Source organism: Ptychodera flava, chromosome 11 (genome assembly GCF_041260155.1).
Source record: "Ptychodera flava strain L36383 chromosome 11, AS_Pfla_20210202, whole genome shotgun sequence".
Lineage (NCBI taxonomy): Eukaryota > Metazoa > Hemichordata > Enteropneusta > Ptychoderidae > Ptychodera > Ptychodera flava.
In genome coordinates, this window is record NC_091938.1 from 27,811,821 (window position 1) to 28,057,390 (window position 245,570).

At 37.8% G+C, this 245,570-nt stretch overlaps 10 protein-coding genes and 3 long non-coding RNA genes across 21 annotated transcripts; 6 read left to right on the forward strand and 7 right to left on the reverse strand.

Annotated features, from left to right (window-relative positions):
* The first annotated feature begins 764 nt into the window (after nt 1-764).
* Nucleotides 765-53,410, forward strand: LOC139143996 (CMP-N-acetylneuraminate-beta-galactosamide-alpha-2,3-sialyltransferase 1-like). Of its 6 annotated transcripts, XM_070714628.1 has the most exons (10): nt 5,659-5,770; nt 6,636-6,779; nt 8,136-8,268; nt 24,349-24,601; nt 25,690-25,864; nt 28,234-28,393; nt 28,806-28,914; nt 48,118-48,209; nt 48,633-48,757; nt 50,616-53,410. In XM_070714628.1, the coding sequence occupies exons 3-10, from the start codon at nt 8,159-8,161 to the stop codon at nt 50,858-50,860; spliced, it is 1,269 nt and encodes a 422-aa protein (XP_070570729.1). In that variant the 5' UTR covers nt 5,659-5,770; nt 6,636-6,779; nt 8,136-8,158; the 3' UTR covers nt 50,861-53,410. The 6 variants fall into 6 exon arrangements, with proteins under 6 accessions (XP_070570727.1, XP_070570732.1, XP_070570729.1 ...); XM_070714626.1 differs by lacking the exons at nt 5,659-5,770; nt 6,636-6,779 and adding an exon at nt 765-1,109; XM_070714627.1 differs by lacking the exon at nt 6,636-6,779.
* A 5,172-nt stretch (nt 53,411-58,582) lies between these two features.
* LOC139143997 (oxysterol-binding protein-related protein 6-like) lies at nt 58,583-147,218 on the forward strand. Of its 4 annotated transcripts, XM_070714632.1 has the most exons (22): nt 58,585-58,742; nt 97,296-97,499; nt 117,544-117,780; nt 118,385-118,438; nt 122,533-122,646; nt 124,749-125,046; nt 126,367-126,446; nt 127,306-127,404; nt 128,417-128,455; nt 130,086-130,263; nt 131,102-131,229; nt 131,594-131,695; nt 134,017-134,154; nt 135,417-135,519; nt 136,215-136,393; nt 137,934-138,146; nt 138,523-138,665; nt 139,065-139,200; nt 139,810-139,951; nt 140,518-140,644; nt 141,397-141,519; nt 142,478-147,218. In XM_070714632.1, the coding sequence occupies exons 2-22, from the start codon at nt 97,317-97,319 to the stop codon at nt 142,581-142,583; spliced, it is 2,922 nt and encodes a 973-aa protein (XP_070570733.1). In that variant the 5' UTR covers nt 58,585-58,742; nt 97,296-97,316; the 3' UTR covers nt 142,584-147,218. The 4 variants fall into 4 exon arrangements, with proteins under 4 accessions (XP_070570735.1, XP_070570733.1, XP_070570736.1 ...); XM_070714634.1 differs by lacking the exon at nt 128,417-128,455 and having other exon boundaries at nt 58,583-58,742; XM_070714633.1 differs by lacking the exons at nt 58,585-58,742; nt 97,296-97,499 and adding an exon at nt 102,232-102,457.
* A 16,978-nt stretch (nt 147,219-164,196) lies between these two features.
* Nucleotides 164,197-170,410, forward strand: LOC139143998 (multiple epidermal growth factor-like domains protein 6). The gene is made up of 7 exons (XM_070714636.1): nt 164,197-164,535; nt 164,922-165,017; nt 165,195-165,317; nt 165,734-165,856; nt 167,136-167,252; nt 167,562-167,684; nt 168,961-170,410. Exons 1-7 carry the CDS (start codon nt 164,232-164,234, stop codon nt 169,086-169,088), a joined length of 1,014 nt encoding a protein of 337 aa, XP_070570737.1. The 5' UTR covers nt 164,197-164,231; the 3' UTR covers nt 169,089-170,410.
* A 689-nt stretch (nt 170,411-171,099) lies between these two features.
* LOC139144000 (uncharacterized) lies at nt 171,100-175,307 on the reverse strand. Its single transcript, XM_070714638.1, has 3 exons — nt 174,766-175,307; nt 173,414-173,655; nt 171,100-173,030 (listed from the first exon to the last, which is right to left on the reverse strand). Exons 1-3 carry the CDS (start codon nt 175,106-175,108, stop codon nt 172,893-172,895), a joined length of 723 nt encoding a protein of 240 aa, XP_070570739.1. The 5' UTR covers nt 175,109-175,307; the 3' UTR covers nt 171,100-172,892.
* Nucleotides 175,294-184,185, reverse strand: LOC139144454 (G-protein coupled receptor GRL101-like). The gene is made up of 12 exons (XM_070715154.1): nt 183,907-184,185; nt 183,321-183,437; nt 182,229-182,513; nt 180,718-180,834; nt 179,289-179,405; nt 178,915-179,020; nt 178,589-178,657; nt 177,765-177,836; nt 177,479-177,550; nt 176,744-176,815; nt 176,019-176,090; nt 175,294-175,798 (listed from the first exon to the last, which is right to left on the reverse strand). The coding sequence occupies exons 1-12, from the start codon at nt 184,022-184,024 to the stop codon at nt 175,294-175,296; spliced, it is 1,722 nt and encodes a 573-aa protein (XP_070571255.1). The 5' UTR covers nt 184,025-184,185.
* Nucleotides 184,186-185,130: 945 nt separating this feature from the next.
* Nucleotides 185,131-188,318, reverse strand: LOC139143093 (uncharacterized). Its single transcript, XR_011554524.1, has 3 exons — nt 187,963-188,318; nt 185,864-186,081; nt 185,131-185,547 (listed from the first exon to the last, which is right to left on the reverse strand). It is a non-coding gene; the product is annotated as an uncharacterized lncRNA (long non-coding RNA).
* A 2,976-nt stretch (nt 188,319-191,294) lies between these two features.
* On the reverse strand, nt 191,295-202,192 carry LOC139144455 (protein tolkin-like). The gene is made up of 10 exons (XM_070715155.1): nt 202,094-202,192; nt 201,261-201,386; nt 200,322-200,441; nt 199,604-199,723; nt 199,043-199,197; nt 194,689-194,782; nt 194,113-194,433; nt 193,727-193,912; nt 192,559-192,954; nt 191,295-191,886 (listed from the first exon to the last, which is right to left on the reverse strand). Exons 1-10 carry the CDS (start codon nt 202,113-202,115, stop codon nt 191,390-191,392), a joined length of 2,037 nt encoding a protein of 678 aa, XP_070571256.1. The 5' UTR covers nt 202,116-202,192; the 3' UTR covers nt 191,295-191,389.
* A 4,689-nt stretch (nt 202,193-206,881) lies between these two features.
* Nucleotides 206,882-207,433, forward strand: LOC139144456 (uncharacterized). Its single transcript, XM_070715156.1, has one exon. It carries the CDS (start codon nt 206,882-206,884, stop codon nt 207,431-207,433), a length of 552 nt encoding a protein of 183 aa, XP_070571257.1.
* Nucleotides 207,434-208,261: 828 nt separating this feature from the next.
* Nucleotides 208,262-208,861, forward strand: LOC139144457 (uncharacterized). The gene has a single exon (XM_070715157.1). The coding sequence runs from the start codon at nt 208,262-208,264 to the stop codon at nt 208,859-208,861; it is 600 nt and encodes a 199-aa protein (XP_070571258.1).
* A 357-nt stretch (nt 208,862-209,218) lies between these two features.
* Nucleotides 209,219-210,199, forward strand: LOC139144458 (uncharacterized). The gene has a single exon (XM_070715158.1). It carries the CDS (start codon nt 209,219-209,221, stop codon nt 210,197-210,199), a length of 981 nt encoding a protein of 326 aa, XP_070571259.1.
* A 5,105-nt stretch (nt 210,200-215,304) lies between these two features.
* On the reverse strand, nt 215,305-217,722 carry LOC139143094 (uncharacterized). The gene is made up of 4 exons (XR_011554525.1): nt 217,605-217,722; nt 216,845-217,063; nt 215,747-215,953; nt 215,305-215,385 (listed from the first exon to the last, which is right to left on the reverse strand). It is a non-coding gene; the product is annotated as an uncharacterized lncRNA (long non-coding RNA).
* A 301-nt stretch (nt 217,723-218,023) lies between these two features.
* Nucleotides 218,024-225,070, reverse strand: LOC139144459 (CUB domain-containing protein 2-like). The gene is made up of 5 exons (XM_070715159.1): nt 224,970-225,070; nt 224,274-224,609; nt 219,580-219,918; nt 218,417-218,755; nt 218,024-218,109 (listed from the first exon to the last, which is right to left on the reverse strand). Exons 1-5 carry the CDS (start codon nt 225,028-225,030, stop codon nt 218,024-218,026), a joined length of 1,161 nt encoding a protein of 386 aa, XP_070571260.1. The 5' UTR covers nt 225,031-225,070.
* Nucleotides 225,071-233,320: 8,250 nt separating this feature from the next.
* On the reverse strand, nt 233,321-240,325 carry LOC139143095 (uncharacterized). The gene is made up of 3 exons (XR_011554526.1): nt 240,244-240,325; nt 233,705-233,783; nt 233,321-233,423 (listed from the first exon to the last, which is right to left on the reverse strand). It is a non-coding gene; the product is annotated as an uncharacterized lncRNA (long non-coding RNA).
* Between the last annotated feature and the right edge of the window lie 5,245 nt (nt 240,326-245,570).

A 245,570-nucleotide genomic window follows, 5' to 3' on the forward strand; every position in this document is an offset into this window, starting at 1 on the left:
AGGAAAAATAGTGACGCACATGGCGTGTTAAGATTATGAAATTCAAGGTCAAAAACTGTTGTTTCCAATTTTATTTGCCCCAACCCTTTTCGCGGATCACCACAAATATCTGAAATAATTTTGAAATTGTATTCTCCCACCCTTCACATTTTTCTGGTTCCTCGCAAATCTCTAACCAACCCATATAGTAAACACTTCAGTTTGAACAGCTCATTGTAGTTGTTTGCACTTTGTCCTGACAGAATTTGAAAATATTGATACTGTGCGAAAATAGTAAATCAGAAATTAGGACAAATCACGGTCACACTTTAAGACTAAAATGATAATAGCGTCGATCGTGATTTCAGGTTTGTTACCAAATGAGTTGCACGCGCGCGACTTCGGACAACGCTGCCTAAAACTCGGACAAATTTTGTTGTTGTATGCGCGGCTGTTGTTGCAGCTTTGCAGTCTGAACCATAAATTCTTACGAATTAGTGTGACTTTCAATAGCCATTGTAACACTAGCAGGTTTCGTTTTCGTCGTTTATGCGGAAAATGCGGAGAAATATTTATTTATGCATATTAATGAGAAAAAGTGACGTCATTTGCGATCAGCGCTGTTCTAAATAAGAAAGAAAGAGCCCCTTTAAAAATAAAAAAGAACACCTTTAAAATTTACTGCATCATAAATCACTCAAAATACACTCTGGTCACCTGACTTTACTCTGTTACGCCCAGTTACAGTCTATTTTTCTATCTACAGTTTTAGTGTTTGTTTGTTTATTCTTTGTTTGCTCGAGTCAAATTTTGACTAGACAACCCTCATACGTTATTGTGCTCTGCGGATCGACCCGTTCCTCGTACGCCATATGTCTCGGAATATTATCGCCTGTGTTTCAGCAACCGCACGAATTTCACTGAAATGCTTCTGACTTCGTTGGATTATCCTCATTACTTACATCAAAAATTATTTTGGGTGATCGTATGCAGTATATAGCGATAAGAATACCCAGTAGGTAGCTCCTTGGCGAAACAATTTGGATAGCGAGTTTTGAACGGCGGAACCAGTCACACCTGTGCACAGAGCGTGGAAGGTGTTCACTACTGTCCCGAAATTGGATGTACTGGTAAATATATTTCCGTAATTTCTTTAGTTAAACCACTTTCTTGTTATAGTCGAGAATTCGCGAGATAAAATATTTGTAGCTGGGTCAGATGTGCCTATATGTGCGTGATAGAACATTGTTCTGATGCCAAGTTTGAACAAAGTCAACTCCCGGACCAGCTGAGTGATTGACAAGAGCGTGAAAAAAATCAAATAAAATGGCGGCCAGGTGTTTGTTCGCGAGACAGTGTCATAATGCATTAGTATTCTCAGCATATTGTATTTGTAATTCACTCAGTTAAAACTTTAAGGCATCCGGAAATACTTTGGTATGAACCATCCACTCACCCACCCAGCCAAACAAACAAACAAACAAACAAACAAACAAAGAATTTTAAAGAAACAAACAAAGACTCACTCTTTATGTTGAGACCACGCAAGACGATAACCAGGTCAACACCATTGCTGTAGTCCTATCGAAAATATATTTCAAAAATACAATGATCACTTCTATTTTGTGTGAATACTACTGTGCACTTCATGGTCAAGTGCATTTGAATGTATGTCCCATTAGCTTTAACACACTGCCTAAGGTTGTACTCTCAGTCCAGAGTCGTTAAATCTGTCAATCAATTATTCACAGAGCTATGCCATGCATAGCGGCGATAAGAAAATACCGTTATCAGTCGAGTTTAACGTCATCTTTTGTCATTGACGGTCTAAAGGTGGACGGGGCGTCAGGCTGCAAACGGATCTAAGCATCCTGTAGGGCCAGTCGTTAGAAAAGCGGCTTGAGTATATGGAGTGGAAAAGAATTGTTTTCCTGCAACATCCGGGTCGACCGTGTCACGAGAAATGCCATTATCATTGCCGTATTCCGAATACCAGTTGGCGTCCTTGAAATAATCACCTTAAAGTTCCACCAGGGCTGTGTATATAAAAGTTTTTTCCCAAGATTTGATTTCCTTCTAATATTTGTCTATTTTTATTGAGTAGCCCGGACTACCTTTTGATCAATCGGAATCCGTATGTTCGCACTTCTGTCCCTGTGTTCAGAGTTATTGGGACGTGCATTGAACAAGTAACCTTTTGGGACGACGATTGCTTGTGAATACATATGCAAGTCGATTTGTCTCGCGCATTGACGCTTGGTGGCCATTTTTATAGACCTTTTTTCACGTTTCGGCCCATCACTTCGGTTGTTCAGAATTGATTTCGTTCAAACTCGGTACACCGACAGTGTTGTGCGACGTGTATGCTAAACGATGTGTTATAAGAAGCAGAAATGTCCGTAAATTGGACATTTCAGACCAATCTGTCAATTGCTTGAGTTAGTGCTCAAGCTTGCCTGGACTGATTTTATTCAAACCTTCTTGAAGTATCATAGCATAAATTTGAGTGCCAGTCAATTCGTGTAATGACACCCTTCATACCAACGATATCAAATATAACCTCAGTCAGTCGACCCACCACTATGACTTTGTTACAATGATAATTTTTATTTATGGCATGTCAGTGGTCGCTATTTGTTTCAACTCGTTCAAAAACACATTGATTTATTTATTTATATTCGAGACACAGTCAATACGACCACCAGATGGGCCTTCTCTTGTGAAATATTTCGTTATGTTGCATCGAACTTCTCAAGGATTCAAGTAAGGTTTTTAATCCGAAATGTGTTCGACAAACAAGTTGAATTCCCAAAATGTCAAGCAATATTCCTCTTATCAATATCAACAGATCAAGCTTCAAAGAAGATCTCTGTTCTTGTTGAAGGATGCAATTGATTGATTTTTCTAAAATTTATGTGCCCTTTCTACATCCAGGTATAAGCCGTATAAATTCATATGAGGATACGATGAACCGGCAAATAATAAATTCTACAATGTTTGCGATGCTTGGTCGAAGGTTTACCGTATAATAGAGCCCCCCTAAAACAATTCAGAACTGGTGTTTTTATTAACGGCAACGTGCTACCGCAATCATGCACCCTTTAACAAGTACGAATGTAAATTTGTGACCACAGCTGTGTTATGAACCCAAATGTATCTTTGGAGATCTATTATATGAATGCAGAAGTTACTGTAACATAAAGGAAACACAAAGCTTTAGGAAAGAAAAAGAAGCCATAAAACCATACAAGAATGAAGCAGAAGCGATACAGAGATAACCGAATGCTCAATGTCGCAAACAGTATGTCCGAAACTTCATGCGAAAGAGGAAGTACTTTAGGGCCAAGGGAACAGATATTTGTAATCTCAAATTTCTATAGTTCTTTTCTTATCTATACCACTTGTGGAGAGCCCTTTTTCGAAAATCAGAAATTATATTTTACCCCCATAAAGTTAACTCAGGGATGGCGGCCATTTTGACTTTAAAAAATCGCAAAATTGTGTTTGTATATTAAAGGTAACGTAGAACAGCAACGCACCCAGAAATACTATGCTTTGCCCACCATCGTTCAGCTGAAAACCCAATACTACATTTCGGAGGGTCGAAATGCTTGGTCGAACGCAGACCATACACTAGACTCCAAGGAATGACGCTTATTAGACCGGACTCGCATATTAAAGGCAAAGTGGTACGGCGGCGCACTCATTCTTCAGCGGTATTAATTGTGAGTTAATGATCAAATGTATGTCATGAATGCGATATTTCATTTGGAGAACTTGAAGTACTTTAAACTTTACTCCATGGAGTAGGGTCGAAAAATACACCTTTCATAAATTATATTTACATAATATTAAAGGTAATTATGCAGAGCGGCAGCGCGTAAAACTCTCAACGGATACAACTGTCAGTTTGTGACCGTACCAATGTTGTAATGGCAAATAAAATGTGGTTTATTTACTAATTCAGGATTGACTGCTCTCTGAACGAATCATTAGTTTTACAAAAGCGTAATGAGAAATACACCCTTGATAATAATTAATAGGAAGCAAAAACGCAATTTCAATACTGCAATAGTTTGTTTAGCATCTGTATAGCCATCTAAACGCTGCTGTACATGTTCAGTTGTCGGTGTTAGGCTCACTGGGCCTGGCGGTGACAGTGTGACACTCAGCGTGTCCTGAAAGTCTCTTGCGTTCAGCCAGCATCGAGACTACACGCTGATTTACAACTAGTCGATTTCTCCTTTATAGTATGTATGTACACCTGTCCGGCCTTGTGTATTTAAACATCTGTTGTCTACCCAAGCGCGTTGCTGTAGATGCAGTAAATTCTAGAGCAGTGTAGAGTTTGCCAACAGACGACAGTTGTGTATTCCCAGCGTATGTGGTTGTTTTAATAATTGGCTCGTAACCTATATTGGCAGTAATTAGTTTATCACGACACAGGTATGTGTCAACGATGCAACTAAAACATGAGCCATCTAAAAATAACCCATTTAAGTGGATCATTGCTGTCTGATCCTACGCTGAATGCTGTAATAGTTAACAACGCTTCAGAACTGGAAAGCGATTTTATCAGTCTGTTTGACAGCCGGCTTGATATTTGTTTTAATTTACAGTTGAATATTTGTTTCGGAGTATAGCGAACTAATAAACTTTTGGACAACCGTTGGTTCTTTCCTCTGAATTTCTGGGACGATTTTTGAAAGCTATTAAAATTGTTTGTGTTGATAAGGTCTGTCTAGTTGAAAGCACCATTGCTGATGCAGTTATTTCCAACAATATCAGCATCGGTTGGAATGAGGCCGCAAGCATTGATACCAATTCTCTCTCTCTATATTTGCTGCTAATATGGAGTAGGTGTGTAGATTTATGTAGTTGCAGTTTGCATTCAAGAACGTAATCTAAATCTGGAACGAACACAAACACATAAACAAGCACATGCGCCTAACCAAACCAAACGGTATACCAGAATACGAGGTTTAGACTTTATGTTCTTTGGCTGCATGGCCTCTAAAAATAAGGATTCTCACAGATTTTGTCTATTTAATCTGATTTTTATTTAGAATGAGGGAGATCACCTTCCACTTACAAACTGAGAGTGGTTTTTTTCCTCTTTTGGGTTTTTAAAAAATGTAAGTTCGCTTTTTACGTGTTTCTCACAAATATAAACGACACACGATATCATTGACATGGAGAAACTTCAGGGCTTTCATAGCAGATACCACGCGTAAGACCTAAAGCGTAATACGCGTCAATGGTGCCAGACCTGCACTGAACTCTATTCAGACATCGTGAACCCGAACGAAAAGTCGGGGTCGGATGTTCTTTGTGTCATCTATATTAAACACAATGAGAATTCTGAAAAGAACGAGCATTTGAACAGAGGCACGCTGACAGTAAAGACCAGAGTCGGGACAAAGCTCTCTACCGATCAATCAGCAATCCAAACCCCTCGAAAAAAAAAGAGTAAAATCACTAAAGAAAGCGCGAGTAACAGGCCAGACCGAACTCTTTTGATCGTTGTTGGAATCTTATCGTCAAAATACAACCAGTCCTGGCTAAACCAGTGAATAAATACATATTAATAACCTCAGCCAAATTCCGATGCTTTTTTATTTCCGACTGAAAAAAGTAAAACTTGTAAAGGGAACGGCGGAAAGCCTCTGGGTCAAAGTTGTCGTTACCGGACTTCCATATTTGACCTAAGTGCAGATCTTGTCTCTTTTCACATCGGGTTCGAATTCGTCTTACGCTCTGAGGTGCCTTACCGGGCTGTGTTATTATACAGGTGGGTTTTTAAGGTCGGTTTGCAGATTTGCAAGTCCTTAATATGTATGTTGTATCCTATTTATGCCCTGCTTTTGGCTGGTCGAACTTTTGAAGCTCATAAAAGTCCTAACTTGGGCGTTTGATGACATGGCCTCAAGTCGCCTTTGTTCGACTGAGATAAACACTGACCGTCTCGTCGCACAGTCACGACGCGACGACTGTTGGACACATCCGTCCAGAAGCACCTCTTCTAAAAATCGCGGTAGATTCCGTACTTCGCAATTAAAACTTGATGAGTTGACTCGCCAGAATATTGAACGAAGTTTCGACGATTTGAATTGTATACTAGTCGTGAGGACAGGACTGCGGCTTCGCCTTTCCGTTCATTCTGTCTTCCATTTTCAACTGCTGTATATTGAGACTGTGTGCGAAGAAATTGTAAAAAAGCTGTTAATTTTACAAAACCAACTGCGGTCCAGAAAGCTTGACCCACTAGCTATCGATATCTGTCTGTCTTTGGGCCCCATGAAGTTCTCGGCGATGTCGGAAACGTACAGTCACGCCACAAGACAGTGAAAATTCCTAGAATTTCAGTCCGTGCCATTTGTGTCACGGACTATACCAGTCTAATTATTGATCATTGCCTGACGAATATAATCGATTATTTGATTTGTCATTGTACTGGTTGATCAAACATTAAAGATCAATGTCGCAGTTTTATATAGTTGTATACTCCATTGTTACGACTTTAAAACACCGGTGTTCTGTTTAATCTGACCATTGAACCGGCTATGATAATTTCAAGGACACGTGTCTTTCCTTAACAGTTCTCAAAGCATGGCCAAGCCGCCGCGGCCTTGTTAATTGCAATTCTATTTACACAGGACGTATACTATTTACATCACTGGAAAACTTCCCTTGAAAGGTTAATTACAACACAGAGTACATGGCGTGTAGAAAATATTGCGACCACGGTCCTAGCCTCGGAAACGAGACGCTGTTTGACAAATAGATTGTCTTTGGCAGAGGTAAACGAAAAAACTACAACCAGGCTACAGGTGAGATCTTGAACAACTCACAAACAACCTGGGGTGTTAAAACTATGGTCAATTCTAACAAATGCAATCTCACAGATATCTTACACTCTCAGAATGAAGTCATTGATTGCTTGACAAATATCGGTCTGTATCTTGCATACAATATTATAATTATGAAAAATTGTACATAAGTGATTTTCTTGATAATCACTACCCAGAAATACGAATTGTAAACTTTTCTGATATGATTTATCCAGATATTTCTTGTGCTATTATAGAATTCGTTAATCGTCAACACACAAGAATTCATATCAAAATTGGGACGATGCATTTATAATAGCTACTTTTAGGGTCAATATTGATTCTACAATAAAGAAAGGTGTTCGTCTGTGTACTGCCTGAACTTTTCTGCACTATAGCCTAGCGGCCGCGTAGGTACAGAGTGGGTATTGCAGCAAACAAGTAACTGACATGTGTGCCCCGCCCTAATTTTGAAATTTACAACTAAAACTTTTCGTAAATTCCTTCTATGCATTTTCACTTTTGATTTGCTTCATAGCAACTATGAGGGTAATGCAAGTCGGCGTGCCACTATCATTTCCTCACAACTATTCCGACCTACCCTTCTTTTTGTTTATGGGAATAATGTTTACACAACTACATGTACAGTAAATTTGACTCAAAAACACACAATGCTCATATACATGACATTTGGGTGCTGTATATTGAAATTTACTGCCTGAATATGTTACAAAGACCATGAAAATACTTGTTTTAATTCTGTAAGAGCGTGATCTCAACTTCTAGACATTTCATGAATGTTTACCCTATTCAGCACAGTGTCACTTAAAAGGACAAACCGACAATCAAAACGAAGGATTCAAAATGGCTCCTGAATATTCGGAACATTCATCATAGCCTGACCCTTGTATTCACAACGTCCCCGGGCGTAGGTGTTACAGTAAAGTGATTCAAAGTTTAGAGCAGTGATCCATACAACTTGTTGACAAGTCGTGACGAATAGTGATCACTGTTGTGACTCATCTGCCGAGCATTCCGCCTATAGTAGATGCACGGTTATTGTAATTTCATGAACTCCACAACGGATAATCTTTGCAGGGGCCTCTTAAAATATCTGAAGGGCTTTTCAATGATAATCGGAAGCAAAAGGCATCTTTGTTCACATCGAACGAAAGCTTTGGATATATGACAGTTGTGAGCGAGTTAAGGACAATACCTGTACATATACACCTTATTAAATGCCGAGCGTTTGAGGTGAATCGAAAAGCCAACTTTATTAACGCTAAGGCATTTTCAAAGTAAACAACTCGTTTTACTTTTTTACAGCTATCATCTGAAGGTGAACTGGGATGAAAATTCGAGAGTATTTCTGCTTTATACTTGGATTCTCTGCAGCCTCGATTACCTACTTGACACTTCAAGTCTATGACACCAACAAAATACAGAAAACCTTCCTGTCGTAAGTTATGTACTTCATTTCATCTTTTCAGTGAGATTTAAATCAAGAAAATTTGCTCAAATATTTCAATTCGCATTGAAGGGTACCTTACCCAAGACAGTAGTTTAATGATTACAAGAGATAAATGAGGCTGCTCTAATTATAAAATTTATGTTTCACCTTTTCATCGTATTTTTTCGGAATAGAGGTCCACACCATTATATCTACAACACCGGGGACAGATTGTAGGACTCTCAAACTTCCACAATTCTTTTCTGATCTGCCACGTGTGAGGGCTTATTTTAAAGCTCTTGGTGTAAGAAAAGTTTTCACTGTCTTAGTTTTTCGAAAATCCAAAATTTATTTTTCCCTATAGAGTTAACACAGGGATGGCGGCCATTTTAACTTTCAAATATGGGGAAATTTTAGGTAATTTGTCTCTCTAGTACCTAATTTTGCATGGTGACCCCTGATTTTTATTCTTGCTTTGGTAAAATAATGGTCTAAAGTTTCATTGAGGAAAGTTTGAGCAAAAGTTTCAGTCTTACACTTTCGAGGTGCATATTACCTTTAAAGAGAGGTAATCTTGTCCCTTTAAGAGTCATGCTAACAAGCAAAGTGAAATACTATACAGGTCACTGGTTCTCACACTTACAGGTAACATTACTGTAATAACATGCAATTCTTGGCGGGAAACGTTGTTTTCTGTTTGTGATCGAATTGGAGTGACGTCAACGAAAGTGTAGATGGCATCCTACTCAATGAACACCAGTCTCACCCAAACTAGAGTTAACACACCTTTTTTATTTCAAACATTGGTAAATCTTAGCTGTGAATTGCTTTGAAGCATTGGCATTAGACGAACTAGACATATTGTCTAAATCGAGGTGTTGCCAACACTGTCAGGTGCAATTAACAGCTAAGCGGTAACATGAGTCGATCATAAAAGATCAGCTCTGCAAAAGTTGAAACATTGTTTAGCAGGAGGTCAGACGTAGTCAAAACAACACCACACAGCTTGCCCAGGACGTGTACGTATGCTGTCAGGTTCAGAACGCCTTTCGCATTTTCAATTTTTGGAACTTAAAAACATACACACATGCATCCTCAATAAATAAGCAGGTGTTTTTTCAACACACAAACTTTAATGCGAGAAAACTGTAAAGAAATACAACTCGGAGTGTTGGTATATATAGCGTCGCTTTACAGTGGAACTCCATGTAACTCTACCACCAGCCCGTGTAGTTGTAAGCTGCAAGAATTTCCCTGGCATTGGAACACTTTACGTAATAGCATGTTTTTGAGAAATATTAGATTTGCACAGTTGAATTTACGTGGCCAACACTGAAAGCATCCTATAAACAAATTCGTAAGTCCATAAGAAATCTCAGTCACAAGCGGAAGATTCCAACATGCTTATAATATCCATAACATTCTGCAGCACCGATAGTGGATAGTGCATGGTAAACAGCAAATTCGGTGTTCCGTCGCAGCGTGTCTCTGTATTGATACATTTTCAGCCGGATTTTCAAGTCGTTAAACAGATATTCAACGGGGTTTATGTCTGGAGAATACACCGGAGCGAAAACGTACTCTACTCCCATGTTATCCAGAAACACGGCGAGTGCACGGCCTCCATCATGGTGGTGAATGGGACAATTATCCACTACGATGATGTCACCCGGACGAATTGCAGGCTCACCGTCTGGTGCTGCTGCGTTTGATGCTTCTCCAAAGAACTGCAAGAAAGTATCGGTATTTGATGGCCCTTGAATAACGTTAGCGTAGCAGATTCCGTTGATACCAACAAGCATATTAAGTGTCTTGTTCGGGGACTTAGCGTAACGTTGCAGTTCTATGCAAGTTTCCCTTTCGGCGAATGGCCGTATGATCGATTCCCTACTGCTGGCATCTGTATGCCCGTTTCATCCATAAACTTGACATTAAATGGGTCACACTGTGTCAAAAAGTCCAAGTATGCCTGTGTATAAGCCATGTTGTGCTCAGTAAATCTCTCAACGGCTAGTTTACACATTTTTTTACGTGTCCATTCTTTATCGCCGATCTTGTACTTCACATAGCGACACAGACGTGAGGTAGAAATCCTAACATTCGCATTCAGGAATAGTCGCTCCTGTATTTCAGCCAGAGTGATGGAGGGTCTCTCCCTTTTCAACATTTCAATGTATAATACATCTTGATCGGTCAGCTTCTGTGCTATCCCACCAGAATGACGTCTCGGTGTAGGGTTGATGTTGCCCTCCTTCACAAACTGTTTCCATATTTTCATCACGGTCATTCTTGTGACTTTTGTTTGTTGCGCAACTTCTGTAACTTTACCTCTGGGGACTTCTCCAGTTATGGCGTTTGCTCCGGCTTCCTGCAACGATTTTAAAACCATATTTCTATAGTCTATACTGAGTGGGATTCCTGAAATGTACCTTCTCCCTCGATTCGAGACCAGCTCCATCATTACTTGGAAGTCCGCTTCGCAGTCTATGCTTAGAACACGTGTAGCGCTGCGGCGCTGCCAGAGACACTTGTTTGAATTGCAGAAGTTGACAGGTTTGAAGGTGATCACACTTTAAAATGAGGTAATGGGCCTCTGTCGTCCGGCCGCATACACACCATCGGTGAAGAGGAAGATCAGCTATTTAAAAATTGATAGTTAAAGTACAACTTTCCGTGTTGAAAGAAATTATTGAAACAGAATGAATTTTTTTTTTATATCTGGTATTCGTATTCTGAATAGCTGTTCTCTTAGCATCCCTCCCAAAATAAATAATGGTATGGTCTATTTATGCAAATAGTCTAGCGCGGGACATTCTCAAAATACAGCCACACTATACACCGGATCCTGTCGATGCCAGTAATCATGGCATTTTCTAAAGCATTGGGAGTAGAGCAAGACGAAATTGAAATCATCGTCCATTATTCTTATTATGGCGAGGAGAGATGTACACCCCTTGATGTAAATGCCATGGACCTTGTAAAAATGGGATGCGAAGGATTCGCTGAACTTTTGAGAAACAGAATATCGTATGTTGGCCGCATGGAGAGTATTCGGTTATCAAAGCAACGGTCTCTGGATCGACGCAACCGATTCTTCCTTTTCAAGGATCTTAAAAGTTGCTCGCAAATCTCAGTCATCTGATATTGCCACCATTCATTTCCGCGTTGTGGACGGTGCGTCTCCATTCAACAAGAAAACGCAAAATCTGGGAAAAGATGAATGCCAAACAACGCGCCGTGGTTTATTTCCGCAGAAGCAACATTCGTCCTCTGCTCCACCGTTACAGGTGAATCGTCAACATCAAGACCCGACATTGTCTGAATCGGATGAATGTTTTACGTATCGGTCGCCAATGGAAATAGACATCGACATGAAAAAGACTGAACTGAATACGAAGCAAATTGAATATGGAGAGTACAGAGAGATCTATGATAGCTTAAAACGAAAATACGAGCCTGCTATTCATGTTGATAAACGCAAGAAACGCTGTCTGAACTGCCAGCTACGTGGTACAGGACACAATAAAAACAACTGTCCAGGTGTAGCATGTGAATCGGCGGTACAGTACGGAGAAATTGATAACCATAAGGCTGAACAGAGTGAAATTAATTCGGTGTATCAGGAAATGGAGAAAATACAAAAGGAGATGAAGCGAATCGAGATGGAGCTTGACGTGAAAATGAAAGCCTACGAAAGAGTAAATAATAGTTTTCACAAGAGGATAGAGCCATATTTAGTGCGTTCCAACCCTGCAAAGTATATGGTCGACCGCTCAGGACGGCGTCTCTACAATCTGCAATTGCAGACTGACATAGGCATCCTGAATAAACACTACAAGGGCAGACTTCCAACCGACTTGAATATAGCCATGAAAACTTTCAAAAGCATCATTGACAACGAAACTCGCCGTCTCACAGAAGGTATTGATTTTCAACGAGGTGAAAAGAAGAAAAGTCCAGTTGAGATACTGATTGACAAAAACCCCACGAAGTACCGATTGCAGCTGCCTTCAGTGCGTACTTCAACCTTGCCTTCTACACCGTCTCCGGTTTCTCCACAGAATAACAACGTAAATGAGGGTGCTACAGAAATGAAAATACCCGGAAATGGTGATCAAAACTACGTGCATGGCAGTATGTCAACCCCTACAACTCCAGTTTTTCAGTATTACCCACAACCATACGTGTACCCATACTACCCGTACCAGTTTGCTTGGAGTTCACCAACCACTTCTGCTCATACTCCCTCGATGTACGCCACAAAGATGTCATCAGCTGCAAGTACGCACCAATCTGCCGGGTCAGCTCCACCATTGCCACTGGAACCACCCCCAGATCAGCAATATCCTCCTCCTCCCCCACCCTTGACAGATGATGAAGAAGCGTAAACTTGAAGGCAGGCTGTCGCTTTTCTTGAACATTGTTGGTTTGATAAACATTTTCCTATTAAACAGCTCTTGTTTCACGTACGAAATGTTGAACTGTCAACAGTGGGATACTTTTCGAACGCGATAAATGCATCTTTTGCTCTCAACCTGTGCATCGTTTTCCACAAAATTGCACAAGGCTAAACTTTATGAAGACGTTTTGGTGTTTAAATTTTTTTGTTCAGGCCTAAGAAATTAAGACATCGTTACTAACGAGTTGTATCTTTTTCATAAAGCCCTTTAGCATTAAAGTTTGTTGTGTTGAAGTGAAATACCAATAATTTTATTTATTAGCGTTTGCAGTGTATGGATTGCGTGCCGGTTAAAACTTGCGATGCTGTAATGTACTTGTAATTTGTCGAAGTGTTATAAAGTGACTGCGTTCAAGGCAGATGTGATGTGTGTGGAATTGGGTGGTGTTGTTTTGACTACGTCTGACCTCCTGCTAAACAATGTTTCAACTTTTGCAGAGTTGATTTTTTTATGATCGACTCATGTTACCGCTTAGCTGTTAATTGCACCTGACAGTGTTGGCAACACCTCGATTTAGACAATATGTCTAGTTCGTCTAATGCCAATGCTTCAAAGCAATTCACAGTAGATAGGTAATTTGTTTCTCTTGTACCAAAATTTGCACGGTACCCCCCCCCCCCATTTATTTATTTGACGTGTCAACAGGTCCAAAGGCCCAATAACAGACTCATGGGTAAGATCTGAAGAGTTGCACAATAGCTGTCGATGTGACTTTTGATAGCGGTAACATATCAAAGGTTCAGGGATATGCTAATGATCAGCTATGGTCATTTACATATATAAATATTATATATAAAACTGAATACACTGTATTTTATCGAACTTCACGAGTACATAGGCCGGTCTGATTGTGATTAAAGTTTGATGCAGGGAACACACTGATTATGAACTCACATGCATAGATAACGAGTTATTGAGATCAGCCACATGTCGAAAGTGATTATTGCATTTGCATATTTTATATTGTGTAATTTGCTCACATATCAAATCTCTGACGACATTTAATTTGATTCTATCGGACTTCATGGGCATATGGTCATACAGCTAGATATCATCATAATCTTAAAACAGTCCGTGTACATGTCCATGCCCTGATATAAATTCTATGTCCCGTACGTTGCATGAACTCGATTCCAGTTACGTTTGCGTCATGGCTTCGCTCGATTTAGTTTGTAGCGAAAGGATCGTAGGGATTCATGATACCACGTTAACTTGTATCTGTATTTCTGTATGTCATGATACTTTATCCTTGTGCAAAGTTTGAACAAATTCATTGCAAATAACCTAATTTGATTGCGTCTCTGAATAGATTGGACTGAATTAATGACATGTGCTTCATTGCCTTTGTGCCAAGTCGGAATAGGCTGTATATAGGCATATAAAACATGAGAAGTGGGCATCTGGTATTATATTGAATCGTAATTTACGTCTTCTTATATATCAGGATGCACTGTTCGTGTGCTAAAATTGAGCGACAATTCGTTCTAACATGCCAGAATGATTCATCTGGGCAGCGTGATGAAAATCGTCACAAAACGTCCGCCGATTAGTTGGATTCTCTCATGACACAAAATACAATGCACATTTTTTGTAGGCTATCTTTGGCTAAAGGTGGGATAAAATCAGTTCGGCCACATCTTATTAATCTGAACAAGATAAAATAATGTCAACGTCTGTCTGGTGGCCATATTGGATCCCACGGCAAAACAAATTAGTGTCAGATGTGCATGTTGTAATAAAGGTTGTCCTAGTGGTATACATATGAATAATACATGCACCATCATTATTTGTGTTTTTGAGATGAAAACGTCGTTGCAATATGTCTCACTGACGACTTATTTGGATTTAAAGACACGTTACATTGCCCTCGTATTAGATTTAAAGGAATACAGTTTCGGCGTGTGTGGACGACGGTTTACAGAAGCACGGAACGCATGGACCACAATGTATAAGCATGCTAACGTATGGTAAAAAAGTCGCGTTTCTATACTTATGCTCAGGTTTCTGAAGCACGCCATGTAATACATGATCTGTGTACATGGCGCTGTCTACCAGAACCGTCTTAAGTGGCTGATATTAGAGAGACACAGGAGATTTTTCATCATATTATGGTCGAAAATTAACAGGATATAGGACACATGCACACACTAATTTTTTACCATTGACAGTAGATCTCGTTTTTGCTGTCCGTGGTTATTTCCTGACAAAACGTCTGCTGGCGTCAACCATGCAGATAATGTTTCAACTAATCATTTAGCCAAATCGACAACATGCTGCTATTCACGTGGATCAGGAATTGACATGCCGCTGCAATTAACCTATAATATACGAGTAAGTCATGCATATTAAGTCTTTTATGCTTAATTACTCAACCGTCAGATATAATGGTGGAGATATTTCGTGAACCTTATGCTTGTTCAGGTAGTTCTTTATATTGTTTCTTTCGTTAAAGGCGACGAGCGAGACAGTCGATGGAAAATTGCCAGAAACTGCGATGGTGTTTTCTTACCGTCAATGGTGAACATCGGACCATATGAGTCGCGATCGCCATGTCGCCAACGAAAGCTTTGAATCACAATATGCTGACCTTATTATGCTAAAATCAATGCTTGGTGTATCCTTGCGATAATGACGTGTCCAATGCCCCCGTGCCATTACCAACAGTTCTGTGTAGTATATATCTGCTTGATTGTAGCCACAGACTTTTTCAGGTGCAACACAGCTCCATGAAATGACAACCACCATTTTCCATCAAAGAGTTTGTTGGGGACACTTGCGCCAAGGCCGTGTCTCGAGTCCAGAATCATTTCATATATCCGTGGTGAACTAAACAGTCGACGAAATTTGATTTAATAATTGAACGACGAGAAGTCGGAGGGTCGTCCTGTTTTCGACACCTAATCACAGAGACTGTCTCTGTTCAGTTACACCGGGGAAGATCATGAGATTCAAAAAGTGATGGACGAGGCTACATGCGGAGAATTTAACACCCGTGTTTTTGCCTCTGTTGCGTTTATGGTATCAACTGGACGTAGTCTGGTGTTGTCACCCTGTTTTGCAGTATAGCAGTGCCACGTCACCGGACCCAAGCCTTGTTTACTTGCAGCGGAACCGTATTTAAGCTCTCTCTCTCTCTCTCTCTCTCTCTCTCTCTCTCTCTCTCTCTCTCTCTCTCAAATTGAAAGGCATGTCGACCATACACTGCCTCTTTTTATTTACTCATGATCCAGAGCAAGAGAAACCATCCGTCATTATGACTTCTGACATTTGAACATCGTCAGTCAGTTGAGGGATCACTTTATTCTGCCTTTTCTGTGAGAAATTGCCATATTACTATTATTGGTTTATTATACTTAAAACCTAATCTTATCAAGTTTAATTACCAATCTTTCCAAGTTGTCTCTCTCCATTTATTCTGTAAACATTTTATTAGTAATATAAAATGAAAATTTAAGCGACTGTCGGTAAAGATAACACACGATGTACTGCCGTAATACACGGCTTTTAGTGACGTACCATTCGATGAAAATCCCACGAGAAGTAGACTCGTGTAAATTTGATAGCATATTTTATCTACCACTAACACCAGTTTGCTTAATTATCCTTCCATGAGACAAAAATTCGGACAAAAATCTCATTTTTTGTTACCGCGGCCCAAAGTCGAAATCACTCCGCACATACGAACTAGACACCCTTCATTTTCGCATCGTGCTCCTAGCTTTGTTGTGAGAAAATCTTTTGAAACATTTATGATGTTGGCCGAAGCAGATATGTCATAAACTGCAAGCAGCAACGGGTAAATTCTAAACTCACGGGGTGACTAAAATAATCGACTCTGTCATGAAACATGAAATACAATTGGTATAATGTTGATCAACTATCGAAAAAGCGATGAATTCGATAAGCTATCAATCGACTACTACGTATAACTGTATTTGTTCTGAAAGCTCTTAGTCGTTACGTAGATTTCAAACATTGATCAATGTTTGAACGACTCACAGTTGCATCGTTTATTGTAAATTATACAGTTCTGAAGGAAAAATGGGACTTTGACTCCTTTAGCCAGTATGGCATTACCAGAGGCAATTTCCACGCCTAACTGATGCGTGCAGTCTCCCAAGAATCGAATCTTAGCTGTCATATTTGTGATGCGGTCAAAAGTGAATATGCGTTCATAGATTATTCGATAAGCAATTTTGTAGTAAAAAGTAGCAATTCACTATGTACATGATAACTCCTCCGGTCAATCCGCGGGACGCTCGTAACAAATAAATAGATATTTTGTCAGTAACTCATGGATGTAAGAGTTGCCAAACAAACAGTTGAGTGCAACCTGAAAAAGTGGGCGTGTTCAATATGTGGCAACTACTCGCCGAAACATCTCTCTTGAATTTCAACCACGAGACTTCACAGGGTTCGTTATCCTAAGCTGGCAGGTGAAGCTAGAGTCACTAACAGTCTGGTGACGTGCGATTAAGGGCAGATACCGGAAACAGTTTATCAGAACGGATTCGATAAACACCGAAGCCGTGATATATTAAAAGAAGATCATCGCTAGGTCCTTTATAGAGGCATCATCACTTGATAACGTCTTTTTTGAAATGATAGCGTCTGAAAGTGTTATCAGTTGCCATTTGACTTTATGTTTTATCAAGTCTACAGGTGTTGGCCCGGGGTTGAAACGTCATTCAAAGTACCCCGAAATACTGTACAACGTCTGTGTTAGAATTGATACGCCGATAAGCATGCTGACCTGCAGGTTGTTGTTTGACATTTTGCCAGTAACGGTGTTTTGCTATGTCTGTTGGATGTGAATTTATTTTGAAACTTAACAGATACAGTAAGATATAACGTAAAAATTATCCGGTGGTCTGTTTTGCAACACTGCGAGTGACTTACAGATTGCTTTTTGGCAGAGCTATCGATAGGCAGATATTAGGACTGTCACTCGTTTAACATATATTTTGTCTGTCACTCGTGTGGGTTCTTTTTGAAGCCAATGGGCCAAGTAACACTGTTCACCGGCATATTTTCATGCAAATCGGTATCATTCCACATCAAAGAGTAGTAAACATAACGACGACAACCATTTTGAATTTCAAGTGTTGGTAAATATAAGGGTAGATTCAAGGAGATTTGTCAACGTCGTGGTGCCGGCATGCCGTCACTCAATGTTACAGCATAAGATTCAAGGGAAGCCGTCAAAGCTTTTCGCGCATAAAGCCGTTCATGCACGATATCTTGGCCGATTGATGGACAATTTTTTCATAAGTAAGTATCAGGGGGCGGGGACATTTCATTCTTTCATGCTTAGCTTGCAACTTCAACAGTAAAAATGTCCAATGCGTGATCAAGGGGTTTGTGCATAGAATAGGGATGCTGTGAGAAGATATAGCTATACGCCAATATTTGCCCTTGGCATAGGGCGGTGAGGATATTTTATCGGGGAGAGGGAGATTTTCTGGCAGGAGAGAAGGGAAAGGGAAGCCATCGTGCGGAAGGAGACATGTCTTTTAAATGGCATAATTGGAGGGCAGTTACAAAAAAATACAACCCCCTTCCAAATTTGTCAGCAAAAAATATTTACATAAAACCTCTTCAAGTTACTGCTGACAACATGGCGGGCATAAATCTACTCTGCTTAGGTCAATAGGTCAGAGCGACCGTGGCGATCATGCTACAATAAGTGTAATGTGTGATGCCTTTCATGAACAAATATAAATATTTGTACACATCTTGTCTACGGAACGTTGCTCACAGATTGTAAAACAATGCAAAACCAGTTTCAGGGTAATATGAGAAAAGATGAAAAAGAAATATAAATTCCAACGCATTTCGCATTTCCATCTGGTTCTCGTATACGATTGTTGCTTGATATAGAAAAATTATCCATTGCACGATAGCAAAGAGTGAAATATTCATAAAGCTATGACGACGCATCATTATTTCAATCATTCAATAAATATCCCCATTTTAAAGCTAACTACAACTCGAATCAGGATTTGGTGAGATTAATTTCATGAATTAATTTCAGTTGAGGTAGTATGAGCCTCGAAATTTTCCTCAATGAAAATTTAAACCATTCTCTTACCAAATCAAGAATAAAAGTCCGGGGTCATCGTGCAAATTTTGGTATCAGCGAAACAAATAACATTTACCGGAAATGGCCGTCTTCCCTGTGTTAGCTATATGGAGATACTAAAATGTTCGGTTTTCTGAAAACTAAGAAGGTCAAAATCTTTCTTGCAAAATGCAAGGCTGTTTACTTCTTATCAGTCAAGAGAAAGTAATACAAACACTAAATCCGATCAAAACTGTTGACAGTTTTCTCGTGAGAATCTCCTAAATTGGGAAATATATCGCTGCTGATATGTTTAGTAAAGCAAGCTTCAAGCCCGCATTCACGAAAAACACACGGGTTTGAAAGTTGATTGTGAGTTGAAAAAGAAATACATCGTGCATTTTTTTGATCGTTGGTAGTAAAGTCCATTCCGCTGCACTGCGCGTAGTTTTGCCGTCTGCACAAGAAACACTAGTATGCGCACGCTGTTCGGCTGAGTGATGTATGTTTGCCGACATGGTGGTCATTTTGAATTGACCCCTTAGGGTGGAGGATCAAACCTCTACTCGACTGAAATGCCGTCAAAAATGAAATACATGGCCATTTATAGATAAAATGACTTAATAGGGTATTGAAAGGATATTTGAATAAAATTGAATGGTCAAAAATACACAAAAACGCATAATCAGTTCCTTAAATTAGCAAGCCAGAGTGCTGTTTGTAAAGGTAATTGTTCTGTGTGTGATATTTCGCTTAAAAGTGGGAGACAACCACACAACAATTCCTTTAGGAGTACAAGTGGCCTGCGGTGAAGTCGTTATTAGATTTGCAAGAGTCCAATGATTTTAAATCTTCCCCTCTTGATTTTGACATACAAGCTGGCAGGTGCTACCTAAAGACTAACTTACAACAATCTCGAAAAGGCAGTGTATACAAGTATTACACATACACAATCTTTGAGGTGTGGTTTATGTGGTCAATGTTCGAGGTCAATATCACTTTACTCAAAATGCTAGTATGACAGATGTTCTAGGAAATATCTGAGGAGCCAAAACTGTTGGAGTAAAAAATACGCAAAATCGAACTCATAAATCTCACAGTGGTTGCAGTAATTGAATTCGACCTACAGATTTCGCTATCTTGTCAGAACATTTTTCCTTTAAAAGAAATACTTTTGGGTTGTGGTTATGACCGAAAGGATGCTTCCATAGTGAGCGTGCGACCCGTTTGTCGTATTATTTGAAAAGCCGTCACTAAATAATTACGTGAGGGGAGAGGTGGCGCACAAATCATTACATGCGACCGTCTCTAGATATGAATTGAATTGTACGTGGTTCAGGTCACATCGGTCAGTTGATTATTTAGCAAAGTAATGATAGTCACGACATCCGGTGAATAATTACAACATGTATACAAAAGTCTAGTCACTAAAAGGTCATTGGGCGAACCCAGGTCCCTTGGCTAAGAGAAAGTTCTGTTTTTACGACTGCCAGGCGCGGCAAAAATTGGGGGGCTCTTAGGAGGGGTCACCGCATTTTGAAAATTGTAATAGTTGAACGTAACCAGGTTTGTGTGTTTTGATTCGTGGCAAGACCGCGTCTCAGTATGACCATGACTGGTGTTTTTATAACTAGTTCACGTTCACACTTTATGTTTAGGGTTGTTTGTTATTGTCGATATCGTGGCATTTCAAAATTCCAATTTCTTGGTAATTTACAAAAATATTCTCACAGTTCAAAAGACCATACCATACGTTGTTGTTGGTATATCAGTTTTTACACGCTGAACGCATTTTAGTTGAGTAATTGGACGCTCAGCATTTAGTGTCCCAATCCCATTATAATATAAGACCAAACTTGCCTTACTTAGCATTCTTGTTTTGAGCCATGTGTTCGAAAGTCGAGGAAAATATTAACCCGTCACCAGGACTGGTAACCACAAAAAAATTGCCTAACCTGCCAAAAACTACTGCAGTCCGGATATGGGATATGGGGCCATGAAATTAAATATAATCATATACAAAATAAGAATTACATGCAATAATATGCTACCTTATCTGTTAACGAATGAAGATGGGATTGAAATAATCTTTCTCTTTAAATAACCTTTATTTGTGAGGTACTAGGCATATTTATGGTCTCTGAAGTTGCATGTGTTTTCACAGCTTCCTGTCTTAGATTCGTAGCCTTTAATGAATGGAGTATTCGCTATTTTTTGTAGTTGTAAGCAGATTTGCTTTTTCGGCAATGGGCGCGTACACAATTCTATGTGGTTTGCTGTACAACTTGTGCTCGCGGGTACTATTGTCGGTGACTAACCAATCTGTAAACTCAATTTCCATGATTGAACAATTGTTCTCTTATGTTTAGTGGCATCATACTCCCTGTTTTCCGTAAGTTTATTACAGAGGTAATCCCTGCGACGAATGCTTGCTGTGGAGGTTTCAGTCCATTCACAAAGAACAAGATTCCTTGTCCATTTGTTTTCTCTGCCTTTTCCTGCAATAGTGATGCGTACTGTTCGACTGTCTGGTTTGATTACCGTTTCAGTTTGAATAGCATCTGGTCGTATAACCACATGGGACCACACTTATCAAAGTGCTTCAGGACAGTCTTTCCCAAAGGTGTAAAAGTTGCTAGAGACTTTGTACATATGTGTGCAAGCAATTTGAGACTTTGTACATATGAAACTCTAAGCCCGTTGATCGTAAGATAAATTCCTGAATCACCTCTCGGCTTCATCTGATAAGCCCTTGAGTCTATTTTCATCTGACCAGCACCGAAAGTCCGCAAAGTTAGTGTGTTGCTGCCAACGTCGTAAGGCATTCTCAATGTCACTACCGCGGAAGGTGCTCGACCCCAAACAATCGTGGTTTCCAGAGGCGATCTCCTGTAGTTCTACCAACTTGGCTGTGACATCACGCCTTCATTCAGATACGTCTTTACCTTCGATCTGACTTGCATCCATCGTGCTGCACGTTCTTCCGCTCGGAGTTAAATTTTCCAATCAGAGCTTGCTCTGTACACCCGGATTCTCCACCATGTATTACTGCTCACCGTCTCCCTCCAGGGAATAGCCAGCGAGAGGACGTCGGGATACAGAAACAGTTTAGAGGCTCAAAGTTTTCAAAGATAACACCGTTTATTTCTTGCCTGTGTTCGTAAAGACACCTACTATATACAATCTGTGCAGTGGTTATTTTCATACATTTGAAATGCAGTCTCGTCATAAGTGTCTCTCCCTATAATGCCTTCTGTTACCAAGGTACCCATCGATGGCCAAGACAATAAACACCAGAAAAATTATGTACTTGTTAGATTTCTCACAGTACGTATCACCATCGCACATAATTAACAAATCTGTACCTGACTGTTGACCTTTAAGCAGAATTGACGTCAAAGTGAATGACCTTTGGAAACAGGTTTCCTCTGACGTTCTTCGTTTAGCTTCGTTCCTCGTTAGCGGCGATTGACCCAGTACTTTGAAACTCATTCAGCATGTACTTTGATTGGTCGATTGTCAAGATTATACATCATCATGCCCGATCAGCTTGTTTGTCTTTATTTGCAATACCTGAACTTAGGATTGTCTAAAAGGTATCGTTGGCACGCGGCCAGTGCCATGTCTATATGATCACAAAAAAGTTAATCGTCGACCTCCAGTTAATTGTCAACCTATCTGACGAACTGGCAACTTTTTGAGTTTACCAGTCCGCCGGAAAAACAACCAGTCTCGTAAATTGAACATCGTATCAGAAAATTTACATATTAAGTGGGTCACATGTCCATGGGGATGAACTTACTTCGATAAGTTCAAATATTCATGAAATTTATGAAATATGCTTGTATGTATTTTTAAGGCTTGAATTCTCGTGTTAGGTCAACCATTAGTATGAAACTTGCGGCTTACATATTTGACGTTTCTGAGAATGTACTTCATCACTAAGATAGATTCAGATGAGCATGAAAACTCCGAATGAAGAATTTCCGATAATTTTTCCTTTCTTTCTTGGCAAAAACGTTCCCGGAAACTTCTTTTTCGATATGTTTTTAAACTTCGGCTTCCTTGGACTGGTTAACTGGTTGTGAACTTTGTATATACATATATCCTCGTTTTTGGCCAAGACATTGATCCAAATCTCTCTTATGATATACTCTAAAATCTTTCATATTTGAACTATGGGCTCCTAGGAATGCCATCATACATGTCTAAACAGACTAGAATAATGAAGATAAATGCAATTTTCTTCTGTATTTCATTTTCTAACATTTCTATAATAAACCATTCTCTTCAATTGTCGTCCGATAGATGTCAGATATTGTCGGATCCGCACAGTGATGCTATTCTGTTTTTCTGAAACATTGCTTAGTTAAACGTTTGCCTTTTAAACCTTTTCAGGCTCTTTAAGGCTTATTTTGCCACTATGATAGTACCATATCATTTATCTGTAATATCTGTTCACGTGACAGATCTCATACTTGGTTTTAACTTCCTCCAGATTCATTCTGATTTGTCCCCTTTATTAAAATTGACAGTTTCGTTTCAAAACAAGTTGTTCCTGATATCTACATGTTGGATTTCAACAACTATTAATTTCCGTTGTTTTCTTTGAAAAATTACTACTGATGTATTTCAATAGCCAGGTCACTTTTAGGAATGACACGTTTCCGGTAGATAAAGGGTGGATTAGAAATAAATGACAAGTTGTGTCCATGTTCAAAATTACCCAAACTTGATGTAAAATACAGCGAATATTTACTTAACACCTGTCATATTACTTGTCGAAATTTTCATGATTCTTGTTGTTCTTATTAAATTGTTCAATGTAAACAATATGTGTTGGAATTAATTAAATTAAAAGAGTCACGTGAACAAGCAAAGTGAAATACTATACAGGTCACTGGTTCTCACACTTACAGGTAATATTACTATAATAACATGCAACTCTTGGCGGGAAATGTTGGTTGCTGTTTGAGACCACGTGATTCAAATTGGAGTGACGTCACTGTAGATGTAGAATTGTTGATGGCGCCCCATTCAAGCAGTACCTTCGTAATTCCAGTCTCGCCCAAAATAATAACCGTTGAATAAAGAATTCGAATCAATTTTATCACTCCAAATTGACCCTTTCAAAGTCGATATGCAATTTGATTTAAACAAACAGTAACGGTAACTTTACTGATGATTTTTTCTCTATTTTTAGAATGTACATGTCAACTGCAGTTTCTTGTTCTACTCTTTACAGCATATTTAGATGATATACAGTATTCAGCTCGACAACGTAGCCTTTACATGTGTAGATATTTTAACGTTATTCAAGTTAATTCTGGTCCAGGCTAGAATTCAAAGGTCAACAATAACGTGCGTGTTACATACTATAGACGCCCTGTTGATGAGCTAAATGCTAGGTTGTCCAACTTGCCCTTTGGAGTGGAACAAGAAACAGTATTTGACATTCAAAAAGGGTGGAAAAATCATCAAATATTATAACTGTCACTGTCCTTTAACATTACATAACAGAAATCACATTGTTCAATCGGTTGTTTCCTATTTTTTCCTGTCAAGTAGAATCCCTGATGTTTCGGATTGGAGGTCGGATTTCCTGTCGCCCCGCACCCCTCGTGCAATATTTAAAACTCAAACGCCCTTGCCACAGAAAGTTCTTAATCAGCTGATGAGAGACGATTGCAAGCTAAAGGACGTCCTACACATAGATGGTCCTCTGGACTTGACCAATGAAGACATTCCAGTCATTAAGGGACATGTACGGGAAACATACTACAGGCCACCAAAACTATGTGACAACTGTCATAAACAGCCGGTGAGTACACATCACATCTTCGATGACACAACCCCGGCTGTATATATAATATAGTAGTAGAAGGTAACAGGTGCGTGAATTACAAAATTTATGTCCGTCGATGCGACCTACTTAGTTTATAAAAATGTCGGTTCATGGGACTCCGAATTCCTGAAGGCGGGATACAAACGTAACAGTTGGCAGTTTGAAATTGTTGTACTCGACGTTTATGACAGCTCCCTGTCAACGCTGAAGTATGGACGGTGGTTGCAGGTACAGATTAGATAGAATACGTACCTTTGCCAAAGTCCAATGTTTGGGTCATCATCCACTTCACTACCACGCTTTTTACGCCTTTCAAGTACGTATACTACTTGTGATTACCCGAGTAAATGTCATTGATTAGCTAATCCATCATATCATGTACCGCAGACCCCCGCCCTGTCCTCCAGTTTTCAAAAGATCTACGTTTGGGAGATAACAATTCGATATTTTGGTTGTACACTAAGCTCCAAATCTCCATTAAGCCAATCACTTTTTTCAAAATTATTGGAAAACTGTTATGTGTATGTCATGTGACATTTGACTGAAACAACACAATTAAATAAACTCACAAAAATTACAGAGCAAAATAAATTTTGAAATTGCTTTAATGGCAAAAGGATCAAAATAGATGTTGAGAGTGATCGAGCTGTTGGCTGAGGCTATCGCTAAAACAAAGTCACCGGGCTTAGTACAAATATTACTTTGCTATGGTATGTTATGGCGTGTGTAAGGCGAACAATAATACCGAACACCTGAAACACTTCACGTGAAAGCTATGCTATGCTTGTGCAGCTGCAATAACAACCCTTACAGGATAGATTACATGTGTGCTTCATTCAACACCCCTCCCTGGTAGTTGACCGTACTACTAATTTGTGTTTTGACTACTTCAGCAGGGTTGGAGACTGTTTCTTCAACACAAATGCTAGAGTTATTGTCAAACATTTTTGCTTTGATTCCACATATAGACTTTGTTCAAATTTTGAAGGAATGAAACTTGCCATTTTTGTTTGGTTGTAGTACTGTTCATTATATATTAACTATTCTGTACACTTACTTTTCAGGAATGCGCAAACAGCCTGCGCAACGTGCCAGGGTCGTCGAAATGGTTCAACGAGCGGTTTAACCCGAAGCTGAAACAGTTTCTAAGCAGAGAAGATATCAATGACTGGTCCACCTTTTACAACTTAACCTACTGCCCTGCAATGCCGCTGGGGTTAAGAAACGTCACGAGAAGGGGTGGGTCAATTGGAAGTAGTATTGGCCTCGAAAATGAAGGGCTTAACCCTTTGAGTGCTGTAATTTTTCCCATCAAAATTTAAATGCAACATTTTACCAATTTTTATGAATTTTTCTGTATTTGTTTTGATAATTTTGGAGAAAATGGACATCACATTTAATTATATACAGTTTTTTATCAAAATTTTGGCAAAGCTCTGAAAAAATTTGACTTCAGTATAATTTGTAAAGGCGACAAAATTGACTTTGGCGCTCAAAGGGTTAAACTTTTGCTCTACTTGAAGCTTTCCTGATTGAAATTTACAGCCAGTCTCTTACCAAATCAAGAATAAAAATCATGGGTCACAGTGCAAAGTTTTGTAACAGAGAAAACAAATTACCTATCATTTACGATATTGGAAATTCAAAATGGCCGACGCCCCTGTGTTAACTCTTTTGGGGAAAATACAGTTTCCGATTTCGAAAAACTAAAACGTGCAATTTTTCTTACACCAAGAGCTATAAATTGAGAGCTCGAATATATCTGTCCTCATAGCGCTTTATAATAACGCATAAAGTAAACGCAGCTACGGCTTATACGAAATTGCAACAGCGCTGCATTTAGTCAAATCAGACTAACGCTCTTAAACAGCAACAACTTGCCTAAAATGTGTCTGACTCGTTCTTGAGAGAAATTAACAGATAAAATCAATGATCAAATTTTCTCACGTCTCTGAGAACTCGCCCGTGGTTAAAATTCTTTCCTTTCCTGCAGAGAAACAATACATCTCTTCTAAAGGTAAATTATACAGTCGAGTGACGTCGGTGCACGATATGGTGAGCATGTTTTCGAACAACAACTTTGCACTTAATGAGACCGGGAGGCTTACAGTTTAGTAGAACAGCCGTTTGCTTAGATACCTTTAATGTCTCGGTACTTCCAGTGCATCCCTTTGACTGTATGGCGGTAGCATTTTGTCCAAGATGTCATTTGTGCAGCACACTGTGCATATAATGCAAAGGTAGAATGCGCCTCGGGGACAGAAACGCTGACATTTTTCCAATACTTGTCTAGTCTACCTATTGTGGGGACTCCCTGGAATGAATAAAGTTTTCACTCTCTGACTTTCTTTGAAAACCGAAATTTTGTTTTTCCTCATAGAGTTAACACAGAGATCATCATGGCGGCCATTTTGAATTTCAAATGTCGATACATCTTGGATAATTTTGTTTCTTTAAGATCAGATCTGCAATTTGAACGTTTACCCCCTAATTTTAATTCTTGACCCAGGAGAATGGCTGAAAGTTGCTTTGAAGAAAGTTTGAGCAAAAGATTAAATCTTTCACTTTCAATGCGCGTACAACCTTAAACTGTGCATAATCTTGTTCGGAGTGCATGGCTCTCAATGGAAGTGGGTCAAGCACACTTTAGAGAAAACTTTGGTTCACTCACTTGGTGGAGGTTTTGTGGTTGTGTCACGTCTTGTGAAGGACCCTGCTTGGTACTGTCTCTTGCCCACGTCGCTCTTTGTTACCTGCAGTGTCATGAGTGTTCCTCATCTTACACCGGTTGCAGGGGAGTCCATTAAGGTTGCTACCACCCTGATGCTTCACATGTATAGTGTTTTGACAGGGACGAAGGTAATTTTCCCAGAGTGCGCAATTGTCATAGAACGCACGTCCGGCATACGCATACCACTGAATGCTAAATACACGACCTGCGTACTGGAACCCATATGTTGCTCCGCATAGACAATGCTTGGTATTTCTGTGACATTTTGTCCATATAGTGCATCCTGTATCTGTATAGTGCACAGTGTCTTACTAGTAGCACACAGTGTCTCAACTCTATTGGCTTCGTCACAGTATTAGTCAGCTGAAAAGCTGTAAATTATTTCGTCTCGAATATATGTACTGCATTAACAGGTCGATAAGTGACTCGGGGGCAGGTGATTTAAAGACAGTGTGAGCGTGGAACATTTTATTTCCTCGTCTTATAACAATCTGTGCAAGACTCAATGACAGCCTTTTGCTTGAATGTGAACCTAATAATTGACAGTGGAACGAAAGCTGCACGGTTTTATTTAAAATTAATAGATGAAGAATTAGAAGGAAAAACAAAAACTTCCACCATGTAAATACTCAATTGGCAAGAACTAAGACGAGAACAAGGGATTTAGGATTTGATCATCAACATTTTGTCCCTGAATAAATGCATGCTGGGTACTCTGTGGCTGAACGACACCACTGTATTGGAAAAGGTCAAGTAAAACCCCCACACAAGTGAAGGGAGTATGGGATCAGCAGTCTGAGATTGCAGCAGACCCCCTCCCCGCCGAGAAAAAAAAATATATCTGACTCCCCGTCATTGTCTGTTTACGTCCATATAGGCCTCATTCGTCTCGTAAATAATGGTAATTATTCATCATCGCCAATATCTTTGAGGGAATCGTCTAAAAAGTGCATTCGCTGCGCTGTAGTCGGCACTAGTGGTATATTAAAGGGATCAAACTGTGGACAAGAAATCGACTCCTACGATTACGTGTTCAGGTAAGTACCTTCCTCGTTAATCATCCCGTCCGCATGTTGGTTTGTTTGTCTGCCTGTCTGTTTGTCTGTGCCAGAGTGTCTTTGTATGTACAAATAAACCAGAAAAAATGATTGGATTATGTTCGAAAGCTGTTACGTTTGAGAATATTTGTATCACTTTGACTCTCGCTTAATTATGTTGAAATGCGAAATACTTACTTTGCACAGAAAATTCATCGGGTATTATGCAATCGTTGACAAATTGTTACTACAAAATTTTATATCGATCTACATCGCGATATGTCCTCGGCGAATATATTTGGCAACGTAACAGTACTCTAGAATATCATTTTTCTTTCTTGAAGAAAATACACAGCTGTTACAATATCAGTACATTGTCAAATTGTCACCTCTGTCCGCATCCCTGTTGCAGAATGAACTACGCCCGAATACGTGGCTTCGAAAAGGATGTTGGAAGTAAAACCAATTTTTACGCAGGTTTTCCAGAATCCATGTATGTTAGAGATTTTAAAAACTTCCAAGTAAGTATTTAACGTCGTAATAATAAGCTTGACTGTCTGATATTCCACCGTTAACAAAAAACAAACAAACAAAGTAACAAACATCTACACAGCTTCGTTGAAGCTCAATTCCCCAGAAGGTAACATCAAGCGTTTTTTATATCAATGCCCCCTACTTGATTTGGGCCGGATTATGAGTTGATGCAAGTTTACCGCTGCTTGTATTTGGTGTGAATGGGGTCGCAGCATCTGATTCTGAACCGACCACCTGTAATTGAACAAAACCCGGTACAGATTTGAACTTAAATGTGATATCGCCCTCTATAGCCATTTTATCATCTATTCTTCAATATTGTTCGAATTCGTGCATAAGCATTTGGAATAAAACAGAGGCTAAATAAATGACTTGATAGTCTGATTATAATTTGTCCTAGCTTTGAGTAGTATGGCAAACTTTCCGACAAGCAAAGCATACTCCTATAGGGTAGGTATTCTGTTTCAGTACCTGGACCGTTACGGTTACGTTCAAAGATGACAGCAAGCAACATTTGCGAAAAACTCTGATTTATCCTTGTTAGTAAAGCGAGTGTAAGTTGCACTGGCAGTACCACAGAAGAGTCGGGCATGACTCGGAGTGATTAGTGCGACCAGAGAATGTACTCTGACGTCGGGCAGGCAAAAGTAACAAATCAATGAGAAACACCGAGTTTTGAATGCCCTTGAATTGAATTCAAGATACTAGTGTGCAAAAGCGACAGACACAATGGTGTTATCAACTCACGAACTGTGAGTATATAGAGTGTCAAGTTTTCCTGATATTTGAATTCGATAGACCATTTCATATACTGGCCAGTGATCTCAGTGATTCTCATTTCTGCCTACAGATCTAACATCTAGAGCACTTCCCCTGGAGGGTTTCCTTTCACCGCCATATCAACAAAAAGCCATAAATTTCATTGAATAAAATATTATTAGTAGTAAAGTAACGTGGACAACTGGGATTAAGTAAGAATTTTACACCCATTTTATTCATTTATCTACATGAAGCGAAGGAAAAATTAACCATCCATGTAACTAAAGTATAACCCTGACCTATATACGAACTCACGCACGCGCAGCAGTGCATTGTCCTGTACTAAGCGGGGAAATTCCCTGCTGAGTCATTCACATTCCAAATGGACTTGCGCAATACAGTAGCTATGACTCACCCCCACTGAGCAAAACAGAACGACATTCTATTCTCTCTCTCATTTGTTAGATAATTCTGACTGAGCCGTACCAGAGCCGGTCTGCTCTTACAAAGGCAACCTTCGGTTACGGTTCCGGAGCTGATTCTCGTTTCTGGATGTGAATTTTATCTGCTGGCTGTTCCCTTTTCACTATGTTTGGAGTCGTCGGAACGAGATTTTCCCCTACCATACCGGAACACTGTTGCGCAATACCCTATCAGGACGCAGCAGGAACTTTCCAGCAGGGAATTTCGCAATACCGCTTTCGCAATACCGAGCTTCGAATGTTGCTTAGTAACTTGTGATGTCATGTTCAATGTCTGTCATTCTACAGTTTTCAGAAAAATTTTCTGAACGACTCTAGTTAACTTGTTCACCCGATAGATAAAATTTTAGTAATTTCCTCTGAACTTAAAATATGACGAAAGACCATTACTTCAAATAATATGAGACGTTTCAGATGAATGGTACTGATATCTAAAGTGTTCACTCTTTTATCTTTACGTACAAATGTAGTTCCTAAGTCGTTCTCTATTCTATTCCCGCCAACAAAACATTCAATACTCATTTCCCCTCCCCGATCTTTATCAATACTTATGATAATATCACAAGTTGTTCTGTTATCTGTTTTCATAGCATAATATCCAACCAAATCATCAAATTCATCTCCAGTAGCTAACTTTACACATCTAATGAGAACTGTACCATGTTGAAGTATTTTCATATTATCAGTCATCTGTTGATTTACTGTCTGTAAAGTTAATTCAGCTGCCTCATCACCGACACTTTTAAGACCCAGTTTCTTTAAAGTTGTGTCCCAAAATAATCTTACTGGAACCCCGCTAGCTGTATACGAGCAATAATTCTCCCCTCGTTTATCCACCTTCTTAGTGTATATCTGCCTTCATTATTGTATTAAGAGGACTAATTTTAAGATGAATCGGTATACCAAGAAGTGCAATGTATGGATTCGTAGGAGTAAGCCAACTACGAAAATCTAACAATTTATATTTGTTAACATTGCTATCGAAATAAATAACATTTGGAGTTCCCGGTGGTTCAGCAACTCCACCCGCAATTTCACTACCCAATATATCTAAGATGTTACGCGGCACATTATAAGGCATGAATTTCTGACTAGCCGAATCCATGTCAGAGCAAAAGGAGTAGAATCATTCGAAGCCTTTGTGGCGTCAATTACAGTTTCATCAATGTCTTTAAGTTCGGAAAATTCTACAGCATGCTCGTGGGGTGGCGCCGCGGCATTGGCTAAAACGAAATATTTTTCGCGGTCTTTATAACGAAGGACGTAATCCTTATTATGATTAGCAGCCATCTTAGTATTATTGTTAACTTTAACATCACTCAGATCTTCAAGCTCAGATTTTGCATACGAATTGTACCTAGACCGAAGCCACTTGGATCAGACATACTCCGTAGGGACCTATATACAGTGAAAATTAAAATAATACCTTGTAATATACACAACCATGGCTTCAGCAATAGGAATGACAGTTCTCGGTGCTGTATTAAATGCAACGGCATTCACAGGAGGAAATATTATCGGACAAAAGCTTTCTGGTAATGGTGATGCTCTTATTGAAGAGAAAATTAGACATGATAAAGCATTAGAAAAATTTGAACATGACCGCAACGTCTGGTCAGAAAAAAGATTACTCCAGGCTGATTGGGAAAGAGAAATCAGGCAAAGGACGCACATGCTGCGGCAGAATTAAGAGATACAGATGCAGAAATCCTGGAAGAAGCAGAAGCGGTGCAAAGCCGTTCCGAAGGCGAAGCAGTTCAATTCTCAGATTATTATCAACCCAGTCCTGAGCAAAAGAAATATGAAATGATATATATTGCTGGAGGATTGGTCGTGGGATGGTTTATCTTCCGATAGGGTTACACCGGCCCCGCTTCGGGACTACAATAATTCAATACAAAAGCTAATTGGCCAGTTATTGAAATCGATCATGTTCCCATCCTGATCTGTTATCCAGATATGCATTGATTCATGTAATCTCCCCCTTTTCTCAATGGCATAGAAATTGCTCCGTTTTTAAAATCGTAAGTAACCTTTTCACTTATTTCTCTCGTATCCCGGATGGGAAGTATTTGTAAACAGTTCGATACTTTCCCCTGTATGTATCCTCCGGAGGCACCCGAACCAAATGAAACATAATTTCCAGTAACATCGACTACATCTGAATGAACTATATATTTAGTGACTGTTAAGAAATCCACTTTCTTCGGACTAATAGTACTTTTTATAACTGGGTTGTCCTCAGGTTTATCTGAAAAACCAACTACGTTGGCGAAGCTACCTGTGGCATTGAAATAGACTTTAATATCTTTAGCCAAAGTTAGATAAACATGGTTTGTCGGCAGATGTTTTTCAAAATTAATTTTTTGCTTCAACCCGATTGCTTTGTTTAACGTATCGATATTGTAGTTACCTGGACGTATTGATTTAGTCTTCTTCGGTTGGTCACCTTCTTGATATTTTATTACATTATTCGTCGATGTTATGTTATACCATGAATTATATAGTCCGCACTCTAGCAGTCTTATCTTCGTAAACTGTGTCGTGTCAATGCAAGGGTAAAAATTAACAGTGACTGGTTCACCTGTTTGACTTTCAATCCAAATGATCATTGTTGTACGTTGTATATATTACTAAGTATAAATGTTCGATGAATATTATTATTACGAAGTATAAGGTTCTGCAGGAATAATATTTTTCTGTTCAAGGAGATCTTTGGTTGCTACAGCGGCAGCAGTCGCACCGCCTAATTTTGCCAATCGAGTCAAATTTGGACGACTTGGATCGCCAACCTCTATTTTCAGAAATTTGCTGGAGATCATAAGATATCCCATCGCAAGTCCTGCGATTACAATACCATCGTACATTGTGTTTACAACTGTTTTAATATCCATGATTGCTGACTAGTATATAAAATAAAAAATAAAAATAAAAAATATGGGGAGTTAATCCATCTCATACAATGTAGAGGAGCTGGGAACACCCCCCTCCCCCTCCCCCTCCCCCTCCCCTGTCGGAACTGTTCCGGAGGGAGCTGCTACGTGCTCTGTTTTTTTCGCTTTCTGGGGAGGATCTTTCCGAATGGGACAAATATGTCGAGCACGCCCCCAATATAGTCCTAATGCAGTCAATGAAACTCCCACAATTCCTAAAACAAGATAACATTTATTATACCAGCGTGAATTATTATCACACTGTTCTTTCATTGTAGGCGGTAGGCTTATACAGTTTGTCGCTACCGCATCACTCCCCTCCCCTCCCTCCCCCTTCATTGCTTTTAGTTTCTTCTCCTTGTTTTTCCTGTTCCATTCCGCTAATTTCTTGCCCGCAGCAACTCTCCCTGGATGCTTCGGCGGTAACGTCACTTTCTCTATGTTGCGCTGTGTCGGTGGTAGAGTCGTTGTTTCCGTTTGCGGTGTGGGCTCCGTCGGCGGGGCTTCTGACGGAGTCGTTTGCTGAGTCGGCGAAGTTGAATCCATTTATTTCAGGTACTATATTAAACCCGATTTTTTAAAATTTAAATGTTTACCCGTAATAAACCGGTGGAAATTAGAGCAATCAGGGGCCCCCATGTGTACGCTATCCGTCCTGATAATCGTTTTATTTCACTGTTTAGAATAAAATCCTTTTTAAGATCAGTGGCATAGTTATCTCGATCATCGATTGGAACTACCTGACTGATTGCGCGGGCTCCTAGATCTATGAAACTTTGAGTGATGGTATCACTTATAAGAGAACTGTATTTCGCTTCATAGACTTTAAAGGCTCGTGTTATGAATTCATCTTTCCACGTTTCCACTTCTCTAACTGTAAACTCCTTACCAAAAAATAACTTACTTTGACCACTTGCGATGACACAGAGTATTTTTTTCACGTTTTGTCTCTATTATGGATTGAGCGTCCGAAGGCACCGAAGGCGCCGAAGTCCCTTCGGAATGCGCTGCCATATTTGCCGCTGCTGATGACTTTATTAAATTCTCCATTGTTTGCAGTATGTTATCTATTCTTACTAAAAAATAAAAAATTCGTTTAAACCTGAATCCGAAATAAAGTATTAACATAGTCTGGAATGTTAGTACCCCTAACAGAACCGTACCGATAGGGATTCCGACAGGGATTCCGGGAAAATTCTCCTCCATTTAAATCTATATGTATATAGAAACACGAATAATGAGTACAGACTTATTCCCAGTTGCTTTTCAATTGAATAAGACGAGCATACCAACAGTACAGCATGCTGATATTCCTTCCAAACCGAATGGAGGAATAAAACCTATTCTAATGGACTTAGAAATATATGTAACGCCGACAGAAAAATTTACTTTTCATCCTCGGGATGTGTTCAAAGATAACGTAATCACTCATCGATCAGCTAAAGAAGTAATGTCTGGCTGGGCAGCCCAAAGATGAAATACTGGGACCAGCAACTGAATTTCGCTGTATGGTGTAGCACTACTGGTTGTGGTATATCATTCACCCATCTCTTTGATAAGAAATTTCCGCCCCAAATACGATCATTCTGCCGTTTCCATGTATACTTTACAATACGTCGTATCCTTCACGAAATGGGCGTTGCACTTCCAGACGATACCCCCACCTTCAAAGCGAGCGACAATCCGTACAATCTCGTCCAATATGAACTTCTATGTACTGAATTTGGAAATATAAGCCCAACGAAGTCCGACTTTCGATATCGAAAAGGTCAAAATAAGGTCTTGGTTATGGATATGAATATTACACTAATCGTGGGCCTGTTCGACAGCCAAAAGCGATATACAACGGTCGGGACTTTTTTCCTCTCCGCCGACGGAGGCGTTTTCTATACACATACCATTTTTGGAAAGAAAAAACATGTACTGTCCGACAAAGAACGACCGCACTACTATTTCTTCCGAAATGATGGATCGGAGGGACAATATAATAGTTTCATCCCTCTGACAGGAGACTCCGGACTAACAAAGGCCGGTCTCGCTCGCCTCAATGAAAGCCTTGAAGCCTACGTATATTGCATACTTGGCGCACAAGCAAATATTCGCAGTACCATAGTGGGTGATACTGGCAGTGCACAGCAAGTAAGAAAAGAATTCGGCGTTCTCCTCGAAGATGAAATTCGCAATACCGACAAAGTAATTAGTTATAGGCGATATCAAGACACAATAATGAATACTGGTGTCAAACTTGATATGGCAGTCTCACCAAATTTACTTCTCTTACCGTCTGAGATGGTCATTCTTTCGGGCCCTTTAATCTCAGGTTATAATAATGAATTGCAATACGCAACTGAATCTATGTCCTTCGGGGTGAATGGTGATATAAACACGGAAGTTCGAGAAAGTGCTGTACACGAGATGGAAGGAGGGGCGGATCCTGTGAAGTGGCAGGACGAGCCCGGAGAGTCACCTCACAATGACACGACTCGGATTCGGTCCCCTCCCCTCCCCTCCCCGGAACGGGCAGCAGCCGTGACCAGCGTAGACCCTATTCACGAATATGGTAAAATTGTTTGTTATCTTTAGCAATATTCATTACTATTGTAGGTACTGGAATAAAGTCACTAACTATATAGTTCATTCAGATGCTGTCGATGTGACTGGGTTTCATCTAACTCGAACCAGTAACTTAAAAGAACTAGAAGAGATTCATTAATTTACAGTATATAGATCCAGAGGAAATGTCAATATACGTAACCCCACCATTCAACATGATTATAACTGACCAACATATTCTGGCAAAACAGAATTTATGTTGGACCTCCTCACCGGTCCGTACTTAAGGAAATTCGAATATGTGATATTCATTTGCCCAACATTCATGAATAATAAAGCGTATAATAGAAGATTCATTTTCACCGATGATAATGTGTTTATATTTCCAGTCGGACTCGATGCAGTGGATGATACATTAACCTACGTGCATAAAGAATGGGCTGGAACGAACACTTTAATAATCCTCGATGACTGCGCCTCGTCCAAAGATATGAAGAAGCGCAGTAACGTTTTAGTCCAACTTGGTTTCAGCGCAAGACATGACGGATTATCTGTCTGGGTTCTGACTCAACAATATACTAGTATTAGTAAACCATTCAGGGAAAACATACAGATGTTAGTACTATTTTACACACCTAACAAGATAGACAACAAAACTATTATAAAAGAATATGGAATGGAGGTGTCAGAACGGGAAGCCGTGGGCCTAATCAAGCAATTGAAAAGTAGGCCATTCAGTAAACTAGTATTTCGTTTACGGAATCCGTACGACATAAAATTATTCGTATAATATAGCAATTATGGAAGCTGAAGCCGAAGGCTCCGCCGAAGGCACTCTTAGAGAATTATATTACAACCCGAAAACTGGTTTTGGAGGTGTACAAAAATTGTATGACGCAGCACGGGCCAGCGGACTGAAAGTGACCAAGAAAGAGGTGCAGGAGTGGTTAAAAACTCAGCTAACTTATAATCTACATAAACCGGTACCTCGTTCTCATGGGGGTGGTTCGGGCGGCCGTCGCGTTTTTGTAACATCGATAGACTCTCAATGGCAAGCGGATCTCGTGGAATTCCCTCCCCCGTTCGCAAAAGAGAACCGTAACATTCGATACATGCTAACAGTAATCGATGTTCTCAGTAAATACGCATGGGCTAGGCCGATACAGTCAAAAACGGCAGATGATACGTTAGAGGCGCTACAAGACGTGATTAAGAAATCCGGGAGAAGGCCCGACAAACTTCAGACAGATGAGGGCGGGAATTTACTAATCGAAAAATGCAGGGGTGGTTGGAGGAGGTGGGAATTCATTGGTTTCACACCTACAGTGACAAAAAAGCTAGCGTCGTTGAACGTTTTAATCGGACCCTCAAGACGATGATGTGGAAATACTTTACATACAGACAGACACGTGAATGGCTTTCTATTCTACCAGAACTTCTCGAGAATTACAATAACACCGTTCACGGAAGTATCAAAATGAAACCAGGGACGTAACAGAGGAGAACGATTGGCAGGCATTTTATACACTATTCGGTCCTGAGTTGGCAGCCGGGGGAGCCAACCCTGAATTCAAGCCGGGAGAACGGGTCCGAATTACAAATACAAGACAACTTTCAAGAAAGGATATTTACCAAATTGGACAGAGGAGATTTTCGTAGTTTCAAAAGTTGTGTACGCAGCTGGCTTGGGAACGCCACCAGTTTACAAAATAAAAGATCTGAATGGAGAGGAAATACTCGGCACTTTCTACTCCGATGAACTTCAGAGCGCACCTTCAGAACGCGACGAGCTGTACAGAGTAGAACGAATTTTGAAGACGAAAAAAATTAGAGGAAAGAAATATTATCTGATAAAATGGAAAGGTTATCCAGAAAGTTTCAATAGTTGGGAGCCGGAGGAAAATGTTATTAGTACTACGTAAGTACTTCGTAAGTTCCTGTGCTGGTACTACGTAAGTACTTCGTAAGTTCCTGTCCATGGTACTTGTCAAGTACTACGTAAGTACTAACGTAAGTATTTACGAAAGTTATTCAATAAGTACCATGGAAAAAGTCTTAATTTCTTGAAAGCCGAAAGTGTCAGTTTACCACCCCACTTCCACCCCCCACCTGGCCAAGTATTTATCATGTACTGTCGTAAGTAATGTTCACTTACTGCATCTTTTTCGGCCGTATGTGGATGAGGTGGGGGCCCCTCGGTTCCTGAACATATTAAGTTTGCAAGATCTTCAAAACGACTTCTCATGTTGCCATAGTCCGTTCTTTCGAGTCCCCCTTTTTCAGCTTTATCTATAAGCTGGTTGAAGTATAATGTACACAACTGACATGAGCCATAGACAAGTAACTTCAAAGTCCGGTGTTACAGAACCGTAGGGTTTCATAATGTCAAGTGCTCGTAGGTCAAACGAAGCATTATAAGCACACACAGATTCACAAGCGTTAAGAAGTTTGTGTAGTTCTTTAGTGAGACTCGAGGTTGTTCTAGTTGTTCTTGACCAGGTGGGAAGTACGCTTTTTCAAGTTCCTCCTCCTTGAAACCGTCTATTAAAAATCCCTGGCTGCCGCCGCTCCATGCAATTCCAAAGTCAAAAGCTTGTGGATATTCTACTGGTCCGACTGTCTCGGTATCAATTGTTGGATTAAGTATATTCTTGAGAACGAGGGGGTAAGAGCGTTCCGAATTACCAAACATGGAAGTCTGTAGTCGTGGCAAATTTCTAAGAAAGTCTGTTTGAACTTGTTGTGAATCTCTTCTAGTTCTTCTAAGGCGGTACCGGTGATTTCGTACGACCTGGCTCGAGTCAACACATTCCGCCTGCAATAATCCCAAGGCATATCTTTGAATATGATAATGAAACTGTGTAAATGGTCAAATGCTCTAGAAACAATCTTTTTTTCTTCCGACTCCGTGGAAACGCCCCGGATTCGAGAAAAAGTCAGATGTTGAATTATGGAAGAGTCACAAATAATGTATTGTTCTGAAGGGAGGGGGGAGGAGGAAACCTCCTCCCTCCTCCTCCCAGCCTGACATTGTAAACTAAGCGTATGTTCTATAAACTGGTTCTGAAAATCAGCAATCGAAACGGGGGAGCGTCCATTATAAAAGTCGGCAATGTTGCTGGAAAAACTAGTGTCAAATTCTGGTACGTGATACGGATCCAAATTTACTGCATCGTAACTCTTACCACTTCCAGTTGGTCCATTTATGAATATGTATGACATTTTAGGATACTATATCATAGAAAAAATTTTTTTTAAAATTTTTTTTTATTAAGATATATACGATAAGACAATGACAATCCTTTCTATTTCAGATGCAATAAAAATACTTGAAACCGGAGAAAACATCAAAATTGATGATGGAGGCAAATTAGTATTTGGTGAATATGTAGATCCTTTCATATACGTAGACAGTGAGCTAGAAGTAGTTTTCAACATCGGACCTAAATATGGTTCGGGAGGTGATGGGGTGTGTGTCCGTTGGCAACCGAGTCTTCAAAAGTTTACTGATTTAATAATATTCCGTACCCTAGGTGAAAGTTTCGATGCATCTACTGCTAAAAGTTATGCTCTAAGCCTGGCCGCTCACTCCAAGAATAATTCCTGTGGATTTTACAATCCATCTAAAGTGTATCAGAAGCGAGGGAGCGAGGCACAGCCGGGCATGAGTATTTTAAATTTCAGTTTAAAAGAGGGAGAGGAGAGGGGCTCACGATTTCGCTACATGTATTGATATGGTTCAAGAAATTGACTGCGGTTTTAAAACAGTGAGTCCGTTACTACCAGTCCGAGAAAATCCTGCTATTGTACCTCGTAATATCCGAAAAGGTAGTAAGATAGAATTCTTAGCATTTAAACCGCGCTTAAGTAAGCGTGGCCTTTCTTTCACTGTTGAGAGATTAATATTTTGTGCTGCGCCTAATAAACCAGAAATTCAAGATGCGGAAGAACTAGTCGACTTAGAAAGATTAGGTGAGATATATAAACAAATAAATGCTGACAAAAATATTATAGTGGATTTTTTGATGACCTATCATAGAATAATTATTTTTTCATTTTAAAAATTTTTAGGATAGTATATATCATAAAGATTATTATGGCCCGTCGATTACATACAGCATTCAAGGGAGCAGTTTTACGAAAAGAATTTCCTGAAGTCAAGCGAGTCAAGGATATCGGGGAGCTGGTGGATATTGAAGGTATGGTCAAAGAAACGGAACGAAAGATGTACTCTGTTTTTACCGAAATGGAAGTCAAATTATCGGATCCGAAAACTGGTAATACACAAAATCGTACATTGCCTGTTAAATTAAAAGATACATACACAAAAGATGTAAGAGGATCGGGATCGGATGTGGGGCAACAATTAATAGATCGCTACGATCGTATGCTTGATACAATTGAAGCTGTTGAGGGTTCTGGTCTCGTTCTCGAGGAGATACTTAATTTTGAAGTAATTCTAGTAGAAGTTTTACTCGGGGCTGGAACGCGTTCCGAAGGGGGGGCTGGGATTCAACTTCCCAGATGGTTAAAAAATAAGCATTGTGTGAGCGATCTGGTGCTACCTTCGGGCAGCGAGAACTGTTTTCAATACGCCATCGTAGCAAGTTTAAAGTTGGCCGACCCCGAGTTTCGTGAAAAGAAATGTGGTCAGGTAAGGAGAAAATGGAATACGTACGCCCCATTTATGGCTGACTACTGTTGGGAGGGAATACCCACGCCCACGCCCGCCGATATGACTGTATTCAGGCGCTTCGAGCAGCAAAATCCAGGGGTCAAACTTCAAGTATTTCAGATCTACGAAAATGATCCCGCTCCCCCGTCTGACATAACTGTGTTATATAGTAGCGGAGCCGAAGGCGGGACGGATCAAATAGCAAATATCTTACTGATAGTTGGCGAAGACGGCGGCCGTTCTCACTTCGTACCAATTACTGCGGAAAATCGCCTTCGTAATTCTCGTACTAATCGAAAGAATGAGCGCAGACGGAAGTGTATTTGCCCGGTTTGTAAAAGAGGTTTTAAGTCAACAGAAGAATTAGAAAAACATCAGGTATACTGTGGAACAGACACTGCCCAGCCAGATTTTCCTAAGGAAGTGTGTCAATTTGAAGGACATCGGAAGAAGGTTCCTTCTCCCTACGTCGTCTATGCAGATACTGAGGCAATTATTGAGAAGGGACCGGCCGGCACATTCCAATTTGTCTTTCGTATGTTATGGTGGAACGGGGTGGGGCGCCTTCGGAATGAGGCGACCCACTGTTTATGGTAAAAGAACATTCACAGGTCTCTCCTGTGTTACAGACTTTCTAAAGGATATGAAAGAACGGGCCGAGTATTATTCTAAATCGTATTATTGGAAAATAATACCGATGAGGGATCCTTCTAATTACCGGCGCGACGGATGTGATCCAGTCTGTATTGCATGTGGAGAGCCGGCAGGATACCGAGTAGTGAAGAGGAGGCGACCTTCTATTGCGAAGGATGCCGGCCGTCGAGAACCATTCCTATCTACTTTCACAACCTCAAGGGATACGATGGTTCTTTTATTTTGAAAGAATTACATGAAATCGACGCCGGAGGGGGACCAGAGCCTAAAATCATAGCTAAGACGAGCAATGGAGGAATTATGGGTCTCTCGAAAACATTTATTTTTCACGCCTCAATTGTTGTTGCCGGAGGGAAGAGGGAGATAAAGAGACGTTTCTTTTCTATAAAGTTTATGGACAGTGCTCAGTTGATGATGGGGTCATTGGCGAAGTTGGCAACGACTGTGCCGGACCACGGATGGACGGCAGTACCACTTACGTACCCGGACATTCAAAGGGCGAAAGGTTTCTTCCCCTACGAATATTTAGACTCGGTTGACAGACTGGGAGAGAACCAGCTCCCGGAGAGGGGGGAATTTTATAGCGAATTGACGGAAGAGGGGATTTCAGAGTCTGATTACGAACATGCATTAAGAGTATGGGACGAAGTTGGATGTAAGACGATTCGTGATTATATGGAATTCTATTGTGAGACTGACGTTCTACTTCTTGCAAATATATTCGAAAATTTTCGCGACACATGTTTAGAAGCATATAAGTTAGATCCGGCCCATACATGTCAGCGCCTGGCTTGACATGGGATGCTATGTTACTTTACTTTACACGGGTAATAAATTGGGCTCATTCAGATGCTGAGCAGATGACTTTCGTACAACGGGGAATTAGAGGTGGTATCAGCCAGTGTAATATTCATTATTTACAGACAAATCATCCTGCGGCCGGCGCCACTGGCGGGAATTACGATCCGGAGAAGCCGGTGACCGAAATAAAATATCTCGATGCAAACAATCTCTACGGCTGGGCAATGAGTCAGGCAATGCCTACGGGCGGACTTCATTGGATGACGATGGAAGAGTGGGAGGAATGGGAATGCGGGGCCCGAGACGGAGCGGGGGGCGGAGCGGGGGGCGGAGCCGGAGCGTGGGGACCTGGTTCCACCTTTCCACCAAGTTTTCTAGAAGTAGACTTAGAATACCCAGCCGAATTACATGAAGAACACAGCGATTTGCCATTAGCACCGCATCACTATGAATTTCCGAGGCAGGGCGGTCGACTGATTACAAGTGTGATGGATAGAGAGTCCTATGTCTTACACTACAAGTTGCTGGAATTCTATCTTCGGATGGGAATGAGATTGAAAAAGATTTATCGGGTGCTTGCTTTCGATGAAGCTCCATGTCTCGCGAAATATATTGACTTTAACACTAAAATGAGGGCAAAGGGGAGGACAGATTTCGAAAAGAATTTCTATAAGCTGATGAATAATGCAATGTTCGGTAAGACAATAGAAGATGTTCGAAAGTACAGAGACTTTAAATTTGTTTCGGACTGGAACCGTTCCGATAGGGGCACGGATAGTGGACGTAAAAAGATTCAGAAGTATAATCCAAAGATGAAACATATAACTTTCATAACTTCCGAAGAGGATGGCGATTCCTGCGACAGTGCCCTACTGGAACTGAAAACGGATGAGCATAGATATGTAAAACCAGTTTTCATCGGCGCCGCAGTACTGGAACTTTCTAAGCTGCTTATGTATGAGACGCATTACAATTACTTTCGAAAACAGTTCCCTGGAATACGATTAGCCTACATGGATACTGACAGTTTTGTTTACAGTGTACCGATCCCGAACGCCTCCCCGGACGTAACTTTCAATGATATAGTTCGGGAAGATGTGGAAAAGAATGGTGAGAAGTCTATATATGATACTAGTGGGATGAGCGGTGCGATAGCCCCCAACTTTCCGAAGATTAATAAAAAAGTGATAGGTAAATTTAAAGATGAGTTGAATGGTGAACCTATTCTTGATTTTGTCGGCATACGCTCGAAAGTGTATGCTTTTCGAACTCCAACTTCGGAGACGAAAAAAAATAAAGGGGTGAAAGATGTTTGTGTTAGAAAACATTTGAACTTTGAAGATTATAAAGATCTATTTGAAACTGGGAAGAAGCCGGAGCCGGCACAGTTTGTACAGTTTGTACGGAAAAAGGCTGGAGAAATCCGTAGTGAAAAGCGTAGTAAAATTATGATGGCGCCAATGATATCAAACGTGTGCAGCTATACAATCCAGACACGGGCGAATGGCTGGTAGAAACATGGCCGATAGGACGGACGACGGGTCATGGTCATGGTTAAAATTGTAAAGACATTAATCTACTATTTTCAACAGTGACCTGGGCATCACTGATAACATAAATGTGGGCAAATATATTATCATTGTGAGCGTCATCGCCAACCCACGCGGTATCTTTCTTCAGGATCTCAAGTTGAATTCCGTCCTTTGTGTTAATTACTTTTAAACCATTTCCATGAAACTCAATATCTTTAAAGCTACGCAGATCGATAAACAGACAGAATTTATTCTTCAAATAATCGGCCTCATCTATATCAATTTCACACCAATCTTTATCTTCAGCAAAATACCGTCGCACCTCTCGCCAAAATTGTCTTGGTATCATCTTCTGAGCGTACACTTTATTTGCAATGCCTTCAATCATTACAGACACAGATTCAATGGATGGGTTAAAGAAAAGTTCACTGTTCAGTTCTGACTGATTCTGATTTTTAGTGAAGAGTATAGCGATACCTCTAATGCTACGTCGTGGTACATTTATATTTTCATTGATAACCGTGTCCGATTCTTTGAATGGGATTGTTCTAAAATAATGTATATGCTCGTAAGGTAACTTTTTCCACCGTTGTAATAACCAGCAGTTGACCTCGCGAGATTGAGGTCAGAAATTGTCTCGTATTCCATTTGAATGTTTTTTAATTTATAATTGGTTGTAATCAGTTTATTACTGACAATTAATTGGGGGGCGGGTGCCAACGTAATTTCCCATTCAATATGACTCCCTAACGCTTTTGGATATGCAACTCCATGACCTGTCACGAGGGGATGAGTGAGACGAATAGCATATTTTGTTTTATATGTGTCAAAAAGTAAATTATCGCCCACGACGGCAGCATCTGCATCGGCCGAACCGCTTCTTAATTTTCTTAGATTTTCGTTCTGAATTCCGTACAGTGTCATGTTAGTTCTCTCCTTTTTATGTTTGAAGAGATCGCGATAACATTCAATAAGGTTATATTTATTCAAATCGAAAAGTGTCTGACCCTCAAATGTGAGTTTCATACGCTCCACCAAATTTTTTGCAACATTTTGTACTACACGGGTAGTTCCACCTCCCATTACTTCAAGATCAAAAACCAGGTCGAAAGTATCTGGAACTAAGAGTACTCCGCTTTCTAACTTCGGACATCGTATGATAAGTGTCTGGCCTGGATCTGCCTCACTTGGATTATGAGCAATCACGTGATGAGTTCTTTCTGACTTCGTTCCATTCGGTATTCGGTTGGTGAAAGTTGGTGATAATGTTCTATCGTACCCCATTTTTCGTGTAATGTATATAGTAGAAGAAAAAAAAGAAATTAATCACATCTTACATTTCACTTCGTGTATATAATAACTTAGAAGAAAAATCACATCTTTACGTAAATATTTCCGTCTGCCTGAAAGATAAATCGATTGCCTGTGTCGCGAATCAATCGAAGGACCCAATATTCTTGGAGATGTTGGACTTCCATTTCATCATTGTCAATCTCCTGAAAGACGTTTATGAATTCTAGTCGCTTAAAGAAGTTAGTCTTTTGACATTCCTTCACGAAAGCTAAAATGTTATGATAAAGATTATCATCTTTGAGTCGGACACCTGGATTTGCTCGAAGTATATGACGATTTACCCGCCGAAGTTTGCACCATTCCAATTCGACAGAGAAACCAAACAGGTCTTTATTTTTAGAAAGAAACTTTGCAATATTCTTTTCACCAAACATGTCGATGCCGTAGGGGTGTCATATATTAATACATAATTTTATTATAATTACTAATGTTAAACCAGTTAAAAATATCCATAGCTGTTCTCCGACAAATCCGACCACCGATCCTGCTGTTTTTAATAGAAAACTGACGAGGGAACCGATTAAACCTGGTATTGCAGCAGCACTTTTTGCGGCCAAGGTTTTTAACCATTCGCCAAATTGCTTTACAATTTCTTTCGCTTTTGTATATACTTTGGGCGGACCTGAACCTCCTGCGTTTGCTCCTCCTCCCCCTGCTCCCCCTCCTCCTCTAGTCACAGCCAGGGCAATTGTTGATATTGTCATTCCAAGGGCAGTCAGTATTGCAGCGATTGTAATACCATTTCGTTTAAATAACTCAGTCAGCTTCAACCTAAGTGACAAATCTGGATCAGAAATTACATCACGAAGAGACCTAGTCGACGCCAGTCTTTCACGTGCCCCACTGGTCATATCAAGTTGTACTTCAATTCGATCATCAATTTTAGCTAGTCTTGTTCTGAGTTCGGGTGTAAGTTCTGTCTGCTCTAACAGATTTTCTCTTTCACTGTAAAGCTCATCAAGACGCATATTTGCCATCTTTAATTCATCAACAAAAGCTCTATATTCAGGGTTTAGATTGTTCCATTGGTCGATTTTATTTTCAAAAGCTTTTATTTTATCTGCATTACCAGAAGCATCTTGCCGTAACTCTGTCAGTTTATCTTTGTATATACCCATGTCTTTTGGTGACATCTTCTCAGCCGGTATTTTATCGTTTTTCACATCTTCAGAATGCAATTCACGACTCACATTTTCGGGCTCTGCGCTAGAGCGGCCCCCTAATACTTCTCTAATAAATTCATGTCCTCCTTTTTCTCTCATTAATGTGGTGAGCTTATAAAATCCACCTCCTCTATCTTTAGACAGCTTGAGGTTTTTATAATACAGCTTTCCATCCCTAACCTCAGATTCCATAGCCAATACATTTAGTGCATCCGGATCAGTAATTTTATTATAGTCTAAGAATTGTCTAACCTTATATATTTTGCTTCCTACTCTAAGTTCATCCAACGACCCACCTGCGGGCTATCGCGTGGGCTAGCAAGGAAAGGATCAGCTTCTGCAAGGGCATTATCATCATAGGAAAAAGTTGTTTCAGCAGTAACATCGTCATCATTCAAATTTGCATCATCGAAATCCTGGAGTGGTATATCTTCTCCTCCTTCTGCCATATTGTATTTCTATATTACTACAATTATTTTTTATCATCCCTTACATATACAGTAAAAAATGCACATCTCAGTTGTTGAAAGCGTTGAACAATTGGCTGATTACATAGAAAGAACAAGTGCTGCATATCGACGAAGTTACAAATTAATGGGTCGAATTGATATGGCTCTCAATATTACTAAGGGAATTCTTGTAAGCTCTGCTGTAATAGCGGCAATTCCGACAGTTCCGGTACTGTTAGCCTTAACTCCTATACCAGGTGTTGTTATTGATGTGATACAAGGGAAAACTGGTGTAGCAAAGAGACGAGAGAAATATAAACATTATTATGTTCAATATAAACAGCTGCTTACACAAATACAAGAAAAAGGTGCAACCCTTCGGAACGAGGAGGCTCCGGGGTCAGAACTTATTCAGGACATATTTCATCAGGCGCTAGAAATACAAAAACAAGAAGGATTTAGTCCGCCGCTGGAGCGATATCTACGATATTATGGATTGAATGGATATGAAAGTTAGGTTCAGAAAAAATTCCACAGAAACCTATCGGAACGATTTTCTGAAAACTGTAGAATGACAGACATTGAACATGACATCACAAGTTACTAAGCAACTGAAGCCCGGTATTGCGAAAGCGGTATTGCGAAATTCCCTGCTGGAAAGTTCCTGCTGCGTCCTGATAGGGTATTGCGCAACAGTGTTCCGGTATGGTAGGGGAAAATCTCGTTCCGACGACTCCAAACATAGTGAAAAGGGAACAGCCAGCAGATAAAATTCACATCCATAAACGAGAATCAGCTCCGGAACCGTAAGCGAAGGTTGCCTTTGTAAGAGCAGACCGGCTCTGGTACGGCTCAGTCAGAATCTATCTAACAAATGAGAGAGAGAATAGAATGTCGTTCTGTTTTGCCCAGTGGGGGTGAGTCATAGCTACTGTATTGCGCAAGTTCCATTTGGAATGTGAATGACTCAGCAGGGAATTTCCCCGCTTAGTACAGGACAATGCACTGCTGCGCGTGCGTGAGTTCGTATATAGGTCAGGGTTATACTTTAGTTACATGGATGGTTAATTTTTCCTTCGCTTCATGTAGATAAATGAATAAAATGGGGTGTAAAATTCTTACTTAATCCCAGTTGTCCACGTTTACTTTACTACTATTATTCATTTAATTCGCCGACAGTGACAGGTTATCAGTCGGCGAATCGGAACTCACAAACGTTAATGAGCAATCGCAGGAAGTCGCGGTTTTACCTTTCATGAGACAGAAAGGGTCAAATCAAACCTTCAACAATCGATCGGTGCCTCAACAAAATTTTTATGTGCATCGTAGTAAGCCGTAAAGAGAAGACAATGCTGGGTACCCAAATTAAATCAACGGATTTAATTATATCTTTGGTAATATCGTAACCCAGTGACGGAATTGTAATGTCAACAAGTGTCCATTTCATGTTATTAAAGTCAATTTCATAATATTGTAACCCGATGAGGGAATTGTAATGTCGCCAAGTGCCCATTTCATGTTATTAAAGTCAATTTCATAATATTGTAACCCGATGAGGGAATTGTAATGTCGCCAAGTGCCCATTTCATGTTATTAAAGTCAATTTCATAATATTGTAACCCGATGAGGGAATTGTAATGTCGCCAAGTGCCCATTTCATAATATTAAAGTCAATTTCATAATATTGTAACCCGATGAGGGAATTGTAATGTCGCCAAGTGCCCATTTCATAATATTAAAGTCAATTTCATAATATTGTAACCCGGTGAGGGAATTGTAATGTCGCCAAGTGCCCATTTCCGTTATTAAAGTCAGTTTCATATATTCATATTGCAGGATATTTATTACATTGCTCCAATATTTACACGGTTTATGGTCACTTGGCTTGAAAAGTTTTTGAATGGCAGTATGGCGACTGAACCTAAACTGTAAGTGTTGCCATGTATGGCACTTAATTTTCATCAGGTACATAGATAAATAGATAGATACATAGATACATAAATACATAGATACATAATACATAGATACATACATAGATACATACATAGATACATACATACATACATACATACATACATACATACATACATACATACATACATACATACATAGATACATACATACATACATACATACATACATACATACATACATACATACATACATACATACATACATACATACATACATACATATGTGCGAGTATTTAAACGTTTGCATGTAACGTCTTTTCGAAGTAACTTAGACTCTGAAGCATTTTCGATCGCTTTGAATTTCAATTTTTTCCGTTTCAGATGTGATCCACGTGATATCACTTATGATATCTATTCCATTTTCCACTCCACTGATAGGTCATCAAGATATTTCAATAATGGCACCTTGGTAAACCCAACGAAGATAAGAATCCTTCATCCAGATTTTCTGAGACACTTCCACATCAATTTTCTCAACGGAAAAGGGTATTACCCATCCACAGGTAAAAGAATACCCGTATGATAATGCTATACAGTGGCTTGAGCCCTGAGGGCAGATACCCATTTGCCCAACGGGAGGATGGGACATTGCTGGCAGCTGAGGACCCATATGTGTTAATGCAACCATGCCTTTATTACATGCTTATACAAACGACAAAAGTATTTGGATGTTTTTAGATAGAGGGGAAATTTTATGTGTTCACGCTGTCAATTCTCAATATAGACGGACGTAAACATAATTAAATGTGGCATTAAAATACGGCATACCTTTTTGTGACGTTTACAAACCAGCAGCTCTTTATCTTCCGGAAATTGCGATGATCTCACCCAATACCTTAAGTGTACATTCAATCATAGACCCTCGAGAAAAACTCGAGGGTCTATGTTTGAATCGACTAACCAAAAGTTTCCGACGATCAATTTAGGTCTAGACATAAAACTGCAGGAAATCAGAAGATATGTGAAGAACTAACTCTCTTATAGACTTTGTTCAAATATTTGCTCTAAGTTATTTCTCGTATACCTGTGGTCGTTTGCGTGAAATGCTCGAGTGCGGGGTGAGGGGTGTCGAAAGGTCACGCTCTACTTTGTATTGATAAATAGCTAGAGATCCCACCCAGGGAAATCCTTCAGAATCCAAACGGCATGTCTCCGCCTATCGTCGCTTGTGCAAAAACGTTTCATTAAAAAAAATAAAAGAAGTAGGTTCAAACCCCGACGTTTTTTAAAAGGGCGTTCCTGTGTACACCTGGTTGTTGTCAAGAAGGGGGACAATGTTTGATCATAACTCTGTACGAGTACCATAGTTATACGGGTGTGTGGTTCCATCAACACACCCAGCTGGCGATTTCGATAAGTGGTTACTGAACAACGTAACGATGTTATAATGTAGAACATGGTTGGGCCGGACAGACTAATCAGAAATTACGAACGAGACAGGCAACAACAGCTCAAATAATTACATTCACGATCCACAATATGGTGATTGGCAAGTTCTAGGGTCCGCTGGAAAATATCGACTATGTTGCCCAGATATCTTACAACTTAAAATAGTGCCTGCGAACCATCAGCAGACACAATAGCTGTCCAAATTTATGTCGTTGAGATGTCAATGACATTTTATGAATTGGCTGACAGGAATTTTCTGATCGACAGAAGCAAACATATCCCCCGAATTTTATTTTAGATTCAGATGGCTGTTTAAATTTGTTTCAGTTCCGAATCAAATATTTAGATTGTTCAGTTTCAGCATCTGCCATCCTAGGAAAAAATAAACATTTACATCAGTAAAATCGATTGAATTCTTGCATTGGGCCATCGACTTCGTCCCTTTAAAGCGCCATATACATGTAACTATCATCGCCCCTATTTTTTCTGAACAAATTTAAGATAGAACGCGCCTCAGGGACAGATATTGTGACTCTCAAACTTTTATAATTCTTTCTGATCTACCTCTTGGGGGAGCTCATTTTAATACGAAAGATTTTCACGTGTGCCGTCTTTCGAAATCGAAAACTTTTATTTTTCTCCATAGAGTTAACACAGAGATGGCGGCCATTTTGAGTTTCAAATATCGGTAAATCTTCGGTAATTTGTTTCTCCAGTACCAAAATTTACACGGTGACCCCCGATTTTTATTCCTGATTTTGAAAGGGTATGGTTGGAAGATTCCTTTAGTGAAGTTTGAGCAAAAGTTGAAGTGAGCTCCATGTTCGTCTGAACACTATATATCCGCCTCCTGCTTCCATAGTGAGACTGAATCCTCTACGTCGTTTTCACAACTACATTCAGCGACGACGCACACATGTGTACAGGTATATGGTACGACAACTAACGGCCCACGCTATTTTTCGCTTTCAGGGTGCATAACGGCGGCCGTTGCCCTCTACAATTGTGACGAAATCAAGATGTTTGGGTTCGGAGTGACAAACAGTTCGTCTCTCCACTACTACGACAAACAGAACGCCACCAAGATTACTAAGAGCAGGACGAATCACAATTTTATCAACGAATGGGAGCTTTGGAAAATCTTGGAACAGAACAAGATCGTCAGTTTTTATCGACCGGACATACAAGAGGGCGCTGATAAAACGGGAAAGACATAGATTCAAATGTATATTACTCCCATATGACGTTATAGGAGTTGAAGAATTGAAAACGCTGCATACACGTTTCGCACCAAAATTCATTCGCTAATTTGGGTTTTCACTTGTAATCTTCATGAGCGAAGGAAGACCATACCCAGATGGCATTATGAAGACTGTGTGCTGTTAATGTCGCCGTGTTTTGCCATATTTTTTTGTCAGATTTGCAGTCAGTTCTGTTTGTCAGAACGCCACATTAAACATACTGAAAGCTTGGTCCATGAAATCCATGGCAGCTTCTATAGCCGTTTACAGGCAGCCTTTGCACGGCTCACAGAGATGACAAAACTGTTGTTGTGTGAAGAAATGAATAAGTATGCGTGGTATGAGTTAATATCGGCTCTATCAAACCTCTACCCTAGCATGACACAGAGAGAGTTTATTGGAAATTCGTATCATGAATTATGATTATGTTAGTTCATGGGTAATTTAGACAGCATGATTCAGTCTGATCTAAATTCTCCTAGCAAGTGCCTGCTAGTAACTATCAAATTTGATTTGTCAATAAGAGAATAACAGACTCTATGAGCGTAAGTAAATGAGTTCATTGTTATTAATTTGAGGCTGATTTGACTGAGAAACATGTCAATGAGATTTCTGCATAAATTTGCTGATGAGATATCCGTCCCGATATAGGCTCGCAAAATCTGTTGGTAACTAATAACAGCTGTTTTCAAATTTGAGACAGTAATAAGAATTTTTACTCTGTGGGAATGATTCCTTTATCGACTTGTCTTGTATGGCCAAGAAAATACGTTCGTCATTAAAGTATGTTGCTTTTTTTTTCATTTCGCCTGTGGTTTTGGTGATGGAACTGAACGCTGAGATGAGCATTAAGTTAGAATGCGCCTCGGAGACAGATATTTTGATTTTCAAACTTTTTGCCCTTTTCTGGTCTACCGCTTGTCGGGGCTCATTTTGAAGGTCTTTGAAAATGTAAAGTTTAAAACTTTGCAGGATGCTTGCGTTAGCATTGAACTCGGCGCTTGATGCGATAAGCTGGGAAAACATCGGTAACATCAGTGTCTACGTTTTCATCGTTCCCTTTTCCATTCACTGTATACCTGTACTTCTATATTAATTTTTCGGCTGATCAGAAACAGATGATTATATGTCAACGCGAACAATATGTCATCATTGAGTGGATGTCAGGTTGTCTCTCGGTCGAGAGCTGAGGAAAGAGCGCCGCTCCCGACATGATTCCACAAAACTTTTCTTTTTATCCGGCATATAAAGCCACCAAGCTATAAATTATAAAGCGTTCTTGTACGCAACTTAGACTGATTTCCTTTTGCCTTGCCCAAATCCATATATTTAGCACTTGAGATTCAAAATACAATAACCGCGTCATGTGTAACCTGAGAGGGATAAATGCATTTCAGGTAGGTTGACACCGTTGTAAGTGCTTGAATGCTCTCTTCAATCACGATTCCTTCCCTATTGTGGAGGGACCGTGCTTAGTAAGCAAGAATGCGCCTCTGGGACAGATATTCGGACTCCCAAACTTTAACAATACAATTTGTGGGATCTCATTTTGAAGTTCATAGGGTAAATAAAGTTTTCATCGGCTTATTTTTTTTGTAAATCGGTAATTTTATTTCACTCTTAAGGTTCCAAGACAAAAAAATCGACCTTTCAAAGCTAACGATTCTCTATTGGTTAATAAGCTCAGAACCCCCGTAAATTATATATTTTCCGAAAGCTTAGATACAGGGAAACATTTTTGTTACCATGGTGTCACCATTGTGTACATAACTATCATGTGATAGGTAATTTGCATAATCTTTCAAATATCGGTTTTCCCTATGTTTTGTTTCAATGCTTTGAGATATATGGCTGAAATTTGTGTGAGTACAAGCTGTCCCAGGTATCTTGAAAAAGGTGTCTCAGAATTTTTTTAAACCTTCTTAAACAATTTTTTATGCCAGAACAACTTCCACAGCAGCGAATTTAACCCTAGTTAATTTCTTTAAAATTGTACATAAAAAAACTATCGAAATAAAATATCTGAGACACTCTTTAAAAGAGCGTTGTGACAGCTTGTATTTCAGCAAGTTTGAGTCAGATATTTTGGGGTATTGAGACAAAACATAGGGAAAACAGATTTTTGAAAGGTTATGCAAATTACCTGTCACGTGATAGTTATGTAAACAATGGTGACACTGTGGTTACCAAATTGGTCCCTTATATCTAGGCTTTCAGAAAATGTATAATTTAGGGGGGTTCTGAGCTTATTAACCACCAGAGAATTGTTAGATTAAAAAGGTCAATTTCTTGTCTTGGAACCTTAAAAACACGATTGGAACTAATTTGGGATAATTGGATTTTCACATTTTTAAAATTTCTCAAAAGTGTAAGGTGCTCTTTAGCTGATTGTTGCAATATTACAAATTACTTATAAAACAAGTGTATGACCACAGGGGCTCACAAATGGCTATATAAGTCAATATTACAGCGTTTTTCTTTCTTTTTCAATGTTACAAATAAACTAGCTGAGCCTGAAGAGCACAACACTTGTGTAGCTGTCTTTTGTGTAGCTTGTATTGGCATGTATAGTGCGCCCTCAATAGGGAGTGTGATCATATGTAAATGCGACCTTTAGTTCCGTGACCTCTAGCCATTCCTACTTCCTGTCCTCGCTATGCTGGGAAATTAGTACAGTAAACACAGCGACGTCAGTAAACACAGCGACGTCTGTACGCATGGCCGGCCATATGGAGAGGGAAGTAGGCATGGCTAGAGGTCACGGAACCAAAGGTCGCATTTACATATGATCACACTCCCTATTGAGGGCGCACTATACATGCCAATACAAGCTACACAAAAGACAGCTACACAAGTGTTGTGCTCTTCAGGCTCAGCTAGTTTATTTGTAACATTGAAAAAGAAAGAAAAACGCTGTAATATTGACTTATATAGCCATTTGTGAGCCCCTGTGGTATGACTGAAAAAGAAAAGCAAATGAGCTTACATTTACAGATCAAACAGACATTACTTCATCATCCAATTATCCGAAATTAGTTCCAATCGTGTTAAAAGTAAACACAGGGATGGTGGCCATTTTGTAATTAAGTTCAAGTGTAAATATTTGGCTATCTGTTCACTAGTATCAAATGTTGCAAGGCGATCCCTATTTTTCCATGATTTCGAAAGAGAAATGTTAAAACTATGATTAAAGGAAGTTAGGACGAAAGTTTAAGTCTGTCGCTTTCGTTTGTGCGAACTGCACTGAAACGTCATCGGTGAACAAAATACTAATGTAATAAGCTTCTGATCGTTAAGTTGCAGTTACCGAACCAAATAGTATGAGACAATAAACACCTGTTAGCTGGTCATGAGGGTTCTAGCACCAGTTTATTATCTCCCCCCCGGGGGGGGCATACGTTACTAAAAACACATCGCTGTTCCCAGATGCCGTAGGCGGAGGGGTATGTTGTAACACACCACATGTGCTGTTCTATTACGGCAGGACGCGCCTCGGAAGAAAAAGACTTCAACATTTACTTAACCTTGACTTCAACTTTTGCTTAACCTTTCCTCATGTCATCTCTCAACAATGCCCTTTCAAAATCAAGACTAAAAATCGAGGGTCACCGTACAAGTTTTGTTACTGGAGAAACAGGTTACCTACGATTTACCGATTATTGAAATTCAAAATGGCCGCCATCCCTGTGTTAACTCTATGGAGAAAAATAAAATTTTATCTTACACATCAACAAGTAACTAGATCACGAAAGAATCGGAAAAGTTTAAGAGTCCAAATATATGTCCCTTAGGCGCCTCCTACCTTAAATGTGCTTAGACCTTACAAAACAATACCATCGCTGGGTGTGATTTATTGCTATTATATCATAATAGTATATCGAAATACTGGCGTCATAAACGGATTTTTGCTCAAGCTGAGAGCTCGCGCGTATGCCAGCCATGGTATATCACCAATATACCACGGTTCTTTCCGCGTCTCGACCAATCAGATCGCTGTATTTGCACCATCTATATACTGGTATAATTGTTATTATAACATGCCACATGCTTTTCCTCGTCGCAATTCGCTAGAACACGTCAAAGGACGAGAAAATAGATGAGACTAGTGGCTACTGGTTGGGAAAAAATGACGTCAGAGCGCATTTTTTCCAAAGACTATTTCTGTAGAGAAATTGTATTTGGAAAAGTGTCATGTCACGTGACCATACGCTCAGTTTCATCTTCAGAAACAACGGTAGGTGATTAGCGCATAATCAGTGCCCTAGATGAGCAACGTGTCTCTGACTAAAACAGCAAGATTTAATTTTCTATTTCAACAGCGTAGGAACTTCAGACGAGCTCATTGACAACAAAGATTCAAGTGCATCCAAGGACGTTATACGGTATGCTATTAGGACATGTTTGCTTCTTTTTGCGAAGAAATTGGCACTAATGTTCCGGCTGTGGAGAATCGCCCTGTAAACTTATCATAATGTATAGTTTCAGTTCCTATATATCACAGCACATTTATTAGAATAACATTGAAGGGCATGAGCATGTGGTGTGTCATAACACACCTATCACCTGGTTTTTATTCGGGCTGTTCATTACCCCTCGTGGCCTTGCGTGACCGGAAAAAAAATCGCTATACCTCTTGGCCTGTGGCCTCAGGGATAGCGATATGTTTCTGGTAACGCGTGGCCTATCGGGATGGCAAACGAGCGTTATAGCCATCATAACCAGATAATAGGTGTTTAATAAGCTTTAATTGTCGTTTTTCGATGACCCTAATCTCACTCGCACACACAGTTGTAATTCCTTTATTTCACCTTGGCGCTGAAAATTCTTCAAAGCTGCTGTTATTGTGCTTTCCTTACACATTATTTATTATTTATTTTGTAAACGTACACAACATTCAAGGAATACATATAATCAACAGTGCAACAATTTTTTTATGATATTGAGGCAAGGTCACATTGCATGCACCTCAAATAAGTGACAGACTACGGAGTAGAATTTTTTCAAATGTTAACTTACGAATTATCGCTTCTTTGTTGGGTAAGGTTCCTAATTATTACAGTATACCGTTACAATTCATAGGTCAGACGGTAATCATGTGCGAGAGATTCAATTCCAAAAATGTATAGTCATTCACTTTACAGAAGGTGATATTAGAAATCTGCGCATGCCCGAAAAAATGTTTGGTACACCCGCCGTCAAAATGAGTACTAGTTACTGCGCTGTAGTTCCGTCCCGTATTTCATCGGGCCATACTACGGATCTCTAGTACACTTCGACCGTGTTAGAGCGCGCTTGTCAAGTTTTCGGACACAAATTCTCTTGTGAATACACAAACTAGAATTTAAAAGATATGCGGTAATTTCATCCCCATTTTGGGCAATAGCAGCGTCATCAAACTGAATTGTTTTTGCGCTGATAGTTAAAACCTGATTAACTACAGTGCAATTTCACCTTTGCTTAGATCAAACCTCACGCCGCACTGACTTCGAGGAGAAACCCCTGGCTTGATGATAAAACAGTTGATTTTATTTTGGCTATGATCATCGCTTCAATCAAAAAATCAATCCTTACTAAACGGTTGAGATGACAATCCTTGTCAGTAACTCAAATCAAGCGTTCGTATTTTCTTCGAGTTATGCGGTGATGAATGGTGCCTTCCGTATGCGCCTCGAAAGTGAAAGACTTGACTTTGCTCAAATTTTTGTCAGCTAAACTTATTCAAAATAATAATTAAAACCAAGGATCACTGTGCAAATTGTGGTACCACTAAGAGAAATAAATTGCTTAGAATATTTATTTGAAATCCAAAATGGCCCCGAGGCTCATTGTATCGTGTAGGCTATTTTCATTTTACCAACTCTAATTTTGTTGTGCCTTAACAATGTTGCAAGGAAATACACGGCACATTGATGCTAATACGCCTCCAATGGCGGTGAGAGTCGTTAAACCTGCTGGAGACCTATGTTCGAGTTCATACAGGTGCAGCCAACGGAGCTATTCATCGAAAAAGCTATTCCGGAAGCAATTTTTGAGGGCAGGGGAAATTTTAATTTTGCTAGGGCAGGAGACATATTTTTAGGTGGCAGGGGAGCAAATTTAAGGGTTTTTTTTCGGGCAGGGCAGATATTGGTTGTGACAGGGCTTGGCGAAAAACGAGGAGAGGGGAAGCTACTTTTAAAACGGGGACAGGGGAATTTCAGCCATGATATTTCCTGGGCTGGGGACACAGGGCAAGTACTTATACCTTTTAAAGGTTACCCAGACTACTTAGCCTATCGATTGACCCAACATCTCACTCTATGTACTGCGAGATGGAAACCAAATACAAGGCCAATGTAGTATGTGTCTGCATAGGAATGTTAATTTCAGGGGGAATTTTTCTCAGGGCAGGGGAAAATCGACAGTTTTTCTTTTTCATCACAGGGTAGGGTAGCTTCATGTCTGCAGGGAAATGAAATGACAAAATTTTGAGGGGATTTTGTCCTGGGCAGAGGAAATCGGCAAGTTTTTTCGCCGCAGGGCAGGGGAGCTTCAAACATTAACAGTGGGGAGAGGAAACAGGCAAAAATATGTGGGGAGCGGGTAAAAATGAAGTTTGAGTGCGGCATGGTAAGTCGAAAAATTTTTAGTGGGAGGGCAAATTATGAACAGCTAATTAATTACCCTCTTGACTTAAATTAGTCATTTTACATTACTTGTCATGCACAATATATCTTATCATAGTAAGGACCCCTTTAAAAGTGCATTGTTCGTTGGTGTTCATAGTTTTAATGCTTGGCAAACTTGGGTTATATTACGCACTTTTTGACAGAGTCAAGTATACACCCACTTGTGATTATATTTGTGCTACAATATCAATAAATGATTTTACAAAAACTTTTTTTGAGTGCACACCAAAATATGATTGCCGATTTACAGGTACACTAAAACAATTCTGACATTGTGTGCATTTCATCCACACACACCTCACTGTGATATGGGATATGTCGTTGGGGTGAACGCACTGTATTGTGTTTACCACAATCGCCCGAACATGTCAACACTGACACGGCTAATGTTGATCTGATGGTGTGTAATTGCAACTAAAATTATATGTTTTGAGTGATAAACAATCCATGAAGACGGAGCGACTTGAGCTTTATCAAGCACCTAACAAGCGGTACGGTAATCAGCACACTGAGCTCTTGTCCATGCATCACACTCGTACTAGTCTTGTCATCATACACAGGCTGGAGATGGATGGCGCCCTCTATTCTCCGTCTTTCGTTTTTGTGTGTCGTGATTTCAAAGATCTGGGCAGGAGATGCCGCATAGTTTCTTAAATTGCTTTTGCTCTGAAAGTTAAAACCTGGGTAACTTTATCATGTAGAACCCAAGAAACTGCAATAGAGCATTGCTGAATGAAAAGATGGATCCACGGGAAGAAATTATATATACTGGCTATAGCCATCGAACTACACCCTACTATTCACACTTACACGGCCAAGTTTCAACCACGGTCCTTCCGGAGGGACCGTATTTCAACGTCTTTGATCTTTCACTTTCGTGATCGATGACGAAAATACATGAGTCTTGAGATTCGTATTGTAATCGCGACACGTCTCGAACTTCGAAACCAGAGTTTTTACAGAAAAACAAAAGAACACTTCTACTAAAACTTTTGAACACCAAAATGTTGCTCCGCCCAACTCCCACAATGCATAGCGCCATTATGGCTGACTGTGAACGGATTGAATGAATTTCAGTCTGGAAATAGTGATTTATTGGATCAACCATTCGCAAACTCCGATCAGTGGAGCGTCGTCACTGGAGGCTCGTACAATTGTACAACTCTGTTCAAGTTGCACAACTCTATAAGGTATGTTTTCTCGGCATTTTTTTCCAACTTGTGAATATTTAGCAGACGTTCCCAACTCGCTGGCGAGATCGTTCACTCACTCCACGTACATTGTGTACCTACCGTACGTGGCGAATGGATCGGCTCAGTTGCGGACGGCTGCTATACCGGCGAAACATTGGTTTTACGTGGCAAGAACACGGGCCCACGCATACCTTACCGTGGAATTTATTCCCTCAACAGTCGCGAGCTTTGTGCATGTATGAATACGGCCAAGTTCACAGGTTTCTGATCAGATCGTAGGGCCGGGAACGGTTCGAATTTCACCAAACCACGCCTACAAGACATACACATTCCGATAGTTCAAAACTTCACATGCGTTGGCTGTATGCTAGGCACATGCATAAATGACATACATTTTGCGGTCATTTTTTTGACCAAGATAGCTCTAACTGCCTAGTTGCTACGGGGACACTGGTAGTTATGTTCATATTAGGGATGAATCGTGCTACCTGTTTACGTTCCGCCCGTAACGATCTCCAACTTGCAAGAGTTATTTATTGTCAACGTGTCCACTGCACAAGGTAAACCAACTCACGCTGGTGTGCCTCGGATGTTGTTGTCAACAAGATGGACTTTTTGTAAAGCCTTTGCCGCTATCTCTTGTCGTATGTAGTCGACGCTCGTTTGTTTGGCAGTTACCTATGCGTACGGCATTAACCGACGGTGAATTTGACAATGGAAATAGTGGGTTTATTATAAACCAATAAAGTCGAACGATGTTGTTATGAAGTAACCATAAACAGCCAGTGGCCGTATTTATACCAGTGCAATGTTACAGCTATAGTTGTTACTGTTAGCACTGGCAAGTGGACTACTATTAAATTATTCATATCTGTTCAAGATGAATATGATAATCACATCGAACTTGAATCCATGGTAGAATGATATGTACATGATAATAGAAATATTGCCATTTTTATCTAATCTATGTAGATTTTTGTTCATTTCACAGTAATATTTTCAATTTTGTTTATATTTCGTGGATTTCATGATCATTTCCCCCATTTGCTGGAGATAACGGGAAAAACATGCACAGTTTTCTTAGTGTAACGAAGTGAGTAGCCTGCACAAATATAATCGGAAGCCTGGTACAACAATATTTATTGTTGGCAGTACCAATGCTCATCTTACCATGGATGTAAAAACTAGAAGAATATTTTTTACATCCATGATATTACCGACTGATTTGAATATTACCTGACCATTGTCATGATTGTCACCTCATTCATTTTAGGTGAACCATTGTTAAATATTACCTTGAAAGCTGGGTCACCAACTAGGCTTGACCTACCAGCCATCCTAAGAATGTACATGCAGGCAGTAAAAAATGTTCACCCTGTCACTATGAACAGCCTCTGCTGTAATTTATTTGACATGGACTGGACATGCAAGGGTTAATCTTATTAATGTATGGTGGAATTTCAATCTCAATTTTTCAGCTTTCATAAACTACCACCCACCAGTCTATACCAGTCACGGTTTTCACAATGTCAAGTGAAAGTTATCTTGTACCCTTTTTGTTTGGTAAGCATACATTAATGGCCAATTCACTCCTCCTAGAAGTAGACTGTCAAATGTCTTCTTTGTCGCAGTTATTGACACTTCAGTAGGGTAATTTGAAACTGGTATATGTATATTACGGATGTAAATAAGTGTAAATAAATAAGATAAATTGATTATCTATATTTTATTTAAAACGTGAATCACATTCACATCTCTCACAGTAGTTCATGAATCTCGGAATTGCAAATAGCAAGTTTGAAGTTTGATAACGGTTTCCTTTAAATGTCTCTTTTCCTGCCGAGCGCCCCTGTCCGTTATCCTGCCAAGTCGGTCAAAACCGCCCCCCTTTTCCGTGTCTACAGAAGATAGGCTCTCCTGCACGCTTTCCTGCCAGGCATTTGGCGGGAAAATACCACATTTTCGGGGTACGATTACCGACCATATACGTGTTAGACTTCAAAAATTTTTGCATGCCCTTATAGAGGGGCAACCGCTGATGAGGTTGTGTCCAGAAAATGACGAGGTCACGGGCGTGTTTTGCCCCGGGGGACGTGCACTTTTATGCCCTTTTCTAGCTTACTTTCGCGGAAGTAAAGCTCGTTCGCCGGCACGCACGGCCACACCGGGGAAACGTCACCTCTCTCGTGGGTTAGTAGAAGACCCAGGGGTTAGTGCTATGGGTGCGGGAGCACCCTCAAACCTGTCCTGTTTCCCCTGGGTTGTGTCACTTGGCCACGTACTTTGAACGACTTGGAAGAGTCGCACATTGCAGTCTGCTTTGACGTAGTGTCAACGACATAGTTCCGCCATTGAAGGAAGGCGTGTACGTAGTTTGGCCAGTTCAGTGAACACTTAGCTCGTTAGTGTTACCGTTTCCTAACACGTTAGTTGTGCAGTTGTTACTAAGGTGCAGTTTTGTACCACCTTAGCTCTGGACAGTGCAACTGCTCTATGCCTAACCCCAACGACAGATGGTTGGTACAACGTCTACGTCGCACGAGCACAGCCTCCGTTGGGCTGTGCCCCTCCCACGTGATACAACGCACGTTCATCCATTACTATAGCGTCCTTACGGATCTGCCAAAAACGAAAGTGGGGGTAAAAACAAAACAAACGAAAATATGCGATCCATAGATAGTATTTTATTCGGGAATAATTTACATTATGCCGAACAATAAATCTCGGAGTCTGTCTCGACGTCCGAGTGCATGGTCCGTGTTTCAAAAATTACAATCGGGGTGGCAGATCCGTGTTTCAAAAATTATAATAGGGGGAATTGTACAAAATAATCCGTCTAAACAAAACAAAACAAAACGAAAATATGCGATCCATAGATAGTATTTTATTCGGGAATAATTTACATTATGCCGAATAATAAATCTCAGAGTCTGTCTCGACGTCCGAGTGCATGGTCCGTGTTACAAAGATTACAATCGGGGGATTGTACAAAATAATCCGTGTTTCAATTTACAATCAGCGGGATCGTAAAGCACAAACAAACGGCACAACCGTGCTCAAAATGTGATCATGGTCCGTGTTCAGAATACAGTCAAGCCACTGTTAGGCGAAGCTGTCCCCTGTCCGTTATTTACGTCGGGTTCTCTTGCTGATGGGTGTCGTCGGGGCTGTGTGAGTAGAGGTCTGCACGCCAATGCTCCTCTTACCTCGTAGCATCATGCGATGATGAAAAGCCGCAAAACACTCGCCCTCGTGAAGATGAACCCCGCACAGACTACATCCTTTGGACGTCTCAGACAGTCGTCCGCTCGCAGTGGTCTTACCCTCTCTGCTACATACTTTACAGCATTCTGCCGCCCCTCCAAACGGCTGACAACGTGCATCGGCTGATTTTGTGGATTGATGTACGAGGCAAGAGAAACAGTGGCCTCGACCTCTCTCACACTGGGCTGCGATCGCCCACAATAACCGCCAATGAGTTGTTTCCCGACACGCAGATGAAACATCTTATGGGTCAGCTTACTATCAGGGTGTACATGCTTGAAGCATATATATGCATTTACCAGGGCAACATCAATCAGGTAACATGCCAGATATGTCCACCATCTGTGGTTCTTGCGCCCAGTGTGAAAGTACTTGCGCTTCTGGTTGGCTCGGTCGACGCCTCCCATGTACCGGCGATAATTATACAGCGACAGAGGCACTTGTCGCCGCTCGTCTCCCTCCCCCACTGGCACGCACTCCAAGGGTGGATAGACCGTTTCAAGATCAGCACCTGAGCGTTACTATCCTGATAAGCAGTGATGTTAAGACGAGAGTCCGTTCTGGTCGTGGCTTTCATATCCCCAACAGACAGAGGAAGGCGCTTCCTCTTACCCGGCGGAATTAATTGAGGGGGCATGGTGCGACGATTACGGCGGTTGAAAAACCCCCACCATGTAGATCCCGGTCTCCATCAGCTCTCTAGCAGTAACGACCGTGCTAAACAGGCTATCACAGAATAGGCTGTGATTATATCCACAGAATGGCTGGACCAGCTCCATCGTAATTCTTTTCACCACACCTCGCTCCTGCCGTCTCCCATCAGTCCGATCCCGATATTTCACACCTAGGTACGGTGCAAAGTTAGCTATGTATGCAGTGGTGGAGTCGCACAGCTGCCATATCTTGAAACCGTCTCGATCAGGCTTATGCGGTAATCTCTGCTTAAATTTAGAACGGCCCTTAATCGCACCATGCCCTCGTCGATGGAGATCTCTCTACCCATCTTATAATTATTTACGCACCGGTCAACTATGGGCTCCATCCATGGATTGATTTTATACAGGGGATCCTCCTGACACCGACGTCGGCGGCGTGCCTCATCAGGATCACGACGTGGATCGTTCTCTGGGTCTGCCAGATGAAAGTATCGCATAAGCTGCTGAAAGCGACTGCGGGTAATCACAGTAGAAATACCCTGGTTTCTCAGAAAGGGATCGCTAGACCGACCAATAATCCTCCACTGATGATTTACGGTCGATACCCATACAGACTAAGACGCCAATGAACGCCTGCACCTCTCGGTAGTCAGCGTTACGCCAGTATTTATCTATTTTCCTAGCGATATGTCGCTGGTGGAATTTGGCGTATTTATTAGTCTCGTCCTTGGCCAATCTGATCAGTGTAGCTGGAATAAACTTAAAAAAGTAATCGAGCTCACGGGCGTGGCTGGGCAAGGTGAAAGTCGGTCCTCTCTCATGGTCAAAATCGGTCTCCTCAAATATATTAGCATCGGTAGTCTCCGACATACGCCAGACAGGAGGTGTGTCGTCCTCCGCCAACACAGCAGCAACGTCATCATCGTCGTCAGAGCTTGCCTCACCTACGTACTGCCTGTCATAAAAGTCATCGTCCTCTGCCGCATCCTCGTCAACCTCCGAGTCGGACTCAGCGGTGATATCACCGTCGTCTGGGCGTCTGGGCCTGAACTCGCCCGTAGCGGCATCAAGGATCATATCTGGCTCAAAATCAGGTGGGCTATCCTGATAACGAACCCTCCGCACTATCTTTTTCGGCGGGGACATCGCAGCACACGAAACTATGGCAGGAGCGGGCTCGGCAGCCTCTGCTGATGACGAGGACTCAAGCTCTTTCGCACTGGGCACAGGAACCTCTCCTGACGCAGGATGAGGGCTCATAGTAGCAACAGGTGGTGTCTCTCCCGGAGCAGCCGGGGGAGAACCAATGGCATCAGCCGTCTCATTACTCACTGTCTCACTAGCAGCAGCAGACGTAGTCTGTGCAGGTGAAGTATCTCCCACAAGAGCAGATGTAGTCTCTGCAGGTGAAGTAGTCTGTCCCGGAGCAGCCGGGTGAGAACCACTGGCAACCGGTGACCCGTCATCATCCTCATTGGCAGAACGATCGGTCTTACGTTTACGCTTACCACTGGGTTTTTCAGCCGGAGATGGCTTCGCCTTACGGGAGCGTTTCTTGCCCGACTTCTTAGAACGTTTACTAGGGACATCACAACGATCGCTACCACTACCGCCCGGAGACTCTGCATCTTTGAGCTTCAGTCGTCTGCTCGCCTTCAGAAAACTTTTGCGGTCCGTCAAGCTCATGTCTGGAACAGTGTCGACAGACTAGCAGGTCCCTCCCTTTTAAAGCCACAGGGAAACAAAGCCCTGGACATGATTGGACGCAGGGGTGTTAATATATGCAAACCACCTGTTATTATAATGGACCTACGGCAATCAGTCCACCAACCGCGCTGACATTCCTACCCGTCATGTAAATTGCCTGTCCGCACCATTTGATATGCTAATAATACTCATTTGCGATGCAAATCCCTCGAGCACTTAGCATAACATAGTCAATGTCATTAGCATCTCAACTTGACATTCCGTCCAGCTGGGTACGTGGCATGCGCACCTGCCACCCAAGGACGTTGGCCCAAGCCCATGTTTAGTACGGGTGGGAAACCCGTATCTTTAACCTCATGTCCCTTCTAAGTACGCCTGCGCAGGGCGTATTGTCATCCAAGTCGGTGACAAGCCAACCCGACAGATTGCCCATTAAGCAGTAATGGACTGGCCGTCTCGTTCTTGTACGGCAACGAACAGTGCTTCAGCGGCTTGTTTAGGTCATAACCGTCGCCTGCCGAGCGGCTTACCCAACTAAGGCGGTCAAAGATGAAGGATGCCAAAATTGTCAACGGCTGTCTCAGCCTCGTCCGTCGGGCAAACATGGCTCCTTCAAATAACGTGGCCAGCACGTCTACGTCATCAGCGGTGATGACGACCCGTCATTGACGCCCGAGTGCGTAAAACTCGGAATATACCGACAGGTACCTCTACCTGAGTCGGTCATACTACGGTATAAACCAAACACAGGTCTGCCAACTCCCGTTAGACTCGGCCGTTAGCCGAACTTCACAGGGACAACATAGGCGTAACAAGTCGGTGAACAACGGTTCACGCACCTAACCGCAGCCGCCAAGTCGGTGAACAATGGTATCAAATTTTGAGGCCATGTTCCTGAATGGCAAGGCTGAGGCGGTGTGTTTCGTTGCACGGCTTGAACGTCTAGAGCCAAGTGCAGCCGACAACGTCCGACATCTGAGTGGGTAGTCTTTTCGAGAAGGTAACAAGTCGGTTAAAAGCGGTGGTTACCCTTCACAAATGTCGCTCAAGTCCGTTCGGATCAGTTCCATGTCAGGGACTAATCAAGCCGAGTCCGTCAAATCCGTCCGCACTTCCCGTCAATCAGGACCAAGTCCGTGATTTTCGTCTCGCACCATTGGCAAAAAATTGCACCGCCAGCTGAGGCGGTCTTAGGCGGTTGCCTTCGAGAAGCCGAGTCCGTCAAATCCGTCCGCACTTCCCGTCAATCAGGACCAAGTCCGTGATTTTCGTCTCGCACCATTGGCAAAAAATTGCACCGCCAGCTGAGGCGGTCTTAGGCGGTTGCCTTACAGATTAGCGTTGCCGAGACGGTCAATTTCGGCCGCAATCTATGTAGTGCCTCAGAGCCAAGTTACCCCAAACTCCGCTAGAATACGTCAACGTGCTAACCTGCCAAGTACGCTACTCGTCCCCCCAAAAAAACCAGTCCCCCACCGGGGTGGGGGACTGGCTGGGTAGCTTCCGCACCTTTCCCTGTCGTTGGACTCTCTGTGAACCCATTTCGAGAGCAAACGCCGTTCCTCGCCCAAAACCTGTCCTCGAACGACCCCTAGCGCGAGCAAGGGTTTGCTACACGTAGTTCCGTCGACTAGGCAGGAAAGGGGTAATAAAAAGTAGCCCGATTTCCACCGCCTTGGCAGGATAACGGCCGTGGCTGCTCAGATTCTAGCTACACCGAATTTCAAGCGGATTTTCACCGACTTGGCAGGAAAAGGGTTAAATGTCTCTTAATGCATTACGTGATATCATGACCTGAATTTTCAATGATTCACTGTGCTTAATTTGTTCGTAGAAAATTCACAAACACCCCCTTGCAGATGTTTAATTATTTAATCTTTCACCATTTTAAAATAATAGCATAAGAGATTTCTATCAGGTACTTCATTTAAGAGTGTCAGAAGGTGCTAAATTCATCTGAGTAGTATTTTAAACTCTTGATTTTCTTATTTTCTTTGCCAGTCAGTCTACTTGTATCACGTTTCTAGATCTTACAGCAGCCATCAACTACTAACCCCTGGTATCTCAGTTTCCTCTTTCTTTTATGAATAGCCGCTAGCAGGCAGCAAGGGTCGGGAGGCCAGACAGTGGTTGGTGTTTTTGGAAGTCTAAGAAAATCTGCACCTAATTCATTGTTCAATACAAATCAGTATTAATCTTTTCCTCCCTTCACTGTCGGTTTAAAAAGTTTTCCAGCCGGTGATAAAATTAGAAAGTAATTACAACCATTGGATAGAGGCAGTCGTGTTACTAATTTTTCTGGGAAGTACCTTTTTACATGTTCAACTGAACTTTGTAAAATACTTATACGTGTCTGAAATGTGATGTACAGTACCAAGTTGGCTTTTTGTCAAGCCTAGCCATACAAAATTACTTCCAATACCAATTCAAGATACAATGAGCCAGCAGCAAAAATTGGATTTCCCTTCATGTTAACCCTAACCAGTGCATGATGATGTGACAAAATTCAAAATTCAACAAAAAAGAGAGCTTGCAATGAGAAGAAGTTTGTATAAGCAGTGAAAACTGATGACAATTGATACAGCTGACGAGACAGTTTGATTTTTCAATAATTTAGACGTGGCAAGTAGCGCTATCATCATAAAGAATTACGGCATACGGTTTTCTTATCAAGGGCAATGAGCTAGAATGGCTAATGTGCCTAGGCTTCCACAGTTGTTTTTTGTGGCGTTCCCTTTGGTATATATCACATAAAGACAGTTGATGTCAGCCGACAGCAGAAACCTTATCTCAGTTCCCAAGCCATTGCAACGAACATATCCAAAATGACAGCTAGCATACTGTGATCAACATAAGTTGGAAGTGCACTATTTACAGTGTGTACATAGTAATAGTGTTTGTCAGTTTGATTATTGTAATGTAGAAAGACAGCTCTGAAACTTTCAAGCATGTTTTGAGCTAATCCACAACTGTATGATTGTACGATGCTCCCCGATACAAACTTCATTTGTTCCTGGCAACTTGTGGCTCACATACTGTACATGGATGTGGACTTTGTGAAGTGTGGATAAATACCCCTGTTAAATTCTTCCGAGCTCTTTTAATTAAATCCAAGTGATACTTAATATTTCCCAGAAGTAATCAATACCTTCACATCCTGACAGTACATGTACCTGTACTTCACAGTGACTTTTCTACACATGTGAAAGGTTCTAGCTTACATGGGATGTCTATTGTACCAAAAATTGCACATTATCTTATGATTTATGTATGGTGCTCAGCTGTTTCTACAACCTTTATTTCGAGTTGTATATTTTCATGGTTGATAGTACAGATTTAAATGTGGACTATCATAGGCATTTTCTGTAAGTAAATCAAACCTAAAATTTTCATCAGTTTTTCAATAGTTATATAATGGATTGTGTATTTCTGACCTTGCAATGAAGGTCCACTAACCCTTCGAGCGCCAAGCTCAATTTTTGTTGCCCTTATAAAATATACCCCAGTCAATTTTTTTCAGATTTTGCCAAAATTTTCATAAAAAACTGTAGCCAATGAAATGTGATGTCCATTTTGTCCAAAATTATAAATAAAATTACAGAAAAATTTATAAAAATTGGTAAAATCTTGCACTAAAATTTCGGTGGGAAAAAATTACAGCACTGAAAGGGTTAAATGACATACATGTATTTTTGTATAAAGCCCAAAGAAAAGTGCTGAGTCAGCATTTTTTGCAGGTTTTTCTGTACAGAAAAGAATAATCTTGCCACTTTTTCTTGAAACCTAGCACGGTGAAACAACTTTTTGAATATAATTTTGTACTTTTTTTGAATATATTAGGTTTAATTTACTTTACAAAATGACTTCTCATTCTAGGTCTTTTGTGAAAGTTTTGAGAAAATTACAATATTACGTTTTCATGCAAACCAATGATAAGGGTTAAACAAGGAATTAGGATGTACCACAGTATAAACAATGCCACTCACACAAATGTGCGTAGAAATACAGTATGTATTTCCCAACTTGGTGTTTGTACATGTATGTATGGGCTTGTTTATACAGCCATCACATAATCTCTCAGGCGTATGATATTGAGTCTGCAGAACACAGTGTATCCTGTTTATTCCAGAGTAGAACCATTGTCCCCAATTTCAAAGATGAATGCCAGAGAGGTGAGTTTATGTTGCTCTCTGAAATTATTGCCGTGCCTCCTCAATCATTATCAGTTTCACATCTGTTTCAGTGTTTGCCTCTCCATCATAATCAGTTATATATAAAGTTGGCACAGTACCAATAAGTGTGCTATCAATAAAGCCAGTTCAGTTTCCTTGTTTATACATAATGAAAATCATACGATATGAAATCAGTTTCATAATAACTAGTTTTATTTTTAGGCATATTTGATCAGTGCTGTGACGAATGAAACAGGTTTCATGTCCTCAGATTTCATGATCAACAGCCCTTTTGATGGACCCATCGGCCATTTTATTGCAAAAGGGAAAATGTTTTTATTGATTTGTTTGCTGTGCATCTGCATTGGCAACCAGTCGGCATTAGCATTCCTCCTTCAGGGGTGTATTGCATGATAGTTGATCACAAGCTAAATATTAATTTCCTCCATGCGGCAACATTAGTGTCCTGTTCTGAAAGTTCAGCAACCTTTGTCGTTGATGTCAGCTCGAACTCCATAGTGACTTGCTGGTGCATATCTCTATTCATGTATCCATTATTGTATTACCTGTACGGTATGTGCATAACTTCACTGAGACAAAAATTGGGTTTGTCATTTATATGAATTTTTTTTAGGATGTGTGGGTGGTACTCCTACATTTCTGGAAGACTGTACTCAGTGGAAATCAAAGCTTATTTATCATTTTCAGTTTCAATTCACTCTGCCAATTACAACTCACCTAGATGAATTACATGTACATGTACCTACCGGTGCCATTCTTCAAACTGAGTACATTAGGATAGTGGTTGTGTGTGGGAAATCGTCATTTCAGAACCCATACGAAAAATGAGACTTCTCAGAGTGATAATGATATAATCCTCAGGAAATATCCTTTTTCAAGGTGATCCATTGGGGAATGAATGCAGCAAATCAAACCCTGACCCAACTGAAATCCCCAAATACAGTCTTCACACACTGTAGCTTTACAAAATATCAGGAATGACACTTGGCGGTTATCAAATCCATAGAAAATGAAATTGCCATCAACATTTTTAATATTCACTCACTGTCAGTATTGATAATGATATTACACAGCTTTTCAATTTAAAAGTAAAACGTCTGAGAAAATAAGTCGCTTTCACATTCTCATGACGTCGATGCAGCTATCCTTTTGTACACATGTAGTCTTACAATTTGATGGCGTTCTCAATTGAAAAGGCCAACCGTGATAGAAAAGAAACAAAAAAATCAATATTTCTTATCAGCACAGCAGTCATAACATTGATGCAGTGTTCAGTTCAAGCCTGTCGTTAACGCCTTTCTGAATTGCAGTATTTCATATACCCTTCATACATGTAGAATAATTTGCTTGTAAGTTACATGCTGTACCATGTGCAGTTCCGCAGCCAGGGCCGTTTCCAGATAGATATTTCATTCAATACTATGCCAATTCTGTGCATCATATGGTAGGTGAAGTTAGATTTATGAGCCTATCAAAATGAAAACCAGATATTCATCATTGGTGAAATCTACAAGTATAAGGGTATACATGTGTGTGTTTCCTTGGCATGGTTCAAGCAATTATTACATATGTACCACAGTCTCCTTGCACTGGAGCGTGTGCGTACAACCGGTATTTGTTCTGTGTATGAAGACTTAAAGTCTGGCTTGTCCTCCATACACTAGACTGGGCCTGATATCATGTAAGTGTAGTATATTCTGTCATGTAGCAAATTTGGTCAACCACTTGACTTCAGTCCTCGTAGGATTGTTTGATGTACAGTGCTTATCGTCAATACTTTTAAAGTTCATGTAGATCTATTTTATGGTCATGACGTGTTTCCTCAAGATGAACCATGAATACTTTATGTATCATTGCCGCAAACAAGATTGTAACTCTTGTTTCATCTGTAGAACTTTTTGGGTTGTTCTGACCAAATCTTTGAAAGATGCTGTAAACTGCCCAAAGGTGCCTATTCATGGCACAATATTAGCTCCTTTGTGCAAAGGCACATGGGGGGGGGGGGGGGGGCAACATTCCGTCCGTTTGTAGACCAAATTTGTGGAACTTGTTATTCAAGACTTACTGCCAAATTTGAACGGTATAGGTACATGTACAGTATATGATATTTTGATGATTATCTAGAGAGTGGAGGAATCTTATACTTCACCCGTAGATATAGCGTGCATAAAGTTACATAAGTACGATTTTTCATAAATTTAGAAAACTGCCATTAATACAGAGTTATTTCTATGATATTTGGTTCATTATAACAGTATTTGTCAGACAATTTTGTATTTGTACATGCACATCAATGTACAGTACATGCAGGTACAGTAGATTCACAAAGCAAACTTAAAAAATGTGCCAAGTGACGTGATTGGGAGTTTTTGCTTTGGTTTCGGAAGATCTAGGTAAATGTTTTGGGATACCAGATGCCATTTCTGTTGTCTTCCACCACAATTCTATTGATATTAAAAGAGCAACCCTGGGAATTTAGTGAGGAAACTCAGTAAAATTTAACCAGGGTACTGGCTTTACATTTAAAAAACGTTGCATTATACTGTAACTCTTATAAGGTCTTTCTCTCATACAAAACAGTTTACATACTTGTATGTTTCTCTCACTCTCAACTGTTTGACTAGCAAGAAATTGTAAGTTTTCAAAAGTCCCAAAATGCTTGGCTCAGGCACATTTGCATTTTAGCAGAATTTTTTAGGAAATTTTAGTTTCTAAAGTTGATTTTGTTCAGTGTCTTGCCAAGGTGTACCTCAGAATTGCTTCAATTGAGAATGAAACGGTCTATTAACACATACTGTGTATTTTAGCTGAAAGTATGTTTCACTATCAGGTTATAAGAATTTCAAGAATATTGTTTCTGACAAACAGCACTCCCACATACATTCTAAGTGTTTTATCACTTGTGTTCTTCAACAAGATGTTGTAAGTGGCTTGTTATGTTCACCAAGACGCCAATTGTGCCCAAGAGAGCAATTTTCCTGAAGTACAGGCAATCGAATTGACATCAAAATGAATGCTGGATACTGTATCTCCCTAACAACAAGTTGACCTCATTTTAGGATAGTGTTCCAGTGTAATGAAAGCCCTGATGATCGATTCGTGATGGCCATAAATCCACAAACACACCTTTTATAATGTACCCATACATTGAGCTTTCATTTCAATCATCTGCCTTGCTATTTCTTCAGACTGGTAATACCTCATTAAGAACCAGGGAGAGCTGTCACCTCCCTCTGCCAATTGGCACCGATCCAAAGCTGAATGTCTCATCATCAAATCATCGTCTCCAGATCGGTTGCTTGACAATATCACAACTGTCAGATCACCAGTGACCATATTTTCACTCGAATGGTATTTAATTGACTTGGGAGATAAACCATCAAGATTAATTTATTCTGAAATAATAGGAAACGGCAGTTGCTTTATGTTTCATCGGTGTTTTGTTGCAAAAAAAAAATAGATTTAATTTTCCATTTAAAATATTCATCAATAGACTTTATCCGTTGTGGATTTGTGATATTTTTAGAATAAATGAATTGGGTAAATATGACGTTGCATGAGTTCCACATTGTGAAAGAGATTAGATGCAATTTGTGGCAGCAATGCAGAGATCAGCTGAGTGTATGACTCTGAGGCATGTGGTTTCACAAATAAGTGTTCCCAGTGGCCATTGTTGTCTTCAGCAGAAAGAGGGATATGATGCTGTGATGTATGTATTACTACACACACACTGAGTAGGATTTTTCATCAGGGAAACCGTCCAGGCAAAAAGGCGAGCCTGAAGTACCGGCATCACATTTTATTTTCCTCCAATCAAAATCTCATCCACTGCCGGAGTACTTTCTTAAGTGGGTAAATTCTTTTCCGCTTCAAAGCCTCTCATGATGAGGAGTTTGTGTGTGAGGAATTTTTTTTTGCGCTCTTCATCAAGCACTTGCAATTTCTCATTTTAGAACGGAATTCTGGCAATTGAATTCAGGCTCAGCTGGCTGAGGGTGATTTGTGAATGAAATGAAATGAAATGAAAATACTTTTTTGCATAAAATTAAAGATTTGGATCACAGAGACGTACATGTAGAATGTAGCAGATGATGATTTTATCACTTGTACTTCTTTTAAATGTCTTGCCACCAGACTGTCAATGATAATCTTGCTTGCCAGATTGAACATTTTGTCCAAACAAGTTTCTCTTTCATACAGTAGCTTTATCCATGATTGTAATGTACATGCCAGGCAAGAGACAGATTTAGTACCGATTTAATTAAAGGTCCATAAATGGCAATTCTTAATTTGTTTCTTATTATTTTTCATCTGTATGTTGCATTGTGTCTCATTCTATTCACAAAATCTTATCAATAAATGAATGCTAGGGTATACCGGTATAGTATTCAGCTTTTCAACATGACTTGCATTGAAAGTGTCTTACATGTCAAGTGTAACAACAGACTTTTAAATTTACAAATCCATCAGCCAACTAGTCAACCTTTTTGATCTGAATAATCCACTAATCTATTGGGTTAAGCAAACAGCTACAAGCCTGTATCATAAAATCTATAAGTTTAGGGAACTGAAACTTGCAGTTCAAAGATAATGCCCTGTCTTTTTGTGATGTCTTGACAGGGCTAAGCTACATGTACTACAATGTTGTACACTATCAGTGGGAATGCCCATAAATTGCAATATTGTAAGGACCATATAAACAAAAGTACGAATGCACTCACAGACTTACTGTATGTTTGTTTCTGTAAATTTCTCACCTCAAGCTTCCTCTAGATACATGTACAGTACCAGTATAACATTACAGTAAAAGGCCTAGCATAAATTTTAGTCATTCCATAGAAAAGAATTTGATATGATCAGGAAGTATTTCATGAAGGGGTAATCCAACATAGAACAGCATGTACTCTTTGGCAATTATTAAGCTTGGCCCTGAAAGCCAAGGACCACAATCCAGTAAATGAAAAGTTTTGTCACCAGTGATATTAAAAATTGTCATATTGTAAACACAGCTCGACGAAAAGGGGGCGATTTACCAGTATACTAACTCATACATATCCGTATAGGTGTTGAGGTATACATTATATACATGTAGGATTGTTCATGTAGGTACATGTATTGCTGTCAAGGTGACCTCAGAGAAAGCCAAAGCTGCACTATTAAACCTGGATATTGACATGCTCGACAGTTCACTTTTAAAATCATGCCAATTGCATTGATAATATATAACATATACACGCATATCAAAATGCCGGTTAAATGCTTGTTTGAATGTTTCCTCGAAATTTTAACAGGTATTGTGCACAAACAAAATTCATTATTACTAATCAGGTATTCTACTGGGTGCTGCTTTTTGACCACCTCAGATACCGGTACATGTATTAATACAGCATAATGAGCATACACTGTACAGTAGGGATCACATTAGTGGCCCCTACCACAAGCTGTGGCGCGTTACAACACTGTTAGACAACAGATACAATTATTTCAATTACTGGCCAGTAGCAGTTACACTTCTGTACATATGTGTTTCTATATTTAGTAATAAACTTGCAGATGATTGGCATGCCTTGGTGTACTGAATGCAATTTACTCATTACCCCATGCCAATTATTGGCAACGTGAATTTCTTGTTGTACCAACTGAACTCTACCAGCAGTTACATGTTGCTTCCATTATCTCTGAGGTTACTTTACACTGAATAATATTTCATGGCTTTTAAATTTGTTGCAACCTTCGAACAAGTGGACTTGAAAGAAAATGATAATTTCAAAATATATGAAAATGCATATGCAGTATGCTGAAGATATGCCGAATTAGTTATGTAATGCGGATACATGTACAATGCAGTTGGTAGAGTTGACTTTTCAGATCCTCAGATTCAGATCCTCAGATCCTCAGATTCAGATCCTCAGATCTCAGATTTCAGATCCTATAACTTCAGATGCAGATTCAAATTTACAAGCCTTTTACAATACCCATATTAACAGTATGATTGCAATTTTTAAAAAAATAATTTGAATATGACATATACAAGGCAGTTATGAATGAAAACAAAATAGTCGGACGTCTACATAAACATTTTCGCTTAACAAGTTTCAACGAACACGGGTCTACAATTACAGATTAGCTAACTTGCTTCTTCCAACCCCCTGAATTCTGATTTAGCCCGGGGCGGTCACTGGCTTCCAACATGGATTAGTTATATTCCCTCGCCATCAATATTACGAACGATGGTAAAATACGGACTGCCGATAGCCAGCATTTACATGATCGTCGCGGTCTTGATCGTTCGATCGCTGGTGTGTGTTTATGTCTCTATGTATTGACTATAGAGGGAACGTTCACGTGATGATATAACAAGTCGAATCATTGCGCACCCTGTCTTCGACTGATGACGTTCTGATTCTGAGATCTAAGTTTTTAAGTTCAAGATTCAAGATAGAAAAAAAAAAATTTTTAAAGCCTTTTCTAATCTAAAGTATATTTTATTTATCAGTATATTACATCAAACTTTGAAAGTTGTGAAATTTTAATTCCGAATCTGCGTCTGAAGTTATAGGATCTGAGGTCTGAGATCTGAGGATCTGAATCTAGTGAGGATCTGAGGATCTGAATCTGAGGATCTGAAAAGTCAACTCTACCCAATGCAGTTTATCTTCACTGTCATTCACTGCAATAATGGGCAAATTGAAAACCTGGATGAGAATTTTGATGGTAATGGCTGTGCATGTACTGGTATACCGGTGTATTATCAGAGACTACTGGTGTACATGATGGGATGTGTAACGTGAATTTACACCATACGGTACACGTAGATCTGTATGATTCCTGAGATAGGTAGTACTATGCTGCCTGAGACAAGCAGATGCACCATACTGAAATGGGTACACACACATGTATTATGTCAAGACAGTGTGAGTACTGGGTATTACAGAGATATCCTGAAATGATAACAACCCAGAACACAAAAGAACATGACTCTGTGCCATACCTGTACCATTTTGTGATGATAAGTTAACAGAACATCATTAAGTACATTACAGGCAATTGATGTGGGGAATTATTAAAATAATGGAGGGGATTAAAGCTGTACCAATCAATATGCGTAGCTGAATAGGGACACTGAAATGAGAGTCATTAACCTGATATTATAAAGATCATTTGTGATCATCATCTTATTGTAATCTATTTGCTGATTATATTTTCATCAGACTGGAAATGTCAGCCCTGACAGTTACATGAATGGCCATATGTCTCTCCTCAGTGACTATTTTAATTTTGATAGTTAAGTTTTCTGCTGACAGAGAACGCTAAATGCTAACACTAATTCACACTGCATCTCAAGTACATGTAGTAAGTTAAACTCTGTTGCCCTTGTTAAATATGCCACTTTTCCCTTTTTCACCATAGTTGAGAATAATCACAAACGCTGTAGACCAATCATCATGCAATGCACATATTGTAGCAGTATACCACCTAGTGTTTTAGCCAATAGGAATGGTTCTTCTGTGTGGATAGATACATTAGATGTGATAGTATCACACTGGTAGGCAGCTTGATGTGGTTGAATATTGACCCTGACGGTAACAGGATTTGACACCTTCTGACAAACTTCACTTCAGAAAGTGTCAATCAATTATCTCAGATTGTAAATTGCTTTCAATTGCAATCAATTGCATGGATAGAGAGTGTTGCCAAAGGCTAGTATTTACATCTGCAGGGTCCCAGGTGTTGGTGAATGGGCGTTTTGGCTTGCAATTTCAATAGTTCACTGGACCATCAGATCTGTATCAATGCACCTCAGTACACCTGTATCTGTATACAGTACAAGGACAGGTATGAGTAGTTTTCCATCAGCATTTCAATTGATTCAAGTGATTTTTCTAGCACTAGACTGGCAACCTTCATATTAAATGTCAGGCAAAAATATAAAATGTGCTCAGAGATTTTCACCTCACTCACATACAGTATCTACACTGTATAAGTTATGTGCTCCAGTATGTATGTATGCAGAAGTAAATGTCGATTACATGTACCGGTATCTCTGGCAATATCACTTTCCACTGGCTTGTAAAAGTAAAGCCTTGAGCTGTATTTCCATTGATTGCCTTTACAAACGTATCTGCAATCACTTGTAAGTTTCTGTGATACAACAAACAGCCTGTTACTAGTGTTAGCAATACTCTACCAGCTTTGGCTGACAAAAATGGGCGAGCGTCTTGCTCAGCGTTGTCATAGCTTAGTCAGTTTATTGTGGCTACACAGTGTAAAGTGGTACAATCAGTTGTCGATGACCTCTTTTGATAAAACTTGGAATTACGAAAATCAAATTTATATGTTGAGAGATGGGGAAATCTAATATAAGACTTATTACACTCATACTCTGTAATCCCCTGGAGGTTTATTGAAGAATTTCTCGTAAACTTGTATTTTCAAACCGTTCAGTATTTGATTATGTATGGAAATTTATTCTAGTGTTTGAAATTATAGGAACATTTGAATTTGAACACAGTTATGCAGTCGCGATGTTGAGTTTAAACATTTCTTTTATGACTGCAATTTTAAAATGTGATTGTACAGTAGGCAGTGGGGCAGCCACTGTCTGTGGACAAACTGGGGTACTGGAATGGTATTTTATCAATATACTATTGTACCATACATGTATACCATTTTGCTCTTGTTCAGGTTTATACGTGAAATGCTGTAACACAAAAAAAGCAGTGGCAGTTGTGTCCTGGCTTTGTCACGCTTTGTCTATGATAGAAATTTACAGCTGGCCTATCAAACTTGATAATGAGATGAATTTTCGTCAGGGAGCCATGGTGACAAAAGGAAATGAATTCGCATTATCATGTACAAGCACAGGTGCTGCAATGCATACAGGCAATTTTCACCAAGCTATGATACAAGCTGCTTTGCATTATTATTTTTTATTGAAATTGATTGATAACAAAATATTCTTTGATAGTAGACAGGCATTAGACCATATGAAGTTAATGAAAGTTCTGTATCCAAGAAACAGCCAAATTTTCATATCATCCACAGTTTACCTGCTGCTGTAATCGTAGCTCATACTGGTGTTTGCCTATTTACAAAAATACTAAAAATGACAACACACATAATTCCATATTATGGCTACTAGTATAATATTTCGTGGATGCAAACGTGATAATGCATCTGTTTAAATGTGAACATACATTTTTTATATGCAATGCATACATGTATGCTGTATAAGACATTTACTCAAGCACTTTCTATTATCAGGGATAAATTGTATTCAAACATTTATGAGCTGGTGCCTTTCTACCGTGGGAAAGCATCGATTTGTAAACTTAAGGCAGTTGAGTGGTCTTATTCTACCATTAGCGAATAATTGTACATGTCCACTGCAAATATCGCAATTACACTCAGTATGAGTGTCAATGGCCAGTAACACGGTTATATAGTTGTTTGTCAAAATACCAAGATTTGACTCTGAAAGTGGAGATTTATAGACTGATGGGTTTTGAATCCTTGCTATTTCGCCTGTGATACATTTGATAAGATCCCCAATTAGGACTGATTGCCTCTTTCTTCATGATGCTACTTACGAGAATGTTATTTCCTTTTCCATCTATGATGAAAATTCAATTTTTTTTTCCCGCTGTATTGTTCTGAAATATCGTTGATTAAAGCCTCAGGTGTACTGTAAACTCCTTTTTTTTTCCTTCTCGGAAAAGAATGAAAGCTTCATTTGCTGGAATTTTACAAAATTATGCATAACATAGTTCACATTCTCTGTTGTTGGATATACATCAGAAACATGTCAATAAATCATTGATGGTTTTCCTACTTAACATGCTTTGTGGAAATCTATCAGCACAAGTACTGGCAGTTTTGAACTGAAGATGGGGTGTGATACAGCAGGATAGGAACACAATTTCAAATCAAAAAGCTAGAAATCGGTAAATATTTCCTTTGGGGATGATCATAAATAATGACAATTCATGATCATAAATCAATATGATCAATTTATGATTATTAATCAATATCAATTTCTGTTTTCAAGAACACTTGTAGAGACTGATTAAACATTTTACATAAATTCAGCAGAAATGCTGTGACAGAATGGCTTTGGCAGTGCATTAGTTAATTGTCAAAGGTAAACTGTATGTACATGTAGTTATACATGCACCATAAAGATGTATGTTAAGTATTGATATACCGCAGTATTTCATTGAACTCAAACTTGTTTCCACTTGCGATATTTTCCTTTGAGGTTTCAAAAGGAAAAACGCATCTCATCTAAATTACTGTGGCATCTTTGATGTGACAAATGAAAAGCATATTACTTCAATATACATTCCAATAAAACACAAGTTTATTGAAACATTGTATGGTACCAATGGGCGTTATTGATTTATAAGTAAATCATCACAATGGGGGCCAGTCAAGTTCACCTCACACATACTGTAGGATAAATAAGATGATCAATTATGGATGATATGAGTTCACTTTAACACACAAATAGAATAAACAACAATTACTCAGTAAATTTTACACATTTTAAAGAAACATTAACTTCTTTACTAAGCTGCTTGTCAGAAGGGGCCTGTGGATCTCCAATACATTTGCTCACCCCTGTTTAACACATACTAATATGATATCCATTATTCTGTCAAAGTAACCTTTCAGTAAGTACACATGTATGTATGTAACTATAGGTACATCTGCTCAACCAACCAACAAACACAATGGGACTATGAGGGGACTGTGTCATCAACTATGACCTGTTTCGGAGTAGTTTCAAATTCATTTGTCCGAGGCAGCAAGTCGCGTGGTCAAATCAATGTGCAGAAATAAAGCTACTTCCTGTGCTATTTTGTCTTTGGGCTACACACAGTCTCTTGATTGCATCAAATTGATAGCGAAGTAAGTGGATGTGCAGGCTCCATGATGCCTGTGCAAGTTCATCACTCTGACTCTGAGAGTAGTACTGATACACACAGATAGCCTTGCGCAAACTTGCCTATTTGTTGTTTGATTGTACATGTGATACACTGTAAAGTTAGGAGAGGCGTAATTGACTGTGTCCCAAACTAAGTTAGTTGAAGAGTGAATTTCACAAATAGCTTGAGGGTAGAGAGACAGTGTACTGTAGCATATTGTAGGCCATAAGCTTCTATTTCTGTTGCTCTGCGTGGCAGCCAGGGTTGTTTGTTGTTTCGGCTGCACTTCCAATCACAGCCCTGTAGACTCCCATACAGTCTCTAGGAGGACAATGTCTTTGCTGCTGAATACAGCTGATTTTGCATCCAAAACCTGCGTCTTTCATCTAGGCACATGGTATGCCCAGCCCTGCGTGTAAACTTATGGAAAGTCCACTTTTCTATTTCTATGCGAGGGCATCGTCCGCAGCCATTGTAACATGCACAGCTGTTGTCTAGAAGGAAATCTAAATATTGGCCTGTATTTCACTTCTCACACCAGCCAAACCTTTTGCATGTATTTATCTGAATTCAGTTTTTATCCATCAGTCCTATCCACACTACTACGTGTACGTAGACTATTTAGAATTGAAAAGTGATAGTGAAGGAAATTCATTATTATAACAAATTCTGACATTACATCATAGTGGTACATGTATTGCTGAAAATCATAAAATGAGTAAAACAAATGAATATATGTTACTGTACCAATCACAGGAAATTGATATCTGTATACATGTACTGGCAGTTGTGGCATTTTGTTGCTGCAATTTGAGTCAAACAAATCTGTGTTTTCTCATCTTCTTTACCGTTTGATATTACAACACTGTGGTGTGGTTGCTTTGTTTTTCACTGCCTCATAGACAAAATGATGAAGCTCACGCAGTGAAGCAAATAATTGATTCATCCTTTAGTAATACTGTGAGAGTGGGTAATTCTCTATTGATATATCGGATTTGAACTCACAACCAACATACAGCACCAAGTCACCTAGCAAAGACATAAGTCAAAACTACTCAGCTAATAACCATCAGATAGCCTCAGCTACAATTCTGTCCACAAGACAACCATCCACCAAGGGTAGAAAATTAAATTATTCTTGATTGCATTCAAACTCAAAACATATGGCACCTATCACATGAAGATAGTGAAAGCCTCTCGGCTAAATCACCACACACACCATTAAAAATAGTGGTTCAATAACCGACCTAAAGTACAATTTTTCTGACCGTGGTAAACTTTTGCCTTCAATAGTCATCAATATATGATATTCTATGCAGTTACACTTTTATTGCATTCCATCCATTTATAATTTATCCTTCAGTGTGAGTGTACATTTACATCAAGCCTACCGGTATTTGTCTTCCGCCATCTATTTCAGAATTGCTTTTGAAGTAATCTCATTTCTGTTATATTTTCCATCAACATCAGCCCATCTGTCAAAATTTCAAGCGACATAAATTGTGATTTGCCGCTGAAACTGTTCAGAGACTTATGCAGAATGATGTTTTTTGAAAACTGAATTCCATTCAGAAAATGGCAGGGCTTATGGGATTATCTAGATGATACTTCATGTGGGATTACCAATAGCTTTAATGACACTGCTGATGATTTGTTGGAGCCATTACTTTAAGAAATAATTGACTGCAACTACAAATAATAAGTTACATATGTATGAATCATAATGATATCAAAAGTCATGATAAAGACAAATTCATATTTGAATAAATAGGTCACTAGAGGATAAGTAGTGCACATGTCTCCATCTCACATCAAAGCATACAAGTCATACTGATAAATTAAGCTGTATTTTTACAGGAAAAAATTGTTTTGGGATGACAAATGTACACTGTCTTTGCTTTATATCCATATACCACAATCAATGTAAGGCAAGAAATTGTTCTGTAGATGATAATTTGTCCTAGATACCAAACTGTTTTCTTGGAGACACAGCAATCTTAGGTTTGTTTACCTATTATGTAATTAAGAGTCAGCTGATTATAGAAGGTCAAAGGCCAACCACAAATAATATTTATACTGTTATATATGAGTTGGATTCCAGAAGATTCCGAACTCTTACTAAGATGACTTGCCAGAGGATGTATGCTAATTAAAACTTTATTTGACTTGAGTTAAAAACTTTCAACAGTTGTATATTATCTAATTTGTATTTTCATTTACAATTTTCTTATGAAGTTATTCTTATATTATATGAACAGGTTAATTTTATTTGTGTTTGCTCAACTTAAAAAATATGATTTATCATTTTTCACAGTATTTGCCATCTCCTAAACATTGCAGCTTTTGATAGATTAAGCTGAGCCACTTTTTTGCAAGGCAAAGTGGCCCAAATCATAGTGTCACAATTTTGCACAAAACAAATGAAGTGTTCATGATATTGACAGGTAGGATAAATAAAATATTGACAAAGGCATTAGTGAAATTGATTAAGGTACATGTAAACAAATTCAGGACAGTGGAATTGTAGCTCAAAAGATGAACTTCATGCCTTTATATATCTATACACTTACAGGTAATATGTTTGCTTTCCATTTTTTCCATAAAAAACCACAAATCTTTGATGATGGAAAACCACTACAGTTGCGTAATACATTATGATTTAAATTGTGTGTTGTGTTTTCTACTTGCATACGATGTACATTGTTGTAGTGATGACCCATTTGAAAGGAGTTTAAACTGGTTGTGGTAACGATTGCATATGGTATTATGTACTGGGGTATCTACCAGTATACAGTATATAACATTTACAATGTAGGTATTAACTCTTCTGTAGCTGAAGAATATTCTTTCACCCCTTTGGAGTAATATTGAGTAGACTGACCAAAACATGGACAAACTGATAGTGTCTGCCGTTTCTACAATGTGCATAGTAATATTGCACGTACATGTACTTGGTACATCCATCACTTAATGATTAATGGTTTGATGCGATATTCTCTCATATTTCAATTAATGTACCGTATAATGATTGACATGATTGAGGTCCAGGTATATTGATCTCAGAGTTAATTGAGGCTCAGATATTATACACAGACATTCAATCTGTCAGTTCATTGTGTGATATTAAAATAGTGGCAATGTGCATACATGCAGTGTTTCAGCCAGCTTTTTCTTGAATGGGGACACAGTGACCCATAGTAGGTCTGAAAGGGGGACAAACTAAATTTTTGGGGGACATGTAATGTATTTCAATAAAACAACACAGTACAGTGTCATTATGTGTCATTATGACCTGGTACTATATTTGGTGTTCAATAGGCAAGTCAGGTGAGTGCATTAACGGTCAGTAGGCCAATGGTGTTGTGCAAAATTGTGCCAACATGAAACTTGCAGTATCATTAAGTTTACTGCTACCACGTGGTATGCACATAAACTGTAGGGCTCCCCCTAAGTCACCAAGATGATAACAGATTAGCCAACTCATTAGCCAAATCAAAAATCTTGTAGCCACTTTGAACATATTTTAGGCAGTTTATGATCTCAAGTGTGGCAACAACTTTCTTGGTATTCAGGAGTTCTTCATTTTTCAAATCAAAATGTTTTGTATTTTACATTAAAGAAACATTTGTTCAGTTTTTATTGCATTAATTATGTGTCTTTTTTATGACATTAAAGAAGTGATAGAAATATTTCATTTCTGGTGGTAAACTTTTACCACCAGAAATAAAATTAGGTAGCAATTCTGAAAATCAGGTAGCAATGTGAAGTGTATATTACCAAAGATACAGAATATTTCTGTAGCATTCTGTCAGTGTTCACAGAATGACAACTTAATACATTTAAGGTACATGCTCCTAATGTGGCAAATTTATGCAGTTTTTAAGTCATGATGAAAATTTTGTGAGCCACTCACATAAAAATTTTCTATGCAGAAGAAAGCATGGGGTAGCATAGTGGCAATGTAGATACAATTGTTGTGGTGTTTAAGGCCCTGGTGTTGTGTCATAGTTGTGATCAAGCAGGCTCAATAGTATCTTAAGCATAAGTATTTTTCTTGAGACAAAAATGGTTTGGCCAAACCCAAATCCTGTAAAACAATACACAATATTGATATTGTTCATTTAATTTCCCAACGTTTTAGAGTAATCATTGTTTCAAAGATTATGATAACATTTTAGCCCAGAAATATTTTCATTTATATTTTGATATCATCAAGAAATGTCTAGTGATGTTCACTATTATATCATTAAACTGGTGGAATCTGCAGAAATATTAAAATCATTCAGAATCACACCATTTCTTGTATAAGTTATAGCAGTTTGTAATATGCCAAATGGACAATTTTAATAGCTCTACTTTTGAATTGTTGCTTTGATGTTAAGTTACCATGCAAAATTGCAGCTCTCAAATGTGAAGATTTGAAAATGAATATGCTTACTGCAAGTACTGTTGACAATTTCCCTTTGCCATGACTCTTAATAAAGTAGAATTTAAAACTGACAGTCAAGCTAAATGCCATTTAAATTGGAAGGCACCAAGAAATTTCTTTTTAACATAAGATTGTACCTATTGGCCCTCCCTAGGTGGTTTCTTTTGAACCATAATTGTGTACTTAAAGGGTCTTCATTCATGACATCATGTGAAATGACCCAGATTTGACCTTTCAGAAAACCTCAGTTTTTCTCCTTTTCACTTGTACAATGACTCTGTTTGTGAAAGTTTCCTTAGAAATTATGGTTTTTACTATCAAACTGAGTAGCTGCAGGCCAAATTTTGATGCAAGCAATTTAGGTAAAACTTGAACTCAAGGACGACCGGTACGCGGCACTCTGTATGCAGAATCAAGCCTCAGTGTATTCATGGACGTTGTGCGTCCGTGATGTATTGTAGTATCGAACAGCAACAATGTTTGTTTCACGTACCAGGGAATTTGTAACTTTGTAGAAAGGAGAGTAAACTGTTTCAATACATTGCAACTTTGTAGGAAGGAGGGTAAACTGTTTCAACATCTTACAACATTTTATTGTTAGCCGTAGTTTTCTGTCCAGGAGGCACTGTCTAAAAATTCAATAGCCACTAAAATATGGCCAACTCAGATTGCGTCATGGTGACCCACAACGGTTATTTTATCGGGACAAAACAAAAAAAATTGCGTCAAATGTCGCAATGCCGCACGCTGGCTGAAACACTGTACATGTATGTCACTGTACGGTATGTACCGGTACTGTTCTGTGAAACTGCCCAGGTAATGATGTCTCTTTAACCATTAGGAATGTACATGTATGTGAACTTTTCTCTTCAGTGGTGTCATACATGGCTGTATAGGCAGCTACATTGTATAATAGGCATAGATAAAAGTCTTTATTCTTAAAAATGTGAAGTCTCTGGGTGTTATTGCTATTCTGCAAGGTGAATGTGACTTTCTCTTGTCTACAATTACCATTTGAGAAGAATTCGCGTTGACTAATTGGTTCAACACATTATTCCCAGGGTCGTGGAATGCTTCAAAATTTATCATAACTTGTCAGGCTGCCAACAGTATCTGACCCCACAGGCGTGCTGTTTTCTGGGTAGTTTCTATAAGTGTAGTTTATTCTACGTTTCGACGTTCTCTTCCGTAGCCTAATCACCAAGGTAAGAAACAGAATTATCCGGCCGGCCAAGAAAACTGCACGTTCTAGTCGAAAAATAAACACTAATCCTTCATTGAGTTACCTAGTTAGATGCGGAAGGATCTCGGCTGTCCAAAAAACACACTCATGTCACGATAAAATGACAACTTCAGGAGAAATCTGCCGTGTTTTGACAAACTAGGCATTTCTGGCGTCCAACGTTGTAATAACGCAACTCATTATCATAATTGTACGCCGTCCGCATCGCTGATTGGTCCGTGAGCAACGCCATCAACGGCATCAGACTGAGATGCACCACTTTCTATGTGCAGACACCGTCCATTATGTTAATGAGTTGCGTTATTACAACGGTGGCCATCAGAAACGCCGATGTTGTCAAAACGCGGCAGATTTCTTCGAAAGTTTTCATTTTATCGTGACATGAGTGTGTTTTTTGGACAGCCGAGATCCTTCCGCATCTAACTAGGTAACTCAATGAAGGATTAGTGTTTATTTTTCGACTATCTCAGAATGTGCAGTTTTCTTGGCAGGCCGGATAATTCTGTTTCTTACCTTGGTGATTAGGCTACGGAAGAGAACGTCGAAACGTAGAATAAACTACACTTATAGAAACTACCCAGAAAACAGCACGCCTGTGTCTGACCCACATCAAACAAAGTCAACAAGCTGTGTGCAGGCTTCAATGTCAGTAACGCTCTGCTAGACAGAGTTATGTACAATGTACCATCAATATGAAGTCAGAACCGGAAATGGGTCATGTGTGAAATCACCATTAGCATATTGGTAGTGAAGTCTGCTGTCTGCACTATGTTATAAAGGTACATTTGGCAAAAGAAAACCAGGCAATCTAGTTAGTGTACATACTCCTATTCCCATATGCTATCCATTATACCGGTACTTTATACATTGTATAGTAGTAGGTGACTTGAAGAAGAGGTTTATATAATCTGTCTGTCCTCTAGGTCTACTCACGGTGTCCTAATTCTTCGTGATTGTTGATTCTTATATTGTAGTTGTACAATCATCTGTGCAGTCTCATAGAATAGTATTTACCGATCTAAATCTAACGTCTCTCATTTTGCCTTAGAAATGTGATATGAATATTTCACAACCTACTATCCTTATTGTTTCTGGTTTAAATTTAGAGATTATTCTTGAAAAAGACTTCTGGAAGAGGTAGCTTATCCGATAAGAAATTGTAATTTCAACAATATCCACATTTAATCAGGTGTGCTGAAATTTAATGATGTCGTATACCCTTTTGATTGATTGAATTTTAATTAATTACAAGGGTCAGCTTGACAGCTGCCTGGCTACGTGCCATTGTGCAATCTGATAATATGATAATATGACTTTTTCTCCTCAGATGGGTTTAACGCATGTAAACGGTCTTCAATCAGACTACATGTAGCTCATTCACATGCATGGCATGGAAACAATGCCATCAAAGTTACCTAATCCATATTCTAAATCCATCTTGTCAGGTGTGATTCATAAACCTATCGCTCAGTTGCCTTAAAAACAGCAAGTGCTTGATATTTAAGCAGCGTGTATTTAATTTGAAATCAGGATTTCACAGGTTTTTTTTAGTAATTATTCCACGTTTAATGACCATAATAGTGCCAGTGGAAATTCCAATTTTGCCACTGAACAATTGCTATAGTATTTGATAAGCTTAGGATTCACACACCAGTTTTGTAGAACATGTAAGGTGTTTTGTCTTGAGAAAAGTATACGGTACATTCATAAGCATCCAACAAGAAGATTGAAGAACATTCGATTAATTTATCTTTACAAATGTACAAAATCACGATTTATTAAAGTGGTACGAAGAATTCAAAGAAAATTTTATCCTGAAAGAAAGTTTACATTCTTGATAGATAAGTCCATCTTCTTTGTACTGTGATGTTGCTTTTCTTCTTTTAACCGTGAAATTATTAATTAGTCAGATTCAATTTAGGGTAAATTCAATAAATCTTCACAAAATGCCAGATGTACTGGCATACAATTTGCTATGAAAATACATAGTCCCAAGACACATGAATCAAAAGCTAAAATTCTTTCAAGGAAAGCACCGCAACCTTTTTACTCTGAGAATTTTGGCTTTAAATAATGAATTTTCATCAGACAAATGGAGCTACATCAATAATACAATTTTTCACTTCTTTGATTTTGAATAGAGTATGTATTGAATTCATACAAAAATGATTGAAACTGTCAAAAGCTAATCAGCCTTTCAAAAAGAAGTTGACATTTTCACCATTTGTAGTTTTTTTGTTCCATCATGCAAAATGTAGCATTCATAGAGTCTGTTCTAATCTTGACTGTTATCTGAAGAAATTTCCATCACCTACACATCATTCATATTAATTTATAAACATAAAATATTTACTCTGGATAATTACTTTTTCACAAGTCATCTAAAATATTGCCACAAGTTGTAGATGGATTACATACGGAACGCGCATTGAGCACATTGGAAGGGCCACCGTTTCAAAAAATTCCTGAATTGATTCAGAGTTCGAAAATTGCAGAGTTGCAAATTTCTGGTAAGAGAAGTGTTGGAGAGCATACAGATTACTATTATGCACATATATTCCTGTTTGCAGCTTCCACATCAACACTAGGCTATGTTGTTTTTTGTTCAGCAATAAAACAAACACAACTTAAGAAATGTGATAAAACTTACTTGGCATGATTGCTTCTTGGAATTACGTGAGTGATTTGTGAATTATTCATGATACTCTACCAGGTATGTAATATTAGCAACCCAGCAGGGCTCACAGTACATGAAATGGGTAATTTTGAAAAAATTCCAATGGCAAATTTTTCATCTATTTTAGATAAAAAATTCTTATCATCCTGGACGAGTATTAGTGTATACTTTATTGCACTTGCCCAGGCAGTTTTAAATGTCAGTCGCCATGGCTACTATCGGTTGATTTGTGTTATCATAGGCACGTCTCTGTATCAGTGGCAGGTATCAGGCAGTGATTAAATTTGAGTGGTGGATGTCGAGACAATTTCTATTTTTAACCATGTACTGGACACACATAATGCTGGTACTGGCATATTGACACCAGGGCTGTGCTTGAAATGAATTGAAACAGGCAGAGCGAACAACTGGATGAAGTACTGTGTCTACATTTATGTTTTGCATCACAGATCCAGGTAAAATCAAGTTTTTGAGCTTTACGTATTGAACAGGTGCAAATCATCTGTTTCAGTTCACCGGTTAACCGGTATAGCAAAAGTTACTGATATGCGCTGGTAGAACGTACTTCCAGTTTGATATCGGCGTAGGGTGCGCTTTTAAAAAACAGCTTTCATGTTGATACCCCGTTATGATAACATGTTTCTTTGGTAATCATTTTGTTTCTTCAATATTTTGAAAATTTGATATATATTCCAGTTTGATTCAAATTCTTAGTTTCGGGATGTTACATTTACATACGGTACATGTATCATTACATGCACCGGTAGGTCTGTGTTTATCAGCATTCTCTCCCCCACCAACGCCAAACAACTACGATATACCAATGAGAAAAATGCATGGTATGCTGTACACACAATTCATATTATGTGTGAAAATTTCTACTGGTACCAGTAAAGAGAAAGGTAACAGTTCACTTATCACCTATTGTTGTTGGTAAAGTTACGACTTTCCCTATTTTACCTGTACATGTAGTCTCTCATAAATGGTTCTCAAGGTCGTTCACATGGTACCAGTAGACATCACAGGGAATGGAGTAATCTTGTTGTTGTTGTTGTTGTTGTTGTTGTTGTTATTGTTGTTGTTGTTGATGGTGATGATGATGGAGATAATAAAAAATATTAAAAAACAATGTGTCATTCCTTGCTGTTGTTTGTCGATGTTGTTGATAATTGTAAAAGAAAACTGTAATCGTGACCAAAAAACGACGTAGGTCGCCCAACGTCACTCCCGTCCTACCAGTATTATACAACCGGACGGGAGTGACGTTGGGCGACCTACGTCGTTTTTTGGTCACGATTACAGTTTTCTTTTACAATTATCAACAACATCGACAAACAACAGCAAGGAATGACACATTGTTTTTTAATGTTTTTTATTATCTCCATCATCATCATCACCATCAACAACAACAACAACAACAACAACAACAACAAGATTACTCCATTCCCTGTGGTAGACATCTAGCGAGTGTAACTCTAGTCTGGTACATGTAATTTTTCAGTAGACTGTAACAGTGTAATGTATACCCGGTAGCATAGCCCTACGAGTATGGTGAGAGTGTCCGGCTTTGGCTACGCCCCTCCCAACTCCCAACTTTGGAGGAAGTGTAGCCAAAGCTGGACACTCTCGCCATACTCCTAGGGCTAGGCATAGTGCATGAACGTGTGTGCAGCATACATGGATGATGCATGTATTCATTTAAGTACATGTACTGCTACATCACTCCTCAACCGGAGAAAAACTTTGACATATATGCCTGTTAAACCACATGCTATTTTGAAGTTCAGCAGTGTATGCATGCAGTTGCTTTACTGGTAGTGGGCTAGTAAAACCCAATACTGCTGTCTTGAGATAATGAAAGTTGACAGCAAGCTGAAAGTGATTTAATCCATGATACGTGATACAGCTCTCATATTACTTGGGGGAAATGAATTATTCACTCTATGGAAAATGTTACTTCTGGTAAAAGTCAGAAAACAGGAACAGAGAATTCATGATTATACCCACAGGTTTGCTTTGGAAGAAAAAAACAAGCTTGTAATGATATGAAATTAGATAGCCGATAATAAATGGGATTGCAGAGGAAATTATTTTAGTAGGAAAGAGATGAATGGTCTGTAGGGAGCAAAGTAGTTTTGAATGATCGTAAAATAGTTTTGAATGATCCCATAATGTATACAGATGTAGCTCTTCCTTTTTGATCCATTGATTATTAGCTTCATTCTACTGGTACATGTACTGATATGTTCAAATGATATATGAAATTTATAGCTAGAGAATCTGATGTAAAATAAATTTGAAGAGAAATTTGATTAATACAGAAATTGAAATCGAGGTATACCCATATATATATAAGAAAAAAAACACCAAATTATAGTATTTCAAAAATGTCATAAAACACCAACAGTTAATAATTGTCCAGGCGTTTTTCAATGAATATTATTATTTTTATGACTCTTGCTGGACTTCCATAATGAATGAGATAGTTAATGTCATTTACTCCACAGATGTACTATGTAGTTTAGTCTCTTCACTGGAAACAAGCAGAGGAAGTTTGATATCAGTGTCTTTCCAGGTCTAGAAAAGGAAGCTCATTTAATGTGAGTTATCATAGAGGCTTTGATATGTTGTTAACAATAGATGATATTTTCTTTTCAAAAGAATGCTAGCAGCAAAGCTGCCTATAGGCAGGAGGTTTACGGATTGATTGAAGCCATTTTTAGTCAGTGTGCTAAAAAGACAGGAAAAATGTAACTTCTTAGGAAGTCAAATTGAAAACAACTCTAGTTTACAGAAAATTATACAGCTGTATCCTGTGAACTTAAGGAAATGAAATACTGATGATTTTTTGAATGCCACCCATTGTTCACCCTGGTGACATTTGGAAAATGAGCTCATCGTCGAACCATTGAGGGCGCTGGGAATCGGTTTTGGGGGATTGTTCAGATCATAAGAAATAGAAAAAAGTTACCTGTGCACATACTGCAATTTGCATATGTACTGAATATTGCAATATTCACTTTTAGTATTAGTACAGCACTTGAAGGTTTTAAAAAGTGGTTCGTTGTTTACTCAAGGAAACGACTCTCCTCTAATGCATGTTGAATAAAAATCAAGTTCGTCTTGCCAGTTCTGGTATTAGCAAATCAAATCTCAAATCTACTGATTTATAGCCTAGGTAATTGAAATTCAAATCGGCCACACATCTCTATCTCATTCAATCTGACAATCATGTCAATGGGGAAAAAATCAAGTTGTTGATTTCTCAAAACTAGAAAGATGGAAGTGTAAAATTCAGCTAGGCTGCAGATTAAAAGAGCAATATAAAAGGTTAGAAAACTGTCTGTAGTACATTTCATCTTAACTGCATCATTCTGGTTATGAAGCAACAATCTCCATGACTGTATTACGTTTAGCATTTGTTGACTCAATACATACTGTACCAGTACATGTATTAAGAACATACTGACGGTATGTACGGTGTGGTAATTTTCTCCATTCAGTTTTTGTCTCATGAATTTAATTTCTCTCCAAGGTTAACATGGCAAATTATAGAGAACTGTTTACATGTAATTGAAAGACAATAAGTTATGTCAAGCAATATGGCAACTCCTTCAGCTGCAATATAGTACTGATGTGATGGCATGTTCATCATATTGTGCTATTCTGCAATGCAAGTAGTCATCACATTGAAGAAATAGCATTACAACATACATGGGTTGATTTGAAGAGACTCAAAACCCAGCTGTGGCTGACAGCAGGCAATGCTTTATTGATATCATTCAAGAGAACCAACCTCCTTTGCTCTACAATAATTGCGGTCAACAAGAATACCAATAGGTTGCAGTAATTTCTACTGAGAACAAGATGTGAACATGAGAAAGCCCATGTTCTAAATCACATGCTACAGCTGAGGCATACCCGGTTTGTAAAGCCAGTATGATAAATTCTCTTAATCACATGTCAATGAGTAGCAACATTGGCAACACTTATAACTGGTGAACTTTGACCCTATGCAAATATATCATGTAATGGTGAGGGATCAGCCCCCATCTTGCATATTCTTTACCAGCTGGGTGTCATGGTATGCAGTTACATGATATTTACCCCATATCATACAGTACCATATCATAAACTTTGTTTGTAAATATTTTATTTCATGATGTATAATGATATCGGTAGACTAGTGACTGAGTGTGTCATTGGGTAATGATATGTCAGCATGTTTGATATTTGATAGCGTCTGACAGATACTCACATGAGTTTTTCTTTCGTTTGAGGCTTGAAGGCAGAGCACCCACACATGTTGATGACTGCAATGTTTTCAATACTTGCACAGCTGTGCAGAAGGTGTCCTTGTATAGACCCAGGGCCCATGTTATATTTTATTGGCAGTAAGCTTTGGGCGAGTACAGCAAAAGACATCTGTAGTAGGTATTTGGCTAAATGTTGTCGAGACATGATGTTTGATCTACCTATCTTGTGCCTTGTACTCTCTGACACTTATGACAGTCAACAGAGGCGGGAACAGAGGCTATGAAAATGTTAAAAACCTTGAAACTACATGTAGACCACTGTAAAGCAGTATGTACATGAACTTGTGACCCCATTCAAAGACACAGTTGAATGCTTTATAATCATTTGTTGAAATGTTTTTTTGTAGTTTCACCCTCCCTCCCTCCCTTTTTCATGATCCACCAGTATTTTACTTTTTACAAGAGTTACTTTATTACTAATAGGCAATCTGAACTGTTAAGTCATCCAAAATGCTACTCTGCTCTGCTTGTCTGATTTTAAATTATACCGGTATGTTACATGTATGACTTGCAATCTATTCAAAATGTTGGGCATCGTGGCTTTTAATTGTTAAAGGACTAATCTTGACAAAAATCAGTACTCAGGGAAAAACAGGAAAATAAAATGCATGGGAATAGCAAAGTAGATCAATATACTTGTTAATTCTCAGAGGCTGCATTGAAATGGCGTGAAGTACATGTACTGTAGAAGAAGTTCTGATGAAGAGCGCCCTCAGTGTTTGAAACTTTTGTAAAGTACTGTCACAGTTGTAAGTCGCAGTGTCTCCAATACATGTAGTACACTGATGGTCATGTGCTATGCTATCAATCCGGATTGTTTTCATCCTTTACTTTATCATTGATACAATCTGTGACTGCTGGCTTAACTCAATTACAGTGGAAGATCTCTGTCAGAAAGAATGTTAAAATATTATTATTAATAACAGGTGGGCGAGGGTTATTGTAGCGTTGTCAAATACAAACATACATGTACAGCAGCACTAACATGTGGTGATGTGACGACTGAGAAATGTGAATCTATTTGGAGTCAGGATTATTGATAAAGGGACCTCTCATCCAGTGTCTTCAAAATGAATTCTTTAGACACTACACCGTAGCATCTATAATCCAGGAAGTATAAAAAGACATAAAATGTTCCTTAAAGTTTGCCTTGTGCACTTTTGGTTAATTTGAAATATTTTTTTTCCAAAATTACATGCCAAAAATATTTTGGTGATGTAGAACATTCATGTTACTACTGAGAACAATAGGACAGGTGCCCGTAATATTTTGCAATTATTTTGGCAGAATGTGTTAAAACTAAGGTAACTGGTCAAGTTCAAAAGTCTGATTCTGTTTATTTCCTCTTATGTCACGTAAATATACCTAATACACATTTGGATAAATAATGACAAATTTTAATCATTTCCAGAATATACATTCCAATTAATGTAAATGTACAAAGATTTGCTTGCCAATTTGCCAGTATACATGTAGATGTGTACCAGTACATGTACATATACGGTACAGCATAATCTACCAGAACAGCTTTACAGTGTTATTGTTGAGCCCACAAACACCTTGATCAGAGATTGGTTATGCAGGTATATATGGTAATTTGAAATATCCTGATCGATTGGCTGTCAGGTAGCGTGAAACCCAACCCAGTTTGACCTTACTTGTGTCAGTAGCAAAGTGGCACTTAACCAATTGGTCATAAACTTTGATATACACACAGCAGTAACTAGGCGATGTCACCCATGTATGTCTCTGTCATGCTGTATTTATTTACAATATTTATTTCGTGCTGTGTAATCTGCTGGCTCTTTTATAGGTGGGCATTGGCTCGTGAATTCTTACTTTTCTGTGCACGTAAAACCATGGGTACGTAAACATTTAAATAACTCCTTGGTTACCCAAAACAATAAATACTAATTAATATTAGGGTCTTGTGTGTCCTGGTACAATGTACTCTGGTATGTACCGGTATGTATGTGTATTTGTAGTGGCTTAAGTACAATACATACTGTATGGTGACTTTATCAGAATACCAAACCTAGTATTGAAGTGTGTTTTTACTCATTGCATTTCAAAATATTCAAGTATATCACTGCTGATCTGTATCCTCCTGAGTGATAGCATAAACGGTAATATTGCCAGTTTTCTGTATATTTTAATTTACTGATAAATGTATAGAAATCTATATTTTGTCAATTTTATACCTGATATTTACAAAATTCAACTGAAAAGTTTTTAGACAGAATGTTTATTTTTTCCCACTGCAAGGAGAATCCAATCATACCTGTGCATAATTGGTCCATATTCATGATCAAGGAGTTACTGAAACAGTCTGAGTTGACTGTATATGACTGGTTTTCCGTTTCTCTTAAAAAGTGTTCTGCTCTTACCGGTATATTGTATAAAGCTCATCCAGTAATTCCAATGCAATAGGAATTTCATACCAAAATCACATGTTCAATACTGCTTTCAGGACATTGAAGAAATGCATACATCTACATGTACCTACTGTAACTCAGTTGTAATACAATTGCAGTGTGTGGTTGGTGGTTGACTTTCAGAACTTACCAGGACAACATTGGAATGAACTCACAGTGACATATAAACATTTGGGATGTAGGTAAAAGGTCTCAAGGAGGATGCTTGGTGTGGCCGGCAATGGCTATCGGTACAATCATGTCAGAGTACACTTAATTAGATTGATACCGGTTGACACCAAAGAATATTGTGCTGTATGCACATTATCTAGGGATTCCAAAACGTATAGGACCTATTAGTGGTAACCAAACTGAATAAGGTGTGAATTTTTCTCATGATCCTATAAATCTCTAATACCATCCATGAATCACTCTGAATGCTCATCTGCCCTTTATATATACGATGGAGAAATACCAGCGACTGGGGGAAGGGGAGCGAAGGGTAGGGCTTTGAAATTACCAGTACTGTATCTGTTCTGGTTGTTGATAATGATTGCAAAACAGCCGTATTCCAAAGTATGGTGCAGTTTTTTCTTAGGGACTGTAGTTAAGTGCACACCAACCGTAGATATTATAATTCCAAAATGAACCAATCAGTTGAACAGAACTGATATGCCTTTGGAAAAAATTGCATTTTATCTTTAAAATTGTATAACTTATAAGGCACTTAACCATGCATTCATCAAATTGTATGTCCTGTAATTTATTATCTGACAATCTGAAAGGTTTTTAAGTTTCTTGCAAAAGAAGCGGTTTTCATTAGTTTTAATGTCAAAAGGAAAGAAGCAATGATTGTGATATACAATGTACATGTACCGTACAGTACTGTTCTGGTATGTACAGATGTTTTTAGTGTCAAGTAGTGGTATGCTTTTTCCAAAAACTCAACCTGCATTTCAGGTAGACAAGAATGATTTATTCAAATTATGAACAGTCTATGAAGTGTTTGAGTTCTACATAATACTGTTAGAAAGAAATCAAATTATTCTCAATTAAGACAACATAATCAATGACTTCTAAAATTTATCCATACAAAGTAATTGCTGCTATGTGCCGTTGCCAACACATTCAACAAGTGGTTTATTTCTAAGGTGCGTAAATACTTTTTGATGGGTCTGTACAAATGATGACAGGGTATAGTGCATAACATTGACAATAAGCATCTAAACATCTTTCATAAATTCCATCTAATATCAATTGTTTCAGGTCTTTTTCCTTTGCCAACATTTTCTAAACATCTATCCGATATTATCGGATGCAATCACAAAATAACTATTTTTCTACTTGTATAAAACCTAACATGGGTGTTTTTATCTCTACCTTATGGCACTTTCAGTTTTAATTGTTCACCATGAACATTGATGATATTGATCTTCACATGGGTTTGTGTAATGTACTGTATGAAAGTACATGTACATGTAAATCACCATTGCCAGCTCTGTTTATAGACATTTGTAAGTGCAGGGACCTGTAAAGTCTCATTACCAGTCCTTTCCTATTGTTATCGATTTTGTCTGTGTACTGTTGCTCTTTGTGAAGTTTTGCATAACTCACAATATCACATTTTCCACCTACATTGTACCTTTTCCAGTGTTTGGACATGTACTGCGACCTGGTTACTAAGGCACCACATCACTCCTTAGTACATTCACGCTTACATCACTCCAACATGTTATTATTATCACGTATATTTCCATGAATTTTGCATCACATACATGTACTGTATATATTAACTTCACAAAATGTACTGGTATATGAAAGCAATTCTCCATGGAAGGATTTCCCTAACATTCCTAGATTCATATTATGACTGCAATCTGAATCATAGGCTTTCATATCTGTCTGTTTTCGAATTGAGAGCGTGATCATATTTCATGATATCTTCCGAAAAACACACAGGTACATACATGTACAATTTATACCCTATGTGTATACAAGTTTAAGGATACATGTATGTACCGTAACAGATCCAGTTTTACATTCTACAGCTGCTTCAATCTCCACGTTTGGTCCATTCCCTTGCAGTGAAGGAAGATGATGAGTCTATGAGACTCAAACAAAATTCAACACATTCGGATGTACTTGTAAATATGTAGATCACAAAATAGATATCTACAATATATAAAGCAGTCCATGTAGACTTTGCTGAAGTGATGGATTGTGTGAAATAATATCATTTCAGCAAGTTACAACACATAAATGTTACTTTTTATGTGAAATGCTCTGACTAAGATGACCGCCACATGATCGCATGCCGTCTTCACATAGTTGTATAAAGTGTGGCGTCTGCACTTGTGAGGTGAACACTCTGAGTAGTGCATTTGTTTGTGTGTAAACTGAACTCAATCAATAGTAAATTTCTGCTTGAATCACTGACTGTGATCTTGCAATAACTCCACGACGTTGTGGTCAAAAAACAATCAAGATTACCATATCACTTTCACTAAATTTAGTTTCATTCACAGATTTGTATAATGTAGCAAGTGTACAGTCAGTACGGTGACTTGAAAGAAAATGAGCAACATTACAGTTTATTATGGTAATGTTCATGTGATAATCCATGCGTATCCTAGTAAAAAAGTCAATTTAATTTCCCTGAAGCACTATTGTACCGTATTTATGTTGTGTTGACATTCTTTCGTGTAATGTGGTTTTCATTTCAGGTAGTGGCTGTAGAATAAGAAATGAATACCAATGGAGAAGATGTCAAGATAGTGTTAGGTAAACCCCCCAAACCCAGCAATAAAACTGACCAAACCTGGCATCAACAGTCAACCGCCGTCTTTCTAGGAAAAGATTTGAAGGAGAGGAGAGCATTACTGCATAAAAGCGAGATGAAGAAGAGTACGTCTTTACCAGAGTTCCAGGTGAGAAGTTGTTGAATTGGCATTTGGAAAAAGTCTGATTCCTTATTACAGTTAACAACTACTGTACATCTATTGTTGATGTATCGTACCAAATCAATATTTGTTACATAGGCCTACATGTGTACATGTATACCATACTATAGAGAAATTATTTAAACCAGGATGCAAATTAACCATGTACCCTACTTACATGTAACCTAGTTTGGCACTCATTAATGGGTCCTGTTTGTTCCCATTAAATGCTGAGCATGGTACAAGTACGTACTGGTAGGTTTTTATGAAATGATACTGTACATCCAGGTTAAGCTGATGCAGTAGATTGCTTTTCTGTGGGCATGGAGATTTTGAATTTACAATAACAGACTTTCGGAGAACTTCTAAAATCTTGAACTGGCGTGATCCAGGCGTCCTTTGACTGCTTTGATGGAGCAATTAGCATGCAGACAGTATGTACAGGTAGAATTTTGTGAAGATATTATTCAAGCTATCGTGAATTGTAAATTCTTGTATACCGTAGTACATTCACTGCACACTTTGACATCTAATGAACATCCAATACTTATTAAAGTTAACGAGACGTCACTGAGACAACCATCAAATGACATTGATCGCTGTGAAAGGACTTTCTTTCACACCTACAGAAAGTATTTCTGTATTTATACATGTAATATAAAGTAATGAGTACCCTTACACAAATTGTTGTACAGTCCTTCTTAGTCTCAAAGTATGTAGTCTGGCAAAATATACTCGAATTTGCTTGGATCTTTTCTCAGACATCCCTGGACCAGGTACATTGATTTACAGTACATTTACCAATGATTTTGATGATGAGATACAGCTGGATATTGATACACTACCTAATTAGGTTTGTCAGTTTGCTGGCGAATTTACCCTTTTAGTGGTCAACTTTTACAACTTTGCGCCAACATCAGACAGACTAAAACAGCAGGTGACGCAGCAAGATGTCTGTAAACTAATTTACTATGTAGTATGTTTATATCTTTACAGCAGCTATCAGTTTCAATGGTGACACACACAGAGACTGGTTGCCAAGTTTTACAAGCAGTTCAAATTCGCGGAGAGGTGGTAAAAGAACGATGTTACTGCAAATTTAGACTCAGAGGACAGTGTTCTTTGTAGTTGAATATCAATAAAGTTCATGACTTCAAAAATAATAGAGTGATGTGTGATGTGATGCGTTTTTTGTCTGGTTCAACGTCTGTTTGTACAAATGTACAGATCATTACACCAGTGAAACTGATAGCTGCTATATACGTGTCAGCGTATGTATACAAAGCCCCACCATGGCTGGCAATACCAGAACATCTCGTTGTCTGAGTTGTATTAGACTAGAAAGTTGCTGACTCAAAGCCCTGACTTCCAGACATTGCTATCGCAACTCAAATGTTCTGATTCTTTCAGATCGATTTGTGTTGTTAGTTTTAGATTTTGTTTGAAGTCATGAACTTTACTGATATTCAACTACAAAGAACACTGTCTATTATTTTTTTGTGTTTAATAAAAACGTCGGATCAACTAGAAATGATAAACACTCTTACAATGTTGCAATGTTTTTATCGCTTGTCGCTACAATCTTGTCAATATAGAAAACAAATGATGTTCACGAAATAGCCTGAAACCCCCAAGTTCACTTCGTACTGAAGTAGGCCCCGATATCAGCTCATTGAGAAATGTGGTGTCATTCATGTGTTGATAACCAAAGTAAAGTTTGTTCATTTTACACATCACTCTATTCTTTTTGAAGTCATGAACTTTATTGATATTCAACTACAAAGAACACTGTCCTCTGAGTCTAAATTTGCAGTAACATCGTTCTTTTACCACCTCTCCGCGAATTTGAACTGCTTGTAAAACTTGGCAACCAGTCTCTGTGTGTGTCACCATTGAAACTGATAGCTGCTGTAAAGATATAAACATACTACATAGTAAATTAGTTTACAGACATCTTGCTGCGTCACCTGCTGTTTTAGTCTGTCTGATGTTGGCGCAAAGTTGTAAAAGTTGACCACTAAAAGGGTAAATTCGCGAGCAAACTGACAAACCTAATTAGGTAGTGTATCAATATCCAGCTGTATCTCATCGTCAAAATCATTGGTAAATGTACTGTAAATTCTTTTCAATTTGCACACCTCATACATACTATGGTGCAGTCACACTTTACACCTACAACAAAACCACAAAATTATTATGAACATTTCATTCAGAGAGAAAGATTTTCCACAAACACTTTATTTCGAGTATCAAAAGTACAAATCTCATGTCAATTGACGATTAGGATGATAACAACAATGAATGAGAGGAAGAAGAATAAGAAGTACAAACAAGATTTGTTACAAGTTCATTGTCAGGGACAGAACTTTGCCATAATACAAATATGCATGTGTACAAGACTCAATAGGATAATTCTTACATTATAGCAATGGAGTGTTTCCTTCATTCAACCATTTCTTAGCGTTTTGGTATACCAGTGGAATAGTGTGAATTAAATCGTACTTTTAGCTTTCGTGGAATCCCAGTTTGCTATCCGGGATTACATTTCCACATCGATGTGTTGTGCATTAACTTTAGGGTACGTACATGTAAACAGTACTCAGTTGACAACAGTGGAAAAGAGTATCTGAAGAAATTATATGTGACTTTGGTTCACAAGTTACTGTGTGTACTGTAACCTCTGGTTAACCCTGTTATTTGGATGTTGGATACAAGGAAAGTTTCTTGACCCGATTGTACCAGTGTCCTAGCGATAAGCATCATCATACCCTAATTGATGCAGACCACCCTAAGAATACAGTCTAGACATTGTACTCAGAGTAATTTACAGATAAGCCATCACTACAAGCAATATTGTAAAACCTTTACTTTTTAATCATTCATGAATTTAGAAATGATACAGACAGACATTTTAATCTCCTTTTAAATTTTTAATGCAATCTGTTCAACAAGATCTGATGATGTCGGTTACACATCCTGGCTTATCAGAAACCTCATATTTGTGTGCAAGAAAAAAATATTAAATTTCATCATGGAGCTTATCCTGTATGGAGAAACACTTCCATGGTTACCAAATTCATGCAAAAGTGGTACAGTACATCTCCTTCCGCCAGCATTTCCTCAATCAGAAAATTGCACAGCGGTGATGTCTGACTGAATTTGCATGATAATGAATGTTTCAAAGATGGTTTCAGCTGACTCTGCTCGAAGGGCAAAAACACATTCTGCTCTTTATTGATCGCAAATTTAATATGTATAAGCTGCAGTCATGGTATGATCAGAGCATGATGGGTTGTCTCAGGGAAGATATTGACCCACTTCAGAGGAACCTTCATGCAACGGTGTATCCAGCTGAAAGTTGACTAAATTATTTACAAGTCACACTCTTTTGATTGATTGCATTTTTATCGAGTCGTGTTTACAAAGTAAATGTTCAGGTGATATGATGAAACACTGAGTTTTACTGTAAGGCTAGCTCTCATTTCTAATCTTTGCTGAGGACATTGTGCCTGAATTAGGTTGGTTGATACCATTACAATGCAGGGGGGTTAGGATTACTTGGAATGTTTCATTGGGATTCTGTGTGCATGCATGTTTATTGATACTTTGCCAGCAGTTTTAGTCGAGCGAAAATGTAGTTTGTTATGTACATTTGATTCAAATTGATTTTTTCTTGATGTAGAGATGCATGAAGCAGTTGCTAAAGTGTTTGACTATGCCTACACTTTTATCATACTATATGCTGGAGATTGTCGTCATTTATTTGTAGAAGTGATTTCCAAAAACTGGGAAACAATTTTACAGTCAGTTTTTATTGCTTTGCTTGTTAGAAGCACATGTATACGTTTACTGTCATCTTACAAAATGTTTTCACTTTAAATTGAACAATAACAGAGATTTTGCAGCCATTTGAATCCAAATTGAAGTGGCACATTTAGAAACATTAAATTTGATTTGTGCTTACACTATGAATACACTGTACAGAATAAATTTATGTCCTTTCATTTGTAATCTGATAGTGATACATGTATAAATTCTGTAATTGTTTTTCTTGGTTAGATTATATCAATAGTGTGTTTGTTTATTATTTTATTTCATTGTTTATTAATTTATCTATAAATAGGAAAAAATAATGCAAACAAATAAATATGTGAACACTAAATTGTTAAAATCAAGATTCTTTACAATTGTAGAAAGATAATCCATTTTGATTGATACTGTAGGCATAATTGCATCTCCTCTTCAGTTTCAAAGTTCAAGTGCATTTCTAATAATATTAGTGATACATGGGCAGTACCTGTAGATGTGTGTCGAATGCAGATTTATAGAAAAAACACAGGTTATCATTGGCATTCAATTGGTGAAGCTAGTGGCATGTCCATACTGTGAGACAGTCCGTGGTAATCCGCTCATCTATATAACTTTAGCAACCGATATTGACTTTATGATTCAATTCCCGGAGGCCACTGATTTGTAATTTTAGTCACGTGCAAGCATCCGTTTAAAATCATCCGATGCAGTCATCATGTTCGTTTGCTGCCTGAAAGCCATCAGGTGATTTCATATGCGTGTAAGGAGTGAACGCGTCTTATTTCATTGCTAGCGAGCACTTCTTGTGCAGAGTCAGCCATAATTGGATGATCCCGGCAGCTGAGACCACCTTGAATATGGCCATTGTGTCGTCATGACAACATGACGATGATCGCACCCCTCCAGAAGATAGCATTGTTATATATTAAGATAATGAGCGCATTGTATAATGGAGAACAGGGTTAATTTACACCGGCAATAGGTAACTCATGGATCGACCCTCGCCCAGACCTATAATACAGTATGACACTCTACCGTTGGACTTCAAATGTCTCTGTCACAGTCTATTTAAGAGGTTTGGAATAAGGCAAGAAATGGAGCCGCAGACTACTGAAGGTGATAAGCCCAAGCGCAAGGTATAGTGACATCACTCCATCTTTCATTTGACAGTCTTATGAATATCAGACTGAAATTTCTCATTGCTCTGTCCTCAGCTTGTTTTGTACAGTATATGCTGTGGCACAACACAGCTGTGTGTACTTTGATCAGTGGCCGTATAAAGTGCATTACCTTGCCAAATGAATGAAGTGGCATCTCAGACCTGATGCCAGTACAAGCAACTGTACTCATGGACAGATTTGTGTGTAACACCCCGACTGGCGACTGAATTCAACTCAATTTTGTATCCACTATGATGCGCTTTCTTTGTACCTACCGGTCTGCTTTGATGTGTGTGTTAAATATGTGTAAAGATGTACAACCTTGATCAGTAGGGAGGCCTCCGGTGGTACGGCATATCACCTGCTGCAGAGCCACACTTGAATACCTAATGAAATATCCTATACACAATTCATGAAAAAAGTATGACAAGGTACATGGTACGAGTTCAGCCTGTGAGTGGCTTACAAGTTGGTTGAACCTTGTCGTTCATGTAGTTCAATGATATGGTAACTTTATCTGGGATAACAATGTATCATTTCAAATCACCTACGTCTCCCAATCATAGAGGATTCAGATTCTTGTGTGTTAACCTAGCCTTGCATTATGGAAGTTTTATTGAGATCTACTGCATTTATGTGCTGAATGTACCGTATCTACAAGATACAGTACATGTAACGGGTTGTGTACACTGTATAACGGACAGTTACATATATCTAGAAAATACATGTTGTCGATGGTCAGTGTGGATTATGGCTGCTGTCAGAGGTGATGAAACTACAAATCTAGTAAATTTGTAGTCAACTTCATAAATACTGTATTTCAGTTGCAAACTGTACAGTGTACACCTCAGTGGATCATTAACTCGCATGAAACAGTTCCTGTGGATTAACCTGAAACAGCTCATTAAGCTCACTTTGATTGCTTCAATTTCTGGTCAATTTTGTCAAACATTTACAAATTTGGTGCTTAATTTCTTGTCGATTTTGTAAAACATTTACAAAAGTGGGGAAAAAAATTCAGTCTGTGCATGTTTGTGTCGGGACCATGGTCTGTAGTCTGTACATGAGAGTATGTACATTCAGTTTCGTACCCAACATTATGATGAACAATCTTAGCGTGATTTGATAAGTTAGTCTGTGTAAATATTTTGAGGTTTTGTCCTCATGGCTGCCACTGATTGACAGATAGTAAACGGACAAAGTCAACATCATATTGCCCACATTATACATTGACACTTCTGTGGTGCGTACCAGTGTGATAGTGTATATTACCTCACACTGTTTGTACATGTACTGGTAGTACACTTGTAATCGTACTGTGCACAGGACAGTGCATGTGGGTTTAATGTCTGTAAGGGAAATTGCTGCCCTTATTACATGTCATACACATGTGATGAACATGTGACTTTGTTAAAAAAACAAATCATTGGCAGGCTGTGATTTTCAAAGCTCTTCACTAGCATCAGCATTCACCAAAACCAGTCTTTCTTTTTGAATTATATGCTTCATCTTGACTCTGTAGGTGTAGTTGCGATAAGACCTGTCATGTGTTTGTATCCATGATCCAGGTAGTAGAAAACACTTAATAAAAACTGTATCAGCTGATACAGTAAATGAAATGCCAATGTAAGTGAAAATAATTGTACAAATCTTTTATATTTAATGTCTAACAAAACCAAAGGTAACAAATTTTAATGTCAGTAAAATACATTTCGATTTTTTTGCATGAGTCATAATTTTTAGTGCCTAAATTTTCTGCGTCGGCAGTTTTCTTGGAAAAGTGGTCTCTTATCACGCATTTGCATGCTGCAAAATCAGCTACCGGTATGTTTAAACAACAGTGACAGATGTCATGATAATACCTGATGGAATGGAATCACCCAAAGCACAACCGCAATAACTGAAGCGACTGCACTGGCTGAATTTCTCAGTATCAGGTTTTATTATGCAGCTAATCTAGCTTGTGCTGTGAAAAATCATAACGGCTTCCTGCACTTCACACTGTTTTGCTCACACCTGAGGGAAAATTACATTCATTGCAGTGAGCAGTGAGCCTACATAACGGTAGACATGCAGCTTTACAGCCATAGCTACCGTAAGCACAGACGATCTGTCCCAGCAAGGTGATCAGTGATTACATTATTACTGACACTCTAATCCAAACAATGGCACAAGGCTGTGGACAGCAAATTTTAAACTGAAACAGAGGAAGTCAGCTTCTGTCTATCAGTCATCTACACTTTGAAGGGGGAAGGGACAATGAAATTATGTTGTACATATCCAACATTGTGTGTTTGAAAAATTAACAGCATAAAATTATGACTCTTTCCAAGTTTCTGTGCATACAACTTACAAATATTGTAACTAGTCCTTCCAGCATACATGATCATTATAAGGATATTGATTACAATAGTAATTCACCAGTGATCAAGAGGGGATTCATCTTCTGCAAAAATATATTTTCCCACAAAACTGAGGTGGGGCCGGGTATTGTTAGGTCACTGTTAAACAAAACAATTTTGGGTTAATGCAATTTCCATACAATGCACTATTTAAAGGGACATAAGCTGTAACTTGTGGCAAGTTTTTCAGTATTCTGCTTCTGTACCGGTATATTAACTACCATGTCTGACCCTATTCCACTTGTCATGCTGAAATTTTGAGTATTCTTTTTGTCAACACAGCCTGTATATGTGCAGTGATCATTGTTTATTGTTTACAAATGAATTCTAGTCCAGACTTGAATGCAATTTTCAACAATTACAATGTAAATTATACTCATATAGGTTGTGTTGATATGCTAAATACGTGGTATTAAATTACAGTGTAGGTATTCAATGCAGAAAGTGTAGGGAAACCACAGAACAAAAGTTCTGAAAAAATACCCAAAAGATACAGCTTATGGAGCTTTAATTAGTCCTATATAATATATATTGATACATGTATCATACATGTACACTGTAGGTCTGTGCCTTGTTTGCTACTGTTTCCATGGTCCATATACTCTACATGTATATGTCCAAAGAGTCCCTTGTTTGTGGAGGGACTGTGGTTCAAAATGTAAATTGTTAAATTTTGACATCGTGATGAAAACTGCTGATAAAATCACATGGTGGAAGGTATAAACCATGGCCAGCGATGAATCTACTGTAACACATTGAATATCCCGGTACATTTTAATGCATTGCATTTTTACTGAGAAGTCATCATGAATCACCAGGTCTACATGGTTTCCATGCAGTGAAGAAGACAAAACATTATGTTAGAAAAAGTCATCAACATTTGAATATAATTATCCATTGCTATTCATTGCACTAGTCAGGAGTCAATCATTAGGACAAAATGTGTTGTATTGTGAACACATCACAATGAAATTGCATTATTAAAGATGTCTGAAACTGTACCTAATCATTACTGCACTGTAGCTACATGCAAAACCCACCATCTCGTCAACATGACTCATTCAGCAATGACAGGCCTTCTTTCATGATAGTACAAAAAAGAAAATTGAAAATTCAGCCTCATAAATCATTATGGTATCAAGAAATGCCAGAGACACTGCTTGTAGTAATATAGAAAATAGATGAGGTGTGTGTATGACAGTATTGTGGTGATTATGAGCGTGATGGTCTCAGTTCCTGTCTGCCTGTACTAAAACATTTCTCTCTTATTTTGTAGAAAAGAATGATAATCACAAACAGCTTTGACATTTTTACAATTTCTTTCTTTCAATTTCAAATTCAAGGCCGTTTTTCAAATGTGATTAAATATGGAGTATTAGTAGTTCAAAGTTAATAAAATATAAATTATGTGCAAATATGGCATCTTGTGATACATACATTGTATGATACATAATAACAGAAATCAGTTCAGAAAACATGGCAGATATGACAGGCATCTGAAATGCCGGTATTAGAGTTTACTTTATACAGTGACCTACAGGTCTAATCTTTTAATCATACAGAGTGTATTGCCATGATATCTGTCCAATATCATAAAGAATACGGAAAGGCTGAGTAGATATCAGACCTGAAATTACATGTATGAAAGCTGTGTAAATCAGGTTTAAATTCACTCTGTTCAGATATCAGGTACTTGAACAATCTCTGCTTCATGGAATAAAGTGAGTCAAACGACAAGAAGTATATGCCTTACAAAAATCATCCACATTGTATTTTGAAATTTTTGTAGTTCAAAGCCTTTTCTTGATATTTTGATAATATTTACCTTAAAAAATGGTACAGATTTTAATTTGAAAATGTTCATAATTCAAAATGCTTGAATTTTTAAACTTCTGTCTTATCTCAGCAATTTATCATGTTTACAGAAGTTTCAAATCATTATATAAAAAACTTAATACATTTATCAAGCGTGGCTTTATTACAAATTTGCTGGCAATGGTTGTAATAGAACTGAACCACCCATCAATCCAGGGAGTTTCACATGTCACATGCATGTTTACCCACAGTCCCATATACTGTACATTTTCTTGCAAGCATAAATGTACCCACTTCAAATTTACACGCACTTTTAAAAATTGACTCACACGATGTTTTGAAGAAAACTGCCTCTTGTCTTCTGGTTGTCATGCTATACCGGCAGCATATACGGTATGTTAACATTACAAGGCAATGGTAAAGTTTACTTGACATTCAACTGTTTACTCAGGTGTTCACATCTTGCTTGTATGGCTAGATTTCATGGTATTACTACATTAGGGAAATATGTACGTGCACCTCTACATGTAATCAATGTTTCATCTTATGTTTATTGAAGGAAACTGACTCATTACATCAGTTATAAATGCTACAGTATGTACAGCATGTTACAATAACAGTAAAAAGCCTTGGTACACTACTTGACATTCGTACGTTTACTCTGGTGTGTATGTACACAACTCTCCATCACATTTTCAGCCCCGTAATTACCTAATTACCGTACACTTCCATCATCATCATCATTTTCGTCATCATCGTCATCATCATCATCATCATCACTGATAATGCCATCTGTCTGCTTTGTACCTCTAGTCGCTTCCTGTTTACCCAGGAGCCCTGTAATGCTCTGCAACTTCTTACTTGAGTGTACAATGGACAGTACCAGTACATCTGTATGCTCATCATAGGTTAATTTGTACACTTTACAGTGATGATGATTTTACTATTGTCGTCTAAGTAAGAGTTGGTAAGTTGAATATAATGAATGTGAAAGCCTTATAATGTGAGTGCTCAATCTTTACTGTGCATCAAAAATGTAACATCAAAATGCCAGGGTTTTGTTTTGATAACAGAGATGGCAGTTTAAATGAAATCTACCACTGTACAAGTATCTGTAGTGCAGTTACAATACCCACTGACACTGTAGTTAAATACTAACATATATTTTCAGTTGCTAATGTACAGAAAAACATTCATGTATCTTTGAGAATTCTTGTTCTCTGCATATTTTAGAAATAATTTACACTGAAATACTCAGATTAAAATATTACTAACAAGTATTTGTTTATAGCTGCATTCTGTATGGAAATGATAAAAAAGGATGGTTTGTTTGCATTCTAGTATCTGTCTGCACATTTCCAGTTAGATCAGTTACTTTTACGTGTCTACTGGGTCTACTTCTTTGTGTCATAGTGAAGTTTTAATCTCAGTCACTTGTGAATAAATTTGAACCTCTCAATTGTACCATACACCAGAAAATATCATTGGATTTGGATGCCTATATTTTCATAATTACTGTATATAGTCCAGTCATACTTTTACATAAAGCATATTTACACTGGTATTTACATGTATCTCATATTCTTCATGTCAGATTTTCAGCTCTCAAGTTCATCTACTGGGCATGCACTGTAGTAGGAAATGAAAAATTACAATCATGCTGAATTTCAAAGCCATCTTCCTTTGCAAAATTTTGCGCACTTTACATTTTAATCACATCTCCAAAAAGGCTGTCAAGGTTAGTTTAATTAGAGATATGAGAGGGCTTTTAAAATTTTAGAATAAAAAAAGTCTGCCCAACCTCCCTAAAAACACCCACAGGATGCTGGAAGTCTGATAAAACCCTTTTAGTCTGCCGACACTGAATCACCAGGTTACCATGAAATAATATCAATATTCATACATCATCATTGTTATGTCTGTTAACAGTTACTGATGAAGCAGAGATAATGATGATGTCTTAATAAACACACTAATGTGTCTACGGTATAGTAGCTGACTGCTGTCTCCATGGTCTAAAAGGAATTATCTTTCAGAGTGCAGTATTTCATTAATTTTTGTCAAATCATAAATCACATGCTTCACCTCCAGCCTTTATTAATAATTATCACCCTGTTCTGTGTTTTCATTTCATTTTGTATATTTCCCATTTCATTATGTATATTTCATTATATTTATTTTTTCCATTTCACCATAAAATTTCTAGTGAGTGTTTCTGTTTTGTTTGCTTTCGAAAGCAAATCAAGTTGTTCCATTTATATAAAACCATCAAAACCTACCGGTACTTAAATAACTGCCTAGCCTGCAGCACAGCAGTGTGTGATTTTTATCCTCGAAACGCACAAACACATTTCTGAAGAAATAAGCTGTCAGTCAATAGAGCAATTTGATGAACTGAATCTATAAATATACAATTATTTTATCGAAAATATCACCCAAAGCTTGACAAAATTGTTAGTATAACATTTTGAAATTTTAGATTTGTAAATTTGGTTATGACAATCATTATCTCACATACCATGACAGCTTTCACCTATCCAGTCCAGGCACAATCACAAATGCAGTGCAGCCTTACATTTTGCAAAGTCTGGCACTGATAAATATGTAAACCCTTTAAATGCTGTAATTTTTCCCATCAAAATTTTAGTGTACATAACATTATACCAACCTTTATGAATTTGTCTGTAATGTTTTGGACCAAATGGACGTTGCTTTTCAATGGAGAGAGTTTTTGGTCAAAATTTTGGAAAAAATCTGAAAAAATTGACCAGGTTACATTCCATACAGGTGAAAAAATTGACTTTGGCACTCAAAGAGTTCAATGGTCCATTTGTCATGAATATTTTACTTGCCCTCTCTGTTCAAGATTTTGCATTCTAGTAAGCATCCTCACGCAATTTATCCACAGTTACTTTCCATTTGACCTGGCTCATTCATTTGCTGTGGTAATTACCGAGACGGTGATTGACTTCAGCCAAGGGCAATGTCAAGATAGATATACATGCATGTATTGTAAAGCCCATTAGCATGATCTCTGTCAGTTTGCTGAAAAACAGATGTACTTGTAGAAGAAGAGATGTGCTCGGACTTTTGTATAGCGTAAGACTTTCACATTTACTGTCCTCATCACCTTTCTTCAATAGGACACAATGGTGTCAGGACACACAAAGGGAAAGAAAACATCCTATATCCCTGCATCTTATTATAATCTGATTTGTTTTAAGGCAGATCACACCTCGGGACGAATAGTCGGACTCTCAAATTTCTACAATTCTTTTCTGATCTACCACTTGTGGGGATTCATGTTGAAGCTCTTTGAGAAAGAAAAATTTCACTGTCTTAGTTTTTCAAAAATCCAATATTTAATTTTTCCCCCATGCTAGTAGAGTTAATACAGGAATGGCGGCCATTTTGAATTTCAAATTAATATTGCTAAATGTAGGGTAAGTTAGTTTGCTAGTTCCAAACTTTGCACAGTGACCTCCGATTTTTATTGCTGATTTGGTAAGAGAATGGTTGAAAGTTTTATTCAGGAAAGTTTGAGCAAAAGTTTAAGTCTTTCACTTTCAGGGCATATACTACCTTAAGGGCTAGTAGCTTTGGCTGTTGATGATTTCTTTTCAATATTTTTGTTTTTTTCTACTTCCTAAATTATGTTGAAACACCAACTATTAAGCTCATCAACACAGTATGTAAAATGCTCAATAATTGTTTATATCTGAATTCTGATCCCTTGGACTAGAATTCTCTTGTCAACAATAACAGTGCAGTTCATACATGCACAGATTGTGTTGACAAGCTGAATACTGTGTATCTCAACATGCTTTGGGAAGTTTAACAAGAAAATGAACATTTAATAGAACAACCTAAAATATTGAAAAAATCAACAAGAGCTATTTACAGTACATGTATGTACATGTACATGTATGATAAGGACAGCCGGGATTAAAACTAAGCTTGAGTAATTCTTTGGAATAATTTTATATCTGTCCATTATGAATATATTCCAGTTTTCACTCTGATTAAAACCATTCATCAAATTCGGACAAAACACGGACATATTTGCCTGGTTTTACTCAATAGTGGGAATTTGAAGAAATGTATTGAGGTATGGTCACATCTCCACTACAAGTGTGATCATACGTCTTTGACTTATAGCAAATTCGGTATATTAAACAGATATATGGTACTGAAAACTGATCACTTCCAGTATAGACTTAAAATTAATACCCGTAGTATGCAGATACAATGCAAATTTGAAAACCAAGCCTTCAGGATGTATGGTATATAGAAAGAAAGGGACTATTCATTCTCATTTATTCTCCTATAGCCACTGTTATGCTGCAGATTGTAAAAGTCCCAGGCTTTACACCTCCAGTGCTACAATTTAATGTGAAAACAGCTTTAAAGTGACAATGCCTATTTGATCAGTGAATGGCTAGGATATTAGTAATTTCTTTCATTGCTATAGCAACACTATAGTATTTCATATCATAATGTAAAGCCACACTTCCATTATAGGATTTGTGCTTTCATGGTAAGTTCAAGAACAAGTGGTTGTAATCCCCTAATTACAGAGGGCAGACCACTAGACATGTTAAAAACATACAAATTTACACAATTTGTAAGTCACCTGGTCTACCAAATTACTTTAGTATGCGATTATTGGTTGGTTTTTTTTTGCAGACAATGTCTCATACCGTACGGTAGTTTTACACTTCTGACCTTTTTTGCAATTTTCAGCATTTTCTGCAGTGTAACAACTACATGTGCCGTAGTAATTGTGTACTTCTTGGTCACAAGACTTACACTTTCCCTAATACCCTCCCTGCAGACCATCAAACACCACACGGATTTAAATAAGTATTTCCCTCTGGCTATCATGATCTACATGCTTATAAAGGTGATGCCTCATTTTGCATGTTATATCGGAGTAGAATATACCAGGGCTCATACATGTATGAAAAACGCTGCAGTTTTATCTCATGACCCTTACAGCTTACCATGTCAATAATGGAAAATCTTACAATAAGCATGCAAACATAAGTATCAACCAGCAGAAACCAAATTCACAAAGGAGAAGGAAATCAGTAAATTTTTTATTTATAATATGTATATGATGGTTGTCATGAAATTTTGAAATCAAGACTGCAATGGGAGGGAGTTATCGAAACACTTCAGTCTGACAGGACCCTTTGTATGTGAGAGGAGGTTATCAGAAAAGTCCTAATTTGACAAGATCCTTATTTGCTCATGCATAATGTGAAAGCCTCGCTATTTGCTGTTGATTCTAACTTCATCTGTATATGTTTACCTTGTACCATGCAGATTTGTCCTATGAACGTAATGATTTTACTCCAGTTAACTGAAAGCCTATGTCTTGTGAAATCCACTCACCAATATGTTTAACACAATACATTCAATCATATGAAAAATTGCAACAAAATTGCACGTGAAGAACAAATTCTCCCTGCAGGAAAAGGTAGCTTCTGCTGCTGGTTTCATCAACTCTGTTAAGCACATACATGTATGGCACATATGATATATGGTTCACCTGACCAAGGAATTTCCCAAATGTCCTATTTGAATAGTAGGCATTGAATAGGCATTCAGATCAAGGTAAAATTGTAATAAATATATTTTACAGTTGAGTATTGTGTAGTGATTGAAACAGATGTTACAATAGATACCAAAAAAAAAAAAAATGTACATGTTTTACTGAGACTAAGCCATCATGGTTAATGTGAGATTTAAGATGAAATGTAAATAAAGATAAAGGAGAACTAAAAGTAACATAAATCATATCTGATGTCGTACTCTGAAACTCCAAAGTACAGTGTGTGTTTGTAATCTATATGCACTTTACTGTGTGGTGTGCAGGTTGACGCTGGCCATGGTGAGTCAATGTTATTTGAAGTTTTTCACAGACAGTGCCTTCTTGGACTTTTACCACTCTGTTAATCATTCATTCTTTGAGTTTACAAGTATTCTGAGAGTGTGCAACTGCATGAGTTTTATTGTTTACTTTGAAATGCACAGGCTAGTTTGAATCTGACCTAGTTATATCATTCAGGAAATGTTCATGGTGATCACGGGTCATATGATTACAACCAAAATTCAGATAACTTTTGGAAAGTTCATCATTCGTCATTATTCTTCATGTACAAAACATGACAATCACAATTCTTGCAACTTTCGGAAAGTCTACACATTAATCATAGTTCTACCTCTGATGAAAACAGGAAATTAAATCAGTTTTACAGGGAATGTTCCTCACCTAGTAAAATATTGATCTTAACACTTGAGTTCCGCTTGTAGGCAGCACAGTTACATGTAGATGTACGGTACATATTTGTTGTCAAACAACTTGCTGATATATTAATACATTACTGTAATGTACTAAATATCACTTCTGCAAAATGAATGTATGACAGTAACAGACACAGGATTACCATCATGTACATTATACTTATTTCAAATGTTATTGTACCTAGTTTTATCAAGAGGCTATTCAGAGGCATGTGTCAAAATTAGGTGTAATATTTTAAATTGTCATTGATCTCATGCATGCAACTTGATTTGCTATGTTAACCTGTAAGTGACCTTTGAACCCCAGTGACTCCAGACTCACATGTAAATTATCAGTACGTTATTCTGCTGACAATTTTTCAGAAAGAAGTAATCACCATTTGTTAATTTTATGTGCTTCGATACATGGCTGCAAAGTATGAGAATACATGTATGCTTCATAAACAATGTCTCCTAAATTTATCAAGAACTCAAATATGGTTGTGTATCATCGTGACTGCCAAGCTTTAGTTGTGAAGATAGTTCTCTAATTCTTTAACCTGTTCACCCCCAATGCCCTGTAAACAGGTCCACAACCACCATTGATAACAATGGATTTGGGCCAAACCATAGTGGTGAAAGGGTCAAAGGCACATGACACTGCAAAAATTTAAAAATAAGCTATGAAGGAATGAGACATATACATGTTCAGAATGACATAAAAGGTTGTTGAAATTGCATGATAGACATGTTGTACCAGAGCAGGTGTAAATATTTGATTAACATTATCTTTTAATGAAACCATACATCCATACAAATGATCCTGTTATCACTGCCATAATGCCATACATTGTGTAATATATATATGCTATATCAGATAACAAAAATGAAAGTCCTATCACGCATTGCAACATCAGATGGAGTATAGTCATCATTACTGTAGCCAGCTGATGATATCACTACTCCAACTACTGGTATAAGGATATGCAAATGTTCTTCAGAAATGTTGACAATTTTGCTGAAATCTGTAAATTTGAATCATTATCTAACATTAATAAGATCTGTTTATTCCCAAAGAGTTGCACTTCACAATTACCAGTCTGAATTTACATGTAACTGAAAGCATGTTCAATTTCCTGTTACCTTAAAATTCACACTCTCTCCCAAAATTTTCATTTTAATTTTGAACATCGTCAGTGCCAGCAGTGCCTGTCACTCAGTAGTCAGACTTTTGATGATGAATTATAAAGTCTAAACTTCAACATTTGATCTTCAAGTTTTTATATGTGTAGAGAAGTCACCGGTACAAAAGAGACCTGCAAACACAATTCTCAGTGAAAAAAATGTTTCATTTAATCTGCGTAATATTTAAAAAAAACTGAAAATTGAACATGTGAGAGATATGATATTGCCAATCCAATTACTGGTATTTTAATTACAGACCTTAGCTGTTTTGAGAGTCAATGGTCAGACAAAAATGTCCCAATATTTGCAATTAACAAGTCTTTGGCAATGTTTTTTGTAAGGCATGTTGTATTCACTCAATGACAATTAGTCAAACGTTGTCGATAAATTACTAATTCTTAACAAGGTAATAAGGAAGTAGCAAAGAGGAAAGTTTTTGTTATGAATTGCATACACAATATTCCTCAGTTTAAATTTAATACAGTACCATACCTTAGGTGTATGGTTCCTGTATGTCAATGACAGCTTATACATGCCGGTTTAATATGATATACTACGTACAGACGTGCAGTGTATATAATCGGCAGCAGAACATTACAGGGACAGAGAAAATTCCAAGTAGGATATGAATAGCACTGCAATCGGCTTTGCACTTTCATGTATCGCACTCATCCTGGCGATGACGACAGTTGAAGGTTTACAAAGTAATCCAGCAACTAAATATAGTCTCCTTGATGGAGCCATGCGTCAATTGGACACATACGTGTGACAAGCAAAAATAGCATTGAAGGTTCCGGAAAGTCTCCCCTTGACAGAAATTGTCAACTACATCACCTACATCAGGTATTAACATAGCGTTATAAGTACCAGTATTTCATACTAGTGCAAATTTTATTTTTCTTGAAAGTATTTGCAAGCATGATGTTAGATGATAAGCTATTCCATTCTTAATGACATGAATTCTGTGGGGATTGAAAATTGCGTTATTCAAGTCATAGATGTTAGATGCGTACTCTTGATACGAAAATTGCTTTCCTGAAGTTCTCTTAATATGGAAATTAAAATATTTTCCATGAAGGAGTACTGCCAATTCCAGGTCTCATCAATACACTTCAGCTGGGAGCTGAAGCTTGTCGTCAGCACTTGAATACAAATATGTATTGATATATGTTTATACACAATTTCACACAATCAGAGACAGCATCCAAAGATATGCTCATAGGCTGTTGGATTTCCTGAACATAAATACAAAATCTGCCTACAGAATCTGGTACATCACATCGGCTTCTCTTCGTAAAATCTTTGTACCGGTATACAGATAGTTTGATAAATGCAACAATTTCCACTTCATAGAACTATTCTTCCTTTTCCATGAAACTAAGAATGACTGCCCTTGTGTACCTACAAAGTGCTGTGGGGTTTCAAAACACAGATTGCTCAATAGTGATACCATACCTGTCCTCTTCAAGCTTTGACATATACGTACAGTATGTATATAGAATGCTTCCATTTAATCTGTATATAGATTCTAGCTTTGCCGAGACAAAGGCTGTCATAATCTTCAGCGTCGCCACTGGATTGAAAAAAATGACTTTCTCATGATTGATTTGTTAATTTTGAAACTAAGGATACTTAAGTTTATTAAACTGTAATATTTATTTCCAAAGGAATGATTCTGCCTGTAGCTGATGCATGCACATTATTGCTTATAACACTCCACATTTATTGGGTTACTGTATGTCATGTGATGGAGGACTGTGTTTCTGTTATCTAGAACATGACAAACACTATGTCACGTGTAGTGTGAAGTCTCAATGATTTCCTGTATGAAGATAGCACTTCTTTCAACAATGCTTCAGAAAGGCAGAGAACTCACGCACTCCCCATTTCCAAGCAATAATTCATTCACTTTTGCTTCACTTTGTCTTGTCAGTACAAAGAAGGTCATAACTTACATGTTGGTGAGAATCATCTGGATTGACTTGTTACATTGGCTTAGAATCAAATAAAATCTTTGTGTAGAGGTATTGTTCATTATTTATGAGAATATTCTTGCATTCAAATTGATTCCAATATTAAAAATTTGACCATTTCTGGCACCTGTTAAATTCTGAAATTCTGCAATTTTGACCTTACTTTACTGACATAAATTGTAAATCAAATGGGTGATATTATTATAAAAAAGGTAATGAAAATTTTATTCAAGTTTACTGCTAGAGAGAGTCTGCATGGCCATTTCCATTCAGAGAATTAGCACTGCCACTTATATGTACCTAGTAACCTACCTGTACATAGCACATTACAATAGGTTAAACTCCTAGCCCAGTAAGGATTATATTATAAAATCATGAGTTTAATCTACAATATCAAAAGTCTGAATAATGTCTCTGGGGTATACTGAACTTTTTGATCTTTAAAGTTCAACAATCATATAATTTGATCAACTGCAGTTATCCTTCCTGTCAAAAAAGCTTTCACAGAAAGTTCTCATCTCACTGGTCACATATACCGGTACTGTACCAGCTACAGAATGTGTACTGGGAATATCATTAATCTTTGAGCGCCAAAGTCAATTTTTGTCGTCGCCTTTAATAAATTTACCCAAGCCAGTTTTTGTAATTTTTGCAAAATATTTTGATAAAAAACTAAGCAAATAAAATGTGATGTCCATTTGGTCCAAAATTATCAAAAATACAGAAAAATTCATAATAATTTGTGAAATGTTATACCAAATTTTGGTAGGAAAAATTACAGCCCTCCAAGGGTTAATATACAGTGTGGTACTGTTATGGGCCTTTAAATTTTAAATACTTTTGCTCAAAGCTTCCTCCAGTACACTTTCAACCATTCTCTCTCAAAATCAAGAATAAAAATCAGGGGTCACTGCGCAAATTTTGGTACTAGAGAAACAAATCTACAAAAAAAATCTACCAACTCTTGAAAATCAAAATGGCTGCCATACCTGTGTTAACTCGATCTACCGGGAAACATTTGATATTCTATTTTGAATGATTCTCAAAAAAGGCAGCGAAAAACATCATTTACTCAAAGAGCTTCAAACGGAGCCCACACAAGTGATAGACCAGAAATTATAAATAAAGTACTGTAAATTTTTTTGAGAGTCTGAATATCTATCATCGAGGTGCATTTTGCATGTACCTATAAATATGCATGAAACCATATATACCAGTACATAAGAAAACTCAAATGTAAAGACCATGCTCTTTTATGATGGTAGATACATGCACCATACCAGTGAACATTTATGATTTCAGAGTAGCAAGACATAATTTATGATGACACATATATTTTTCTTATCAGAATCAAAAATTAATCAGTTCTGTTGCCATGCTTGTTTGTTTGTCTTTTCAGAGCTTTTGCGAAGAAAATGGAGTTGCCAGCAAAAATGAAATTTCCAGCAGTTCCTCCAGGTCGCCGACCAATATCGTTGAGAATGACAGCTCACGGCCAACTTCAGCGAATTTGGACAAGAACAATTGGGAGATAGTGGAGGGACTGAAAGAAGGACAGAAGTATGAAAAGGAGCCTGAAAAATATGATGGATTTTTGATGAAAAGGAGAAAATGGCCAATGAAAGGATGGCACAAGGTAAATTTTACAGTTAACCAATCTCGAGGACAAAAAAGACAAGACGGAAGAAGACAATTCACAAGCTTTCAACTGATTCTGTTGGGCCGTTTCACATTATGATAATGTACAAATTCAAGTCATCTCCAATTTAGCTACATGCAGTGAAATAGCCCGAAGAAACAGCACTTTTCAAAAGCTTGTTGACAGAGATTTTGCATTAATGAGTTGAGAATAGAGAAGCTCCAGGCAGAATTACAAGGGAAAGTGCCCTGATTTCCAATGTCTAATGTCTGGGAAATAAAATAATGGTAGAATCTAGATAGAAAGGAATATGTAGGATTTGTGAAATTATTTTTGATGAATGTGAACCCTTCTAGCTCCATGTTTCTTTTTCCTTTCCTACGATACTGGTCCTTACGCTATAGACCACAAATGATTCAGGCAAGATTCCTTTATTTATAGTTGTTAAAATCATCAGCAGATCTGCAAGTTCTGCGAACCTTATAATAATTACAAAAAATACATGCAATTCAAACGAATAGTATTACATTATACCCTGTATGTGTGTGTGTACGGTATTTTAGTAACTACATATATAATTATTTTTCCTGTTCAATTTCAGAGATATTTTGTACTCAACAAAGGTGAACTCAGGTATGCCAAGACGCCTTCAGATGTAAGTATACTTTCTGTAATTTTGTTCATAGTCAATAATTTTTTTCAAGTATTCTCACAGTATTACCAGTATGTACCGGTACATGTACAAATGTACCAGAAGGTATCATCAACAAGATACTTGCATATGTAGCTGTGTTGTGTACAAGTATTGAACAAGGTACGTTGCAGTACATGTATGAAATAGGGATCAAAGTCCTTGGTATTAATCTTTTCTACTAGACTTATTTGTCACTTTCAAGTCAAAACCTGCAAACTTGTTGTGTATGAGAAAAAGTCAGGGCCATCACTGTCCTTTAATTTTAAAACTGATCAACTATTTGTATGTCTGTGATATAATCCTCCAGATCCTTTCACTTCTATTATTGTTCGATAGATGTCAGAAAAGAACAAAAAAAGCATCAGTTGACAATAATGTAATGTTGCCTTCCCATAAGTTTGTTGCGCGGCCTCTCATATCTGGCCCAAAGTACATGTAACATACGTACCATTATTATGCACTGATCTTGATAGTATTTTTCTATGAATTTAAAAATTCATGCCACAAATGGAACAGGGGAATATCCTGTTTCATTGTAAAGAAATTGCAAAGTAAACTTGATATACCATGGAATGAAAAATTTATGATTAATGCCATAAATTCCTTCTGGGATATCAGTTGTACCTTTACAGGTACATGTACAGATATAGATAGAGCAGATATGACAAACTGTAAAGGTCAAATTTACTATGATTATTATTCATAAGGTAATAAATCCCTATCACTTGACAACATGCATTTGATCTTGATACAGACTTCTTTTATCCACCTTGAAGCCCTTCTATATTTATTCAGTCTCAGTGCATCACATGATATATAGGAGAGTGTCCTATGAGAATAGGGTTATCAGCAAAGTGAACGTCAATGGATGATTTCTTGATGGCCTATCACATTCCTAGCTGTCAGGAATGTATAATATCTCTGTAGTGTTTGAGTTAATGTAAAAATGGCCATTCAAAAGTAATATTTGACAATTGTACTTTTTGGTTGCTATATTTGTAGATATCGGTACAGGTAAATGTGCTTTACATGTACTTTGTTGTGTGATATTTCTCCATAGGAAGACCTTTGTTTAAGGCCAACATGAGATAAATTTTTTTGTGATCACAGTGATGAGTGAACATCAAAATTTCTTGCAACTTTAACAGTCAGTCTTTGAATCTTACTCATTCAACAAAATGGCACTGAATTGAATTAAAGCAACATTCACTTGTAACGGAACAGGCAAGTACATGATATGTTGAGAAACCTTCACTCCATTTCCAGGTTCCTGCCATTTTCAAAAACTGGTATTATTACTACAGAAACAGAGAATTCAACATGGCTGTGCAGATTATTCTGTTTCCTGTGTTTCAGTCAATGGAAACTGTTGTATTTGTCAGTGTTTGGATTCCAATGTGACTTATGTCAATGTGCTTACGTCTGGTACCAACTTTGATGATATTTTTTGCAAACTTCCATAAAGGAAGCCATATTTGACTTCAGCACCCACCAATAATTTATCTTGTTCAAACGTAAACAAACAGTAAACAAAGTTCCTCTTTTAAATTAAAGAGAAATATTTCTTAACACGGTACGCCTTTTGTCGTACATGTATGTGTGTACTTATCTAATTCACACTTTGCATCATACCTTTAAGTTAGTTTTTCCATTGAATTTAAATGTGTTTAACAAATTTGTTTCTGTTTAATCTCATTAAGGAAATGCCCCATGAATAACACTTGCATAAATATCCTAGTTTGTCTATTTATTGGACCTCATTTTAGACTTGAAATACAGTGAAATTATGAAAAAAATGAAGCAAAAAGTTACAGCTCACAGGCACCTGAACCTTTCCATTTTACTCTGTCCAACTGCATTTTCTGTTTATGCTGTAGTCTTAAATAAGGATCCACTAAACTCCCGGTATGTCAATTTGTACACCGTATCATCTTTGACAGTATACCAATTTTCTGATTTGTCAGAAAATTGGTGCACTAGTTATACATGTAGGTGTATATACCAGTTACAAATTACATGTACCAAACTGTACCAGGTAATTGGCATATAAAGCAGTTACCAGACTCTAATTGTGGCTGCAGAATGGCAAAGTTCAGCCCTACAAAAGTGATGTTATAAATTTTGACATTCCATATTGCAAAAAATGCACGTAGGGCTATTGTGTCCCATAAAGGGACTGAATGAATGTGACAACATTTTGTTAGCTTTCAATAAGCTCTAAGTTTTGCATCACCCTGTGGTGGCGCTCTAGTCTATTCAAAAATGTGCAATGCTATTTATTGGGTATATATGTGTCCCTGTAGAAAATTGATTGCTAGACATTTTCATCAATAACATAGATTGAAACCAGGAGGCGTGTACAGGCAGATCTGTGAAAGATTCTCAGGTGAAAATTATTGTGTAATGATAAATCAATACGGTAATAGCCAGCACTGAGCTTGTTGTTTGATGGGTGAATTAAATCACATTGAGAATTCTGTCAGTTTCTTATCCACCAATACTTACATTTACCGGTGCATGTATTTCTGCAGAAAAAAATTCATCCTGTTTAGAAGGAAAGATTGAGTCAGTGAAATACCATGATACCAGTAGTAACTTCTGGATTCCAGGTCAATGCTCTGTACTTGTGTTCTAATGTTGTCATTTCAGGATAGTACCGGTACTTCATTTACAGGAAATTGTCTGTCAGTGTATATTTAAAAGTAATAGTATTGAAATAAAAATAATTTCAATCAAAATGATTGTGAAATTACACAGCCATACTGTATTTGATCTGAACAAAAATTTAGATGCTGCAAAACATGAAAGCTTTTTTAGTCCCACAAAGACAAAGAAATAATCAATTTTGTTTCTCATTGAAAAAAGCAAACAGACTCTAAAAATAGCACTGGTATTGGCGTTTGTCTGGAGATTACTGATTAATAATCAATTACATCTTCAATCAGAAAGCACTCACTGTAAATAATGGAATCATTAGTACAAACCAGTGATTTATCATTGAGAGCGGATGAGTTCAAGCCAACAAAATAAATCCAGTGATTCATTGCAGTGTTTTAATAATGGTCACCTACAAATGAAGGCCAATAGCAGCATTATTTAGATTTCACTTGACATTTTCCTGCTGTTGAAATACACCCATTATAGAATTGACAGACAAAATCCAAAACTGCTGTTCAACAAACATTCTGAAAAATATATTTCACTGGCTGTTTACCCTTTTTTCCCATTTCCATTTGCAAAGGTCCAACTTTGCCACAGAAAACAATGGGGTTGTGTCAAGATTGAATGCCATGGTGAAAGGCAGAAAGACCTTGAACACAATTAGGACATTTCTCATTGTATTATACATTTGCGTGTCGTGTTTCTGCCTTTAGATCACAAATACCCTTATGTCCTCTATCAGCATCTTTAATATTGAGGGAATGCGACCTTTAGCAATATATGGTAGAATATAATGTTATTTTCATGATTTCGAAGAAAGCAAATGTTCAGCAGTTGTCTACATGTAGGTAGCCCAAGGCAAAAAATTACGTTTATTTATAGCTCTATATAATTGCAACATTTTTGCTAATATGTGTACTTTAAATACAAAGCTCTCCAAAGAAGCAATGTAATCTTTTTTTCAGGACATTTTGATAAATTTCTACGGGAATGAAATGATAATGTACTTGTCAGCTTGTAAGTCAAAAAAGCAAAAGTGCTAGTTTAAATAGCGTTCTTATTCATATCATATCATATAATGTATGGTAAAAACTGGTTGCCTGTTTAAAATTTGAAACGTTTATCAATCAATGACATACATGTGACTAATGATTGTGTACTCAGCGACATGGTGATGGATGCCTGGAAGATCGGTAAACACAAAACTCATATCAAGTAATATGGACCTCACATGGTTCAGTGATTAGAAAATTGCATGCATAATCAATGGGAAATCCAGACACACACACATCACTACACACCGGTTATATTCACCATTTCTACACTTATCACAATTGGCAACGTAAAAACAGACGTCATTTACAATGCAATGTTGATGCATTTTTGGCTCTCAGGTTGCGAGAGGAAAACTGCACGGGAGTGTAGATGTTGGTTTATCAGTACTGGCAATAATGACGGATAGCAGACGCATTGATCTAGACACAGAAGAATCCATTTATCATCTCAAGGTAGGTCAATGCATAATTATCCATTACTCACCAGTGTAATAGCTATATTTGTACTGTCACACCACCCTAGCCTGGATTAGGAGTGTCGTGCCATGGTGAAAGAAAATTCTGTTATTCAAACTGAGAGGCAGAATAATTCAGACGCTATCAATGACAACGGTACATGTTGCTCAGAGGCTATCAATGACAAAGGTACATGTGCTCAGTCACAAAATTATTTACTGTATTATTATTTACAATCTGCAGAAGAATGATGGTTTGGCAGCTGAGCTTAAAGTGGCACTCACACTTGGTAACATTTTTAAAACACATTTTTTTAGTGCCAATGGTCGATATTTGACGTGGCGACTGCGCGCGGATCGCGAGATATCGATAAAAACATGTCTTCAAAAAAGTAAAAGATTGAATTCCGGTGGCCCACCTAAATTCAGCTTCCGAACATAGAACATTCGGCACTGGGGCCATTGTCAACTAAGCTATGGAGTGCGAGTCTACTCTGACGCTGCTGTACGCCACAGTACCACTTGCCTCGGTGATCGGTCATGCCCCGTGGGAGAAAGCTGAGTCTTACTGACTTGGTGATAAAACGAAAAACAATTTTTGCTGATTCCACCAGAATTCGCATAGGTGACTAGCCCAGTTACGTGCGGTTGATGCATAGACGCATACCACGCGCGCGGCGAACCACACGTACTGTGTGGCAGACGACAAAATGTAGTCATCGGAGGCGGCTAATATTTAACACGTAAAAACTGATGTTTATGTGGTATTGGTTAAAAATATAATACAACTGATTTAGAATAATGAAAACGACAAAAGCTAAGAAGAAGTTTTCAAAAACTGACCTGTGGTAAAGGCATAATGCTGTATATAAAGTCTTCGCAGTGGGAGGTAAAATTGCATCGTTCGAACTTATTATGGACTCCCTAGAATATCGTCAATCAGCACAACAACAAACCTTCGGGGGATTTCGCGTCATAATCAGAAACGATCGTAAAACTTCGGGATGTGAAAAATACGCTCGGGAAATGACATGTTTTTATCGATATCTCGCGATCCGCGCGCAGTCGGCACGTCAAATATTGACCGTTGGCATCAAAAAAATGTGTTTTAAAAATGTTACCAAATGGGAGTGCCTCTTTAACTGTTCACCTGATTTCCTTCTGTAGAGAACAAAGTCTTAATACCACAAGTAAAACAACAAGATTTAACTAACATGTGTTACATACCAGTAGTTACTTTGATGGAATTGCCCTTTAAAAAAGAAAGTGAAAGAGGCATACTTGTCACTTGTGCAATGTACCTAAAACATGGCTATTAACTACCTAGTAAGAACTATCTGTTGTTAAAGGCGGAGCCTCCCTTTAAAAAGACGCAAAGCTATGGTGGCGTTCATTATGTAAGTGGACACCAAACAGGCAACACGCGGGAACACGCTCCAGAAAATGCCACTTTTCAGTTTTCTCCGGCCGCAAAAACGCAGACAGGCTGCCAAGCGGTCAGCACGAAGCTGCTGCCGATCAAACTCTGTTGTTATATTCAAGTTCCAAGGCGACTGGAAGACAATTTACTTGTAAATTCGGGCGTTGGTGGTGGTGACCGTTGGCGATTTGAACCGACCGTCAATCAAACGCTTGTATAAACTCTGTATGCAGGATTAGCACGGTGACAAAAGGTTGAGATCAGTTTGTGTAATTAATGTTATAGAAATTAAACATTGTACTGGCCAAGTGTTTGTCGACTGCGAGGAGAACTCCACTAATGCGAGAACCTGGGATTGAAAAATGCGGCTTTAAGGACATAATTGCGTGTGCCACCCTGTTGTTGAATTTTCCAAAAACTATGGCTGTGAAAATTTGTATTACCCCAGTAGATCAGAAAAGTATAAATTTGGAAAAAAATTGAGTCCAACTATCAGTCCCTGATGTGCAGAGTGAAAAGTTACATCAGTTTACAGACTTACTGACTTCGACATGTTACTGATTGGCTGAAGTGTTTCAAATTGATTCTTCACTTTTTGTATGATTACTCACAGCAGTCATGGCCTCAGATATTTGAAAAACAGTATAACAACAACTTTTACCTTGTTTTTGTCCATACAGGCAAAAACAAGAGACTCCTTTGACAAGTGGGTGGCCAAGCTTCGAAGCCATCGTCTTTACAGACAGCATCAGCTGCAGTTTGGATCTAAACGCATGCCAAACCTAGTCAACATTGCATCACCCAGCACAGATCATTTCTCATCACCACTACTAGCAGAAGCAAGAAGACGCCAGTCCCTTCTCAGGCAGGACTTGTCCAGATCAAGGAGTTCCACTCTTCAGAGTCAGACGTCACTCGGCCATGAGAGAGTTGCCGCTTGGTTGAGTGACTCTGCAAATTTAAACCAGTGCAATAAAGGTAAAAGTGCCTCATTACAAACCATGGTACATGTCTGTAGCCTACATGTACATTTGTGTATTAATCGCATGAAGTGAACACAGAAATATTAGGAAACCTGTTTCATGTTGATAGTATGACCATGAGTGTTATTAATCCTTTGAGTGCCAAAGTCAATTTGTTTTGTCTGTATAAATATCATACAGACAATTTCTTTCAGATCAAGACAATTTTTTCAGATTTTTGCAAAATTTTTGATCAAAAACTATAGCCTTTGAAAAGTTATGTCAATTTGGACTAAAACTATCAAAAACATTACATAAAAATACATTAAAATTGGTCAAATTTTGCACCACCAGTAAAATTTAGGCAGGAAAAATTCCACCACTGAAAGGGTTAACACATTGACCTTTGCTAACATTAACAATGGTGGGGATGAGCGTAGGAGTGACATGACTGTATCAGTCTACTACCGGTACACTATTTCTTAGCAAGACATACCGGTATGAAGGAGATATTTTTTAGGAAACATACTTTTCACAATATAGAAAGGACTTGAACAACTGATTCCCTTTGAAATGACAATTAAGTGATAAACAAGCAAGGGCCATGAAAATAGAATGTCAATAAAAGCATTAGACGTGATAAGAAAATGAATTTCAATTATTGTCTCATCTCTCGCACCTGAATGAAAACAGAACAGCTGTATTCCCGCAAATTCTAAAAATAGAGTAAGCAATAGTCATTAAATATTAATCACATAATTCATTTGTCCTCAATATCATCTTTGTGCTTTTTTCATGAAATTTTAAACGAAGCTGATTAATGACAGCTGTTTTTAGAAATTGTAAGTTAATTCCTCTTTACTGTGGACCTGTTCAGTAATTCCAACCTGTATAAGTACTAAATTGATCTTTAATATTACCTCTGACTTTTTCAGATTGTATTTTTAGCGTGATTGTCTTATTTAAAGCCCATCCAATATCACAGATAAGGAGTCAATGCGGATTATTAGCATGTACATTGCAGTTATTAGTGCACACTTTGGAAAGAATTGACTAATTTTTGGCATTTGGCATATGCAATGCATTGACAATTCTTTCAAATCAGCCGTGGCAAATTACCCTTGATAGGTAGCCATTAACGGAGAAAAAGTCAGTCCCCTTTCTATGATTAGGGTCAATCCCCTTTCTGTGATAAGGAAAACTTTAATAGGAAAATAGTTGGCTAAAATTAGTGCATAGCCAATCACGTCATCCGGTGTCTAGCTGATAATGAACACACTGCGTCTGTCGCTTGGATGCGCTCATAATGGTAATGGGGCTGTTTCTTTTGTTTCAGAATTAACAGCATTACAGAGTAGTGTGTTTCACTTAACGAGTCTTTTACAAGAACTTCAACAACTCCCACTCTTGGATGAGGTAGGTTGTAGACAGGTTTTATATTACTATTACAACCACAAGTGAAACTCATGTACAGTTTTCACTTTAATTTAATTTAATATCTTTTTAGCAGAACTCAGTATCATAACCTTGGTAATAAAAGTCTTGTATGATTTTTGGGTAGGAAGTCATCAATAGAAATTTACCAGCATTCAATATTGTTGATGTCATTTCCTGGTATACCTTTGTACCAAAGTATCAAACATTTGAATAATATTTCTTCAAAGGCCTGTAGGTACATCTCTCTCCTAAATGTGATTCATATAGTCAAAGGGACAAAGTCGGCCATTTTTCATGAATTTTGTTTATTATAATGCGAGATACAATTTATATTGTTTGACATGTTGAAAGATACTGAATGAATGGGTCACCATGCATATATTCATTTGGCCCCGGTTTTAGACACCATGCATGCAACCATTGCAACCATCATGACCATTAATTCATTTTTGCGAGGGTTTCATTAACTGTGTCTACAACCGGGGTCGAATATATGCATGGTGGCCTATTCATTCAGTATCTTTCAACATGTCAAACAATATAAATAGTATCTCGTATCAAACAAATTCATGAAAAATGGCCGACTTTGTCCCTTTGATAATGTTTCAGGGTTTGCTACTATTGCTTAAGGTAGTAAGTGCCTCCAAATTGAAAGACCTAAACTTTTGCCCAAATATTTTGCACGGAAAATTTTAGCCATTCACTTTCAAAATTAAAAATTAAAACTGGGGGTCACCATGCAAATTTTGGTACCAGAGAAATTTCAGAATTTTCAAGACCTGACTGCAATATTATCAATACTTCATTATGTGTTGACATGTCCATTGTTGCTCTGCAGCTTGATGTTCCGGCATCTTCCAAGAAAAGCAGGAGGTTGTCATTTGGGAAAGGCAAAGGAAAGAAGAAGGTTCCTGAAATACCAGCATCCTCAGACAGGGTAAGAGTGATACAATCACAGTGTACTCATTCAAGACTTTTTGAACAATATAGTAACAAAATTACAGTTCTTTGATGTAAAAAAAAGGGAAGAAATTTGTTTGTATTGAAAATAAATATTGAAAGGTAGTTTTGCTATTAATGATATAGTCCTGTATTTTTTAGGAAGTCCAACTGTCCTTTTTTCCCAGTCAGTTTATGGTACTGTTTGCCAAAACAGAACCAGTTAAAAGTAGTTGCATGAGATCAGATTCTACAATATTTACATGTACTAGTACACTCACTCTTGAGCACAGTGTGTATATGCAGACCTGAAAGTACACTTTAGTTAAAAGGAAATAATATTTAGTCTACCATAAGATAAAGTTACAAGAGATATTTGCTTTCTAACAAGAACAAGTATGCAAAATAAATGTTTGTTAGCAGTAAAAGTCATTGAGGATTGAAGAATTAATTTGCTAAAACAAACTTTCCTTGTTTTGTAAATAGTCATGTCAGCCCAGTGTTATCCAAAAGAATGCCGGTGTCATCCCAGAGATGAACATTTCCACATTGCCATAATATGCATAATGTATGGTAGCATAATTCTGATGAGTGTCTTATACCTTGAATTAGGGGATAGTATGCACAATTCACTGTCTGCACGATAGATAAAAAAAAATCATTAAAAGAGGGTATTTCTTGCATAAATATTTATAGTTGTCGTAGGCCAGTTCTGGTTCAACAGAGACATGCAAATCTGTTTATGTAAACATGTAAATGTACTTTCTGATTATGTGGTCAAGTCATCACATCATTCGGCTTAACTTAACCGGGAACAAAATATTTGTGAGCATTAGTTCATCAATTACATTACATCTACATATGTCCACCTGAAGTTTCTTTAGAAGAGGATGTTACCCAACACAAACATACTTTTTACATGAAAATAACATTTCGAACAGGATAAGCTATACCATCTTTTAAATTTTTGAGTGCTTTTTCTAATGTCTTGTATTTTCCCTCCTGTTCAGCTTCAGCTTTATTACCCTATGATAAGATCCTATCAAAAGGTATATGTTGACCTGCTACACTTAGATGTGGTTTCAGCACCCTCTAAAGCCTGTGCCATCTTAGTCCATTCATCCACACATCCATCCATCTATCCTTCCAATTTTAAATTGCATGTGTGTTTCATGAATGGTCCCCTTCCACGTCTTACCTGTCTTGACAAGGGAATGTATCTCTTAGACTATAAAATATGTGCTTCAGTGTAAGACCAACTCAGGGACAATCATGTCTGATTTCATCAAATTTGCACCCTTTTTCTCTTTGCTCTCAACTGTCAATGAGTTCGTTAAACGAGTAATCTAATAGACTAAACAAATTGTAGGAGAAAGTTTGAGTGAACTTTGTAGATACTTGTACTATGTCCCAGTTGCAGCAATGTTAGTTATTCCCGAGTGTTTGCCTAAGTGTTGTAAATACACTTACAGTGTCCCATTTGAAATTCCCATTTGAAATGATAGTCGTTCCTCAACAGACAAGACTTGCCCGCATGTACACCAAGCAGCGTACATTGGAAAGACATGATGACCCCTGCTATATTACCAGCTGTGGAGTTATCCAAATATTTGCTTTATAAAAAAGTTGCAATTTTCCATTTCATTAGAGTACCTGTACCAGTGAGATGATGGAAGCTTAGGCTGTTATCAATCATGAGTCAGTGGATATGACATATGACTTTGCTGTACAGAAAAAAACAAAAGATTCACCATGTTCATATTGTGATGGCGCTGTTTCAGTAAAAATAGTTATACCTTTCACAAGATTCGGTGAAGAAATTTCCATTAAAAGAAGATTATGGATTCATAATCACAATGCATGAAAAGATAAGCCAATTTCAAAACTCATATCCAAAGCAAAAATTTAAACATACTCTTTGGTTGTTTCTGAATTAATCATGTTCATATGTCTATTATTTTTGTACTGAAACTAACCTTGAATGGTATGAGATGTGTTATGATCTTGTGAACTAACAATTTTTATCTCTTGAATAACCATCTAATTTTATGAATATGTTATCTTAGCAAATCTGTTTATTCAATTTCAAAGGAATAATTTTAGGACAACTATACTGCAAAGCAGTTGAGCCGACTGTCCGTAATGGCATTTTTGCCAGTGTTGTAAAAGCTTCACTGTATGAAAAAACATTTGTGATATGCCTCCCATGGGTGGGCACAGTTGAGGAAGTACCACCTGTATACCATATTTGCAAGTGTTACCTTGGTAAATGTGGTACAAACATGGTGCTTTGTCTTCTTTGCCTGGTTGGATAAAGTACAGTAGATGGCCAACTCATGACTTTTCATACAGTGTTTTATTTGACCCAAGAAATCTCAGAAAATACACAAACTCATACAACTGTAAGGTATCACCACTGTTTCTTTAATGAATGTACAAACAACAATCTTCTTCTTGATTTTCAGTAATTCACTCATCAGCAGTTCTATCTAAATAGATCTTATCAAGATGTAAACCTCAACATGTGCACTTTTCAAAATCATAGGCATTTTCATGAGGGAATTTGATGATTTCCAATGGTATTTAGAAAGTCATATCTTAAAAACTTTATTTCCTGTTGATGTCAGAGAAAAGCATGGATTGTCAAAAGTTTCTGTTTTTCCCCTTTTTATTATGTAGTTATCCGCTACAGAGCAAAGTTTGCGACTGAGTTCTTCCAATCCAAATCTGCCAGACATCAACATTGATGATCCGGAGAAAAATGATGGTTCTAACCACAGGCTGTTCCGCACCGCAGCCCAGCAGAAGGAACATGAGAATAAAGTGAGAGAGGAATTCATCACAACGGCAAATGAAGGTACTTGCATAAATATGCTCAGTGCACTGTTACAGATAAAGCCAGTTGATTGGTTCTAATGTGACCTGTAGGTTGATATTTTTGCTGATGTTTGGCAGTAATGTTTGTGTAAAAACCTTGTTATATATATTTGAATTTACCATAATATTTACACATAGAAATTTAACACAAACTGCATTTTGTCATCGTGTGAGCATATTGCATCATGGTATATAATATCTGAGATGAATTCACTCACTGGAATAACAAGCCATTATAAAACAAACTCCCAATTTTTTTAGCCCGTTTGCCAAGCTATAGCTTCGCAGTAAAGGAAATGTTAAAAATTGATATATGAATACTCTACCGGTACACCGGGTATGGTAAACAAATTTGTAACATTGACAAAAATTGAAATTTTCTTAATATTTTTTGGTCATCTTTCTAAACTCCTGTTGTTTTGAAATGTTTTTAGAGATGGATTGTAATGTGGATAATGCATAAAAATTTTGCATAAAAATGATAAAACTCATTGTATTTTCTTTAGATCATTCTTTTAGAAAAATCCCATTTTCTTACTGTAGGTATATTTGGACTTCTGTATAACTGTAAGAATGTTCTTCAAAGGTCACAAGATTCCTTTAACTGTTTGAGGAAAGAGAAATTTCTTGAAATTCTTAGAATCTTGTTTGTAGTACACTGGTCTAGACTGAGTAACAAACCCATCCGTCACCAAGTTTCAGTACAACCATCTTTTTCTCTGTGGTAAAGTTGGACCAAACTGGAGGTGACAAAGCTTTAAAGGTCTAAAAGATCCGTCAATTTTCAATTTAATGACCCTCATTACGTTAATTTTCAGTGCACAAAAACATGCGTGGGTTGTTGCACACCATGACGACAGAACGGGAAAAGATGCAACAAGCATTAGAGCAGGAGTTTCTTCCCGCAAACAAGCAAATACATTTACTACAGAGTCAACTCAAGCAGGTACAGTAACAGTTCATTTATGCCTGTATTTTTATGTAACTTTACATTTGTAATTACCAGTGCTTAATGCATTTTAAACTGAATTGATGCAAGCTGTAGACCAGTGAAGAATTTTAAGATTTTGAGAGACTGAATTTCTGCCACAGTGGTGAATTACACCTTACTTTAACCACTTGCAGATATGCATGTGTATTTGTATTGTATATTATGTGCTGGGCAATGCCAGAGTGTGACTTCGATATGAGACTTCAAAGATTCCACTGCAAAAAAAAATCAGAAACAAAACAACACTGTCGAAATAATCAACTATTAAAGAAAAATTCAAATGAGGAATATTTATTATTATTGTTTTACTTTGACTTAGGCATGTGCACAGAACACTGAACTCAGAGAAAGACTACAGAGGATATTCCTGGAAGCTGATCTCTCCAAGACTGCCATGTTTGCAACACCAAAGCTAGAAGAGGTAAGATTGGCGAGAACGTAGACTAGTGGACAAAGATGTCATTTCACATTAATCTCCAATAACTTAGGGAGTAATTTAGGTTAACGATAAAGAGTACATGCACATTTACATAACTGTGCCCAGAGACCTCTTGGAATACTCTTTTAAGGCCCCCAAAAAGGTTTTAGTTCTCATCTTCATGCTTGTTGATCAAGATTAGCTGTGTCAGCCTTTTTTTCTTATATGCTGTGCTCTCGCTGTCGCTCGTAACTTTCGTAAATTACGAACAAAAATGAAAATTTACGAAAAAAATGAATGCCGATCGGCCATTTACGAACGATTTTGTTATTTTTGAAGCCTGATTTTCGGTCAAGATTGAGAATTCCGGGGAAATACTGTCATATCTCGTCTTTCAAAACCTACGCTGCCCCTATCATCGGCGCATCGACACATGGTGATAGCTGGCTTTGGACTTTGACCTGTGATAACATGAGCATGCGCGAAAAGGTTTCAAGATCCCCAGGTCTTGTAATCTCATGTGGTGTGTCATACATTACCACCCCATTACGGTAGTTTCGAGACACCCAAACACTCACATGCTGTCAACTTTCCGAATGGACTGTTGAAGCGGATCGAGGGAAGCGGGCAGTTACAAATACTTTGGATTGATAGTATCCAGTTGGGAAAGAAAGTTGGGCATAAAAACGGCAACTGATATGAAAAAAATACGAAACAATGAAACCGCCGAGCTAGAAGAGATCAAGAACAGTCAGCCTGAAAGACAGTCGAACTACAGCAGAACTGCAGTCCGGACCGCACATGGTTGAACATGTACTGCAAAGTGTGCATGGAGGTGGAAGCGAGCCGGAAATCTTAGATGTCATAGATTTGTCATTTGACGATCTGAAAATTGAATTTTTCAGTCAGCGTGCCAATTTTAATAGGTTTCCTTCAAAATATTTTACAAGAAACTGTCTCAGCAAATGTTATGAATGCTGATAGTTTTCTATGATCCCGAGAAAATGCCTGTTCACAGTCCCATGACCAAAAAGTTTATCCAGACAAAAAAAATGACGATCATCTGCAGCGTTTTAAAAGTGTAACTGTCTCTAAGAAAACATTAGCAGGATCACCAGTCTCAGTTTGCGTACTTAAATTTGATTGAGATGAGACAAAATTTGTGCGAAACCACAGACTGCCAAATGTTCTGATCAATGGTTGTTTAAAAAGAATTTTAGAGATGAACATGCATAATGACTGCAGCTAGAGATGCACCACCTAGTACGTGGTCTATGGATGACGTGCATACTTTCAAAGTAACAGAGCTTTCCAAATATGAAAAACAGGGGACAGATTTTCTAGCATCTAAAACTTGTGCAAACACTGATAATATTTGATAATGTTTATGACCGCTTCATAAATTAATATATATAATCATCAACCACTGACTACACACACAAAGGGAGTTATGATTTGTGTCACAATATACTTGAACATGTTATGTTGTGTAATAAAGATAGAGTAATTGAATAACATTCATTGGCCGTTGACCAAAATTACACACTTTATTGAGAAAGGGAGAAATTTCAATGTTACAAGCATTCATGACCCATGATGTACTGTGTTATTTAATAAATTTTTTGAAAATGCGTATCAAAATATGAGTGTTCATTGTCAAAAAAACTAAAAAGGGATTTTTTCATTTTCTTTTGTCTATAATGAAATCATTCATCATTTCTATCCCCTTAAAATCACCTATTGAGTACCAGAAGTGCTTGTTGAAAGTTGGTGGGTTCGGAATAACATAATTTGTGCTTACTAATATTTTTTGAACCCAATTCGTAAATTTACTAACAATTTCGAAAGGCCAGGGAGAGCACAGATATGCCTGGAATATATAAAAATGTACAATATGGTAGTGTTCTACTCCAGGCGGAAGATATTAATATCTCACGCCAGAAGGATTTCATTATAAGCTAAACAGTTATGAACGGTGAAGATAATGGAGTTATCCTGCTGCATGTCAGCATTTATCACTGCAAGTTGACATTCCTGATATGTTGTCGTCCTATAAGTAGTTGGATCTTTTGAGCTGAAAAAAAACTGAAATTTTAAAACAGGTCATGGACATCCTTTGTGTTTGAGACCTAGGATAAAATACAAACCAAGCCTCAGTTTGAATCCAAAAGTTTGTTTCTGCCAATATACACTTGATGCCAAATGTCACTGGTTAACACCCTATGTATAGAGTGCAACACAGGATTGCCGTCACATTAATTCACAAGTACACTGATTCTTGACAATGACCATAATATTTCATCATTACATCTTTTCCCTCACAGCTGCAGCCTAAGGATATTGCCAGTCCGATGTTGCTCCGAGATCAAACTCATGAAAGAAGCATGTCAGTGTCTGATGTTGGTGAATTCTTTGATGCCCAGGAGTATCTTGCATCAAGCTCATCCTCTTCAGAAGCTGCAGTGAGTACATTTCCAGCTGAAGCTTCTTTTGACCCATTGCGTTACTCTCTCCCGTGTTAATTAAAGGAATAATTGACTTATAAACGAAAAACAGTGCTATCAGTATAACTGCTGTGTGTCAATATAAATGAATAAAACCAAATTACAGGAAAATCCGTTGGTCATGAGAAAATGAACTCACAATAACTAGTGAATTACAGTATGTTTTCATTTTGCTGTTTCCTTGGATGGAGTGATACAGTATCTGGTGCACCGTTATTGCAATTAGCACATGAATGTGCATTGTGGATCACCAGCTTGTCACTAGGCTGGAACACATAGCTATGAATTCAGTTGTTGTGAAGTTAGTGTTGTATAACAATACTTTGTAAAGCTGAGTCATAGGGTTTGAAATGGAGAGGTAACAGTATCCAGTCGGAGTGTGCACTTTAAGGTGAAGTACTACGAATTACGTCAAAATTAAGTTGTGGTGTCATTTTCTTGAAACTTTGCACACATATTCTTGGATGTTGTGCAAGTGCAAAAATGAAATAAAAATGAAGGTCGCCGCGCTTGTTTCCATGGAAACGGACGTTAAAATGGCGTCGTTAGAAATAAATAAAAATGATATAATTCACTTAAACTAAAGAAAGCAATTGTAAAACGCTTAGCAAATGAGTTAATTTTAATAAATACCAAGACTTAAGATCCATATCTATCGAATGTATAGTTTTCATGATGTTTGTGAAGAAATTTTAACATAAGTATCGATTACAAAATGACGATATCGAAATTATATCACTACATAATTTTCGAACTTTCTTCCTGTCGCTTTGAATGGTGTCATTTTGACCAAACTTGGCGAATAAACTCCTGACATAATACCATTTAGTTTACACTTTTAATAAAAGGGTATCACCATGCTACTTTTTACAACATCTCCAGGTAAATGGGTAATTAGCGCTATATAAATGGGAGAGAAATATTAATTTTTCGCTCATATTGAATAAAAACCAGCTTCCTAGGGGGTCAAAATATGACAAGGTTATAGGTCACATGTATTTCTAAGAGGCTGGGTCAAAAAATTAGGTAAAAGCGCAATTTCAACAATGACAGGTGATGTTAAATACATGCACTACAAAATAACCCATTTGCGACAGGCTGGAGTTAAATCTGCGCAGAAACGTTCTAAAGCGTGTGCGCGTTCGAATTCGTCGCCCTTTACCTTAATTCTGCATGGTATGTGTATATGTATATTAATATGCTTGTAATCTATTTTACAGCCATCAGATGAAGATGAATTAGATTCCAGTTTAATTAGCGATGATGACTTGGATGATAATTCAGAAGAAACTCTAGACATTCAGTCACAGTGTCCAAGTAGTGGTAAGTCTCATCCTGAATGATTCCTATCTCGTAATATGTACAATTCAGAGTTTATGAATCAACAAAAACCCCCACAGAAGCCAGATGCAGAATGTCACCCCTAGACATTTATCCATGGTCTCATACACTGTGCAAATTGCCTTGCAAGGATCATACAGCTGTTTGAGACTCTGACTGTTACATGTAGCGACGTTGTCTGAGAGCAAACCTACAAACTAGGATTTGTTCACGGCTGTCTGCAGAGTAATTTCCCTGGCAATGTGCATCAGTTTGGAAGGTTAAATCTGATTGGTAGATTGTCATTATGAACAGCAACTTAAGGGGTCTCAAATTAAGGCTATGCTGTACCTGATTGGCTGTTTGCAAATGATTCAATTAGAACAATGAATTTCAACCAAGCAATTCGCTAAAATCTTCCGAGATGCTGCACATTGGCCCCAATTTGTATGGTGTTTCGTTACATTGTGTTTCTGCATGGGTTTTCTTGAACACTGACTAAAACAATAATTTGTTAGTTTGTCATTTGAATGTTGTTGTCTGCCATCTGCTTAGTTAACATATGAATAGCAACTAATCCATATCCTACCACAACACTGGACAAGCAAATTTAGAAAGTGACAAGAAAGGAAAGTTGGCAGAAAATTTAAAACAGTTTGGAGAAAATTATTGATTGGACTATGTTTGGTGAATTTCAGTAGTGGAAAATGAGGCGCGTCCTAGCTACTCCATGACAGGGAGGAGAAGCAAACTGCCTGTTCCAAAACCAGACACAGGAGACTTCAGTCTCTGGAATTTGCTCAAGAAGAACATTGGCAAAGATCTCTCCAAGGTTTCCATGCCAGTGACATTGAATGAACCCCTCAGCATGCTTCAGGTGAATTCATCTATGTCATCTAGATGAGCCCCGATACTAGCCAGCTTGTGTTAACTTTTCAAAACTCAACTAAAACCATCCTTTACAATCCCTTCCCTATCTATTACTTTCTATGCTCAGAATACAACGTTCTGTTGGTATATTGTTTCCCTTTTTCTCGTAAAAGTAATCCAGACTAAATTGTCATCGTGTCTTTCCTTATTCTGTAAAATTACCATTTTACCAAATGCATACCGGTATGTTTAAATTGTCAGCTACATGTATTATCCCAAAAGTACGTTCAGATGGAAAAGAAAACAGACATGAAATGTTTCTTAAAAGTATGTACACAGGAAACATCTTCAAATACTTGGTGCAAGGTACATTTCTGCACCAGGTTATGTTGTACACTTAACCCTTGACTACCAAGGCCAATGTATTCCTATATACCAGGCCCCTTATGTAAATATTGATAAAATCTTGGGTGTAGTCATTGCATAAACACTGCTTAGAGAAAAAATTAAGTAAGTACCAATAAACCATATATTTTCTGAATCGGCATGAAATTTCCCACTTTTTCATACATAAGTTTGTATTTCCAGGTCACGTGACTGGTCACATGATACATCATGTGACCAGAGTTGGCAAAGAAAATGAATATTTGAAAAATCAGGACGTGTTTTGAATCCATAAAATGACGCAAATTTGAATACAATTGCAATTTTCATGGCATTGTCTTTACATATATGTAATAATAACTACCCTTTACTTTATTTATAGATGTACCTATTTAAGATTTTCTCCACAAAAGGCAGAGTAAATGAACCACAAACATCAGCATCTGACATGATTCTGTATTTGAAAATCAACACATTTTATATTTGTAAACACCTGCTTTATGTCTTCCCTGCAGAAACATGCATCTAAAATGTTTATGATTTATCAAAAAATAATTCACAATATTTAAAAATACATTTAAGGGAACAACATATCACATGACCAAACACGTGACCAGTCATATTGATAATATGGCTGCTATAAAATCTCACTGGCTTATAGTGAAAAATTGTAATTCCTCTAGTTTCATTCACGAATATTGTTGTTAATAGAACATATTTACTTATAAATCATTTGTTTTCAATAAATGAATATTTCATTTCATTAAAAAAACAAACCATAAACATCTTCGCGATCGTCCGTACTTCTGAAAACTGTAAACAATCAGCGCGATGCTTCTGTGATCAGCCTGACCTTTCAGGGTCGAGGTCATGGGTCACGACATTTGCTTCCGGATTTTGGCCATACTCGGACGTACGGGGGCGCAATCACATTCAGGCCAGATCGGAATACATCAATCTTAGTCGCACTGCTTGCCGACGCCGAAATTACGGGATTTTTAGCAACAAAAACGAAGCAAATACGCCTATTTAACTGTGCCGGATATTTCCGGCACTCAAGGTATATGGTAATTCAGGTAGTCAAGGGGTTAATCATACAAGCAGACACTTAATGAATGAGAATTTCACTCTGAGCAAATTATCTGTAATTTTTTTTAACACAGCGACTCTGTGAAGAAATGGAATACAGCGATTTGTTAGATAAAGCCTGTGTTTCGGAAGATCCGCATAATCGCATGGTGCTGGTTGCCGCGTTTGCTGTGTCTAGCTATGCAGCTTCACAGTTCAGGGCTGGACAGAAACCATTCAATCCACTGTTAGGGGAGACTTATGAAGCGGTCAGAGATGACAGGGGATTCAAGTTTGTAGCTGAGCAGGTAAATTTCAATATACCGTATATCATCCTTTGCCCTTCCGTCAATAATGAACCCATATGAGTCGTCCATGGTAAACGACAATGGTGATGCAGTGACATCATTGGACCACAGTTTGTTACCTTTAGCCATAAGGGCATGCTTCTTACTAAGATTTTCCTTGATCTAAAACATCGTACACAACCTATTCACAGGCCTTTGGCTGCTAAAAGGAAATCTCCGTTAGAGTACTGGTCCATGGGAGAGAAATGTTCACCAGTCAAAATTGACTAAAATGTTGTTTTGCTCCAGTACAAATATACAATCTACATGTGTACCGGTATACAAAATACATGGATAAAAAGGTGTATATCTTTTGTCATCCTGTGAACCTTTTCAGGTATCCCATCATCCACCAATATCAGCGTGTCACTGTGAAAGTGAAAACTATATACTATGGCAGGACATCCGTATTAAAACAAAGTTCTGGGGGAAGTCAATGGAATTCCAGCCAGTTGGTCTTGTCAATCTGACCATACCCAAGTAAGCGAATATCTGCAATTTGCATTGGTCATTCAGCTTCTCCTGTATTACTGTCATGGTGGGAAAGCAAACACAAAGTAGATATCTTTGAAAATAGTACATCAGTGATTAGAGTTTTTGACAAAAAAACTTAGAGCAACAATAGTATAAAGGAAAATGGCATTATGTAATTCACCACACCCCAGATATCAGAATATGGTGTAATGTTTACTCCAGGTGTAATGCTTTAAATAGTACAAAATGTGGTCTGTAGCTGTAGGCAACACCAAGTGAATTATACATTTCATGATATGGCTATAGATATGAATACATTACGGTGCATATTTGCTAGCTGTGTTTGCTATATCGGAATATGCTCTGCTCATGGGTTGATATGCAGTACTATGTAAAAATTTTCAGGTACAATGATCACTATAGGTGGAACAAGGTGACAACGTGTGTACATAACATTCTAAGTGGCCAGCGCTGGGTGGACCAGTACGGTGAAATGATAATCAAAAATGGTTCAATCACATGTAAATTAACATTTGCAAAGGTAAGTGAGTGAGGATTTTGTGAAATTTGTGTTGATGAAAACTTGCCTGCTGAAAACCTGAACAGCTGTGACACATGTGACAACAGTCACATCTGTCTCTAGGCTTTGCGGTGAGCTAATCATTGAAACCTTGTAGCTCAGGTTTACCAGTGTTGCAGGAGCCATGATCATGTTACTATTGCAGCTAGGCAGTTGATGAGCACACTATATTTAGGTTCTAAGAGGTACCAGTGTGCCAGTCAGATACTGTACTGTGTATATTCACCAGTCCTACATAAATGGTATTGATGGGGTATCAGACCTGAATGTGTTACAAAAACAAGTTGTGTGTCTGTTGTACTGTCACCGCCTCAACTTTACAGTAATTTGGAGTTGCCAAGAAACATTCATCAAATTCTTCCACTATTTCACAATCAGATATGTTTTTGTTACAAAAATTTTGGTGCATATGCACATATTCTGTTCCATATGAAAGTATTACCAGTAGAATGCTAATCATATTGAGTATGTTTTGGAAGGCAAAAAATACATGTTATTGTTAGTTCAATATGCCAAGTATAGACTGCAAAGTGTATTGGGACTACAAAATATATGTATTACAATCCACAGGCCAGCTATTTCAGTAACAAGCGGTATGAAGTCTACGGTAGTATCTTTGACAGTGGTAAAGTAGTGCATCATCTGTTTGGCAAGTGGACGGAGGGTCTGTACTGCGGTGTGTCAGGATCTGCTAAGTGCATATGGAGGCCAGGTACACTAATAAACAAATACTGTTCAAGGTCTTATTTTTCCACAGATGCCATGATTTTCATAAATGTGACATTGACATAACATAAAGGTCTATTGTGACCAATGAACTGTACTTGACCTGCCCCTACAAACTGTCAGTGGTGAAAAATTCACTGTCAGACATTGATTACATAGCCCTCTCACTTCGTTGCCCTTTCAGTTTTGTAAGCCATTGTACTCCACCGTGTAATAATAATACAATGTAAGCACATGTGCGATAAAGAGTTATCTGTAAAATTTTTCAGCGAAAGATTTTCCTCTGATATCCTACTTCTTTTCTTGCTCTGATTGTGTCACATTTTTTACTAAAGGCGTATTAGTGCATATGTATACACACAGTACAAGCAACATACGAGATGCTGGTGTTTCAGTTAATTCACAACTTATAGAATATCTATTACGCATTGAAGTTGATTCTCAAGAGTTAACTAGGGAGCTTTATTATTCAGCATTAATAAATCTGGCTGCATGACAACATTAATTATTTAGAAATGCTCCTCAGCAATATTTTTGCTGCATTCATTGTAGGTGCTATGCCAGAGGACTATGATCTATACTATGGTTTTACAAGGTTTGCAACAGAGTTGAATGAACTCAACACAACAACCAAACATCTGTTGCCGCCAACTGATTCAAGATTTAGAACTGATCAAAGGTAAAATTTTAGCAGTGATAAAATACAAGTTTGAAAATAGCTGAACTTTTGTAACACATTCGTAAAATATCAATTTGTTCAGGTTCCTGTTCTGTTCAATGGATGTTATTAAACTCTACAAGACAAAACTAAATCAAATAATATACACAAGTTGGTGTAAACTATTATTCAGTGTTCAGATTTATGCTGTAACACTTGGAATATGGGAGAGAGCAACAACTCTGTACTTGTCTAATCACCACACAGTGGCTATAAATCAATAGCAAGGATTGAAAAATATGGGTGTAAGTCCTTTCATTCCAGCACAAGGCAAAAATAGCAAAATAGTGATGTCAAGGAAAAGAGGAACAAGTATTATATCATGTCCTTAGCAGATTTGTGAAGCGCCCTCTATTGTCAAGAGTGCTTGCTGTTTCACCATTGATGCACATGACCAATTAGAATTCCCATAATCTATGTAATTGTGTGGCCGATGTTGTACATGCCTCTTTTATTAGTCACGCACAAACTCTTCTGTCTCATTGCACATGCACTAAAGGTAACCAAGGATTGATGTCTTGCTTGTCTCTGCTCACAACCTTCCACTTCTGATATGTAATTGCATTAGTAGATGTAAATATTGGCATGGCATGATAGAAATTGTTTAAGTAATAGATGTACACAGTATTAATAGCTACAGTTCTAAGTGTTAAAATGTTTCTTGAAATGGTAACTGCTATTAACAAGGTTGTTGCCATGGTATTATTTTGCAGGATGATGGAAGAGGGTAATGTAGAAGCAGCTGAAAGAGAAAAAGCTCGGATAGAAAATCTACAGAGAAACAGACGAAAGAAACGAGAAGAGGAAAATATTACATATGAACCATTATTCTTCAGGTAAATGCACAGGCCAATCAGGCGTATTAGTTATGACTAATATTACTGAACACGCCATTTTGCCTGGTGGTAATGTGTGGTTTATGCAATTCATCAATCTCCTTTAATCTTCTTTACAACATATTGAGTCTTGCTCCAAAATCATTGTCTTATTTGAGAACGACCTCTTTGGTTATGTACTGGTACATGCCTATGTTAATTACATCGTTTGTTCAAAGCTTCTCCATAGCTTCAGGTAGCACATAGTAAATTTTTAAAATCACCCTCTGAAAAAAATAACATGAAACTTGAATTTCAGTCGGAAAAGAATATTTTCATGAAATGTTGTCAAGTTTTACAGAAAAATCAGCAGTATTAGAGTGGAATATGGGAAGTGCTGTATGTTTACATGGACAAACCGTAGGATTGAATAAGGAGCAAAGCAGTTAGGTTCCAGCATCTATTATATTTCACAGCACCTTTGAGCTGTTTGTACAAAGAATATTCAAATATATTCATCTGAAATGTTGAGTTTGTTCTCAACTTTATTGAACTGCAATTTAATTAAAGAGTCAGTACAGTAGTTGTAACTTTTGATGATTTTTTCACTATTTTTTTATTTGAATGTCAACTAGAATTTCATGTTCTACTCCCCAAATACACAGTATTCAGCTTGTCAAATAAGCCTGTACACATTTAGACTTAATCGTTCTTGTTGACTGGTGAATTCTGGTCTGGACCATAACAGTGCATTTTACACTGATAGACACTGTGTTGACAAGCTAAATAGTGTTCATTTTAACATGCTTTGGAGAGTAGAACAGAAACTGTAGTTGGCATTAATAAACAAAAATAATGTTCACAAATCTTCAAAATTTACAGCTACTGGCTGTTTAAATTCACAAACAGAGCACAAAGTTGTGTCCGATTTTCTCTTCCACTTCCTGATTATTACTCATACTCGCACATTTTATTTCAGGAAAGAGACGGAACATGGCAAGGAGTGCTGGGTATCAAATGGCAACTACTGGAAACTCAGGGAAGACCCTGGATTCTCAAATATGGAATTCACCAAACTTTGGTGAAAGGAATATTACTGTACTTGTAGTATACTTAATTTTGAGGTATCATCCTCCAAATATACTGCCAAAATATAAAAGTATTAAGAATTATTGAAACTGTATTACATTTCAAAGTAGCTTATCACTGTGAGAGTTCTTACATACTCTGGGAATGTCATCCTGACACCCCTTTATTTTCATGATAGTTGGCATTGTCCCGCACTCACTGGTGGTGGACTGTTCCAAGTTGAAGAGATAAAGGGGATGATGTTTTCTAAACGCAAACACATCAAAATGTTTTGGTTGTGTAATTCAGGAAAAATCTTCTATTCAAGCAGCTCATTATTAGTTTACATTCTCATGTTGTGAATTCTTTGCCTTGTCAGTAAAATTCAGAATTACAAGAAAATTTTATAAGCTTAAATTGAATTAGTAGAGGTGAATTACTGTGATTTACAACAGCTGATTAACAGTTCCACTTTCTCCAAATTATGTTGGTTTTATCACTCAGATTGGAACAATATTTGTTTTCTTTTCTGTATGCTTTAGAGACCAGAATGCATTTAGATGTTTTCCAATCTGTGTGCACTGACAGTGAAGGGTGTTCTACCGTGCACTTACCAGGATCAGTGGATTTTGATCTACTGGTACTTGTACACTTGCAAATGTTGAGTGACTCATAGAGCATTCAACATTATGACACACACTAGCCTGAAAAGTCAAGGTGGCGTACATTTTTTTAAACCTTGTCTAAATTTCTTTGCTAAATATGTTCCACAGCAAAGTTTTGTTATTTCATTTTCAAAGCTTTGCTCAATTATATTGCTTCAGAATATTCAGTGAATTCACAAGAAATTTAAAAAAACCGTACTTCAACATAACTTGGGGAAAGTATACTTATCCTATGCATTTACATAATTACAAATATTTTAATGGGAAAGGGGTAATATATTAAATTTATTGGTGCTGTACATATCTGTTACACAGGTCCTGAGGATCTACAGTGTTTTAAAATAGCAAAGAAGTGCGTGCGAGTTAGATTTCATTTTGAAGATGAAAGTTGTATTGTCAAGTAATGTTTTACTATCCAATAGCAGTCGTTGTTATAAATGTTGTGTATTGTCTGTACACCCGTACATGTCTTAAAGCAGTGTTAGGATTGGCTAATTTGCTAGCATTTTTTTTAATTCAACTCGTTCAAGCACATGATGGGACAAAACAGAGAAGGAGACCTGATTTAAGCAGTTCAAAACTTCTTACATTTACCGTTATTGTTCAGTCAGACATTTGCCATCGTTGTAACACTACAATCTTTCTACAGATAGTACAGAAAGTTTACCTCAAAATTGATAAGAGTGGCAGTGACTGTACGCAGGTAGTGACATTTGTCACACTTCACATCACCATTCAAAGAAATCTGTTAAAGACACAGCCTGTAGTTTCTACAGGCTGTCAGTCTGAAAAAGAAATACATTTTCCTTCTCGCTATTCTTGATTTCTTGACTAACAGTTCCAAATATTACTAAGTATTAAAGAATATGTAGGGGACACTTCTTCTTTCAGTCAAAAGAGAAGGATAGGTGAAATTCCGATAGTTCAAATTTTATTTAACATTTTATTAGTGTTAGTGTAGACAGAGCTTTGGAGTAAGATTACTTCACCGATGGTGAAGACCTTTCCAAAATGTTTAGACAACTCCTGTAGTGTGCTGTAGAGATATATATTGTAGAAAACTGACTTTTGAGCAAACCATGGCATTTAAACGGGGTCAGAAATGCCAACTTTTAATGAGTTTTTTCACAGTTTTGTTTTTAATATGAACCATAGTATCTAGCTCTACTCCCTAAAGCATATGATGATGTACACAGTATTCAGCTTGTCAATTAATCCTGTACATGTATAAACTGGATTGGTATTATTGACAACTGAATTCTGGTCCGGACTACAATTCAAATGTAAACAAGAACAGTGCATTTTACACATATAGACGCTATGTTGACATCACAAATAGCACTGTGGGTGTTTCAGCATTCTTTGGGGAGTAGAATAAGTACTTGAAATTGACATACAAAATGAAAACAATCAAAAATCATCAAAAGTTATCATTACCGGCCCTTTAATGAAAATCTTGAGTTTTCATCAGTCATAAACATGATTTATATGAAACATAATGTTTTTGTGAGGTCAGGATGTGACATTGATTGGCTGTCATACTGTAAAAATTGCAGTTTTGATGCTATAACAACAAAACATGAATGAAGTCAAAAAACATTTGAGGCAAAAGCAACATCAGCTTCCGTTGGGTGCCATTCTGAAAAGCAAGTGCAATAATGTGATGATAATTTTTCCACAAGTCAGTGATTAACATTTTGGAAGATCACAATACATATAACCAAACACTTCATCATACTGCAGTTTATATGGGACAGCATAAAAACAAAAAGACATTCTCTATGGAGGACTGCTTGAATATGACTAAAATATTGTAAGATTTTGCATTGCGGTTTGTTCATCAAAACGTGATGCAGGCAGGTTTTTATTCTGACAAGAAGGGAGAGACAGATATACAAAACACACAAATTACATGTTACTTTTTATGACATTCCCCACCACTTCCAACTTAGAAACTTAATATTTAATCAGCAAACTGCCACCCATCTCAAAGAAAGTTCCCAGTTTCTGTAAAAACTACTTGACCTTACAAGACTTTGATGGTAAGAAGGTTAGGTCACATGATTGTGCTCAAGCATCTCAGCCTTTGTGCCCAATTTTACATTACTTGCTCTGTCCAATTGCATCGTGGGAGAAGAGCTATTGTATTAGGTTGCCTGTGGTCTTTTTAACTGGAGCTTTTAGAGATAGATGAAAAAGTGGATTGCCGCGTTATTGTTATGTGGCATAGTTTCAGTTGCCACATTGTCTGTTGTAATGTGGCATTGTCTCAGTTGCCACATTGTTTATTATAATGTGACCTTGTTTTGGTTGCCACATTGTTTATTAACATATGCCAAAGTTTCAGTTGGCACATTGTCTATTGTCATGTGGCATTGTTACAGTTGCCACATTGTTTATTATCATATGGCATTGTTTCAGTCACCACATTGTTTATTATCATGTGGCATGTGGCATAGTATCAGTCGGCACATTGATTATCGTCATGTAGCATTGTTTCAGTTGGCACATTGTCTATTGTCATGTGGCATTGTTTCAGTTGCCACATTGCTTATTCTCATGTGACCTTGTTTCAGTTGCCACATTGTTTATTGTTATGTGGCATTGTTTTAGTATACGTAAGACAGGAGCTTGAAGTGTTTTGAAAGATAGATTTGACGAGATTTGAAACTATGTAAAACTTTTGCAATAATTTACAACTACTGATGATTGACTACAGTTTAATTCAATTAGAATTCTATGTTGATCTTGTTGTTATCTTCTTCCTTAGACTAGTACATCCTTTTATTTCAACAAATGGAGTTTTTGAATTACAATGCCTGATTGCTGTTTACACTATTGTTATCACTTTGCCATAGCCTAGGTAAAATGTTCACATTAATGTAACTCGTAACTTTTCTCAATATGACTACCATTAATGGTCATCAAGTTTCTCATTCCACCAACATAACGAAGCAGAAAAATATTACCAAATTAAGGCACATTTCCCTGTTTTTTGTTTGCAAACGATTTTACTTACTGGTACTAGTAAATAGTTGTTTATATTAAGCAAATTTAATCTCATCGAAACTGAACTTATTCTGCTCGAAACTTGTCAAACTGAGAGAAAATCCAGCTCTTTCAAAGTTCTGTTCCTAATTCTGACTGCGTTAATTCTTTTACCCAAAGTTACGCAATTTGTACCCCAATGAAACAGCAAGATAAGTCAGCATTGCAAATGTAACACCCCACAAGACATTTTACTTCATATAAAACTTTGTAAAACACTATCAGGGTCCGTATGCTCCTTGAGAGTCCTCAAATTTGAACGCCTCCTGGGACGTCGGGGATAAGTTCTTAAAAATGAATCCTTGAAAGTCCTGGAAAATTGATATTGATATCAGTTGTGATATTGTAAAAAGTGATATATGAAAATTATATAAAAATGACATATTGTAGAAATAATATCTGCAAAACAATATTTTGAATCTCAAAAAAAACGTAGAAATTGCTGAAAAAGTCTTTGAAAGTCCTTGAATTTTATGTGACTTTGTATGGACCCTGGTTATCAACACTACAGTGTACAGTATACAAATGTTTATATGTGTCTCTTGTCTCACTAGTGTTCAACTCATGGCCTTGCTACGTCCCATAATGCTGTGCAGCACAACTCAAAAATACTGGGATCAACCATATTAAAGTGCAACATTATCCTAGGGAGTTTTATTTCTCTTCAATTGTTAGGAAAACCACTCTTACACAAATAGATCACTACCATAGCAAGGAGTTAGGCTCAGTATACTTGAGACATACCTTCTGTACTCTAAAAATGCAACTCAGAGTTTACATATTGCTGTTATGTCGTTTAACTTTCCAATAACTCAAAGGTAAACACATGATTTCTGCCAGGACTCAAAACAAATGGTGCAAAATTATTTTGAGTCTGCCCCATGCATTTTGAACTGAAGTTAAGCATTTTGTAATAAAGAATTGTTTAGAGCGAATGAACATAGTTGTGAGTGTCATTCTTGGTACAAACATATGTGTTATTAGCAGCACAAATGAATTTAAGTGTAATGAATACAGCACCCTTTATATTCCTACAATGTAAACTTGGTGATGCTTAGTTAAATTTCCATCAAACCAATACAAATTCAGTGTGTTCAAAATTGTTACAAATTAAGCGGTACGCGGTAACCACAGCCAGTGGTGTTGGTGCTGGTGTTTCAGTACCCCAAAACTAATAAGATGTCACAGGGATCCTAGACCAGCAAACACGTGTCATTGTCTGCTTCCAGTAAAAAGTGGAGTTCAAAAGTGAATCCTCCCTTGGATTTGGAAATTTAATTGAAAGGCCAAAAAACATTATTCCGATGACATGGTTTTATAAAGAGGGTAGGTAGGTCGGCAGGAATTTCTTTTCACAATTATTTTATATGCAGTTTTCAGGGGTTCAGGGCGATCAAACACTGGCCACAACATTTCCAGAAAAATGTATCATACATATAAAAGGGAAAACATAAAAGATATCTTCGTTCAAGCAAAAATCAAATGCCAAGTAACGAACGCGTGATTTTTACGGGTTTTTTCTTTCTTTTTTTTACTTCCGTGTTTACGCAGCTCTAAAAAGTTTAGGGTCGGCAGGTAAAAAATAGAATGGGTTCGGGTTATCGGAACAGTACAACTTTTTTTGTTTGGCCTAATTGAAAATAGTTCTGGTGATTTGATATGTGGGTCAACTTATCCAGTGTCTGGCTACAAATGAATAGTAGTATGAAAAAGATCCCATACAATACACCAATATCATGTGACGTTCCATGTCAATATCCTTCGTCCCCGGCCTTCGTCAGGCAACACCACCATACTTCACTGAACATCCAAACTCCTTGCCTAAGTCACACAAAGAAGTCGAACACATGTTTACAATATCTCAAATGATTACTCGGATGAATTGGTACAAAGAAAATGGCGCAACAAAGCAGAGACTTTGCTCCTTCGAGGCCATATACCCCTGGGATATTATAACGTTTCCTCAAAGTTTGCCCATCAAGTCTGTGAAATGTCACTCTCACAATAAATAATAAAAGTCGAGGATCAGGGAAGCAAATTACTTCGAAGTTGATGAGTTTTGAAATTCCTCATTATGAAAATTATCATATAATGAAGTGGAAAAACATGTTGTGGTTTCATTATAAGAGTGTAAGATAGTGAAAAGTGAATTTAGTTGGGATTTTCAAAATGAGTGAACAGGAGTTCTTGACCAGCACAGGATTTGCATACGCGGAAACAAAATTGTTTTCTTCACCTTAGCGCAAATATTTGCTTTGCATTGAACGGTCAAGAAGGACACTGTCGATCACCACAATATCTGATTCATTTACAGCCCATCTTCGCCAAGTGATTATGCATGCTTTCATCACAGCTTAGGAATTTATGGCCAAATCAATGGCTTGCAAGTAGTTGTTTGCCAGAAGAGAATTTCAGAGTTACAACAGAGCATACATTTTTTTTACCTTCTCGTGTCTATTTATAGACAGAGAAGGTATTAGAGTTGAAAACCAGTATGCTGCTGTCAAGAACTTCGTCTGTCAATACTTCCGTCTGTCAAGATCCGTTGACGTCATGCCATTGTGATGGGTCATATCATAAACTGGTGGGGGTGTTCATGGTTCAGGTTGAGGTGCAGGAGAATGATTTTGAGCTGTGACAAAAATCAAAAGGGACTTAGCGGCATAGCCACAGTGTTAAGCCTTTCACCAAGGTTCTTAGTTGACTACGATCTATTACAGACTACTGAGCTGACGTTAGGGGTACTCACTTTGTGTTTGCTCACTCTGTGTGCGCTAGTGTTTGGTACTGAGTTGCGTGGATATCCCCTCATGGCCTCACGTGATATGGGCCTGTTGCATAATCTGCAGATGATCATATGCCTCCGAGTCTGAAAACGGTCATTGTGTAAGCCTGTCGGCATTTTCCTTGCATTTTTCTCATTACAGCGAAAACGGAGTCAGCGTGGACTCTCTGTTGTGTCGCGCGACAAAATAAACGCAGCCACTGACGTTTTTTGCAGACAAAACACACAGACAATGTAGCAAATGTCGTGAAATCTTTTCTATTATAAAGGCGTGCTAGCGTTACCAGGACTTACTTTTTGAAAATGCTGATTTCGTCATGGAACAAGACAAATACATCCATGTCTTGAACAAAATAATTGAAAAAAATCTAAATTTCAATACTATCGATGATTTTATCAACCTCACAAACTGAACCAAGGGTTTTCTGTCTTTAGCTGACGCTAAAAGAGGATAGCGTCAATGGAAAAACACACTACGGACCCGACACTGGTACGGATAGTCCCTGGGGGTAGAGGTGTCGATCAAACAGTCGACGGTGAGCTCGCTGTCGTCGGAATTTCGTCTGGACGTTTGTAATAGACGCCGTACGGTGATGAAGGTGGCATCGAATAATATAGATAAGGTGTATAATACAGTGGCATTTCGATGGCAGCAGTCTATATTGAGCCACTTGATGCGATGTTTGTTCGGTTGATGCTTCGCCCAGTTAAAGCGATGAAATTCGTTCTTCGCTTCGATAAAGTGTGTATGTGCGATGTATGATAGTGAGCATGCGTGCGTGAGTGCTTCACGAACTCTACAACGTGTTGAGCGGTCTCAGTCAGAAAAATGTAACAACTTAGCCGGCTATTGAACCACTCTTTTTTGGGAGTGGAGATTTAGCCGAGCGGTTCTGTCTGTGGCCTCTCAGCTAGGCGACTGATGCCGTATGTTGTGGGTTCGAATCCGATTGAAAACTAGCCGTATTTCCCCGTTTCGCTGAAGCTACCACCTCGATTGAAGTTTGCGTAGATGCAGACGCAGGAAACGAGATACCGCGCCGTTCAAGCTCTTTATGTACACAATCTACCGTATTTTTGGTTTTATTCTCAACTCGCCATGAAGAACATTTTGTAACAATAAGAATACAAATTGAATCTTTTGTTTGATTTGTGGATTTATTGAATGGGCGGTGTGCATTTGATGACATTTAGTTTGGGTGTTCTGTCTGAAAAAACGTCAGTGGCTGCGTTTATTTTGTTGCCCGACACAACAGAGAGTCCACGCTGACTCCGTTTTCGCTGTAAATTTTGCAAAATATCGGCGAGTACCTCAATATTTCAAGATAACCCTTTCTTCCCAATCGTTTCCTGGAGTTTCAGAGTCATATGAACGAAAATGAGTGAAAGTTTTAGACAGGAAAATCGGACGTCGGCCATGTTCAATGTTTACAGTACAATCAGAAGTTTACGTGGAGGAATTAATCAACAAACACAGGAGTGTTCATGATGCCCGCCCTCTAGAGGCAGACCCTCCTATATGAAGTACCACATTTGATGCTTGTGGAAAGCTTGACCACACAATGGAGCATTTAAACTTTTAGAAAATGACAAACTGAATAAGAAGGTATTCAGAAAATGTCAAATACTGAGGAAAAATGCGCAAATATTCAAAATAAACAGGTTAACTGATTGGTCAGCTATAAAAAACAATGAAAATGTTTATGATCAAAAGTTTTTGAGATGCGCACATTTTAAGAAACACAGAAAGTATTAACATTATAAATATAAGACCAAACTATTTTTTCAGGGATGGAACAGGTTGGAAATGAGGGGGTGAGAGACAAAGGCACTCCTATTGCTGCATGTGGATGCAGCCACACCATTTCATTTACAGCATACTTATTCACTGTGTTGTGTTCAAGTTCCATATGTACTGACTGTCATACAAGGATAACATAAGCAAATCAAATCAAATTAGAAAAGGATCAATGCTGTTGTGTGGATTTTGCTGAACATGGCTGATATTTCGCCCTATATATTTGGTATCCAGCAAAGGCATATTTTGATGTAAAGTCAAAATTAACACTACATTGCTGACAATATATTTTACCGTTTCTGCATGAATTTTTCTTTTTTAAATTATAGTATATTAGTACTTCAAACAGATTAACAGTTATCGTGATGTCAACCCATAATTTTACATCACATAGACTGTAATTCTGCCAATTTTTTTTTGTTTTTCAGTCATTTTATAAATTTTGCACTGCACAAGATGATTGAAGAAATTGCAATGTTTGAATTTGTAAACTCAAAGAATAAAAATCTTTTGGTCACAAATTAAATATTTTTTGAAAAGAAATTTACTCTTAAACACTTTTAGCATATATTCTTTACATGGCCATGTATTTCAAGGAAAATATGCCTATTAAAAACAGTAATTTCTTCACTTTCAATTTTTTTCAATACTATGACAATTATCAGCCATGAGGTTATACAAACACAAGACCAGATAGGCGTTTTTCATCATTTCCACAGGACTCTTTGGAAAATCCATAAAAACAGTTAAAAGTGACTGGGAATGATCACTTGGTATACATTTAATTTACAGATGCCAGGTTGTGTATTTCACATGCACTCAGATCAGTAAGGAAGTGCGTCATTACTATTTTGGACTGTTAATTCTTATTTCTGAATTGTTTAACTTTTTTCCACATTGAACTATCTTTAGGCAGTTTATACTGTAGCTTAGAATTTTTTTGATTGATGTATTTAATCATCTTTTGGGTTCTTTGGGTCCATATCCCACCTCATGCCCCTACATCATCAACTATTTACCACAACTCCATGCCAACAACCAATTACCTGACCTGGCCACACATTAGAGAAGGTACAGCGTCATTGACGGTATTTTTTGTATTGTACCCACGTCACGTGAATTAACTTTACAGCATCTACAGAGTTTGAGGGATACAAGCTGCGACTGTCGTTATTTTCACTCTTACGGTTCTGCGCGCCTAAATACTTAAAGACTAAAACAATGAGAATTGCTCGATTTTATTTTTCGAAAACGCGAGAAACATGTCTAGGGTCAGCGAGTTTTTACCAGGGTAGGTCGGGTCACCAGAGACACGCGTTTTTGAATTGGCCCATTCGAAAACGCAGGATTGAATCCGAGTGAATGATGCGATATAAAGTGTTATATTGCCTTAAAGGGTCCGGGTCGAATACCTCCAAGTGAAAATATGTTGAAATTTAGAATTGTGATTTTGATTGAAAGTATGTTAAGTACAATAAGGAAACAAACCGCGAAAAATAACGTAAACTATATACTTGTTTGTGCAAAAGTCATTCAGTTGCGCATGCTCAATAAGGTAACCCATTCTGTATAATAAAGAACAAAGTCTAGCTTTGTCCGCTAGTAGAATTTTCTCACAGTGTTAATTTGGTCTGTCATAAACTTTTCGCCGCTGAGAAACTTCACATTGTATTTCCTTCATCCATGCAATTCCGTCACGGTATGGCATAAACACAACAAACATGATAGCCAATTTTGCCTTTTGTTGTAAGCAGGATTAGCGATTCTAAACACGATTGCAACTAATTTGGCATAATTGGATCTTCATATTTTCAAATTTCTCAAAAGTGTTAGGTGCCCTATAGCATGTTGCAATATTACAAATAACTCATAAAACAAGTGTGTAACTTAAAAAGAAAGTAGATGAGGTTACATTTGCAGATTAAATCGTCATTACTTCACCATCCAATTATCCCAAATTAGTTCCAATCGTGTTTCGGTTTTATGTGAAGAGTGAAAGAACGGGAAAGAGTGATTGTGAGTGATGACGAGTTCAAAAAGAATAGTTTCGTTAAATTTCAAACTGAACAGAAACTTTTAAATAATCATACATGGATAGTGAAAGAACAGGAATATACCATTCAAAGTTATTTTTATTGAGCTTAAAATCATTCTCTCCCTCTATTTAGCTTGAATCTCCGGTGCGTACAGTTTTTGTTGTGCTTATAAGGTTGATTAAAAGTTAGTATTTTGGGATTAAATTATTACATGTAAGTTGCAATGAAATAGAATGAGACAAGTACTGTGTCATCACCAAAATGATCCGATCTTTTTGCCGCAAATTTTCATGTACAACAGTTGCTCGTCCATAGCATATTTGCATGACCAATATATGGATGATAAAGTACTAGTGAACATAAACGTAGCTTATTATTTCATCTTGTGTTACGATGAAATGACATTGTTGCAGTAGTGAAATTGTAATTTGTCAGGCTTGATTCGCCATATGTGAACGGTGAATCATGATAAAAAAGTTCCGAGAGGTTTTTTGCTCTACAGAGCCTTTGAAGTGAGCGAGTCGAGAACCTTGGACTTAGATTTCATTTTGATGATGAAAGTTGTATTGTCAAGTAATGTTTACTATCCAATAGCAGTTGTCGTTATATATATATTATGTATTGTCTGTACACCGTATATGTCTTAAAGCAGTTAGGATTGGCTAGTTTTAGCATTTTTTGAATTATTAACCTCGTTCAACTACGTGGTGAGATAAAACAAACTAGCAAATCTGATTTAAGCAGTTAACAAGTTCTAACATTTACCATTATTGTTCAGTCAAATATTCACCATTGACGCGACACTACAAGCGTTCTACAGAGAGCACAGATTTTTTTTTTCTGAAATTGGATAAGAGTGGCAGAGACTGTACAGAGTTAGTGACATTTGTCGCACTACACATCACCATGCAAAGAAATATATTGAAGACACAGTCTGTAGTTTCTACAGGCTGTCAGTCTGAAAAAGAAATACATTTTCCTTATCGCCATTCTTCAATTCTAGACTGGCAGTTCCAAATACAACTGAGATATCCCTCTTTCATGTATACAGGGCACACTTTTTACCCACCCGAAAATCTCTCCTTTGGTCAAAAGAGGATAGGTAAAATTCTAATAGACTAAGTTCAAATTTTATTTAACATTTTATTTGTGTTAGTGTACACAGAGCTTTGGAGTTCGATAACTTCACCAATTGTGAAGACGTGTCAAAAATGTTTGGACAACTTATGTTGTGTACCGTAGCGATATGTATCGCAGACAACGTACTTCAGCGCAAATTCTGCCATTGTCAGAGACTACATCACAAACAGGGCCAGAAATTCTCACTTTTGATGATTTTTTCACTTTTGTTTTAGTGTCAACCATAATTTCTTTTTCTACTCCCAACAGCATGCTCATATACACAGTATTACGCTCGTCAGTGCGACCTGTACATTTGTAAACTGGGTTCTAACTTGGTATTGTTGACATTTCACAAGTGAATTTTGGTCCGGACTAGAATTCAAATGTAAACAATGACAGTGCATTTTACATATATAGGCGCTATGTTGACAAGCTAAATAGTCACAGGGATCCTAGACCAGCAATGTTGCAGAAAAACCTGGTGTCATTGTAACTTGCGAATAGCATCAAGCAAACTTGTGTGTCCCATGCAGACAGCATGTCTTGGGAAATTGAAATCAACTGCACTGATTTGCATAAACAAGACACTGTAATAAGGTAAAATATAATATATACCAGAAAGTTCACATTCGACCTATAGAGTGACGATACTCTGCAAGTTACAATGACACCAGGTTTTTTGCCTTCGATTATGAGCCTATAGATAGGACAAAGAAGTTGTTTAAACAAGACGTTCATGGACCAGTGCATCGTTACATTGTACCTTAGTCTTGAACACAATCCAAATAAACCTGGTTTTGCCTTCTGACTGCAGCAAGTGGGCGTAATAAAACAGGAAAGTGGCTACGGGTGTATTACGAGCCTGCACAAATTGCTATTTCACTACTGCAACAATGTAAAATCATCGTAAAGAAACATGTAATAAAAAAGTTAACGTTTATCATCCATATGCTTTAGACGAGCAACAGTTGTACATGAATTTTCGCAGAAAAAAGTCGGAACATTTTGACAGTGGTACAGTACTTGTCATGGTATATTTCATTTCAAAACACATGTAAAAATTAAATCCCAAAACAATAACCTTTAATAATCCATATAAGCACAATAAAACTGCACTGGAGATAAATGGGAGGAATCTTTATTGAGCATGCGCAACTAAATGACTTTTGCACCAACAAGGATAGTTTTAGAATTATTTTTCGCGGTTCTTTTCCTTATAGCACTTAACATACTTGCAATCACAATTCTCTCCGTTCAAACATACTTTCCGTTACGGGTATTCGACCTGGTCCCTTTACGGCAATAAAACATTATTTCGCACCACTCACTCGGAATTGATCCTGGTTTTTTTTCGAATGGCCTATTCAAAAACGTGTGTCTCAGGTGACCTGACCTACCCTGGAAAAAACCGCTCACGTAATTTTTAAGTGTTTAAGTATTGAGGCGCGTATAGTCGTAATAGTGGTAATAACGATAGTCCCAGCTTGTATCCCTTCAGCCTTGTAGATATTGTAAAAGTAATTCACGTGATGTCGTACAGTACAACAGAAATGTATGCTCTGTTGTAACTCTAAAATTCTCTTCTGGCAAACGTCAGCTTGCAAGCCATCGATTTGATCATAAATGCCTAAGCTGTGATGGAAGCATGCATAATCACTTGGCACAGTTCCCAAACGAATAAATACATGGATGAATCGTTACAAAGAAAATGGCACAACACAGCAGAGACTTTGTTCCTTTGAAGTAATATACTCCTTAGACATTTCAAAGTTTGCTTAAAGTTTGCCCATCAAGTCTGTGAAATGTCACTCTCACAATAAACAATAAAATTTGAGGATTAGGGAAGCAAATTACTTTGTATTTGATAAAGTTTGAAATTCCTGATCACAAACATTAATTCATGAAGTCGAAAAAGACATGTTTTGTTTCTATTATAAGAGTGCAAGACGGTGAAAAGGTGAAAAGTTAATTTAATTGAAATTTACAAACTGAGTGTACAGGAGACGTTGACCAGCACAGGATTTGCATACCCGGAAGCTTGCCCGCATACAAAATTGTTTTCTTCACCTTAATAACTTTGGAAATTGGGTAAAATATTTGATCCAGAAAAGTGTGTAGCTTCAATAAACTATCATCTAGAGGCTTTAATGAATGGAAGTGGTATTTTGTGTCTCAATGTTTAACACAGGATGCCTATCGTTAGCTCTCATTTACAACCCTTGGCAGGGCCTGTTTTGTCTTTATACAAGCAGAATCTCTGACCGCATCAATTGCTTCAGTTTGGCTTAATCAACAGTAAGGTGACCATAGGTATACAAGGTTCTGTTCCAAGAGGTTTATTGCTCTGCGGAGCTTTTGAGCTAAGCGAGTCGAAGACATGTGACTGAAACTATGTCATGTGTCACCAGGAAGAGAATTGCGGTTGACATTATGCCAAGTACTCTGAGGAAAAGAGCTGCAAAAAATTGGCTAACAATATCCTTATTGGTGCAATTATTCAAGTTGTTATATTAAGTGCGTCAATTCGTGCGTCAAGTCATTCAATTGCTCATGATCCGGGTACTTTGATATTCGAAAACTTTGCAGTCGAAAGTGATTGGCCAATTGGAAGAAAGGTAGATGAGCTCACATCATCGATTTAGAAGGAAATTGCATAAGGCCTTTCCCTCACATTCGTTGCGGCTTTCTTGAAGTGAACCCTGCATCTTGCCGCGCACAGTCGTCTAAATTTCCGGAAACGTCAGACGAAAACAGGGAGAGAATTGAGAGTAATCCCGAGACTCACTGTGATCAAATCCCAACTGCAGAGAAGCGTGTACCTGGTAAGCATTCAGAAACCCTTGCGTGACGATAGTTCATTGAGTGGCTGCCTTGAAATTACTACCTGTACTACCTGAAAATGGAAATCTGTATGTTATTGATAGTTTGTGTATGAAAGCATTTTTTCGCCTTGCTGAGCTCTTCTCAAAGTTTTTTCGGAATGCACAACGTCATCAGATTTTATTGAAGAAGACGTCGGAACCTTCCGACTCACTCAAATGCAAAATGAACGTCTGTTATATGTTATCCCTGATTATGATCGCCAACATTTTATATATAAAAATATTTGGTGAGTATGTGACCAAGCAGTCTTATTATCACTTGTTGTGACTGTTTAACTGAAGCTACTGTTTCTAAAACGTGTTTAACTCGATATAAAATGACATATTTAAGGACTGGCAGACAATAATGCAAACTTACTGTTAACATTTAAGGTCAACTCTAAAATTTAAAATCAAAAACCGTTTGAAGTTTTGCATATTACAAACAGATTACTAGGAATTTGATAAACCTCAGAAACGATTGGAATTCGAACTATAATCATACTCTACACTTCGGTTTTAACAAACAGCAGTGTGTAGCGCAGTCCCGGTGTCGAATACAGGAGACGTATGGGTATTTCCGATGAGCGTGACGAGTACACTGTATGAAGTCATAAACTGGCGTCTTGCCAAGTACCAGGTAATTCCGGCACCAGTGTTGGGTACTTGGAATCGTCCTCGTTCTTGGACGATCGATGCATTCATATTGCCTTAATAGGATTCGTCAGTTCCAGCATCTTAAGATATACTTACTCCTTTGAACTTTTTTATCTTTCAAAAGATCGAAATGAATTCAAAAATGCTGATGCAGTGCTTTTCACTGGTATTGGTGATACTTGTCATCGAATTCCCAGGAGTTGCGTTCTCGTAAGTGACAGATTTTTTTGAATAAAACTGCCTGCGTTTTAAAGTATTTAACATGCGCTTAGTATTAAAGAGGCACTCCCACTTGGTAACATTTTTAAAACACATTTTTTAATGCCAATGGTCGATATTTGGCGTGGCGACTCTGCGCGGATCGCGAGATATCGATAAAAACATGTCCTCAAAAAAATTAAAGTTTGAATTCCGGTGGCCCACCTGAATTCAGCGTCCGAACATAGAACGCTCGGCACTGGGGCTAAGCTATGGAGTACGAGTCTACGTTGACGCTGCTGTACGCCACAGCAGTACCACTCGCGTCGGTGAGCGGTCATGCCCATTGGAGAAAGCCGAGTCCTACTGACTCGGCAAAAAAAACGAAAAACAAAGTTTGCTGATTCCACAAGAATTCGCATAGGTGACTAGCACAGATAGGTGCGGTTGATACATAGTATGCATAGTGGCCGCCGCGTGGTATGCGCGCATACCACACGCGGCCGCCGCTATGTATCGAACCACGCGTAACTGTGTGGCAGACGACAAAATGTAGTCATCAGAGGCAACTAATATTTTACACGTAAAAACTGATATCTATGTGGTATTGTTTAAAAAATTTAATACAACTGATTGAGAATAATGAAAACGACAAAAACTAAGGAGAAGTTTTAAAAAGAATTACCAGAGGTAAAGGCATTGATAATGATGTATATAAAGTCATCGCAGTAGGAGGTAAATTAATTGCGTCATTCGAACTTTTTTGGACTCCTTAGAATATTGTCAATCAGCACAACAACTCAATTTCGGGGGATTTCGGGTCATAACCAGAAACGATCGTAAAACTTAGGGATGTGAAAAATACGCTCGGGAAATGACATGTTTTTATCAATATCTCGCGATCCGCACGGAGTCGCCACTCAAATATAGACTGTTGGCATTAAAAAATGTGTTTTAAAAATGTTACCAAATGGGAGTGCCTCTTTAAGGTGCCACCAAACGGGTCAACAGCACAAGACTTACTGTAAACAATGTCGACTGAAATTCAAGTTTACACTTTCTGCGAGTACTGGTGCTCTGCAGGTTAATTCTTTACAGCGTTCGCCATGGTTTCTGTCACAGGGGTCAAATGCGTGCCTTTCAAAAATCAATCCTTGTAGTGTCTAAAAGCCTGCGAAATAGTGTCAAGTGCAATATAGTCCAGTCAAAATAGGGTTAGACCCACCACAAATTGCAACAGAATTTTTTTCTTCAGAATGCATTTCAGAGAGGTACCCAGAACAACATATTAAAAGTTTACTCGAATCCACCTTGGGGAAATATGACTAATTTGCATAAATCAAATATGGCGGCCAACCATCCGACAAAATAACATAATTGGCCATATATCACATGTTAAACAAGCTATTTCAGTGATTTCAAAGTCTGAGACTACTTATTAGGCTCAGGGAATCATTTTGGAGGTATAATAATTCATATAGGCACTTCATTAATTTGCATAATTCCAATATGGCGGCCAACATTCCTACAAAAGACATTTTCGGTCATATACCACGTATTAAACAAGCTATTTCAGTGATTTTAAAGTTAAAAGTATATTTCTTAGACATGGACAAATGATTTTCGAGATGCAATTATTTGAATAGGTAATTTGCTAATTTGCATAAATCCAATATGGTGGCCAACATTCCTACAAAGGACATTGTCGGTCATATATCATGCATTAAACAAGCTATTTCGTTCAATTTTTACAAAGAACCTTTGATAATTTTCATAAATTAAATATGGCTGCCATATTAATGCCCCATGGCTTAATAGCTTCTAATATAAATAAGGGTTTGGTATAGTGTTTAGCACTAGGAAACTATAAAGAAGAAACTGTTAAGTCCTTCGATATTCATTTTTAGCTCATATTTGGTATTGATATAAATACCAAAAAGAGCTTATATGGTGAGTTTATGGCGTCTGTATGTCTGTATGTAGGTATGTAGGTATGTATGTGCTGATGTATGTCCGTCACACGCAAAGGCTCTCATACCGCCAAAGCTACCATATCTCAGTATTTGGTGTACAGGTAGATGCAGGGGTTGAGATGTGACGTTGTTTCAGTGTCAAAAATATGCAAATGAGGTCAGAAAAAGGGGAAATCCTGCAAATGTGCAGGATTGGTGGCAATAACTGAAACAGCGCACACATCTGAGTAAGAGGTTTTTGACCTTTAACCTATTTGTATGCAGGGTACCTATTATGTGCGGGAGTGTTGGCAGTAACTGAAACAGCCTATTATTCATTTCCTGTGATTTTTTATGAACTGTGACATATTAACAGACCTGCTCAAACCATGGATGTCTATTTTTGTACATCCATGGTTGAAACATTCTCTGCTATGCATGTTGCTTAAGTTGACCTCCAGTACATAAAGTTTCAGACGTTATTTACTTTTGTCATTCTTGTTTTTTTTTTGGTTTAAATATTTTTTGTTGTTTTTCTGGTTGTGCAGAAATCATTGTCATAACATCAATGTAGAATTTTCCTGCACTGAACAGATAGAAACAACACTTATTGTTGATCTTTGATATGTACCAATTCTGATCAAATGAGCGACACCGTATAATTGCGGTATTTTTAAAATTTTAATTTTTCTTATATATGACGACTGTTAATGATTGTTAGTCTTCTGAATAATATAGGCCCTATTCCTTTCTGAATATAACATTGGATTCATCTGTGTACGGCATTTTCGTAATTTGTATGGGTGTTTAACACTGTACAGTGTCAAAACATGTAGTCTGTAATGTTTACTGTTAAAAAAAGACGTGTTCAAAATCTTTAGTTTTCAATTTAGACTGAACCCCCTTCTTATGGATGGGTGCATCTTTATAAGATCCCCTAGATGACAGGCAAGAAGTCATCACACATAACAGCAAAAATACAATAAACACAACAAAGCTAAAAAAGAGAAAAAATGATTTGACAAAAATAAAAAATGCCATAATACACACAAATTGAAACTTAGCACTATTGCAAACAATGTCAGATTCATAAAAACTTTATGGACACATAGACTCAAAAAAATCTGAAAACTGCATGCTTTAGCAAAGGCTTACAATTAATCCAAAAACAGAATTCAACTATTACACAATACAAACAAGTACATCTTGAGTCATTTTTCCAAGTGTCATTTTTCCAGATGTACATGCTTGTATCGTGTAACAGTTGGATTCTGTTGGGCTGATGAGTTGTTTGAATTAATTTTAAGCCTTTCCAAAGCATGCAATTTTCAATTTTTTGTGAGTTTATGTGTTGATCAAGTTTTTAAGAGTCTGACATTTTTTGCATCAGAATTTTATTTCAAAACAAATTAGTTGTTTTGTTATATAGCATTTAAAAAACATTGTGAAAATTTCAGAAAATTTGACCCAGCCAGACTAGAGTTATATTCTTTGCAAATCTCGAAATTCGGATAAAAGGGAAGCAGAAAATCGGTCTATTTGCATAAATTACCCCTTCTATATTATGCAACTTACGACTGCTGGCCAAGCTGAAAGGTGAGCTTAACCAATATTTAATCTTGGGTTAACAAATTAATCAAATTGGATGAATATTTGCAAAAAAAATTATTTTGAGCAAAATACGCTGCATTGGGTGCACTGCCCTCTTAACAGTTTTTTTTTTTGATATTCCGGTTGCTAAAATCTCTACAGAACCTTATTTATATAAGAAACTATTGGGTCATTAATTTGGCAGCCACATTTAATTTCTGAAACTTATCAAAGTGTCTTTTAAAAACACTGAACCGCAAAGGGTGTTTATTCATGCTCAAGAAATATATTTAAACTTCAAAATGGCTGAAATAGATTGTTCAATACATGATATATGACAGAAAATGTCTTTTGTAGGTATATTGGCCGCCCTATTGGATTTATGCAAATTAACGAAGTGCCAAGGCGGCAAATCAAATCATTGCACCTCAAAAATCATTTGTCCATGCCAAAGAAATATACTTTTAACTTTGAAATCACAGAAATAGCTTGTTTAACCCTTGGACTGCTGTAATTATTTACACAAAAAAATTTAATGCAATATTTTACCAATTTCTGTGAACTTTTCTGTACGTTTTTTCATAATTTTTGACCGAATGGATATCATTTTCCAGCAGTTACATTTTGTTATCAAAATTTTGGCAAAAGGCAAAAAAATTGACTGTGATACATTTTATACAGTTGACAATAATAGACTTTGGCGCCTAAAGGGTTAATACGTGGTATATGACAGAAAATGTCTTTTGTATGTATGTTGGCAACCCTATTGGATTAATGCAAATTAACGAAATACCTAAGTATGCAAATCATTGCATCTCGAAAATTGTTTGTCCATGCCAAAGAAATATACTTTTAACTTTGAAATCACAGAAATGGCTTGTTTAACCCTTTGACTGCTGAAATGTTTTACACAAAAATTTTATGCAATATTTTACCAATTTCTGAGAACTTTTCTGTACGTTTTTTTTCATAATTTTTGATCAATGGATATCATTTTTCATCAGCTACATTTTTTTATCAACATTTTGGCAAAAGGCAGAAAAAATGACTGTGGTACATTTTATAAAGTAGACAAAAATAGACCTTGGCGCCCAAAGGGTTAATACGTGGTATATGACAGAAAATGTCTTTTGTAGGTATGTTGGCCACCATATTGGATTTATGCAAATTAAAAAATTACCTATGCAAATCATTGCATCTCGAAAAACGTTTGTCCATGCCTAAGAAATATACTTTTAACTTTAAAATTACTGAAAGAGCTTGTTTAATATGTGGTATATGACCGAAAATGTCTTTTGTAAGAATGTTGGCCGCCATTTTGAAATTATGCAAATTAATGAAGTGCCTATATGAAACATTTATACCTCCAAAATGATTCCCTGGGCCAATTAACTAGTGTCAGACTTTTAAATCACTGAAAAAAGCTTGTTTAACATGTGATATACGGCCAATTATGCTATTTTGTCGGATGGCTGGTAGCCATATTTGATTTATGCAAATTAGACATATTTCCCCAAGGTTGATTCGAGTAAACTTTTAATATGTTGTTCTGGGTACCTCTCTGAAATGCATTCTGAAGAAAAAAATTCTGTTGCAATTTGTGGTGGGTTAGGTGCCAAAATCTCGTAGATTGACTGGACTAATAGCCCTGATAGCGTTTTCAGTCTTGCTTGAGGTAGAGGGCGCCTTGGGCACAGTATTCGGACTCTAAAATTTGCACAGCACTTTCTTGATCTACTACTTATGGGGGCTCATTTTAAAGCTCTTGGAGAAAGAAAAAAAAATTTCTCTCATTTTTTTGAAAATCGAAAATTTCATTCCCAATAGAATAAACTCAGGGTCAGGGATGGCAACCATGTCAAATATCGGTAAATGTTAGGCAGTATGTTTCCTTAGTGCCAAACCTTTTAGGATGGCCCCTAATTTTCATTCTTGATTTTATAAGAGAATAGTTGAAAGTTTCAGTGAGGAAAGTTTGAGTAAAAGTCTTTTACTTTCGAGGCACGTAGTACCTCATTATTAAATATAACGATATAAGCTACACATTTCGTGCTACCGAGAGAAAAAAGGATAAATTTGGGGTCAGATCTTTTCAACTATTAGTTTTATAGTAACTAAACATCGGTGATAATAAATTATCAATTTCCACATTCCTCGAAGAGTATTTTCCAAATATTTTATCAGCACTTTTAGACAATTATTTATTTTACATGTGAAAACAGGTGACATGTCATTACCAATAAACCCTATTGCAGGGTGACAAGTCACTGAAGCGCCACACGGGCAACTGACTGCTGTCAAAAATGGGATCATGTATTTTACATGTAACAGTTTTTGTAGTCAGCATTAACTCTAGCTGATAAATCCAAAGTGGAACTCAGTGAGATAAGTGTATAATACATAAATAATTTGGCTGAACTCCTAGTTTAAACGATCTTCGAAAACTACTAGATATGGCACAGCCGTGAGTTGAGTGCACAGGAAAAGGCTGCTAAATCAAGTTAAATTCTCTCTCTCTCTCTCTCTCTCTCTCTCTCTCTCTCTCTCTCTCTCTCTCTCTCTCTCTCTCTCTCTCTCAGATCTCAGAACAACGTATGCGACGCAGACAGTGGTACAGTCTCTCATTCATGTCGATGCCCTGTCAAGACGACCGAGAAGTATAGGGTAAAGTGTGGATTATTTGGTTGGTGGCGCTGCACCAGAACCAGGCGAGAATTTTTACTGATACCATGACTTTCAATTCACAGACTATCATGTCAGTGCCAAGTAGTGAGTCTGTAGTATCAAATAAAAGCATTCTCATCTTGAGGCCAGAACAAAAAATATTTATATGTGATTGTGACAGCAGGAAATTTAGGGAGCAATTTTAAATATTTTTTACAAACGTTAAACTTTCAAGGTAACACTTTGATACTCTAATGAGCGTCACGTCAATAAAAGTTATCGCTGAGTGATGGTTACAACAGATGTAATCACGAGGACATACCAGAAGCCTAGTCGTAATTTGTACGCTTATGAAAATCGTAACCTGACAGTGTTGATGGCTGATTTTAAGGTACTTTACAAGACGTTCGAACAAAATCTGCAAACATTTAGCGGCAATTTAACGAAAAGTGATTGTAATTTGGCCGGTCACATTTTATCTTTTATATCTAGATATATTACATCGACGAAATATCACAGAGTGACGACCAGCTACACCAACAAATGCTGCTGTTCAGGCTGGCATAACAAGGAAAATGGTCGATGTAACACACGTAAGTCGCTTTGCGTTATCAGTCGCTCAACCCAACACACCGCCACCAACATTAATAAAGCTTCCTTTCTTCAAGTTAGTATATCCAATTTGATGAATTATACAGATATAAAATACTTTAATCAGTGTTATTGAGACATACTGTAAGCTCAAATACATTACCTGCTACCAACTTGCTAGCCAACCCCTATGTCTGAGTGCTTGTGTAAGTTCTTACCTACCTACATACATACATACATACATACATACATACATACATACATACATACATACATACATACATACATACATACATACATACATACAATGCATTTCTGTTTGATGTATGTCTCTACATACCCACAAAAGCGATAACCGATGTACTTTTCTTTCAATTTTTTTATGCAGCGATATGCGATCCTGGCTGTGAAAATGGTGGTTCATGCATTGCACCGAACAGATGCACTTGTCGGCCAAACTTTTCTGGTCAAAGGTGTTCGAATGGTAGGTCATGTCTCTTTGTTCGGTGTACTGCCGCTAAGAATGATGACAATAAAATTGACATAAGCAGGTTTTTGAGTCGAGTTAAACAAAGAAAAACTTGGGATTCAGAAAATTGGTCAGAAAACAATTCGTGCACGCTAATGATATTTGATATTTTTTTCATCTGAACAACCATAGATGTTAATGAGTGTGCCACCAACAATGGTGGATGTGAGCAAACGTGCGTCAACACCTTCGGGAGTTATTATTGTCTTTGCCGGTCTGGCTATACATTAGACTCCGATGGCCGAAGTTGCAACGGTAAGAGTGCGTGCATTATAACTAGTAATCATTAAGACGATTCTTGATACCCTGTGAGCAACGATGAGGCTAAAATAACATACAGGTGATGAAATGTTGGATACTGGAAAAAATACGAAACGTACACAACTGCACATTTTTAATTTCTTTACTTTCTTAAATCACAAGTGTTTGAGAAAAATAACGCCCGGAAAAGCAGTTTATTTCGCGTGGGACACAGACGGTGAGGGCGTTGTCTAAGAAAAGTACGTTTGTTTAAAACATCTCCGGAAAATGCGTTATTGTAGGTTCCACTCTATTGACTAAAAAAAATCATTTGTTTTTCTCATAGTTTAGTCGAATTAGAAACTTATTTTGCCGAAAACTACATACTTGTTTGGAAGATAAAGATTTTGCCTGTGTTGTTTTGCTTTTAGACATCGACGAATGTTCCGATTCTAACGGAGGCTGCGATCATGTTTGCCTCAACACCGATGGTAGCCATTCATGCAGTTGCTATAGTGGTTACACGCTTGGCGACAACGGCAGGAGTTGCAACCGTAAGTACAATCGCCATTTTATCGGCAACTGTCTTAGCAATTCTAAAGCTTTTAAGTGTCTTTTAATGAGCAGTTTAATGAGCAGTTTCTATTTATGTCTAAAACATGTTCAGGCGGGCCGTTTCTACTGACAAAATATTACTTATAGTAGAATGCACTTCAGGGACAGATATTCGGACTCTCAAATTTTTTTATAGTATTTCTTTGACCTACAACTCGTGGGCCTCATTTTTATTGAAGCTCTTGGAGTAAAGAAGACTTTCACCGTCTAAGGTTTTGAAAATCAAAAATTTATTTTTCTTCATAGATTTAACACAAAATGGCGGCCATTTTGAATTGCGCATATCGGTAAATGTAAGATAGTTTGTTTCTCTAGTACCAACCTGTGCAAGGTGACCCCCTATAATAGTTATTGGTTTTGAAAGAGAATAGTTGAACAATTCCTTGTGGAACGTTTGAGCAAAAGTTTAAGTCTTTCGCTTTCCAGGCGCATATATTTGACACACACGGGGAGGAACATTTTTGTGACAACACATATATTTAGCTGTCATACACATTGACATGGCGGAGAGAGACGTTTCATTAAAGCGCGTCTGTTGATCTGTCACCAGTCTTCTAAATCCGCAACATAAAATAAGCTCAGCCATGAAGATTGCACACATTGCATATCTAGTCGGACGCGTAAATTCCACAAAATGGTTTGACATAACCGTTTATCATATGGTAGGAACCAACTCTGGTCACAAACTATGTTCAAGGCCAATGTTTGTATTGACATTCGTTGGTTACTTTTAAACGAACACAGTCGTTATTTACGTTACAGCCGCGGAAAAATTATCATTACAGTTTAGAGTATAAACGGGATGCTAGTCGAAAATGGTTTGTTCCAGTATAGAGAATCAGTTTACTCAGTGGAGGAGCTGCCTGCAGTGCTGAGTTTGGCGGATTTCTGATCAGTCTTCAGACAATAAAATAAACTCTTGTTTAGGTATACGCCAGGGCATATAGCGAACTGCTCAGCTAAGTTGCTGGGTAAATACCTATACTTTGCTACATGTATACCGAATATACCGCCCCTCATCATTTGCAATGACAATAGCATTCGGCTTTCATCTATTCAGTCCGACAATAGACACGGCTACTGGTCACTACTTTATCAATATAACAAACACAAAACGTTCTAATTATGAGGATTTGATCGTGAACATTCAGCCCTGTTCAGTTTTTGAAATGATCATGGTTTCCCCCACGTTGCCGTTAACACTTTTTACTTTTATAGTGAACGATTACTGCAGTGGTATGACTTGTGAACACGGCTGTTCGAACATTCTCGGCAGAGGTATCTGCTACTGCGATCCGGGTTACTACCTCACAGCCAATGGAACCTCCTGCGCGGGTGAGTATCTTGACCTTTGAACCCTGATCTCCTCATGACCCTATGCAGCATTCAGGGAATTTTAGGCCGTATGTTAGAGTGAACGATTAGCTATGACGTTTACAAAAAGGGCTTGCAACGATATACCATCAACAGACAAAAACAGAAAAGCGGTATAACCGTGTTTTACCTTTGGAATCAAGGGACTTATTTCAGAAAGTTCAACACGTACAAGCACTAGCGCACTGACACGCAGAATCAGCCGACGTTATACTACGTAGGATTTGTAGGACTATGTAGGATTTCTTAATATTTTAACGTCCTCTTCAGATATCAATGAATGCAGCGATTCCAATGGAGGATGTCAGCACTCTTGTGAAAACACCGATGGCAGCTACACCTGTAGTTGCAATGCCGGGTACACACTGGGTGACGATGGACACGCCTGTGAAGGTATGTTCATTTCATGCCGCGTTATTAATGTGCATTAGGAAAAATAATTGGGTGCAAATGAGCCATTGGGAACATAGACAATATGATAGGCCGTGGAGGAATTATATAAAGGTGGAAATAATTTGACAAAATGATAATAAGTTGATATTTAACTGTTTAACTGTAATGTTTAAGTGTTATTATATTGTTAGTTCTGCCACTGCCTTATTTTAACAAGTATTGGCATGGCTGCATACGTTCAAACGGACTTTGTTGAAAACGTATTAAAGGGACAAAGTCGCTCTTTTTGACCATTTTTGTGATATCAAGAACATTTGGGATACTTGCATAAAGTCACCAGAGTACACAATAATGACATTCATGACTGCAAAATTACGGCTGACTCGCAGCGTGTTTGCAAGGTTATATCTGATTGGTCGATTGTCACTATTCACAGCAACTTAGGGAGTTTATTTGTATTATTTCATTATAACGGTACGATTCTGCCAACCAATTGGATAACAGCTTCGAAATCGCTGCGAGTCGGCCGCAAAATTACCGCCTTGCTGAGCGCAAACAGATAATTTGTTAGTGAACTCTAGAAAAATGGATTTTTCCTTTTCCGACCCGCTTACTTATGACAAATAAACATTGTCACAATGCAAGGAAAAACTGCCATCGTTATCTATATGAAAGTCGTCGCCAAGTAAGATTTCATTACAAAAGCTTGCTTGAGGTCCAAACTTGTATGTTCAGCCATGCATGGTGACAGTTGTGAACGGAACTTGATTTTTGAGCACAGACGTCTGACCACAGGTGCGTGCAGTGTTGCTTGGATAGTCGATCGAAGGCCCGGGATCCAAGCGTGAGGCCGAAGGCCGAACGTCGATACCCGTATAACGAAGAGAAACTATGACATGACAAGCTCAAACCCCTCCAAAACCAATATAATAAAACATCTGCCCTAAAAATACCTTCAAGAGTTCAAATTGAGTAGTATTTCAGCAAGTTTCAAGACTTCAAGCAACACACACTACTTCTCATATCAAACAAAATTCATAAAAGGTAAAAAAAGAGCGACTTTGTCTCTTTGAGGGTTCGACTTTTCTATGTGATTAACTTCCTGTAACTAATGGCCGTAAAGAATTAGTGGTTACACTAACAGCAACGTACGCGTCGTAGAGAGCTCCTTCAAAAGATGAAAATGATGTTATCTTATTGATCACACCGCGTATTTCACGATCACAATATCTTCCTCTGTACCTGACAATCGAGAACTCTTTTTTACCGTTGCTAGATATAAATGAGTGTGACGACGACAATGGAGGCTGCGACCACATTTGTGTCAACACCAACGGAAGCTATCGCTGTAGATGCCAGCCGTTTTACAAACTGAAGCCTGATGGGAAGACATGTTTTCAATAGTAATTTTGGCGTACGAGGCTGCCTGATTTCCCAGACATGACGAAATTATAGTAACACGTGATCAATATAATAAATACTTTTTCGATTTTTGTTCCAAATACAAGCAGTACATACCTTTAGTTTTTGTACACCAACATTCAGGAAGATAGTGTGCCTTACATAAGTTGATCTGTCCCTTTATTAAAATGAATGTGTGTTTCAGTTTCATAGTATGATTTGCCGGCACAAACTGAAAAACAATCGCTAGCTTCAATACAGTTCGATTTAATTGTCATTCACCTTTACACTTTGCAAAGCATGTCAACTAAAAATGTATTTGACCGAAAATCAATTAAAGTCGCCAATTGTAAGATGGTCCATCGTTGACATTTCCCTGAAGGCTAGTATTTCCCTGAGTTATGCTTACAGTCCGGTTGTTTATAAAAGTAAAATCATCGCTGGAGCCATTAATCAGAGAAATTTCACCTCACTGTCGGCGCCCTTTGAATAAATCATGTTGAACAGTTTACTGAACTGAATGAGGATGAACACAGCACATGTTTTGTTTTGTTAACGAATGGGTCCAATGTGATGTGTAAGTTCTTGCCCTTAAATGTTGCTCCCACTGTATTGCGAAGAGATTTGTAATGAATATTTTATGGCCTACAATTCCTTTGCAGCTGTTTTTGTCTATCGTTGCATTACAATGTTTAAAGCATTGGCTGTTCCAGTATTGTTAATTTTGAAGTATTGGAGTCAAGCATAATATTGCGTTATATATTTTGATTGTGTTTTACCAGAGCAACTATAGAGAAGACATCACAAATGTACTAGAGCATTTTTTTCGATCGATTTTGATGATTTCCGACAACAAAAAATGAAAAAAACAAACTGATGGCACTTGAAAACCAGTTGTACACTCACGTTCAATTATAACTGTCTTAAAAATTCACGTCAGTTTTATGTCTGGTTTACATGAGCATATATGTACACAATGTAAGTTTTTAAAGTAAGGAGTGCAAAATTCTCAATTTTGTATTATATAGCAAATGCATGGTTACACAGATGAAGTTTCGTTTCGCAGTATTTCAACAAAGGAATGGAAAGACTCATCCATTGACTGATATGGAGGAATACTATATAATAGATAATTCTTAAACACTTGTACATTTTTAGTGTGACTAGCTTACTAACCAATAAATCAGTCAGTTACGAGTTCAACTGTCTGGCAGAGGCTTTATCCTGACACCTCGACGCGTACTTCATTGGGGAAAGTAAGATCTATGACAGTTTTTTGTGTAATGAACATACTTTTGCAGCAAATGGGGTGATATATTTAAATGCCAAGGTACCATATGAAGTCTGTCGACACGTGATTAGTTATTATCATTGGCTCTGGAGTAGAGGGATTTATCTATCTATTCACTGATATGAAAATAAAATCAACGTGTTTAAGGTTCTTTCCCTTCTTGCCCTCCCCAAATGGTGACCAATTTAAATAATGTTGACGATGAAAATGCATAAAGCTAATGCTTAAAATTTGTATTTCAATCACATGTTAGATAAATCAAAGACTGTCTTTAGTTATCACCAAGATGACGAGTTTGATGTGCGACAAGCTGGCGATAAAGTCTGGGCAATAGCGAAACGAGCGTGGCAGAAACGAGCTCGCTAGCTTCACTTTCCTCTCCCTCTGCCCTGTCAATATCATTGGTTTCGTGGAAGCATTAAGAACTTTTCGTAAATCTTACTAAATTAGAGACCGGTCATTTCTGACTAAGTATGGGTGGTGTTTGCTGGCAGTCATTATTGGAGAGAGCAAGTCAAGGGAAATTGTAAAAGTTTCCAACAGAGTGGCGGTCACTTACAAGGAAATCTCCGTGAACATGTTTTACACAGCATTGAATGACTATTACACCGAAAGGAGTCACTAGAACTAAAAGATTGTGTATACTGATCTACTCATTGTCATTACACATTCATCAAACACAAATCACATGATCACATGTCAACGTATGATGAAAAGAGACTTCCCTTTTCACACTGGTAACTTTATTACACTTCTATATAATCCATGCATAGTGTTGTAATACGATCAGATACTTAAAAAAACAAGACAAAGAAAAGCGAAAATAGCAACAGTCACATCTCAAAAGTGTTTAATGAAAATCCGGTAAAGAAATACTGTCCTATATCCTACGTGCCGTTCTTTGCGAAGACACAATCGGACATTCGACAATCGCCGATCTATCGATTTAGTTTATCAAAATCTGTTAATCTAGGATTGGCAGGATTAAACTTTAAAGTGATTTTTAAATATTCGTCTATATAATAAATGCTTTATTAAACACGTTCAGTTTGAATGTGACTTGCAACAAGCAAATTTCAAAGCCTCTGGCTTACTTTCAATGTCAAAATCAATGTTTAACACTGCTGCAATATGGTATACATTAAATTACATATAATATACAATTTAGCCTATTGATATCCATACATAAAAATCGAAATTATTGCCTGTATTAACATGTGAGTTGTGGGTTGACACCCTCGCATAAATAGATAACTCGTTTAAATATGATATACCGAATAATACACATCGAAAACACCTTACAGAAAAGCATCAACAAAGTCATACGCTTAAAGGATTTAGATGATATTCAATTAATAAGAACACATATTCTAAACCGTTCGAATCTACAAAATTTAACAATCTGACTAATGTATACGACCCAAATTGTTACCATTTTCAAATATTGATGTCTAGCTGTACAGCCAAAAGAAAGGCAAAAATAGCAACAGTCACATCTCAAAAGTGTTTAATGAAAATCCGGTAAAGAAACACTGTCCTATATCCTTCGTGCCGTTCTTTTCTAAGACAGTGAATCGGACATTCGACAATTGCCGATCTATGAATTTAGTTCATCCAAATTTGTAAATCTAGGATTGGCAGGATTAAACTTTAAAGTGATATTCAATATTCTTCTACACAATAAATGTTTTATTAAACACGTTCAGTTTGAATGTGACTAGTAACAAGCAATTTTCAAAACCTCTGGCTTACTGTCAGTGTCAAAAGTGATGTTTAACACTGCTGCAACAATTAAATTACATACAATTTAGTTTATTAGTTGACATCCGTATATTATACTAAATTAGTTGACATCCATATATTACACTAAATTATCGTCTGTATTAACATATGAGTTGTTGGTTGACACCCTAGCTCGCACACGCAGATAACTCGTTCAAATTTGACATACTGAATAATGCACATCGATAACACCTTACAGAAAAGCATCAACAGAGTTATACGCTGATAAGCATGTAAATGATGTACAATTAACATTATATATCCTTAACCATTTGACTCTACAGATTTAAACTATCTGACTAATGTATACACATCTACGACCCAAATTATTAGAACTGCCAATAATTGATATCCAGCTGTACAGACAAAGCTCGAAGTTCAACACTAAAGTTATTTGTTTTATCAAACAGACATTTGTTCAGTAAAAAAGCTCAAAATGTTAAAAAGGGCGCTGTGACAACGAATGTTTTTTCGTTGCTTTACAAACATCAGATGAAGCATGTATTTGCACTTCCATAGATTACCTTATGGCTCAAGATTAATTAAATGTATACAGATTAGCCCACGTCTTGTTTAACAACAACATTTGGTTTATTCAAAAACGTGTCCCCAGCATTTCTTTTGTTTTTGGAATCCATGGTTAAAGAACAGTGACGTCGTCTTAACTCACAAGTTTGCTCTTAATTCAACATTTCTGCTGTCAGTTCTCCCACTCTCAGCCCTCAGCAATGTAGTCACTCTAACACACGCTCCATCAGCTGAGAAATAAGGCTCCCAAAATTCTTCATATCCTGTGCATACGGTATCTTTGTGTCCTTTACAATGAATTGCGATCGGCTCATGTCAGACAGGAAGGCACGGCAAATATTTCCCTAGATAAATGGATAAATGATACAAAAACGAGATTATTTAAATTTGAAGGACGTGAGTAAACGCTGTCATACATTGTCGTCCGGTAGAGTGCCTTCCGTCTGCCAAATTTAATCACATTTCGGGGTAAATTTTATGTTGATTATTTCAACTTGTTTTTGGATTTGAATTCTTGACTTTTACTCATGGATTATCATTTTAGAATTAAATTTAGATAGGGGGAATTTGGCTGACGTAGATGATCTTTATTTCGCACGTTTGAAACATAGAATTCTGCTACTTGGAGAACACCAAAACACGATGTAAGTTCCTAAATAATAAACTAGAATGATTTGACAAACAACGTGTTCATGCTTAAAGCATGCGCTTGACTGATGGAACTAACCTGCGCATCGATTCTCAAGACGATCGAATTCTCGGATACACGACCATGTACTATTTTGTATTCGTGAAGAAAGTCTAGGGACTTCGCTATGCCGACAGCGATGACATGTACCTCTTTCACCGTTAGTTTACCATGTTGAACTTTGATGTTCCTTTTCAACTGCTCGACACGTTCGAGGGATGATGTCAAGAGATCGTTTGGGACGAGAGGGGTCATCTGCATCGCTTTTTGAAGCGCGGATACTGAAAAAAAAAAATCGTGCGTAATTATATGCTTATGCTTCTGAAACTCGTCAAAAATGTGCAAGAATGTGTGTATATAAAAGATACTATAAATTAGTAACCTTTCTATTTTCAGATTGTTGGTATCGCATAAATTTCCTCAATGAAGTATCGCCAACCTCTCGTTTTTCCTTTCATTGTTTAATATCGCCGGCAAATATCCATTATAATATGACCGGTTTCTAATTTCATATTGTTTTTCTCTGGCATCCTGTCCAGGACGTTCCCGTCGGCATGTTAGCGGTCAAACTAATAGCAAAGTGTTGTGCTGATAAGTGCGAAATTGAAACAGAGCCTCTCAAGTGTAACTGAGGTTTCTTAATGTTCATCATTAACGAATGTGTATTGAACCGATCTCAAATACCCTGCTTTCCAAAAGCTTTCTTTGAATTAAAGTCATTGAAGACTGAAAGTGTACAACATAAGTGTCGAAAATGGCATGTAAATTCAAACGTTTAAACATAATTTTATATGTCCTCCCGTTTTCAAAAACTAATCATGTGACAGAGAAAATAAACTTAAGATTACAACAAAAAATGTAGGCCATCTTGTGTCGGGCATTCAATAAATGGTACCATGCATTTGTCTCTTATTATTACGATGTGTATATGCAGGATATACTGTATTTTTGTACTTTCCTGTGGGGGTGCCATTTTATGATTTTATTTAACACGTAACGCGTAGGCATGATCCAAAAAAGAGTGCAGTGACACACATGTCCTTCAATCTTTACACGAACCGACTTTGTTTTAAAAATAAAATCATGAAAATAATGCATAAAATTCGCAGCTATTGGGGCTTTAACATGTCAAAATTACGTTGTACACATGAAGACACAAGTTTAGTATGACCCAATGTACCAGGGTGATGAGAATTCTTTTCAACTTCAGGAAATACTACGAGTGTTCTCTCTCTCTGAAGCTTCCTTTTATGTATATGTAATTTTTTGTAGAATTAGTCAAAAGGCGACGTAGTCAATACCACATCAGCGCTGTCCATCTATAAGGTAAAGGGATGCGTTCTGTAAACATTGACACAAATATTATTACTGTAATATAGCTTTCGATTTACCAGTTTCCAGCCGATTTGAGATCTTCATAGTTTCTGACTTCGTACTCAGTTCAGATTGTCTCGGGGGCGTCTTCTTCACCTTGATGACAGATATGGTGTAGAGGATGGGGTTCATTGCAGAGTTGACAGGCAAGATGAAGACTGCAGTCCAAGCGTATACAGATCCTGGAATTGTGACTGTGTCAGTCAACGCCAGTATACCCATTACAGTGATCGGAACCCAGCAACAGAAGTCAGTCAGTACTATCAGTGTCATGCGTTTGGCAATTTTTGTTGCATTCTTTGTATTCCGAGTTGAATTAACACCAGCGGCTCTCGTTGAAAATCTTACGGAAATGTACATCGCAATATAGCATGCGAAAATCAAAACAAAGGAAAGAAAATTGGCGACCAGGAAAACTGTCACTGAAAATTCCCATCCGGGTGTGCGTTCATTGGTCAGATGTAGAGACAGACATACGGGAGAACGACCATAGTAATTATCACCAAAGTAGGGAATGCCAACAAGTGGCAGAAAACTTAACACCGCTACAACAATCCACCCGACATAGATACGGCTGTCTTGAGCTTGATGCGAATGAACTTCAGAGGAAAAGCAATGATTAGGAACCTATCAAGCGTGATTATGGTCAGCGTGTACACGGACACTTCACTCGATAATGCAGCTAGAAAACCAGCAAATTTACAGAGTAAACTATTCTTCCAGGATGTGTCATAAGTGACGTAGACACCACGGTAATACATGTCAACTGATGCTATTATCAACATGTATATCCCCATTAAGAAGTCAGCGAGGGCCAAGTTCCAAATAAGAAAAGACGGCACTTTGTTCAAGTCATTCTCCTTAATTCGCCAAACGATAACAAAGATATTGCCCAGAAAAGCTGATATTCCGAGGACCCAAATAGACCATCTTAAAACTTGATTGGCCATGAGATCTTCGCAAGAGGAGAATGGATCAGCAAGTGGTGTGCACACATCTACGTCCTGGTGTTTTCTGACCATACAGCAATATCGGTAAGCATCCGTATGTCTGAAACGATGGTAAGACAAATGAAGTAAAACACTGGACGTCCACACTTGTCATTCTTTTTAAACGAAATGAATGGATGAAGCCGAAATTGTTAGACAAAAGCGTACATAACGATATGTCCCTATATTTGCCGTCAATAAAAAAGACAGGGCTTGCGCCCGTCTACATTCTCGTTTCTCGTTTACCTGAATGTTTGCGTGGACAATAATAAAGTACTCACATTTCATGTAACCCTTCAAGTGGTTCAAATACGGACGAACTTTCGACGTTAAAGTCGTTGCTTGTGAGATTCCTGTGTTAAATGGGAAAAAGAATCAGCCCTTGTAATAATTAGACGTTGATCTCTCTGCTGACTTTTTAAAATGACCCTTCTTATTCATGTTGCATTGTATATTTGGCAAATATGCTGGTCCATTTCTTCTTGCAAACACAATGTGATTGCGAATATGCGCGTGGCAATGCCTTGCGTTGTATAGACCAAAACGACATATTTTAGAATCGACAGTGATTGAATTGATTTGGCGCATGGATTTCACAGCTGTAAACTTTTGAGTCTCGTGTGTGATTATTTCCATTTACAAATTTACAATTCAACTGGCCGTTAATGATTACAAAAAAACGTTCATCATTCTTTCTTAACACCGATTACAGATGTGTGCTCTCCATTTCGCGTAAAAGAATATGGGCAGATAGTCCCAAATGTTAATAAAGGTTACGACCGCAGCAACAAATCGATCAATGCATATTTATCAAAGTAAACAACTATAAATTATGTAAAAATATGGACCTATGAATCTAATATCGTCTGCCTGTCTGTCTGTACGTCTGTGTGTCTGTCTGCCTGCCTGCCTGCCTGTCTGTGTGTCCGTCTGTGTGTCTGTCTGTCTGCCTGTCTGTCTGTCTGTCTGTCTGTCTGTCTGTATTACAAGGTATTTTAACTCTTACAAGAATTTGACATTTCGAAGGTCTTGAAAGGCACCAATCTCCACGAACACGATGCCGTTTCCTGATAGTAGTCTTAGAAAGAAAAACAATGTATGAATGCTTATAACAATTGAAAACACTGGCTGATGTTAAAAAATCATAATGAGCTTGCAATGACTCTGTTAGTTAGCAAAGGGTGACGGGAAATGTAGCTGTTACAATACTACCTTCTTAACAGGGAAAATGTCATTTGTTTGTATCGCTGTTATTGTGATGTGGTAATTATGTCCTCAAAAACAGCCGCCGCCAATCGCCAAAGCTTCAGTGACAGCCAGGCTATGATTTCAAACTTAATTTCTGTAAACATTGTCATAGGCATCAGGGTGAGTATTATGACGATGAGCTACACTTTCAGGGCAGTGGTTGAACAAACCTTCTTTCGGAGCAGAACTTTTACGACGGCCCCTCCTCTTTCCACTGTACGATTGTGGGGCTGCTAAACCAACATAAAGGTCATGAATGCATTTCTCTTAGCAAGCGACGTACGTTTCAAGATTTTTATTATCAAAAAATCCACAAGGGTCCTTGGTTTTTACCAACGCTTTAGAGCATGTATTTTTCTGGCATGGTTTTCGATAACTGTTTTCATAAACTATTGTGTAACGTGTTCTTCGCATAATGATTGGCACACAAATCGCAGTAATCTATAAGTTACTGAACCATTTAAGAAGTAAAAACACAGAAAATATTACTGACAGTTCCAGAAGATTGTGCAATCCATAGAAAGTGTTTTCGGATAAAACTTGAATATCGTTTTCTTCAAGATTCCTGGAAGAGAAAGCAGCACAGATGTCAGGAGCGAGAGAAGATTTAATGCGTTTCTAGCATTTTGTCGTCACATTTTGACAAAGTCTATTGCAATGTTGAAAGTAATAATACTGATAGTGTACAAACGTACAAGAAAGACGTAATCGTTTGCATACAATATTAATTCACGTATTCCAGAGAAACCACCACAGAATACAAGTGGTTGGATACTTACAACAAGTATAAATTTGCAAGAAAGAGAAACTGCCTGGGTCGAATGCGAGTAATTGAATTACGCGACAAGACTCTGAAATGAAGAAATACAACAAATTATGTATTATTTGATTGCGTTCTTGAATATGTGTTTCAAAATACGCATATACAGATGAAGGTAATATATATATATATATATATATATATATATATATATATATATATATATATATATATATATATATATATATATATACATTATATTTGTGAGTGCGCCCGTTCATGTATCTTCCTCACACAATTAAGCACATTCCTTACGATGGTCACTACAAGGTAGCAATAGAATTCAGAGTTCAGACGTTACTACGTATACGTTTAAAACAACAACAGGAAGTGTAACATCACATGACTTAATCCCTTTCAGTATAATCTTCGAGACAAACGTCCACTAACTCTTATTTAGACTTCTTCGTGACTTCCAAGAGGAATTTAGCATGCACACAATCTTCTCAGAGAACCACAAGTCACGTGAGTTTCAGTTGCATGGAGATATAGCGTGAAAGAACTGTATGTAATGCTAGGATATGTCAAACTGCCTGTTTTGAGGGAACCGTCAATCTAGAGGTATTCTAAACAAATTTATTGTCTCTAAAGACATCGATATTTTTCATATGCCTCATTGGCAACCCTATCAAGACTCGCTTTGCTTATCATATGCAGTGCAGACTATATTTGGACTTGTGAAGGTAGCTAGATATTTTATAAATGACGATTGGAAGGACGTGTGAATACATTTGCAAGTTACATATTGGTAAGCTGTTTATTTATTTTATTGTTTGTACTTACAGTTCAGCAAGTAACTGAAACTCTTCGAAGTCTTCATTATCAAGCTGTAAGGTATTGCCGGAAAGAATTCTGTACATAGAAGAAATGTCAATTGAGGCGAAGATTAACGATGTGATGCCGTCAATGTTTTGTAAACTCTAAATGCATATTGTCGTCATATACAAAGGACAAAAATAATTTCATTGCTTATTCAAGTGATCATGATCAGGTTTTATGCCCATCTTTGATGCCTAAAATCGTTATATGCATATGGGCAATTCACACATGGTGTTGCTATCTTGAAGTCTGAAAATCAGTTGATTCATTAGTCTGCCGACGGTACTTACAATTTCTTCGCTTTATTACTGGCAGAGTATGGCAAGACACTCATGTTCTGGTTGGTACAGTCTATAGCAGAGCCGTGGCACACACAGTTGTCGGGGCAGGTATCACCTGAATTGATTACAGAAAACGTAAATGTTATCATTTTAATATTAAGTCTCAGCTGATTTCTGTAATTGGTAACACCATCTATTTCTCTTGATTCCTTTGAAATATTTAAAACAAAGTAAATTCATTGGGGATGATATAGAGTTGCCATAGATGTAAAACACAACCTTGTACAGTATCAACTTTAGGCCTACACTAAACTTTACTCATCAAGACCACAAAAAACCACCAATTGTAGACAAACTTTATGTCAAAGATTGGCATTTCTTACCGCACAAGAGCTCATCATCTCCGTACCAACAGTGTTCAATTCCATCACATCTTTCAGACAGGAGTATGCAGTTTTTCATTTGGTGGCATCGATAACTTCCAGAACAGTTATAGGTGTCTGTGTGTACAAAACAGAGGGACATGCTTTGCTGTATAGGTCATGATGTAATTCAAATACAGTTTAATATGGCCTACAAGCATCTTAGATGTTAATTGCTATGTAACAGCTTCCAATATTCCTCAGCAATTGCACCATTGAAGTTAATATATGTGATTATGAACATAGCTTTACTGATCGAGAACATGAAGCTCGGTTCGGTTGGCAGGGCATAATTATCACTTCTCATTCAAAACCAAATGAATGAATGAATGACTAACTGATTGACTGACTGACTGACTGTGTGAATGAAGTGCGGCTACTTCGTATATAGTGCCGTATAACCGTTAAAATATAAGACAATGTTTTTGTATACCAAACTGAATCAATGCCATTTTGACGTCTTTACGATGTCACTATTTTTGTTTGCTTTTTATTAAATAGAGAAAAAAATAATTTCCATGTTGAACCATTAATATTTGTATTGTTTAATGCCATCACTGTATAACGTTATTTCGATGAATTGGTCATAGTAACGACTCAAATTGTTTACGTAGTTCTTTCCTTGTTGGATAATTGAAACACATGTTTACTTATCCTAAAGCAATCCATTGTAACATTTTTATCATATTTTTTGCAAGTCTGAGAGAATTAATGTACCATTCTTTTATGATGGGGGATCTGATACACTTCAATTTTAGGATTGTAAAAACTGGTCGATGGCCTCGTGTTACTCTTTGATTTATTCTCTAAGCATTTCAATATATAGTATATATTATTAATAAACAAACGGATGATTAACTCATGCATAAATAACATGATCGGAGCTAATTTTTGTATGAATGCGTATGGATGATTTTTAGAGAAATTTCTTTTGATATTATTTTGCTTACAATCTTCAAAATTGAATTCAACTCTTGCCATGTTGTGCAATTGTTAGAAACATGAATCAAGGCATGACAGTATTTTCATTATACTCTCCTTAAAGATAATGTCATCTAATGATCATTACCTAGTTCCTATCGTGTTTAAGAACATATGAAAGAAAATAATTTCATCCATCTATTGGGATGAAATGACTCACATGACCAGTCACAACCTCCTGTGTCAAAGCTCTGGCAACATTACATTCATTCACTGCTTCTGTTTCTCAAAGTCTGTTAGATGATAAAAAGTACCCTAAAACATTGCATTGATATCGTCTCATTTCAGCATTGCACAAATATCAGTACACTGGCTTTTAAGTGTTATCCGTCATGCAATGTTACTGCAGTAATCGGAAACATGAAACGATTTTGTTCATGGAATAAAAGACGTTGTAAGATACGCTTACCACAATTGAGTTCATCCATGCCATAGGGGCAGTCTAAAATACCATCGCACCGTCGATGCAATGGAATGCAGTAACCGTCAGGACACTTAAACATGGTAGGTGGACAGCTGAAGAGCTCTGCAAAATATGAGTTAATATTTTCAACCTTTTATAACCATATTTATACATTGTTAAGTATCCTTGAATGCGAGCAAATGTATCCTAACTGAAAACAGATATGAACTTAATATACTCACGTGTTTTAGAACAGTTCATTAATAGTAGTGCGCTTCACAGAACAATAAGATATATGTTATCACTATATGTAGCAGGTTTTTCAACATCGCACAGTACTCTCAGAGTTTAATCACTAATTACAAAACTTTATTTAATATGCAAATGAGCTGTTAATTAACTTGACACTGCTCAATGCTTCATGGGACAATTAGATACCCATCAGATCAACATTTGTAGCACGTTTTATTTAATTCAGTGCTGTAATTTTAGAGTAATGTCACTAATTAGAAAATTCATTAAATATGCAAATAAACCCTAAATTAACTTGACACTGTTCAATGATTCATAGCACAATTAAATATTTATCAAATCAATATCTGTAGCACGTTTCACAAAATTTGGTGCCGTAATTTCAGAGCTATATACCTAATTACAAAGTTTATTAAATATGCAAATGAACCCTTAATTAACTTTACACTACTAAATGCTTTACAACACAGTTAGATATCTGTCGGATCAGTATATGCAGCAGTTTTCATCACATTTGATGCAGTTATTTCGGAGTTATATGACTAATTATAAAACTTCATAAAATATGCAAATGACCTATTTATTAACTTGACACTGCCCAATGCTTCTAAGTATAATTAGATATATATCAGATCAATATTTGTTGCAAGTATCATCAAGTTTGGTGCAGGAATTTCAGAGTTATCTCACAAATAACAAAAGTTCATTAAATATGCAAGTGAGAAGATAATTGACATGACACTCGCAATATTATCATAAAGTTCTGAGATTGTCATCTGTGAAAAGTTTCATGAAATTTTGTGCATTATTTCTTGATATATGTCTACACTGTCACTACCGTCTCCATAGGGAAACCAGTAGACGTAAAAAAACGATATTACATAACTTCATTAATATGCAAGCAACACTAACCAAAATCTAATCAGTTCTTGCCAGTAGCATATGGTACCTGTGTACCAAATCCGACTTGAATCAGTTCAGGCGTTGTTGAGTTATCGTGTAAACAGACAGACAGACAGACAGACAGACACACACTAACACACACACACACACGGACAGACAGACAGACATCCATCGCTATGACATTAGCCCACGTGTTTACACACGTGAGCTAAAAATGAAAACAACAATTTCAATATATCAGATACTGCAAAGTTCCGTTGGCATGAAATCATTCGACAACATTCGATTGAATGTTTTTGAGTAAGTCAATTTATATAGAGAACATACTGAAAGGGGGGAGTTCGACTGAAAATGTGACTTACCACAATGCCTGAGATGAGTGACGTCCCGACATCCTCGCTGGTAACCAAACTTATCAAAATCATAAACACATATCCATCTTCTGTTGATACAATGCCCATTGTTGCATTTGAAACCATTTGGTCCACAAGGTCCGTATGGCAGGGATTCAACGTCATTTGTGCTATTGTGATTGAAGCAATTGACCTCATCTTCGTTTTCGCTACCAGCACAGTCCTTCTGTCCATCACATTTTGCTTGATTAGGAATGCAGTCAAGATAATAACATAGGAATCCTGTACATACATCTGAAATTGTCGACAGAATGTCATTTAAATTACAATTAACCTTATAACAGTACATTTCTAACGACCGCACTGCACACGCACAGGGACCCACACGGTCACGTGTGAGTTTGAAGACCGATCGCATAACGAGGACGACCAGCAACAGAAAAAGCGACATATTGAGTTCAAACCCTTCAGTTAAAGCGTGTGAACAAACATCAGCAAGATATTCCTCCGACTACTTGTTTACCACTGCCAAACTCGATCCATACTACACATGTTCTTCAATAGAAACACAATTAACGTAAGCAACGGTTGCACTTACAATGTAAGCTGTATGATTAAATCGCGTAATGAGAAAGTAATCGCCGGAAACAAGCATACAGATCGCCCAGCTGTTTTTAATTGTCAGAATAAGTCTACGTGCCCTTTGAAAAGTACCTGTTAAGCAAGAAGTATCATTTACAAGACCAAAGTCTCTCAACAGGGGTCATTAAAGGAGAAGATCTACTTAGGCCTGATTTCCACTTCAAGACACCTACCATCCACAATCGTTGTGTAACAAATATTATGAGAACAGTTCTTAATTATTAAAATCCATTTAGTCTCGTAAGGACAAGGATCAAGTCTTTGATGTATCATGGCCAATGCCAATGCCAATATGTAAAGCACTCATTCTTGTTAAAATATTTAACCTGTGGCGGTACACAATGCAGAGCTATATCAAGTTATTGTCAATTCGATATTATGTCTAAATAAGCGATTACTACTTTCTGAAACGCTCTAACTAGCAAGCAAAATCGTCAATTTCTAAAACATGATATTTACCGCACAGTACTTCATCAGAGCCATCGATGCAATCTACAATCAGGTCGCATTTTTTCGATATATGTACACACTGCCCATTATCACACATATACTGGTCTTCTGTACAGTTTAGGTACACTATAAATTGATGAAGAGTTGGTTGTGATGGGTGAATTGAAATTATTAGACCCTGGAGAATCCAGGGACTTTTATTGCAAGTCAAAGGATCAAAGTCAAAGGATCTCGAATACAACAGATGTTAACATCTATCTCTTCGTACTGTAAATCTGTTTTGTCTGTGTCAGCTTCGACTTTACATCAGTAGATGACATAGCATCGTAAACAAGACATACAGATATACAATTATAATCTTGAAACAAAGACAACAGGATGTTATCCCACTATCTACGATCTCTCATACTTATATTGATCTCCCCTATCCAGAGAAGACACTGAGAAGAAACAGGAAAGTTAAGCATGATATGAAATTGATTGATTATAATTTCACAGGTTGACAGTGGCAATTATGCGTAAGAACGCATTGAACTTATTGCGTGCGCTGAAATGGTTATTACAAAAGGCATAAAATAGAAAATTCTATACAGACCACATTTCTCCTCATCACTATTGTCGCCACACTGATCGATGAAATCGCAATAAAAAGAAATTGGAATGCACTGTCCATTACTGCATTGGAAACTATCACTTGTGCATGATCCTCTCATATCTGCAATTAATCATAACTTACTGTAAGCCAAACAGTATAAACTTAAATATAATACGCCATCTTTAGGAACAAACGATCACCGTAACTCGAATATAGCACAGTAATTAATGTAGCTGAGTTGACAAATATCACAATCAAAGGTATTCTGAACAGCTTTTTCATGTATGTCTTGTGAATTAAACGTAAAACGATGCTTATGATTTTCAAAATCTACACATTGAATAAAATTACTCTTTTTTGATCCAATATTGTCGCCTACAATAGTATGTCATTTTTAAAAAGCTACAAGCGATAAGATTAACTTGCCACAAGCTATCTCATCAGAGCCATCTCCACAGTCGTCTACTCCATCACATCTATATATATCATGTATACAGTTGTTGTTCCCGCATTGGTAATTGCTACCACTACAAATCTCAGGCTGATTACCTAAAAGATGGAGCTTAGTGAGTGTTTTGCAGTTTTTAGTCTTTGAGTCAACATGTTAAATCGAGAAAATTGAAAGCAAAATATGCACGGTACTTCTTCAGTGAACGTCAAACTTTACAGGGTTTTGAAAGTAAACTACGAAGGACAATCACGTGACTCACACAACGGTATTAGGTCGTCTCTACGTTTCCTATATTGTTTGGGTTTGAACACATACCCCGTCCTAATTCAGTTCGAATACGTTATCATCTGAGTTCAAGGTCAATTAAAGTTTGTTGACATGTGCTCTCCTTTTTAGTTTTTTTTTACCTAAATCAATATTTGAGATTTTACACTGGGTGTTCTCAATAAGGAGTTATTTCAAGAAATTTCATTAATTTAACTGTATTTTATTGTAAGTTGGTAAGAACAGATATTTGCTACCACAATTTTAAAAGTAGGAAAGTTACTCTTTGAAGTTCACTTCAATGTACCCTTATTCACCTATTGCACATATTTGAGAGATAAACATGTGCTAATCATATAGTCCCCAAATGTCCATTTCTGATCGATTGCCAACTTAGAATGCAGATTGTTTAAAGATCTCCCTGTAAAAGGATTTTTATGTCCTTGTTCGTCTATTGCACTACGTTGAGATGGTTAGATAATCATTGGTTTGTAAATTATTACCTGAAGCTTGTTTTACGCACATGACATTGGTGATGTGATTATGTTCACAGTTTATCAGCCCTACGGACCAATCGAACAAGCTGATAACAAGACATGTGGTAGAAGTATTCTGGGATCCTGTTATGTTCTCTGCATATTCGTCAGAGAAGCAGGCTGTCGGACTTTCTCCTACATTGTTCCCACAATCATAAACGATCATATTTTCGATGTCGATACTTAAAATAGCTGCTTTCCCGACCAGAACATATCCTGATGCGTGATGGGACCAAATATAGCGCAGGTAATATTTCACTGTTGTAAGTTCTTGTAATGAGATACTCTTGAAGCCAAACTCTGCATCTTCACACAAGGCTAGTTTTGATAAGATGGCTTGAGGCTTGAAGCAGATATTTTCGTAACGTCCCCATGAGTCGTCTTCACAGCCTACAAGAATGATAAAAAACTTCCTTTGGGAAAAAGGTATCCATTACATGCTTCAAAAAGTCAAGTTCCTGCGTTTTTCGTATTGCTCTTTTCGTAATTCTTAAGTCTAGCAGATGTTCAAAACACAGAAGCATGGAATACTGCATAACATGTTTCCTGATGGGACATCACTGTTGCATCTCCATATGAGGTGTAGAATGCGTTTGAATGGCATCGCGGCTGAATCTATTCACCAAAATATTCTCAGCATGGGACACTGCCAACAGTCTAGTTTTGAGTAGGTGAAATAACGATGCACAGTCCTCACCAGACTTACCGAACATGGGTATACTAGAGGATTGGTCGACTTCTTCTGTAATGCCATCAAATACAGCGGCCTCTCGCTTGCATATATATTGGTTCATTGTGTTTGATACACATGAAATATCATGCCAGTGGTCGGTGAGATAAAAATCAGACAATTCGATCTTTGTACACTGTTCAAACCTGGCACCATCTGGCTGATTCTGTTCCGAGTCAGTACGCGCTCTCTCCCTAGAAGGAAACATAAATACGCCATTTAATCGGAAAACTTGACTTGGAAGGCTGGAATTTATCCATCAAACCTATCAACCAAATTCAAATGCTTAAATAAAGAATGGTTCAGTAACCTAGCTAAATTGTTAAAAATTTCTGACAGTGACTCCTTCACACGCTGTAGAAATCATGAAGCACTCGCTCTCACCACAGACAAATAGAAAAACAAACTAGCAACGCGGCATGCCTTTTAATCCATGGTCGTCTCGGTAGACTATGGCATTTACATATGAATATGAGCTTCAAAGGTGTTAAACGTTTTGGAGACTTTGTTTGTGGTTGATAATTGCACGAGATTATGCGAAAAATACGACGAGATGGCATCGTGCTGCCAGTCGCGTAGCAAGCATAGTTACTTTGTGAGCTCTATGGGCAGAAACACTGCTTCACACCAATCAAAACAGAACACGCCAGCAGTTTCATAAACATGTCCTTCCTTGACGAACGTGTAAAAGACGGTATGACTGACCGTAAACCATTGAGTAAAACCAGACAGTTTCGATAAAAGACTTTCAAATTTGGTTCAAACACACTCATTATATATTCATAAAAATATGAGAGGAATTTTTTAAATTGTAAAACTCACTTTCCTGAAGCTCAAAACACTCCTGTTTTCGCCAGCACGCCAATTCCGCTTAGCACGACACTACAACAACACAAGCTTTGCCGAACATACTTTCGCTTAACAATCGGCGAAAATCCGAAAATTACCGAAGGATGCATGGTCGGCACTCTTCGGAAAAGAGAGCCGAGAACTAGTAACTACATGAGGCGAGGCGAACATGGATGGGTTACTATACCACTTCACGCCTTGAACAATACCCGTTGCTAGTCTGTTTCTCTACTTGTCTGTGCACTCACATACTTGCCATCACACATCGCACACAATCTTTATCAAAACAATGAATACAACTGGGCGAAGTACAGCCTCGGGGACAACCAGCAGAGCTATCAACCATGATTAGAAATTCACTAAATTTTCGATCGGATTCGAACCGACAACGTACGGCAGCTAGTCACTAAGCGAAGACATCACAGTCGAAACCGCTCGGTCATATCACCAACTTTAAAAAGGAAGTTCAGTGACCGAGCTCGGTTGTTGCAATTATTCTGAGTTTGACTTCTCAAAACGCTGTAGAGTTCTTAAGGCACTCGCATAAAATACGAATTGTATTACCATACCCTGTCCATTGCGTTTTAATTGGTCGAGCTGGACCACGTGACTGCCCACAAAGACACAGTAATAGTTCATTTTCATGCCCGTGAATGTGAATAATATCGTAAACACAGAAACTTTACTACTAAAATGAAAATTGTAAAATATAATGGAGCATTTGTTCGCCACGTTTAGACGCTTTTTTTCAAAAATATCTCCGGATTTGCAAAATTTTTGCAGCGCGCACTACTCACTGACAGTTTCTAGGGATCCGTTGTCATTGGCACCTGAAATTTTCGTACATTTTGACGGTTTTTATGGGTTCGTTAATAATATAATTGAAATAACAGACTCCGCGCTGACAATAAACGTTTATTTATGGGCACGGGCGAGAGAAAAGCCAAATTAACGGGCTCGGGTTCATTTTTGGCTTTCCTCTCGCCCTGGCCCATAAATAAACTTTAATGGTCAGCGCGTCGTCCGTTATTTCTATATTATTCTCCTGAATGTGAAAAATTAATATTGCAAAGTCAGCATTTCTGCACTCGTTTAAAATCATTGTATTTCAATTGGCTGCGTTTCGTTTAATATGAGAATCCTTGCTAAAAGTCAATACCGAGATGTTAGAAAATAAGTCTCGTGGGAAATAAATCTAACAAAAGGACGCAGTAGCAGATACATACCAGTCCGCATAGCTCATAGGATTGCCATCAGTCCATCGATACCGTCCCTGAACAGTTTCAGCTGTCAGACCTTGATAAAACACAGCGATAGAATGGGTTTAGACAGTGCAGTGAAAATACTTGTTTCAAAGCAAATAGGGAAAGTTGACTAAACATATTTTTAAATTGGGTAGAATCAGACACTTAATATCCATTTGATCTGCAAACAGAATACTCTGTCATCCGTCGCGAGACAGACTTATTAATGAAAATTGTAATATTCAGCGAGACAAACCATCCTTCCTTAGTCGGACCTAAGTTAGTTGCAGTGTTTGACATTGTCTAAATCAAAGTAGATGTATATGTATTCAATGTATTATGTTACGTCACATGATTGTTTAGACATCTAATCGATAAACTCATCGACGGTTAGTGTAGTCATTGGTTGGTTAATATATATAACGTGTTATAGAAAAATCCCATGAGGATAATCCTACGTCAACCGAGTGTTTACCTGCCTTAGAAGTAGGTTATTGATAGCATACTATGTCGATGTTATTTCAAATTTTGTTACATGTTCATCTTTACTATGTGACTTTGGAACTTTTAAGGCTGAATTATGCGAATCAACACATTGCTAAATATTTGAAATACACAGATGTTGAAGACGTCTTGGCAAACAACGTTTTGCATCTGTGGATGGAATCAGCCTTTTTATGACGCTCTTCCTTAATCTCGCCCTAAGAAAGGTTGCTGAGACAAATATAATTTACGTCTCCTGATATCTGTCGGCTTAGTTGTGTCTTCATGCAATCAGTAAACTACATTAGTCCGTTCTTGTTTTTTGAAACGTGGATTAGTTGCAATTACAGGATTTGCAGCCGAATGGTCTGTGAAGTTGTTTGGCCGCGTTGACCAACAACCCGCATTACCGATCGTCATGGTCGGTTTTGCTTCCCTCACCAAAGATGGTTCAGAAAAGTACTATATGGTTCATGACCTGCTGCCACACAAAGGAAAAGCCTGCCTTGTTTTGCAATTCAAGCTGAATTCAAGCTGCGCTCTTCTTGAACTTTTATCACAAAATGAAAAGCGTAAAGATTAGTTTTGATTGTATTTTCAGTCTCAGCTAGTTTGCTAATATAATTGATGCGACCGTTAAGAACATGTTTCTTGAAAAGTTTGCCAGTTTGAACTGTCAAATATTGTCAAGTATACTGTTTATACACTTATAGACATCTTTTCGGCGAACAACAACAAATTTAAAAGATTTAAAGCCAGTCAGTTTCGGTCTATTGGGTCGATTGGTATTCTATACTTACCATTAGATTGGTGATAAATATTCGGGCATACTGGTAACAGGATATGCAAACAGTTGTTTTGTTCTATAAACACTTAATAGATATCGATGATGTTTGCAGTCAGAATCTAATTACATTTGTAAAAACTTCACCACTAGATTTTATACATGTTGCCATGGAAACGTCTTTTGCATATAAGCATATATCTGAATGGGAAAATGATGCCGTGTTTGCACTTCTGGCGTAAACATGGGTTTTTCACACTTTACAGTATTTAGTAAAAAGTGAGTTCTAAGGAGTGTCAACGATATCACCATTCCAAAGCATGTTCTTGATTTGACAAATACTCACCTATATATGTAGAGGTGTCACCGTACCACCAATCATTGATCAGCGAGTACATTATAAATTTTGATTCGTCCTCATTTAAGATGCTGACTAGATGAGCACCCTCTACGACACATTCCTTCTCAGCTTGTCTCCAAGAAAGTCGTGTATCTTGCCGATGGAATTTGTAACATTCCTTTCCAAACTGTTTCCAACTTTCTTGACATTTATACACTATTATATATATATATATATATATATATATATATATATATATAATATATATATATATATATATATATGCAACTGAGTTGATCAGGATAATCTAAAATATTACATTTCCACTACAAATTTGTTTCGTATAGGCTGCAGAGCCGCCTACACTCATCGGGTGGCTGTGATCGACTGAAACTTTAGGCGGGAAACGATTTCTTTTGTTTTGTTTTTGTTGGCACCTGTTTGTTGCAAAAGGTTGAATAATTAGTGACTGCACAAGAGAAATTTTCTCCTGTGTCTGCAGGTCGATACTAATTCGTTTCTATTGTTGAGGGAGCACATTTCTGGATATCTGAGGAGTATGAATTTCTCGTGGAGGCACAGATTACATTTTTGCTTTATTCACTAAATTTGTGCTTGCTCAGATGTGCTTGCTCAGTTCGGTGCTGTTTCTGTATTTTGAAACAGCACCGAACTGAGCAAGCAAATCTGGTCACTGAAAGATGCAAAGACAGAATACAGGATTGACTGGAAAATAATAAAGCAATGCAATCCATACTCCAACGTCACAAAAAAATGCAATCTGTGCCTCCACGAGAAATTCATACTCCTCAGATATCCAGAAATGTGCTCCCTCAACAATAGAAACGAATTAGTATCGACCTGCAGACACAGGAGAAAATTTCTCTTGTGCAGTCACTAATTATTCAACCTTTTGCAACAAACAGGTGCCAACAAAAACAACAAAAGAAATCGTTTCCCGCCTAAAGTTTCAGTCGATCACAATCACCCGATGAGTGTAGGCGGCTCTGCAGCCTATACGAAACAAATTTGTAGTGGAAATGTAATTTTTAGATTATCCTGATCAACTCAGTTGTGTATTTAGCTCTACTCTAGTATTGAGCACTCTACTCCAGCTGATCTTGAACTAAACAACTATATATATATATATATATATATATATATATATATATATATATATATATATATATATATATATATATATATATATATATATATATATATAATGTATTTTCGTCGGACAGAATACAGTTATCAATTAAATAGAAACCAATGATTGATTGCAAGGGTAAAATCTGATTTGTTTCCTGCCCATATTGCTCATGACAGTAATTGATGCTTCCCTTCCTGCAATGCGTTAGAAATTTCATACCATACAAACAGTTACATGTACAATCGAACCTATGCGAAGAAACATAAATCACAGCAAAGAACGTAGACAGAGAATCGACTGTGTAAACGGCTATATTTTCCGTTCGCCATACCTAGGATAACGTCGCTAATTAAAAAATACAAATTGTTGCTAATTAAGAACTTCATTAACCTCTTTAGGTCTTCATTGTCACATAACCTTGTCATAATTTGATTACAGTGTACGTTCTGCACGCTCGGAAGTCGTTCATGTGATTTTCAAACCGGTGCCAGATAATTTTAGATGCACGAAAAAGCAGTGCACGAAGTTCAAATCCGTTAGCAGCGGTCAGGATAATTCTATCAACCGGACAAGAGTTCCCTAATCCCTGTTTTATCATTTTTCCGAATATGCCAAGTAACTACGTGTGAGCCAATCCCGATGATCTACTTTAACGTAAGTTGTAATAATACACAAAATCGAAAAATGTTACGCAGGAACAAAAATTGTTATCATTGAACTTACCCGAGTCATTAGGCTTGACTTGCGGGATTTCCAGTTGATACGGAATAGCTGTATACCTGGCCAAGAAACCAGTACTATCTTCAGACATCTGTTCACCTTTGAATTCCATGTACAATATTGATGAAGGGGAGATCACAGGACGAGGCATTTCATCTCCGCATAAAGTTCGGTATAAATATGCATCGTCAGCCGTCAGTGAAGCGTAAACTTTCACAAAGTCATGCTCACAGCTTATGTCCCCAACATTGAAATCAATGAACTCCAGCAAAATGACGTCACCCTCACCCACTTTAATACTCAAACTACATATCGCATGTGGTTGGTATGGATGAGGATATCCAGATGATTTGAAATATCCACACTCTGAAGTGGCGTGTATATGATGTTCACATTCCGACATATCCAATCCGTAGCCCTGGCAATCTAAATGTATTCATGTTCTTGTAAGTAACCATACACTGTGAACCGAAGTAGATGCCACTAACGGACATTCTACGTTAAAGTATTTTCATGCAGTATTTGTACAATTTATGTCCATGCCCCTATGTAAATTGAAAGATAACCAAATGCTGATGGAAAAATTTTGTCTTACACTGATATCGAAGATTAATAGTAAAGGGGAGGGTAAGGCAGCGAGTGAAACATTTTTGAAAAATACTTTTCGTGTGCGTTGGCATTTTCGTGAAAGGTTTTCTGTAGTGTGATTGTTTACGGTAGAGTGGCGGAGCTATACTTTTGAAGATAGGTTATGGAGCGAATGCAAGTACAATTGCGTGAAACGACCAATGCAACAGTTAACAGTTAAGTTTTACTTAATCAAATTGAATGTTAGGAGGAAATAAACAGTGGAATGTCATGGTGTTTCCGCTATACAAATGTGTAGACCAAATCACCTGGTAAGTAGTTTGAGGCATCGTACACTCCAAAGCAATATGAATGGCAATTAAATAAAGTACTTTGAAATACAGCTCATTAATGTGATGCTGTTATGTTATTGCAATCATTGCCTAAAAGATTTTTAGTAAATGTGAGTAGCGTCAATGTTGTTGGTAGCAAGATGTGAGAGATAAAAACCATGTACAATGAAGCCAATACCTCCTGTCTGATATGTAGCAGTGAACCCTGTTCCAGAAGTAGTTTGATCCGACGAAAAAACGATAGTCAACTCATTGGACAGGGATGAAAGGAGTGGGATGTGAGATCCACAAAATGTATCCATGAGGTCTATATCGTTGACGTCTGAGCCATTATATAAGGCAACGTAGCTGGCACAATGTCTTTGGCCGACACCACTGTGACTACTTGGGACGTCAAAAGAGTCAAACCTAACATAAATAAATTTGCCAGACGGTGCGAAGATGGTCCATTTGCAGAAGGTGTCAGGGTAGTAATAAAGATCTCCGGTTAAATAATTTGTAGTGTAAATGGAACCAGTTGTGGTAGTCAGTGTACGGGAAGATCCACACCCAGAACAGTCACCATTTTCGCAGTCTACAAAAGACATTAAAGTTGAGATTACATCAGATTAAATCTCATTATCAAAACCTATTAAAATCACTTTGCCTTTGCCATTTAGTGAGTAAGCATGGTAGTAAAGTGAAGAAGAAATACACAAACGATTGACATACCTAACACGATTGGAACTAATTTGGTAGAAATGGATCTTTATATTTATCAAATTTCTAAAAGGTAAAGGATACCCTACCGCTGAATTTTGCAGTATTACAAATTACTCATAAAAACAAGATCATCGCTTGAAGAAAAAAGCAGATGAGCTTACATTTGCAGATTAAACCGACAGTACTTCTCTATTCAATTATCCCGAATTAGTTCTAATCGTGTTACTATATAATTCCCATAGCATTGACGGAGCAATAGGGATACTTACAGTTTTGATATTCCTTAGTTTACAAACAGTGCTCAATTTTCATCTACGCTAAGTGAATTATACGATAGAAAAGAAATTAGTCGAACTGTCATAAACCTTTCATAAATCTGACTCTACTTGTTCTCACCTGCAATTCACATCGATATTATTCTGCAGCATGATATTTTTTCCCTCAGGTAAATATAATTTTAAAATGCGGGAGTTTGCTCCTCTTAATAATAGTAGTACATTAGTAGTAATAGTACAGTAAGTTTCTATGGTCGACTGATATATAGTATTTACATAATTTCATGATTGTAAAGATCGTTATCTCTAAAACCACGATTTCTTATATTGTGCTTTCTGTATTTTAGAAGTTGTTGAACACTAACTTACAATTTGTCAGCATTGGTTGTACAGGTAGTGTAAAGGCACCCTTCATATCCTCAACGGACACTGTTTGTCCCTTTTGTAACACCGCGTCTATTACAGCTCTACCCATATTGGTAGTAGGGCATTCGGGGCACTGGAAACAGGCATCACTTGTAGCGCTGAGATGACACGACGATTCACACATCAACCCTGTCAAAATGTGAAGGTGATATAGGGAAATGTCGTTTTAGAGCGCACAACAAGTCTGGATGAGACATAAGGTAAATAATAAATTGCCGTGGCAAAGCTTGCCTACTATTCTTGCAATATGTTCCATATAAGGTTTAAAAGTGTAATATGAATATATCTACTCCTGAAGAGACGTTGCATAAACAAATTGATATACATACCAAGAAAATCTCCAGGTTGGAATGAAAGGATGTCTTCTGACGGTAGTTGAAAGGTGAAAATGTCAGCTATAACATTACTCAGTTGTATATGACTCTGTCCAACCAACTCAAAATGATTGTCCTCTTGACGACGATAAATACCAGGACGTAGAATTAAGGACGTTCCATTTGCCCAAGAAGCGTTTATCTCCCATGCTTTAATTTTACCTGCACATGGAAATTTCACTGATCTGTCGATGAAAACAACTGGACCTGTCTGGTTGATGAAATAATTGTGGCCTTTCTTCTCCAAACCAATACATAAAGGGCAATGCAGAACATCTGAAATTGTTCAAAAATTGTTGCAATAGCCAAATGTGAAACTACACAAATCACCTGAGGTGTCGTGTTTCTTTTCAAACCCATCTTGGTAACAATAAAAACAATGCCTTGGGGTTATCGTACATACCATAATCATACGATCCTTACTTCTTCAGTGAGAGAGAGAGAGAGAGAGAGAGAGAGAGAGAGAGAGAGAGAGAGAGAGAGAGGAGAGGAGAGAGAGAGAGAGAGAGAGAGAGAGAGAGAGAGACTTACCCTTCGGTATAAATACCAGTTGAAACTCATTTTGCAAATATATGTCATCATTTGTAAATGTTACGGTTATAAGGTTACCACTACTGTAGACAATCTGAAAAATAATAAACCAATCTGAATCAATCAATCAATCGATCAATCAGTCGATCGTTCAATCAGTCGATCAATCAATTAATAGTAATTATCCTTGGGAAATGAATTTCTGATATAATACAATAGAGAGTGATGCACAGGGACTTATATGGTCACATTACTTGTAAAACAAACAACATCATTGTTCAAAATATGATAACAAACAAATAGATAAATAGATAAATAAATAAATAAATAAATAAATTAATAAGTAATATAATCGTTTGACCAAAACGGGGTTTCATGTGTTTGAGTGTTAATTGCAAAAAGAACGCCTTTTTAACTTTTGACAAAAATTAACACTTGACGTTTGGGTGTTGAGAATACGTATTTATGCCTTAGGCCTCTCTATGTCTTCGCCATTGTGTAAGCTTAAGTGTGTTTTGTAGCCATCAACTCAATTGTATGTATGAAATGGAAACCCTGTGTAGTAGTGACATTTAAGTATATGATTTATCTGGGTATTTTTGAGCAAACATAGTTTTGATTTGTACATACTTGACAGATACAATTCTTCATTCTTATATATGTCGGTTCAGCTTAACTTCGTATATTACAAAATTTGTTTTGCTTTTTAATAAAAATAAGCTTATGTCAAGACTGACCTGCATACTCTATACATGATTGTCTCTCATTTCATTATGTTCCTTGAAATCCCTTGATTCACTTTTTATGAAAATCATTCCGACATTGACGACTGCACATATTATTACATATTCACCACAGATTACTAATCTGTTGGCAGCAAAATAAAGATGGTACTTACACAGACAGAGATAATATAGTCCCTCTATGTTTTTGTTTATTCTCAATAACTCAGTATTTTAGCTTTTGTGTGAGCTTATTATCACTGCTTTTATACATTAATTGCTTACTATTAGCAAAATATTTCATGTTTTGCCGACTGCAATGCATTTTGAAAACGGGTCACGTGCCATTAATTTTACATTGAAGATCATGGTTAAGAAATTATTTCACGCTTAATTATGCAAATTAGTTATTGTCCAATACTACTTTCTGTTATTAAATATTGTCGTCTGCTCCTGAACAATAAATATATTGAAGCGGATTGTACATACACAGCGGAAAATAATTCGCAAAACTGTATTTATTGTGAACATTTGAAATCAGAATCTTACTATCCACGTAACACTATTATCTCACCACGGACCAAACAAAAAACAGCAACTACGATGGAAGCGGTACCCGGTGGAGGGGGGAGAGTACTTTCAATATTTCAATACGGGGGTGTGCAGCCCAAGTTAAAAACATCTACTCATGTGTATTGTCAAAAACAGACCCATTTTTAGGGACTTTTTGTCAAAGTCAGACCCATAGTTAGGGAATAGTGGAACGAGCAAAAAACATATTGTGCTAACTTTTTTTCCTATAGAAACCAAGCTCGAGTGCAGTACAGTCCTGTGGTAGTCACCCCTTGTGGTTCAGATATTTACAAATTCACTTTGGTATCGTTTTTTATGAGGATCCGAAAATGTCTGCTTCATGGTATAGTGCTCAAGTGTTTTGTGATTTACTGATAATTAACTTTCTAGCCACAAGTGGAACACGTGTCTTTAAAAGGATACCTAGCAATTAATTGTCAATGCAAAACCTTTGGTTAGAGGGTGAAGTGACGTAAGAGTCTTATAGCCCTTAAAAACAATTTGTATTACCCACTGCACTGATTCTTGTAGGGCTTCCCAAGCAAAGCTATTGTAGGCGCTACCTTATGTCACTTCCGCCCATAATCAGAGGTTTTTGAATGGGTGTCATTGCGCTGTCACAATAGATTTTTCATTTGAACACCAGATTGCTGGGTATCCTTCCCTTTAGTGCAAGTTTTATTTGTTAACCCTTGAACAAAGATCGGAGTTGCATCACTACGTCACCGCATACGCGCTTCGCGTATCGCGGTCGGCGCGGCCGGCCCGAGGGATAGGTCTTGAGGATTTTATACCGTTATTCTAATGAATGTAAAAACTTTAGGGACGTTCGGTGTGTTTTCGACCCATGTTTAGGAATTTTTCCAATGAAAGGTCGACCCATATTGACCCATTTGGGTGGCACATACCCGTTCACCTGTCCAAGGGGGTACCCTCCCCGGGAAAGCAGTACCGGCGAAATCTACGGTAAAGCCGTCGACGTCTGCAAGATGTGCTGCAGTCTCGACCGAAGACGTCTAAGCTTTCGTCGGGTTGCAAAAAAACCCAAAACGCCGTAATGAAAACGCGTAGCATAGTTGCTGTTTTCGAGGAATGGCGTCGTAAAATGACAACAGAAACTCGTTTCGTCGAGAATATTCCGCCCATCGAGCTTGACCTACTACTTGCCAGATTTTACATCAGCGAACTTAAACATAGAGTATGAGCCAGATTCAGTATCGAGGTACCAAAAATCGATAGACCTTTACCTGCGTGATGCAAAGTATGGTGTGAGTATTATTCGCACAGCGCAATCTGAAAGAAGTCATGAAGCTTTTGCTGCCAAAAGAAAACAACTGAGAGCTGAGAGGAGGATCTAAATTACTCGAAAAATCCACTGCCACCGCCGAAGATCACGAGGCTAGACTGATGGCAGCGGTCCAGCGGGGTACCCACCCACTTATCGCGATCTTCAACACAACCTGGGTAAAAAAATACTAACTTAAAATTGTTTGGTCTCGGAGGAAGCTATGGACACGGGGAACTGAAGTGGGGTGGCATTTGGGAGTACCTTGTTTGTAATGAGGTATCACAAAACAAGACCTGGAGAACCCGGCATCACTCTTAAATTTTCCGCAAAGGCGTTCGCGACCCCGTCTGAACCGTCTACCTGCCCTATCCATGTCTACAGTGCCTACGCTGAACAGAGACTGGAAGCGACGAAAAACAAGCTAAATGAGAATGCCCCCTTCTATCTCGGCATCGAATACGTCTCGACTACCCTCAGTAAGGTATATGGTTTCGTTATCAGCTGATGAGTGTAAACATGGCATAATCCGCTTGTCTCACCGACAACTATAGCAACCACAGCGCGGGAAAGCCTGTGTACAACACTTATTAAACACCAGTGCCCCCCCCATTCAGCTGCTCAGCTTAGTGGACCTAATAACCCAAGTAGCTTGAAGAGATATGCGGTCGCCAACGAAGATCAACAACGGCAAATGAGTAACATCTTGAATGGGGTTGGTAACAAATTCCACCCGAAACCACAAGGGGAAGTACTACTAGTATCGTACCCATGTCGACCATGGCCAGCAACGAGAGCGATAGATAGATCCCCGGGATAGATCGGATCCTGAAAACAACGCAGCGGTCAGTACTTCGCGATCCTTGCAATGGTGAAGCCAGCAAGTTCAAAGCAAGGTATCTTTGCTATTCTTTATACTCGAATCACCGGAGGAGTCTTTAATTTCACATTCAACATCGATACGAGGTCGCAGGAAACAACTCTTCACCGCATCTTTTTTTTGCCAGATAACCGTTCAACACCGTCTTTCAAGCGCCCCAGACCAACCGTACTATACTCGGACTCTAATTCTGAGTAGCCGAGGCTCAAGTTCTCGCACAATTTTGAAGTTTCAGTCATTTGACTTTCGATTACATTTTACCTTTTTACTCTTAATTCCAATTTTGTTCATCTGCATAATAAATATTTAAGTTTTCTGTCCTGAAACGTGTTAGTTTGCTCTCTGTTTTCTTTAGTTGAGAAGGCGATATTGAAATACAGTGACATGTGAACTCTAAGTCAAATACTTGCATATGAATAGAAGTATTGCTTAGCCAATCACCGAGCTCACAGCTGATGAAAAGGTCATTCACAGCATACCAATGCGCACTATATATGAATCTAAATGTGATAAGGTCATGTCATGCTTAGGGATTTCTTTCTACAGCGATCGACAAAATTGAAAAATGTATGTCATAATAACAAAACCTCATGACCTTCTAGCGCGCTCAGTGGCGTTCCGGAGGTATTTCCTTCCGGATACGGTTCGCTCAGAAAAGTACTTGTGACAGATTACACCGTATCCCTCGGGAAACATCCTCGGAACGCCACTGAGCGCCCTCCGATCATGGTTTCAATAATATTATTGACTGGTTTTTTGTAAAGATTTTAAATGTGATTTTGTCAAACTGTTGATGTGTTAATTAACTTTTTATTGTTATGGTATACTTCAATTGGTGTCTTTCCACATGTCCGTTCACAGTGTCCGTTGACAAAAATGGAAACCTAAATTTACCTCTTGTGGTTTGGTGGTATCTCCACAAACAGCTGCAAGTTTATCATCCTCTGAGTCAGATTTGTCAAACACTTCAAGTACATCGATATCACAACGTGGTGGAGCACATTCCCCAACAATAGAGTAGTACTCAATGATCACCTTGATGGTACTTCCTGCAGAGTATGGAAAACAAGGCCTGATAGATCATCCAAGGACATACCCGACAATTGCATTTTAGACATCTCTTCAGTGAAAAAGATTATCTGAAGTGCAATATAAGGATAAAAGTCGATAGATTGGGATCTCTATGACCAACATATTCATTTTGTAATGACAAGCTCACAAAGTGTGGGAAGTGGACCATGATATAAGATGAATACAGATGGCGACGCGATGACAATAAATACGCATACTGCATTAATGATATTTCTATTGCAAATTAGCAAGCTAGCACGTGCAAAATTGATCACTGCATGCATTTAAGAAACGGCAAAAGTGAGATTGCTATTGACATAAGTCCAGCACTAAGGACCACTATGACATGAGAAAACGGTGTCGAAAATATGGAGTTGTGCACACCTTTTGGAACCTTGACAGTCCATTGACATCGTTCACGCCAGAAAGATAGATAGCTGACCAAGCCGATATCCCTCACAGTTAGATCCAATACTTCATCAAAACCACACTTGGAAAGATACACTGTTGGAAGAGTAAAAATTACATCCCACCATATTTGTTGAGCTCGTCTATCGTTGTCAATAAAGTTGCTGTCCTTCTGCCGTATAAACCGTTGAAACCTCGACTTCAAGAGACGTATTAGCCGTTGTTGTTGTTGTTTGGTTTGCCACAACAGTATTAAGTTCGTCTATTTCATCTCTTCTAGCTTCGTAATTATATGCATGTTGGCACCTCTCTCATTATTGTCTACCAAAATTACTGTTCTTTGGACGAAACTTAAGTCCAATGGTGGAGACACTGTCGACATCTTTTCAATTGTTACAGTAGTAGGGGATTCAAGCAGGTTTCCGTGACTATCACATTACAGTATAGCAATTAGAGTATCAATATGTGTAAAAATATAATTTGTTGACATTTGAATTTCAAAGGTCCGGAAAATCAATAAGGGGAGATCGTTCTCACGTTTCATGACGTGTGGGATTAATTTCGGCCATAGTCATTGTCAAAAGAGTAAAATACTAAAGAGTCGTTGGGCAATATTACAGAATATCGACCGGTAATTGCTGTATATTGTACTGAATGTAACTATCATTTATTACCCGATAGATCATCTACTTACTTAGACATCCATGGTTTTCTGTTTGCACTTGGCAATGACAGTCTGTCAATGTTGCTTCATCTACACAGACATTGTCACAGGGACTCTCTTCAACACCTCCGAATGCACATTTATTAACACCTACCAGAGATACGATTCACTGAACATCAATAAGAATATACTTCGCTGAGTGAATATTTGTTGTCTCCCTCTTTCGCGTGTTTGAATAAAAATGGCGCAATGAAAGCAGCAAATTATCAAAAAAGGTTTATTGAATATATAATGACTGGCGTTTGTAAGTTTGTAAGTTTGTAAGTTTGTAAGCCCTAGATAATGTAGCACATATCGTTCGTGAGTGCTGATTAAAAAATATGTGACAACACATCCAACCATTCTGTTTCTACCAGCCTTTATAGAAAAAATGTCATTGTCGGTGACATGATCGCCACTGGGCGAAATTGTTGAGGACTTTATGCCTGTTCCGTTAGAACCGAAGTAGATGCATAATAATCATAGCGCAACACAAAATTAATAACCGTATTGAAGTTACAGTACAACTTAATGTGCAATATAACGCTTGTGGAAATGGAAGAATACTGGCAAATGTCCTTATAACAACGTTTAATTACCTCTGTTCGCATGTCTGGTACTTAATGACGGTGTGGGGGAAAATCATATCAAAATGGCTATTGGCTTGTGTTCTTATTTCAACGAAAATTAACATTCGTTTATGTGCAGTAGTACACTGGATTCAGTCCAATTTAACTGACTATAGAAGCAAACTTTTATTCTCGAAGCATGTTTAATTCAATATTTATTTATTCATTCACTTTGTCTTCTGACCGACACAGCACACACAAGTTCACTTAGTGTGACATGACAACGCCCCATTGGATTAAACCTCAGCATATCACCGAGATGATACATACAAACAGTTTTAACGAGATGTTTTTATCTCACCTGCACATATCATATTTGGTGAGCTGGTGGTGTCTTCATGACATGTACACAGCAAACGTCCAAGGTCATGCTCACATATGTGATCACATTTACTCCTAAAAGTGCGAACTGCACAGTCGAATTTATCTGAAAAAATTACAAACTGTCCTGCTCAACCAGTATCCGCCAGGAAGACGTGAAATGTGCAATGATACCAAGCTGACGGACTAAAATTTTGATAACTGAGAGTGAAAAACATTGTAAAACAAAAATAAAGCAAAACACAAAGAAACAAATTTACGTAACACAAATCTCAACTTTCAACAAAAAGAAATTACTACTGATCTTAACATTTCAATTCCAAACCAAATAACATAACCTTTTACAATTAACAATACAAGATGGCTTCAAGATTACAACGCGTATTATACCTAGTTAAACGTAAATGTGAACGATTGAATGTCGACAAGCTGTAAACAAAATATTTGACGGGCATTCACGAAGTCGATGCTTAAACTAATATTAAGTATTTCTACTCCGCCTGATCTCTGTAGGTAGGGTCATATTTCCCTATAAAACTCGACTTATTAAAGTCGACCAATGATGGACAGTTTATAGTTTGTTAGTTAAAGTTATAGTATTGACACGAGAATAAGATATCATTAATTTAAAAATTACAACGTGGCATAAAGTATATGAACGGTTAACAGCACAACAAGCATTGAGACTGCTTGGCATATAACTGACAAACGTATTGCCCTGTTGGTAAGCGTGATATTGATAACCGTGCAAATTGCCAAGAGACTGTGCTACGTTGCTAGGTATGTGTAACTTACTGATAGTGTTTCACTCACCCGTTTCCTCGCATATGTACATACGTGAGTCTTCACACTTGTAGTCTTGCCATTTGAAACCATCACTCCTGTAAAAAGTGTTTATCAGTCTAGAAACTAATGCTCAATTACATTTCCAAGGAAATTCTAAAATGTCTTTTTACTAAAAAGTTTCTTTCACACTTCTTGTTGTCCAGGTTTATGTTATTGAGTGGGTCGATGCGTACCAGAGCTACCGAACGAAGGCAGGCTGTTACTTTGCTTTACACTTTCTGAACCTTGTAACTTAACTTAAAGTGTGAAGACGGGGGCTGAGGATTGGGGTTTGGAAAGCCTCAAGCAACAAACTTTCGATTACTCGTTTATATATATATATATATATATATATATATATATATATATATATATATATATATATATATATATATATATATATATATATATATATATATGAGATACATTTTTGGTGTTTGTTTGTATGGTGGCCAATTGAAAAATTTGTGATGGTTACATTTAAAACCTTCCCATATTTATAATTTTACTCTATCACACATACTATTCTAGCCTTCTAGCCGAAGGTGAGAAGTAGTGCGGCTGCGCGAAAACACGAGTATACAATGACGTCGGAAAAAAAATTCCATGGGATTATGTATTTATCACATGAAGATTCTTCTTTGCTTTCTTTTGACTTAGATGGATCAAAATTGTGGTAACAAAGTGCAAGAATTTTGTCGCGATTAGTGTTTTAGTTCCGCAGATTACTTTCATTTAATGAGTAAAGTGGTCCGTCACCCAGGAGATACCTTCATTCATAAATCCCATCAAGTTGAAATTTTGATACATCGAATGGTATCTCCAACAATCAGACATACGGATTTGGTCACGCGAACGTGTCAATCATTGTTTTGCGCTGTGCCGATGTAAAGACAAGTCGGCCATCGGCGGACATGGCTTTCACCGTGCTAGCCACGGATAGCCATAGTTTTCAGAGCTATTTAGAATATTTACAAATATATTTATGAATAAATGCAACGACACGATCAAAACAATAATTCTCATTCTCAGAGATGACTTTCGATTACGCTTACAACCTTGGTAAGCATGAAAGATTCCGTTCGATGACACAAAGTATCGCATTCAAGTTTGTGAATCATAATCTCTGTTACGGCCAAAATTCTCTGTTCACTATTTGGAGTTATAGAGATTACAGATTCCAATTGATATCAGCGTAGAGTGTGTTGACCCATAACACGTTTTCAAGACTGAGTTCATTGATACAATCAGTGTTTACCTTTCTATTACACAACGCGATGCATAGAAAGACACTACCTGGCCTAACAGCCATTAGTGTGGGAAACGCCTTCTTGAAAGGTTTAAGTCAAGGAGATCAGAGCACATTTTTCCTCGCCAGAATTGCTTGTAAAGACGTTTTTGCAGAACAGATTTCAGCCTGTTCAGTGCTACAGTTGTCTATGGACCCACAAAATATCCGGTAGGTTTCTATCTTATCGCATATTGAGTTAACAGCAGAATGGGTTTTCCAAGGAACTCTGCTGGCCTTGTGCATTCAAGGGCGTCGCCCCTGCAAGGCAAATCTATATGGACAATGACCAAGGACAAAGAACACTCGTACGGACATTGATTGAGTCAATTCATGTTTGATCTAAGACTTATTAGTTTAGTTGCTTCAGTGATTGTATTTTCATGCAACTTTGATTTAGTTATAATTGTTGCAAAGCAGTTAAGTTGTTCATGCTCTGTAAGTCAAGGCTGCTTATGCAAATGAGATCTTGTAAACTGAGGTAAGCGTTCATTCACTGTTAGAGGGCGCTTAATGAGGCAGGCTCTATGATTTGACCCACTGATTTGACCTTTGACCCCTGGGTCATTACAGAGTATGAATTTTAGCTTAGTAACGGAATATCATTCATAGATGCACAGTAGTCGCAGACAAATTATTTTGAGTCTTAAAGGATTTGTTTGCGTGCTACATTTCTCATTAACGGATATTACATCAGACTTGTGATATTCACCTAAGTCAAACCATGGAACACGAAGAACAGAAATCAAAGGCTTCGTCACCTGAAAAGGAATCGCAAGAACCCAGGCGTAGCGACCGTGTCAGAACACTGTCCGAAAAGGGACTTGAATATGTGTTAGCTACTAAAGCTAGCCTCTTAGAGAAAACAGTGAGTTCACTAACCCAAAAGTCCAGGGAAATACAAGCGCTCATCACTGATAAGGCAGACTTATTCTCAATCAAACTGAAGTTTGAAGTGTGGAAAGAGCTGCATCAAGGCTTTGTACACACCGGCTATGAATAAGAAGAATTACTCCCAAAGGATCAGGTGCCAGACGAACACCTTCGTTCGCTGGCCAATGTCAAAAACATTTTTGGGACCTTCCGTAAAGACACTGGTGCATGGTTGAGCGAACATGAAGCGAACCCAACACCAATTCATTCACAAGAGGATGTAAGACCAGACTTGCTGACTTGAGAGACGCTATATAGCGTCTCTCAAGTCAGCATACCCAAACCGTCCGTAGTTGACAGACTGAGTGGAGTTAGTCACCATACGAGCCACAGTGCACTCTCAGCTGCCAAACTGGCAGACGAAAGGGAAAAGGCTGAACTGTTGGCAATGTCAGCCAAGCTCAAGAAGAAGCAAGAAATTGAGCGTGCTAAGTATAAGCTTCAACTCCAAGAAGAGCGGCAGAGGTGAGAAATGGAGCCTGCCATGGCAAGACACGAGCTTCGACTCAAGGAGGAGCAACATGAACTTGACACGAAGATTGCCGTAGCCAATGCCAGAGCTAGATCCCTAAATAAGTTTTTGGGTGACAAATTCGAGGACGATATCGCCATCAATATTAAGACTGAACCACTGGAGGACAAGTCCATTGTGTCCAGAACAAAACCACGGAAGACCACAACACCAGCACAAGTGTATAAGAAGAAAACTCCTACAATAGAAAGGGATAATCACAGCGAGGCGGATGATTTAGAAAAGGCAGTCAGCGTGGCAGCTTCCAGAATCTCCGTCAGAAGCAGTGGCAGTAACATGAGTGAGACGACACGTGACTCTGCACAGTGGGCGATGATCAGAGCAATAAAGAAAATGTTCACAGTGATAAAGAAGTTTGATAGCAACATCATGGAGTACAGATCATTCATAGACAACTTTGAAACCAAACTTGTACCAACTGCCCTACATGACAAAGACAAACTTACTGTGCTGAGACAGTTCACTGAAGGTACAGCCCATGAAATAGTCCAAGGGTATGCAGGTATAGACGTAAGTGAAGCATATCAAGGTGCCATGGAGGAGCTGGAAGAGCGTTATGGTGATCCGAACAAAATAGCCAATGCCTACCTGAGGAAGATTTTAGACTGGCTCCAATCAAGCCAGACAAGGTCGCCATCTTCCTGAATCGATGTAAGACAGCAACCTGATGTGTTGACGGACTGGAAGTACTAGAGCATTCAGAAAATATGAAGCGGATTGTCAAGAAGCTTTCTTACTTTATGCAGGATTCTTGGAGTAAGCGCACGGCAAAGATACGACAAGCCAAAAAGAAAGTAAGATTTGAAGACCTTGTCGACCTGGTAAAGTCTGAGGCTACTAGATTGTCATGCCCAGACTACAGCAGACAGGCCATGGATAGTCTCGACAACCCGGTGAAAAAGAAGAAAACCACAGAGAAAGTGGAACTATCTTTTGCCACCAGTGTCACCAGCACCAGTAAGAAGACCAACCAAGGGAGCAAGAAGAGCAGCACTTCAAACTCCAAACCACACAAAGCTCAACAGAAACCATGCCTGCACTGCCAAGATAGCGATCATTCTTTCGATAGTTGCGAACGATTGATTGCAGCCAGTCAAGAAGATACTGTTAACTTCCTGAGAAACCAAGGTGTATGTTTTAGCTGTCTAAAGCCCGGTCATTGGAGTAAGCAATGCAAGCAGAAAGCTAAATGCTCCAAATGCCAAGGAAAACACCCAACAGTGCTACATCAGGATCGTCTACCAACTGCTAATAAGGATGATGATGATTCCAAGACGCCAATACAGACAGAGAGCACCACAGTAAACTGCCTCACCACAGATGTAGAAGAAATACAGCCCTGTATGGGGACCAGTGCTCAAGATGATGATGACAGCAACAGGAACAAGAACCGCAAGATCCTGCTGACTGTTATCCCAGTTAAGGCGAAGCTGAAGGGCTCAAAAAGAATGGTACAGACCTATGCCTTTCTAGACTCAGGCAGAGCTGCATCATCTGCACAGAAACGTTACAAAGACAGCTTAGAGCCTTGGGTAGAAATACAAGGTTGACAGTAGACACCACAATAGGCAGAGGCACCCTTGCCTGCGAGACGGTCACAGGCATAGAAGTGTACGACCTTGACTGCTCAGAGCCACCAGTAGAGCTTGAAACAGTGTACACTAAACCAACGATAGGCATCTTTGAAGACTTCATTCCCCGCCAAGAAGACATCATGAGATTGCCACATCTGAAGAACATAAAACTTCCAAGAATAGATGCCGAAATAGGACTGATGTTAGGCACTGGTGAAATAGAAGTGTTCACCCCTGTGGAGACGATACGCGGTCTGCGTAAAATGCCCCATGCATGCAAAACACAAATAGGATGGATCCCCTGGCACGTATCCAGATATTGCAACACGGGACAACAGATCCATCCTCCAAGCTTCAGAACAGAAATTATTGCTGTAGAAGACATAGAGGATATGAATAAAGTAGACAGGTTGGTGCGGCATTCCATTGACCTTGACTTTCCTTAGCGCATGATAGACGACAAAAGGGAGCACTCCCAAGAAGACAAGAAGTTCACACAGAAAGTGAGCGAAACCATTGAGCTAGTAGATGGACACTACAAAATGGGACTTCCATTCAAAACCGAGAGAGTTCGACTACCCAACAACCAGCAGTATGCCTTACAAGGCTTCAAAGGCCTTGAACGAAAGCTCAGAAACAACCCAAAGTTTCATGCCGATTACCAGAAGTTCATGGCAGACATACTTGAGAAGGGGTATGCAGTACAAGTCCCAAATCACGAATTAGACCGAGACGACGGAAGAGTATGGTATATACCTCACCATGGAGTATATCACCCAAAGATACCAGAGAAGATCCGTGTTGTCTTTGACTGTTCTGCGAAGTTCCAAGGGGTGTCGTTGAACGGCCTACTATTACAAGGGCCGGATCTGACAAATAATCTACTGGGAGTGTTACTACGATTTCGACAAGAACCAATCGCTTTAATGGCAGATATAGAGGCTATGTTTCACCAAGTAAAAGTTAAAGAGGAGGACAGCGACTGTCTACGCTTTTATTAGTGGCCAGATGGAAACATAGAAAGCCCTCCAAGAGTCCTCAAGATGAATGTTCACTTGTTCGGTGCAGTATCATCCCCGAGCTGCGCGAACACAGCACTGCACAAGATGGCCGATGACAACAGCCAACTATTCGACAACGAAGTTGTGGATACAATAAAGAGAGACTTCTACGTAGATGACTGCCTCAAGTCAGTGGAGAACGTTAAGAAGGCAATTAAGTTGACACAAGATCTGACTGCTGCTTGCAAAAGGGGCGGTTTCTGTCTAACGAAGTGGGTGAGCAACAGCCGTGAAGTATTAGAAGCCATACTGAAAGAGGAAAGAGCTAAAGAAATCAAAGATTTGAAGCTGGAATACGACTGCCTACCAGTAGAGCGTGCCCTAGGTACTTCATGGTCGGTCTAGTCAGACACAGTAGGATTCCAGATCAACATTGAAAACCGGCTTGCAACAAGAAGAGGCATACTATCAATTATCAGCTCAGTGTACGATCCCATTGGACTTGCAGCCCCATTCATCCTACCTGCAAGAATACTACTCCAAGATTGTGTCGTAGAGGTATTGATTGGGATGCAAAGATCAGATACGACGACCAGAAGAAATGGCAAAGGTGGCTATAAGATCTTCCAAAACTAGAGAATGTTTTAGCCCAAAGGTGCTACAAACCAGAGGACTTCGGAGAAGTCAAGGTATGTGAGATACATCATTTTTCTGACGCCAGTGAATACGGATATGGTGTCGCATCGTATATTAGATTCATAAACGAAGAAAATAACAATCCCTTGCCTGGAGCTAACAGCAGCTACAGTTGCCGTGAGAATGAACAGAATGTTAGAGAAGGAACTCGACATTAAGAACGACAAAGTATACTTCTGGACAGACAGCACTTCAGTGATTAAGTACTGTGCCAATGAAACCTCCAGGTTTCACACCTTCGTAGATAACCGAATCAATATTATACGTGAAGGATCAGATCGTAAACAATGGAAGTACGTTGATACCAAATCCAACCCAGCTGATGATGCATCTAGGGGACTGACTGTAGACAAGTTCCTGCAAAACAAAAGATGGCTGCAGGGACCAGATTTCCTGTGGAAACCAGAAAGTGAATGGCCAACACAAGAAGGCATTTCCAGGGCGCTAAGTAACAAAGACCCAGAAGTTAAGCGGGAAATATCCGTGTACAGTACCGTATTAGTAGAGCAAGAGTTTGCAGTAGAGAAGATCCTGCTACGCTATTCCAGTCTGACAAAGCTAAAGAAGGTGGTTGGATGGTTCCTGCTAGCGAAGAAAAATCTTCAAGATCGTCGCCGCAAGGAACGCGAAGAAGGCACCAACGAAGATATTACTGAGAAGAGTTGTGAAAAACAAATTCCACCTCTTACACTAGAGAAACTGCAAGGGGTGGAAGATGCAATCATGCAATAGTGCAACGAAAGCATTTCCCAAATGAAATGGCACTCCTACAGAGAAAGGAACAAGTCAGGAGATGCAGCCCATTATATAAGCTAGACCCAATCTTGGATAAGGGAAGTTGGCGGACGTTCTGAACGTGCCTCAGTATCACCGAACAGCAAACACCCGACAGTGCTACCTAAAGACTCACCAGTGTCAGAAATCATCCTCCAAGAAATCCAAAAAGAAGTCGGACACCTTGGAAGGAACTCGATGCTGGCAAAGCTAAGAGAAAAATATTGGATTCTACGTGCACCTACAGCAATCCGCAATCTCATAACCAGATGTGTGATCTGTAGGAGATATAGAGCGAAAGTTTGTGAGCAGAAGATGTCAGACCTACCCAAGGACCACATTACCCCCGAAGAACCACCTTTCACGCGCACAGGTGTAGATTACTTCGGACCAATGGAGGTCAAACGTGGTCGCATCACTGTGAAAAGGTGTGGAGAGATCTTCACATGCATGGCGATTCGTGGGGTACACCTAGAGGTAGCCTGCTCATTAGACACAGATTCGTGCATCAACGCCATCAGAAGATTTATAGCACAAAGAGGACAAGTTAGGTCCATCAGATCAGACAATGGGACTTACTTCATCGCAGCCAACAAAGAGCTGAAGGAGAGTATAAGGAAATGGAACCAAGAGAAGATAGCTGAGACGCTCCATCAACAAGACATCAAATGGGAATTCAACCCCCCTGCAGGTTCCCATTTCAGAGGAGTATGGGAGCGTCACATCAGAACCGTAAGGAAAATAATCTTTTTCTTGTTCAAAGAACAACCACTTCATATGACAGACGAAGCACTCCAAACACTGTTCTGTGAAGTAGAAGCCATAATAAACAGCCGACCAATCACCAGGCTGTCAGAAGATCCGAACAATCTAGAGGCATTAACATCCAATCATTTGTTGATGCTGAAGCCAAAACATGCCCTGCCACCCGGCTTGTTTCAGAAGAATGACAACTACGTACGCCATCGATGGAGACAAGTGCAGTACCTGGCGGATATATTCTGGAAGAGATGGGTAAAGGAATATCTCCCATTGCTACAAGAGAGACAGAAGTGGCTCGAGATCAGAAGAAACCTCAACGTTGGAGACGTGGTGTTGGTCGTTGACAACACAGCGCCAAGGAACTCCTGGTCTATGGGCAGAATCACTGAAGTGATGCAAGATAAGAAGGGACTCGTCAGGTTTGCAGAAGTCAAAACCAGAACGACAACTCTACGGCGCCCAGTGGATAAACTGTGTGTGCTCCTTGAGGCCGATGCCGTCGACGATTCATCTGAAGGACACAACAACAGCTAAGAGCTTTAACCTTCTTTATTAGCAATATATGAACAGTATATTATTCGCATTTATTTAGTTAGATTTGAATTTTGACCATTTAAGCATACTGAATTTATAATTGTTCTGAATACCATCTACACAATTAGGGGACCAGAATGTTACGGCCAAAATTCTCTGTTCACTTTTTGAGGTTAGAGATTACAGATTCCAATTGATATCAGCGTAGAGTGTGTTGACCCATTGCACGTTTTCAAGACTGAGTTCATTGATACAATCAGTGTTTACCTTTCTATTACACAACGCGATGCATAGAAAGACACTACCTGGCCTAACAGCCATTAGTGTGGGAAACGCCTTCTTGAAAGATTTAAGTCAAGGAGATTAGAGCACATTTTTCCTCGCCAGAATTGCTTGTAAAGACGTTTTTGCGGAACAGATTTCAGCCTGTTCAGTGCTACAAATGTCTATGGACCCACAAAATATCCGGTAAATTTCTATCTTATTGCATATTGAGTTAACAGCAGAATGGGTTTTCCAAGGAACTCTGCTGGCCTTGTGCATACAAGGGCGTCGCCCCTGCAAGGCAAATCTATACGGACAATGACCAAGGACAAAGAACACTTGTACGGACATTGATTGAGTCAATTCATGTTTGATCTAAGACTTATTAGTTTAGTTGCTTCAGTGATTGTATTTTCATGTAACTTTGATTTAGTTATAATTGTTGCAAAGCAGTTAAATTGTTCATACTCTGAAAGTCAAGGCTGCTTATGCAAATGAGATCTTGTAAACAAAAGTAAGCGACCAGTCACCGTTAGAGGGCGCTTAATGAGCCAGGTCCTATGACTTGACCCACTGATTTGACCTTTGACCCCTGGGTCATTACAGAGTATGAATTTTAGCTTAGTTCTTATTTTTTCTGTAATTTTCTGATTTATTTCAGTTAATCGTTCCATTAGGTTTTTATACGTTCTCTGGAAGACTTGCTTATATTCGAATAAGCCACGTGATATTTTGATCGGATATTTGCTTCGTCTTATTTATGGAGGAACGCATTACTGAATATCATTCATAGATGACAATTGCACAGTAGTCGCAGACAAATTATTTTGAGTCTTAAAGGATTTGTTTGCACGCTACAATCTTGGTCGTCAATGTTTTTGACTTTGATGTTTGCAGTGACACATATATCGCCCGTAGATACATCCTTATTTTGTTACTTGACGGAAACTCTATTCTGTTTTGAGGGTTGTCTGAGTCAACTTTCGAAATACGTCGGATTCTACACACAGCCCTGTACAGCTCGACAGCTCATGTCTTCACTACAGCCTTACGCTGCAGGTTTGATTCCGAGCGAGAACTTACGGAACTTTTTGTGTGATGAAGGAAAGTTATCGTTGTTAGTCGAATGACTTTATGCTTCTGCCTCGTGTGTCGCTCTTTCAAAGATTTTTTATTCAGTTGAACTTACATTCACGTGTAGATTTAGGGTTTATCGCCAACCGGGATCGCTAGGTACGACGTCCACATTGAGCCTTACGACTCCGACGACTAGCGTGGCGATGTTACTGTTACTGAGCCATTAAAAATAAAAAGATCGACGGTATCGCCATTCGATTCTCGGGAATAGCTATAGTACTCGAAATTTCGTTGGACATGCCTTTTATGATTCTATGTCAGGATTTATCGGGTCACCTTTTTGTAAAAATGTCAAATCGGTCTATATCGGTACCTGAATGATATGTGAACGGTGCCATGCAGGAAAAAAGTTCTGGTCGATGACGTACAACAGGAGTCATATGGATTTCTTATCTGTGCTGGTTTACGTTACACAGGTGAAGATACGGGCCAGTTCATGTGATAAATAGGAGGCACCGTGGCCAAGTAGTTAGGGTAACGGACTAACTATCAGAGGGTGGTTAGTTTGAGACCCGGTTCAAGACCCAGTAGGTCCCAATAGGTCCAGAGTAACGGACTCACTGTCAGGATGCGGAGTTCGAGTCTCTAGCACGGTGTTGTGCCCTTGAGCATGGCACTTTACTCCATTGGGGGTTAGTGGGTTATGCATACCTTATCATGTAATTGGGCTAACGCCTGTTTGATGATGGACTGATAATATATATATATATATATATATATATATATATATATATATATATATATATATATATATATATATATATTATCACATACATAGGCAATATGATGTCATACTATAGCTATACGGTTTACAGGACGTCCTGAAGTAGGGTATATGGTCGGCACTTTTTCTGCTAAAGATACTAAAGCTGTTTGTAAGCATTTTCGTTGAGATGTAAATTACTGAAAATTGCTGCAAAGGTAATATATAGCGAAAACGTCAAAGCATTTTATAACGATGATTGTGAAAGTTTCTCTATTTTTTTCAACTTAGGAAAACAAGTAAGTTAACTGTTGTCACAAGCCGTAAAAAGCTTAGTCATCGCTCAAAAATCGACATATTTTTCACCGAACAAGAGTCCAATATATATTGAGAATATTATGCATCAGAATCGACACATCACCCTGTAGGTGACGGGTTAAATTCTTAGCATCTGTAGACTCTACGGTAGGCTGTACTAAAGCGAGAATATTTACTGTAGCTCCGTACGGCAAACGCTCCTTTTTGTAGCTTGAGCCACTTTGTCGAAAGCTCGATTGGAGCCGCTGCCACAATGAAGTGTTTTCATAAGACAAAAGTAAAAAGCGAGATCGAATGAACGTTACAGGGCAAATGTTAAAAGTTTCTTGTTGCGCTTTGTTTATTGTAATTGTTTTTTATTTTAGTTTCATTCATAATTACGACGAACGATGATACACTTTTCCTCTCAATTTCAAACAGCGTCCCAGGCGCTGAGAATATGTGCGAACGTAGCTCTTTATACGGCATCGTACTCCTCCGGCCCTCGCCGGTTTCGAGCAATTTAATATTCCTAGGTGCAGAGTGGTTGCATAAATGGTCAACAAGAGCGATAAGTTACAGTTCAATGGTACTTTTATTTATATATTACAACCGAAGTCAGAATCTGACACGATTTTTTTGATAGAAGTAAAAATGACGACCGCAACATTGTGCAGTGTGTTCCAAAGTTTGTATAGATAAACAACGTTTAAGCGCCGCTATTAACAGCAAAAAAGGCTTGATTTCGATGCATGTTTTACATTATCACTTTACCTTTAAACAAAATAATGTATGTGAAGATACTATATCATCCTCCTCTCCCTTGTCCTCGATGATAACGGCTATATCTATTCAAGCTTTGCGCGGAAAATCCGACAGCGAAAGACTACTCTGACGCATCAAGAAGAACGTGCGTCCGAATGTGAACGGAGTCACCTGACACCGAACAACTTAACCCACCACGCTGACATACAGTGAATTGCTTTGAAGCATTGGCATTAGATGAGCTAGACATATTGTCTAAATCGAGGTGTTGCCAACATTGTCGGGTGCAATCAACAGCTAAACGGTAACATGAGTCGATCATAAAAAATGAACTCCGCAAAAGTTGAAACATTGTCTAGCAGGAGGTCAGACGCAATCTAAACAACAACAACACCACCACATCATACACTGTCAAAGTCTTATCACTTGCTTTCAGGTGTAGTTGCTTTTGACTACACCTGACCTGCTGTAAGACAATGTTTCAACTTTGGCAGAGTTGATTTCACTGTGATCGACTTGAATTGCTGCTCAGCTAATAATCACATCTGACAGTGTTTGCAACACCTTAATTTAGACAATATGTCTGTTTCGAATACTTCCGATGCTTCAAAGCAAACCACTGTAATGAAGGCCCAAGTGATTTTTTTAAATAAAAAAGTGGGTCTATGCATGTGATAAATATATAATCTCTAAGTATTCTCACTCATGTGACATCGTCGAACACTCGCGTTTCCCCAAAACATAGCTGTATCCCTTCGAGCCGGATACTGCCGTCATGTTGGGGGAATCATCCTCTTCGATGACGTCACACTCGTTCGAAATACTGGGAGATTAAATATGTGTTCTTCTACAACTAGTTGTGCTACTACGTCTTGAAGATCTAACTTGGTGACAATTCGCCATATAATACAAGATCTTTTCAAACCCGGACGTCGTCAAACATCTGCCATCCCTGTTAGGCTCATAAGGTCGAAAGTTTGACCAAGTTATGGCTTTTCCGTCACTTGATTCGAGATCTTGCCCGTTCAGTGTTAGTCTTGCATTTAGCCAAAAGATTCCAGAATTGAAATTAAAGTCTTTTAACATTTCGTTCTTTTCAACGCTGTCATCTTTCACAATAGCCATGTTGTAGCTGTCACAAGCTAAGGCTGCATCATACTGCATCTTAGGCGGTTCAGAAACTGCTACAAATGCTGGTAAACCTAGAAAGCAATATTTAAAACATCAATTATTGCATAAAATTAAAATAAGGGGCAAATGTTCCTGGAAAAGTTGGAAAAAAAACCACATTTACTTACGTTCACATGATCTTCGATCTGAAAGTAGCAGATAACCTTTCTCACATTTGCAATAGAAAGATCCCGGCACGTTGATGCATCTGTGGCTACAAATGTTTCCGAGACCTAAACATTCGTCAATATCTATGCAGTATAATTGAATAAATAGACAATGGTTAATATCAATGTCAACAGATCAATTATATGCCTATTAATTACAATGTCAAATATGACTCCTGCTTACGAAAATATAAACTCTGTAGTAAAACAAGTGTTGAAAATTCGAAACAAGAAAATTAAACAATTCATAAATCAATAGCTTTGTAAGCGTCTGGTCAGAGTTAATAGATGAAATGACAAAAATGGAAAGAAAGTGTGTTTCAATACTTGAATTACTTTTAGGATGATAACCCTTATATATTCGCCATTCCTCGTAAGAATCAGAGCGACTGTTTTTCTGTGTTTTTGTAAAAAAATTGTTACCTCCAAATTACCTTATATAAATTCTAAGTACATTTAATCCTTGAAAACACTGTCTGTTATTCTTACCTACTTATCAATCAGAAAAATGAGTATCATTTGAATATGATGTCTTTTAAAAATAAGGAAGCGGCCCACGATTGCCGAGTCATAAGCACAGAGTTCAATACCTTCACATGATTGGTTCTTCAATTCATATCCTGCACAGCATTGTATGGAAGTCATGTTGTATGTACTTGACCCGTCTGAGCAATTGCTTACGTCTGGAATTACAGAATGGGGCATTGCTTAAAATACAACTTGTCTAAATAAAGGGTAAGTCGTTCGGTAGAACTTTAAGTAAGATATAAACGTCTTCTTCACTTGCTGTGTCAAGATAGTGTTATTTTTATTTTATTGTTTTGAATTCACGACGAATAACCTCTTCAGTTAGTCATACCTTGCTCATCAAAAGTACAGTATTATTGGCAACTGAAGACCGTTTAATGTCTTAATGATTATTGAATTGTACTAAGTATATGAATCTTTTATTGATATAAAATGTAATTTTATTAGATTCGGCGTGTCATGTCTGTAAATTCAAGTCCTATTGTGTCGGGCATTGTTGATTACGTTACTATATACCTTGTCCATATACTTCTATTTCACACACACTTAAATATTCCACTCGGTTTGGTATATCCACACTGACGTATCGTCCAGTCATCTTCCCTTGACAGTTTACAATAAGTTCGCCTCTATTGCTTGCATCTATAGGCTTACCACAAACTGCATTCCTTAAGTGGTTTTCGTTTTTTCCAACACGCAATCGTGCACCGAGCATACGGTAACCTTTAAATTAGAAGGAAAAGAAATCGATAACATAGTTAGAGTATTTTAAAGTACTTAAGCTTTTGTTTTCGAAATACTTCATGTTCATATTGCCCAGTCTTAAGAGAATGTCAAAGTGTTCAGATAGTAAGAACCTCGAAAGGTAGATACTTAAACTTTTGCTCAAAGTTTCCTCAATGAATCTTTAACCACTCTCTTACATAATAAACAATAAAAATCAGGGATCAGCGCTTTAAGTTTTGTAGTGGAGAAACAAATTACCTATTAATATTTACAGATACTCATTAGGGAAAGACTGCAGTAACTTGCATGGTACCTGGAACCCGGATCCTTTAGTGCCTGACCAACTCGAGTGACAATCAGAAGACTTTTAATCCCCCAAAGGTGTGAATGTTCCATTGTTATATTTATCTTATCCAGCTGGTGCCATTGTAGGAAAGACAGATATGTGAAATTGATCCTCTGATAACTAAGTAGGGAGGTAGGGTATTCCTAAGGTAATGGGGCTTTCCCGTCATGTGAAAAATCAAAATAGCTGCCATTCCTGCGTTCCCTTTGGGAAAAGTTACATTTTTCATTTCAAAAAATAGGACGGTTTTAATTTTCTTACTCCAAGTGATCAAAATGAGTCATTAGACATGGTAGATCAAATAAAAAATTGCAAACATTACAGACTCCAAATATCTGTCCTCAAAGCGCATTTTGCTGTAAGTCAAAAATGGCAGAAAAAATAGTTGTTTTTTGATCCCATATCCCTGCATTATTTCCTCAATTAAAGGTACGGAAACACAACAAGGAATACAATGTCAAAGATTGCAAAGACTGAGGGTTATTCTTTTGATTCGGATTGGAAAACATTTGATATGGATAAAATGTAATGACTAAACTTACGAAAGACATCTTGTCTATTGAACAAATGGATCCTGAGAACTCGATATAACTTTTCTAGGTCAACTTTGAACCAAGGTTCGGCGTCATCATGGGTAGCTGAACATGTCAACCACCGAGTAACTTCTTTCACGCCATCTACGCCAAGGCTAGCCTTGCGATGTTGTTGAAAATCTGTGCTTTGGAAAGCTGGTTTTCCAAGGGCGAGGTTTACATCTTCACCTAAAGAAAGTAAGTCAGCCTAGTTTTTTAGTGATTAACCTACTACGTAGAAAGGTTGTGATTAATTGGGAAATGTCAAAGTTCAAATCTAACACAAATATGTTTACTCGTACTTGGAGCCTAGCAGACTCCTATGTTCACAACAAAGTTGAATGTAGACCGAATAAGTGGCACACAAAATTTCTAGAAAATGCAAAATCTCGTTACATTTAATGGGAAGATATGCTGATGAAATTCATTTCAGGTGCATTGAATTTAATAGGTAAAGGGCACAAAAGCAAGTCTATAAGTAATATAGACTTACAGATATCAGTTCAAGTACATGAACTATGCAGTGATGAGAGTTCGAAAACTACTGTATTCATTTACAGTCATATACATTGAATACTCTTGTTGCTATTTATGTTTGAATAGTACGTTTTGAGTCACCATTACATGGTTGTTAAATTATTTGAGATGAACAGTCAGAACGAGTAAAAGAATGTATTAGTTTTCTAAAATATCTCGGAGAATGATCAAATCAAGTATCAAGTGAACTTACCGGCACAATCGAGTTCGTCTTCATGATTAGAACAGTCTTGTTGAAGATTGCAAACGTAAGAAACTGGTATGCAAGTTCCATCAATGCATTCGTATTCATCTATGTTACATGAAATTTCCGGAACTACTGGGCAAATAAGGTACATATTCGCTTTAATACTGTTATTCCCTCAAAATGCACCGTTTTGTTTGTAGTTAAAGTCCACCAAACTGTCAGTAGGTTTGAGAACTTCTATCGAACCGTTTTTCTCGATAAATATAATGCATGTTCGCTTTGTTTGGATCGTGAAAATGTTTTATATCTGTTTCGATGCATATATTATCTGCAAATATTACGTAACGTTTTGAATTGACAATTCCAAATTTTAGCCGTCCCTTCACAAAATTCTGAAAACATAACAACAACAAAGTAACCCACTGTTAGTCATTATTATGATAATTACCCGATGACATTTCTGACAAATCTTCGTCACGGTCACACATTCCATCGTTTGTGCAGTTTTTGACTGCAAAAAAGTAATGATTTTTTAAATACTACAATTCATGTAAAGGTGTAATGTTTGATCTTGACACATTAGCGTTTTGCAACTGAAATTTTCGGTTGAAGCACAAAAACCTTCATCGGCAAATAAACTCAATCTGAAAATTGCTGTCTGTGGAATATGGCGCATCAATTTGCTTATGAATTTTTGGTTATGCATAAATGTTACTGTCTCTCTGAAGAAATTTAATGAGTCCTACTAATTTCATGTTTTTTTGTTTATTTAAAAGAAAAGATTGCAATGCATTGACATTATTACTTTGTTTGCTTACCAATTACAAACGCCGTTAATTGGAAACCTTTGCCTACTACACTGTAATCGGAATCAAACGCAATCCAAACTTCACCTCCAGTTGTTGTATAGTTCTCGGGAATGTCATCCCCATGATGAAAACCTATATCATAATTCGGAGTGGTTCCGCTTCCAAAGCTCACTGTGTCATAATACAACTCAGTGTCGAAACTGTTAAAAAAGAGTCCAATTCTTCCCCAAACTGTGTTTGTAGTAATAATCCATGTACACTCGATGTTTTCATGGTAATTGTACGGATAGTTTGGTGAAGTAATTGTAATCTCGTCTGCTTGATTCAGCTTGTACTCGTATTTGCACTCTACAATGATATGATAAAAGTGACTTCATTAAAACCAATCTTTAAGACCGCTGCTTTAACCTGCATCGTCTTAATTTCGTGTTGCATAAAAATGCAATATCGAGCACATACAGTGTGAAAGCATGAATAGCAGAACATATTTAAAAACTTAAAACTTGAATCTTTACTTTCGATCAAACGTTGACATCAATTAATGTTGATAAATATGAGTTGCAAGTTCTAAAATTACACCCACATGATAGTAAGACTGTATGTCATCATGATGATCATTAACATGTTAAAAAAAACATCACACACAAGTCAAAGACAACAACTTTCTACCTTTAGAGTCTGCGTAATACAACACTTGTTCGTGTGACTAAAATGTGCCCTGAACTTTGCAGGAAATTAGACCGATCAGCCTTTCAATGCGGCCCGCAGGATCTTGGCAAGTTACAGCATGCAGTCAAAGTATTGATGGCACCAAAAATGATACTCATGCTACTGCATGCAATTTCTCAAAAAAAAAAAAATAAATAAATAAAATTTTACATTTTTATTGAATACAGAAAAGTGTGATTTTTACTTTATACATATGGCAACACTCCTTGCACGTTATTTGAAGCACGTTACGCTCCGCAAAATACAATATCTTCCTTCATTCAGCTACAATTTCGATATAAGAAAAAAATTAGCTTTTTGACTGGAAAACCTCTCAATATCACAAATTTTAATGTGACTCTGACATTTGTCTAGAGCGATACCGTTGCTTTAAGTGTGTGACTCAATGCATGAACTTCTGTATGCAATTATCCACTATACTGGCATGTTGTGTTTATACTTACCATCTGTTGCTGACACTGTTGCCAGGAAACCGGATCCCGACACTATGTCATCTGAGCGGAATGTCATCCACGCTTCATATCCATATGACTGAAATGTTTCTGGAATGTTGTTCCCATAATGCATTGAGGCATTTGGACCAGGAAGAGTTCCATTTCCAATTTGTAAATAATCATAAAATGCCTCTGTTTGAAAATGGTGGAAATGTATTTGTATTTGACCACCATCTTCATTTGTAAATGTCCATATGCAGTACACGTTGTTGCCATAGTTATTCGGATATGACGGGGAAGCGATTTCCAACGTTTCCAAAGATCTCAATCGGCTATGAAAAGCGCATTCTGAAACAGTTCAAAAGTATGGTTCACAAAAACAAGTTTTGTCAACAAGATTTATGATCATCAAATGGCGATGGATGACCATGGATATTGTAGAAATGCAAGATTAACATTGTGAAGAGACATGAAGCAGTAATATATGTCTATGCCACCTCACGAAAGAATTATTTAAACATCAAAACTTAAATTATTAGTGTGTCAGTATAGAGCATGTGATTAATACTGCCCTCCATTAAAGCTACTGCCCAGGTGAAACTACTGTGTGTGGCATGTGTCATAATTAGTAAAAGCCAGCAGAGCAAATTACTTGTATCGTCAAGTGAGCGATGTATCCTTCAAGTATCAGATGATCTTTTTTATGGCTAACGTGTTTTGGAGCCACACTGAGCTTGCAACGAATTCTGATAGGTAGGGTCCGGCAAAGGCTTAGCACGTGGTGGAATAGGAGAGTCTCGACCTGTGCCCTCGCTCATTTGCCCAAGCTCATCCTAGCAATATTATGAGAGTCTGAGGAAGGGACAATTGTCGTGACAAAACTTTTCCCTATTAATCTTTGCAAGGTATTTGAGATTTACTAAACTTATGTTGTCTGCTGTTGATCTTGTATTTTGTTAATGTATACACTATGGTGCCAGTACTGTAGGTTACTTTTGATTCTCATAGTGGAAGAAAAAAAATGTTCAACACATGCCACTAAACAAATCATAAAACGACATTTAAACATACTCGTGAATAGGTCTATTGTATTGCTTATTCTGCCATCGCATCATGGTACGCTTTTTTCTTTTACGTCATCCAGCGGTAAGTCATGATGTTTGTCCGCCTCTGTTGTTATATGTTTTCTGACACAAACAATTCACGTTTTCAAATAGCTCATGTACGGTACGATAATCAAGTTTGATTTGAATTTGATTTGAATTTAACATGAAAAGGCGACCTGATATATATTTGCTGCAACTGTTATGTCATTTACCCGACTGTTAAATGCCCGAAATTACAAATGTACGGTGTACAATATATTTTGATATGAACGGTCAATAGTGTGCTTTAACATTACTGGCGTATCGTGAAAAAACTACAATAGATTGGTTTAAGGCGTCATCCTAACAATCCGACTGTTTACAACTATTCCCGCTACAGAGCGAATTCGTTTAACCCTTTGAGCGCCAAAGTCAATTTTTGTCACCCTTACAAATATACCCAAGTCAATGGTTGTTCTATGTTTGCCAACACTTTGATAAAAAACTGGTGCCAATGAAATGTTGAGTTCATTTTCTCCACAATTATCCCTAAAATTACAGAAGCGTTCATCACAATTGGAAAAAATGTTGCACTAAAAATTTTGATGGTAAAAATACAGCACTCGAAGGGTTAATAATTCTCTATGTACACTTCAGACTCACGAATTCAAAAGCTGCGCACTATTACTGTGCATTAGACCAAAAGATCATTTGGTTCACAATGAGTCTGTTCTCCCTAGCATTAGATTACAAGATTGTCTCAGACGGACGAAACAATACGCAGTCAAAACGAAATGTCCCCGGTAAGTAAATCGCTTCTCTCTCCATCATTTTCAAATGAATATCTATCGGGGATTTTTTTCTCGCAAGTTGAAACACTGTAATATTGTAACTGTGGTTAAGGGTGGTAATATACACCTGGTCAATAATTATCGTGTAATTTCTCTTTTGCCACTTATGGCGAAGGTTTTTGAACATGCATGTATTCTTGACATTAATGTGTACCCTTTTGTTGAAAGCTATGTAACTGACGTTCAACACGATTTTTCTTCAGGGTCGATAAACTGCAACTAATTTATCATCATACGTTAATTTTCTTTCTAAGTCTCTTGATTCCAACACAGAGTAACAGACAGAGTGGCAACAGCTATTGTTTAAGGCATGAAGCGCACAAGCGTTACGTAAGCAATCCATGTTTGCCTCGCCTCACCAAGCTCTTGGCTCTCTTTTCCGAAGAGTGCCGACCATGCACCCTTCGGTAATTTTCGGAATTGTGAAGCGAAAGTATGTTCTACAAAGTTTGTGTTGTTGTTGTCGTGTGGTGCTGATCGGAATTGATGTGCTGGCAAAAACGGGAATGTTTTGAGCCTCAGGAAAGTGGGTTTTACCGTTTTGAAAATTCCTCTCATATTTTTATGAATATATAATGAGTGTGTTTGAACCAAATTTGAAAGTCTTTTATCGATACTGTCTGGTTTTACTCAATGGTTTACGGTCAGTCATACCGTCTTTTACACGTGCGTCAAGAAAGGACATGTTTATGAAACTGCCGGCGTGTTATGTTTTGATTGGCGTGAAGCAGTGTTTCTGGCCTGAGAGCTCACAAAGTAACTATGGTTGCTACGCGACTGGCAGTACGATGCCATCTCGTCGTATGTATTGCATAATCTCGTGTAATTATCAACCACAAACAAAGCCTCCAAAAGGTTTAACACCTTTGAAGCTCATTTTAATATGAAAAGCCAATAGTCTACCGAGACGACCATGGATCAAAAGGCATGCAAGTGTTGCCACTCTGTCTATGGTACTCTGTGATTCCAAGCAGCAAGTTGACAACATTTGTATAGATTTTGCTAAGGGTTTTGACAATGTCAACGACAAGCTGCTTAGTCATAAGCAAGATGACTGTCAGTTAAATAGAGTGTCTGAGATAAGAGACTTGTGTGTTATCGGAGTTTCTGTCTTTCATTCAAAAGGCAATGTGTAAACAGGCTTTCACAATGCTTGATGTGATGAAGAGATCGTGCAATATTTTCTTCTCCGAGAACTTTGACATCCATGTATGTAACTTGAGTAAAAAGCAAGTTAGAGAACTGTTCTGTTGTTTGGTCTCCTCGCTGCCAATATTTGAGTGACCGTGTAGAGAAAGTTTCGAAACAGTTTTCTGAAATATACTCGTTTTAAGTTTTTAAGTACTATAATACAAATTACAAACATTCCTGAAAACATTGTTATCTCTCTCTCCCCCTTCGGCGGAAAGTTTTTGATCGGACTTTTTTAAAGGGAATTAATCCAGTCAAATTTTATTGTAACTTTCTTAGATTTCAATTGCTATTCTATTCGCCACTTAGACGCCTTAGGGCTCAGTCATTATTGAAAACTTCACGTTGCAAGAAAATTTGATTTTATCCCTAGGACTGTTACACTCTGTAATGGAATTTCTATCGATAATTTTTTAGCCTTCTTAAGTACTTTTTCCTAGATATGTCCGATATTTAGTCGATTTAATTATCTTTAAAACTTTATAAATTAGCTCAGGTTTAGCTTGGCATTCTTTAGTAAAATATTTCCAGTATACGATGTTTAGCAAATCTAATTATCGCAGCGGCTTATGTTTGTATATATACATCTTAGATAGCTTGGCTTTCTTCATTAACAAAGCTATGGACATGCATAATACTTGACTGCTCTAATTATAGTTTCTGAACTTCATAAATAAGCAGAAGTTTAGTTAGCTTTCTTAAGTACTTTTTTCTAGATATGTCCGATAAACTTTATAAATTAGCTCAGATTTAGCTGGGCATTCTTCAGTTAAATATTTCCAGGATATATACGATGTTGAGCAGATCTAATTATTGCCAATGATCTTTAAGAATTAACTCAAGTTTAGAAGGATTTTCTATAGTTTTAAAGCATGTATCCGATACGCAGTCGATCTAATTATTGCCTCTAAACTCTATAAAGCAGCTCAAATTTAGCTATGCTGACATGTTCAAAACGTTCAAAATTTGGGAATAACTTTGCTGTAATTGTATATCACTGAATGTGCACTTTGTTTATTGTGAATACTGAACTACGTAAACTCTCTGAGGGTTATGTTCAATCTCAGAATTGTCGTTTAAACTTGTCTTAGCCTATGTAAACACCATGGAAAGGAATAAATATTCGCCAGCTGACAAGCCATTGAAAAGCAAGCACAGGCCCGGGAAGTGCCAAGCACGGGCATCACTGACAAAAATGTAGGATTTTGTTTAAGCTTTGCTTTCCCTACTTTTCATGTTTTTTAAAACGAAAGAAAGTTGAATAATACCATTTACCGACTATGGTACCCCGTTTTTGCATTTGAATAACAAATTATGTACTATCAAGAAATTAGTACCAAAATATACGATGTTCAAAATATGATGGGCATGAATCTATATCTATGCAATAGACCATTGACGTGACGTTCATGCTTTTATCACAAAATGCAAAATTGTTACGAAAAGTTTGGTTATGCCGCGCCACTATACTGTTTGTTTGCATTCTAGTTATTTTCTTGGAGTCTGTTGACCCCTAAAATAAATAGAACACAAAAATAAATTCATTTTGTGAGTGAACATTTGTATTGATATTTACCACCGAATGCACTTGCCACAATCTCGAATCCAAGGTTTGTAACAGACCTATCCGAATAAAATGTTATCCAGACACTTTGTGTTGATGTTAAGGCTCTTGGAATTACATTGCCATGATGCCTGTACGTATCAGCATAAGGAACAAGTCCAGTGCCATACTGTACATAATCGTAGAGCTCCTCTGTTTCAAAGCTGTCGAAAGCAAGTCTAATACTACCAGCATGTTTGTTTGTAATCGTCCAAAAACAATTGACATTATCGCTGTAATTATCGGGATAATTAGGCGAATTCACGATGACCGATTCTCCTGTCGCAAGAGACACATCGTATCCACAATCTGTAAATTAAGAATATGATTACCTTTATGTCAATCTCAACTTATCAAAATGACATGGCTAACAAATGTCAGTGCAGGCAAGCATTACTAAAGTATGGTTTTCAAGTGAGTGTGGACCAACGTTAAGATTTATTTGAAATTGTCTGTTATGCATGCACAAAGACGTTGCCAATCTTCCGTAACACACTTAGTCATTAGTATGTTTATTGAAGCGCATACTAAGCAGTGGGTTGAGCTATTCAAAACACATTTTATTCCAACTACCAGGTGGCAGTGATGGCAGTGATAGATCGCTTTCAGCGCAGTGTTGAACATCCTGGGTCTTTAACAGTTGAAGGATCGAATATATACTCATAATACCTTGCCCACAAAATGTTTCATCTCTTCCTGTAGAGCAGTCGTATTTCCCATCGCATATCATATAATTAGCAACACACGAACCATCTCCGCAAGAAAATTCACTTTTTATACAATCTTTCCAAAAGAACAAAATAAAAGCACGTATATAAATATTTACTCCTATTAACATTCTCATTATCTGGTATTTCAATAACTTTGGCCACATAAGTTTTTACCACTAGTTTATACCCCTGCCCAAAAGTTGTATTATCAATACCTGATTTTTTCAATAAAGTTGGAAGTCTGTCGTGTCCATTTGTTAGCCGACATACGCTTCTGCTAGTATATGTTGGTGTATGGTGACTTTACAATGACCTACAACAGCGTTTTTGAAACAGGTTTCCTACATAAGTATTCAAAATTAATCCATCTAAATCTTTAACTGTGACTCTACCTATCCATTCCAGACTTTCTAAATTCAAGCGTAAAATTTTTTTCAGTCTAATGACACCAACACCAAAGGGAAACAAGGAAGTGTCTGTTTTATATACATTCTGTACTTTTTTCACGAATTTATGAGTACGGCTGACTTGCTATTCATATATGAGTGTTTTAACTTTCAATGCATGTGGCTGATGTAGTTAATTCAGTGTGCTTTTGATGCAATTTGCAAACGAAGCCCTTTGCACATCTAGTATTGTATTACCCGCGATAGCTGTCATGATGATTCAATAATGTTACAAGAAAAATATTATTCAAGAATCATTGACTTAATCAATATAAATTGTGCCTCAGTAATAGTCCTGGTCGAATTAATGGAGGACGACTTCGAAATGTCATAGTTTTGTGGAAATGACATCAAAGCATCCATACGCTACCGTGCAGTTTCATTTGCGTTCAATGGCAGATAATGTAGGAAATTAGTATCAACAGAGGACACTCGCATATGCGCACCACTCACTATGACACAAATATAGATATGGTTGAGATACATGTACAGACGAGTGATGTATGTTAAAAGAAATACAAAACCCCTTCGTCATTTTGAGTTTTTAAATTTGAATTTCTTCTTAAATGGACACTGACCACGTATCCGTAGGTGACTTGGAGTGTGATAAATACTTTAAAAAATATATTCAAACAAGGTAAAGTGACAATAATATTTGGAGAAGTGCATGTTATCTGGCAATAAAAAGAGAGCGTTGCGTAACAAAACCGGGTGGGATTGCTTTATTTTTAAACTCTTCACTGTATATCCAGTAAGGAATACATTTATTCTCTTGCAACATATTAAAGGTCAGATTGGTGAGGCGTAGGGTACTTTTCTATTTTCAGATAATATTATAGAGGGCTCAGCCCTTGGTGTCGCGCCAATTGTTATTAGATTAGAAATGTTATTTGTATTGATTCATAATTAGTAATAGTAAAGAATAAAATATAATTAATTGTTACTTGCTATATATATTTTTGTACGAAAACTATGCCCAGTTTACCCCAGGTTACTCTCTGATGAAAACAGTTCATGTACACGATACCCTCCAGGATCTTCTGTTTAATGTTTAAAAATGTTAGACATTATAATTGGCAATTTTTTATCATGATAACTTCCTATTGTGTTTAACAAGGGACGTATTGTGCCAACATTATCGTTGCAACAGAAACTGTACTGTCCAACTTCCACTTGCAAGCTGAAAATTGGCAATTTTTGCATCTTGTAATTGACACAGAGGGCACTTTTCCAAATTTAATCCCAGCATTCTTTGGGTATGTCCTCGTTTATATGCACGACAGTTTCCTTTCTTTTTTTCTATTTTTGAGGCGTGATAGTAACGATATTTTGTATGAGTGACATGGTGGATAATAATACTTACTGGCTATATAAAAGAGATATATTCATTAAATGTGTGTTATAAAATAACACTTTGCACGTTTCGTATTTGTTTATTTACGAGAACTCAAAAAAAACATGGCGACGCCCACGAAAGTCGGGTACACTTCCAGTTACTCGTATAGTGTATTATGAATCTGCGCCTGCGTAGTCAGTAAGTCGCTGGCGCGACTATTAAGGGGTAGACCCACCTTCCTTGAGTGATTTTGGTCATTTTTTGATTTATGGTAAATCTTGAATCCGTGTAATATGGCATTTGAGCGGACGATAAGTTTGAAACCATAACATACTCGGATATATATCAGTTTTTAACATAAATGAACATTGTAGGTCAGTTCGCGTGCCGTCGTTTTTCTTACGTCTTAACGGTTTCCAGATTAGTGAAGAGCGTAAGTAGATTACGTTAATTCGATCTGGAGGAGTGCGCATGCGTCAGTCTCCTTCCCAGCTCCCAGCAGGAAGTATGTCGTGGCTACCTAAGGTAGCCGTCAATTGCAAAAGCATGGTCGACAAAAGCGATATATCAAGCATATGGCTGGGAATGAGAGATCAGTTGAAATTGCCAGAGTTACAGTCCAGCTTAAAACTCCAGTTTCCGATGCGTTGAAAAGGTGTAGACTGGAACTGGTCGCAAGCACGCACTGTAACGCAGAACGCTAAGCTTACTGATTCAACACTAAACTGAGCTTCGAACAAAAGCTACTGATACATCTTGCGGACAACTGAGAGGCTGCTCATTGTAGTTTACCTCGTTTTCCTGTAACACGTATTAAATAAAACTGTTCCCATAGAACACAAATAACGGCCGAAAATCCAAATAGTACGTCTTTGTCTTATGCTTTACATGTTTGCCAAATAAAGTAATTCCAGCATTCAAAATTAATCGCCGCCGAAAACCAAAACGTACATTTGTGTCCGGTAACAAGTGACGTGGACTTAATGCAAAGTATAGTCTGACATTCAAAACTGACCCCGCCCCAATCAAACTAGGCCTACTCCGAAAATCAAAATATTACGTCTTTTTCTGATAACAGTTTACATGTTTTTTTGCACCTAATGAAGTCCGACATTCAAAATTGATCCCGCTCCAAACTAATTGCGACTGACGATAAAAATGTCAGATGTTTTTGTTATGTCTGCAAATGCCCAGTGAAGTCCGGCGACCCAAACTCTTCCCGCTTACGTTACGGTGTAAAGCATGCAAGAAAGATTACGTTCCTGCACGTCACCACAAGATTTCCATCTTTTTTGGGTGAAAATGGTAGCGACGTCTTTTTGTTTCGACAGTTGGGCGAGCAACACTCCCTCCCAGTAGAAATTAGAAATGTGCCAATAGTTCGAACTTTTACAGCGAGAAAATCGCGCCGGTGTCTGCTCTGCCCGGTTTGGAAATGTAAGCTTATTGTTTTGTAAATTCTATGCGGGCACAGAGGGAACGTGATGCGGGTAACATACGTACAGTTTTGCTATATTACATGAGAATGATGCCATTCAATGTAAACACAATATGTTGACCTAGCATTTATTTTTCAATCTGTACCGGAGCTAATCATAGAGGAGACATAATTTGTCTCGACCAACTGAACTGTTATTGGCGGACTGCTCATGAACCGAGTCGAAGTCCAGGGTCGAAGTCAATCTCAATTGAAAAGTATGGGATATTTCACAGCACAAATTCATGTCAGTATAGCTTTAAAATGATTGCGATTGAATTGATATAGGTACTTACACACTTATGCAACAAATTTAAAGAAATTAAAATAGAAAATAGTAGAATTATTTCCTTGAACTTGAAAAAAATTAAACAACCACGAACGTGCTTTTTTCGAATCACCAACTGCCTTTTCCTGTGGATAAACTCAATCACGCTGAAAAACAGCGTGCTGCTGGTCTGTCTATCGTCTTTATTCGCCACCGAAGAACGACGAATGCATATCAGAGAACGCCATATTCAACTGTTTGACTGAAGTTCACGTATTTCATTACTTGTACAAAACTCGACCGTCGCGATTTTAGAATGACGCATTCAGTTTAGACGTGGTCACAGATTCCTATCAGTTTAACGTACTCGCGAAGCCAAAACAAGTCGCTTTTAGAATTGTTCGACTTTCGTGTCAGAATCGATTTATTTCGGTTTTTCGCCAACTGCTACTTTTTATCTTACTATTAGGAAATCGTTTTAGATTCCAGATATTGTCTGATGTTATATTTAGTGTAGCCTAACAATGGTTCTAACCTGGCACAACAAAGTTAGCCCTGCACTATAAACTGCTGCTCTGAGGTCGGAAACCGTGTTCATAGAGCTGTCCGTTTTTAGCTTTTAGTTTTAAGGTGGAATCGGGTCGTACTTCAACATGCAGTACGGAACGTAAAAGCTAGCTTCCGTAACACGGCGTCTGAATGAACTTCGGCTTTGTCGGTATGTACGACATTGTAAATTTATTGTCACGTGTCTCTCTCCGGGCAGGAAGCTGAAAATGCCATGCCGATTGTGCAACCAAAAGACAGGAAAACACAATGTCATCGGACTTGGCATGCAAAATCACATTATTTCTACGAAGTATATACGCAGCCAGCCCTTTCTTCGCTTGATAATAAGTTTTTAACTGGTACACTACAGTGCACAGTTAATACGCTAATTTGTATTTAGCAAGAAGATTATCCCCAGATTTAGCTCGTAATGACAGTTGTGTAAATAAAGCCTAACGCTTACGCCGCGAACTGGCAGTTTCAGTGTTCATTTTCTTCCAATTTTCACGTCATGTATCATTTCATTCATACCACACATTCAGACAATAGTGTAAAAAGTCCTGTGCTTCATTATAGGCGGGGAATTTCCACCAAAAATGTGAGCGAACCGGAATTTTAGCTGATTTTGTGCCACTCCAAGGTCGCATACACATTTTTGCGATTTACTCCGTTTCATTTTTGGCAATGTATCGCAACTTCTGGAGAGTGTAACTTGGCGCCACGTTGACGGATTAGCCTTATCTTTTCATAGGTTGTAGTTAGTGACTGTTTCTACATTAAAATGTCTCAGAATTCCGATAATGATCCAAAAACAAAAGATATCGTGAAAAACGTGGACAAAAGCCGTAAATTTATTCAGAATCCACCACTTCTCACTTTCAAGGCTAATTGTGCAAAAACAAAGCGGAGTATCAAAAATCAAAGACACGGTTTTTTACACATATTACCCTGCTATCGATTGCAGTAAACGGCCCACCAATGGCCATAACCCTTTCGTACTTACACTTTTTAAAGTAAAAAACCCATCAAAAACCAAAATTTTTGAGCAAAACAAACACACGCAAACAGGTTTTGAAATGTTCCCACAATTTTTGTAATCTTCAATTGTCGAGCCACCTAAACATATACAACATGTTTGGTTAAATATTCATTTTAATGGTGAAAAATCAGGTGAAATATAAGTAACTGCGAATGTGGGTCCCCCCCTTAATTAGAGTATTACAAATTTACATCTATCTTTCACAAATGACCTGTCTATTTGTTGTACTGTTGTTGGACGATAGAGATAATTTGAAGACAATTCTTAACATGATAAACAATGTAAATTGAAAAATAATGTAAGCAAACCCTAAAACAATGCTTTAATAGTGGAACGGTGGGCGATTACAACCTTACGCAAATTGGAATTGAGAAAAACATCGCTTAGCTAAATTTCACGTTAGGTTTCTCTATAAACAAACTGTAACAGTTGCTAAAAGCCTGAAAATGCAAGCCCAAGAGAAACAAAATGTTTTCCTTTTGAAACAGAAGATAGAAAGCGAGGACATTTCAATTGCAATCTTAGCTGTAAAATGACTCATTACGGTAAATGTGTTACAGAGAAATCAATTTGGAGCTTCGTGAGGCATGATAATTCGTCTTTACAATGTGCAATATTGACACATTCGGCGCTTTCAAAAAAGACAAATCCCAAAAGCAAACTTAAATGTCTGGTGTGTTAGATATCAAGTTAGAATGTCAAAAAATATGATGATAGTTTATATGCGAAAATCAAATTTAATTCTGCATCAGTAATCTAGGTATCTGACAAGAAGAAGGCTTTTATAGAGCTAACTTAAAATGTCATATTAACATTAAACGTAAACAACACGTTCATTTTGCATTACATTGAACTGAGACATAGTTCTTTAACTTACCGCCACATGTTGAAATGATTTCATCGTCTTCACAGTCCTGTACATCGTCACAAATCAATCGATTTCCAATACAAACGTCATCGAAACACGGAAACTCATATCTCTTACAAACTAAACGGAACATTTAGAATATTATATATATTATATATATATATATATATATATATATATATATATATATATATATATATATATATATATATATACAGAGATATATAATATGTGTAATGTTGATATATACACAGAGATATATAATATAATACAAATTTTCAGTTTTAAATTTTAAGATTTTTAATATAATACAAATTTTAAGTTTTCCGCAACAACACTGTCTCCAATATTGGTAAGACCGGACGTTAGTCTCGCTCGCGAGCTTTTAGTGTGACAAATGATATATCATTTCATCGTTAACATACAGTCGGTAAGTTTCCTTTTCAATATAATCGTACACAATCAACTTGATCGACTGCTATTATTTGGTGATTCACTGCATTATTATAGCTCAACATATTTGTACAGGTTTCGCCTTAACCTGTGAGAGATGAAAACAAAATCTGTTGTCTTAGATGTTACTGTAACTAAGCCAGCGAAAAAAACTGCTATTGTGTAAAATTTGAATTCTATTTAGTAATAGAATATTAGCATTTCAGAAAATGCAAAGCGAAGAGGACAATCTCACTTTTTCTGCATGTCAACCCATCGCCAAGTAGTCGATATCCATCAAGGCAATTGCATGTGAAAGATCCCATCGTGTTTATACATAGTTGATTACAAATTCTGTCGTTGTTCTCCATACTGCATTCATCAATATCTGAAAGCACCAAACACCATGTACAGTTTGTTAGATTGTATTACACTGCTACGGAGATGGTTTATCCCACACAAAGGTTAATGAACATAGCGGTCATTGATGCCAGTACAATAATTAATCAAAACAACAAGATCTCAATTATAAGTCGATATGTATACAGACCATATTTGAGATCTTGTTGTTTTAATTAATTATTTTACTTGTATCAATAACCGCTTGGTTCATTAACCTTTGTGTGGGATAAACCATCTCCGTAACATTTATTTCTCTGTTGTCAAGCATGACAGTTGCCAGCGACCAAGATACGCTCGCGCTCCTCCCTTAGTCTAAATGTCTTGAGTCCGCTGTGTTCCTCTCTCTCAAACAACTATCTTCAAGCAACTATCTTCAAGCAACTGTATTCGTTGTGTTGTTTATGGGATTTTAAACGTTATTTTTAAGGCGTGGCTTTGATCATACGGTAAACATGAATTAAGGATAAAATTATAAACCCAATCATAAACATCATCAATCCAGGTCTTGATCTTCAATTGGCATGTTACCATTAATACTCAAACTTAATTGACTACTTTCATGATTCTTAAAATAATTCAAATATATTCTTGTTTTTATCCAGACTTCCGTAAACATCCTCGTAAAACGTTATTGTGCGTTTGTCTCAGATATGGTCTGTATGCATATCGATAATTGAGATCTTGTTGTTTTAATTTATTATTTTATTGGTATCAATGACCGCTAGGTTCATTAACCTTTGTGTGGGATAAACCATCTCCGTAACAATACACTTAGACCAACCGGCGACTTGCTTATAACTGCGACACCGACTAGCGAAACTCAATTTCACAAAACGGAGCAAGCTGAGATAAAAGAAATCTATTAATGGTTATAACTCGAAAATGCTTGTCACATGCTAATAAGTAATCCTTGAGATTGGCTACAACTATTTTAACTTACGTACACTATGATCAAAAATTTAAGCAAACTTATGCTCTACTATATTGATATAGGAATTTTTTTCCCGATCATATGTTATTTTTCGTGACGTTTAACACTTCTGCTTATGTTAGTAGAACAAAGATATGTCACAGCTCATAGGTGATTGAAGTTTTTTGTTAAAAATGCAACGGAATATATCTTCATGGCATATTTATATCATAGCAATAGCATTCTACATTTGTACTATTAAAACATGTCTATACACAAGTAATTATTTCATTAAATTTAAAAAAAAAATACCACTTTAATTTTATGATCGTGATCGTCTTGCTCAGTTTGCCGCGTTGTCATGTATCTCATTATGGTAATACGTATATGTTATCCGATAATACTTAGAGTATAAATGCACCATATGTGAACTTGCACAATTATTACGTCAAATTTGGCAGATAAATTCAGACATCAAAACTCTATACATGTAACAGCTCTGTAATATCAAGTTGCATTGTATCAGGTTTTAAGGGTGGTGATAATTGACAATCAATTATGTTACCCTGGCATTGCGTTCCGTTGTTTATGCTCAAGTATCCGTCCAAACAAGCACACACATTTTCACCGTTTTGGCCGAGTCCACAAATCTGTTCACATAGGTTTGGCTCAGGGCAGTTTCTCCCCTGTGAAAACAGAAAAGAAATTGAACATGTTAATGGAGTGTCCTGATATTTTACAATGTCAACCATCATTGCTCACGTGTTCCAAGCTTTGAAACTTGAAGCAGATATGTCCTAATTTGCCAACTCTGTTGCCATAACTGCTTTCTAATATGTCTACAACATGTCATTCGACACAAAAATAAGAGTCAATACCACAACACTTTCCTTATTGTTTGACAAGGACGCGTAAAATGATCGGGTTGCATTATTGTTGCCTTACTGTAATGTTACATCAAACTTACCTCACAAGTGTGAATGGATACCCATGCAAGGTAAAACAGATATACTGATTTCATATCTGGCGTGATTTTGCTCTCATACCTGTATACATGTGATGAATACAAATAAATATCAGGCCTCTTGTGATTTGTATATTGTTCAGTGAAAAATGTTGTTCAATAAGGTAGTATATTATATATTATTTTATATTTTGTAGGTGTATTTTACTGTCTGTCCCTCTGTCCTCACGCTTCAAATTGCGATGATAATATTAAAGCACCGTTGACATCAATTCCATGACAATTCCTTTTTTCAATTAACAAAATATTCTTGAACTTCATATACTGGATATCGTCGATTATAAAATTATTAAAATATCTTTTTTTTAAAAAGATAATAAAGAGTGTTCACTAACATCGCCTTCATTTTGATTAATACATTGATGAAAAAACTTAAAAATATACACATCACACTCACATTTGTGGCGTAACCGATCCGTCTCTAAAGAGAAACGATTAACTTAAATTGTGGAAGAAATCAACACAAAATCCAGTTTAGGGGTTGATGGATCCATTCGGGTCAACCTATTTTTATTGTAGTGATAGAGGTCACCATGTGTTTAAAATGCCCAACTTAGGGATAGGGGTTCTGTGTCTTTTTGAACTAGGAGATGAACTAATTTTTATTTATTTTTTAATTTTATTTTTTTATTTATTTATTTCGAGAACCAGCTCATACACCAAAAAGCATACAGAAAAAAAAGGGGGACTGATAAACTATAAAAAAACTATAAAAACACTAAATCATGAAGGAAATTAAAACTGACAGACAGAGAAAACTTTAAAAGCAGTCGGAAAACAGTCTTTTCCAGAACAGGCTACCACACATAATATATGTATCGATAGCAGCACTAATAAGAGAATTTTCACTATTCATCAGCCTCATATAAAATTTCGAGCGTAAAGTGCGCTGTTTACTTTCGAAAGTCAAAATGTTGCTCTGAACAAAAGTGTTCGAGATACTTAATCTTCTGTCAATACCAAACAAGATTCTAAAACCGTTGTTATAAGCAACGCGAACATTATTGATACACTGATTTGTGAACTTACTCCAAAGATGTGAGCAGTACATAGAAGTACAATATGTTATAAAAAGTCTCGTTTTGACAAAGTACGAACAGTTCCAAAACTCACGGATTAACATGTTAGCTCTGGCATAAAACAACCTCATTTGACGCTTAATATCATCATTATCATCGCCATTGCTGTTGAAAATGACACCAAGATAAGAATGCTTATCTACAAAAGAAAGCTCTTTGTCATACAAGTACACATGCGGAATCTTACAAATATTAAGCATATTAGGCAAAATGGCAAGACACTTAGATTTCAAAGCATTAAAGACAATATCATGGTCATTAGCATATTGAGTACAAATATTCAAGAGGTTGTTGATACCCTTTACACTAGGACAAATCAGTACTATATCATCAGCATATAACAGGTGATTCATGCACTTTCCACCGAGGAAGCAGCCGATATTTTTCTTAACAAGTAAATGACTAAGTTTATCAACATAAACTGAAAAAAAGACGTGAAGAAAGTATGCCTCCTTGTCTCACACCATTACATGTTTTAAAATGTTTAGATAACACAGAACCCCATCTTACAGCAAATTCTTGATGCCTATACCAATAAACCAACATACGAACTATAAAATTCGGAATACCTCTATCAATAAATTTGCGAAATAATGTCCAATGGTTCACTTTATCGAAGGCTTTTGTCGCATCAAGAAAACAAAGGAAAACAGGGGTATTATGACGCTTATAAAAATCAATTATTTCTTTTACTAAAAAAACACACATATCAGTTGAGTGACTTTCTTTAAAACCAAATTGATGATCACTTGTGTACAGCAGACAGTCACACTTATCAAGAATGAATAATTCATACATCTTAGAAATGGCAGTGGCAATAGCAATAGGGCGATAATTCCCAGAATTAGTAACCTCACCATTTTTATTCTTTACAAGTGGAACCAAAGTGGTGTCCATCATGCAAGATGGCAAGTAACCATGAATATGCGCTGCAGTAAGCATCACTGAGAGAAGAACGTGCAGGCGTGCATGCGCAAACTTTAAATGCTCAGCTGTAATGCCATCTGGACCAGCAGATTTACCACTGGCCAATTTTGCAATGGAATTTCTAATGGCAATTGGAGTGACAATCATATTCTCATCGAATGAAACACTCAAAATAGAATCTTTCACAAAACACTCATTACCGTTGTTGGTGACAGAGGAAAGCAGACTTGCAAAATGGTCAATGCATCATGCCAGCGACAAATCCATCATTCAGTTCTTGTATGTTTGTAATTGGCGAGACTGTTTCGCAAAGCGTCTTTTTCATTATGAAAAGTGCAATTTAAATGCAAAGCATAACAAAAAAGCTGAACCTTGATTGTTTTCTGTATGACAAGCAAGTATTGAAAAGCAACATGCACTAAAATTTAATAATCCATTGATACGGTGACATGTAATCACAAGAGGAAAATGACAAGTTATTTTTTCCCATTGATGCACGTAAAACGGAAATTGTTTTCCTCCCTTTGTCAGGTTTTCAAACAAAAGGTTTGTTTTTCATGAGTACAATGATATTTAACAAAAGTAGGCTTTTTAATAGCTATGTTTAATTGCTTCAACGATGCAAAAAGTCCTAACAGACACTGTGCACATCCTAGTTTGCTGCGTATTTTTACAATTAGCTCTCCAGGGCTTATTATTGAACAAAGCAAAAAAACAAAATAACCAAAAAACCCAACAATTTTTGGTGCTGTCCATCGTTCTACTAAGAGTTGTTTACACCTTTTAAATACTACTGGTAGTGATAGTTTATTGTAAAAGGAGTTACGAAGTAAATGATTCACAGTAAAAAAAGTTCCAATAATTTATCATGATTTCAATTGTACCATCGTATATTCCTCCTTGAAGTCTACCATGTCTCCCATTTGCAACAAATTCCTGCACTAGCTGTAAAAATTTTGAAAAAGTAAGAGCACCATTCTTCTTAGTTCTAATATCTGCACCATTCTTTTTAATTCTAAGATATTAAATTATTTAGAAAAGCATATTTGATTGAGAGAGGAGATATCATTTTTGTAAAACTTTCCACTGGTTGTTTCTTCTTAGCCATACAGAATAATGTGATGGAAAGTAGGTAAACTAGTGGCACCTGTTTTACGCAACAAAAGGATATTGACTTTTTCCAAATAGAAAGACAGAAGAAATTTACACGCTAACTTTTCTCAGAGAATGACCCCTTCAGTTTGTTACAACATGCTTCCCCAAAGTATGGCATTTGTAGTACATGCAGAATGTGACTTTTAAGCTTATTTAACGGTTTCTTAGTTTAAGTGGAAAGTGGAAAATATTAAAGGACGGGTAGATTTATACGGTGATTTTAATCCTGCCGTAAAAACTCTAGTTTTTTTTTCCATGGTTAGCTTCTTCTGGCGGAGATCTTCCGCGGGGAAATTCTGCCCGAATTATCTTCAGCGACACCTTCCTTTATTGTGGCAGGAGAAGAGGAAGAAAAACATCTGACAGTATAACAGTTTCTCCCTGGCAAGGAGCAGTGTACGCATTCCACGGCAGGGGATCTGGTTTGTAAGTTGCTGTCGCCTAAAGCCGCTCGGAGTAGCTGTGTGGTTTTTAACCACAAACTGCCGTTAGTTGCAAACAGTGGTACTTGGGAAACTACTTCAACAGATTAACCATCGGTGTGTCTCCGTAGGTTGAGTCGGTTCTTTTTATTCGGAAACGCGGAGTTCAGTTGTCTGCTGAATTGCCCATCGCTGTTCGTATACAGAGCATCTAAGAGCTGATCGTCTGAGGATACAGGATTAAGGCAACAACACCCTTCCTTATCGTTTTTTTACCATCTTTTCTGTGTTATTTGTGTTACCATTTGTTACATGTGTAACAATATGCAGTAGAATTAATGAGGCTTCCATCAAAATTAAGCGGTGGGAATCCAGTACAAGGATACGTAATTGTTTCCCTCGGGATTCAAAGTATTCTGATAGAATCCTGCAATTTCCTTTGCGAATTCAGCACTTTTGGCAAAGTGGCATTTAAATTTTTGTTCAAAAACGTTTGATCTGGTACCGAAAACGTCTTACCACTTTCAAGTTGCAGTATGCTTGTTTTACATAATCTCTTGTCATCAGAAATGTCGTATTCACCTTCATGGTTTTCATATTGCGGGCAAAATGAAGATGTTGCAATAGACACTGTATGTGCATTCTGTCGTACACCTAGGTCCGCATATTGTCATGTTCTGCTTGTTTTAATAGAACTAGCTTATTGCCAGATAGTGAAAGTACCCAAAATCCACATCTTGTTTACGGGAGTACTTTCATAGGTCGATTCAGAGAAAGTTGTGTAAAGTGATGCTAGGTCCAAAGATATACATGTATATGTTTGATGCGGCAGTCTCTGCTTGGAGTCCGATTGCCGAACCACGAAAAATCAATATGGTAATACAACATTCGAAACTATTTTGAAATCATCAGAAATGAGACATTATTCAAAAAGGTTTATTAATTTGAAAAATGGTCAAGCTCGAGGGCAAAGGTGGCACCATCACAATAGCAAATGAGAAGCTATGTTTAGTATTTCAGCCATAAAAAGAACCAAAAAAGCCTGAAAAGCCTAAAAAGCGTTTTACATTTTTCTGCACTAAGTTCGACTCTGTACTGTTAATAGTCCTGCTATGTCCCGAAGGAAATAATTGAAGTTTTTACTGTTTTTGACCATAGCTGTCAGACCAGACCAAGTATCAATCAAATGCTAACCTGCTATGTTAAGGTAATGTAGTCTTCGCCAGTGGCAGTGGTGATAATTTAGAATCCTCAGCTTGTACAATCATACTGAACGCCTATTGATGTGCGTGTAACCCTTAGTTACTCTGAATTGATTTTTGTATTGCTATATTGCCAAACTTGCGGGTTTCCCTGTTTTGTAGAATTGACTAGTGTACAAATTGTATTTTATGCAGGCGGCATACAGCAATTACAATGCTTACTTTTCTGTAATAGAAGTTCAAAAACAGTAAGTACAATATTAGCAGTAGGTCACAGTACCTTCTGTAACATACGATGAAAAATTCTGTTTTGCTATTCCAGATACTGTAAAGCGCTGTGTTTTGAAAATGATGCGAGTGAACGGATATATTATGTATCGTTTACATTATTAACAACCAGAACTACATACTTACTACAGAAATAACGTGCGACGCGCTGACCATTAACGTTTATTTATGGGCACGGGCGAGAGGAAAGCCAAAAATAAACGGGCGAGGCTTGCCGAGAGCAACTTGCAATTGAATACTCAGATAATGAAGCGCTTCTCTTTACAATTTAAAACCTGATATAGGTGACACCGACTAAAAATCTGCCACCATAAGTCAACTACGAAAGAAATCAATGTGTCCAATTTAACGCTCATAATTTAGATGAGATACAAATGACGGCGTCGCATAAGCTGTTATGTGCCTTAAGGAACGAACCATTTCAAAATTTGAAACACGCGCATAGCTTTCATTGCAGAATTATGAATTGATTGTTGAAAAAAATAATAACGACATGGCAAAGGACATGCCAATATACAAAGTGTATGCCCAACCCAGTAAATTTTAAAAGTAACACACTTTCTGTATAAAATATTTAAGCTTTTTATGCTGCGACATTTTGATGTCTAAAATATAAACTTTCAATCACAAAAGGTAGATAACAATAAGTGAATAAGAGTTGCCTGAAGTATGGTACTTTGCATTACTTTAAGTAGTTTTAAAAACATGGATTTTGGGACAGAGTAGAATTTTGTCTATGTGAATCAACAAATCAACAATTAGTGCTTATACACATCCGTCGTGATATTCTACACACATAATTCACACTACGTATATTTATACAAACACTGTGACTCTAAATACAAATTTAAAGAGAATCCGTCTGTATATGTGAGTCTGCCTAGGCATCTGTATGCCATTTGTAGAAGCCATCTATCGGAAGTAAAACATGTAACAAGACAGAACAGCTGCTCCAAGTTTTCATTAAACTCTATCATTTCGGATTTTATAAAAAGTCCTAAAACGCAAAATGATTAGATACTGGGCTCCGTCAGTAGCAGCTTGATATACTTAAGGCATTTTTCTCATATTTGAAAAGTTGTCCAAAGTTTACAGTACCCGTTGAAGGCAACCATGCCGTGTTCAGCCATGCCAAAAAGTTTCGCGTAATATGTATGAACTTGATAACATTGGCTTTAAATACAGAGGTAGCTGGTGCTAACATCTTGACACAGAGGTGGCCACCTTCACAGTAGAATCGATCGACGCCGACCGACCTCATGTAAGTACATGAATTGTCCCTTACGTTTTCAGTAAATTATACCAGCAAAGGATATTGAATCCCTAGAAATTTTCAGGTTGGCTGTTGAGGGCCTGTAATGCAGCCCAAATCAATAAACCCGGTGCATAACAGTGTACTTTAGACTTACCTTTCTCCTAAATGAGCCAACATATCCTTTATTTTGGCCTCAGTATAAGAAGCTTGTCTGCTTGAACAACACATATATAGTGACAGAGTGCTGTTATGGCAAAGTGAAAGGTGCTCATTTGTTTTCATGACTCTATTGGATATTCATGTTTTAATTAAAATAATAATATTGGCATCCCATGGGTGCACAATCGTGATAATGCAATGACCTGAAACGGTTGCTTTCTCAAATAGAAAAAAAAACGTTTTTCTGCCCACTTTTAAAGTAATTTGAATAAGACAAGCCTTTTTTGAGTATTTAATGTTCTAACATCTCTAAGTAAGAACAAGTCCATTTCTACAAAAAATATTCTCAGTATGAATTTCCAGCTGTTTATGGGCCAAGAAGTTTGAGAACTTCACCCAATTTTTTCATGTTTTCTGACAATACCTTTCGTTTAGCTAATTCTTTGTATGTTGCTTATGAATGCTCTGAAAGCTTAAAATATTTTGTTTGTCGAATGCTCTGAAAGCTTAAAATGAATTTTGTTTGTCGTATCCACATAAATACATGTACCACTTTGCAGTTAGAAGTAGCAAGTTTGATAATACATTCAACATGGGGTCTCCCAACAGGATAGTTTCTCGAGGGAATGTAAATCTACATTTCAATTGTTTACCCACGTGCTGGCCTCGCAAAACTGGACTATTTTCGCACAATTAGTGCCAGCTATAATAAAGTCTCATTTTTCAAACTACAAAATGTGCAGGTCACGGACAATACAGTGTAATTAAAACATGTAGTTTATATCAAAACAATAGTTTAATTGCCTGTCGTGACTTAAAATTGATTGAGTTCAGTCCCAAAGGAAATCACTGAATAAAATATTAGCATGAAACGATATAAAGGTTAAAATTTCAAATATATGTCGTCATTGTTCTCTTGTATTGACGTGTAGTACTTTACGATTATACTTCGCCAACGTTCTTTGTTCATTTTCGAATGATGGATGTTTATTATACGTGTTTACATCGATGATGAATAATTTATTTGTTTCCAGGGAATATCCTGCGTTTTCAAGCTGGGAAAATTTACTACATCGACCTCATTCTATTCGTTCCGTTGTAAAAATAACGTAAAGAAAATAAGACTAAGTATATGCATACTCTTAGAATTGGTAATATGAAAATATAGGTGGCACATTCAATATGGTGATTAGCTTTGCTTACTCCAATAACTAACTCGGCTAAATTTAAATCGTCAATACTCTTTGCTAGGTGTTGTAGTCGTGTTGTAAGCCGGATAGTGCACTGGTGTTTTACAGTCGTTCAGATGTTGAACGGCACGAGGGCCTGTGGTCCTCACTCGTGCCGTTCAATATCTGAATTAACGACCATTGCACTCCACTCGTGCGTTATCGTATAATGAAAACCTTAGAACATTAAGGTGTGTCGTGCGCCTGCGACAAATGTATTACATTTCAAGGTGAATTGGATTAAATTGGCAAACTTTTTTACTTGAAAACTTGATTTCTGCAAATCGGTCAATGTAAAACTTGCATTAGGACTGGATCAAACACAGTTATTCACTTGATATAAATGTTTGTTCCCCATTTGAAAGTGATATAAGTGTTTGTTTTCCATTTGAAAGTTGTGTAAAGCTAACCAATTTATCCAGAGATGAAACTGATAAAACTCTAGCCATTTAAAAGAGCAAGATGACGATGACGCTCATTATGCAAAGCGCCTTCCACCGAACAACATTTAGGTGAAGTTAGAAAAACTTAGGTTTGCGTTGATTTCGAGAAAAAATTTACCATGGCAAATATTGTTTGTCAACGATAGAGAAGAGCGTATACTTTTTGAATATGTCATTTTACAGCTATTTTTGCAATTGTGTTAGAAATATGGCCAAAAACGACGGTTCATGCTAACCTCTGTTAAAATAATACGGTGGATTCCACTCAGATGAATCGCTTACCCTTGGTAGTTGACCCTGGTAAAATGTAAAGCCAAATTCTGTCAATAATAGTGACCTTGAAATGAAAATAAGTGAAATGAGTGATATTAACATATAAAACATTTACTTCAAATAAAAATCGGACTATTTTTTAAAGAGATCGTTGAAGGGAGTCAAGGATGAAATTGTATGGCCAGGACTAGCCTGTCAGTATTCAATCTTTGGATAATTAATATGATAAGCAGAGTTCAAAACTTTTTCAATTGTCTTTCTGTTTACGTGAAAGACATCATAGACTGGCATTCTGTGTTCTGGCAACCAGTAATCTGTTTTTGCCTTGACCAAAACCTCTAGTATGTTTTTATTGCAATTTAGAGATTCGTCTTTGATAAGACTTGAAAGACTTTCGTGTTTTTCTAACCAGTGATTAAATGATTCGGCAACTGTACTGTCTGTCGTATTAACACATTCCGTGTGTACTTTAGAAGAAAATGTGTGTGATGAACATGCAAGTGTGAACACAAAGGCTGTTTTCAAAAATTTCACTAACAGATATACACTGAGAACGGCTGCACAATTGGTTGAGATTTGCTACAAATGTTGATCATACAATGATTGTCTACCATTGGAGACATAAAGGTGTGACAGATAAGTTAATTGCTAGTTAGCAAAGTGATGAACTTTCCTTCTTAGGGATAGATATGTAAATTTACTCGGTAAAAATTGACAAAAATGTAAATGTATGTTGATTTAAAATTATTGGAGGTTATTAAGCGTTCTTACTTTAGCCAATTCCTAATTTGCATATTTGGTTAACTTCCTAATTAGGGTTATATATTTTGATGGACTTGACCAAAGTTGACGAACCTTGCTACGTACACGAGAGATCATAAGATTCAAATTATTTAAAATCATTAAGCATTTTTATAGTTACCAACCACAAGTTACAATAATATGCTAAATATCTTAAACTTAATAATTTGTGCAATATCATGTCAATTTATATCCGACATTTAAGTTTTGTAGAGTCTTTGATAAAGCTTACACACTTGTATTGCATTTTTGATTATTTTCGTGGTTGATCATTCAATATTGATGTCAAGACAGCTTCAACTCCACGTTCAGGCATGAACGTACGTACATGAACGTCAATGGTGGTCGGGTCTAGGAATACGAATGTTTCCTCAGTATTAGCGACAAAACTACAACACATACAGTGAATAACAATTCCCCAAGTGGATGAACATTGCTGACTTCTACACTACACGAAACTACGATGAATTTTAACCTTGAATAAACATTATTTAATTTTGTGTCGGAACATCATGACAATAGTGTGCCTAACATTAGTTTAAATCTCTCGTTTCTAATGTGAAAATGAATGCGTGTGTAGGTTTATAGTGTGCTTGGCCTCTAGAAACTGAAAAATCCCCCGCTTACTTTAATACAGTTAGATTTGAATGTCTTCGTTTACCTCAGGTTGTATTAGCATATTCACCATAACGTATTTTATTGAAGATCATTTAAACGTAAAAATTGTAAGAATGCCTAACGCTAACACTTTCCTGAACGCCAACATTTCCCTAAACTATGCAAACAATCCGATTTTGAAGTTCATGTTGAAAAGTTATCGAGATGAGTGACCAGGAACGGACCGTGCGTTCTTTTGGTGAATGAATGTCCTCAGTCCTACAACGTTATTCTTATTGTATTGCTTAGGTCAAAGAGTTAGTGATAAATATTTTGAAGCTCATTATTGCCCGAAGGGTGATCGGGCCACTAAATATTTTACCAAGAATTTTCGTTATTTTTCTCTAACAGTAAGAACTATATGTGAGGATGAGATTACGACTAAAATGAATATGTCACCAGATTAATTTAGCAGCTAGAAGGATTTGAAATACAACCACTTTATCCCTATCGAATGACAGAAATTATGAAACTCCAGTAAGCGTTGTCCAACCCGATATATTTACTCTCAGTTCCTTTCTTGAACTGCCGCACTTGTTTTGTTTGCATGTGAACCACATTGAGTTTAAATGAAAGTTTTCGCCATTTTCCGCCGAAAACGTGCAAAAAGAATTTAAATTATCACTTCTCAGGCCTTCCAAAACAACAGTTAAAGCTGTTGCAAATTAAAATGTAATGACTACGCCTTATCGATACTTTGTAGAATTATTTAGATTTCCAATCACACAATTTGTTAATTTTCACATAAATTGTTGTTCAGATATTGCGCATTATATGCATCAAATAAAACTATGGGATCACCAGCCTATTTACAATGCTACATCGCTTAACATCACCCTCTGCCCATATGAGAAATAGGAAAAATCACAATTTGATGAGAACTATGTCCTTTTAAAATGATTTTGTTGGGATTTTTTAATACTTTGTAAATATATCAACATTCAAACATTTAAAACTTACAACTCAAAGATAATATTATGATCATTCAATTGCTAGAAGCTCTGACAATAAGTTGTATGAAGATAGGCTCTCATCAAAACCACGGTGTAATTTTCACAGTGAGCACGGTCCCGTACAGTGGACGCGCGCGTCGTAGAGTGCGCTTGCTATCGTTTGCAGCAATGATGACGTAGCAAGTGACTCGATCACCCTTAAAGCAGGTTTTGTCTGTCATAGTATTTCCCAGTCAATGTTGAAAGCATTGGCTGTTCAATTATTATGAATGTTAGAAAGTAGTTGACATTCCTGGAAAATATTGCGTTATATTTGATAGTGTTTTAGCAGGGTGACCACAGAGGAGAAATGGGCGCTTTACAGTGTACAAGAGGATGTCACTTGAGAACCAGTAGACAGCCACGGTCAATTATAAATATCTTAAAAATTCAAGTCAGTTTGATGTCTGGTTTACATATATATTTACGCAATGTAAATATTTAATGTACTCAGTGCAAGATTTCTCGATTTTGTATTATATGGCATTTGCATGGTCATACAGATTATGTTAAACTTTCGCTAAATAGTATTGCCTGAAGTATTGGACAGTCTCAACCATTGCATGATACGGAGCCATACTTTGTACTAGGTAATTCATAAACTTTTGTACATTTTAGTCTGACTAGCTTACTTACCAATAAATCTGTCAGTTATGAGTTCATCTGTCTGGAAGTGTCTTTATGTAAAGATCCTGACACCTGGACGCATGTTTCATCGGGAAAAGGAAGCTCTCTGGCAATTTTTTGTGTATTGAGCATATTTTGTAGCATATGGGGAAATACATTTAAATGCCAAGGAATCATGAAGTCTGTCGACAAGTGATTGTTTGTTATCGCAACGGAGCTGGAGTAGAGGGATGCTCTATCTATTCAATGATAAGAAGATAAAATCGACGTATTTAAGGTTCTTTCCCTTTTTGCCCCCTC

Coding starts and splice junctions, on each gene's coding strand:
- LOC139144458 (XM_070715158.1), top strand. CDS start 209,219: ATGTCAGACCTACCCAAGGACCACATTACCCCCGAAGAACCACCTTTC.
- LOC139144457 (XM_070715157.1), top strand. CDS start 208,262: ATGTTAGAGAAGGAACTCGACATTAAGAACGACAAAGTATACTTCTGG.
- LOC139144459 (XM_070715159.1), bottom strand. CDS start 225,030: ATGATATGCGATGGGAAATACGACTGCTCTACAGGAAGAGATGAAACA. Junction 218,756..219,579: donor AACAGTGTCAGCAACAGATG/GTAAGTATAAAC, acceptor ATATCATTGTAG/AGTGCAAATACGAGTACAAG. Junction 218,110..218,416: donor ATTAACGGCGTTTGTAATTG/GTAAGCAAACAA, acceptor ACTTTTTTGCAG/TCAAAAACTGCACAAACGAT.
- LOC139143996 (XM_070714626.1), top strand. CDS start 8,159: ATGAAAATTCGAGAGTATTTCTGCTTTATACTTGGATTCTCTGCAGCC. Junction 48,210..48,632: donor ATGGCGACTGAACCTAAACT/GTAAGTGTTGCC, acceptor CTCCACTGATAG/GTCATCAAGATATTTCAATA. Junction 48,758..50,615: donor AGGGTATTACCCATCCACAG/GTAAAAGAATAC, acceptor TTTCGCTTTCAG/GGTGCATAACGGCGGCCGTT.
- LOC139144000 (XM_070714638.1), bottom strand. CDS start 175,108: ATGTACATTTCCGTAAGATTTTCAACGAGAGCCGCTGGTGTTAATTCA. Junction 173,656..174,765: donor CTCAAATCGGCTGGAAACTG/GTAAATCGAAAG, acceptor TTTTTTTTTCAG/TATCCGCGCTTCAAAAAGCG. Junction 173,031..173,413: donor TCTTGAGAATCGATGCGCAG/GTTAGTTCCATC, acceptor CCATTTATCTAG/GGAAATATTTGCCGTGCCTT.
- LOC139144456 (XM_070715156.1), top strand. CDS start 206,882: ATGATAGACGACAAAAGGGAGCACTCCCAAGAAGACAAGAAGTTCACA.
- LOC139143998 (XM_070714636.1), top strand. CDS start 164,232: ATGGTTACAACAGATGTAATCACGAGGACATACCAGAAGCCTAGTCGT. Junction 165,318..165,733: donor CGATGGCCGAAGTTGCAACG/GTAAGAGTGCGT, acceptor TTTTGCTTTTAG/ACATCGACGAATGTTCCGAT. Junction 167,685..168,960: donor CGATGGACACGCCTGTGAAG/GTATGTTCATTT, acceptor TACCGTTGCTAG/ATATAAATGAGTGTGACGAC.
- LOC139144454 (XM_070715154.1), bottom strand. CDS start 184,024: ATGAGAGGATCATGCACAAGTGATAGTTTCCAATGCAGTAATGGACAG. Junction 179,021..179,288: donor AGATGATGAGCTCTTGTGCG/GTAAGAAATGCC, acceptor TAATCAATTCAG/GTGATACCTGCCCCGACAAC. Junction 178,658..178,914: donor AGTAATAAAGCGAAGAAATT/GTAAGTACCGTC, acceptor TTCTATGTACAG/AATTCTTTCCGGCAATACCT.
- LOC139143997 (XM_070714632.1), top strand. CDS start 97,317: ATGAATACCAATGGAGAAGATGTCAAGATAGTGTTAGGTAAACCCCCC. Junction 126,447..127,305: donor AACTCCCACTCTTGGATGAG/GTAGGTTGTAGA, acceptor GTTGCTCTGCAG/CTTGATGTTCCGGCATCTTC. Junction 136,394..137,933: donor AACCCCTCAGCATGCTTCAG/GTGAATTCATCT, acceptor TTTTTAACACAG/CGACTCTGTGAAGAAATGGA.
- LOC139144455 (XM_070715155.1), bottom strand. CDS start 202,115: ATGTACATATGCGAGGAAACGG. Junction 194,783..199,042: donor ATACCACCAAACCACAAGAG/GTAAATTTAGGT, acceptor ATTATTTTTCAG/ATTGTCTACAGTAGTGGTAA. Junction 193,913..194,112: donor CCAACCTGGAGATTTTCTTG/GTATGTATATCA, acceptor ACATTTTGACAG/GGTTGATGTGTGAATCGTCG.